Source organism: Camelina sativa, chromosome 11, assembly GCF_030686135.1.
Source record: "Camelina sativa cultivar CO46 ecotype springtype chromosome 11, ASM3068613v1".
Classification (NCBI taxonomy): domain Eukaryota; kingdom Viridiplantae; phylum Streptophyta; class Magnoliopsida; order Brassicales; family Brassicaceae; genus Camelina; species Camelina sativa.
In genome coordinates, this window is record NC_141890.1 from 46,068,043 (window position 1) to 46,336,741 (window position 268,699).

Consider the following 268,699-nt stretch of genomic DNA (forward strand, 5'->3'; position numbering starts at 1 on the left):
TATAAGATTATACAACTTGAAGTGATTTTATTCAACTATCATTATCCGAGTTCTCATTTTGTAATTTCATTATAAAATTATACAATGTTACCTGTCGGAAACAAAACTATTAGCAACAATATATTTATTATTATAAAAAAAACTATATATTTATTATTCGAAACAGAGAAACTTATAAAAATGGGTACCTAGCACACCAAGAAATCACGACAATTTACATTTGATTTCCTAGTTCAAACTGTCTGATAAGAAGTAAGTATATAATACTCCTTTATTAGAGTACTATTGTAGAAAATTAAAGTTGCGCCTTTTATTAGTGGAAACTGTATAAAATGGAACGTAAAAGCTATGTGCTTTCATTTTCACTCCCATGCATTTTCACCCTTTTCAATTTTTATGTCATTTTTCTCGCCAATCCAACCAAAAACAATCAATAACCCATATTTTTATTTGGCATTATTGGTTTGATCATTACGCTACTAAACGTAAACGTGTTTTTAGTGTCCAAATTTATTTATTTTACTAATAAATAACTTAAATCCTTTTTCAAATATACATATACTTTCAAACTGGATAACCTATATCTACATCGTTCCTATAAGCGTGTTCGCTGTAGTTTCAAATTTAATCTCAAAGTTGGGTTTTCCTTAAAACACATGTTAGAAAGAAATAGTAATTTTTCCTAATGAAATGTTGGTTTCTTATATATTTTTTCCCAAAACTGCCAAGTTTAATATTTATAACTTAACTTGTCAAAATATCAAATAGTACAGTATAAACAATAATGGTCAAAACTAACAAAAAAAAAACACAAGGCAATAATAATGGTCAAAAGCACTATAATAATAAATACACCGAATCGATTATGACAACTCATGGGGGTTTTAGTCTAACGATTGTATCGTATACAGTGATTGATCTCAAACTTTGTATAGATTTCCGTTTTCGATGAAGCTGTTGATCATATATCTTAAATTATAAACTGAAGATGCATTTGCAATGATGGGATCATCTTTATATTCCAACTATTGTTGGAAATATGTAAGGCAAAATGCAAACCAAATCATTAGAACTCCAAAACTTTGCCACTTTATTAGCTCCTTATCAGTATTAAAGAAAACTTCATTTGTATTCTTCTTCATCGATCTTTCTCTAAAAGTATATACTTTCCTTGCAAATAGAGTAGTCTCAATTAAATTATGTTTACATTTGGTCCTTTTCTCATTTCATGGGTCCTATGGGAATATTATTCCCCAATGATTTGGACTCTCGCCACCACTATAAGACCCTTCTTGGCTTCTTTGATTACACAAAAGTTAGAAGTTATGATCATTACACCAAACTAAGAGCAAAGTAGTGCTCCAATATTGATTAGCCATATCATGTAAAACCAAAATCTTTAGCTTTCTTTTTGCCTTTTGTTCTTTCTTAATGTAAACCATTTTTTGTGTGTTGCTATTAATCATCATGATCGGGTATATATATATATATATATAATCTATAAATTAAACAAATTAGCAGAAAGCAACCCATTATAGCGTATTAGTTTTTGCATGAATTAATTTCAACTTTAGACGACATTTTTGACTTCGAACGTTAGAAAACGAGAGCGAGTATGATATCAGAAAGATGCCTTCATTATCTGCATTTGTAATGAATTATGATAGATTAACTTTCTTCTGCAGTGGTACGCATATATTTTTGTTTGCTACATATGTTTTTGATGATCATGAAATCCCAAAATAAAACCACACTTATCCACAAACCTTTTAAAAGTGCACTATAGTTATATAAAACGTTATTTTATGTCCTAGTGATCGAAATCTCGACAATTTTCTTTCATAGCACCTCTGTTTAAAACAAATTCCAATCTTAAGTACAATATTCTTGACTGATGCCTCGACCTCGACTACAAAAAGTTTCACGAACGCTCAGCCACAAACGAACAATGCCGACACTACATTGATCATGAGTATTATAGTATCACACTATTTTATGGTCGTATAGATTCTTTTTTTTTTTTTAGCATTAGACACTGATGACTAAACGGGCACGGAATTTTATGGCCAACGGTGGCTACATAGCTAAATATTACTATAAGTAAGCAATTATGGCCTATGTGACCACGATTTAATGTTGTAAGCTCGTGGTAATAGTAGCCTTGGAAAATTTGTGGCTAAATCCGTCGCAAGTAGTCATTAATGGAACTTATGGCCAAAGATAACACTATGTCACTGAATGTCGCAAATCCTATGTGATGGCAGTGGATTTGTGTATGTGCCATGTGGCCATCCGTGGCTATATACAAAATAGCTACAAATTTTAGCCTAAAACAACTTAAAATCTAGAATGTGTATTTTTTTTAAAAAAAAATTTGTATTGTTGTAATTAATTAGAAATATCTAATGTAAAACTAGCTCTTGTATATATTTTACACCGTTTAAGTTATTTAATGAATAAATGTCGTAACATAGAATCCTAAGAGTAATTAAAGCCCAAGCATAACAAAATAGATCCATTTGAGCAGTTTTAAACTACTTGGTGATTCGAAGACCCATCGAAGATGGAAAATGCAGCAAACCGAGTATGTATGAAGAACTGCGTCTTTGAGACGCAATCGAAACCAAACCGTTTCATTCTTTTTTGGGGTGTGTTCTGTTATCGGTCAAACAACATATGCATGGTGGTGGGGTTAACCACAAAGTCCTTTTACCACGTGGTTTTAAACTAAACTATACTTAATCATACACATGGATATAAAAGACATATATGTTGAGCTAGAGAGAATATAATAAAGCCCTTTTACCATGAAGTTTCTTTTTCAAATTTTGACCGAAAAGAGATTCAATAAGATCCGTTATGTAGATGAGTATTATTATCGTGAAATAAAGCAAGAGTGGGTAGTGGACGATAGTGTGCTTGCACAATAGTCGAGAGAAAAACACATTCTTTTTGGTTTTAAGGAGTCTATTAACATTATAATCACACCAATTACTGTTCATTTATATATATAATCATTTAAATTCAAGATTGATAACCAATTGGCTAGCTTGTGTAGTAGTTACATTTGTATTTGATGTTCTTCAATTAAATCAAGTTCTTTTTTAGGGATAAAATAATCTTTCAAATTAAAGTTTAGACTACTAACACAGAATTAGTATCTAAACAATGTAGTAGTAGAATGATTACTTGGAAAACAATTATTACCATGCACCGGACTATAACTATTTATCTATTAATAGTAAAACTTCATTAATGGAGTTCTCTTGTAATGAGAACAAGAGTTTTTTGTCCATTATATCTTGTAATACGGTTCGTTTAAGAATGTTTGGTGGGCGAATTTCACATGCAAACATATCTAATGTGGGCAAGCAAGAGATTGCTTGAAATAGACCAATCCTCGAGGGATATGCGGGCAACCATTCTAATCTTGGTCCCCTTAGCCACTTTTTCAATCGAAATCTTTTAAAGTTTCTTCATATTAAAAAATCAATCAAATTAAATATGAAGAATTTTTTGGAAACATACAAAATATTATTAGTCACAGATCACAGTAGTTAGTTCGTCATTACCAATATGCAGAGTTCGAAACATCTATAGTTAACCAAAATATTATTCTAAAGCTATTTTTGGGCGGCATTCTTAATTTTGCTTCTTTTTATAGTTCTTTTAGTTAGTGGGGATAAAGAAGAGTTAAAGTGGGTTGTTGGGATTTTTAAGGTAATAACTTGTTGGCAATTTTTGTATCAGACAACTCAAAAATATGCATTCCCCTGGTTTGTTTGTTTTGTTTAGTTAGAAAAAAAAAGTTGTATGTTTTATGGATTTTGCAGTAATAAGTAACTTAAAGAAAGAATTAACTGATAATTTTAATCAAGATTTTCACTCTGCTGAATTTAATTGGTATGGGTAAATAAATTTGAATTCACAAAAAAAAGTAAGGCATCTAAAGTTAAAGAAACGTATGAAGTATCTAAAACTGAATCTTAAGGTTGATTTATTGGCCTGAAGATATAGGATTGGAGAGCTCATTTTTTAATGTAAGTTTCACATTACCCAACTAACTTGAAGTATAGTGCACATATATAATATAATTAAAAAAGGTTGAACCAAATGACCCCAAAGTGAGCATATACTAAAGTAATTAAACAAAATATGGCAGTTGAAGTTCAAGGTGCAATATATTTTCCGGTCGATGCATTTAGTCTGATTCAAGTGTAATTGCTAAAATGATGAGCGTTTTAGTAATCTAGAAAAAGTGATAAAAATCATAATCATTTCAACTAATTTTTACTATAGTCAGAGAAATCATATTTGAAATCAAATTAGTTGACCTAATCATATTTCAATAGTATGTTCAAAAAAAAATTATGAATACTTGTATAGGGAAAAACTTTGATCGTTCTTTGTTTTTTTTTGGTCAACTGAAATTTTTTGATCGTGTAACAACTAAACTATTGATTCCAATAGGGCCTAATGTATAACAATCTCTGTTTCTTTTTTTATTTGGGTAAAACAATCTCTATTTCATGCTTTGATTTGATAAACATTTACCAAACTTTTTTTTTTTTTCGATCCTTTTGGAACACTTAAGTCATCCAAACGTCTCTTTCTGCTATAAATAGTAATAAACCCTTTTACGTTTCAGAACTAACATTGAGAGTCAGCATATACACAAATTCATCTGTACTAAACAAAACCTTCATTTACCAATGCGGTTAATGTATCCAAAACACATTTAAAAATTATCAAACACCTTTAGCAAACTTGATTGAAGTTCATACAAAGAAATAATTTTCTTTATTTTATGGTACCCGGCCCATAAACCAAAAGGGAGAGAGATGAGACAGAAGGTTGCTTTTGCAGTGTTCCGGGAATGAAATGCTGTCTCTCTCCTAGGATTTGCGTGAGTGAGTGAGTGAGAGAAAGAGAGAGAGAGATACTCCATTCCTCTCTTTTGTCCTTCTTGTAATTAATTGATTTTCACTATTTAACATAAAAATGAAATATATATTTTGAATAAATTATTTATCATTATAAAATGCCTTTATTTGAGAAGATTAAACAAAGATGAGAGACTCTAAATAACCTTTTTAGGACCAACCTAAAATATACATAAAAAGATCAAGAAGATCTTTGTTTGGTCACTCCTGCGCACATCAATGCAAAAAGAGACTTACACCTGTTAACCAAATAAATAAAAATCACTACTTTACACAATTTTAAATTCAAACCCATATATCTAGTATTAATTTGATAGTTGCCGACTTAATTATTAGCAAGTTTAAGATAAAACAAGTGTTTCAAGTTTTCTCATAGCCTTCTTAAGTTTTTCTCCACAAGTTGCTAATGTGTAAAATGGTAAGTATTTTTTTATAAAGAAGGCAGCTTTTGTTGCTCTTATTCCCTAATAATTACCAAAATTAAAAGAGGTATGATGAGTACGCTGAAGCTGCACTGTTACTGTAAACCAAATGAGAGGAGAGGAAAAAAGAAAAAGAGAGAAGACAAAAAAGTTGAGTGAAATGCAAAAAATCAAAAGCATACAAAAGCTGCTCATTTGTCCAAAAAGAAACCCATCATAAAGTAAAAGCATTATGAGATCAAAACCCCTAAAAAATTATTTACAAAAAAAAAAAAAAAAAATCAAATTTAACTTTTTTTTTTGTAATAATAAATAATTCAAGAATAGGAACAGAAAACACAGCATGAAATAAGTATAAAGGAACCAGCTTGGTCTTATTTCCTTATCTGTCTAAAACTCTCTTAAACCTCTCTCTCTCTCCATTTTTTCTCTCACTTATCTTCTTCTTCAGAGATCTGTTTCCTCTATTCTTTCATTTTCTTGAGTTATCTCTCTCTCTCTCTCAAGAGTCTTCTTCTTCAGTCGTCAAACATAAGAAAGGAAGTTCCTTTTTTTTTTTTCCTTTTTCTTCACTTGTGGGTTTATCTTATTCAGGGTAGGGGTTAAAGGAGGAAACTTTGGGTTTGGATTTGAAGCTTTTAGTGAAATCAGAAAGCTTTCGAGTGAGGTTTTTTCAATTTCAAAAACGTGGGGGTGGGGGGTTAGGGTTAGGGTTTACAAGTTATGCGAACAGGTGGTTATACGATTCAACAGACACTCACTACAGAGGCTGCTTCTGTTTTGAAGCACTCTCTCACTTTAGCTAGGAGAAGAGGCCATGCTCAGGTTTTTAACTCAATCAATCTTGTTGAAATGTTTAAAAAAGTTTTGATCTTTTTGATGTTTTATCAATGAAAAAGTTTTTTGTTTTTTTTGTGTGTTCAGGTCACGCCTCTCCATGTTGCAGCTACATTATTGTCATCAAGGACAAGTCTATTGAGAAGGGCCTGCATCAAATCTCACCCTGGTTTTTCAACTAATTACCAGTTTGCCCCTTCTCGTCTTCATCATCACCATAACCAAAACCATCCGCTTCAGTGCAGAGCTCTCGAGCTTTGTTTCAACGTCGCACTCAACCGGCTCCCTACTGTTCCTGGTCCTATGTTGCATGGTCAGCCTTCTCTCGCAAACGCTCTTGTCGCTGCACTCAAAAGAGCTCAAGCTCACCAGAGACGAGGCTGTATCGAGCAACAACAACAACAGCAAACGCAACAAACACAGCCTCAAACGCAACAGACGCAGCTTCTTGCTGTTAAAGTGGAGCTTGAACAGTTGGTTATCTCCATCCTTGATGACCCGAGTGTGAGCCGGGTCATGAGAGAAGCTGGGTTTAACAGCACCGCCGTGAAAAACTGTGTCGAAGACTGCTCCGTTTCCTCTGTCTTCTACGGTGGCTCCGTCGCCGGAGTTTTCTCTTCTCCGAACTCTCCCGATCAACAACACCACCACAACAACATCAACCGATTTCACCACTACCAAAACCCTAAAGATTTCAACTTTATAAACCCTAACTTCCCTTTATGGCAAACCCATTTCTTAAACCAACCTCCCGACCAAAACCCACTTCTCATCTCCTCTTCCTCCTCTCACCATCATCATCATCATCAGCAACAGCGCCTGAGAGAAATCGATTTGAAACTCGTCGTCGATGTTCTTCTGAGGAAGAAGACGAAGAAGAAGAACCCAGTGATCGTCGGAGACTCAGTTTCGTTCACGGAAGGGTTCGTCTCAGAGCTAATGGCAAAGCTAGAGAGCGGAGAAATCGATCAAACCGGTGATTTAAAGCAAACCCATTTCGTAAAGTTTCAGTTTTCACCAATGGCGTCCAAGTTTATGAGGAGAGAAGACGTAGAGACGAACATAAAGGAGTTAAGGAAGAAAGTTATGTCTCTCACGGCGAGTGGCAAAAATGTTATTATCTTCACCGGTGACTTAAAGTGGACAGTCAAAGAGATTACCAACAACAGCAGTGGTGGACTAATCGATGAGATCTCTTCGTCTTACAGTCCATTAGATCATATAGTTGAAGAAATGGGGAAACTAATCGCTGAGTTTAACGATGATGATGATGATGATGATTGTAAAACCAAGAGGGTTTGGGTAATGGGAACAGCTTCGTTTCAGACGTACATGAGATGTCAAATGAGACAACCTTCGCTAGAAACACTGTGGGCACTTCATCCTGTCTCTGTCCCTTCGTCTGCTAATCTTGGCTTAATCCTTCATGCGACAAGGTAAACTCTTTTTCTTTACTTTTTACCATTAATTACTCTTTAAAGTAAAAATAAAGACAAAAATATCAGTGTATTTTTTCACAAAAGTGAACTCTTTTTTTCGTGATGTTGGTCAAAAAGGGATTGCGTAGATAGTGACACTAGCTAGTATATCTATGTTTAAACTTACAAAAAAATCGAATCTTTGTGTCTAGTTTCAAAAATAATAATGTGATAATTTTCTTTTTTTTGAAAAATATGTTTGCTTACTTGAAAATGGTCCTTTTAGAGTCTTTCTTTGTTCTCTGACTTACTCAAATCAGTGTCTCATTGAAGCCAAACCCCCTCTGTGTCCATGCCTGTCCATTCACACATATACAGTTTCATTGATTATAATTTTTTTTTTTATAAAATTGGACCTACATAGGAGGAGTCCACCTAAGTGTAGCTGGTAGGTTAATTATAGAGATATGACACTTTTTATTCGCTCTGAGTTTTTGGATGTTAGAATTTCAAGATATGGAGATAGGTAGAGTAAGTAACGGATTAGAGAATATGCGATTATTTGGTGTAATATTCAATGGATCATTTTGCTTGTAGACAAAATTAAAACATCGTAGAGAATAAAGCTTGTAACTTTTTGAACTTATAATGTTTTTCTTTGTTTTGTTTTGTAGCATTGCGTGGACACTTTTACCCTCCTTTTACCTCTTTGGTTAAAATTAGTCTCAAGTTTTTTTTTCTTTTATGTCTGAAAGCTAAGAGACCGTTCTATAATAGGGAAACATCTTGTCCTGTTGTCTACAGAGTTCTTTTAACAAGAATCCAAAACCTCTTTTTTACTTTTTTGTTTTGTTTTTCAGATGTTTATTCACGATAATGCCACTGACCTCTGGTTTTTGACCGTTTGTTTTTATTTGCAGTGGGCATGAGGCACGGACGATGAGTAGTGTTAATGCAACAAAGTCCTTTTCTGGTTACAATAAAGCTGAGGAGGTAGAAGAGACAATAAGCTCTGTTCTGAGTTGTTGTCCTGAGTGTGTTACTAGCTTTGAGAGAGAAGCAAAAGCCCTTAAAGCTAACCAAGAAAAACTCTTGCCTTCTTGGCTCCAATCTCATGATGCAGACAATAATTCTTCACAGAAGGTAGACTATTTTGAACTTAAATCCATTGGATAAAAATGGTTGATTCAGTGGTAAATCGAAGTTCTTATTTTCTTGTGTTTTGATTGTGTTGTAGGAAGAGTTAATTGGACTAAGGAGAAAATGGAACAAGTTTTGTGAACATCTACATAGTCAGACAGGACAATTAAGTATGATGGGCAAAAACAATCCCTATGGCTTGCCTTATGGATCATCAAATGAGTCTTCGAAATCAATCTCGTTGATTGATTCGTTGGGTTTGAAGACGAACCAGCGAGCTACAAACTCGATTGCCAAGTTCAGACGTCAGAATTCTTGTACTATTGAGTTTGATTTGGGTGGAAATGAATGCGAGAAGGGTGAGTCGATCAATGATGCTGAAGATGACAAGGGAAATGAGACGATCACTCTCGATTTGGGGCGTTCTCTGTTTACATCAGATTACTTAACAGAGACAAGAAAGAAGATGAGTGCTTTGGTGAAAGCCTTGGAAGAGAGTATTCCAGGGCAAACTGTGACAATGCGTCTTATAGCTGAGAGTTTAATTGATTGCGTGTCAAAGAAGAAAGACGGATGGATCATGATCGAGGGCAGAGACACAGCAGCAAAGAGGAGATTAGCTCGTACTGTATCCGAATCTGTTTTCGGATCTTTCGAGTCTCTGGTTCATATTGACCTTAAGAAGAAAGGCAACGAGTCAAAGGTCAGCTCGGAGACGCTACTTGCTTGCGGATTAGAGAATCATGAGAAGGTTGTCTTCTTGATTGAAGACATTGATCTGGCGGATTCCCGTTTCTTGAAGCTCCTAGCTGATCGGTTTGAGGAGAAACGGAGGATGAAAGGTGGCATTGATCATCGCCAAGCGATCTTTATTTTGACAAAGGAGGATTCGAGCAATGCGAGAAACAGAGACTCTGTTTTGCAAATTGGCTTGGAGGTCACGGCACAGAGTCCGGGGAAAAAGAGAAAACCGGAGTGGGATTTAACGGTTAGGGAAGGGAAGAACTCTAAAGCGGGAGAGATCGAGAACAGGTTTTGGATCAAGAAGGAAGTGTGCTCGAGGCAATCGAGTTTCAACAGCTCTTATCTTGACCTGAACATAAAAGCTGAAGAAGAGAGAGAAGGTGAGATCAGTCCTATTACAAGCGATTTAACAGGAGAGGAAGAGGATACAGAGTTCTCGTCCAGCAACTTTCTGAACCGGATTCAAAACCGGTTTGTCTTAAACCGGTCATGTGAACCGGGAATCGAAAAGGCGATGATAACGGCAGCTTTCAGGGAGGTTTTTCCGGAAGGGGAAGAAATAGGCGGAGTTAGCTTTAGCGTTGAGGAGAAGTTAGTGGAGGAGCTGTGCCGTGGGGGAGGATACATTCAAAACGGTGCGTTTGAAAGTTGGTTAAAGGAGGTTTTTCAAACGGGGTTACTAACGGTTAAAAAGGGAGGGAAAAAGGATACGGGTGTAATTAGGATGGTGTTTGGGGGTATAGTTGACAACAAAGGATATGGTGGGGGTGTTGGTGGGTACATGGGTACATTTCTTCCGAACAAAGTCCAAGTTTCCAAGTTCGAGTAGATCAATCTTTCTTTCGGTTTAGTCTTTCTTTTGTTTTTTTGTTCTTTCCTTTTTCATCAATATGTAAAATTTCCATTACTAATGTGGGGGTTTGACTGGTGTAACTCGTTTTTTACCTTTCTTTTTTCCGAATGTAATATAAATGCGTTTCAAATTTGGGGAAAATGTGTGTTTTCGATTGAGATTGTTTTTCTAAGAAATAACCATCTTGAATGTTGTTAACGGTAGATGTTATTAGGCAATGGAACCAAAAGAAGATTCAAAGCAAAAGAAGATTCAAAGATATATAGTTTGATCTGGAAGATACTACCATATTGATTTTTTTTTTTTTTTTTTTTTGTCAAAACAACCCCATATATTAAGTTACCGGAAGAGACGCTCTTCGTGAAAGAGCCAAGAAGGTACCAATGTGATTACATGGGAAAAACAGAAACCTCGTGCTATTGCACATTTCGCAAGTTTATCAGGACGAATTTTGTCCTCTCTAGAAATATATTTAATGCTAAAATTGACAAATCGCTCTCTGAAATGAATAAAATTCTTCAATTCTGATGAAAAATTCGGCCATTCTTCTATATTGGATGTCATTGTTAGTAGGTCCGAGCAATCCGTCGCAAAGAATGCTCTATCCAGATTCAAGGTCAACAAACACTCCATAGCCCAAATGAGGGTATCTAACTCTGAATGTAAAGGGGAGAGGCTTCTCCGCGATCCTTTTAACCCCAAATTCAGTATCCTATCTCCAGTGGACGCAATCCAGCCATGTCTGCTCCAATCCATGTTTGAGTGCCAAGATCCATCAATAAAGCAAATAAGTGCGTCCTGTGGAAGTGGAGGCGGAGATATCCTTGCTTCTTCTAGCCCAGGCGCAAGGTCTTTAGTGTTGGCTTTTCTCCATGCACTTTCTTCTTTGATAGCTTTTTCTAGTGTGTCTTGCGGAGGCTCAGAGATATTTTCAAACACTTTCTTGTTTCGTGCCTTCCATATGTACCACATCATCCAAGGAAATGGCCTCAGGTGTTTTTCAAGATTACCAAAATCTTTATCTCTCCCATATAGAAAGTCAAGGTTACTATATAGGTAAGGTGAAGGGAACACCAAAGGATGGGAGGGGATGGACGATAAAAAATGAAGTAAAAAATATATAGATAAAATAAAAAGAAGGCAATAATATATTGGGCTGAGTGTAAAGCGAAAAAGCCCAACGGGCCTACAATTTCGATTAATTCAAATTGTAGTCTATCAAAACGTGAAAATCAAATTTTACATCATCGTCTTCTCCGTTTTAAGAGCAAAAGAGATGATGAGCTCTGCAACAGCAATTGGAAACTGGAAGCACACTGTTCTCTACTTAACCTTAATCCTATCTCTTCTCTACTTCATCGAATCCCTAATCTTGCACAAATTACACATCAACCGTAACAACGTCCGTCTGAAAAGGTCTCCAAATCTTCCTCTAAGGTTCCGCGACGATGGCACCTTCAAGATCCTCCAGGTAAGTTTTGTCTGTATTGTTCTCTGTCTCTCGATTCCTGCACTTCTCTGATTATTGAATCGGAATTTTTGATCGGTATCGTTTGGATTGCTATATAGGTTGCAGATATGCATTTCGGAATGGGGAGTATTACTCGGTGTAGAGATGTGTTGGATTCTGAATTCGAGTACTGTTCTGATCTTAATACTACTCGGTTCCTTCGGAGGATGATTGAAGCTGAGAGACCTGATTTGATCGCTTTTACTGGTAAATTTTTTCATATGAATTTGTGTGTTAGGAGTTAGGTTATGTTTATGCATACTTAGTATGGAGTAGATAAGCTCTGAGACGTTGTGTTTCTTAAAGATCTCCAAAATATAGTTGAACGAGGTGTACAATACAATTGTGAGAATGATTGAACAAAAACTTAGGTAAGTGTGTGCCTTTGGTTACTGAGTTTTGTTAATGTTGTTGATGATTAGGGGATAATATATTCGGATCAAGTACTACTGATGCAGCTGAATCTCTACTTCAAGCCATTGGTCCAGCTATTGAATATGGAATCCCATGGGCTGCCATTTTAGGAAATCATGACCAAGAATCCACTTTGAACCGCGGAGAACTGATGACTTTCCTTTCTCTTATGGATTTTTCCGTCTCTCAAATCAATCCACCGGTCGAAGATGGAACCAAAGGAGGCACAGTGAGATCAATTGATGGCTTTGGGAATTACCAACTCAGAGTACACGGTGCACCTGGTTCCGTGCTGTCAAATAGCACTGTCTTTGACCTCTTCTTTCTTGACAGTGGAGATAGAGAAATAGTCCAAGGTAGACGAACATACGGATGGATCAAGGAATCTCAACTTCGTTGGCTTCAAGATACTTCTAAACACGTAATGATTTATGCATTTCTTACATCTTTCATCATGCTTACATATCAGTCAAGATTCTTACCTCTAAAGAGACTCTCACTGCCTAAAACAGGATCATAACCAGAGGATTTCCGGTAATCCTCCGGCGTTAGCCTTCTTCCACATCCCAATCCCGTGATTTGTGGTACACGCCCTTTATTGGGCAGTTTCAGGAGGGTGTGGCATGCTCCGTTGTTCAGTCAGGAGTCTTACAGACCTTTGTGTCCATGGGAAATGTAAAAGCTGCGTTCATTGGACACGACCATGTCAATGATTTTTGTGGAAATCTAAAAGGAGTATGGTTTTGTTACGGTGGAGGATTCGGGTACCATGCTTACGGAAGACCAAATTGGCATAGAAGAGCAAGAGTGATAGAGGCTAAGCTCGAAAAAGGAAGAGACACGTGGACAGGGATCGAACTTATCAAGACTTGGAAACGTCTCGATGACCAAGACTTAAGCAAGATAGACGAACAAGTACTATGGGAAACTTCCGATACAATTCTGAAAGGATAAACGGGCAAAGACATATAAAGGTACTTATCTCGTCCTGTTATGAAATAATACCCATCTTTTGAATGTTTCGTGTGAGAATTTTCTGAGTCCCTCTGCGTCTAGACTCATTCATGACTTGCACATGATAGATATGAGTCTGTTTGTCTTGAAAAACGTTTTTTCAGACGGCCACAAATTCGTATACGTTAAACGTCAGCTTTCTCATTAGGGAAAAATAGTACTGTCGAAACACATGTGAAATGAAACACAGAATTTTCGTCTGGGATGCTTTGAAATGGTCAGTTCGTTGCTGTTTCGGTGTGAATGTGTGATCTCTTTGACTATCTGACATATTTCGTCTTTTTTTTCTTCTTAAAAATATGTGTTAGGATTACAATACGATACAATGATCCTCATATGCTGAGTTATAATGTCGTCACAAATAGTTCCAGCGTCAAATCATTTCTCATTTTCTTGTTATGCTTTTTGTTTGTTTCACTAATTTGTCATATTTATTTCCGCCTTTTTCTTTAAGTACAATTATGTTTCTGAACTTTTCTTCTGGTCACGGTTCTAAACTTTGATTAATATTTTTTCAGGACAAATTTTTTTCTTTAGTGGCCATACTGTTTCCTTTTTATATTGACTAGTGTGAAATATTTTAAAGTTTTCCATTAAAGGTATCAGAATCGTTATATAAGTAGAATATCAATAAGCCTCGTGCCGAATACCATTTAAATTAAATATAATAATACTCTTCTATACATTTTTTTTTTTTTTAATTTGGAAATATCTAGATTTTTTTTGGGACCAAATTACTGTTACTATAGATCTCATTTTCATGTTTAATAATGGACATAATTTTTTCTTTTTAGTAAGATACAACGGTGGTGGTGTATAACTCTCTACGTTGTTGTCTCCCAAGACTTTGGTCTGTCTCATTCTCATTCTCTCTTTTTTGCCATTGTCTATATAAAGCTCACACAATTCGAGAGAGAGGAGACCAACGAAACTAACCAGACAGTTGGATTCTAAAATCTGTCGGGAAATGGAGAATACTATCGACCAAGAATTCAGCAATTACTGGGAACCCAGCTCTTTCCTCCAGAACGAAGAGTTTGAATACGACAGGTTCTTTCACTCTTCTCTTTTTGTCTCTTTTACTTTCCTGCATTTTAGATTTTGATATTTATTCCATTTCTTGAAAAAAATATAGCTGGCCGTTGGAGGAAGCGATTTCTGGGTCGTATGATTCGAGTTCGCCGGACGGGGCGGCTTCGTCGCCGGCTTCTAAGAATATTGTGTCGGAGAGAAACAGAAGACAGAAACTTAACCAGAGACTCTTTGCTCTTCGATCAGTTGTTCCCAATATAACCAAGGTTACTTTCTAACCCTTCTTCGTCTAAACTCTTAATTTGTCTTCTAATTCCAAGATCCAAGCTTTACTATGGTTTGCTTTTTTCTTTTTCTTTTTAATTAGATGGATAAAGCATCAATAATCAAAGATGCTATCAGTTACATACAAGGGTTACAATATGAAGAAGGGAAGCTCGAAGCTGAGATCAGAGAACTTGAATCTACACCAAAGAGTAGCTTGAGTTTCAGCAAAGATTTTGATCGTGATTTACTTGTTCCTGTCACATCCAAGAAGATGAAGCAGCTTGATTCTAGTTCTTCCACTTCTCTCATCGAGGTTCTCGAAGTAAGTCATGCTTCATTCTTTCATCTTGAAAAATCATAGATTTAGGACATTAAATTTTTTTCAATTTTTTTAACATTGGTGGGTTTGTTTTGTGTATGTGGGTGATTTGAAGTTGAAGGTAACATTCATGGGAGAGAGGACAATGGTGGTGAGTATAACATGTAATAAGAGGACAGACACAATGGTGAAACTGTGTGAAGTCTTTGAGTCATTAAATCTCAAAATCCTCACTTCCAATCTCACCTCTTTCTCTGGCATGATCTTCCACACTGTCTTTATTGAGGTCAGCATCTTTCTCTCTTTCTCTCTCTTTAGTTAGTACTAGTAATTAGTTAGTTTTAGTTAGTACTAGTAATTAGTTAATTACTAATTTGAAGTAATGATTGCAATTTAGTCAAGAGTGGATAGTAAACTTTTTAAGATAAAGTAAAAAGAAGCATTCAAATATAGTATATGACTACTTTAGTTAACTTTTCTAAAAGTCTCTATCATCCAGTATGTATGTAAATTGCATGATATTAATTTCTGTTGTTTCTCAACTATTCTAAAAATTTACCTAAGTGGAAATAATTTGTTTTCCTATATTTTGTTAGTTTTTGGGTACACCGTGGATCGAAATTCTGGAATTTGGAATATGATCTGATTTTAATTGGGTATTTATAGCATTTTTTTTTAACGTGGTGTTTAAAGTCATATGCTCGTATCGTACCAAATTATTTTAACAATAAATGTCTCATTCGTGACGCTGGCAATGGAGCGTTGTGTTATTACTTTATTTGTTTACCTGAAAAAATTAATATAAATACCTTTTCCAAAATGCAAGATTTTGATACTTATTTTTTTAGACGACATGGACCTTTCTGATTGATTTAAAGCAAGATTTTATTTGAGTAAACTAATGATGATATCATTGTACACAATATTCGGCTTATTCTTTATCTGGTAACAATTATTTTTGTTGGCCACTTAAAACTTATAGTGCATCGAGAAAAAGTGTCAATTGTTAAAAGCAATTTCAGGTTGTTTTTAAAAAATAAAAATGTTTACTTCTCTATTGGTAATACAGTTATGGTAACGTAAATGTTTTGTTCATATCGGAAGCGTTTCTGGTGGTGAGCAAACAATTATTGGGATTTCGTTTTAGTATTTTTCATTTTTGGTCCCACATTTATAGTGATTTGGTCCGTTTGATTATTACAAAAAAAAATATATATATTATCTATGTGTGTGTGGTAAGCAGGAATCTGATTGCTTTGATATTGATAAATACTGTTCAACTGCTCGAATTAAATAACAATGTCCTCTAAATGATAAAATATTAGCTAAGTCTGCCAAAGTATACATATCATAAAAGATTGTGTGGAGATTATAGAAAGATAGATTGGATTTCTTAAATACCTCATATAGAATAATATTAAGAGTCAAGAATGATTGGATCTTAGAGATAAGATTATGATCGCAATTACTTAATCACTTTATCTTTTAATGGGATCTGTTTTCTTCTTTGGCTTATGTCTTCACTTGTAGTTTTTTTTTTTCATTTGTAATTTCTTGTCAAAGCATTGATTACAATAATCCTAATTATTGTTATTAAATGTGTGTGTGTGTGTGTTTTGAACAGGCGGATGAAGAAGAACAAGAGGTACTACGGTTAAAAATAGAAACAGGAATAGGAGCTTACAATGAAACTCAAAGCCCCACTTTGAGTATCGACTCTCTTTACTAATACTTTTGTTTGTTTGTTTGTTTGTTCTTTTAGTTTCTCTCTTTACCATCAATAATATATGTCTCTTCTCATTTTCTTCTCCTTAGTTTTCTTTTGCCATCACGAAGACTTCTTTTGTCTTTTATATAATGTCTATAATAAACCGTACCCATTGTCAATATATTGCTCAAAGAAAAAGATTGGTTTTCCTCTTTAATTGAGATTGAGAACCCAATGTTAAAAAGCTAAGCCAAGCTCCATAATTAACGAACAGTTAGAAAAGATCATGGATTCTTTTTATGGAGTAAGTAAGTAGTGCTATATTTAGTGTTCAGAAGTACCATGAGTAGATCCTTTGTGGTGTGGTGCCAATGGAAACAGGTCATCTCTTGTTAGAATTCTTGGCAATTTGATCGTGAGACTACATACAGGTAATGAGTGGTAGCAATTAATGTACTATTTTTTTTTTCAATGGACAACAAAACGTAAATTCACTTGACCACGGTGGACATGATGAACTCCAAATCTAAATAAATAAAGATGTCCACTTAAGTAAGCACACCTTTTCTTTCATTAAATAGGGTTGGTAAGGTTTTAAATTTTAGATAATGAAGCACAACCTGGTTACTAATAATCTTCACAATAAAAACTTGTTACCAAATCTAGAATATTCAGAGTTACCAGGTGAAGTGACCAATCTCCTGAACCCATTTATGGTGGCTCTAGCGCATTCTTATTTAACTTCCCATAAATTTTAATGTACACGTTATTGTGTCTATCAATTTTTTTCTTTTGCTCTCTTCCCATATATAGTCCCATACTATACTTATTTTTAACTATTCTCCACAAATTTTAATTGAAACAATCGTTAGATTTTTTATTTCCACGTATTTTTAGTCAAAATAGACAGCCCATTGTCATAAATAATGATGATATACGTGTAATAGATATATACATTTTGTACATACGACATTAGTTTATGATTCGTTTACGTTTTCCATTGAGAGAAAAACTACATTTTTTAGACCACAAAAAATTGATCACCAAGTACAACAGAAATGTAACTATGGTTTTATAAAAATGCTGCATGTAATGTAAAAATAAGAGAACATCAAAAGCAATTGCAAAATAGTTAAAGATTTCCTTTGTTTGAACTCTTATGTTTACTATACATGCCTGCAATGCCTGCGAGAACAATTGTTAAGTTCTTTTGGGTAAGAGCTCATTTTTGTGTGAACACATTCAAAACGTCTCTCTCAGGCTATTATTATTAAAGCTCACATGCTTATATGTATATTAATACGGTCGTCTAGACTTCTAGTGGATTTTATTTATTTATTTATTTCGCTCAGTCCATACCAATCAATTTCAAAGATATCATATATTATCTCTCAATACTATTATCTAGTTCCCTGTTCTTGAGTAAATAAACCCGATTGTCGAATTATTGAAATTTTTGTTTTACACAGTTTGAATGTAGCAAAACAGGAAATAACTAATATTTAAATATGCTATTAGAAAGTTGGAAACATAATTGCTTGACGTGCTATATTTACTTACGAAGGGCTCACATGCTTGCTGGGATACATTTACTTTACACTTAATGTTTTTATTTATTTATTTAAATTAATGTCTGTATTCGGAAATTATGGCTTTTGCACATTTTAAATTTAGCAAAATTTGAAAAACATGCTTTTTTAGAGATTGGTAAGATAAAAGAAACAAAAAAAAGAGAATCACAGCTGAAAATAAAAAAAATGGTTGAAATTGCATGAGTAAAAAAACCAAAGTATAACCTCTTCTACATGACCAGCAACTAAATTGCATGAGTTAGACAACATATATACATAACACAAGAGCTTCCTTACATGGTCCAAAACAGCAGCGTTTTACCAGTCTTTGAGCAGTTCTCCGGCAACATCCCGGTAGCTAACTTTCTTTTTCTTCACAGGAGGAGGAACTGTGTCTGCCTCTGCGTCTGCGTTCACAGAAGTATCATCAGTCTCGGCGCCGAGTTTCCTTTTTTCCGAAGACTCACAATCATAAGATACATTAGCGTTTCTATTTTCCCCAGTGATTCGGTTTGATGTCTCTGTGTTTTTCTGACTGAGGCTCGGGATCATGTTCATTAACATAGCTTGTAGTGGATCCTCATGGATTTGTAACTTCTCTTTCATACCCATCTCGGTCTTTGCATTTCTAGAATCTTCTGAGGCCTCTTTAACTGCTACTGTGTTCGCTTTATGCAGTGATTCTGTGTGCATTGCTATGTTAGGCTCTCGAGGTTCTTCGTTTTCCACTGATCTACCAGCTGCAAAACTCTCTTCTGCATCTGCTGACACATTGTCTATGTCATCAAAACCATCATTTTCCTCAGACTCATCTCCTCCAATCTTCGAAGCCTTCTTGCCTCTTCGTGATCTCTGTACTCTTTGAGTTTGTGCCACACGAGACTTTCCTCTCTTTGCAGATTCTCCTCTGCTAGAGTTTCTCTGAGCCCCACCGAACGAATCAGTCTCTTCTGCTATATCACTGAGTCGTGGTGAAACTTTTTCTTCAGAAGCATCACTCTCCTCTTTTTCGTCCCCGCCTATCTTAGAAGGCTGCTTGCCTCTGCGTCTCTGTACTCGATGCGTTGAGTTTGTAGAAGACCTTCCCATTTTAACAGCTCGAGTCCATGACCGTCCTCTTGAACTTCTAATTTCCATCTTAGAGGAAGCTGGCTCTTCGATTTGAGCACTACCACAGGAAGCTACTTCCGTTATATCATGTTCAGATTTACTGAAGCAAACAGAAATGAAATCATTATATAGATGAGAGACTAAGTTTTATATCATTTGTAGATAAGAACTCATAAAATATGTTGACTCACTCTGATTCTTCAGTATCAGACTCTTCCATATACTTAGGCCTCAGAGTGTAGACGTCCTCGCAAAGTTTTTGCTCTCTTTGCAAGCTGTCTTCTAACCAGTGAGAGTTAACAACGTGTAGCCTTCTCTTCAACAGAAGGCGCTTCTCCACTTCGCTGAAACTATTACAGAGAGAGCAGATAACAAAGTCTTAATCCTAATTATATAATGTGGTACGAAGCTCATAATCAGAAACAAAGAATTTGAATTACCTTTTTGAAACTGAAGTAAAATCCAAAGAGTCTTCTGTTATAGCAAGGACTACAAGGTGCGACGCATTAGCAAGATTATTGCTAACTTTACCACCACCCATTAAGACTTCAAGCGCTAATTTCTTAGCCATAATTGCCAACAGAGCTTCCTCTTCAGTGCTCCTTCAAGTAAAAAATGATATATTGAGGATGATGAGTATTGCTTTAGGTAACTGTCATGTTTAACATAAGAAGAAAACAAGAGGGGGTTTACAATGTTTCACTATACGGTAAAAGTAAACACAGCAGCCAAAGAGGCAGGACCATCTTTTCTCTGGACATAACTTTTTCTTGTAGTATTCAATGGATTTTAAGTCATCGGATTGCTTGGCATTGCTTAAGACCTGAAAGCGAAAAAAGGGATTGAAACCCGACTGTATGATTTCAGTTAAACGGTATCAAGTAGTATAATACTTTCCAAGGGACTTACTGAACATACATACCTGTTTGAGACCTTCAAGGTCTAAATCCCAGTAATAAGAATCCGAGAATTCATCAATGTCATCCTGTAATTTTGTCCTTGAAGCCTCAGTGAGGTGGAGGAAGTACCTTTAAAAAGGCCGCAAGCGGTTTTTGTTAGACACAACATTAAAGCACGAAACCCTAAAGGATCGATACCATAAGAAAATGTTTCTAGGACTCACTTTGGCTGCAAAGGAAGCATCTTATTTCGTGAACAACAATCTAAGATCCATGAAAAGTGGATGACATCTCGCTGACGCTTTGCTGCCTGATACTTTATTCCTGAAATAGTTCTTAAATTGTTTTGAGAAGCACCTCATGCGTACAAAGGGTTAGGTAAAAAATGTAAAGAGTAAAAAAGTGGCATACCACTGCTTTCCGCTGCAATGCAATGAGTCACTGAGTTGTTTAAGTTCATTGAGAACTTTCCTCCATTCTCAACTACCATTTTGTGAAATGTATCAACAGAATAGGACCGAGGCACATTAACAAAATCTGTAAGATTTGTCAAGGAGATACAAAAAAAGAGTAGTATGGAAATTTTCTCAAAGTTTGCAAGTTCAGGTAGTTTCAGAACTTATCCATGTAAAAAGGTGTCTAATACTAATAGAGGAAGCCAGCTGAAAATGCAATCAGTAAGAAAACGGTACCCAGGTGAGAATGAAGCAGAGAGAAGAAACTTCATTTTGAAACATGTCAAAAGGATACAAAATATCATATTTGAGAAGATTGAGGTCTTGCCCTTGATATCCGATACATCAGTTTGAATAAACTGAGAAGGGACAAGCGACACATTCTTTTTCTCTCTCTTGGAGGATTTATTGACTTTTGGATTGTCATGTGTGCTTTCAGATTCCTTCTGTTTCTGTGTGGTGCCGTTACTCGAATTCACCAATTCCACAAAAGCTGCAAAGTCAACATCAGTCAGACATATAAAGAGCAAGCAAATCAGTTATTTTAACTTTCATGATAATGAGAACACTGGATAATGTCTTTGGGTCTTTTACTCACCCTGCACATCGAGACATTCATGCCAAGGCTTGTCATATCTTACTTTATCAATACGAGGAAACCTCAGACTGTAAGGTGCAACAAACACCTACATAAAATAGAGCATGTGCATTATAAGCAACAAATCTGCATTGCAAGATACCAAATTAAATTAAAAACAAATATTAGAGGTCACTAGCTAGTCTTCACATTCTCACATCTTATGGACATACCTCAGACCTTATTGTCCTGATATCACTAGTGATTGAAAGTACTATTGATCTGCAACAAGGGAAGAGAAAAAAGATATGAGCACAGAAAATAGTATTCAACGATCCAAATTCTTCTTCTTCAGTTGAGGAAAAAGAGATGATTGACAGAAAACTGACTTCTCTGGGCTCTCAATCCAAACATCTGGTCTCTCTTTTGAGTGGTTTGTGACCTGGTAGAAGCTTGGTGGAGCCTTCTTTGGGTGTTCATTTTTTCTGAAACACAAATAAAATATGTGAGAACAATTAAAGTAAGATGCAGTGTGTTTATATTGTCAATATATTATTATACCCAAAACCCTTCTAGTTTTGATGTATGCATTAGCTGTTTCTCGTGAGTCATATCATAGTGGAGCATCTGTATTATATCCTTTTCTCCTTAACCTTGACTGATCTCATATAGTTTAATATTTTTTTGTTTAAATGAGATAAGAAAGCCAGTGAACTGATCCTTCTCTCACCTGAAATAAGGCTTCAGTTTGCTTACAACAGTGTTAAGTTCTTCATCAGAAAGTCCAGTGCCAACTCTACAAAAGGACATAAATCTGGAAAACGAGAATAGCTTATCATTCATAGTTAGACCTGAAATGTCTGGGCAAACAACTAAAAGTTCTGATGTCACGTAGCTTTAAAGTCTGCTGGCCCCATGTTCTGTCAAGACTGTTTCAGTAGTTTCTATAGATAATCTGAATTCATATTCTATGAGAAAATGTGAAACCATAGAAATACTTACCGCCTAGGATACACATTTGCCTCCGCCCGGTCAGCCAAGCCGACGAGAAACTGTGCTACCTCCCCTCCACGGCGTCCGGAGCCATAGTATCCTCCTGGTAAAGACGTAACAAATCCTCAATAAGATCCAATGAAAAGGACACCAATTTTGAACAACGGAAAAGTAACAGCCTATCGAGTACAGACCTATTATAAGAACATCAAGGTCAGAACCAGCTCGGATATATTCAGGCTTCAACTTCAACCACTTGCCACTACGATCTCCAGGTTCCCATTTTGATTCCAGGTCTTTAAGCACAATTCCTTCATCTCTGAGGACAAAGAAGAAACTGGATCAGAAACTAAAACACACATCTGCGAAGAAAATCATATTAAAGACTCTGTACTAGAGGGTCGATTAAGCAAGTATCAGTGTTCCTATACGGCCAAGAAGGTACCATTCAAACGTTTTGCACCATTCATGAATAGGGGAGAGAGAAATTTTGGCTGGATTTAGAATAAGAATAATAAACCTGTTTTCAACTGTTTCTTTGAAAAATCGCTCAACATCAGCAGCAGCATGGACAACAATAGACCAACTAGGTTCCCCTGCAAAAAAAAAATTGTTCACATATCCATTTAAAGGTCCTAATGGTATCAGGAGAAATTAAATAGTTGTATGAAAGATTTAACAGACTCATAATGATGCACAAGTCTAAAAACATAGCACTCTTCAAGAAAATGAGAAAAAATCATCATTGATTTAACTCTGTCGCACTTGTCAACATTCCTGAGTCTACTAGAATTTTAGTAGTCCTTACCTGAAGGGCGGTGAACATTGAGGCCACCTTCAGGTACTAAAACTTCTAGACGACCTTTTAAAGGCCTGACCACTTTTTTCAGCAGTTCATGCCGTTCCTTCAAACTCTGGTGGATGACGCTAGTATCGCCAACATAAAGAACATCAAAGGCAACATCTAGTACAAGGTCAAGGAAAAGAATATCTCTAAAGTCGTTTTGTCGTGACATTCTGAAGTCGGGGCATTAACTTCTCCTGGTAAGGATACAACACAACTGCATTGATAGATAAATAGAACATCAGAGTTTGTAGTCAGATCCTCAAACAGTTCACTCGCAACATAAAGCAAACAACAAAAGTAAACAAGTGGGATTTCGCATATGAACCTGTCTATGGCTGTCAAGACCTTCCCTTGCTGCCTTGGCTGTGAAAAAGAGTAATAGAAGGATCAAATCTACTGCAAGCAAGACTAAGCTTTTTAACATAAGGATATTGATTAGACTCCAAACCTATTTCCTGATTCGAACCAAACTCAGCAAACCGATTCAGAGATGTATCCCAGACCAACATTTCCCCATCAAGGATGCACCTAAATGGCAATAAAAAGAAAATAAAAGATCGTATATCTCATAATTTCAAGCTTGTAAAAACCTTCCAGAGCCTAAATAAACAGCAACTGTGTTCTTACTTGTCCACCAATATATTTTGTACAATAAGATCCGACATGGCATGCACGTATTCAGAATGGTCAAGGAAGTTCCTGCACCATCACTAAATAAAGTAAAGTGCAAATTCCCTATCTGTCAAAACACTAAGAAACCGGTAGAGAACTTGAAACACTAAGTCACAAAATAGTCATGAACTATGCCATATGCAAATAAGATCTTTTATCAAAACATTTATAACAGGGTAGACGAAAGAGATGTGGAATCACCTAGAGTAATAGTGTATCTCAGTCCCATTTTTGTGTATTTGTATGCGATCCCCATCAAATTTGCATTCAGCAACTACATCTTTCCCATGTAGCTATGTCAAGGAAATAAGAAAACTCTATGCATTGGTTAAAGAAATAAAACACCAATACAACCACATTAACAAACAAACAATATACTGTACAGTGATAGAATTTACCTTCTTCCAAGCAGCATTTACATCACTGATACGCATAGCTAACTGAGGTCGTACGGCTTTTCCTACCTCTATATCCTACAATGTAACAAACAACCAAGCGACCACGTTAGAGAAAGTCATCACATTGAGCGCCATGAGTGAGAAATCTAAACATAATCAAAGAATGAGCAGAAGATACATGAGGAAAGACATACTTTGGCAAGAGTTGAAATAAAACAGTATACAAGTAAGTAAGTAATCACAACAATCATAAAACTGACAGACTATTATAAAACCTGGCGCTTGTGCCGTTGGTGTCGATCCCTCAACTTTTCACAAACTAGTTTCAAGTCACACGTAACATTAAACAAGTCCTCAGCATCTGGATGGAACTCCTGAAATATGCTCCTCTCGCTCATTCCCAGTTTCAAATCTGTAAAAGCATTCCCCAACAAAATCAAAATTTTCTAATTGATTCTCAATAAATAAATAAAAAGATGGAAACTTTATGTAAAGAAAGCTCAAAAGTTCATACCTTTTAAAATTATCCTAATGACCCACTTCATCTCCTGAGCATTTGTCTTCTGAATCAGAGTAGAAAGAACAGAAGTTTTCTCACCTCTGTGTTGCATAGAATCCCAAACCAAAACAAGATAAGAGATTGTGAATAGAAACAACTGATTCTTCTAGGATCAGAGAAAGCACCTGTTCTCACTTGTAGCCAAACGATCAAGCAAATCATTCAATTCCTTAATAGTCAAACCACCCGAAGTCATTCCTTGTCTACGTTGCAATACCTATCATCACATCAAAATGTTTCAAAAACCCTAAAAATCCCCAAAAACCCATAAAACTAGAAGAACTCATTCCTAACCTCAGCGGCAATTAAGGAAAAGTTTCCAGCATTGACACCAGCTTTAGCGGTTCCTCCTTTACGCCAATTGAGGAGACGAACAGCGTCAGGAGCGTCGCGAGAGATGCCAAGCGCGTCGATCAGACACGTGGCGAGCACTGACTCCTTGAGACCGTAGCTACCTCGTTCCCTATCAAGCGACGGGATGATGAGCCTTACGGCGACGAAGTAGTCTGAGGGTTTGCAGTAAGTGTCGAGAAACTTGCGGAACTTGGAGCGTTTCTGAGATGAGGTTTTGCTTTTTTGGATCCAGTTGAAGAGAGATACTAGAACGCTGAATTTGATCTCCTCCGTCATCTTACCTCGCCGGGAATTTTTGGATACCTGATGAGACAACGGTTGATTAGGGTCAAAAGATGGTCGGGGAATCAGTGAGCAGCGTCGCGTATTGCTTGTCGGAGAAGAAAGTCGCGTTTTTGGAAAAAGTCACACGGCCGGTTGGGTTGGCCTCTCGTCTTCTCTGTTCTCGTCTTCTCGTTATTCTGAATTTACACATTTGCCCTAAAACTTACTTAATTGATCAATTCAGTCCAGTGTATACTATCACTTGGCAAAAACTGTATAAATTCTAAATACAAACGAACCAGGTTTTATAAGTTGTTAACAGTGGTTGGTTGACAAAAACAATATTTTTTTACAAGATTGCGAAAACAATCCTCATACAATTTGCTGTGTTAATTAGTATGACAACTTTGATATCATATCACAAGTTACAAAGTTACAACAAGTCCCAAAAGCAATTTGAACATGAGATGAGGTTTATATTGGGATATCAAATGAAAGCTTAAGAACTAGAGCTTTTGAAATTGATGATAAGCAAACAGTTCTTCTAACCCAAGCTTCATTACCAAGGTTGAATTCGCCTCTTTACCATCATCTGTCTCAATCCATGTTTCAGAATGTTGATCCGTTGAAACCAAAGAAGGGTCGCTGCAAAAAAACAAAATCCAAGAATATAACTAAGTTTCTAATCATTCATCTAGTTATATAAGACATCTTTTGACATTGAGAAGTTCAGAACACTGTGCTTTCTCATCAAAGTGACATGATTTATAAACTTGATGCAAAAATGAGACTTACCGGGGAATCATAGAATTTGATATAAAAGCGGGAGCTATCTATAGAGAGCTTAATTTGGAGAATCTCAGATATCGTCTCGCTAAGCTTCCCGTTAACGCCTGGTCCTAATCCCCCAATAGATATCAATTCTCCATACGCAGCGGGTTCCTCGGTACCAGCAAAGGCAATGGGCACTCCACTATTAAGCAGTATCATCACATACTGAAAACAAAAAAACACAGACGTTGTATAAGTACTGAACAGCCAAAAATAACAGATGATTAAAACGCGTATCTCACAAGTTAATAACTCCACAACACAATCAAGCTTAAGAAGAATCATTTAGAGGACTTTCATCAAACACCTTGTGTGCATATATATACCAACAACATCATGAATCCAATCAAAAACTGAAAATTTGCATTCTACTCTGATTTCAGATAATCAAAACTCTAATAAGTAATTAAAAAAGGTAACAAATGTTTAAACCCAGTCATGAATATCGCGTAGAAATGGCGGAAACAGAGGAGGAGGAGTAGAGTTTATGTACGGACGGATTCAGGTTTGCCGATGATCTTAGCGACGGCCTTAGTAGCGTCCTTGAGAACGTCGGAGCAAGTGACGGCGTCGACTGGTATGTTTGTGAAGAGATTCAAAGTGGGCATCTTCTTGTTTCTTTGTCGTCTCCTTTTTCCGACAAATCAAAACCAAGTGGCTTTCAGATATGGAAGTTGAGATAACGGTAAGAGAGCATATAATGGTAAACGAGTTTTCAATTTTTCATCAAACCAAAAACTATACCAACCGATGTCTAAAGTAATCAAACCGGAATCTCATGGGCTTGTAATTCGGCCCACCAATAAGTTATTTGGTGTATATATATATATATGTCGAAAAGTAACCATCGAAGATTGACAAAAAGTACAGTCAAGTTTTTTTTTCTCTCTCTTAGAATTTGGACGGGGACCAATAGAGTTGTGTCTTTTTTTTTTTTTTTTTTTTTTTTTGGAATCAGCATGGAGAATTATGCAATGGCATAGCATAACTCTTTCAACTTTTGCCTTTCCATGCTTATGATAAGCTTTTAACCTTTTTTTTTTATATATATTTTGGATCGGAGTAATGGACAAAAGAATAAGTAACTATATGTCTACATTGATATTTTCAGTAAATTTCTTAAAACTTGAGTAGCCATTTGCTTTATTATATTATATGATGATTTGTTTGATTTGTGTCTTTGTTTCATATTTCATGTGTTTTGCAACCTAAGACATTAATTACTCCTTATTATACATTCACTATTATAATTTGTATTGTGATTTTTCTGCATATATATTAAAATATGTCTCTTGTTACTTTTACATTTTGAGTACTAAATTTCAATCCAACTGTGATCTTTCGGACTGTCTATATTCTCTCTAGTTAGGTAGATGTCAGTTTGTCTGTTTTCCTTCTTTGGATCCCAAAAGGTTTCAAAAGTTTATCATAAGCATGGAAGGCAAGATATATGAAAAGAAAGAGTAATGCTATTGCATTATTACCCATGCTGGTTAATATATATATATATATATATATATATATATAGAATTCCAAATTTAGGGCAAGACATAGTTTTAATGGTCCCCTCCAATGTGCAAGAGAAGAAAGAGTTCACTTGTTGTTTGTAACTATTTGGGTTACTCTTGATGAGCCATAAGCCAATTTGATAGAAATTTATATGTTCACATTTCCAGATCTGCCTAGTCTCATGCATATTTTTGGATTTTTCTTAGCATTATAAGTGTTTTCATTTTAGTTTGATGTTATAGTTTATTGATTTAGTTACTTTTCAATTCTTATTACTACATGCATATATACATAACAAACTTGTATCTTTTTTTTTTGAATATAATGTTAAATTAGATTCAATACAACTAGTGCATCGTATATTTGATTACAGAAGCTAATAATTTAGATAGAAAAAGAAAATGAGCCACTAATCACCGCCTAGTGCTCAACCATAGTAGTAATGCCTCGTCATACCGTCGATCACCCATCTGTTGAAGAGCTAAGAGTTGATTTCGAATTTGTTGTTCTATGCGCTTAACTAGATGGCCTGCAGTTGTAGAGGGGTCTTCATGTCGTCTTCTATTGCGTTCCCACCACAGAGAATGAACAACAATCTGAAAAGTATATTGGATGAGGTAGCCTTGAAGTCTATTTTGCCGATTTTCTGAGGTGAGGTGAAGGATTGTTTGCCAGTCTGTTGAATATTGATCCTGGAATACGCGTTGAGCAATAACTGCCCACACTCTAGAAGAATAGCTGCAAGAGAAAAACAGGTGATCCCTAGTCTCCAGACAGCTCGTACACAGAACACAAGTGCCTGAGTTTTCCCTGTTCCACCTTATCATTTTGTCACCCGTGGATAAACGGTCTTGAATCGCCAACCATAAGCAGAATGCATATTTAGGGACCGCATGCGTGAACCACACACTTTTGTGCCACGGTACTGGGCTAGAAGAAGGACGGATGTGATTCCAAGTGTCGGTAGTAGAGAACTTCGGTCTATAGATATCAATCTTCCCTCGCCACAAGACAAGATCCGACTGTTCTCTGCGAGACTGATGTATCATGTCTAATGTACGCCACAAGACAAGATCCGACTGTTCTCTGCGAGACTGATGTATCATGTCTAATGTACATATATATATGATCCAACTCGCAATGTTAAATGTTTGTTTTTCATGTTGTTATAAGCGATTAAATGTACATACATGCATATTCATCATTAGATTCATATATGTCTCGAGATTAGCGGCATTAGCGCCTCTATGTGCTCTTACATGAACAGTAAACTTGATTGCAAAAATCAGAATATAATAATGGTATATATGTTTGAAGGATGAGAATAATGAATATACGCTTAAAGATTATAACGATATCTAGTACTATGTCCATCAGATATCATGATATCCAAATGACTGAATGAGTGGTTAAATATGGGTTTCATAAGATGATCGTATATGTTTTCTCTCCCCTTCAACCGAGTCGGTTTTGTTTTTTTTTTTTTGTCTACAAAATCAATTTAATTTTCGTGTATCTTATATGATATCTCGTGTGGTTAATGTTAACTTATAGTGTAAGAACAAAAGATTATAAGACCCACTAGATGTGGCCGAAATAACTACATGGTAAGATAATTGTAAACAAGTTGTCTACAGTGTCCATATGAAATAGCTTTGAAATTTAAAGGACAATCAGAATTATGACATTCGAGGGTTTTAAATAAGCCGCATCCTTTCTAATTACGTGTAAAATCATTGAACTGTGAATTATATAATAAGCATTGAAAACGACAGTCAAAGATATATACTTGAATATCAATTTCTCTTTTATTTCAACAATTTCTTAATAAAATGTCACTTCTTTACATTTATATTTTTTTACAATCTTTTAAAATCCACATAAAGCACAAACTCAAATACGTACGTCTCACAAATCAAAAGATTTAAAACTTTTTTATAAAATTACCAAAGCAAAATAGATTGAACAGTCTACTCTCTACCTAGTGTCCTTGAAGTTAGTATCCGGGTATAAAGTACTTCAATCAGACATATGCTGCAACGATCGAAATTATTAATGTACTTCTATCCACCAAACTTTTATGGGAAAAAGGGTAAGGATTAGTAAGAAAATGGAAGCGAGGTCACATGTTGTCACAAGAATAACATAAGAACAAAACTTACTTTGGAGCAGTGCCATAACAAGATTTATCCTGTTTTTTTTTTTTTTTTTTCTTGAGGTTCAAATTCTCTCCAGCACACCTTCCTTTAGATAAGAAAAATTCTCTACACTTCAGTTTTCTATAAAGATTTTTTTTTTTGTTTGTCAACCGACTTTTCTTATTAAAAAAATAACTTGGTTTTAAGCTCTCTTTTTAAATCATATTCTCCCATTTGATAATGATGCACTTGATGTAACAAAAGATTTTTTTTTAATGAATAAATTTTACATTTAATATATCATGGTTGTTAGGTATTTTTAGCTATGATATAAGTCTTAGTTATAGAGTCTTTTTGGTATTTTTAGAATCTTTTAAGTCTTTATAAGATTTAGCATGAATGGGAGCATAATAAAGCTAAATAGGAGGATTTGGAGCACATTCAAGCATTAAAGCTAAGCTGTGAAGTTGGGAGACAAGTTCAGAGACTTGCATTGGTTGATGCAAGTGATGGTGTCGATCGATGCATCATACAGCAAAAAGAATCAGAAGTTTTCTCACAAGTTTTGAAGATTACAAAGTTGCCCCAAAATCTTCCATATTTGCGTTATTAGTCCCTGGACGTTTTTAGGAATATAAATAGGATTTTTGGGTCATCGTTTTAGACCTAAGTTATTTTCAAGTTTTATTTTCTGCCACCTTTTGAAAGAGAGACCTTGAGAGCTTTTTGGGAAAGACAAGAACTCAGCCCTGTTGAGAGAAGCTTTTCTAAACTCTTTTGTTTTTCTTTTTTGAATTTAATGATATCTATTTTATCCATGTTTTTTGTTTCATTAATCATGTCTGAGTAGATCTATTGTTAGGTTCAGGGTTTTTCATAGGGTTTTTTATGATTATTTAGATCTGTTATTTTTAGGATTCTTTATCTTACTAGATCTTCATCTTAGGTTGTTCTTCATATTAATTCTTGATTGATCACCTAGAATTAATACCTAGGAAAATAATTTGATATGAGAATATAATTGATTTTCCTGATAAAACCTTTTGATGAACAAAATTACTTTCTACAAAGAGATTTGATTTAGTGATTTTGTGAACAATCTAAACTTGTTTTTAAAGCTGATTTATTACCTAGAATTTTGCAAAGAGATTTGGATTTTCTAGTTTTAAATTTAGATAATATTTGCAATGAGAACTGATTTATTTTACAAAAGATTTTAGAGTTCTAGATTTGATCTTAATTGCTTGAATCCTAATTTATTGATTGATTTAAATATTTCATAAATTCCTGAGAATTTCCCTAGGCCTAGCGTTTATAATTCCTGAATTTACAACACTTTTTAATTTTGTTTCTGCATTGTTTTTAAATTAATATTTTGATTTAGCATAATTAAAAGATTAATAAGTCTATTGTGTGATTTAGAGTCTCTGTGAATTCGACCCCTAGAGTATTACAACTGCAAGACTGTTAGTACCATTAGGGTATTACAATTTGAGCATATCAACATTCATGAAAAAAGTTAAATTATTTATATATATATATATATATATATATATATTCAATTTTCTTTCTACTAATAAGTATGCATATGAACCATATTGAACTGAAATGATTCCAATTGCAGAATTACGTCTCTGGTTCGTAGAATTCAAAAATTGGTTTTCGTTGTCTACTAGCATTATCAATTGAAAATATATACTGGATCAGTGTATGATAAATGTTAAGCATATATATATGTATAGATAGATAATGAATATTTTCAGTTAAAGAAAAAAAAAGATAGTGGATATTATTTAATTATAGAAATTAGTACAGTAATTTGTAGATAAAAAGTCTAATAAAATCCAAAAATAAATATGCCTTATTAAATAAATTAGTATATTGATATTGTTCTTTGGTTTAAATCTTATAGTAAATTATAAGCTAATGAATGAAAAAATTGGGTTAATATATTTTATATTATTTTTTGTCATGTTTTGGCAGTAGATATTTTCATGGGCATATATATTTAACCATAATATGTCGATTTTTTTTTTCATCTGGATATTTATAGCCCCACTACTACAAGAAGTAAGGAGGAAACCAAGCAAGTATGAGAATACCAATTATATAATAATGAAATTTGTAACTTTTTTTTTTTGTCATTTTACCTTTGTTTCAAGACTCACTGCCAATAGACGAATTCTTTAAGGACAAACTGTATAAGTAAAACAGTGACATCAGATTTATATGAATTAGTATTAAATAAACTCGAACAAAAACTTGTCAATGGATAAAAAGTAGCAACTTCTAATGTTTTGTTTATAAGTAGTAGATATGAAAGTTACTTTTCTATATTGGATTTGTTTTGTCAAATACATGTAGTCACAATGTTTGAATTGCTCAAGCTCCAATTGCTACATTCTTAGACTTATTTTCTATGAGGTTTCTTGATGCAATTAAAAGACCATTTTTCAACAAAAAAAAAAAAAAAAAAAAAAAAAAACAAGATATATGTAGCTAAATAGAAAGAAAAGCTACTAATATCTAACCAAGAGTCATTGAACGTAATGAGGTAAACGTAGGTTTAGCTTTAGCCACAAATTACTTCAAATGATACCAAAAAGGTTCCAATCATTTTTTCTCTCGCACATACACAATCCACTAGACTAGCCCACCATTTTCTCTCACTACACTTTTGTTTTAAATTAAATAATTACAAAATTATTATTTAAATACTGGTAGTATATTGTAAGTACGACAATATTGTAAGCCATGCATGCTCCTAGTAATAATAATAAAGCCAATTAGCAATCTCTATTTAAATAACATTTGTATTATATATTACGGCCGTTACTTTGCTATTGTTTGTTTTGCAGAAAACGTATTAAAAAAAAAAGGTGTCAACCAGAACAAAAAAAAATAATGATTGTCATGTCTGTATATGTAAGTATATCCAAAAAAATTTCTGGCACAAATTATAGATAAGAAAGTATTAATTTATGCTAATACTTTTCCCCAAATATGCTTAATTAGTAAATTAGAAACAACAGTCTTTAATTAGTAAAAAGCAAATTACTAAAGTCGGGTTTGGAAGAACACGTGAAAACGTCTCTCCGACCAGAAGACCACAATCAGTTAACAGAGAAACAGCCACGTCATCTATGAAATCTAGTAGAGCCAATGATTAATTGCCACGTCGACGGATAAGGTGACATTTCCTCGTTTTCTCTTTAAGATCCCAAAAAGATTTTGCCAGGTTTGAATTGATAATGATGATGATGATGATGTGGTTTTTACATTTTCTTTAGGAAATAATAATCCAAAAGCAGAATCATATCTCTCTGCCATTGTTAACTTATTAGTCCCTAAACAGCCTGTACTAAACACTTCACAGTTTTACTTGGTTAATAAAAATTTACCATCATTACAAACCAGTAATAATAAAAACTTCAAAATTTCATTAAAAAATATAGAGATATTATAAATATCAACGAAATTTTCTGTCTAAAATCCCAATCAAACCTAAAGTCAAACCATATGTAACTTTATATATATCCTATTTAACTTTACTTATCCATAAGTTAAAAGAGCTCAAAATAAATATTTGCAAATGGTGAAATTCAGCTGTTGGTATCAAACTATCAACTAAGAGGATAAATCCTGAACCTCAACCTACATAACACTACCACATGATCGTTAAGCCACTTAATGTATTTAAATTTTGAGTAAATGACTAACTGTTTTATAATGTGGCAAGAAATATTTTTTTTTATGAATTGATAAACAAAAGATTTATCTCTATTTAGATTATGATTGATCACAGACATGTTATTTACTTATTTACCACTAGGTTAATGATCTGATATTTCAGAAACTTTTTATGTAATGTAACGAAAATGATAATTTGATTAATTGACTTCTATTAATGTTCGATCAACCAATTAATTTTAATTTTTTTTGGAGTAAATGTTATTTATTATGATAAAAAGGATAATTTGATAATCTGATGAGTTAATTCGCACAATGTTTGTCTCCATTCGAATTATGATTGATCGCCACTATATTACTTACCATTAAATCGATGATCCGATTAATAGATTTAAATTTTGAGTAAATTTTATTTAATATGACAAGAAAGTTTAATTTTGTTAAATTTATTCTGTAATATATTGTCTTCATTTGAATTATGACTGATCGCCACCATATTATCTACATTTACATTTAGATTAGTGAGCTTACTAATGTTTATTAATTTTAAATTCATATTATTTAATTTTATTCTGTAATATATTGTCTTCATTTGAATTACGACTGATCACCTCCATATTATCTACATTACATTTAGATTGGTGAGCTTACTAATGTTTATTAATTTCAAATTCATACTATTTAATACGACAAAAATATTATTAAATCAATACACGACAAATTATCTTCATACAAACTATGATTGATCGCCGCCATATTACCTATGTTTATATTTAGATCGATGAGCTGATTCATGTTTGTTAATTTTGAATAAATATTATTTAATATGACAAAACATTAATAAATTCATATACGACAAATTATCTTTATTCAAATTACGACTGATCGCCGCCATATTACCTATGTTTATATTTAGATCGATGAGTTGATTCATGTTTGTTGATTAGGAATAAATATTATCTAATACGACAAAAACATTAATAAATCAATAGACGACGAATTATCTTTATTCAAATGATGACTGATCGCTGCCAAATTAATTTTGTTTATTTTTAGATCGATGAGCTGACTAAATGTTTGTTGATTTTGAATAAATACTATTTAATACAACAAAAATATTAATAAATCAATACACGACAAATTATCTTCATTCAAATTATGATCGATCGCCGTTATGATCTTGTCTTTAATTTTTGGTTCAATAGTTGATTCTAATGATTATATTTTTCATATATTTGCCTTTTAATTTTTCAAATTATTTTTTTTCAATAGCCCTCAAACATTATTTATCAAGCGATTTTTTGCCTTCAAAATTTATAAATGATTTTGAAGTAGCTCTCAAAACATTATTTTGTCAAGTGTTTATTTTTTCTTGTGGTTAAATAAGTTCAACAGTATAACAAAAAGAAAAAAAAAGAGAGTGAAAGAATGTTTTTACCGTTTTACATTGATTTAAACACCAGTCATATAAGATAATATACAGCTTATCCAAGCGTTTCCAACACTAATTTTCCATATAAACCTTTCCTATAAAGGGCAAAAAACCCAAAAAAAAAAAAAAAAAAATCTTAATTCGTGGGAGTGACCATATCCATAAGAAGTAAGAAAATATCGTTTCAGTGTTTTCACAAAGTAATTTTATAATTAAGACAAAAGTGAAAAAAATCCACAAGTGGACCCCACACTTTCCAGAACTGGCGAGATTACGAGCTATCTTCTTGTCCGCTCGCTCCCTTCACTCATTCGTCTTCTTCTTCTTCCCACCACACTCTCTCTCTCTCTCTCTGTTTCTCCAAACCTTCTCGGTTGAACCGGAACCGAAACCACAAACGCTCCTCCTCTTCTTTGATTTCTCCAAAAAAAAAGTTAACCTTTCACTTAAAACCCTACTCCTTCTCCTCCCTCTCTTATATATCTCGTGACTCTTTCTTTCTCCTCCAATCTCTCTCTCTCTCTTCCTATTCCATAAACCAATTAGCTTCTCTCTGTAAAACTTCACTCGTTGGCCAATTCTCCTTTTGGTTTTCATTCAAAACAAAAAAAACTCAGATTCCAAATGGGTTTTGATTTTTTCTAGTATCTTTCTTTCTTAGCGATGATGAGATGAACATATTTGTAAGAAAGAATCTTCCTCTTTCTCTAAAGATTAAACCTTTTTTTTTCCCTTCAGTTTTGTATCTTCTCAGTGGGTTTTAAGGGTTTTATTAGTATAATCTTAAAACTAAACACAATTTTCCTAACCAAAAGCTTAATCTCATCACTCTCTCTCCCCACACTCACAAACAGTAAAAGTTCTTACAATCCACCAAAGTTTTGGTCTTTTTTATAAAAAAAAAAAAAAAAAAAAATCATATACTCCGATTTGTTTTCTGATTTTCTCCGGGGGAAAAAAAAAAATGACGGCTTGTATAAGCAGTGGCGGAGGAGGAGCAGCAGCGGCATACAGTTTCGAGTTAGAAAAAGTAAAGTCACCACCATCAAGCTCAACAACAACGACGAGAGCTACTTCACCATCATCAACAATCTCGGAATCATCAAACTCACCACTAGCAATCTCAACGAGGAAGCCAAGAACACAGAGGAAAAGACCAAACCAGACATACAACGAAGCAGCTGCTCTTCTCTCCTCTGCTTACCCAAACATCTTCTCCTCAAACTTGTCGACCTCTTCTAAGCAAAAAAAGACTTCCTCAAACTCTCATCACTTGTACGGTACAACAAATGTCAAATCACCACTCCTCAGTGACACCGACGACTCCTCTGATTTGCTTCTCCCTTACGAATCAATCGAAGAGCCTGATTTCCTGTTTCATCACCACCACCACCCGACGATTCAATCCAAGTCGGAGTTTTTCTCCTCCTCCGAGCTTAAAGAAGTCAACTCCGGCGGTGGTGGTAGTTACGTTTATCAGATCGAAAAACTCGATTTTTCCGACGAGTTCGATGCTGAATCGATCCTCGACGGAGAGATCGAAGAAGGGATCGATAGCATAATGGGGACTGTGGTGGAATCGAATTCGAATTTGGGGATTTACGAATCTAGGGTTCCGGCGAACAACCGTGGCGGTGGAAGAAGCTCTAATCGAATCGGAAAATTAGAACAACAGCTCATGATGATCAACTCATGGAACCGAAGCTCCTCCAACAACGGATTCAAACTACCGTTAGGTCTTGGCTTAAAAGGAGCTCTCAGAGAGAACCATGACCCAAACTTGTATAAATTTCATACCGTCGATTTCGAACAGATCTCGCCGCGGATCCAAACTGAAACCGCGATCGCAGTCGCAACCGTTGATGATGATGAGAAAAAGTCGATTGGAGGAGGAGAGAAGAGCAAGAAGACGACGACGAAGAAGAAGAAGAAGATGGCGGCGTTGGTAACGGAGTCGAAGAGCTCGTCGGCGGAGGAGACTATTACTACTACTACTACAACTACTGCGGAGGAGGAGACGACGAGGAGTTGTGAGAAGAGAACAACGACAGGTCCGTTGTTGAAGCTTGATTACGACGGCGTTTTGGAAGCTTGGTCTGATAAAACGTCGCCGTTTCCTGATGACATCCTTGGGACGGAAGCTGCTACTGGTATCGACGTCAATGTATGTACACTCTATTCTATAACTCTTCTTTTGTTAATCACGCCGTTAAAATTTCGATATTTTCTATGTTTTATTTTTATTTTTTAATTAATGGGTTAGTTTTGTCTGATACTATTAATTTAAATTATTACGTAACTTATATTTTGAGATTCTGTTCTTACTAGTTATATTCTGCCACGTGGCTCTTTGGGCGTGTGTTCAGTGCAATTAAGCTACTATATCATAGTTTTGAAGTAGTAGTAGTATCTGACAAGAATTTATTAAATTTTTTTTTTTTGTGGAAAGTTCTTAATGACTTTTTTCTTGTAACGTTTGTTTTATAAAAAGTAAAAACCCTTTGACTTTTGGTACATGGTCTTTTACTCTTTTTTTTTTTTTTTTCCTGATTTCATTCAATTAACTAAATTTTAAAAAGATGCTTTTTATTAGTCCAAGGAGAACTTTATAGACCTGTGCACGTGAATTTTCACGTAAAGGATAAATGAAAGAGGTTCGAAAATTTTCTTTTGTATATATCCACTTCGTAGAATTTTACTCTTTTTAGCATAAAGCAAACAACAATGCTAACTTGGGATTCATTTCCACTTTAGCCGTATCTATTTTAATAGAACTGTGCCTACAAGGTTAATTTACATATCAGACTATATGATTGATGATAATGACATTGATTGGGATTTTTTTTGTTACTGTTGATGTTAGAAGTGAACTGATGTGGTGTCTTTTGGAGCAGGCTAGATTAGCTCAGATTGATTTGTTTGGAGACAGTGGAATGCGAGAAGCAAGTGTTTTGAGGTACAAAGAGAAGCGTCGAACTCGTCTGTTTTCGAAGAAAATCCGATATCAAGTTCGCAAACTCAATGCTGATCAACGTCCTCGAATGAAGGTATCTCAACCATCTTAATTTGTGGTTAAAAAGACATGTAGGTTTTTTTTTACCATCCATTCGTATTTTTGTTTTAATTGTTCCTAAACTGGTTTTTGAAGATTACTTTAAAGTTCTAGTGTAGATGGAGTTTTTCTTTTTGAATAAAGATCAAATAAAGTTTTCTATTGGGTGTCTTTCATGAACCAAATCGAACAAGTAAAGGGAAACTACTAATTTGATTAAAACTGTTTAATATGAAAACTGTCATCTAAATGGAAGAAAAGGTTAATTGTGTACACTTCTAATGACAACAAACCAAGTAATAACGTTACATTGGGGTCAAGGGATATATATACACATTGGATTTTGATTAAGACAAGAACCTAATATTAATGTTTCACTTCTTTTTGTGGTTGGTGATGGGATGGGAACAGGGACGATTCGTGAGAAGGCCCAATGAGAGCACTCCAAGTGGACAAAGATAACAAGGATAAAAGAGCCTAAAGATTCAGAGTCCTTCTATCTATCTTTTCTCTTTTTCTAATGTTTATTCATTTTTAGTTTTTGTATTAAAAAATTTTGCACCCTCCTTTTTTTTGGTCTTAATTTTATGGTCCCCTTGGTTTATAATTTAGGTTTTAGTCCTTAAATAAGGATGTATATGAGGGAGATTTGCTGTAGAGAGTGGGGGATCAAAACAAATAAAAAAGCTTTTTGATATTAATAAAAACATAAATATCAAGGTTTTAATGACTGACTCATGAAGCAATGAATGTGGGAGAGGCTCAACAACAAAAAAAAGTTTCAGAGACAAGACATGGACTTTTTCACCAATCCCAATGGCTCAAACTATGTTAGCAGGGCCTTGTCCACCTGTTTGTTTCACTGCCCATTGCTTGTTTGAGTCATCAAAACCGGTGACAAATCATTGATACGTCCCAAAGATCTGTCGTTTCTCTTCTTTAACAATGAAAACATTATAATGAGAAAAACACATACTTCCCCTTTTCAAAGAGAAAAGCAGGAGATTGCAGAGAGTTGCGAAAATAGAACGCTCATCGCAAGAAATGTGTAAAGCTCATTGATCGTATATATAATACCAAGAAGATATCGTTTGTTATATACAGAGTTATTATATATATATATATATGCATGAAACAAGTGGAAACTTAAAATCAAACCAAATGATCCAATCAATTCAAGGGTAAATATTTTCAGGCCAATGTCCTTGTGGAGACACCTAGTTGCATTCCAACACGAACTAGTGTCTCTAAGGACCTACCACTGTTAACCAATAGATCCTCATCGATCCGGATCGAGTCATGCAACATGTGTTAAGTGAAAAAAATAAGTTTGATGAAGACTAAACCAAAAAAAAAATCCATCTGAACAAAACGTTGAAAATATGATGTGTTGATAAGGGAAGTCGATAAATTCTTTTTTAGAGAAGTCTGGTTAGTGAGGGTTTAAATAAAGAGACTTCTCACCCATATGAAGCTTGTCTATCAGTCAAGAACCCTCCGGTCATCACTTGATTACCCGTTCCTTCGTCAAAACAAAGAGTCATATGAATCATTGCGTTGAGCTTGTCAGAGAGTTGAGCCTCACCACACACCGGGCAATTATTTATTATTGGCTCCCTGTATCAGAGAATTCAAGTTACTAAGGATTTTAGGAGGTATACATTGAATTGTTATGAAAATATTATCTGAAAAAGTAGAAGTGAAAATCAAAGGGTCATTAATTACTTTTCTTGTTGAAGAGCAAGAAGTGCAGCCAACTCGTCAATGGTCACAACACCGTCACCATTCAGATCAGCAGCTCTGAATAACTCCTCTTTCTGGTAAATAAGTCAGTGAAATGTGAAAACATCAAGTCCACCTTCAGCAGAAATGCAGCAATCTATCATCTCGATCTGCTGAGCGGCATAGTTTAATATACTTGAAACTTTTCAAACACTAATGAGACAAAAACAAAAAAACTCATGCATCTACTAATGACATAGGTGTGACAAAGATGCTTTAAAGTCTAACCTTTTTAGCAGCTACTAAATTTCCAAAAGCCTTTATTAGACCAGAGAACTCCGAAAACGAGAGTTGTCCATCTTCATTGTAGTCCTGCACATTGTCAAAGAACTCCAACTATAAAAACTGTTTATTTCTGATACTCTACAAAATTTTGTTTAAGAGAAGCAAGAAACATTGAAGTGTGCCATAGAAAGAACATACCACTATGGACAAGATACGTTTTGCAAAGCGCTTCTCGCTTTCAACAGGATCCTGGAAAGATTCAGTAACCAAAACATCAGACACCATAGCTCTTTCATTTTCTCAAAGTTTTTTTTTCACTAGTAGTATATACCTCAATAGCGCATGAAAGGGAAATGGTGACTTTGGATGATGTTGGATCTAACAAGTCAAATGACTTAGAAGCCGACTCAGGTTCCTGTATCATGCCAAACAATGCGAAATTTCTCATCTATACTATATCATTCATGGCCTTGTAATATTTTACTACAAGCTCAATACATCAAGCAACAAAAAATTTTAATTACTGACCTGCACTACAAAATCGAATATATCAAGCTCACAATAACCGACGATTTTGTTCCTCGAGAGCTTATTGGTCTGCACCAAGAAAGGATGATCCTTTCAAATCAAAGAAGCAAATATCATGTAGCAAACTCAAAAAATCTGGATAATAGAGAAACCTCAAATACTGAAATCCTAACGAGACTTGGTCCATTTTTCTCCAAGAGAAGCTTCTTTTCCTATTTACAAAGAAACACAAACCGTATTTTTAGATTAGACAGAAGTGAAGAAACAGAACCAAAAGTAATCAAAAGACTTACAGAGTTCCAACTTGGCTTCTCTGTACTGCAAATTTAACAGAAACAGAACAATTATCAATACTCCTTGGAACTTTACGAGGGAAGAATTAGAAGAAGAAAAAATGAAAGCTAAGAATATATATATATATGTATATATGGCAGAGACTTACGTATCTGAGATCTCAGTTCTAAAAGTCTGTTCACCAAACGAAACACAAGCGAGCCACTTGTCCTTAAACTTTATATCCGCCTGCCAGAGAAACAAAAACTACACTTTTCACATCACTAAAACGTAAAACGTAAAAAAAATAAAAAACCTAAGATGAACGAAGGAAATCGTATTTCATACGCCAATGAGAGTGAGAAGGGCAATGCCGGAGAAATTTTCGGCGGATACAGCTTTTTGATTAACCACTCCGGCAGAGTTTCGAGAACAACGACTACGTAGATGACGACGGTGAGTGCGAAACTTTTGAAGCTTCTGTATTAGCCTTGACCTTCGCGATCCTTTAGCCTCCCTTGAGTTTCCGTTTCCCATACCTCTCTGTTTTTCTTTTCCTAACGCACCTGCTTTGATTAACGGATCGAAGATTGAGAGAGAGAGAGAGAGAGAGAGAGAGAGAGATTTATATGGCCAAAAATGTTACAAAATGTGACCGTCTCTTATATTTAATTTATATGCCATACTCTGTTTTTTTTTTTAATTCGGCTCTGTTTTTTTTTTGGGTTGGTTCAAAGATTCGGCTGTGGTTATATAAAAAAATAAAAAATTATAAAGATAGGAATACAAATCGGAATGTTTTTCAGTGGTCATATCTTCCACCTACGCTACAGAACGTTTTTGCAATTTTCTATACTAAATGAGCATATAAAGAAAATCTTTGATGATTTTGTTTTCTATGTAAAGTTGTTATAAGCATATAAAGAGTAAACTTAGGATGAACCTTTGGATCACTACGCATTGTCTACGTAGTGTTAACTTAGTGTTCAACACAATGAACTCTGCGACCGTATTTCAAATAACTCGATTTCAATTAATCAACACAGGCAATATTTATATACTTGTTGAGTTGTTGATATAAAAGCTCAAATTGAAGAATATTTTGAAAATGTTTATATTGATTGACCTCTTCTAAAATAGTCAGTCTTGGTGCTTCCTTTGTTGTAAAGCGTGTGATTAGGTAGAGTCTTGAATCTGATTCTATTCGTGGTTAAGGCTGTCCATTGTTGAGTGATTGATTCTCTATCAAACAAATTTTTTAAAAGAGATAGAGAGAAACGTTTTAAAATCATTGAATACATAAAATACTCAATTCAAGAAACGAGTAGTTTACTTACTTTACTAGCTAGCTTTGTTTTAGTCCTAGCTAGCTATTTGTATGCTTAAGCTCCTTTCAAGCTATAATACCTTAGAACAAAAAAAGGGAATAAGATCACGACTACTTCGAAACAAAGCATGTAATTAGAACAAGCACGGATCCATATGAGGTTCCCCTTGATTAATGATTAAATGTACTAACCATAAACAGAAAAGTCGTCCAATTATGAAGCATAGATATAGATTGTAAAGAGGTACGTGCGATATTAGAGAGTTAGAATCAGATTGAAGTACTTGTGATCTAATTAACTCTTAAAGAGTAGTCATTTGGATTTTTAGAAACTTGATCCAAATTATGTTTCTAGAAGAGTATCTGAGCTACAATGTTAACATATAAAACTTCAAAACGCATAAATAAATAAAAGTTTTTTCATCCGAGAAAAGTAATTAAAAACATATATAAGGATGATATCACAAAATAACGTTGTTGTGAGGTAGGTCGACCCAAGCAATGCGTTTAGACAAATATGTATTTGTAGGAAGACCAGAGCTTTTCTCATCAATGAGGGAATAGTATACGCTGTGTGGCTCCTTAGCCGATAGATACATTTTGTTCCTCTCCTTGGCCGAGAGACTAGCTCTTATAAAAGAGCCAGGGTAACTTGCAAATATTGTCAAGCCACCAACATCTCTCTTCTCTTCCCATACCATGTATTTGAAGTTTAGTTTAAACACTGATGGGTTGTTGTCGGTTGAGGTTGAGCATCTCCAAGATGTGCCAAGTCCTTACATACAGATCAAAGGGGCAAACAAAGAAGCTGTGACAGCTGCTGGTTCAGCTCTCAAACTGGATGGTTCATACATAACAAAGGTTCCATTTCGAAAAACCTTTCGTTCTTGATCTTCACTTGCGTATGATACACAATCAATCTTAGTCGGTTTTGTGTTTTCGTGAATGAAGAGTTACCTTCAAATAGTGTTGGAAAGACTGCCACCAGTGCAGAGAAGTTCAAGTGGAATCCATACACAGCAAGCAGCACGGTTGCAAGAACTTGTGGAATTCATACAATCACATGTAATCAAAAGTCTCCTCAATCCTCTTCTCTCATTCCAAGTTTCGATGTCTCTCAAATGGTTCTCATTGCCTTTTAATGGTTTTACATAAAAAAAAGGGAAGTAGCAACAGTGTCTCGGAATCATCACCAAGAAGAGATGGTTCTTCCATAGACAACGTTTTGGAAGATATGCCGTCAAGAATATAAACGACTCGAACGTTGGCACACCATTAATACGGTATCGTTTAAGATGATCGTGTTAAAAACACCAGTCACATCTTTACTTTCTTCCTGTTTACATTATATGATGATAAAAAGTAACAAATAAAAATTCTTTCTCTGGTAATTTTCCTTTCTTCTTTTACTTATTTGCTTTGACCAAAAATAATCTAATCACAGAAAAAACAAAAGGGTCGAATACTAAACCTGTGGGAATATCCAATATACTGTAAATATACCCAAAAGCGTCTTCTTTTTGTTTCTCTTTTTGTTTACCGAGTCCCCCAGACATTGTAACTATCATTGTTTAGTATTAAAAAAAAAACTCACAAGTAAGCCAAAAGGGGTTTTATAACTTTATTAGTCCACAATATTGTACTTTCACTATCTTTACTGTATCAGTATTAGTTTTACATTTTTATAATATAAAAGCATGCGGTAAAAATTAAAGAATCCCTGAGACGTTGTCAAAACACAAACGAAAAAAGCCTAACTCAAAGAGATAGATATGTTGGTTACAATCCCCTCCGATGTATCGAATTCCGGGGTCGTTCACTCGAAAGGCCTCTTTAAAACATCCTAAATAGTTAATTCGAATTAAATTGAATGATTTTTTTTTGTTTTTCTTTTTGCCATGAATGTTAAAATAAATATATAACAACTCAAGAATATATTGAATTTCGTTGTTAAAATTATTATAAACTAAACTTTGTTGAATGTTTTTCTTTCTAAAACTTTATGTGAGAGGCCTATATATATTTAAGAGAGTAAAGTGTATTTGAAAGCACCAAATAGCTGCAAAACAAATGAACTATTCGGTTAGAGAGGAGATATAAAATATCTTAGGCTAATGGGAGAAGATTATGTTTGTAGTAATCGATATTAGAGAGATTTTTAGAAACTTGATCCAAATTAGGTCATGTGCATTGGGGGTTTCTCACCTAGATTCTGAGTAATATTAAAAACAAAAATAATGAAAAAGTTGAGAGATGAGAAAGAAGAGATTCTCATACGAGAAACCATGAGAAACTTGGTGAGAGACTTATGTCATTCATGATATTATTTTATTAGTTTTAATTTATCTTTTATATTTTTTGATTTAAAACAAAAATTATTTTATATGAAATAGATTAAAATAATATATCTGAAAAACTTTTACTTGTTCTACCAACGCACATGCCCTTATGTTTCTAGAAGAGTATATGAGCTACAATGTTAACATATAAAACTTCAAAACGCATAAATAAATAAAAGTTTTTTCATCCGAGAAAAGTAAAAACATATATAAGGATGATATCACAAAATAACGTTGTTGTGAGGTGGGTCGACCCAAGCGATGCGTTTAGACAAATATGTATTTGTAGGACGACCAAAGCTTTCCTCATCACCGAGGGAGTAGTATACGCTGTGTGGCTCCTTAGCCGATATATACATTTTTTTCCTCTCCTCGGCCGAGAGACTAGCTCTTGTAAAAGAGCCAGGGTAACTTGCAAATATTGTCAAGCCACCAACATCTCTCTTCTCTTCCCATACCATGTAATTGAAGTTTAGTTTAAACACTGATGGGTTGTTGTCGGGGTGGTGCAAAACCATAACAAAAATGTCTCCTTCATTCTCCATCATAAACACTCGCCTACCGAATTCTTTGAGGACCAACGGTGGGACATGACCAGGGTTTCACTGGAAGAATATTCCAAGTTTCTTTAGACGGGTCGAAAACGCTGAGATAGCCGGAGGTACTGAGACAATAGAGCACACCATTCGAGAAGACACATTTGGTCCACATGCCTCTGGGTGGTCGGGTTCTAAATCGATGGACTTTCCATACGGTTTCACCAGGCTGCCAAGAAGTAATCACAGAATTTTCGTGACTATAGCTGGTTAACGAGATCACCAAACAACTATTTGATGTAGGAGCGGTTGAAAAAGATAACTGATTAACTGAGAAACTGCCAGACGACCTTTTGGGTAAGTTGATACGCTCCCGGGTAAACGGGTTAAAAAAAAACCGGTTTTGAGTAACTAGCTGAAGACACAAGCAACCAACCATCCTTATCCTTAGAACAAGATATTTCACTGCCCTATAACCCCTTTAACTCCGGAGAACTTTGGTAGTATGTTTGAGACCGTGATGGGTCGAAAAGAATGTACTTTCCTCTTTTTAGATAAAAAAGCCAAGGAAGAGGAGGCTGTAACTTCCTCTTCCTCACAGAAACAGCTGCTTCATACCATGTCTTGCAGACAACCGAGGCTTGTATGTTAGCTTTTAATCCTAGGCAGGACAATATCGCTTGCAAGAGATTTGACGGAATATTTTGTTGGAAGTTGATTCATTGCTTAATCCTACAAAAGAGAAACAGAGAAGAGCTTAGAAGAGTAAGCAACAGAAGAAGACGTCGGAGAGAAGAAGAAGCGTTGGTCGTAGGAAGAAGAAGAAGAAGATTAGAGAAAAAGGCCTTTGGGCCATAAAAGTGTTGAAGCCCAATGTTAATGGGTTTGGTTGCTTTAACTTATGTGTTTAGGTTAGAAGTAGTATTAGTATAAATATGTTGTATTGTTGTAAGAGACAAGTATGTGTGTGAGATTAAGGAGAAAGAGGTTGTAGTGGCTAAACCTAATCTCTAAGAGATCCATCATCAAGAACAAGTAACAATGTAGACATAAAAGAGATATCTCTCTAATTGTTCTAGAGGGTTTGTGAGTGAGAAACAAATCAAGAAAAATAGAGAGATGAGATGAATCTAACCTCTAAAGAGAAGTGAGGTCAAGATTCCAACATGGTATTAGAGCTTAAGATCCCTGGAACCTGCAAGAAGAAGAAGGGGTTGAGGCCGAGAGGGAGAAAGAGTCAGTCAAGGAAAGACTGAAGTGGAGAAGAGAAAGAAGGGAGTACGAACCTGAGCTTGGTTAGAGAAGACCATCAGATCCGAGAGACAAAAGATGAGAGGCAGCCACAGAAGCTGCTCGATGGAGCAAGCCTGCAGTCAAGTAAGGAGGTTGTGAGGGAGAAGAAGAGAAAGTCGTGATGAAGAAACGGTAAAGAGAGAAAGACAACCAACCTGCTGTTCAAAGCAAAGCTTGTTGGGTGAGAAAAGAAAAGCCTGCACAAGGAAAAATGTTAGGCCGAAAAAAAAAAAAAAAAAAAAAGAAAAGAAAAGAAGAAAGAAGAACAAAGCTAAAACTATGTCGGAGAAGGAGAGAAGGAAAAGGATGTGGTGACAAGAGCACCATCAGCCACCACAAACACTTTCACACCATACCTTCAAGAGCATCCAAGAAGGCGAGGAGCTCTCTGGAAGAAGCTGTGGAGATAGTGCGGATGTGAAGACAGAGTTGTGGGGTGATTTCTATTCCTGTTTTGACATGGTGAAGTGAAGCTTGAAGATGTTTGGTGAAATTGAGGATCCATGTGGTTCTCCAACTTAAACAAGAAGAGAAAAGAAGCCAAGGTTAGAGAAAGACCAAAGCTAATGGTGGTGTAAGGAATCAAACAAACCAAATCGGGCAGAGCCGAGGTTGATGATTCAATAAACCAAAAAAGGCTAGGGTTAGAGAAAAACCAACGCAAAGAGAAGAAGACTGCAAAAGAAGCTGAGGCAAAGCAGGAAGGGAGGCACCACATCAATGGTGTCAAGAAGAGTGGGGCTGAAGCAGAGAAAAAGCTCAGTCACCAATGAGAGGAAGCTGCAGTCATGAAAAGAAGTTCTCATGAGGTTAGTGTGCATAAAAATCAAAGTTCAAAGATCAACAAGACTCAAATTCAAAAGAGATGGATTGAGAAAGAAGGTTGAGGCTGAGAAAAAAACTATGAAGCATCAAACCAAGAGGGAGAATTTCTGGTTGAGGTTGACGATGAGAGAGGTATGCTTACGTTTGAAAAAGTTTTTGATTACTCAAGTTGTGTTGGAGATTCTGGAAAAACCAAATAGACCGAGGTTAGAGAAAAACTTTAGGTGATGGTGAAAAGAACCAAATAGACTAAAGTCAACCAAAGTGATGGTTTAGAGAATGGAAATGCACAACTTGGAGAAGCAAAGACTCAAAGTAAAGAAAGTGAGAATGCATACCTGAAGTTGAGAGAAAGGCACAAACTATTATTGGAGAAGCAGAGATCAATGTAAAACCAGAAGGAGGATGTTCACCTAAGAGTGAAAGGGAGCTACGAACTAGCTAGAAAGAGAAAGATCAAAGCTTAAACCAAACAGAAGAACAAAGGAGGCTTACCTAAGAGAGGGAGCTGACGACGTGAACAAGAGTCTGAACAAGAGTCAAGCACAAGATGGTGATCGAAGAGGACACCAAACAGAACAAAAGAAAGCTCACCTTAACGGGAGCTGGATCTGGTTGTAGAAGCACAGAGGAGAAGCTCACGAAAACATTTGAAAGAGACTTGCAGGGATAGAGATTAAGCACAAGGCTGAAGTCTTACCTGCAAGGAAAAGAAATTGGTCAAAGAATTGATCAAAGAGATTCAGAGGAGGTGCCAAGAAAATATGTCAAAGAGAGGACAAATATATTTGCAAAAGGAGGAAACTGGATCCACAGAGATTCAGACTAAGAGGGAGATTCAAGAGCTAGCTTGCAAATGAGCTAAGTCAACATCGTGAAAGAAGAATGATTGAAGATATCGGAGAAGAAGCAAAAGCAAGGCAAATTAAAAAGAGAGAATCCACTCGAAACACAAGAGAACGAAGAAAGCTCACCTGGAAGGGAGCTGAAGAAGGCTACAAGGAATGGCTGATGAAGACGTAAGGAATCTTGCGGAGGAGTCGTGATGAACGGTCATGGATCATACTTGCAGGAGACGGAGATAAAGCCACAAGGCTGAATTACCTGCAAGAAAGAAGAGAAACATGGAGAGAAAGAAGAAAAAGCTCAATTCATGGAGAATAAGAGCAAGAGGGAGATCTAAGGCAGAGGTATGCACAAAATAAAAATAATCTGTAGGGAAAGAGTCTCACATTGAAGAGCTCATGAAGAATGAGACGATGAGGGAGCAAGTGAACTTACCATGAGCCTAGTTGATGTCGTCAGAGAGAGAAGGGATTCAAATCCCTAATTTATAATTTTGAGGATTAAGCAAATGAATCAAGAGGGAGTGTTGGAAGTTGATTCATTGCTTAATCCTATAAAAGAGAAATAGAGAAGAGCTTAGAAGAGTAAGCAACAGAAGAAGACGTCGAAGAGAAGAAGAAGCGTTGGTCGTAGGAAGAAGAAGAAGAAGATTAGAGAAAAAGGCCTTTGGACCATAAAAGTGTTGAAGCCCAATGTTAATGGGTTTGGTTGTTTTAACTTATGTGTTTAGGTTAGAAGTAGTATTAGTATAAATATGTTATATTGTTGTAAGAGACAAGTATGTGTGTTAGATTCATCTCATCTCTCCATTGTTCTTGATTTGTTTCTCACTCACAAACCTTCTAGAACAATTAGAGAGATATCTCTTTTATGTTTACATTGTTACTTGTTCTTGATGATGGATCTCTTAGAGATTAGGTTTAGCCACTACAACCTATTTAGATCCCATAATCTTGTAATACACTTCTTCTTTTGATCCATGGTTTTCTCTACTGCATCCGAAAATTAGAAGAATTTAAGGTTAGATCAAACGTATGAAAGCAAAACCTAAACCCTACTTCAGATTTCGGTTGAGAAAAGTAAGAAAAGTAAATAAGCAGTGGTATATATTCTCGTAAAAAATACATTCATTTTTTTTTTTTTTTTTTTTTTGCAAATATACCAAAAAAGAATAAATAATCTGTTATTAACTTGCTATTATATACAAAAAAAAAGGGAAAAAGGAAAAAAAGGAAATGATCCAGATCATTAATATTCTGTTACGCACGTTTTGAGGGTGACGAAGAAGCTTATTGTAAAAAAAAAAAAAAAAAAAAAGAATTTTTGTTATCGTTGTGTTTCCGTTTATTGTATACAGCCAATTTAATCAAAACATCTTCTCTCTTTCTCTATCTTCTTTGCTCTCAGATCACATCATTACCACATCCACAAATCAGCATTTTCCCACCCAGATCACGTACGATACATTATTATTTATCAGAAAGGTGTCCGATCGATCGAATGGGAACGTTCACGAGCTTACGAAAAGCCTACGGAGCGCTTAAGGATACCACCACCGTTGGTCTCGCTAAGGTCAACAGCGAATTCAAGGTCAGCATTCTTGATTTCACCATTTTTTTGTAAATCTTGAAAATTCAAAATATGAAAAAAGATTCAGATTCTATATAAAAATGATCATTGATGCATGTTTTTAATTTTGATCGTTAACGTATAGGATTTAGATATTGCGATCGTCAAGGCAACGAATCATGTTGAATCTCCACCAAAAGAACGTCATGTTCGTAGTAAGTTAATTCCTCTGTTTTTTTTTTCTAGTTAAATCTCCTAATTAGCATTACCATAATTGATATGATTTGTAGAAATGTAACAATGTTTTTTTTTCTTTAATTTCTATAGAAATATTCTCTGCGACATCTGTGATACAACCACGAGCAGATGTAGCTTATTGCATTCATGCATTATCAAAAAGGTTATCCAAAACTCGCAATTGGGTTGTAAGTTCTCTTCTTATAAACATGATTCTGAATTTTTTTAAAATATTAATGCATTTTTCTTTGTAAAGTTTTTTTGAATTAATTTGACAAATCACACAGGTTGCAATGAAGGTGTTAATAGTAATTCATAGAACATTAAGAGAAGGTGATCCAACATTTAGAGAAGAGCTTCTTAATTACTCACACAGAAGACATATCCTCAGAATTTCTAACTTCAAAGACGACACAAGTCCTCTTGGTGAATATAACTAACTCTCTCTGCTTTTGTATACTTCTTGTTGATACATATATTCTCAGAAGCTTGAATGTTTATTGATGCAGCATGGGACTGTTCTGCTTGGGTTAGAACATACGCGCTCTTTCTAGAAGAGCGGCTTGAGTGTTATCGAGTTTTAAAGTATGACATCGAGGCAGAGCGTTTGCCTAAAGCTTCAGGTGCAGCTTCCAAGGTTTGTCTCTTCCTAGCTAACTACTACTCATCATGAAGAAATATTTATTAGAAATGTTTTAATAGAAACATTTGTTCAAATGGTTATGTAGACGCATAGAACAAGGATGTTGTCTGGTGAAGATCTGTTAGAACAGTTACCTGCGTTGCAACAGCTTCTTTACCGGCTTATTGGATGTCAAGTAAAGTCATATATGCAGATTCAGTTTTGTTTTTTCTACGCTGGAGAAGATTTCTTTCTTATTTGTTTTCAGCTTTGCAGCCTGAAGGAGCAGCTTATAGCAACTATCTAATCCAATATGCACTTGCATTGGTGCTTAAAGAAAGCTTCAAAATCTATTGTGCTATCAATGATGGAATCATTAATCTTGTTGACATGGTCTGTTCCATAACAATCAGTTTCATTCCCTGCTTTAGCTCTTTAATTCGCTCTGCGCTTTCTATTCATAGATTGTAGTTTTCTCTGTGTCATTGTAGTTCTTTGAGATGTCAAGACATGATGCAGTTAAAGCTCTAAACATATATAAACGTGCTGGTCAACAGGTGAAGCAACTTCAAATCTTACTTGTGATTCTTATATATTTGCTTATTGATATTTTTCTTTGCATAGGCTGAAAATTTGGCTGAGTTTTATGATTACTGCAAAGGGCTAGAGCTTGCAAGGAACTTTCAGTTCCCAACCTTAAGACAGGTTGGTTCTTAAGCTTTTCTGGATCAGGTTTCTATTTTTGAAACAGTACTTGTGTGTAGTCTCACTTATCTACAAACCTGTTTCAGCCTCCTCCTTCGTTTCTTGCGACAATGGAAGAGTACATTAAAGAAGCGCCTCAGAGTGGTTCTGTACAGAAAAAACTGGTAAAAGAAACTTCAACTCTCATCATATTCTCAATTCTTGGTTGAACTTAATGCTGATGATCATGGTGGTCTTCTGGGGTTTTGACATTTTGTTCTGTTTTTATAACAGGAGTACCAAGAAAAAGAGGAAGAAGAACAAGAACAAGAAGAAGAACAGCCTGAAGAACCTGCAGAAGAAGAAAACCAAAACGAAAACACCGAGAATGATCAGCCACTTATCGAAGAAGAGGAAGAAGAGCCTAAAGAGGAGAAAGAAGAGGAAGAATCTAAACCTTCACCACTGATAGACACTGATGACTTACTAGTGAGTCTTCATCACCTCTATACATTGTTAGTAAATACCGAACCTCAATACTTTAGTGACCCTTTTCCTTGGATTGGTGCAGGGTCTGCATGAAATAAACCCAAAAGCTGCAGAGATAGAGCAAAACAATGCATTCGCTCTCGCAATATATCCACCAGGTAGAAAAAATAACCATGTTAGTAACATCTAGGCCCTTTGTCAAACATTGTCACAACTGATGATAACATTTCTCTACAGGACATGAAACTTCAGGTCCATCAAATAGTCTAAGCTTAATAGAAGCAGGAGGAAGTGGTTGGGAACTTGCACTAGTCACACCACAGAACAACAATAATAACAACAACCCTCGTCCTACAATAGCTACAAAACTCGTAAGTCTCACATTCGGATTTGAACTCATTAATTTTCTATTAATACTCATATGGTATCTCTGTTCACAGGGTGGAGGATTTGACAATCTTCTACTAGACAGTCTCTACGAAGACGATACAGCAAGAAGACAGATCCAACTAACCAACGCTGGTTACGGATTTGGAGCCACAGCTACAGCCGTAGAACCAGCCTTATCGACTGCTAACCCTTTTGGGATGCAACAAGATCCTTTTGCAATGTCTAATAACATGGCTCCACCAACCAACGTTCAAATGGCAATGCAACAACAGCAAATGATGATGATGAATAATCAAAGTCCATATAACAACAACTACTCACCGTATCATCATCATCAGTTCTCACCAAATCCTGCTTCTTCTTCATCTCCTAACCCATTTGGTGACTTCCTCGCTCTCCCAGCTCCTCCTTCATCTGGTACACAACAACAACACAATCAGCATCATATGCTCCTTTAGAGAAAGGTCATCTCAGTGTGACTCGTCACTTCTTTTATCTTCTTGATTTCGATTTGATTCAGGTTATTATTTATTATTCTTTCATTCTTTGCTAGTATTAAACTCGTCTACATTGTCAGGATTTTTCTTCTTTCCCTTAATTTGAATACTTATTTCAGCTTAATATATACCTTATTCATTTGTATTGTTCCCTCTATTCATGTTTTGTCCACAATAGATTGGAGTAAGGCGCAAAAAAAAGGAGGGAAAGTTACATAATTTAATGCACTCTTCTTCTCTTGTCGCAAAGAACCGTTAAAAAAACCCGTTAGGGTGAACAAAGTCCAAAGAAACTCAGGTCCCTTGTGGTAGAAGGAACCTAGATTTCTTTTTTTTTTTTTTTTTTCAACCTAGATTTCTTATTGTGAAGCAACTGCTAAAAGTAAAACAAAACCCCTCATCAAAATTTCTGATATATACATTACAATTACACTCTCTCACACACACACATACACATACACACGTATAGACAAATGAATTTTTACAATACACTGATGTAATGTAAGCCGATTCTGAAAATATACTTTACATTTCCGACAACAACATATTTCCAAGTCGTCGAAGTTCTCTAAGAGCTTCTTCAACTGTTAGTCTTCCGTTATCAGTCATATTCTCCGGTGAACTTAGCTCCAACACTGACTCTATTACCTGATTACCGAAACATTCACAAATTAGAGTCAAGTGTCATGTTTATTTTTGGTTCATAATAATCAAATCCATCATTTGATTCACAAAATTTTACCTTAATATGTTCAAGCATGGACCGTCCTGTATTCTTTAACGCATCTCCATTACCTGCAGTTGAATCTGAATCTGTCTTTCCATCTTCAGAATCTATCGGTTTAGCTTCTTTCGTCTCAGAGGTCTCCTCACCGGACAAGTTTCGACCTAATCTCCATAGCATCTGTAATTTACCTGAAAAAATATTTCTCTCTCTTAAGATACTCATCCCTGATGTAGTCTCTGGCTCGTTCTCAGGAACCGAAAGAGGCAAATCCGTGTGGTTCTCGCTTTTGCCTCTATCAGAATTGTTCTCCTCATAGTCCAAGCTGAGTGAATCTGATACTGTAGATGACCGTTCGATATCAGTATCCAGGTTTGGTAATTCAGGAGGGTCAATCTCTTTTTCACCGAGTTGTCGAGATAAATCGTCGAGCAAACTTCGTCTAATAGGCGGCTTGTTACCGCTCTTGTTTGCTTCAGCAGGTGAAGGATCAGACTCCGTTCTTGAAAGCCTTTGCTTTACTCTTTCCGACCAACTCTTCTTCCCAGCTTTTGGTCTCTGCAACAACGCTTTTTTCTTCCTTTCTTCTTCTTCTGGACTGTTCAAAACTCTCCACTTCTCTTCCCAGTAGCTCTCAGGTACTATTCCCACAGGAGAAGAACCAAGTGAGATCGAATCAACCGATAAGCTGTGACCTCTCATCTGTTTTCTCGACCCTTTCGGAATTAAATCACGACGAGCATTGATCTCCAAAGCAAGACTCTGCAAAGTCTTAGCCTTTTCGATCACTTTACTCAGATCAATCTCCTCTGGAAAATTCAGTAACCTCTTGAGAGAAGAAGTTGCGTTTTCGGTTGCCAGCAGCGATGATCTAAGATAAAGTATCATCGAAACCGCCATTCCTGCAACTAGAGCTCCTCGGGGAGAGCTAAGGATCCTGAATTCAAACCCTAAACCAGCCTCAACAACGCCTCTCTCTACCTCAGAGTTGTCAGCAGAGAATATCTCATCCCACACAATCAATAAATTATACAGTGGGAACTCTCTCCCAAACAACACCCGTAGCCAACGGAGAGCAAAGTACTGCGGTTCAACGCCAAGCTCAACGAGATGGCTGTGAAGAGAAGCATCAACTAGGGACAGTAAATGATACAACGCCCCAGAAGCTTCAATCACAGGAGGCAGTCCTGTGACAGAGTCATTTGGAGCAGAATACACGAAGAAATTAGCTACAGAAACTGAACCGAGGGATGATCCACCGTACATAAGAGCATCAAACATTGTGTAAGCGTCGTGTTCCATGAACTTATCAGAGAGAACGATACCCAATTCGCCTTCGGCTCCATATGCATCACTTAGCAACACTGCAGTTTGCGTCTCATTGTCAAGCTCATCAAAACTCTTTGGCTTTTTCTTCTTATTGATGCCTCCAGATGATGCACCATCCTCTTCTTCCTCTTCCATGGAATCATCCAAAACCTTTTTTATATCGAAATCATATGTTCCAGAATCACGTTCTTGAAACGCCAATTCGTCAAACAAATCAATGAACTGATCTTCATAGTTTGATCTCACATCCGTAAGATACTGTACATCCACTTGAAGAACATAAAGCAAAGGAGCCAATAGTTCATGCATCCCTATTACCAAAAAAAATCGGTTAAAACCACAAAACGTATTCTAAATTCACCCTAGAAAAAAACAAGGTATCTCAACAAACCTTGTCTATAACCAATCTCAGGATGCTTCAAACACCACAAGAGAAGTATCCTTCTAAGCATCCCTTGACAACCAGAGGACTGAAAGTAACTTCCATGCTCTGGATACAACCGAGAAAGATCTTGATCTAGCGTCTTCTCGAGCTCTGCGTTACGAAAGAACCTTCCCCAAGTACTATCTACACAACAATCCAGAAGGCTTTCATAATCATCACTACTAACACTGGAGAGAAAATGCAATTGAATGTGTCTGAGAGAACTGAGACAGTAAAGTTTTGAAAAATTTTACCAGGATTTTGTGATAAAGGATTATCAATAGTTAGATCTGAAGAAGTGGTTCCTTTCTTGGGCAAATGTGGATCAATTAAAAGTCGTCTTCTCAAAGCAGCATATCTATAAGAAACAAACACACACACATAAAAATCAAAACTTTACAAATAAAAATCAAAACTTTAACAAAACTTGTGTTTCCATGAATTGATCTGAGTCTGAATCTGGAAACAGAGTCCTGAATTGCTGTAACTAAGAATGGTGAAAAAAAATTGAAGGGGAAAGTCCAAAAAACCTTCTTCTGGAATCAGCGGTTACTCTGCGAAGCTCATCAATGGTGGAGGAAGGAGAAGACGGGAGAATTCCGAGGTTGATTCGCCATCGGACGCCGCGAAGCTTCTCGAAACGGTGATCTTGAGACGGCGGAGATGCGTTAGAAGTGCAAGGAGGGTCTTGTTGTGTTCTTGATATCTCGATTTCTTCATGTATCGCCATTTATTTTTTTTACACAACGCTATTTGCTTTCATCCAATCCAATCTTCTTCGATAGATTCATTCTTGTGTGTTTTTTGTACTCGTTGGACAAAAAAGTTTATGCTTTGGACAAAAATGGAATCAAATTTGTATTCTTTTTTGAAATGTTATGTTTTTTTTTTTTTTTTTTTTTTCATTTCATGAGGCTGAGAGAATCTGGGATTGGTTTGAGACTTTGGAGCAGAGAATGGTTTAGGCTCATTGAGAACGACGTCGTTTCATAGTGTAGGTTCGTTTTTTACCTGAATAAAATTATAAAACTGTAAAAAAAGAGACAGAACAACAGTAAAAAAGAGAGATTTTTTAATGCCACAACGTGAGAGAGCATCTGAAGCAACTAAAAAAACAGAGTTTGCGAGGAAGCTGAGGTTTTATAAAAGACGAGACCACCTTTGGCTTCCTTCTTACGGGTTTAACTCGAAGCTAAGACGAACCCAAATATTAATACTTGGCCTTCCTCTTCAATTTGGATTTTTATAACCGACGATTTTGGTTTGAGGCATTACGAGCAAAATCGAAAGAAGCAGAAGCAGCGAAACAGCCCTTCAGGTTTCCAAATCTCCTCGACTGCTTTATGTATCTGTTTGATTCGAATTCGTTTCATTAGACAAAGGAAGCGAATTGCAATTTACCCCACTCCGTGGTAATGTGAGACAAAAAGATTTACAATCGATGCTCTGTTTTTTTTTTTTTGTTTCCTGGGTTGTTGTTTGATTGGCGAAATTTAGATTCTTTATGCGTTTAATTCCAAGTTTGAATACGTTTTTGGAAACCCCACATGAGTGTTTTTTTTTGCATTGGGGTGATTTATTAGACCAGAGGAGGTTTATTTTAGTGCGCCCATGTTGTTCGATGAAATGCCTGAAAGAAAATATTTACCTTTCTCTCGTAAATTTAAAGGTATTGTTAGGTTCACTTACTTATATTGATGAACTTGATCTGTCTTTGCATTGGCTTTAGTAACTGGAGCAAATCTCACTCAAAACTCAAAAATCTCTTATTAGGAATTAAGAAAATACATAATAAGAGCTATCAGGATATTTTCTTGAGTCTGATATATATATTTGGTTTGCTCAGATGGGAGATTCAACATTTCTTGATAGAACGCTTCTCCAGCTTCGCTCCACTTGCAAGTAATGAGTTTTTTTTTTTGAGTTTGTTTTGTTAAATTCTATAACTGCGACATCGGTAGAGACCAGTCATGAAAAAGAGTTGATCTTTCTGTTGAAAATGAAGGTATTACAGTGGTTACCCTAAGGATCTCGGGCCATCTCGAGTTCTCCATTTTACATCAGAAAGAGAGTTTGTCCAACTCCTTCACCAGGGCTATCCCGTTGTTGTCGCATTCACTATAAGGTAACTTTTAACCTTCTCCAAAACCTTTCAAGTTACCCTCCTTCTTTGCTATGTTTTCAATTTTTATGTGCGTCTTCTTCTGTAAAACAGAAGTAACTACACACAACATCTTGACCGGATGCTTGAGGAGGCTGCTGCTGAGTTCTATCCCAACATAAAATTTATGCGGGTGAGTTCCTAAACAATATAAAAAGCATACAAAATGGAAACTTTATAGACCATTATAGTGACTGTTGTGTTTGGATTGTTTCAGGTTGAGTGCCCCAAGTATCCTGGATTCTGTATAACTCGTCAGAAAAGCGAATATCCTTTCATTGAAATATTCCATAGCCCACAACAAGTATAGTTCTAAGTTCTTGTATTCTTAGTATCTAACCTTTTTAATCCACGTACGCGTTCATGTGTATCTCGTAGAATGAATATATTTCTGATGCAGGCGGGTAGTGAAGGAAAGGTACAGGATCCAAATATCACTCGGTATTCAGTGAAAGTTGTACCTGTAAGTTTGAAGCATCACAAATTGTCTTTAACACATTATTCATCTATTGCAGAGTCTAAAGAGTGGTATAACTTTTCTTGTTTGTTTCGTTTGGCAGTACAATTATGATATGAGTCCTTATGGATTCAGAGAATTTTTCAAGCGCCAGGGAGTTCGTACTTCGGATCCCAAATGAAGCAAAAGGCCGGTATGATTCGAAAGGAATTTTTGAGTGTATCAATGGCTTCTATGAGCTACCAATGACTGTTTCTAGAACTAGTGTATTACTATATTTCCCTTTTGCCTTAGAAAGAACGAAATCAAATAAACTCCTATGATGTCGGAGAATGTTCCAAGTTCTTCAATTTGCATGAATCAATAATCAGTTAATCACTAATCAGAGCTCTGTAACAGTAGAATGTTAAAGAGAAAAGGGCATTTGATATGATTTTATATACATGGCAAATCGAACCATCTTGCTGCTTCAGAAGGTTTAATCATCGTTCACATGACCAGTCAAGTTCCTATCCTTACCTACGCATGATTCATCTACATGTTAACAATTGAATGTTTAGATAATATAGTCCTCGGCCAATCTATTTTTCTTTTTGTATTGAATATGGGCGACTTAAGAAAATTTATAGTATTACACTATTACCTCACTTATGAAGGGGCAATGTTAGAGCTGTTTAAAAGTTTTCAACAAAATAATAAAAGGAACATGATAGCATGTTTGCAAGTCATTGGTTGCCCATGAATATTTGACCCGCTTGAAACTGTTGTTTGCAGTCATGCAGTGGTTCGGCTAGCTCACTGAACTCATTCATTTATTTTTGCATCCCAAATTATAACTTGTCGGTTCATTTTTGATCTAAGGATTAAACAGCATAGATTGACACCGTTAAAACTTTGTACAACCAACGGTTATATATAGTTAATGATTTTAGTTGGAAACGGGTCATATTAGCTTTTTTTTACTTATTACGATCAGTGATTATATGTAGTTAATGAATTTAGTTGGGAATATGTGATGTTAGCATTACCGTAGTAAGTCAATGATATAATTCGTTGAGTCATCGTCTCTATCTTTAAAGTATTTGTTCAAATTTTATTTCTTTCTCTTTAGATGCCATAAATGACATACGTAGGAGAAACATATTCCTCATGTAGTATCAATTATTTTGTTCTTACTGTTAAATAATAATAAACCCCCATAATTCGTCACTCTTTTTCATAGATGATCTAATATTAAAATATAAAATGTCAATAAAACAAACAATTTAATTTTACATACAAAAAAGTATTAAAAATATATATTAAAGAAAAATGCATGAATCTTTGCATGCCATTTTCAAAAAAACAAAAAAAAAAATGCATGAATATCTTTGCAGGCAGTTTCCCTGAACAGTCTAAATTAATTCAGCGATGATCTGGCGACTGGTCGATTGATCACATTAATGATACATAGAAAATGCCAATGTTGTATCTGTTTAGGAATACTTTGATCTAACCACGTACCCCTCCTGCTTTTTTCCCATACCACTATTGACTTCTCGGATAATTGAATGTTTTGTTCCCTTACCTAAATGTTCTGTACGTACTGTATAGTATAATTTTCAGTAGTTAGGATTTAGTGGACAATAAATTGAGAATAAATAAAAAAAATCTGAATATATATAGACGAAATAATATCAAATCAGGGGTATTTTTATTGTTTTTGTTTATGAATGATGTTTTATTTCAACACATGTATATTTGGCTTAAAAATACTCCTATTAGTTTTGTTAATTAGTTTTCTAAAATCTTGTAAATGCTCCAACCAATCTCTATATATTTGTAATACTTTATATGACTTTGTTTAGCGAAGAAAGTGTATAAAATCATGAACCAATAATATAATAATTGAATTCATTAACAATTCTAAATTATTTTGTTTCAATTAAATAACACAAAACTTTTAATGACTTTATAAAAGTCTGAATTCAATAATCCAAATTTGTTAAGATTTTAAATAAATTTTTACAAATCACAAACTAATAACACTAAACTTTAGCATAGTTTAATAAAATCTTGATCTAATAACAACATATTTTATATAACATTTAAAGTTTTTACAACTCTATTCAAATCTTAAACCAATAACCTCTATTTAGGTTAGGGATGAACCTCTTTATTCACATTCTTATAAAACAAGGAAACAAAATCTATATACTAACATGTAAAATCTGTATTCAAATCTCAATTTTGAGATGTCAATTGGCAGATGATGCTACATCTTACAATAAAAATGAGATGAAAAGTAACGTTTCACAGAAAAAAATAGTGATAAAGTTAAAGTTGTTTAGTAGTATTATATATACACACACATTGAGCAAAACTCCATACGTTTTCTCATTTCCTTGTAACCCTTCCTTCTTAAAGATTTTGGCTTGTTTGGTGAATCTCTTTTGATATGTTGTTCTATTAATAGCATCATCATCCACTGGCTAATTTTTAATAGTACCGTTTTAGTTTCTTTTAAGTTTTTATTCATCATCATTAGGGTTCGATTCTGATCTCTACTTATTTTGCTTCATTCTTACATATCTTTTGTAAACAACGTCATTAGAAAAGCCTTAACTATCGCGGTTATCGTCACTCTTCTAGGGTACGTATGTGTTTTCTCTTCACATTGATCCTTTATATATAGAGTTCGTTTTCTTGGGTTGCTTTAAACTTGTTTTGTGTGCACATGCAGAGGGAGAGATGAGAAAGCAGGTTGTTTTGGCGAAGCCTTTCTCGTTGGAAGATGAGAAAGACTCTGAAAACACACCTCCCAATCTCATCCAACGGATCATAAGCCTCTTCAAAAACGTACGGCCAGGATCCGATCTCTCTAATTTTCAGGTATGTAACGCTTGTTTCTGTGTTTGTCATTTCAAGCTGGTGATAAAAAGTAAAGTATGTATATTCAAGAATATTTTTAAGATGTACTATGTTTAGTATATACTTTCTTGGAGTCTAAATTTATACCACAAAATTTTATCACCCAAAAAAAGAATTCTATTTTTTTTCTCTGTTTCCACATACTGAATATTCGAAATTTGCTCTCATAGTTTCTATATGTTTTTGTCCAAAGAAAAAAAAAAGTTTCTTATATGTGGACTACTAGGATCTTCCTTCATCTTCATAGAATAATTAGAATTCCAAATTTTCTTTCCCTTTTTTTTTTGTTGTTCTGACTTACAAAAAACATATGTAAACAGAAGAAAATGAAATTAACAAATAAAAAAAACATAAGAAAATAAATTTAGCATATTTCGAAGTTAACCAAAATAAAAATAAAAAAAAATTCACGATGTAATTTTACTTTGGTTACCACTTAGTACTAAATATTTCATCTTCTGCTTCCCTGTATAAAACACATTGGTGTATTCATAAGTTTTTATTTATTTTGATTTCTAAACATGAACTAAGTTTCATTTACTGTGAAAAGCTCCCACCTCAAATGAACCTACCGAGATCGCAGCTGCAATGCTATGGCGAGATAGTGTACAGTTTCGATGGTCACGATCTACTCGGAGAATGTGGTCGTCGTGATCAACCAATCGAACGGCTCAAATCAGTCGTGACGTGGTACATCTCAACTCTCCGGCCATTGATATTTGGCATGGCTCCCTACAATCCTGTCATCGGCGAAACTCATCACGTGTCCAATGCTCACATCAACGTTCTCGTAGAGCAGGCATGTGTTTTTTTTGTTTCTAAGAATACTATATTGATTTATTAAAAAAATAGCTATTTCAGTGTTGTATGCTTAAATTATTAGTGATCGATGAACTTATTATATTAATCTTTTGATATTTTCAGATATCGCATCATCCACCAGTGTCAGCTCTTCATGCAACTCACGAGAAAGAAAACATAGACGTAATGTTATGTCAATACTTCACACCTAAATTTCGTGGTACGTATAATAATCAAATGAGAAATCTCATTTAAAAAATATAATTGACCATTTTAATTACATGCATTAAAGGTGCTTACGTGGAGGTTGAGGTGAAGGGTAAAAGAGTTGTGAAACTTGTCAATCACAAAGAGACTTACGTAATGAATCAACCAAAACTACTGATGACATTTCTACCGGCGATGGGAGCTCATTGGGCTGGAAAAATCTTAATTAAGTGTCCGGAGACGAGACTCGAAGCCGAATTCCAATTAGTCTCCGATTCCTTTGTCAGTAGATTCACAGGAAACAACAAAATAGCCATTAAAGGAAAGATCTTTGAATCTTCCTCTAGGAAACAACTCTATGAAATCTTTGGACATTGGGACAGGTAACAAAAACAAGAAGAAGAATCCCTGTTTCAAAGCATATTGCATTTAAACATAGGATTTACTGTAAGATAATTAATGTTTTCAGAATTGTTACCGCGAAAAATACCAAGACCGGAGAGCTTGAGGTTATATACAAAGCAAGTGAAAACATTGCAAAGCTCAAAACTCCCATTGTCGAGAACATGCAGGTTACTTTTTTTTAGAAACTTTCCCGGGAGATCATAATGTTTGCTTGATTTTTCGTAATTCGGTTATTTCTGGTTTGTAGGAGGTGAGTGAGAGGGAGTCGGGGATGGTGTGGGGTGAGGTGAGTGAAGGAATCATGAAGAAAGATTGGGAGAAAGCAAGAGAAGCTAAGAGAGATGTGGAGGAGAAGCAGAGGGAGTCTTTGAGGAAAAGAGAGGCCATTGGAGAATCATGGATTCCCAAACATTTCTCAGTTGCTCGAACTGGTAAGGAACGGGAATGTGTTCCTCTACAGCCTACAGTTCCTCGGGCTCCTATCGTTGTTCCTCTCTGATTCAGCTGATTCTCTCTAGAGGTTCCTACAAGATGTAAATGCTTATGAGATGTGTGGAGCACAGAGAAAACAAATCGATATGGTATATCATTTATTGTGTTTTTTCTTTCTGCTGTGGTCATCTATCGTTATTGGTTAGAACTTTAGACGTCTGATATTCACATAACTATAATTAGTGTAATTTACGCAATAATAATTATCGATATCGGAACCTTATTTTGTTGTTGGTGATTTACAACAACAACAAATAAAAATAGTTACAGCTTACAAAGTTAAAAGATATATTTTTAACCTTATTTTTTTTCTTTGTTGTAACATTTTAACTAGTTATTATCAAAAAATCATCTGTCCATTTTTATACGGTAAATTGTGATTATATTTTTTCTATATTTTAAAATGTATATTGCTATGTATTTTTTTTGAATTAGTATATTATACACTGTCTATTTTTAGTTGAAGATTTGTCCACTAATAAGTTGATGACCAGTTAAAATATCATTACTAAATATTTGCTTGTGTGTAAAAAAAAGATCGTCGATGCTCACCACAAAATTTAGGATCTGGAAGGGTTATACATATAAAAATGGCAGTATTTACGTAATCAGGCTATTACCCAACATATACAGTAAAACCTCTATAAATTAATAATGTCGGGACCATGAAATTTTATTAATTTATAGAGATTTTAATTTATCGATAAATTAATATTTATTAATTTCTGAAGAAACTTTCTTATTTTCATATTGAAAATTTTCTATTACAAATGTTATCATTCACATTTTTTAAGAATTTTCTTAATTTATAATCTTGGTTATCGTAATAGGATGAATGTCAATTGTTTAATAGATTATCTAGGTTTTAATGAGAAATGTTAGAAGTTTAGAGTTTAGAAAAAAATGTTACTACTATTGATGAAGTCGCAGAAGATATTGCGGTACCTTTAAAACCAATTACTAAAAAAGCAATTATCGCATCTATGACTCTTCATAGTTTATGGATGTGATTTGAAAATACAACAACAAAAAAATTAGAGATGAACTCCAACAAGAATGCAAATTTCAAGAATAGGCAAACAACAATAGAATCATATTTCACTAAATTTACTTATATATATCAGTTTATATGATTATTAATTTATGATATTGATGGGACCATATTTTTACATAGGATTTCCAAAAAAAATTATTATCTTATTATTTTATCGAAATGTGTTATTTTTTACACTGGCCCAACTCGGGACCGGAAGAATTTATTAATTTATAGCGAGTATTAATTTATGGAGGTTTTACTGTATCCTTATGCTATGGATTTTTTAGTCCAATGGGGTTATTCTTACTAATGATTTCAATTTTTAATAATACAACTTGATGTGTGTTCTGTATTGTCCTTATGTGGACCAAATAAAAATTATTTTTAGTTGGTCCTTTAATTATGTAAAATTTCATTTTTTAAAATTTCATTTTTTAAAATTTCATTTATTTTAATGATACAACTTTATACGAAAATTTATATGATTACTACTACTACATAACCCAACAACCTACCGTATTTTGTTTAATCCAGCATGGGATAATAATAGTGTACTAATAAAATGATTTGATTCCAAATGTACTATTCTTGTACTCTCTCCGATGGCTGAGGAAGAAATTGGTAATGCGGTGCCGTGGAGAAGTATGTCACCTTCAAGGCGTTAAAGCCTGTGTTGATCGTGGAGGCTCTAAAGATCGATGATGCTGTTAATATTTTGAGGCGCTTGACCTGAATGTTTCCCGATTTATCAGTCGAGAATCAACAGGTGTCAAGATGCCTACAATAGTGGCCATATGGAATACTGTGAATTCTTCAACTGTCAAATCGCAATAGCTAAGAAGATGCTAACTCGAATACAGAACTGTGGAGCACCTTTGCATGTTATTTGTTCATCTTTGGACACTCTTGAAGAGTTCAACGACTTAAGGAACTGCTTGAAATCTACTTTGTGGACATTCTAAGTATCGACAGTAATCAACAAAGGTTTGATATAGAAGATATGATTGCTTGGAGTTTGGTAATGAACCAAAAAAGTAACACTAATCACACGTTTGATGATGACATAAATCAAAATGGATAGTTCTTTCTAAACTGAATTTTACATGAGAAATCTAAATATCTCATTGGAGTTTCCCTTTTACAAATAACAAGAAAACAAAAATAAGATGGATTATTGTACAAAGACTGTTTCAGAACAAAATAGTGTAAGAGCGATTCCTCCAGTCTAAATTGAAAATAAAAAGGGCAGATATGTATTTGCAAATGCAAAACAAAAGTCATCAACAACAAGACATGAATATGGAACACATTTAGATTCCCTTTGACAAGCATGGCTCTAAAGCTCATAGGAAGATCAAGGGTACCATATAACCGAACGAATCCAACTGCATCCACTTTGCTTGTAAATCTCACTCCCTTCAAACGATGATATGTCCTGTCTATACATACTAAACGGACTCTGCCGCCGCGCCGTCACCGTCACACTCCTTTTGTACAGCTTTAATCTAACCGACCCAGTTGTCTTCTCCGTTAGCTTCTCCATGAAAACGTCCATTGATTCCCTCAATGTACACAGGCTCATCAGGAGCATCTTCAGAGTCTACACTCATCATGTGCATATCTTTCTTTGGCTCACTCAAAGGATCTTCCAATATATCTCCCTTTCAATCAAGAAGATATCCAATTTCAGAAAGCAGGAATTTGTTAAGAATTAAAAATGTAAAACCTGATTACTGTTGTTACCTAATGACTGAGGAGGTGTCACAGGTTCCTGTCTTGGCTGTAAAATAGATTTCTTAGTCACGGGAACAGGAACATTATGCCTCTTCTATTATTAGATAGCATCTTCTTTGCAATGGCTTTCCCCATACTCTCCATGGTGCCACATCTTTAAGTTCCAGCTTTAGTGAGAAGAAGGTGAATCTGACTCGGCTGGTAAAGGACTGGATAATCATGGATTCCCAAAAATTTCTCTGTTGCTCGAGCTGGTAAGGACTGGAACTGTGTTCCCCTACCGCTGTTCCTCTCTGATTCCGCTGATTCTCAGTTCCTACCGCTGTTCCTCTCTGATTCAGCTAAATTCTCTGTAGAGGTTCCTACAAGATGTAAGAGGTCATGAGAAGTGTAAATCACAGAGTTGTCAGACACAAAGTTGTCTGAATTTCGCAAACTGCAAAAACATAAGCAATGAGAATTCTAACTTACCAGTTTATCTTACAGAGAAGCTGTTAATCAACCACCAGTTGTTCCATTTTGATGAATAAATCCATTAAATGTCTAACCAGATCGGTAATTCAACATAATTGCAAATTCAATTGCAGCTAGTCGGTTAGAATCACTCAGAGTAAGTTGGCTTGGCTTTTCGTAGCTTGAGCAGTCAAGTAAAAATACTGACTTATTTAGGCATACAAGAGAGCACAGACATAACGAACTCATTAGCTTGCTTCAGCTTCCCACTGGAGCAGAGAGAACTAATGGTTGAGTGAAGGCTATGAAAATCATGAGCATAGTCTTCCTTCTTTATCTCTTTTTCATTCACACCATTTAGGAACTGTGGCCTTTGAGAAAAATCCAGGTTTTTACCAGACAGATAGATATTTGAACTTATCTCTTCTAGGATTTTGATAGCCTGAGGGACCCTTCCTTGCTCGCACAGCTCAACTAGGAAGCCTCTGATCGATTCAGATTCAACTAGTTCTGCATCAACTCTATTAATCAGCTTAACAACAGATTCTGAAACAAGCATTTCTCTCAAGAGTCCCCTAGCTTCTTCCATTCGCCCTTTTGTGCAAAAACCTTTGATCAGAAACAGGAAACCCAATAAATCGGCTGAGATATTTTCATCTTTGAACTCAGCAAACACTCTGAGAGCTTCTTCCATATCACCTTTTTTACAGTAACCTTTGATGACAGAACTGACTGTGAATGCATCAGGTGATACCCGTCCCATCATTTTCCGAGTTAAAACTCTCATGGCGTCCTCTGTATGCCCGAGCTTGCAGTAACCGTCAATCATCGAATTGTAAATGAGAATGTTCGGTACAAGTCCCTTAGATACCATAGTGTCCAATAGTTTCTCAGCATCAAGAAACAATCCTTCTTTGCATAATTTGTCAATCAAAATGCTGTATGTGACCTCAGACGGGTCTAGACCAATATTTTCTAGCGAGTCAAATAGACGGAGAGCTTCTACAAGACAACCTTGCTGGCAAAGTCTATATATGAGTGAATTATATGTAATGATATTAAGAATGACGCCCCTGCTTTTGGCAAAACTGCACAAGTCTAAGGCCTTTACTAAAAATCCTTCCTTGCAGAGACCATCAACAATGATTGTGTAATCTACCACATCAACTGAAGGCAGAGTACTTTCTTCAGCATTGACAACGAGTAAATAAGCATCCAATGCTCTGAGATTGTCCACTAGTATTTTCAGAATTGTAGAAGGAAATGTAACAGTTAAACCCTTTCTCCTCATAATCATATAAACTTCAATTGCAGCCTCGAAATAACCTCTCTTGCTTAAAAGCAAGATAGTATCATTGAACATCCCAAGAAAAAGATCTGTATTCAACTGGTCGAGTCTGTAAACCAAATTGAGTATTCCTTTTTCACCTCCGCTAGCATGGATTGAATTTAACAAGTTCCGAGATGTACGGATGTCTAAATACAAACCCTTCTCCCGCAGCTCAATAAGAACTTCCGTGGCTGTCTCCAGCATACCTTTCTTGCAGAGTGCATCAATGATCCGATTATAACACACAGCTAAGGAAACCGAGCTTTTCCGCAACTCATTAAACATCTCAAGTGCCTCTTCGATCTGACCAGTTTTGCAGAAACCCTCAATCATAGTAGAATATGTGACCGTATCTGGAGTCAGATCCATGTCTGGCATTGCCCTATAAACTGCATCGGCTTCTCCATACGCACCAACCAAAAGAAATGCTTTCAGGAGAATGTTGCACATAACCAAGTCCATAGGGATCTTAGCTTCTTCAAACCTACGCCTAATTTCTAATACAGCATCCATATTCTCTTCCTTTTTATAATTACCTAATAAAGTACTATAAGTAACGACATCTCCCACAACTCCTTTTGAAATCTCATCAGCCTCCGACACTCTCCCTGCCCTGCACAGTCCATTAATCACAGTGTTATAAGTAAGAATGCTTGGTTGTATCCCTCTCAGCTCCATATCTCCCAACATAGAGAAAGCTCGATTCAAATTTCCTTTCTTACAACTTCCATCGATCAAAGTCACATACACAAACTCATCCACTTCGATTCCCATATCTACAATCCTATCGAACAATGCAAATGCTTCTTCCAGTTTACCCTTCTTGCATAGCCCCCTAATAATAGCTGTAAAAGTGATCAAATTTGGCTCTATACCTTCCTTTATCATCTTCCCTAATAACCCAAATGATGTTTCCATGTTTCCTTCTTTCGATAACCCATCTATTAGTATAGAATAGCTCACAACATCTCGACTTATTATTCCCTTCTTCACCATCTCCCTGTACTGCATAAGTGCATTCATCAAACCACCTCCCTCAAGACACCCATGAATCCAGTTACTGTAAAAAACGCAGTCAAATTCAAATCCTTCATCTTCCAATCTCCTAACCAAATCCCTCACTTCATCAACCTTACCCAATTGACAAAGAGCACTCACAACAGTAGTATAAGTTACAAGATTCGGAACTAAAACTCCTGAACCCACAGCACTCTCGTAAAACCCCAAAGCAAGTTCCGGTTTACCAATCCTAACAAACCCAGAAACCACAGCACTACAAACGAAATTATCAAAAGGGTAGTTAACTTTCTTGTTCGTCATCATCTCTACAACCTCTAAAGCGTTATCCATCTCTCCTTTAACAACGAACCGATGAATCAGTGAACAGAACGTCAAGGAAGAAGGAAACGCACCGTGACTCCGCAAACAATCTCTGAGAATCGAAAGACCCTTATTAGGATCATCACGCGTGACGCTGAACCCATGAATTAGAGAATCTAACATATGGGTCCTGGGAAAAATCGAAGCTTTCGAAATCTGGGTGTTGATAAACTTCTCTGCGTCTTCGTACCGATTCAAATTGAGGAATGCCCATGAAACGATTGAGTAAACCCGGTGATTGATTTCGATTTGATTCGAATCTAGCTGAGAGTAGAAGTGAACGATGCAATTAAACTTCTGGCGACGGTAGAGATATCGAAGAAACTTGTCGATGGAGTTTAAGGTTGGAGTGAAGCCGCTTTTGAGGAGTGATTGAAGAGAAAAGAGTCCCGAAGAAGTACGATGATGGAGCTTCATCGAGTTACGCAAAAGGACTCTCCTTTCTCCTTAGCTAGTTCTGCATTTAAGGTTCGCCATGGCAATGAAAAGATCACAGAAGTGGCCGACACAGCAACGAAGGAACTAAACGAATACGGTCCGGTTCTCATTAAACCGGGTTTATTTTTTGTTTGATCCAGGTTAGCCAATCTAATCTAAACCGAACGAACCAAAGAAAACTTATTGAACCATACAAACATACTTTGGCTACAGTTTCTTGCGTAATACTAAAGTTATAAACATAGTTTAACAGGAACAAGTAGAAGATCATGTTTCTTATGGGAAGTGAGTCCAGAACCTTCATCCATGTCAATGTATTTAGCCGTCACACCATCTGGTAACTTCCAATCAAAGTGATACAAGAGATTCGCAAGACCAAACTCAACCGTTGTTATCCCCATGTACATTGCTGGACAAATTCTCCGACCACCACCAAATGGTAACAACTCAAAGTCTTGTCCTTTAACATCAATGTCACAATCCATAAACCTCTCTGGGAAAAACTCTTCTGGATTTTTCCATATCCTCGGATCACGGCCTATAGCCCATACGTTGACGTGAAGCCTTGTATTAGGTTGAATCGTGTAGCCGTTGATGTGAAACTCACATGTTACTTCTCTTGGGACTAGAAGTGGTGCTACTGGATGTAACCTCCATGTTTCTTTGATCACCATTTTTAGGTAGTTGAGTTGATTCGTCTCATCTAAATTTATGATTCTTGTTTTCTTGTTTTTCCCCCTTATTTGGTCTCTGATTTCAGATTGAACCTTCTTCATCACCCTCGGGTTTCTTGCGAGTTCCGCCATTGCCCATGTCATGGTTATTGCAGAAGTATTGATTCCCCCCAAAAGGATGTTCTATTGACAAAACATCAAGAACAGCTTTGAGATGAAGTCTCATGAATCTTCAACACTAATCTTAAAGGTTTTATAATGAGATATGAATTACTATATACTTACCATCAAGATTGCTTTGATATGGTTTCTTGTGAGTTTGCCATAACCAAGAACAGCTTCTTCTTTTTCCAACTTCAAAAGCAAGTCCACAAAATCATCTTCACTTCCTTCTCTGTTTTTCTCTAGATGCAAACCAATCATTTGTTCATAGAAAGCATCAAGATCACGCACACTTCTCTCTCTACGTGCGTGTAAACCCGTGTACCAATCGAAGATCCCCAAGATCTCGAGAGCTTCATGGACTAACTCTTTGAACCTTTCATTGTTGAGCACAGTTCCTTGGAAGTTCACACCAAATGCTGCCTTCCAAACCACACTAACGTAACTTCTCGCTCAGGTTAACAAGAGTTTTCTGAGAAGCAGATTCAGTGATTGAATCAATCAGTTTCCTCATCTCCTCCTCCTTGATTGGTTCAATCAACCTAACTCGTTTAGAACTAAAGAGTTCTTGAACACAAAGCCTTCTTGATTCTTTCCAATAATCATCGAATCTAGAGAAAGCAATGTCTAGATAGTTGTAAGAAAGCTTTCTTGTGCCTGATAAAAAAAGGCCTAATTAACATGCAGAGAAAGAATTATTTTATATAAAATTATGAAATTATTTGTACCTTCCAAGCTTGGACGGCTACAACAATGGAGGTCATAGTCTCTAAGAACTTGTTTAGCTGTTTCAGGGGAAGAAACTATAACAGTTGGAACTCTTCGAAGTTTCAGTAACATTACAGGACCATACTTCTTTGAGAGTGTCCATAGAGATTGATGTGGTAATTCTCCGAGCTGGTGCAAGTTTCCAATGATCGGTAAGCCTGGAGGACACGGTGGTTTCCGTCCTGCCCGCTTAGTGTGTTTGACGGCGACAACAAGGATAGAGATGAGGAAGAGAAGTGATAGATACCAAAGCAGAGTCATATTTTTTTACACGTTTCACGTTTGAGAGTGATGATGATAAAAGCAAAGCTTTTGTTCTTTTATATACAAAACATTTGTGTCACCGCGTGTAAAGAGATGAAATTTCTTTATTGTTTATATATTGATGTGTCCCAAGACTCCCAACGCAGCAAGCAAATCTAAACTCTTTGTGCTAAATTACTAATAGTCTAATAGCTTCACCTTACAACAACACATACCGGTTAACACTAACCGAACAATGGCTTAAATCACAATAACCAAACCTCTCCTTAACCAAAAATCTCTGCTTCTAATTTTGTTCTTGTACTAAACCTTTAATAAAAGCAGAGTAACATGTCTCATCAACGAGACACTAAATCCCAGGAATAGGAAGCATTTTAAAGAGAATTTACAGTAAACTTTGATCCAATCTAATCCAATCCAATCCAATCTCGAGATATGTGGACGTGTTTTGTTGCGGTTTCAAGAATAGTATGGTTCGGTTTCAAGAATTTGTTGTATCTCTCTCAGACAACTGGGCTGGTGTAGTTTGGGAAGAGTCTGACCAGTTTGTAAAGAGCATCTGAGTGAAACTTCCTTGCGAATAGATAACATGGACGTCTAATTCCGTTCCATGTACAAGGCCAATGCAGCTCTTCTCCGCGCTAAGAAAAGAAAAACGCAGGAGATAAATCAAGAAAAAGCATTTTCACATTTTTCAGTGTTTTCAAATGCAGTAAACGTGTAATGTTACCTTGCCAACGCTTGTTACATGTACACTCATGTCGTCGGACTGCAAGAAACAGAGGAAGGAAAAGTATGTATCAGAATTTTAAAAACACAAAGACATGAAAAAAGAGGAGATAGAGAATTGGGAATTTTCTCATGGAATCTCTACTCTGTGATATCAATATATCATGTGATGTTTCCACCAAAAAAAAAATATATATCATGTGATGTTTGATTGATGTGTTGAAAGAATTGTTGTAACATTACCGTGAGATTTTTCAAGAGCTTGAGTGAGACATCACGCGCTCTGTATGTCTTTGGATGCCATCTACGCTCAGACCAATCAACATATGTGACTGACCAGTTCGAGATTCCTCCAGGATCAAGCATCTTTAAAGAACAAAGATTTCGTTAAGGGACAAGAATCACAGTGACATATTTTATAAGAGAGAAAGTTGTTGTAATCTCCTCACGTGGAAGAATGTTGGCAGGTAATGTTCATCTGCGATGCAGTTCTTGTTTGCTTCTACCCCAGGCTGAGGATTTCAAATCAGAATCAGAGTAAGTAAGCATCAAAACTAAAACTTTTCTCAAGTTTAAAAGAGTTATGGTTGAGATGATCCAAGCTTGGAATCTTTATGAACAATTTCTTATTACAGAACTCAATCATCCATGAAAATGAAAAGTTTGGTATAAAGGAATACCGAACTTACTCTGCAATATTCCCGGAATTTTGAATAGTAGAGACCATCAGCCATCACTATTACAGCGTGTTGACGCTTCATTGTGAACCACTGTACCAAAAGTAAAAAGTGGGAATCAACCTTACCATTACCAAACAGACTTAGAGAAGCAACTTAAGAACAATCCATAACACAGGGATTAAGTTTAACAATATTTTACCTGTGCACCCTTTCTGAAATCTTGCCTAGGGATCTCAGGTAACATGTGATCCATGTGTCTGCCCGTCCCGTGAGGACCAAGATCCTCAAAACTTGAGAGAGATAGAAACAAGCATTGGTGAATATCAATGGAGAAATCAAATTTAGCAATAGAAAGCTGAGAGTCATTTATTTACCTATCAATGAAGCTGACATTAGCGTGCATCAAATACCGATAGGTGTAGTCAAATGTATGCAACGGTATACAACTGCAATAAGAGATACAGCGAGTAAAGAGAATGTAGCTGGAAAAAAGTTATGATTTTGGTGCAACGACAATAACTTTATGAAAATCACCTTTCTGAAAGAAGAACAAAGTGTTGGTTGTCAGGATCTTCAAGAGCATTTGCTAGAAGCCGTCTCTCAGCATCAACCATAGAAATCCTTCCCCAAGTGACATGATCACTGTGAATTTCACGGTCTGAAAAGTGACGGCTAATGTGAACTGGTCTTAACCTTGATGGGTGGATGTAAATAGAGAATCTTCCTTCTTGACCCTTCACAACAATATACAGAGCAACAAACCGTCAAATACCACACACACACACAGCAATCAAAAACAAATCAAGAATGCCTCAGATCATCTTTAAAACCTGAAAAAACTTATCCCAGAGCTTCTCAAACGGCAAAGTACCAGGAGTCAAGAACATAAAAGCGATCTTTGATTTAGGGGTGAGAGCAGGAGGTGTTCTAAGTATGTCTTTGATCACAACTCGAGCTGCAACTTCCTCGTCAGTAAATTTCCTCACATGAACAGGAAGCCATCCAGAGAGCGCAGCTTCACAGCCTCTACTAGATAAACCCACACAGGCAGCAGAGCTCTTAGTGCTCTGTTGTGGATACATGTAAGTGATGACCAAGACCACACTTGCGATGCATACTAATAATACAATCAACAATGGCTTCTTTAGAGAAGAGCGGTGTCGTGGAGACAAATGCAGGTTCTGTGTTTCTCCCATTGCAGAACAAAAAGCTTGAATCTTTTAACTTCTTTACATTGAACAGAACCTGAAAATTTTCACAAACAATAAAAAATATTGAATCTTTTTGGCACTTGCTAATCTTTAAAGCAACACTCTTTAGAGGAACATGAGATTTTTTAAATTCCAAGTCCTACACGTTTGGTTGAACAAAAATTATAGGAAAATTGAGAAAAAAGAAACCCTAATATAAAGGAGAGAAGGATTCACGTTGTTATTGTGATTGAGAAAGATCCTCACCCGCACGTAGGTACGATACGATGCCAATTAAGAAAGTGTAGTGAGTTTTACTCCACTTCAGAAATTCCAAAAAAGCTACAAAAAAATAGAATTAAATATATCAGATTCGATTTTTAATTACAGAGGAGTGGACCAAAGGCATTTAAATCAGTGAAGAAGAAGAAGAAGACTGAAGAGAATGAGAAGTTATTAGAACAGTAGTACCTGAGACTTTCGAGCTGAATGGTATTAAAATGGGGAGAGAAATTAAAAGAGAGAATCTTTGAGTGAGCCCAGATCTTAAAAGGGAAAGCTTTGATGATCTTGATGAAAACCTTAAAAGATCTTTAGGGTTATTACAAGAAAAATCAAAGAGATGAAGAGAAAAGATAACGAGAGAGTGTTTTTGTGTTTGGTAATAAATGTTTATTAATATATTATAAGCTGTCTCCAATGAAGAACATACACAAGTGTGTGTATTTGTTTTCAGATCCTCGATTTGTTTTCTCTCTCTTCGCTTTGAAATAAAGAAATCGATTCAGACTCAGACACAAGTGTTTAGACTTTTCCTTTTTCTTTTTTTTTCCTGTTGTTGTTAATTTGGAAAAAACTAAAATTGTTTAATTATCTTCTTCTAGTATATATAAACAAACAAACAAACACCTCCACTCCACACCAGTCGATTTTTCCAATGATGGTGGAATCAAAAAGACACACTAGAGATAGAGAGATAGAAAAGTCTTACGCAATACGCATTCTTTTACACACACAAAAAAAAAAAAAGATTACATATTTTTTTCTTTTACTATTGTACATACTTTGAGATTTTTTTTTGTATGGTTTTGGATTTTAGTTGCCTGTTTAAAAAAAGAATGAGCGACAAAAAGTTTAGGCCCAATAACTCTTGTTTTTTTTTTTTTTGCTTAGGCCCGTATATTATAATCGGATCTTCCCAACCCGGTAAGAAAAATTAGAGCAACTAACCAAACCGGAAATTCTGAAGAACATCACTGATCTCTAATTCTTTAACCGGTCCGAACACAAACCAACAAGCGGATTTTGCAATTAAGTTTTTTTTGTTTTTTTTTGTTTTGGGCTCTAAACCCTAAAGAAAGGTTAAACGCCGTTCGTTTTGTTTGTTGTTCTTTCTTCATCCACCTCCAGAACCAGAGAGCAAAAGCGCTTAAATAATGGCAAATCGACCTGAGTTGCTAGCTCCACCGGAGATATTCTACGATGAAACCGAAGCTCGGAAGTATACTTCTTCTTCCCGTATCGTCGATATTCAGGTTTTTCAATATCTCTTATCTCTCTGTTTCTCCTGAAATTTAGCACTTGTGCATAAAAAAAAAAACATTTTTATGGTTTTATAGGCTAAGTTGTCAGAGAGAGCTTTGGAGCTTCTTGCTTTGCCCGAAGATGGAGTTCCTAGATTCTTACTCGACATAGGTATCAAAAATCGATCCTTTTTTATTTTACTTATGATGTTTAGTTGTGTAACCATAATTTGATTTGCTGGTTTATTGATAATCAACAAATGTGGTCATAATTTTTTAAAAATTAGTCTTTTAGATCATTGATTATGTTAGTGTCTCGTTGTTTAGCTTTGTTTTCAAGAACAGAGAAGAACTAATCTCTCTATTCTGGTTTCAGGTTGTGGATCTGGCCTGAGTGGGGAAACAATTTCTGAAAGCGGGCATCATTGGCTTGGTTTAGACATTTCAGCTTCTATGCTTAGTAAGTTTATTCTTTGTTAACTGTTTCTTGTCATTTCCCATCTCTTGTGATCTTAAGCCCTCTGGTGACAATGTAGATGTCGCTGTGGAAAGGGAAGTTGAGGGTGATCTTTTACTTGGTGATATGGGGCAGGTGTATATATAGCTTCACTTTTAGTTTTATCATATTCTCTTAGACTTTTTCTGTGGGCTAGAGTTGATTTTTTCTTTTGTACGATGACATATTAGTGATTGCTTTTATCCACATATTACTTGTCTCAGGGATTAGGTCTTCGTCCAGGAGTTATCGATGGTGCCATCAGTATATCAGCTGTTCAGGTTTCACTTCTCATATTACCTTACGTACATATGCTTTTTTTTTTTTAAGGATTATGGTGATTTTTAATCAATTCTGCCGTATTTTCTGATTTCAGTGGTTATGCAATGCGGATAAGTCATCGCATGAACCTCGTTTGAGGCTAAAGTAGGTGTAAATCAGATAAATTTTTACTGAACTGAGTTAGAAAGTGTGTTGCCAAAACTGATATTTTAACCTCTGAAATTTGAAGGGCTTTCTTTGGGTCACTATACCGCTGCTTGTCAAGAGGAGCACGAGCCGTTTTTCAAGTGTACCCTGAGAATATCAAGCAGCGTGAATTGATTCTTCGCCAGGCCTTACAAGCTGGATTTGGAGGTGGACTTGTTGTTGACTATCCACACAGGTATGTATTGTTGCCAATTCCATTGATAACATTCTTTTACAATCAAGAAAATAAATTTGGTCTTGTAGTCTTATGAGCTGCTTAGAACTATCATGCAATGGCATGATCATTTCATGTTGAACGCTGTTTTTGGTGTTTGGTTTCACACATTTAATCACACGCAATGTTTTCTTTTATTGCAGTACTAAGAAAAGAAAAGAGTTCTTGGTCCTCACATGTGGTTCTGTTCAGACAAGTATTCAAACCGGTAAAAGTGACTGTGATGAGGGTTGCTCTGAAGATGACAGTAGCGAAGACGAAGAGAGTGGAATGGTAAAAACTACGGCTCTCTCTATCTAGGAATCTCATTACTGTCTTGTGATTTGCCAGTACTATATCGAAATCTCATTTACCATTGTTTGTTTTATTTGTTGGGAAAAAGGTGTCTATGTCAGATCGGAATAGGCCAAAGAAAAGGCAGAAGTCGTCAAACAAGAAAGGGAAAAGTAGGGAATGGATTTTAAGGAAGAAAGAGCAAAGTAGAAGAAAAGGAAACGATGTTCCTGCTGACTCCAAGTACACCGGTCGAAAACGCAAGTCGCGTTTCTAGTTTTGTTTTATGAATACTTAAAACGCTCTATAGATGTTTTCGTCACTAAAACAAGTACTGATCATCCTCTGTTTTTGAATTTAAATTGTTTGTATTAAACTTTTTTGTTGCTATGATCGAATGCAGCTTGTAATCAAAATTTTCCCGACTTCTAAAATAGTTGTTGGTCATGGATCAAGTATGAATAGAGGTAGTGATTGGTGAACAAAAACAAATATTACAAGTGGTACCGCTTTGAACAGCTTTCACGTACGTTACCAATCAGTCCAGAGTAAACAGTAATAATGGTGAATAAGATCATACTATAAGCAATCGCCATTTAACAGATTTACCAAAAAATGAAAAGAGATATATGTATGAAACTGATATGATTGCATAATAAGGAGATGAAACCAGAAACAAACATATATTTCTGACATTACATTATAGTCATTGCGCTGGAAAGTTCGATCTAAGATTTGAAAACAGAAAAGAAAACAAAAATCGAGATAGAGAAAACTTCAAAAGCTAAACGAGTTTTGTTGTTGTCTCTTAACCAAAGAGATCAAATCCAAAGTCACCCTCTTCCTCTTCAGACTCTTCCTTCTTCTTCTCTTCCTCCTTTGCAGCTGCGGCAGACTCAACTCCACCGCCACCTCCTGCTGCTGCACCTCCTCCGACAGCAAATCCTCCACCACCACCACCGCCGATGATCACCTACTCAAGATATAAAACATGTTCTTATCAAGACAAAAGGATCCAATACGCATTTCAGAAATAAATACACATGTTCTTATCAATACGCATGTTAATTACATAAATTGTTACGAAGCAATTTCAACAATTGTGTAATTAACTAATGGATCAAAGGCCAGACGACAATCAGAAACTAATGGATCTAAAAGCAATACACATTGAATTAAAATCCAGATTATATCACAAAATCCGATCAAATGGTCAGAAACAAACTATGATTGCATCATCAGATTTAGTGATCTTAAGCTCGAAATGAGATCCTAAACCATAACATCTAGCTATTTACACTCGATCACGTCTTCGATTAAACAACTAACACCGATCCACAGCAAACGAACAAATATATAGGAGGGACATAGGAAATGGTCAAGAAACCTGGAAGACGGCGGAGGTAGGGGAGACAAGAGAGAAAGAAGACTGAACGCCGCCAGATGAATCGGCGGAGAGAGCAGCCTGAACAAGCTTGCGCTGTAGAGAGTAAGTGCAAGAAGCTGAGCCTTCAAGCTCTCCTTCGTGTTGCTTCGCGGTCCATTCTCCGCCTTTGCTTTTGCAAACGAAAGTGAAAACTCCCATCTCTGTCTCTCTTCAAACGGCGGCGAGATTTCTCAACTGTGAAAATGGTTTTAGTCTCACGGCCCCCCAAAAAATAATGCGTAGTTACGTTTATATATGATTTTATTTCACAACGACGACGCAGTGAGAGGAAAAACCTAAGAACCCTAGAATCAAAACTGGGCTTTAAATAATGGGCCCTCTACAAAGCCCATTAAAGAGCTCTTTTTGTCTTTTTAATCTCGTTTTGCTTGTAGGCGTTCATTAAAACTAAGGAGAGATCCAGAGAGCAGTGTCTTACTTCAACTCATGGCTTCTCTCCATAACAACTTGGTAAGCAGATGTAATTTCTTGTATTGTCTAAGAATGATTTGAGTCGAGGAGGATATGCCTTTAGACAAACTTTTTTGTTGTTTGTTTGTTACATACACTTCAGAAATATATCAAGTAGTAGTAGACTCATTTAATTATAGGATGAAAATCAACAAAATTTCCTCAAAAATTAGAGGGGAATAAACAAGTTATGTGGTAAATTCGCTCTTAAACAGAGCCTTATTAGTTATTATTACCTACCAACTTTTACAGTTTGGGTTTTGAAACAGCAGAAGCAAAAGAGAAGAGAAAAAGGTCAGAGCTTTATGCCAGAGTGAATGGCGACAACTCCACCAACAAGGTTCTCGTACTCCACCTTCTCAAATCCTGCGTCTGCGATCATCGAAGCAAATTTCTCCTGCACTCATTTCATACATCTAGTGATTACAAAACATGCCCAAAACCAAAAACGTCTTATAGAACAGACATAACCTGATCACACACGATGCTCATATAATCAATGGCTATCATAACTTAAAACTGATCTTCTTACTGGAATCTAACAGAACCTTTAGCTATATTATTGATCATGGTACGTTGTTACTAATGGTTTTGAAGAAGCCCACATGTTAAAACTTAAAAGTTATCTTCTAAAATGAATCTCACACAACCTTTAACTAAAGATTTGAGCATGGCATTTTATTACTAATGTTCTTGAAGAAACCAACAAGTTGAAACATCATATGACGACTACACTATTTTATACAAATCTTCCAAGCAGTGCAGCAAAATAACGAAAACACAGGAAAACTAAGCTCAAAACTGTGTGTAATTACTAATTATGCGATATTTTAAGAAAGGTAACAAAAGGGTGAATATTTGAACCTGAGGGGGAAACCGACGAACGCTCTCAACCAAGTACTGATAAGATTCCTTGTCCCCGGCGATTAGTTCCCCTAAGTGTGGGATGACCTGGAAAGAATACAGATCGTATCTGCAACACAAGAAACAAAGTGAGATTATCAAAGAAACAAAAAAGACTTCGGTACTTACTTCCACAACATCGAAACTTACAGATTTTTGAAAATCGGAATGTCTACATGGCTGAGCTCAAGGCACAAGAATCTTCCACCCCGTTTTAGTACCCTAACAGTGTGAAGAGTTTTACAAGGTTATACACAAACGCTGTAACAGGAAAACACACCTGAATCGAAGAGGGTGTAATTATTTGTAGTAGGTACCTATAAGCCTCAGCTAGAGCCTTTTCAATGTGTGTGACGTTCCTTATTCCAAATGCAATAGTGTATCCATCCATTGAATTATTATCGAAACTCAAGGCTTCTGCATTTCCTTCAACCCATACGAGCGACTTGTTATCTCTTAGACCTGTTCAAGATAGCAAAGGAAGCCTGAGCCCACACATACATAGAAAAACTATAGAGGAAAAAAAGAGGATACAAAATTGATGCACAAAGAATGCTAATGTCTCACCTCTCTCAGCAGCTCGTTGTTTTCCAACGTTTAACATATTAGGATTAATGTCACATACGTATATCTGAGTCTCTTCAAGAGAAGCCTCATCAACTTTCTGTAATGCTCTTCGTTTGACACTGTAAATAGCATCATAGATCCTAAACGCAACATCACCTGCGTAATACAACCAATATCTATGAAATTTTCAATTATAAGATGTATGGATTCGTGATCAGAGACAGCAAAATTCTATGTTTAATTGTTTCGACCTGTTCCACCGGCCACATCAAGATGCTTCATCCCTGCAAACGGACTCAGCTTACCAACAAGTCTGAAATCACAAGCCACTCAAAAGTTTCAATTTTTACACAAAAAGCAATTCTTAACGCTGGTGATATAAAAGTATCACAGAGTCTAACCTTTCCTTCCATAGCCTATGCAAGCCACCGCTCATCACATCATTCATAATATCATAACTCGAAGCTACATTGGTGAAAACGTTACCAACCAATTTGCTTTTATCTTCTTCCTTAACTTCTTGAAACCCTGAAAAATCAAAAACACTAAAATTTAAACTCCCACTGTAAAACTCAAAGAGAGATCACAATCTAGAATACCAAAGAACCAAATCAAGAGAAGAAAGGATAGATCTTTAAAAGAGTAGTGATACCGAAACTTGTGGCATGAGAATGAAGCGAAGCAACAAAGGAACGGTGATTCAAAATCCTGCTCCCGAGCCTCCTGCTTACTGATCGAAGTGCCATAGCTCCTTATATTGAATCAGAAATTACGGTCTTGGACGGAGAATTGTTTTGGTTCCGCGAACGAGGAAGACGAAATCGTAGGAGCAGAGATGAAAGAGAGAAAGAGATAGAGCTATAATAAACTCACCTGCGACTGCGACTTCGGTGAGGAGACGAACTCGTTAGTGCATTTTGTTAATTGAGCTCACGATTTTTTTTTTAATACTATATATATATATATATATATATTTTTTTTTAATTCAAAGAGAAATAAACATTTCAATCTACAAATTCTTTGTTAATTTTTTTTAAAGAGATTAATAAATATTGGATTAAAAATTAAATTATTTATCTCTCTGAATTTGCAAATTTTTCGAAGTGAGAAACCTGAAAAAGCGGGAAGAAGTCTTCACCACAAAGTTCGTTTTTTTTTATTTTTCTCGGATCATCACATTTTTCATTTTCCTTTTTACCATTTTTTTCTTCTTTCTCACAAACTAAACTATGAACGCATCATTATACGTTTTTCTTCTTTGATCTGTTAAAAAAAGGTATAAGCTTCATGCATGTGTGTTCTTCTTATGTACTTCTTATAATCGTCCAGCTTTGTTTTCATTTTTGTGATTTTTATGTGCCTCTGATTCAAATCTTGATGAATTCCATCTCTGGTATTTGAGTTTACTACATGTTCGTATTGAATTATTTGAACGCGTTTGTGGTGAGACTTTTTCTTCTTGTTATTGGTTTTTTTTGCTTGCGATATCTCCTCTGTTCCTGTGGCTTTCGCTTGAACATTCGCAGCTTTTTTTGAGGATCAGGGGGTATCTTTTTTATGTTTTGGTTTGTTGAGTTGACGGTAAATAATGTTTGCGGTTTACAATGGTTGTTTCCAACGATTCTAGTACCTACAACATTGTACCATGCATTTCAATAGCTTTCTACTTTTCTTTTCAAGTACATTGTGTAGTATATCAGAGTTTCTCGGTTTGTTTGCTTGTTAGATATTGAGAAGAACCTCTTTGTTTCTCTTTTTTTGGAAATCTGCATTTTCAACCTCCTCCGAGTTTGAATTAAAAGTGTTGATTCATAGTCATTAACTATCTTCCAGGTTTGGTTTGTTTATTGGAAATTTAGAAGCTGGGGAGAGTTTAAGATTTGCACAAAACCAGAATGACGTTTTCCATGAGAGATTTGGATCAGACTCTCCAAGGAGCTGGCCAGAAATCGTAACCTTCTCATTTTTTTGTGTTTCCATTTCAAGTCCTTGCTGTATTGCTTTTGATTCATCTCTTCTTTATTTTTGTTAATTGTATTTACAGCGGGATTGAGATATGGCGTATCGAGAACTTCAAACCTGTCACTGTTCCAAATGAGTCTCATGGTAAATTTTTCACCGGGGATTCCTATATAGTCTTAAAGGTTGGTAGTCTTTCTTGTTTCTCCCTTGGTTTAATCCTATATAGTTTCTTAATAGTTTCTAAAACCTTGTTATCTATCTCATACCAGACCACAGCGTTAAGAAGTGGTTCCTTGCATCACGATATCCACTACTGGCTCGGTAAAGATTCCAGTCAGGTAACAGTCTCTTCATATTCTTGTTTCTCTGTGCATATTCTTCAATGAATTAGATTCATGGTGGTGTTTTGATGAAAACAGGATGAAGCAGGTGCTGTCGCCATCATGACAGTTGAATTAGATTCAGCTTTAGGTGGGCGTGCTGTTCAGTACCGAGAAGTACAGGGTCACGAAACGGAGAAGTTTCTTTCCTACTTCAAACCTTGCATAATACCTCAAGAAGGTGGAGTTGCGTCCGGGTTCAACCACGTAAAACCTGAGGAGCATCAGACACGTCTGTACATCTGCAAAGGCAAACATGTCGTTCGCGTAAAAGAGGCAAGTCAATTAATAATGTCTTGTAGTTTTTTCCTCTTCTACTGGTCCTTTATGGTTTTCATCTTGGTATGCATTCTTTTTCTCATTCACAGGTTCCGTTTGTTCGATCGACTCTCAACCACGAAGACGTTTTCATTCTTGATACAGAGTCTAAAATTTTTCAATTCAATGGTTCTAAGTCGAGTATTCAAGAAAGAGCAAAAGCTCTTGAGGTTGTTCAGTACATTAAAGACACTTACCATGATGGAAAGTGTGATATCGCAGCTGTTGGTAAGTGAACTAAACCGTCAAAAACAATAGAGCCTAAGATTTTATACCAACTATATTGAGTGTAATGTGTTTTTTCCTTTGTTGTAGAGGATGGGAGGATGATGGCTGATGCTGAAGCTGGAGAGTTTTGGGGTTTGTTTGGTGGGTTTGCTCCGCTTCCTAAGAAAGCAGCAGTCAATGATGACGCAACCGCTGAATCTGATGGGATCAAACTCTTCAGGTGGAACATCTTTGATCTTAAGAGAACTTTTCTCGTAATTGACCAAATACTGCAACAGATAATTATGTTCTGACTTGAGACATTGTTTTGGTCTTTCAAGTGTTGAAAAGGGAAAGACAGAACCCGTAGAGGCTGAATCTTTGGAGAAAGAGCTTCTGGACACTAACAAATGTTATATTCTCGATTGCGGTCTTGAAATGTTCGTTTGGAAGGGAAGAAATACTTCAATTGACCAAAGAAAGAACGCAAGTGAAACTGCAGATGTAACTTTCTTCTCATGCACCCAAGCAGTAGTTTTGTTTATGGGTTTTCTTCACTGTTACATTGTCATTTTTTATTTTGTCAGGAGTTTTTCCGTTCTTCTGAACGGCCAAAATCAAACCTAGTCAGTGTGATGGAAGGGTATGAAACAGTGATGTTCCGATCGAAGTTTGATTCATGGCCAGCTTCAAGTACCATGACTGAGCCCCAGCAAGGCAGGGGCAAAGTCGCAGGTTTAGTATACTAGTACTATCCACATCGATCAAATTGCTCAGAGTTTTAAACTTTCAATTATGAGATACTTTACTCTGTTTGTCTTTTCGCCAGCTCTTTTGCAACGGCAAGGAGTTAACGTTGAAGGCCTGGTTAAGACTTCTTCTACTTCTAAAGATGAACCAAAGCCATACATTGACTGCACAGGAAATCTCCAGGTAGTGAATATGTCTTAGTGTATACCGGCATTTATGTATTCGAATAAGTGAACATAATCAATACATAGTCTTTTTGATACACGTTTGGTGATCGCATGTCTATATCCCTTCTGATTGCTAACTATGAAAATTTTCAGGTCTGGCGAATCAATCATGAAGAAAAGATCCTTCTCGAAGCAGCGGAGCAGACAAAGTTCTACAGCGGAGATTGTTATATATTCCGGTACTCATATCCCGGAGAAGACAGAGAGGAACATTTAGTGGGTACTTGGTTTGGAAAGCAAAGCATCGAGGTAAACTTATCTACATACTGTATAACTTTTTACTCTCTATGTGTGCTAATTGATGATGATATATATAGGACGACAGAGCATCTGCCATTTCCATGGCAAGCAAGATGGTTGAATCCATGAAGTTTATGCCGGCTCAGGTGCTTCTTCCTGTTTTTTCTTGTTATAGATTTAAGGTGAATATTTTCGTTTTGGATACAACTTTATCAGTCTTATTTGGTGCAGGCTCGTATTTACGAGGGAAAGGAACCAATTCAGTTTTTTGTGATCATGCAAAGCTTCATCACATTCAAGGTCTAATATCTAAGTTTTTTCTTCAGGTTTTATTTTGGTAGGTTTGAAGTAATATTTATCACAATCTCTAGAAAAATGTTTTTTTTCGTCTCAGGGTGGTCTAAGTGATGCTTTCAAAAAGTACATAGCAGAGAACGAAATCCCTGATACTACTTATGATGCAGAAGGTGTTGCGTTGTTTCGGGTTCAAGGTTCTGGACCCGAGAACATGCAAGCCATACAGATAGAGGCGGTATGTGTATTATAAACCATTATTAAACAGCTTTTATATTGGTAATTCAAATAATTATCTGGTTCCAACAGGTTTCCACAGGATTAAATTCTTCACACTGTTATATATTACATGGCGATTCTACTGTTTTCACTTGGTGTGGCAATCTAACTTCCTCGGATGATCAAGAACTTATGGAGAGAATGTTGGATTTGATTAAGGTAATCAGTTAATGAGCTTTGTTTCTGCATTTCAGAACGTACCTCTCAGATCTCACTTATGCTGGAACCTCTGATTCTTGGTTTTTTCTGTTTTGTACAGCCAAATGAACCCACTAAGGCACATAAAGAAGGTTCAGAGTCCGAACAGTTTTGGGAAATATTAGGAGGAAAATCAGAATATCCGAGCCAGAAGATCAAAATGGATGAAGAAAGTGATCCTCATCTATTCTCTTGCACATTCTCAAACGGTAAAACCATTTTGCAACATCTGTTCCCGTTCCGGGGTTTTGGGTTTTCACTTCAACTTTTAACAATTCAATAAGTAACTGTTCTGAACTTGTACTTGATGGTTTTTCCCGGTTTGATTTTCCGGTGATACTCTGCGGATGTTGCTATCTTTACCAGACGATCTGAAGGTAGGATATGGTTTTCATTTTTATGAGGCACGTTTATGATATGATCTCACATTTCTGAATTGAGGTTCTTCTTTCTATGCCCGTATAGGTTACAGAGATCTTCAACTTCACTCAAGATGATTTGATGACTGAAGATATCTTCATACTTGATTGTCACACTGAGATCTTTGCCTGGGTAGGACAACAGGTTGACTCCAAGAAAAAACCACAAGTTTTAGCCATTGGAGAGGTACTTTAAAGATCCATTCAACTAGATTAACGTACAAAACTGCATACTAGTTCTTATAGATCCTTGGCTTCATTGTCTTCCCCAACAGAAATTCATCAAGCATGATTTCCTCCTAGAGAAACTAGCAAGTGAAACACCGATATATATTGTAACGGAAGGAAACGAACCTCCATTTTTCACTCGGTTCTTCACCTGGGACTCTTCTAAATCCAGAGTAAGTGAAACTTCTCTCTCTCTGTCTCTCTCTCCATACTTGCTTCAAATTCTCTCCTCGGAATCTAACTCGTACTAAGTGATAAAACTGGTTCTTGCAGATGCATGGAGACTCTTTCCAGAGAAAGCTTGCGATCCTGACAAACAAAGGAAAACCGCTTCTAGATGTAAAAGCTTTAACTCATTTTATTTAAATCAATCTTGATTCTATTTTGATCTTGTGTCCTTTCTTTGCTCAGAAACCTAAAAGGAGAGTCCCTGTATATAGCAGCAGGTCCGCTGTTCCAGACAAATCACAGCCTCGGTCCAGAAGTATGACCTTTAGTCCAGACAGGGCCCGCGTGAGGGGACGGTCTCCAGCTTTCAATGCACTTGCAGCAAACTTTGAGAGCGTAAACATAAGAAACCAATCAACTCCACCACCTATGGTTAGCCCAATGATCCGGAAGCTATACCCGAAATCTCTTGCCCCAGACCTCTCAAAGATGGCTCCTAAATCTGCGGCTATAGCTGCTCGTACAGCGCTTTTCGAAAAATCTCCACCTACTTCTCAAGAAGCACCTACTAGCCCCAGTTCTGAAGGTATACAGCAAAAACAAAACTTCTTCATATTTGAACCCCAAACTATCAATTAGGTGAATATAAGTTGAGATCTTGAGCTCACCCTTTTTTGATCGTTTCTGATGTGTGAAGCTGCAGACCAAGCAGAGGCACCAAAACCGACATCAGAGACGAACGAGGAAGAAGCAATGAGCAGCATTCACGAAGATTCAAAAGAAGACGAAGCAGAAGAAGAGAGCAACCTCCCTACTTTCCCATACGAACGCCTCAAAATCGACTCAGAGGATCCTGTTTCAGATATCGACCTCACTAGAAGAGAGGTCAGGTTCCTTAAAACACATATTATATAACATTCGTGTATTGGGTTTGTATTTAAAAGAGGTGAGTTTGGTGTTTTTGTTGCAGGCGTACTTGACTTTATCAGAGTTCAAGGAGAAATTTGAGATGACAAAGAATGAGTTTTATAAACTGCCTAAATGGAAACAAAACAAGCTGAAAATGTCTGTTAGTCTCTTCTGAACACACTCGTCTTTCATGAACTCAGTCTTCTTCTCCCTCATCTTTAACCCAGAAACCCCGTAAGTGTTTCGCCTTTATCTCATTTTGGTGTAATCTTACACCTATTTGATGGATAAGACCGGTTTAGATTTTGTAAAATCTTTCTTCCTATTGTCTGTTTTTGCAGTTCAAGAAAAAAACACAAAGAGGGCAATCATTTTTGAGCTGCTTACGAATAATCAGATACAAAATTCGTATATTCTCTATATTTACTTGTAATATACAGTATTCAAATTTTCTTAAATTGATACTTAGGATTTTTTATTTGTTTTGGTCTCACCGAGCTATGTCTGGCTGTGAGATTCTTTTTATTTTTTCCCTGGCCTTGATTTTTCCTCTGTTCTTTTTTGGGCAAACCTCTGTTCCTTATTACACAGTATATTATTGAATAACCAATGTAAATTAAATCTTATCTTTAATCATGTTATATATATTATATGGTCGTCATTCGTCAGTTTTCTTCATTAATCCATAATATATTAAAAAATAATGAAAAGTCTACAAAATAAAAAAATAAAAAAAATAGAATACTAAACATAACGCAGTCGTGAAAGAGAGAACGGTTCTAACAAAAACGGCAAAAAAAAAAAAAAAAAAAAAAAAGATAAAGAGAAAGAAGAGTAGCAACGACGATATATACGGGGAATCTCAGGATCTCGATCCTGTTTTTGGTTTTTCTACTTTCAGTACTCTCCATGGCGACGGAGCGTCATCCTTTTGAGCTCGCTAAAGGCACCAATGGCCTTGATAAGATCATCCTCCGCGAGTCTCGCGGCCGCTCTGCCGAGGTAATATATTTTCCCCTTCCCTCCCCTCGTGACGCCGCTGCTCTTTCTCTGTTTTCACTGTTGAATTGTTGTGATCTGTGATTTTAGATCAAAATCGATTTTGTACGTATGAATTATTGATTTGTAAAATATCTCTTTCTTAGATCCTTGTGTGGGTTTTAGTTGTAGTGTAATTGAGTTCTGTATTTGTTTATGTAAACGGATGAACCGGATCTGCGTGTTTATTATCGATGAAGGATGTGTAGATGCTTAGTGTAGTAATCTATGAATCTGTTGCTGTTTTCACAGAGGTGAATTGTATTTTTTTTGAGTGTGAGCTTGATCTCTATCTTGTTTTTTCTGGAACGGTTGCAGATATACTTGTATGGTAGTCATGTGACTTCTTGGAAGAATGAGAACGGAGAGGAGTTACTTCACCTCAGTAGCAAGGTACTCCTGATCTTTACCAATCTTCCACTTCATTCAATAATTGAGTTTCTTGTTGACGAAATGGGACATTTGGTTCATTGATAATTGTTTTCAACTTAGTTAGAGATGATATTTGGTACCTTAAGAAGTTCAGTTCGATTGCTAAACATTTATGTATCTTATGTTGTTTCTCTGGTTATTTGTGTCTCTATAATGCAAAAGCGAGGTTTTTCTTTCTTTTTGTCTAGCATGATTGGCTCAAGGAGTTTATGTAAGATTTGGGAAAATCTTTGCCTAAATTTGGTTATTTACACTGATCAATATGTAAAAAAGAAAACATCTTAACTTCATTTTTAGCTTAAATTCTTAAAGAAGCATGTAATTTGTGAAAGAATAGACAACATTTTACTTGGAAGTCTAGTAATTTACTCATACTAGAACAGTCTTTCTTACCCGGCTATCTGTGTACGTAAGCTACAAAGTTACAAACAATAGATATCTGAAACCGTGAGTTATGAACTGTGCAGGCCATATTCAAGCCCCCGAAACCAATTCGTGGAGGGATTCCACTATGTTTTCCTCAAGTAAGTGCCTATTTGTTTGTTTCGTCGTTTCAGAGTTCATTATGCTGATGAAATACTGATTTTTGTGTGTGCAGTTCAGTAACTTTGGTACACTTGAATCACATGGGTTTGCTAGAAATAGGATCTGGGAAATTGATGCTAGCCCGCCTCCTTTGCCATCGAATTCTTGTTCTAATGCTTTTGTTGACCTGATCCTAAGGCCAACTGAAGACGATCTGAAGATCTGGCCTCACAAGTAAGATTTTTCAAAAACTCATTCTCTATATTTTCTCAACAATTTGCTTGTATTTAACTAAAAATATTTGGTGTGTCCATTTCAGTTTTGAGTTGAGGCTGAGGGTAGCCTTGGGGACTGAAGGAGAATTAACTCTGACATCTCGCATTAGAAACACGAACTCTGATGGAAAGCCGTTTACATTCACATTTGCTTATCACACCTATTTCTCTGTCTCAGACATCAGGTAAATCTCATTGCATAAATTTCTTTACTTCTGTTTCAAGAAGATTTGGAGTATTAATAAAGATTTTGTAATATGCTTATATGCATTGGTTTTTCTTGTGTTCAGTGAAGTACGGGTTGAAGGATTGGAAACCTTGGATTATCTTGACAACTTAAAGAACAGAGAACGATTTACCGAACAAGGCGATGCAATAACTTTTGAATCTGAAGTAAGTTTTCTATTCCTATCTCTCCTTTCTGAAATATCTTTTGTGTCTAGTATCATCACCACTCATAACTAAACACTTGTTACTTGGTGAAAAACAATAGATTGACAAGATTTATCTAAGCACGCCTACAAAGATTGCCATTTTGGACCATGAGAAAAAGAGGACTTTTGTTATTCGCAAGGACGGGCTTGCTGACGCTGGTAAGATTCGCATTGAGATCAGAATCTGAGTTTTTTTTTTAATATGACTGAATCATTTGATAATCATCTTTCAGTGGTGTGGAATCCTTGGGATAAGAAATCAAAGACGATCTCTGACTTGGGAGATGAAGACTATAAGCATTTTCTTTGTGTGGAAGCTGCAGCTATCGAGAGACCGATCACATTGAAACCCGGTGAAGAATGGAAGGGAAGACTCGAACTCTCAGCAGTTCCTTCTAGTTACTCCAGTGGACAGCTTGACCCCAAGAAAGTCCTCGAGTGACTCTCTCAGACTCCAAAAACATCATACTTCTCTTCTCTTTAATTGCAGGTAACTTCAGCTTACTCTTGGCCATTTAGATTCTTCGTGAGCACATACAAATCTTTCGTTTTGGTTTTCATATTCTGTCATTTTAATAGTGTAGAACTTTTTCTTATGATTTTGTCGCTACTTTATAGTGTAAATAAAGTTTACATTTGTTTGTACAGTACTATAAAAACCAAGTGAAGGGAGGAGGAGTTGAAGATCATCGGATATACTATATAATGAAACTGAGATTGAATAAAATTGTTGCTCAATGCTTCTTAGTTCTCTTTTGTAACCACAAACATTAACGATTTGAGGATCAAGACAAGAGACTTTGCACCGGAAATTTTCCAATCGTTAAAATGTCGGTTACTTATATACTTCACGATCAATTCGTTTACTAATACTAGTAATATAGGTTGACTAATCAGCTGGATTGTGACGTTGGGATATGTCTTGAATTTAGATGTTAAGCGAACTAAAAAAACCCGGCCTGGTCTTATTCAACTTCTAACATTTGTGGGTTAAACGTAATGCGCTAATAAAGTTTGCTCGTTACAAAAGGTTTTGGATAGGTTGTTCGTATTTATTTGGTTGGTGTAAGAGTTAAAAACTAGTGAAATAAAATGATAAAATAAATAATATCAACAAAGGAAGTGAATTCTGACCCCAAGTCCTTAAAAGTTAAAGATCTCAAGATCTGATCAGGATCTAAGAAACCATGATTTTTTTGGATCTTTAACCTTGAGTACATAGGATCTAAGTGAAAATTGATGTCTCTGTCCTGAGTTGATACACCAACTTTGTCTAAATCACAACAAATGAGCATTAACTTCAACATTAGCATTAAGAAAATATTTTATAGACTTATAGTTGCAAAAGTTAATGGGTTGATATGGACATCAAGATAGAAGTAAACGAGTAGTACTAACTCGAGAGATCAAGTACAAAATCAAAAGGACGATAGGACGATATTTTACAATTACATCTATAACAAAGATACTGTTATGTGAAAACGAAAATTCATTACAATAAATAAAATAAGTAATAACCATAACGAAAAAAAAAAAAAGAATGAGCATTTTTTTGGATCCACACAAGATTACATCTGGCTCGAACAGCAAGAGATTCCCTGACTTTTACATTAAAAATTAATTTTATATAAAAATAATTAACTAATGGTGGGTTTTTGTCGTTAATGCTTTTCATTGGTTACAAAGCCATCATATTCTGAATCCGATTCATTGTATGTGGGAGCTGAAGTGAAGTTGTCCTTATTAGTTTCGTCATTGTAATTTTACTAAAATAAATATATAAAAAACAATACTATTAAACTATACTATACTCTCCATAGTAAACATTGTACTCATTTAAGTACTGCATATGTAATATCCAAATATGCTTAATTTGTCCTAAGATCAAATTGGGATGAAAAGTTGAAAACTAAGGTTTTCGATTAGTAAAATTATAGAATAACATAATGATTACAATCAAAAAATCATATAAATAAACAAAGATAGTTTAATTTTTAGTATTATGTTTAGAAAAACTGTAGGATCAAAAAAAAAACTGTAGGATCATTTTCAACATATTAAGGATATCATTTTTTCCCAAAATTGTAATTTCAAATTTCGTTTTCGGCTGTACTATATATAAGATGTAAAGTACAAAATAATAATCTAATTAGAAAAAAAAAAGCAGAAAGTATCTAGTAGTAGTAGCTAGTGAAGATAAGCTAAAGCTAAATCTAATAGTCGAGTGACAAGTGGAAAAACTTGCACTTGAAAAAAAAAAATTAAAATAAAACCCACATGAGACATGACGAAGGCCCATTTTTATCTGTTCAGGTATCCGACACGTGGCTTATAATAAGACCCACAATCGCTTGAGAAAAAAAAACCTTAATGATGTCGTAATTATCTAAATTTGTTATTTACTCTTTTTGTCTCACATGTCTTAGAGAAGATTTATTGTCTCTGTTTTAAATATTTTAAATACAAAAATAAGTGAAAAAATAAAAAAATAGAAAAAATGTCAGAAAAATAAATTATCTCATGACCAAAAATAATAATAAAAAATTATAAAGAAAAAAGTAAATAATAAATTAATTACACATACATTGTCTTAGTATGTGTGCAAAATCCTAAACATCAAATTATTAGAGAGAGAAGGAGTATTTATCTTAAAATGTTTGTTTTTGTAAATATGACAATTTTCAGTCCGATCTACACTAATCTTCGGCCGGATCTTATAAATATAAAATATTAATCTTAAGCTCTAAAACTAATTACTAATACGCAAAAATAAGTATGTCGGTATGTAAGTGATAACACTGAACTGTGTTCGATTTCAATTTGGAAACAAAACTCGTTACTTGAATTCTCAACTTCTGTTCTGACATGTGATAAGTTTGTGAAAGAAAAATAAAACTGTTGTCAATAATCCTATCCATTCCTAGGATTAGTCACTGCTGGCTTTTGGATTTTCATTTGTTAGAAATATATGGCTCCAATGCTAATAATAACAAACAAATCAAAATGTAATTATTCTGTATATATTTAAATAATTAGTCTGATCATAATCTACACACAAAAAAATAACAAAAAAATAAAAACAAATAAATAAGGATGTGTGTATAGTCACTATAGTGGGGTAGAACAAAGGACCCATAGTGTACGTTAGAAAGGCTACAACGCGTGCTTACTCTTTTTATTATTTAAATTTTATAAAATCCCAAATCTGTTTTTTATAACTCTTTGCTTCCACATGCCGTCACTTCACTTTTAACTCCCTTATTATTATTTCTCTTTTTTTTTTTTTTTTTTTTTCTCTTTTTACATTATATATTCACGTATTAATAATTTAATATCATACTAGTAAATACTAAATACTATACTACTATGACCAAATCACCATTTGTTTATTTTTTTACCGTTTTTACTTTTGTGATTAGTTTCATGACATACATATATCATAAAGTCATTGTATGACCAATATATCTACTACTTTTGATTTTAGAAAGCAAAATATTGTTAAGTCTCGGTCAATCCAAATGCATTTTTCGTGTGCTACTTTATTTATTGTTAACGAATGATTTCAAAGTTATTTAATTTCGTTCTTTCTTTTCTCTTTTTGGTTGTTGATGGCTATGAATTTCTTGTAAAAAAAAGTTAATTATTTTTAAGTATTACAGCAATAAATCATATTACGACCTACCAAACAAATTGTTATTCATATATATATATATATATATATAGCACCCATATCTTTTGTTATTGGTTTGTTTTTATAATATTGTCTAACATACGGCGGACAAAAAATGATATGATTTTCTCTGATCCATTATTTTTCATTAAACCACGTATAATACAATCAGAATTGTTAGGTAAAGCTAATAATATGAGTTATTTAACAAACCAAAAAGCTGAAAAGGAGGTTAAGAAAAGTAATGAATATAGTATAAAACATTTATCTGCAACGAATATAAATTATTTACATACAAAACATTGCAAGTATTGATCGGTATATATATAAACTATAAAGAATAAACAGACAAATAATTCATGTGATTAGTACCATTCGAAATTTAGATGTTGACCTCCAGATCCAAACTTTGGAACTCTAAAAAAATCTGATTTTATTAACATAAGCCAATAAAAACAATTATCGTGTCGGTAATTAGTGCTAAATATTGTACTTGAGATCATATCATGTTTGGTTTGAGTTAATTATTCTAAATTACTCCTTTGAGCTTTCCTCCTTGCTTCTCGTCTCACATGGCCCCCGCCTAATCCAGCCAACTCTTCTTGTTCTCTACAATAATTAGATTATATATTAGTGTCTTACTAATTATCAAATTTAATAACATACCCATGCATCCGCGAAAGGAATCATTTGATTTTTCTATTACAATATATAGTTTTCTTAATCGTTTGAATTGTTTAATATTGATATACACTAATCTTTTTGGGATCTGGGTTTAAGGACGGTAATAGCAAACCACGATCGATGAGAGTTGTTTCTTAATGCACCGGCAATTAGTTGAAAGATTGGTTAGATCTATGAACTCTCTAAAATAAAAATATTATTATAATACAGTATATTTTTCACTTATCCGATTGCTATTAATTAGGTTTCGCTTAAAACATATTTTAGCATCGTTACTCGTTTAGCCGTATACTATAATGTATTGGTGAGCATGAGACAAAAACATATATTAGTAATATTGTATACTATTTCAAGCATAATTACGATACGTCGGTGCGTAGTCGAAGCCCCATGTTAGCACCAGATTTCTTTGAGAGGAGAAAACGAAACAAGTAGAAGACAAGCAACATTACAAATACATATATATAAATATTTCTTCCAGTTATTATAAAACTTTAAAATGCCACTTAAATCATGTGCTGACAATTTCTTTTAAGAAGGTTGTTATATAATTTGGAATTTTATTCCTCTTTTATCATTGGCCATATATAACATTTAAAACAAAATTAAAACGAATCATTTTTAAATATCAACTTTAAGTTGTTAACGGTTAATAATTTAGATCACTATTTGGTAATCTAAGGACGACTCATATCGGTTACCGATCAGTCTTAAATTGTATGCAACATGACGTGCATATCTTTGTGGACGCAAATTTATCACCAACCTATAAACGTATTTGCTGTTGTTTCACCCAATTCAGTTTTGAAAACGACAAAGTCTAAATTAAATTGTTATTCAGTCAATCAGTATATAAAATTGCTATAACAAGTGATATAGTACTATAAGAGGATCTAACTATGAAACTTGGTGTCAGATAAAATCGATAATCATGGGATTTTTGGGTATGGTTGGATAACACCCAGTACGGATGATGATGATGATGATGATGATGATGATGAATATATACGTTTTAATATACATATTGATATAAAGAATTATGTGTAGAAAGGGGGAATCATTTGAATTTCTAAAAATTATACAGAAAACAAAAACGCCATTATTTTGTAACATAAAAAGATAGAAGCTTTGTCTTCAATTGGTTGTTAATATAATACTTTTTTAATATGGTTACATGCATATCTTGATCATGTCCAGTGAGGACTTGTCTGGAATAAATCGGCTAAAAAATCACATTTTTTTTGTTCATCATTTGTCCAAATCCTCTTGATCTTCTCAATTTTATATTATATCAACACATCCAATTATCTCACACTCCCACTTACTTATATTAAAAAATAATATATACATACATAATATACAGAATCTACTTTCATAAGACTTAGGATTTAACATGTTATCAATAATACCTTAATATATGTACACTCTTAACATGATAACTTATCTATCTTTGAGTTAAAACTACAACATGGTAAAGATTTCGCTTATTTCACATAGTGGCATATGTATAAAATACACAATATTTATATAAAAAATACATATTATTAGTAAATCCACAATATATTTATATAAAAATGCAGTTATTGTTTTGTCTGTCTGTTAGAGAGAGAACAATTAGATGGACATAAAAAAGCTAAGCATATGAAAACTCTCAGCTTTTTCCTTGCCTCCTTCCTTCACAAATATCACCAGCCTGTCAAAATTTAGCCTTTTAAAACTATTTAACTTCCATCTTTATATATTATTTGTTTATTAATCCTTATTTAGTTTAAGCATTTCCTTAGCTGTGAATTCCCATTATCCCTCTCTCATTCTCTCCCCCCCCCCCCCCCCTCTCTCTCTATGTATCTCTCTGTCTCTTCTTCCACAGAGTTTTTATTCCAATACTGATTGTTGAAAAAATTCTGTAGTAATCTCTCAGCTTTTGGATTATTTTTTTCTGTTATGCTTTGGAGCAAGTTGGTAGATAAAGCATATATAGTAGTTAAGGAAAGTGTGAGTCTTATGTGAGTTTTGTGGCATGAGCATAGAACATGTGATCAATGAGCTTCTTTGGAGAGAATCACAGCTTGGCCACTCTTCTTTTCAGGTAATTTCTATATAAATTTTATTTCTATGGGTGTTTTTCTGATTCACTGGATAAAGGTGATGAACTATATATAGAAAGGGTTGCTATATATGTATGTGTGTGTTTTTTGTATGTCCATGAATCAATATACCAACTGTAATGAATCAGATTCTGTATTTATGTCCGTGTACGAAAAAAAGGTCATACATTGGGCTCTCAAGTTGGCTTAACTTTTCAATACCTCCGTGAAGAAGAATATAGTTAACAATCAAATTGTGATAGCGATATAGATATTTTGTTTACATATACTTGCGTGCGCATGTATACACATACATATATAGTATTATTATTTATAACATGAATCGTCGTTATCTTTTAGCCAAATTATTGTTCTTGTCTTATCCTATTGGGTATCTGATTTGGTTCTCTACAAATATAGATACATAGACATGATCTTCTCATGTCTTCATGTCCTTGGAAGCGTGTGTATACATGTAATGTAAGTAGCTACTAGCTATAAGTACATGTGTCATATAAAAATATTATTTGTTTATATGATTTATGTGTAGACAAATTTTTTAAAAACATCCCAGCAAACAAGGTTAAGTGGAAATTTAGGTGATACAGTCCTCTTCACATGAATACTAGAACATAATGAACGATGTGACTGTGACCAATCTATATATATTACATTCTGGCTATAAATTCCTATTATTTTATTTAAATAGACAAAAACTTAGGTGATAATACAGTCTTCTGGTATGATCATCAATCTAGACTACATAGTAAAAATTCCTATTTGTTGATATTAAATTGAAAGCTCGACTAGTGTTTTTTGTTCCCTTTTTTTTCCCATGTCTCTATCTATTTTATATTTAATCATTTTTTTTCATATTCTAAAAACTCATGCTTATCCAAAAAAAAGAAAAGGAAAACAAAAATATCAACAACTTGCTTTTTTTTTCGTCCTTTGAAATCTTCACCACTTTTTTTTTTTTTTTTTTTTTTTTTTTTTTTTTTTTTTGCAATTTCACAACGCTAATCATTCTATTTTAAACTTTAGTAGTGAAAATGATATTATTGTACTATATCACACCAATTGTTTTACCAATTTTAAAATCTAAAATATTATATATGAATAACTTATTCCGTAAAGTTATATTTTCACATCACGTTTTTTTTATAGATAATAATGAGTACTATACAACAAATAATAATTAGAAATTTTTGCATTGGTCATGCAAGTAAATAAATGGAAAATCAGTTTTCATTAAAGAAACAAGTATTGTACGATTAACTTATTGGTAGGACAAGCCGTGTCTAATGTTATTCATGATGGCACTACTTAGATACTGACATGTGAAGTATGCAGCTTGGTTTAAATGTATTATTTGTTCAAACTTCAAAGTTTATAATATTACATTTGAAATAACGTATGAATTATATCACTTATTTTTGTTTGGAATGAGTAAATAAGGTAACAAACAAACAAAATTCAATTGACATAAATAAACAAAAAAATTGTTTAGTCATTTTCAATTCAAAAATGGGTAGATCTTCTACTTCTATGATCACTAACAACAAATTTCAAAAATGAATACCAATAATTTGTGGTGTATAACATGTTCTATCCATTGGTTTGGTAATCAGAAAGACATTTTGATTCGTTTTTTTTTAATACTTTGGCTTTGAGACAAAACACCATGAGAGAGAATCTAGTCAAATATAAAAGTGTGTCCCACTAGTCAACCTTCTTTTGTCTACAAACCCTTCACTTCAAAAACTAGTGGCTTCTGACGATTACTCCATCAGGATCATATCACATGTATACACACACAATCACATATATACAATCTAAGTGTATTAGGGTTCCTTTTTATGTGTTTATCAACTATCAAATGGTTATGAAGTTGTGTGAATCTACGTTTCAGGCATGGGAACAAAGACGGGTGAGCGAATTAGGACGAACCCCCTTGGCTTAAAGAGTGTTGATCGCAGTGGTTTCATCAGTTTTGGCGTTAATGGTCGAGGAAAATCGTCAAAGGATACGTTGACTGACGACAAAGAAGAGGAGCAAGGAGGCGTTTCTATTATTAGGTCAATGGATAGGTTTCTTGAAAAGCAAAATGCTGAATCGATCAGACATACAATGCAAGCTCAAGAAGATACTTTTAAGCAACAGGTACGTTATACTTGCATATATATGCATCATTTATATGGATTTGGTGGTTTTGGTGTTTTATAATTGTTTCAAAGTAACCAAACTAAAAAAGTAAATCTAGTAATGGATCATCTTGGAATTGGAATTTTCATTCATTTTGTTAATTTCAGCCTGGTTTGGACCAATATAGACTATCACATGAAACATACCAATTTTTAACTTGTTGATGATGGTAACTAGCTATGCATATAACAAAGTGATAATCGCAGGTACGAGAGCTACATAGAGTATATAATACACAGAAAATGATGATGAATCAACTCAAACATAGAAGCCAATATTGGACTGTCGACAACAACAAAGACCAAACCGGTTCAAGAGAGAGAACCGGAAGTTGTTCAGGCATAGACCTCGAAAATGTGGTTAGAGCAACACAAACGACGACGGATCATATCGAAGAGAGCGAACTAGAATTGACACTGAGCATCGGATTGTCTTCTTCATCAACTACTATGACGACGACGACGAACAAGGACATGGACTACTCGTCGACGACGTCGTTGAGATCATCATCGGATAATTGTAATAATCAGAGCAATAAAAATAATAATAACAGTAATAATAACCAAGAAAGTAGCGGACCAAACACGCCTATGAGCAGCTCAAGTACGACGTCGTTGGATCGAGAGAAGAAGAGACCTCATTGGCTTTTTCAAGGACTTAGTATTAACCGAACCTCTTCTTGATTTTTGTTAATTCACTGACCTTTTCTTTTCTTCTTCTTCTTCACCTTCTTCTCATTTTTTGTTTACTTGTATCTGATTTCTTAGTATTGTTCTTACTACCAGATTTACTGATTTCACATTTAGCTCAAATTATCTTTCTTCGTTAGCACTGATAAACCATTGAAAAAATAAAATTATGTGTTGCTTAAGAATCTATATTCATTTGCTTCTGGACCTCAATGAGGTCATACATTGAGATGGAAAGAACTCAATGGGCGCTATGAGGTGTTTTTAATTTGACTCTTGTGATTTTTAAGATTGGTCTAATTAATTACGTACTAATCTCAAAGTTTATAAACCGTCTTCGTCCATTATAAGTTTTATACACAAAATCGTATATTTCACTATGTTATTTCAGCATATTACATAACCCTCTCTCTTTAATTTATTTTTTTCGCTCCTCTAATAGTCATCTCCGTCATCTTCATCATTTCTTGATCGGAAAAAGTTTCTAGCCACGGCTGAAGCGGCTCCAAAAAACATGAAGAGAAGTAGGAGGTCGAAGCCACCACCAGCACCAACTGCCACCGCAGGACCAGGGGCAAAAAAGGAAAACGGTGACCATCCGTAACCGCCGTAACCATATCCGTAGCCACCGATCAAAGGTGGTGCAACCTGAGGATTCACGTAGATGTTTGTCCTGTGAAAAGGAAACTGTTTTAGGGATATATAAAAGGTTTTGATTTATATCATCTTTTTCGTTTGCGTTTATAACTGACTAATAAATTTGAAATGTAAAAGTATAAAATATAAGTCTCTACTAATGGGCTAGTGTGGATATGAGGCTGCTAAAAAAGCCCATGCATAAAGCCTCTTGTATTGATAAAAAGATGACATAAACAAATACAGTATTTTTATACGAGAAATTAAACGATTTAAGTTTTGTATGCTTCAAAGTATTTTTACCAACTACAAATCTTGAATCTACATGCAAAATTTTAAAGATTTTGTTTTCAGTAAGAATTTCACAATTAAGGTCTTTCTTACTTAAATCATATATTTGAAAAGTTAAAATCGTGATTAGAGACTTGAGAGCTTCAGTTAAAAAAAAAAAAAAAAAAAGTAAATAATAAATTACCTTGATCGGTTGTTAATTCTAGGAGGAGGGCGAGGAGCTGAAGACCGAAACGCTTGACCGCCGACTCTTCCACCGCTCTTAGCCGCAAACGCATCACCAACGTTTCCCAAAGCCAAAACGCCAACCGCTAGCGTCGCGATTGCCAATTTCGCCAACTGATTCTCATTTTTCCTAATCGATTAAATAACATAATCTAATAAGAGCAAACCCGAATTTTGAAACAAATAATTCTTTAAAAATAATAAATAAATTACCTGGAAGAATCAGTTTCGTCGTCGTGGTCTGGAGACTTACAACAGATTGAGTTGGGACGAGTGAGGTTAATATTGGATCTAGGCTTAAAACTGTGTCGGAAACTGAACGTGTTCGATGAAAAGCTCTGTCGTGAGGAAGCAACAGCGGCGAGATACATTTTTTTGTTGTTGTGTTTTGGTCTCTGAGATTTGGTGTTCCAGTAAGCTCTTCTTCTATGTTCTTAAAGATCTTTCACGTCTTCTTGGTTTTTGTTTTTGTAGCTCATAGTTTGTGATAAAACGATTGCCACGTGGGTAACAACTAGTGGCTTACTAAAGAACACATGTATCCACACGGATTAAGAAATCCGGTTTATGTTATCAAATAGGTCGGAAGAAATAACCGAACCGGTTAGTCATCTAACCAAACCGCAATATACGGTACTCTTGGTTTAATTTGGAATACTCGAGTCAACAACTTCGATTTTTTCTAATGCGATTATGCAACTTAACCTTCGTTGTGCAACATGTGAACCGCTGCTTCAAACGAAACAATCCAAAACTTTAAAAAAGATTTTTTTTTTGTTGAAAATTAACAAACCCAACTGTTGAACTTGAATTACTATTGAACTTTATATAACGAAAACGTATAAAACCTAAAATAGTATTTCTCTTTTGTTTTTTCCAAGAGATGGGAAACGAAAACACATGGTTATAATTAAGTCTAAAATCATGAAGAAGGAAGATTAAAAAAAGACCCCAGGAGTTTAGATGAACTTAAAAACACACATATACTTAACCAAAAAAAACTTATTTCTCTCCTCTTATAAAATCATCATCATTATCATCTGCTAAACAAAAGGATCTTCTTCCTGTTCTTCCTTGATCATCTTCTTGTTAAACTAAGTCGGATCTTTTATTAAACGGTGTAGTGACCAGCTGTCTCGATGTCAAGTCCCTTTAGCTTCACCACTGACTCTACGTGTCCTTTAAGCGTATGGAGTTCCCTAAGCCTGTAAAGCAAACACACAAAAAGCCCTAACGTTAGCTTGACTCATAAGGAACATAAGTTTTTTTCTTTTTTTAAGTCATCCATTACCTTGCGATCTCAGCTCGTCTCTTGGCTTGATTTGCAATCTCGGACAGTTCCCTGTAACCACCTTTCTCTGGGAGAACGTTGGCTGTTTCAGTGTTCTGGAGACCGTGTAATGTCCTCTGCGCATGAGCCCATTGTGCTTCTCTCTCCTCGATTCCATAGTTTTGCTTAGTGGTAAACGCAGTCTGTTTTTTTTTTTTTACAGAGAGATTTTGTTTGATCTTAGAAATCACATTTTAGAAGAAGAAAGGACCAGAGTACAAAAAGAGTAAATTAAGAAAGCAAAACGTACCTTGTTGTCAATGAGATTGTTCCAGGCTGTTCCGGCTAGTATATAACGGATTGCGAACTTCATTATGTCTAATGGAAAGTAAAAGACAATACTGAAAAGCCAGATAACTCCAGCCCACCCCCATCCTATTCCTTTGATTCTTGCAAATTCCCAACTCCCGTAAACCGCAATCAATGTTGCAATCTACAAGGTCAAGTTTATGAATCATTGAAGAGAGTTTATAATGAATTAAAGAGGAAGAAGAAGAAGAAGAAGAAACAGTATCATGTTTAAATGCTTACCGCTTGTGCTACCCAGAAAGCAATTAGCAAGAGATATCCAGGACGTTCTGCAAAAGACCAGCCTCTAGATCGAGTGACGAAGATAAGAGCTTGGCTCACAATACTGACTTGCAAGTATAAAGCTGACATCATTTCATGGTCGCTGCCTCTTATGTCTTTCACGTGGAACGTTCTCTATAAATTCACAAACAAAAAAAAACAAAAAACAGAGTTAATGCTTGTGTGACAAGTAATTGTGAAGAGATATTTGTTTATATGTTATGTACCGGGAAGAAATCGGTTTTGTATGCAGCCCAGAAGAAAATAACAGTCACTATAGCCATGTAGCCTCCAAGAACAACGCCAGTTGCGAAGATTTCTTTAAGTTTCCAGCTATCTGGTGTAGGAGAAGGCTTGACTCTGTCCTTTGAGATTGTCATAATAGTTCCTGTTGAGTAGTACGTAGTATGAATGATGTTAATTATGTTAGCCTTCTATTGAAATAGTTGTTGTAAAGAGAAGAAAACTAACCATCGTTTAATATAGCAATGATCAAAACCATGAATGGTGAAAAGTCGAACTTCCATATCAGAGCAATGAGCATGAAACCAAACTGTAAAAAGGCACAAAGAAAGAGATTATGAACAGATGATATTTAAGAACGCATACAAGATTGGTTACTTACCACAATACGGATGGTAATTGAGACTGCATAAATCTGTTTAAAATAAGATCAGAAAACATAATCAGAACAAGTGATACTGGTGAAAAGGTTCTAAGAAAGTTATAAAGCTTAGATTAAGAGAACATGGCTTACTGTGTAGTTCTTCATTCTCTGGAAGATGGCTCTACTCGTTAGAACCGCGCTGATGATCACACTGAGACCTGGCTCGGTAAGGACGATATCAGAAGCACCTCTAGCAGCGTCAGTTGCATCAGCGACAGCGATACCTATGTCAGCTTTCTTCAACGCAGGAGCGTCATTCACACCATCTCCTGTCATACCACAGATATGCTTCTTTTCTTGCAACTTCTTCACAATTTCGTATTTGTGCTCTGAATGGATTTGGTAAAAGAAACAAAGGACAAATGTTACAGAGAGAAGAGCAAGTTTGTGTTTCGAAACAAGATATGAAAAAGGTCTTCAACCAACCTGGGAAGACCCCAGCAAAGCCATCAGCTTTTTCAATCAACTCCTCAACAGGAAGGTGAGCAATGGCTTCGTCTTTGTGGTTACCGAGTAAAGAAGCGGATGGGTACATGTTTGTTCCCATTCCAAGTCTACGTCCAGTCTCTTTCGCAATAGCAAGTTGATCACCTATTTAAAACCAATGGAAACATAAGTAAGAAATTTAAGAGTGTTTTCACACAAAGCAAATAGTAATGTTTTAGATGTAAACCAGTAATCATCTTGACGTTGACACCAAGTTCTAGAGCTCTTCTTATGGTTTCTGCACTATCATGTCTTGGAGGATCAAACAAAGGCAACACACCAACGAACTCCCATGGACTACCAGAGCTTTCTTTTGTTTTCTCAGGTACAGTCTGATACAAAAGAAACACAACATTTCACATCAACTCTTTTCATATTGTTTCTTCCTTTAAATTTGTTACAAGATGTAAAACAAATTTTCTCACCTGTCTTGCAACAGCTAAGGACCTGAGTCCACGCTCAGCGTACTTATCTATTGCAGAGTGGACTCTCTTCCTCAAATCAGGTCTCGCGTTGCAGAGATCAAGAATCTGAAATCATAATATAGTTAGCTTTTTCGGTTAATCATTAAAGAGAGACACAACAAGTAACTTAAAGTACAAAGAAACCATCAGTTCTAGTTACCTGCTCGGGAGCTCCTTTGCTTACTCGGTGCCAGTTTCCGTTGCCATCGATATACGTCAAAGCGGTTCGCTTATCAACTGGATTGAATGGAAAGAAGTGAATCTCTCTAATTCCAGCTCTTGCCTGAAAGAAACCAACAAATGAGAACAGAACATTCCGTGTTCTTCAAGAATAAAAACAGAGTTTTATATGTATACCTCTTTTGGATCAGCAAGCATTCCAACCATAGCAGCATCAATAGCATCTTGATTCTCAACTCTTGAAGCCCTAGCAGCAAAAAGCAAAACCTCATCTTTCTCAACGCCTCTAGCACAAACCTCAATCAGATTCTTGTCAACACTAAGCTTGTTCAAGGTCAAAGTCCCGGTTTTATCGCTGCACAGAACATCCATACCAGCCATCTCTTCAATAGCGGTCATACGTTTTGTGATAGCTCCTTGCTGAGACAACTTGTGAGATCCAATAGCCATTGTCACAGACAAGACAGTAGGCATTGCAATAGGGATCCCACCAATCAAAAGAACAAGAAGGTTGTCGATTCCGTCTCTGTAGTGTCTGCGTTGGATCGGATACATCACAATGAGCTCAATCACAATACCAACAGCTATGGAACATATACAGAAGTTTCCAATCGCCGTAAGAACTTTCTGGAAATGTCCAACTTGGTTTGTGCTGTCGACAAGATGAGCCGCTTTACCGAAGAAGGTATGGACTCCAGTGGCAATCACAACCGCTTCAATCTCACCTTGCTTGCACGTAGAACCAGAGAAAACTTCTTCTCCTGGACCTTTCGTTGCGGGAAGGGATTCACCGGTTAGAGCAGACTGATCTACTTTTAAAGCATCGCCTTCAAGAAGACGTGCATCAGCAGGAATGATGTCACCTAGCTTGATGCTCACGATATCTCCAGGAACAAGAATTGAAGCTTCTTGCTCTGACCATTTGCCATCTCTTAGAACCTGCGTAACAAAACAAATAATATTAAAACCTTGAGGTTATATATAGCTTCAAGATTGTATCAAACACAAATAGGAGTTTGAAGAGAGAGACCTTAGTTTTGGGAGCAAGACCAGCCATAAGAGCAGCAGCAGCATTTCCAGCATTGTTTTCTTCGATGAAACTGATGGTTGAGTTGATAACCAAAAGACAAACAATACCGACAAAATCTTGCCAGTCCGGTGGCTTTCCACCGCCATTAGCCAAAGCAATAGCCATAATTGCAGCTGCTTCCATGACCCAAGAGAGAGGGTTCCACATAAAACCCAAGAACTTGAGTAATTTGCTTTCCTGTTAAACGAAAACACACACCAACAAAACACAGTTAGTGACTTATGACTTTTTAACTATGTTTAAACCAAAACTACATAACATGCTTTGTTACCTTCTTCTCCTCGAGTTTGTTGGGACCAAAGATCTGGAGTCTGTTTTCTCCTTCTGCCCCAGACAAACCTTCTCTTGAACATTTCAACTGCTGGAACACTTCTTCAATTGGGATTTTCTCCTGCAAGATAAACACAATAACGATTCAATGATCTCAAAAAGTGTAAATTATTTAATCTTCTTCTACACAAACAGTATAATAACCTTTTACCCCCACACACACACACACAAAAAAAAAAAATAATAAAAAAAAAAAAAAAAAAAAAAGTAAAAAGTAAACAGCATGCAGATTTCTAAATTTCTAAGTTAGAAGATGAAAAGACCATTATCTTTTAATTAGCGTATGATAATAAGTCTCAGAGGCCCAATTGAATTAAAGGCCCAATGGCACGGAACGTATAAAAAATAGGGGCAAATCTGTCAATATAAGATGGGATCTTAAATTGAGTCCTGATTTTGAAGATTGGAGTTTACTAGTTTAGTATTTATCTAGGGAAGTGATTAAACGGTTGATAATGCGATTTCCCGTGAGTATGAAAATTCCAAAAAAACGTACTAATTAACACCCAATATTTTGACTAAAACTTATCTAAGAAAATCTCAAAATTAGGTAAACTCATTAAGAAAGAATCATGTGAAAGTAAAAGAGTACTTTTATTAAAAAAATAATAATACTTTTCGCTTTATTTGGTAACTAAATAACATAATTATAACTAAATATTCTGGTGATTCTGCGATTTGTATAGACTAGTGCAATGGCAAAATCTAGTAGGAAAAAAATAAATAAAGAAAAAGCCAAAAAGGTACCCAACAAAATCTGAGATCAATATTAAAATTTTATTTTTTTGTCATGGATTCTTTTCTCATCGCTAAATGAAACCAAAAAAAAAAAAAAAACACTCAAGCTAAACATGAAATCAAAACGTTCAATGATCTAATCGATGTAAAGAGAATTATGTTTGTAGAACCCTAAGTAGATCGAATCGTTAAGTAAAAAACATAACACAGAACTAAACTTTTCTCTCGTTAACAATCTAAAACGAACGTAACGAAACTAAACAAAGAGTAAAGAGAAGAAGTTCATACCAGATCAATATTCTCGTTCACGATATCCTCGAGCCCACTCGCCATCTTTCCTCTCTTCTGCCGCCTAGCGTCGTCAAACCATACACAAAAATACAAAAATCGTTATAAACTATATTCGCAAAAGCTGCGGAAGAACCAAGCAAATAAAGTAACGATAACGAAGCTATATTCCAAACTTTGAAAAAATAAAAAAATAAAAAGAGAGAAAGAGAAATCAAAGTTGAAACGAACCAGATTCTTCGGAGTGAAGGTGGACTACGTTAGGCTTATTTGGTGGCGCGCTCTATTTATATGCATATCTCCCTTACCCGACGTCGTATATCACCTCTATTTTATTCTGACATTTATCGTTTTTTTTTTTGTTAATTGAAGATTATTATCGCTTTGTCAAAGAGATAATTTAGGCATTTTAAATATTTATCACTTTGACTTGTTTTTTTTTTTATGTCATTAATATATTAAATTCTGTCAGATTTTTTTAAGTATGACTATCTGAGAGACCAGGTCCTCGTTCTGTTATTGAATTTCATTGAGGAGGACACTTTTGTCTAATCATGTCCTACGGTTCATATTAATATCTCTCTCGATTTATTATGAAGTTTTCTTCCTTATGTAGTCAAATAAATCTTATTAAATTGACAAAATAATATTTTAAAAAATCTTATTACTTTGATTAAAAAAACATTAATATTCTCTTGATTTTTTTTTTACATAAATTATTTTAATTTCTTTCAAGATAGTCATAATAAACCAACAAATATCCTCATTAATCGTTTTAATTATCTTGAGATAAAATAAAATAAGTATTACTATACATTGAATTGAAAATTTCTTTCGAAAAAAATAAATAATATTTAGATTGTTGCAATTTTTACCTTCCAACATACATGATATAATAATGCAAATCTAAATATTGTAAAACAGGAAAAAATAAATCAAACTGCCTTATTTTGAAAGAGCAACGGCGTTAATTTCTGGTATAGATGACATATTTTACGGTGATGGTTCTGTTACTAACTATGGTAAAAAAAAGGTTGATGGTCTAGTAATCTCGTGACACGTGCCTATTCTTAAGCTGTGGCTGTTACAGAAGACTGATTCTTGAAAAATAAGATTGCTTTTAAAGCTTTCTGTAAAAGGAAAAACAAATAAGCTTTTGTTAAAATTTCTTTGCTCTGACGACAAAAAAAAAAGATTGTTTTGCTCTTCTGACATGTACCAGAGAACCAAAAAAAAAAATTAGTTTAAAAAGGAATTATATTCTATAACCAACAAAAAAAATTATAATTCAACAACTAACTATTCTAATCATAAAAAGCTAATATACACTATTTAAACTATAATATATACTATATTATCTTTGCTATCACTACCATCCCCAACTCCTACCACCTCCCTACCACCGCCAACCCCACCCCTAAAACCATACTTCCCACTTCCTACAACCATCCGGTGGCCACCACCATCACCACTAGGGTTCTCAATGTACTATCTTTTAAAGTTTAGATTTCTCCAATTACTAACGCCAGACCACCGCCAGACACCGCCGGAGAACCGCCAGACCACCGCCAGACCACCGTCAAAGAACTACTGTCGGAGAACCGCCGGAAAACCGCCGGACCATCGCCGGAGAACCGCTGGACCATCGCAGAGAATCGTCGGACCACCGCCGGAAAACCGCCAGACCATCGCCGGACCGCCGCCGGAGTACCGCAGTCTCACTGCCGAACCACCGTCCACTACCACCGCCGTTCATCCCTATCCACCACTATCCTTAAACCAAAAAACCCAAAATAGTAATTTTGCCTTACCCTTATTCTACTTTTCTAATTTTTTTGAATAGATGGATATATTATTTGTTAGTTCTTTTTTTTGCTACTGAACTAATTCACCCTAATTTAAATGACATACGTTTATTTATTTTTTTGTCAACGGTGTCAATAATAAGATCATCTTTTTCTTCGCAATCGATTTATACAAATCTATGTGTAGAGAAAATAGCGTAAACATATATTATAGTGATATTTTGGAACGTTTTACCATAATGTATAGTTTGGTAAGTAGTCTTTTAACCTTTATCCCTTAGCTGTAATCTTTCTTTCAAGTAGGTGTTATCTACATTTCTACTAATCTAGATACAAAACATATAATCTTTATGAAAAAGATTTAGAAATAATAAGTTGGATTGTGGGGAGTGGGGACGAATTACGCAGCGTTGCAACATATGTAACGTAAAATGATGGTTCGTACAACCTCTCACGTACACAATCCACTCAAAGTGACGTAGTTTCTTTGGCCTTTGCCTTTGATGCATCTCATGCTCTCCAGGTCCCACGAACCTACCTCAGTCGCAAACGCATCTTAATTTGCTTCGTAAAGGTTATTAGTTTGCCCCAAAAAAAAAAGGTTATTAGTTTTTTTTGCTAAACACACTCAAAAGTCTTAAAATTAGAATATTACATTATTTTGCTCAAAAAAGTTCCTTGGGCTTTTCTAAATCTACATACACAATTTCAATGTTTTTAAAAAATTATACTTTAACCGTATGATATGTATTAAACACTTTTCAGCTTTCAACGATACAGTATACTGTATATGTGTATGAACAAACATGTTTTCCACATTCCAACCTATGTCATTTTATGGTTAACTAGCAACTCGCTACCACCTGATGTGCAAAAATCACACTTCGAAATTTCTTTAGCCTATATGATCTCTACTCATGTTATCGCCAATGCAACATGAGCAGTATACTAAAACTTGTAATCTTGTTATTGCCAACCGTAACATGAGTAGAAAATCGATGATGCATAATTATAACCATACCATGTGGCCAGAAAGAAAGACTAGCGAATTTATTCGAACCAAACATAGTGAAGAGGTCTTTTTTTCTCTTTCTTTCTTTCAATCCTCTCCTTGGCTTTTAGTATACTTTTTCTTTTGGTAAATTTACGTTTCATCTTTAATATTTTTATTTTATATTTATATTTTCTATTCAGTTTTGTTGATAATAGATTTTCTTGAACGAACAAGGTTCTATAATAATAATAATAATAATAATAATAATAATAATAAATAATAAATAAAAAAGGATAAACAAAACACATGATAATAGAATCTAATAAACAATATATGGAGAAATAAACGCTAGGCGATGAGTAAATGTTGAAATCGAATCATATACAAGAGGTGCTTGTTGGAAGATCGTTGGACCAACGCTGATTGCGATATTCATGTTCGTATTCTCAATAGTAGTATAGTAAATCTTAGAAAACTACTATATATACATGAATTTATCTTAAAAACATTCACGGTATTATGGAATTTTATTTCTTTCACAGTTTGTAAAAAAGAAAAAAAGGAATACAATAGTGGGGGATTTTAGCATCTCGTCGAAGATATGAATGGATAGAGAATTTTGCAAAAGTGTAAAGAAACAACCGACCAAACCCACTTGTTCTCTCACGTCCTTTTTTATATAAGTTGAAATATCTCTAGAAATCAAGTTTTATTTCAAATTGTAATACACAAAAATATGTATTTAAAACTACAAAATTGTATGATTTTTTTAAAGGGCCAATATAAATATATAATAACGTGTTTAGTAATTTTTTTTTTTTTTTGCAAATAGCATCATAGAGAAGAAGTTATAAGTTTAATTTATAAATTGACAATCAATTTTTATCTTGATTTTGTTGTATGAATTCATAACTCATAAGTAACCATGTCAATTCGTTTTCATTAAAGAAGATAGACTTTAAATAAAAAAGTTCAAGGCTCAACGAGAGTATAAGGAATTCATATAGGCATGGCGTAAAAGGATATTGAATGTTACTAAGCTTACCCAACAATACTTTAGTAAGCCCCAAAAATTGATATTTGTCCTATTAGTTGAGGTTATAACTTTTAACTTAGCTTTATTATTGTTGATGTCAAAAGTAAACCTGCTACGGTTTCAAAATCAGTTTGCACCTATGATTTTGTACCATACCGAACCGACATGATATAACCAGTTATTATGAAAAGTTGTTGTTCAAGTTTCAACTAAATCCACTACATATCTATTGATGTAACTAGTTTTGTCTAGCATTTATTAAAAAAAACATTGCAAAGAAAACTAAAGGATAAACAACTGACATTTTAGAGGGTTTCCGAAAGTGTAAAAGCAAATAGAAAGCTCGGACAGTTCAATAAGAAGAAACACATTTGAACGGTGAAATTTAGATTTGGCTTTGTGATTATATCAAACGTAAACAAATTCTGAACCAATTTTATTGCTAACTTGGATCAAAATATGTAAGTATTGGAACGCTTCCAATTGTTTCTAAAAACAACACTTTTGTGTGTTGGCCAACAATATCATTGAATATCGAAGTATCCATTTTCTTTTTGAAAAATTATATTACTAAAAAAATAGGAAATTAAGAAAATGGTAAATGGGGTTTTTCCCATAGTGAGCAAGATGAACACAAGTTAGAGTTTAGGCTGTTTTATGCCAGTAATACAATGAAGTGAATGTTTCTATATAAAGATGTTTTTTTTATGTGGATATTTAATTCTATAAATAAAAATCAATTTTTTGTCATATAAACTATTTTTCGATATTCTTAATTTGTATTTTTGAGGTGTTAACCAAAACTATTGCAATGAATTTGTTTTCAACAAAATCATTGGTCAGTTCAGTTACTAGTACCAAATAAATTATTTTTTCACTACTAATTCAAAATTTAAACCTATAAATATATTTGCAAAAAATTCCATATCTACTTCTTAGGAAATTGTTATGAATTTCAATCACATAATCTCATTTATTACTGGACTATTAATATTATGGGCTTAGACATGAGCCCACAAAATATGAGAAGTAACCTTCATCTAAAAAAACCAACGGGCGTTTTATCTACTTGACCCGACAGAGAATTTTGGATCCGGATAAAACCCGACCCGATAAAAACCCAATTAGCTCATACGGCCGAGATTTTTCCACCAAACTCGACGGTTACCACTCGTTTCTTTGTCCACCATCTTCCCTCTCTCTCTCTCTCTCTCTCTCTCTCTCATCCCTTTTCCCAAAACAAAAAAATTCCGATTATCTCACGCCGGATTGTTTTCAATCGCCGTCTTCATAATCTCCGGCGCGACTGAATTATAGTCTGGTAACTCTTTGAAAATTTTCATGGAGTGGGACAGTGGTTCCGATCTAAGCGCCGATGATGCTTCGTCAGCTGCTGATGATGAAGAAGAGGGAGGTCTTTTCCCCGGCGGAGGACCAATTCCGTATCCAGTTGGTAATTTGCTTCATAGGGCGCCTTGTGGGTTCGTTGTTACCGATGCTGTTGAGCCGGACCACCCTATTATCTATGTCAACACTGTTTTCGAAATGGTTACTGGGTATCGTGCTGAGGAGGTTCTCGGAGGAAATTGGTTAGTCGTTTTAATGTTATTTTATAGTGGTTTAGGGTTCGGAATTGATGCGAGGAGTTTCTTAGTAGCTCACTTTTCTTGTATTTGCTATGCCGAGTTTTTTGGCTACTTGGTGGAGTTTTGATTAAGGAAGGATCGTGTTAGTTTGAGTATAGGTGAGGAACGTAGAGTTGATTGCCAAGCGAATTACGTTGGAATTTATAGATATTGGTAATCTGAAGTTGCTTCTGGGGGATGATCACTTGAATTCGTAGCTTTAGTACGGAGGTTTTGGTGGAATGAAAACGAAGAGATGTCTTGTTAGATAACCATAGGTGACTTTTCGGAATTGTAGAGAACCCTTGGACATATCTGTTTGTGCGCCTCAATATTATGTGCTTAGGAGGCAATTCAGACGGTTACTCTGTGATTGTGATATTAGTCGAGCTGTTTTAGTTGCTCTTCGTGTTAAGCAAACTGGGAGGTGTATATATATATATATGGGTCTGCAGTGATAAATCAAGCTATCCCTGTGTAGTTTTTTAGGGGTCATAGGCTCATAGCTAACTTAGCTAAGACAAGAATATCTTTAGGTTACTTAACGTGTAGTGAACCAATGACTAGTAGGTTCATTTAAAAAGATTAAGCCCAGTTCGTGTGGTTATATGTTAGTTTGCCATGGGACAAGTGGTTGTAGGTTCCCTCTTTTCTTCATATTGATAAGCTTAAAGTTGTCTGGGGGAGCTGATCAATTCAGATTAGTTGTTACTGTTGAACAGAATGAATCTCTGGTCATGTTTTAAGCTATGCTTGTTTGGTGTTTTTTTGGTTTTGTTATCAGTCTCTATATGCACGGCCAATTTTATTGTCTATGGCTTTTTTCGCCTAAGTAAGTCGGAGATAACTTTGTTTCTTGGTCTTGAATTGTTTCTAAAATTTCCCTGAATTCTGCAGCCGCTTCTTGCAATGTAGAGGACCGTTTGCTAAAAGAAGGCATCCGTTAGTTGACTCTATGGTGGTATCCGAGATAAGAAAATGTATTGATGAGGGCATAGAATTCCAAGGCGAGTTGTTGAACTTTAGGAAAGATGGATCTCCGTTGATGAATAGATTGCGGCTGACTCCTATTTATGGAGACGATGATACTATCACCCATATAATTGGAATCCAGTTCTTTATCGAGACAGACATTGACCTTGGACCTGTTCTTGGTTCTTCAACAAAAGAAAAATCAATCAATGGGATATACTCAGCTTTAGCAGCTGGGGAGCGCAATGTTTCCCGAGGGATGTGTGGGTTATTTCAGCTTAATGATGAGGTTGTGTCTATGAAGATATTGTCACGCCTGACACCAAGAGACGTTGCGTCTGTCAGTTCTGTATGTCGCAGGCTGTATGTGCTGACAAAGAATGAGGATCTTTGGCGAAGGGTTTGTCAGAATGCATGGGGAAGCGAGACAACACGCGTATTAGAAACTGTTCCTGGTGCAAAAAGACTCGGTTGGGGCCGCCTTGCTAGAGAACTGACCACCCTTGAAGCTGCAGCTTGGAGAAAACTTACCGTTGGAGGTGCTGTTGAGCCGTCTCGCTGTAACTTCAGTGCTTGCGCAGTCGGGAACAGGGTCGTTCTCTTTGGAGGAGAAGGTGTGAATATGCAGCCTATGAATGACACCTTTGTTTTAGATCTTAATTCGGATTACCCTGAATGGCAACATGTCAAAGTGAGCTCCCCACCTCCGGGACGCTGGGGCCACACACTCTCTTGCGTAAACGGCTCCAATCTGGTTGTATTTGGTGGCTGTGGACAGCAAGGTTTGCTGAACGATGTGTTTGTTTTGAATCTCGATGCAAAACCTCCTACTTGGAGGGAGATTTCGGGTTTGGCTCCTCCTCTACCAAGATCATGGCACAGCTCATGCACCCTTGACGGAACCAAACTGATAGTCTCGGGAGGTTGTGCAGATTCTGGCGTTCTTCTCAGTGACACGTTCCTCCTCGACCTCTCGATAGATAAACCAGTGTGGAGAGAGATTCCGGCTGCCTGGACTCCCCCTTCCCGGTTAGGCCACACACTATCGGTGTATGGAGGAAGAAAGATCTTGATGTTCGGTGGTCTTGCTAAAAGCGGGCCTCTGAGATTCCGTTCGAGCGATGTCTTCACAATGGATCTAAGCGAAGAGGAGCCTTGTTGGAGATGTGTGACCGGTAGCGGAATGCCCGGAGCAGGAAACCCAGGAGGAGTGGCCCCACCACCGAGGCTGGATCACGTGGCGGTTAACCTCCCCGGAGGAAGAATCTTGATCTTTGGCGGTTCGGTGGCAGGGCTTCACTCAGCGTCGCAGCTTTATCTACTTGACCCGACAGAGGACAAACCGACTTGGAGAATACTAAACATTCCAGGGAGACCGCCACGGTTTGCTTGGGGACATGGCACTTGTGTAGTGGGAGGTACACGAGCCATAGTGCTGGGTGGTCAGACGGGAGAAGAGTGGATGCTAAGTGAGCTACACGAGTTATCACTAGCGAGCTATCTCACGTAACGAAAGAGATCCTACAAACGAAAGATGAAAAAAAGGGTTCTCTGTTAGGATACTTGGAGCTTTAGGGAGAGTGACTCAGTGGTGGGACTTTGGTGCTGCTCATATTTTTTTTAGTCCTTCTTCTTCTTCTTCTTCCTCATTAGGACTTGTAGTGTTTATAATATAAATAGTGAAAATGTTATACCTATCTCTCCTTTGTCTATCTCTCTAGGGCTTGTATCTGTTGTTCTCTTTGAAGTTTGAATGCTTTTGAGGAGTGCATTTGTGTTCATATTCTGTAAATTTTTATTTATGATTTTACCAAAATTTTAATAAGATCCTCTCTTGTCTCTTCTTATGCTTGATTTGTTGGAACACAATTTTCAAGTTTTCTTCCAAATTTTATTACTTTGGAGGCTTATTAATAATATATCCAATCATAGAGTTTTTCAAATGTATCTTATTACATAAGAAAGAAAATAATAATAACTAATGAAAAAAAAAACCAATTTAACGAAAGAACAAAAACAATTGGGGGCCTTCGTATCAGAGGAGTGAGAGAATCTCTCGGTGGAAATTGGTTTAAATTTTAAAACCCTTAAACACAGCCACCGTTCTCAGCCGCATCACATCCATGTCAGAGCGCGACCGCCGCGAACGAGAGAGGGACAGGGACCGTGAACGCGACCGTGATAGACGCCGAGATAGAGACAGCCGCGACCGTGACCGTGACCGTGAAAGAGATAGAGACAATCGTGACCGTGAACGTGACCGAGGGCTTAGGAGCAAGAAGTCCCGATCTCGTACTCCAGACCACCACGCACGTCCTCGCCACGTGCGTTCTCCGGAGAGGTATCGCTCTCGTTCCCGCTCGATTGACCGTGACCGTGACCGTCAGCGACACCACAGGCGCAGGACTCCCACCCCAGATGCGCCGTCGCGGAAACGGCCTCGCCAGGGTTCAGTAGACGACGAGAAGGAAAGGATCCGCAAACGAGCTGTGTCTGATTTCGTTGACGAGATTGCGAAAGAGCCTTCTTCTGCTACTAAGAAGAAGGATAAACAAACAAGCGATGCTGCTGATAACGGCGGAGGCGGAGGGGAAGCTGAGGAAGGAATGGATGCGAATGAGATTGAGATGATGAAGATGTTAGGGATCCCTACTGGGTTCGATTCTACTAAAGGGAAACCAGTTGCTGGTGCTGATGTTAGTGGGATTAGAGCTGTAACTAAGCGTCAGCCAAGACAGTACATGAACCGTCGCGGTGGATTTAACCGTCCTTTGCCTGCTGAGCGTAACCGCTAGTCTTCTCTCAAGGTTAGGGGCTTCTTCTCACTTAGCTTCCCAAGTTTATTGTTTCTGTGATTTAGTAACAATCGAATTGGAAGATAGGTTTAGCTATCTTGTGTTGGTTGGTTTAGTAGTTAGTGACTTGGCTTTTAGACTTGTTGGTTGCTTTAGAAGATGAACTCATCAGGTTCAGCATTATGGGGTTGTTCCTTCTCATTTTTGTTAGTCTAGACCCTCACAAGCTGATAGATAGATGGTTCACTTGGTTCTTTTGATGTCATCTTTTCAACTAGTTAAGTTTAAATACATAGTTGAGATGAAACCACTCGTGTGTTTCTCTTAGTTCTTTGTTTTGATGACTCTCTGGTAACATCTTACAAGATTAAGTTGTGTGAATCACTGACTATCATCCCACCTTAGCGCTGGTTTTACTATTTTTGTCTCAAACAGCTGAATTTAGAAATTACTTGTCATTGAATGGACATAAAGGCGCATCATTTACTCTTGAGTAGATTAATCAGTTTCAGTTTTTATAATTATTAACTAGAATCTTTGCCTGTCGTGTCTCTGCATCCTGTTTTTGTTTTCGCATTGATCACTTTCTCCTCACTTCCTCTCCTTTGAACATATCTTGCAGGTCCTTCACACACTGTCTTTAAACACTAGTCGAAAGAATTGAATGAGGGTTCGAGCTGCACTTCCCAGCAGCAATTCTTCCCCAGACTGTTCTAATGTCCCCGGAGAACCAAACATGTACTCTTTTGAAATTAGAAACAACTCATGAGTTATATCGCATTTTCGGGATTTAGAATTGTTAATGATTGTGTGTAATCTCCCAACTCTTAACTTTCAGACTATGATTCAGTTGATGTCATGCCTATTCGTTTGAGTTTTTCACTAAATATTAAAAACATACTGGCGCTTGCATAAAGTAAGTAACTTCATTCCAAAAAATATCGTTACGGTTACAATATCAAGCAAACTGATAAAAAGGCCGATATCAAAAGCTTTAATGCCAGAGCTTGAGGCAGATTCCAGCAGTCACAAGTCCAGGCATTGAGGAATTTTTGCTGAGTATTCTTTCTGAAAATGTATCCACAAGCTGTTGTCCCAAAGATGAAAGATCCTCCATAAAGGTCTCAACAAAGATCTTCACAACTCTAACTTCTCTGTCAGTAGCTCTTAAGCTATACCATGTCAAGAACCTTTCCCTAAAACTCTTGTCTATATGTCCTTCTTCCTCTAAACATCTAACAGTCTTCACAATGTGACCCAAGTCTTTACCTCTTACTCCATTTGCGGCTTTATGGAACTCAGGTTTCTCGTTCACTGATACTGTTCTTGACTTGGATCTTTTATTCACTCCTTGCTTTCCCTTAAAAGTATCTCTCTTGCAGGGTGTCATAAGCGAGTCTCTTCCATCTATCTTGTTAGCTTTCCTTTTTACGGGCCTCTCCGCTTCAAGCTCAGATTCTACTTCTCCTACACTATAATGTTCAACGTTGTCCTTGTTCCCATTTTCTTTGCTGCAGCTTTTACAGACATTATTAGATTCATCTTCGGGCAAAGATGGATTACTACAAAGACCACTACTTGAGTTTGTCAAAGGGCTTTGCCTGGCTCCAGCTTCATTTCCATCATCCTTCAACGTTGAGAACCGAATCTCGGACTCACCTAACTCACCTTCCTCGTTAAAGGACACGACTCTGAGACAGAACTCGGTTTCGGGTTCAAGTCCGTGGATGGTAGACCTCGTCTCAGGTAGATAAACAACAGAATTCACCTGAGATGAGGAGGACTCTTCGTCCTTCGACTTTCGACAGAACATCTTGAAACCCGTTATCCGGTTTTGCAAAGAAGAAGACGGCTCCTCGGAGTCTAATCTCACAGTGACTGACTTCGCTTGAATCTCTTCTACTCTCGTGCTCATCTTGTCACCTAACAAGAACTTAAGTGAACACATATATATATATATATATATATATCTTGGGATTTAAAAACCAAAGTAATTTGTGAGCAGAACACTAACCTTGTCTTGAAATAGATTCTGATGGTGAGACCATTTTGTCCAGAGCTTCCATAGCCAAAGAACACAGTTTCTGAACTTGTGCCCCCGAAGAAAGTCTATTGACGATACCTCGAGCCATCTTCATTGCCCAACCGGACAACGGACCCACGTCACCCTCTAGCTTCTTCACTGCCTCATCCATGAGTTCCAACAGATTGCGATACTTCCTTGTACCTCTCAACAGCTTCTGTCCTAGAGAAAGACGGTAACAAAGTATATCCACACGACGCGTCTCTTTGGCCACCTTCACTTGTTTCCTCCAGCATCTGTAAGCACTCACACACATTACATTACATTACATTCTCTAAACAATACTCATTGAAAATCCATATCGAAAAAACCATACCCAAGCAAGTCATTATCTTTGCCGCAATAAGAGCAATAAAACCTACCATCAAGATCATCACTCCCAATCCCAATCCCATACCTATCTTGCTTCAAACCACATTCAAGATGACAAGACAATCCACAAGCATCACAAGTGAGCCATAGACTAGGATCCTTATTATCATCAAACTTTTGACAAATGCAGCAAGAACACCTTCTACAAAACGTGTCATCGCTTCCTAACGCAGCCCTACAAGCTAAATTCTCACAGCAAATGATGTAACCGATGGTTTTCTTCTGCTTCTTCCTAGAGTTTCTAGGATGAGAGCAAGAAGTCTCCCCTAGAGGACGAGAGACAAGACTCAGAAGATTCTCAATAAGTTTGGGTTTGGCTAAACCAGTGTACTTCCTCTCTTTCCCCATCTCAGCACATATGATCTTCATAATCTCATTCCTGCTCCATGAATGCAAAAGCTCCGAAGCTTCTTCCGGCTGGTCAGACAATGCGTGGATCAATTCTCTTCTTTCACTTACATTCAAACCGTTTGGTTTAGAAGACTCAACGCATTCGTTATCTGCACCAACAACAACAACAACAAAAAGAAAGACCAATCCTTTTAAACCCTAAAATCTCCTGTCAAGATAAAAAGAAGCCAAAACGTACGGTTAAAAAACTAAAAACCAAAAGAAGAATCACAAAAGTTTCCAATTTTTTTTTTTTTTTGGGGTAAAACATTTTAGCAAAGTTTGAAACTTTGAATGAAATCTCTCAACAACCCGTAAACAAAAATGACGAGGAATCCAAAGCGTGTTTGTTCATCATATACATGTATAATAAAACGGCGTCGTAAAGAAAGACCTAAAACGCATGTATAGAAGAAACAGTTCACGTCGAGAAGAATGATAAATCGATCGTGTGTGTGTGTGTTGTTGTTGTTACCTTGATATGAAGAAGAATCAATGTTTTCAGGACTCACATTACCATCGAAACGCCAGATCTTCGAAAGCTGCAGATCCGATTTCACACCAAAAAGTTCCAATTATATATTTATGTTCCAAAAGTTAAAGCTACTACACACACACACATCACAACAATCTCGAGTTAAAATTTTACAAAGATATAAAAATAATAATAAAAAAAAAGGACCAAAAGATGTAATAATAATACTTACGATGATGAAGAACAACAAACAAGATCGAGGAAAAAAAAAAAACTCAAGATTTGTTTTTTTCGATTTTGAAAGTTTCAATCTTTAAACAACCTAAGAACTACCCATGAAATAAAGATACTACTTATCTCTCTCTCTTTGTGTAAGAAGAACATGTATGTATGATTCGAGAAGGACTCGGTCTTAATTAGAACCAAGTATTCACAATTTTCTTGAATTTCTTTTGAAAATAAATTTAATATATATATATATATAAATAAGTGAAACAAAATGAGGATTGGTTCGTTGTTCACCGAATGAGAAGTCTGCAGCAACAATAATAACATAGAACATAAAACTATTATATATAAAAAAAACAATACTTACCGAAGCAGCTTGCATTTTTTTTGTGTTCTTGGGTTTTTTTTTTTTTTTTTTGGGGATTCAGTAAAAAAAAGCTCCGATGATTCGTCTTCTCTCTTTCTCTCTCATTTTGTATTTTTTTCTAGATGTTTCTAAGAGAGGAGGAAACCCTCTGATGGATGAAACTTCTTCTCCTCTGAAAAAAAGCTTTTTTATTTTATTTATTTATTTTGTTGTAAGTTCTTAAGAATTTTTTTGGTTTTGTATATTTTAATAATAAAAAAAAGTTGTAAATATCTTCACGTGCTTTCGAAGATATTATGTACACACATATGCTTTGATTTGACCTGTAACCAATGCTTCACTTGTTTTTTATATTTTACTAGTATATCTTTTCTATGCTCCAAAACCTTACATTTGTAACCATTTAATTTGTTCTCATCAAGTTACTGTATATTTATTTATTTGATATATATATAAATTTTTGTTTACGAAAATGATTTTCACTTTTTGTTTCTTTCTCTTATTTCCCAAATTCTGATGACGTGAGAAGAGAATTATACTTTGCGATTAATTTAAGACAATCGCGCTAAAGCAGGGTTTAAGAATTTTGTGTTTTGTTCTAATGATAAAAAGTTCTGTCAAATATTTTTAAGAAATGCAAATTTAAGAAAACAATCACAAGTTTTTGTTTTGTATCACTATGAATTTGTGATGAACATTACTGTTTCATTTAAAAGGTTAAACATCTAGTTTATATATATATAGTTAAAACTCTTTAAAAAGTATTCAGTATAGTTCTTAACTAGCTTTTCATTCTACAAATACTTTAATAGTTTTACAGTTAAGCTATGATACAAGTACTAAATATAGCCATTAACAATTTAGTTTGCCCATGAAGATGGTCGGTCCAAATACCCAAAAAGCTCTTTGCCACGACTCGTTTTTTCTTAAAAAAATTTAGCATCCCATGTAGAATTTCTTCAACTAGGATCGGACGAGTGACTTGTTTAACAAACAGAATTATGAATCCATATTCGTTTATAATTATGTTAGTATTCGTGAACCAGTGATTATGACCAAGACAAAGAAAAATACATTAGTTGTTAATTAGTTTTGTGATAGAACATGTTCCAAATCTCCTAATGTAAAGAGACGGTACAAGGTGAGAAGGGGTGGGGTAGGAGTAGGACTAACTCGGTCCAACCCAGTCTTCAATCCACGTATTTATTATGGCGTTCAATCTTATTTTTTCAACTAAATAATTAGCAATTGGAGTTAGGGTTTAAATTTTGTAATTTAAGGACATTTTTTTAACCTAGTTTACTTTCAAATGCTAGCGCAGTTTATTTGTCTAAACGATACAATACTAGAAACTCGCATAGGATATGTTATGATTTATGAATTCTACGTGTTTTAGTATTCTTCCTCATTTGATAATTCAATCTATTTTATCTAAATCATAAATTACGAAATCAAAATATGTGACCATATTATAACAAACACTGTTTAATTTTTCTTTTTTAACCAACCATTTGGTAGGCTCATATACCAGACAATGTTTTACTGCAATTTTGTCATCACATAAGAACAAATTTGATAAAGAAACTAAAGGACCAATATCACTTTGGCATATATATATATATATATATACATATAGTGACGCTTATCGTAAAGCACAATGCCAAAGGGCGTAACGCACAAAGTACCCTTTGACAAAGATACTATTAATACTTTGTCGTCAGAAGGAAAAACGATTTTCGTTGGGGCATTGGTTTGACACATCTAGCGCAGTAGCGCTAAACTGTTATGTTTGTACAATATTTTGGACAGATTTATCTGCCGTTTGCTCTTTGACATTGTTCGCAATCAACAGTTGAAAAATAAATAAACTAGACCACAATATTCAGATTTACTTGTGTTGATGTATTCCGATGAAGTAAACCATATACTGTAGATGAATTAACACTTATATTTTTATTAACTGAGTTTATTATTTCTATAATGTTATAACTTTTGAGTCTCCTTAATGTTAAAGCATAGTGGTATTTGTAGAATTTTATTTATAAATTCATTACGGATCCTATTTCTTGCTCTATTATTTTCCATTTCTTCCTTCCAAAAAGAAGAAGAATGTCAAGAAAAAAGTTCGTGGAGGTATAAACACTTTCAGTACGATACAAATCACTTTACTTTTAAAAATCAGTAACACAAGTAGTACCTCATCAGTCATCACCAGGAGTTACACTCAAGTCAGTCTTATGTATTCGAATGAAAAAAGTTCTTAATCTCTGCATTATAGAAAGATATATATGCGTTTATGTTCAGTGGCGGAGCTAGGAAATTAGTTTACCAGGGTCAAAATAAATTTTAAGGTGTCAATTATGTTGTTAAACTTTTTTATAAGGGTCAATTGTGCTATTTTACCATGGTCAATTTGATTTTTTCTTTAAAAATTTAACCAGTTTTAAAATTTCACTAGGGTCATTTGACCCAAATGATTCTATATTGGCTATGCCCATGTTTATGTTCATATCATAGTGAAACTAACAAACGCCATTGGGAGACAAAGCAGAGTAAGGTAGTGCAGATATTGAAAAGATATATTGAAAATAGAGACAATACAATAATCTCACAAAAACCTGAGAAGGTCTAGACAAGCAAATCAAAGGCAAAAGGAGTAATGAATTGCAAAACACTCACCAAAAGCAGTCCCTTCTGAAGCGGACAAAACAGAGTACTTTTACTAAGTGTGAGAAAAACAAATTAGCTCTGATTTCTATCCTAAAATATAGTTCGGCTGCTACTTAGAGAAACCGGTGACTCACCTAAACCCATTTATCAAAGAAATAGTGTAAACGCCAATTGATACAACACCAAAAAAAAAAAAAAAAATCCCCTAATATCATTGCTACGTACGTCACGATTCAATTGTTAATTATCAAAATTTATCCATGTAATCCAGTCAGTTATCTTCTTATCTAATTTGATATCTTCATATGGATAATTTCGACGCATATATGTCAGAGAAAACAGTTGTAAGTAGTCGTAGTCCGATCATTTATACTATTGTATCCATGCGGCAGCTAGTCGCCTAGTCCTAAACTTAATAAAGAGTATGTGTATACAAATCCAAGCCTCTAAAAGAATGAAAAGAAAAAAAACAAAAGAAAGTTAGAAAAAGGGTCTAATTTACACAACTTGATCATCCCATATGTTGTTCAAAAAAAAAAAAAAAAAAAAAAAAAAAAGATCATCCCATATAAGACACCATTCATTTATAACGAATGTGTTATTTCCAAACCCATTTGGTTTTCACTATTTGGATGGTTTTTAACGTTACGCCTTAGCAGTCGATTTCCAAGATGAAATATTGAGCGTAGAGGCAGATGTTGAGACAAAATACACTACTAGATATTTGAAAAAGCTTACATCAAGAAAAAAAAGAAATGACGAAAAAAATACCATGCAAACGATATTTTAAGCTACTGAAGATTAGATTGTTTTGCATTTATTCACATATAGTTCCATCTTCAATAATTCATATTGTCCACACAACAACAAAAAGTTGAAAAAAAATTATATAAAAAAAAAAGTAACAAAAGTTCTGAAAAGTGAAAAAAGAACCCATAAGGCCATTAAACAAAGAGTTAGTACTGTCAGATCCAGCTAAATTCGTGGTCAGTAAACAACCATTAAAAGTGAAAAAACTAACAGATACATTTTTAGAACCTACTTAAACAATAATAATCTAAAAAAGAAAATATCTTTAACTCAAACATAGACTTTCTTTTCCTACATCTTTTTTTCTTTTCTTTTCGCTCTCACAAATTAGGATAAGAGAGAACTCATTCCAACCCAAAAACCGGTGTCTGCAAAACAGAGAGATTTGACTTTGCATTTTGGTAAGAATTTGAAATGTTGTTGTTATTAATCCAGTACCCTTCGTTCGCGTTACCTATTGCTGTTGTTGAGGATAGTGGAATAGCCGAGACAGTGCTCGATGCACTGGAATGATTGTTATAATACCCTTCAGCCCCAACATAAGCACCACCAAAGTTGTTTTCGCCTTCTTGCAATAGCGGCATTATAGCATAACCTGGAGAAGGGTTATGAAGATCCGACACAAAAGTTCCTAATGGTCGCATCTCGGCTTTCGTGTTTGCCTGGAATCCAAAAACGTTGGACCAATAATGATCAGCCGGGTCTGGTTTGATCGGTATCCCGGTGTGGTAAAAAGTTCCTCCATGGTCATGGACCGGTGTTGCCACGTCGAAGGTGAGCGACGGTGTGGTCAGAGAAGGAGGTTCGGGTGGAGTTAGATCAACGGTTTTCTCAGCTGTTGTTGTTGCGGTAGCTTGGGATGGTTTAGGCATTAGTCCACCCACCGGGAGATTACAACTAGCAATCGACTTGACATCGTAGCGACTGATGTCAAAATTGGTGACAGCATTAAGCCCGCGGAATTTGATCGCTGCTATATCATAAGCCTCTGCAGCTTCTTCTTGAGTGCCTGAAGTTTAATATCCAATTACGTTTCTGTTAAAATCATTATCAAAACATATAATTATAAATCAGAACTTAACAATATTTGGAATGTAACTCACTAAATGTGCCGAGATAAAGGTCTTTGTTGCCTGCAACTCTTCCAATTCGTGCCTGCCATCTACCATGCTGATGATGTCTGCGTTGTTGCAGTAAAGTTTGAATCATTTAAAATAGGAACATGACACATTAAGAGTAGTTCATAGAACTAATCAATTAGGAATAAAAAGATCTAATGGTTAGGAGAATGAACAGACCTAGTGACACCTCTGTACATGGACGCACCCCTAGAGAATCCACTGCTTTTCCTTTAATTATAAAAAGAAAACATAATTTGGTTAAGAAACTAGTTTGATTTTCTTGCAACATTTATGAGAACAAAAAGAATGTATCGCAAGTTAAATTATTACCGTCTTAGAGAAGCAACGAACTCTTGTCGAGTCATATGTTTCATCTCTTCAAGTTCAGATTCGTAATTCGATATCTGATTACAAGTATTTACCGGGGAATAAGTATACAAATTATGAAACTTCTCCAGAGAAATTTTAAATTAAGAGAGTAAATTACCGGGAAATTAGTGGTAGTAGTAGGACCCCAATACTTAAGAGCAGCAAGGTCGTAAGCTCTAGCTGCTTTCTCTTCCTTATCATAACCACCTGAACATAACAAATACAAGGGAGAATGATAACATTTCAGAAGGGAATTAAATTTGACAAGAAATAAGAAAGGGAGATGGTATGATAATGATGAAATAAATTGTTTACAGAGAGAATTTAATGGAACTCACCTAAATAAACTGCAGCACAATTAAAATCATCACAAAAATATCAGATTGTCCACGGTTGGGTAATCATTTCACGTCACAGAGACAAAAACACAGCGACGTTAGATTCTGAGAGTGACCTCAGAAGTTAAAAAAGTAAAAGTAAAAAAGACAATAACGCGCATTATAGTAAATATCAACAAACAAACGCATATTTCACAGCGCATTTTAAGTTGAAGGTGTACCTTGTCTTCCTTTTCTGCTTTGGCCTTCTCTTCGGCAACTATTGTCCCATAGATGAGCTTCGTATCTTCCCGTCCATCTATGTCTGTTTAATTAATTAAATTTTCAATTATCACTAATAATAATAAACACATGCATTTTTTCACATACAAAATTAAAGACAGAGATTTATATATTAACGTAATAACGTGACACAAATGTTACACTATCGTTTGGTTATTATATAGGGAATGTATAGTTTGTTAAACGAACCTTGTGACTCCTCTATAAATCGAAGTACGTTGTCCGAAACTCTCTACGCTCTTCTTCGGGGTGGGCGAAGTCTCTGGGACAACTAGAGGGTTCTGTTGTTGCTTGTGTACGCTCGAGACTTCCGATGAGTGACCACCGGAGTAGTTTCCGAGGAAGCTAGCTGCAATTGATTTCAGCTCAGAGTCGTAGATCTCGGCGGCTGAGGGAGGATGAAGAGGTGGCTGTAGGTCGGAAGAAAAGACAACGCCGCCGAGAGATTGCATTTGTTGCATTGGTCTTGTTGTCGTCGTTGTGGCTCCACCGCCGAGAAAATTTTCGAGTTTAGGACCGCCGGGGTAAATGGAAAGGACCGCCGTGGCATCGCCGGTTGAAACTCTCGGTGAATCATCTTGCCGTTCGGCTGAAAATTAAATTCATATGAGAGGGTATTGAGGTAATTAGTGTTTTACTCTAAAGGAGACAATATCTAGTGAAAGATTCTATAGGAACATTAATTAGATCTAGTACATAGTATAACTCATTAGATTAGATTTGACTGATTTCTAAGTACACTTAAAAAAAAAGAAAAGATAAAAGATAAATAGAAGTATTGAATTGAGTATAGGCTACTAAATCTAAATAAGCAAAAGTTTAATTAAACCAAAAAGGGTAAAGAACTGGTCTAGGTGCAACAAAACACACAAAATTGGTTTGTCCTAAGTCATATAAAAATTCAAAAGACAATAACACAAAACAAAGTAACAAACTAATAAGTTGAGAGAGAAAGAGAACCTGGTGAAGTGGAGAAAGCTTGAAAGAGAGAGAGGTGAGAAGGGTGAGGATGTTGATGATCAGATGTCGAGGAAGTGAGATTAGGGTTTGAGGAAGAGTTGAAGTTGTTGTTGTTGTTGTTGGAGAGAGAGAAAGAGAGCCAGTTCTGGTGGGAAGAAGATGAAGAAGAAGGAGACAAAGAAGAATCATAGCTAGAAGAAGAAGATTTGTTGTTATTGTTCTTCATCTTTGGGAATAGGGTTTTTTCTCTTTGGGGACTCGTGAAGTCTTTTGGATGAGAGAGATAGAGTGAGAGATTTATTACGACTTTGGAAATAGTGGAAGGTCTCGTCTTTTAACTCCCTTCCTCTAGGGTTTGAGAGATAGATAGAGAGAGAAAGAGAGAGAAAGAGAGAGGACACGACACAGATATAGAGGTCAATATGAGAGAGACGAGTGAGGAAATGTATGAGAGAGAGGAACAGAGAAATAGAGAGAGAGATAGGAATAGCACGACGGTCGAGACTCTGTAGTTTATATTCGAACTTCAACGCTAAAAAATATATCAATATTTTGATTAGAAAATTACATGCAGAGACCACGTAATCATATAAAACAATTAGAATGTCGGATGTATATATTTTAGCTAATGATAGTTTCGTGTTAACTAGTTTTAGTATTAACTTAAAACTACTAAATAGATAACATTCGCACATCTTTTTCTTTTTTTAGGATTCTTTTTAATTATTAACTTAGTTTTAATATTAACTTAGTTTCATCTTTTTGATGTGATTTAATGTGATTGTGCGAGATTTTTTTTAAAAAAAGAAAATATTTTATTTATATAAGTATGCAATTTAAATAAGTATGCAATTTAAATGTTAATTTATAAGTTTTATAATTGTAATATATTTAAAAATATTATATTAATTTATAAGTATATAATTGCTTTTATATAAGTATATAATTTAAATATTAATTTATAAGTTTTATAATTGTAATATGTTTAAGAATATTATATTAATTTATAAGTATACAATTATTTTTATATAAATATGCAATTTAAATGTTAATTTATAAATTTTTATAATTGTAATATGTTTAAGAATATTAAATTAATTTATAAGTATACAATTGCTTTTATATAAGTATGCAATTTAAATATTAATTTATAAGTTTTTATAATGGTAATATGTTTAAGAATATTATATTAATTTATAAGTATACAATTGTTTTTATATAAATATGTAATTTAAATATTAATTTATACGTTTTTATAATTATAATATGTTTAAAAATATTATATTATTAAATTTTATGATCTTAAACATATTCTTCCAATAACTAATTTCTTAACAAAAAATTTAAACTAATAATTTTACATTATTTTGGTAATATTAACTTAGTGTAGTCACTACCCAAAAAACAAAGTCATCTAGTACTTCATTTACCAAATAATGTAATGATGAAACTAAATTATTTCTAGGAAAAAAACAGTAAAAAGCAATATGAAAATAGTTGAGGAGAGAGAGAGAGAGGAAGACAGCAAAACGGCAAGTGGAAGCTTTTGATGGGATGAACTGGGCGGCGACTGATCTCACGTCACTTTCATTTTCATTTTTCATTTTTAATTTTTCTGTTTCGTGTTTCTTCTTCAGACGTGTAAGAACGAACGGTCTACGTAGTAATACACATACGGTGAATGGTTTGAAATTTTGTTTTTGTCCAAAGTAAATATATTAATTAATGCATGCAAGTTGAGAATCCAAAACACAAAATCATATCTTAAGATTAGGCAATCTTAGCATACACTACTATTAACCAAAACAATGTCATATTAAACCAGTAATTTTTTAATTAAAAATCTTATTAATGTAGTTAAGCCTTAAACTATCTCTAATAATTTTCCTTATTTTTTCCTCTATAGGATATCTATAATAGAGGAAAGGATTGCTCCAATGATTTTCTCTATTTTTTCTCTAAAAAGGAATATTCCAAAAAGTTTTTTTATTTTATTTTAAAATTATGTAAACTAATCCATTTTACTTTAAATTTGTAACACTTTCATAAAATTATTATTTTTATCTAAATTAAATATTTTAGCGATATTGGTGGATCCCAAAGTAATTTACCGGATTATTAAGTTATTAGTTTTTGTTGTATTAAAATAATTATTATAAATTGAATGAAAAATAAATTTTATAATTCATATAAATTATCTTTTCCAAATGGTAGTCTCAATATTTTAGACTAAATATTTATACTTAAATTTATATTATTAGTTTTTAAAAATACATATTTTATTAAATTTGTATTATTAGTTCTTAAAAATATTTATTTTATTTATTTTGGTTATAAATAAAAGAAGTTAAAGATTAAGATGACTAGTTGCAAATAAAATAGTTCACCTCTATTTATAGAAGAAAAAATAGAGTTCTTCTAAAAATAGAAAAAAAAATAGCAATCTCTATCATAGATGTGAAAATAGACATCCATTAAAACAAAACTACTCTATAATAGAATTTAAAGATGAAAATAGAAGATTATTGGAGATGCTCTTAGCCTCCTCAATCCTAGGTTAATTTTTTTAAATTCATTTTACACCTATTATTATCCTCTATATAATAAAACGGAAGTACACAACCTTTTTTGTAGACTATATAATATGGGTTATAAGATTAATTATTTGATTATTTGATATGTTATATGGATTGTAACTATTAGTTAAATCTCGATTTCAGATCTTCTTAATTAAAAAGGATATTCCAAAAAAAAAAAAGCTCCACAGAATATTTAATTAACTATATATAAGCAACAAAATCTCAAAATTTAATCACTCTTCGATGGATTAAAAGTAGTTTTCGATTATACTAGCAACTAATCAAAATAACATAAATAATGTTTATTATAATTGATTTAATAAATTTCAAAAAAATTAGGCTAATCTACGGAATAATCATAAGAAATCTTTAAAATATTTCAAATCATCATATTTAATATATGATTTTATTGTATAATGTTTTATTCACAACAAATTTTAAAAACAATTACATAAATTATATTTTATATAAAAATTATAATATAAATAAAAAAAAATTCAACCCGTTGTCTAGATCCTAATTTAGTTATTAAACTAAAACTTTAGACAAAATAGCGTAAGGAAAGTAGAATAATTGGAGATGGTCCAAAAAGGTGACGCGTGTCCCCTCTGTTCTGTATCCAATTATTACAAACTTTGGCCCTTCCTCTAATCTCTTTCGTCATTCTTTGACCACTCCAATATCAATTTGATATTTTCGTCTACTCTTTTTTCCTTTAAAAAAAAAAAAAATCATTTACGTTCTGCGATTCATGAACAAAAAAATATATTAAAACACTTTATTAAAAGCTCACTATTCATATCGGCTTGGCGCCAATTTCTCATTCTTTTGATTTACCATATGCTCTTTCTCTTTAAAAAAAAAATTGTAATGATTTTAATTCGGAATCACATATCAAAATTTTAGTCACGTAGATTGAAATGCTAAGGAATTCGGTAAATTCTACATTTTTAATTATAATTTACAACAACATTCGCTAATCTAATCCAACTTTTTGTCGTGGCAAAACAAAAAAAGGGTGGTCCGTAGAAAACAATTATGTTTCTAGCAATTGATGTGTTTCGTACGGAGGCAAACGTGGAGTCAATTGTTGAATGACAATTTTTCCTCCTTGTTTATTTATCTAATGAAACTATACAATATAGCGTTTGATGTTTATTTAGCGAGTTTGATTTGGCGAGTGCGACTACTTAAAAAAAAAAAAAAAGTTTTTGAGTAAAAACTGTGGACTGTATTTGGTGAGATCTGCTAAAACCAATCTAGTTAAAGCTAATTTAATTACATGGTTGGGACCTAAAAGAAGATGGTGAGGTTTAATTAAGTGGTAATGGCGAAGCACATGGTTTGCATGTAAACCGCCCACACGTGTCAGCCACTATGCACACGTGTCTCCTGCATGCTGCGTTATCCCATTGTCTATCTCTTCACCCTGCACCATTATCGTGTGTCGACAATTATATATTTATATCTGTTTTCTTTCAATAATTGTTTTCTACGTTTCAACCTTATTTATTCTGTTCCACAAAAATTGATATTTACAATTTTTTATACATTTTTAAAAAGTATTAATTATTAAATTTAAATATATTTTTTTGATTAAAGAAATATTATTTAATTTTAAATTAATAATAATTTAAAATTTTAAATATTTTCAATTATTAATTCTTAAAATTTATAAAACATTAATATTTGTAAGACAAAAAAATATCTCAAAATATTAATCTTTATTAGATGGAAGGAATATTTTATACTATTATACCAACTCAAAAAGATCATTGACAAAAGAAAAAACTATGCGATATGAATCTCTTATATATAATATTCATTCATGGATACGAGAGTGGTGCGAATACACTAGATGCGGATACGTTAAATAACACTTTAAAATGCGAAATATATGCCAGCTTTTAAAGCACGTCTTTGGTTTTGCGTCACCAATTCGGTGTATCACGTGTTATATAATCCTTTTTTTTTTCCTGATTAGCTAAATAATCTCTAAGCCATATAACATTATCATTTTGTTCTATTAGCATATATAAGTAGTATATTCTAATATATGCTGCCTTTTCCATTGAAAGCGGTGGAGCGATGGAGTTATTTAATGGGGATTGTGCGGTCAAAGAATGTGAAGCCACAAGTTTATTATATGAAATGTCGAACAAAGCAAAATTTTATATAAGTTGAACAAGATTCCAAAAAGAGAGGCACGGTGGATCGATCGAAAGTAAAGGAATGAAAACCGGAGTGGGTGTATCTTACTTTTGGACTAAGCAAACTCTCACCTCACGATTAACTTATCTCTTCTAATTCAAATGCTAAAAAAAAAGGAAACATAAGTTTATGTTTAGTATGATGGGTTCAACAATCACTAGTCAAGTCATGGAGCTTAAAATTTGATTTTTCATTTTATGCATTTATAACTTCGCTGAAAAACTCATAATAGTCAGTCAAGGGATGCACAAAATTAAACTATAAATACGGTATATACAATGTTTGGTAGTAAAAATAAAATCTCAAAATGACGACGCTACAATATTGTTTGATTATCCATTCATACAAAAACTCAAAATGACGACTATGAATATGTGCATTTTTGGCATATGATTATATCGATTTTCTTGTATTTTTTTTAAATATTTAGTATAAAAACGTGTTAAAGTTTTTGCGTTTCAGCTTTTTTTTTATAGTTTTAGGTTAAAAGTAAAAATACGAGGTGGTGATAAAAACAAATTTCCCCAACGAAAATAAAGACAGGAAATGTCGCCAAGGAGTTCGGCGCCGAAATATACGAGTTGTTGTTTTAAGATTTCATTCACATTTAAAAAAAAAAAAAAAAAAAAAACTTGCATTTTTCTAAAAATGATAAACATGATGAAGGTAACTGATTTAACCAAAGGAAAAACACATTTGTACCAACCGATCCAGAATCAAGCGTGGGCCTTTGTATCATACAAGTATACAAATAATGAAATAAGAATACATTACAAAAAACTACATATATATAAACAAAGTTGTACGAAAAACAAAAAAAGGAATAGAAATGGGTCTAAATTTGAAAAGCTACATCATCAAATCATTCCCCACGTTCGCTTTGTCATCCTACTATTTTGTTATTATTGCACATTGTGAATTATCGCATGACACTTTTCCATTTCTTTTCCTTTTAATATAAAAATAATAATATAGTTAATTTTTGTCTTTGTTGACTTGAAAAAAAAAGTATCCATATATTTATATAGGTATTATATAATAAACACTTTGCTGCTTATTGGACAATGAAATAGGCATTTTGTTTTTGTTTGTTGATTGTTCATGTCGCTGGAGAGCTTTATCTCAGTCGTTCAATAATAACAATATTATTATTTTAGCTGGCTCAAGAATATCTAACGGCTACAATCGTTTTGTCCAGCGTATCATAGTGTGCATGAGCTCATGCAATTAAATGGTGCATCTACAGTAAAACCTCTATAAATTAATAATGTTGGGACTAAGACATTTTATTAATTTATAGTGATATTAATTTATCTATAAATTAATAATTATTATTTTATAGTGTAAATTAATAATTATTAATTTATAGATATATTTTTAATTGTTTATTTTTTAAAAAATTATGAATTGGAACAACTATAGCAAAATAAGATTAAACTTTCGGATGTTATAAATTTTATGGTTTAGGAATTGAACTTGTAATATTTAGAAAGCACTATTTACAATAAATTACAAATATTATAGACAAATTGACTTATACACATGAGACACATAAATTCAAATTTATGAATAATAAAATCAATTCTCCTATTTTAATAATCTGTCAAATTATCAAATTGTAAATGATGCATATCTAAAAATTAAAACTTTAAATTTTAATTATTTGTATGACATGTTATAAAATATTTTAGAGATATTATTATAGGTTGAAAATACAACATTACAATTGTTCTATAGAATTGAACTTTAGGAGAAATATACACTATTATATCAGTATATATATATATATATAAATTTACATAATTATTAATTTATGATATTATTGGGACCATATTTTATAAGGAGATTTCGAAAAAATTATTATCTTATTATCTTATCGAATATTGTTAATTTTTATACTGGCCCGACTTGGGACCAGCAAAATTTATTAATTTATAATGTTTATTAATTTATAGAGTATTAAATTATAGAAGTTTTACTGTATATTATTTGGGGAGGGGTGGGGCATTTATGAAATTTGAAGCAAGTATTACAGCTGTTGGTGATTTTTTTTTTGTTTGGGTCCAGCTGCCACATCTATGATAGATGATCTATCTCATACATACTTGGATCTGCCCAAATCGAAGATATATATGGGCTTAAGATATTAGATAATTGGCCCATCAATACAATAAATATAATTTTTTTTTTAGTTAAGATTTTTGCAATCAAGTCATTTTCAAAGTATTACACCAAAATTGTTGATTATATATTTCTAAAAGATTTGATAGATAAAAAAAAAGAAACAAGACGCCAAATGAAAATATGAATGTTTTTACTATATTCGGATAATTTTTCGAAGTCTGATACTATTTTTTTTGTAATTCATTTCCACGGTGTCGTTGTCTTAAGTATTAATCTGGTACAATACAATGATTAAAGAGAAGCGCTTTTAACGATAAGCAGTATGATTGTTTCTTGGGATCCGAGGTGGACAACCGCTAAGCCATTGACGTGGGGAAGCCTTTATCAATCTCCGATCTTTCGAGGAAGACGACGACGATGAAGAAGAAGAAGATGATGATGATGAGCTCGACCTGTAATCCTCATCAAACTTGTCGAATCTCTCCAATTCATCACAAGAATTTGAGCTACCACTACGACCATTATTATAATCTGAGGGATCATACGGGCAAATGTATATTAGATGTTACATATATAAACATTGTTTTAAAAGAAGAATAACAAAAATTATGATTTGCAGAATGACGAATTAATGATTAGTTATATTTTTTTTACCAATTCGCCAATTAATGTGTTATAAAAACGAGTCCGCATTATACTTTTCACATTCGTTCATTTCATAGTGTAATTAATCAAAACCTAAATTAAAAGTGTAGATACTTTAGGTTGCACTTGATTAAACGATCAATATTGTATATATACATCCAGGGGCGGATCTACAGCCAAAGGGGGTGGGGCACGTGCCCCACACTCCTTTTTAATAATTGTTCAGCTAGACCTTTCAATATTGTATATGTTAGTTCATTTGGAAAAGAGTGTCTCATTCTAAGTTTGAGGAGAAGGGTTCAAACCCTCTCATATGCAATCATTTTCTATTTTATTGTTTTTCCTTTGTGTTTTCTTATTTTCTTCCCATGTTTTTCTATTGTTGTAGAAATTTTTTTTATTAGTGCCTCACATAGTTTTTGGCCCTAGATCCGCCATTGTCTACATCTCGTGAAATTTCCAAATACATGATAAAAGTTATCATATATATATAATAAACGCAGACCTGGCCCACAGGGGAAGCCACTAAAGCCAAAAAATCGGGTCTCTAATTTTGAAGGCTTTTTTACATATAAATCTTTTAAACAATAATAAGGTCTTTTTTTTGTGGATGAGATATGTATAAGAACTAAATACTTATATGTAAAAGGCCTTTGGTTTTTGTTAGATATGTGAAAAGATTTTAAAATTATGGCCTTTTATAGAAAACTTAAAATTTTAAAGCAATTAAAGCACAAAAAAGAGCATTTTTTTTTTTGCGTAGAGCACTTGTTAATGTCGGCCCGGCACTGAATAAACGTAATTACCTTTACTAAGCATGCTTTGGCTTGACCATCTAGAGAAACATCTCTTACGAAGATTCTTCCACTTCCAAATCTTAAGATTCGCCGGAAAAAGAGAATGTTTACTAGAGTCTCCGACGACTGTGATTGAGGGTTTTGGGAAACCAAGGCTGAGAAACGCCGGAGGAGGAGTAATCGGAGGAACGGTGTCTTCCGGTGGAGGATTGATCGGCGTTCCCGGCTGCATCTCCCACTTAAAAGGAACCCCTTTGTCGAGGCTCCGATGATGATAGTAATAGAACAATCTAGAAGAGCCTCCCACCGATGAGTTTCTTGAGATCATTGATTCTCTCTTGCATAGATCATCCTCGATTAACAATAATGAAGCTTTTGGTGTTGGAAATGTGTTATTGTGTTCTTCATTCATGATGATGCTCGTTTGTGTATAAAGGGAGAAGGATGGATACGTGAGATTTATGGCGATGATATAGAGTGCAACTATATATGTGTGTGTGTGTGTGTGTGTGTATATTTATACATGGAAAGAGAGATTCTTGCCCGATAAAATGGGCGTAATAATGGATATAAATTGATTTCATGGTTAGGAGAGTTGACTATGTGAATCTTAGACGCATGATGTATTTGTGTGTATTACTACATGTACCGAGTTTGATTATAATGTCTTGTTGATATAAATATACTATTGTCAGGGTTTGACTTTGATTATAACATACAAACAAAACTCAATTACTTGAATTCTTTGGTGATTAGGTTGCTTTGGCACGGGCCAACGTGTGTATCATTAACATTGATTCAAAGAAGTTGTACGCTTTAATGGTTTCAGTGGTGGATAAGACCGAATTATATTTGATGCACAATTGGTTGATTCACCATCGGAAATTTATTTTAAACTACGATTAAAGAAACTGTATATTCCAAAAGAAGAAGTAAACCATTTCTCATTGTAATCCCCACCAAGTTTATACTCCTCTAATCTGCTATACAAAGATAATTTAGATATATATATTATCTTTGGAATTACCCAATTAATATTTTGTTCCGTGATTAGATTGCTTATTAATTATTATTTTGTTTGGAAACCGGTTCATAGTGGCCAACCACAATTGCCAATTGGTCACTTTTATTTCTCATCATTGTAACAGGATTATTTAGTAAAGGCAAATCCGATAATTATGAATTATCATATACCAATTAAAGAAACTCGATTATCCAACAGAGAAATAAATCAAAACGATTTAAAACATTTATATTGTACTATATCTTTCTTTCCCCACCAAGGAATTTCTGTTGTAAATTGTTTGTTTTATAAGGAACTTTTTTTAAAAATGATTTTCCTATTTGGAGTTATAAAATATTTGATTTCCTTTATATACTTACATATTAAAAATCTATGTTTACTTTAAGATGAAGCGCACGTTAATACAGTTTGAAGGACGGCTGATTTCATATGCGCATGTGAAAGCAAATGACCAACCCCCTTAAGAGACGCCAAACTTTGCGTACTCCTCAATTTCATATCGTTGAGATTTTTTTTTAACCCATTTTTGCATGAATCACCATCGCACTAATCACGCAATTACCACAATTAAACCCACTTTTACGAAAACATACGATTTTAATTCTTCTTCTTTTATTTAAAGCAAGTTCCAATCAAGAAATTGTGGCCACGCAACCGAGTATGTTCTGTTATTACAGCAAAACAACTTATTAGTGATGCTAAAACTGACGCTACGTGAATATTTGCATCCCAATTTATTCAAAATATTCGAATCTTTGATTATAAAGAAAAAACAAGGCGTGACAACAATACTGTATTCGAGTTTTTGACTCATGAAGTGAAAACCAAAATTTAAAATCGAGTTTAAGGATGGTAACTAATAATAATGTTACTACTTTTTCTCTTGTAGCTCTCTGTCAAAAAAAATGATTTCTGTTGTAAAAAGTAAATACGATCTAACCAAATTCAATTCACCCCTAGTATTTACTACTCATATCTAAGAGTTACAGAACTGAAAATGTCTACAAGTCTCCTAAATTATATTGGACAGACCAAAACAATCTAATCATGAAAATAGTTTCAAAGTGATTTGATTAGTTTGGTTTGGAACTTGGAACAAAGATGTCAAAGAACATGGTGTTTGTCTTCTATGACTTACTGTGTGATTGCTAATTTAGTAGATATGAGATACTGTAACAGAGAGTACGAATCTTGATTTTTTTTACACTAAACAACCCATCATTAAGCCTTGATCATTTATAATAAGAATTTTTATCTCCAAAAAGGAGTCAGGATCTCTGATTTGACACAACTAAAAACTTGAATATACATAGCTTCGATAGAAGGAGAGGTTTGTGATTGGAACACAGTACTAAGACTACATTTTGCGACAAATCTTTTAGCAACATACCTTAACATGGATCCATTGCTTTTAAGTTTTAAGGCATCTTCATACTCCCTGCGGATATATTATATAAATAGAGACCAGTCAAGAGTCAATATTAAGCTCCTTTTTTGTGAAACAAAAACGATAAAGAACATCTCAATCATTTTACAAAGTAAGGATGTAACGAAGAAATAAAGGCGAGAGGAATCTATAAGTATACCTCAGCTGCCAATGGAACTGCGGATTTCCTGTTACAAGTTTGACTACTATTAGTTGTTTCACATAACCATCTTTGTTTAAAGCCAAAAATAAAGATTCATAAATTAATACCTTCGCTGCTCTGATTTAGGGAGATGTTTCGACATTATGGACTCCTGCAATAGAATAAACAGATGCCAAAGACATTTTCAATAAATTTAGTGTTGCTTCGAAAGCATCAATAATTGTAGAGGCTGAGGAAAATAGTCTCTGAGCCGTTAGTAAAAGAAAAATGAGGAAGAGAACCTGTTCTTGGATTATACTTCTTGCCTCAACAAGCTGAGCTTCGAGTTCAAGCTCTCTCTCTGTTGCTTCAGATGTAACAGATGCTCCTTTAGGTTCATCTTGTAACTGGACCATGCGTTCCTTTATTTTTATGTCCCAAGGAAATAAGAAGAAACAGCAAAAAGGTTAACTACAGATAAAAGATGGAATTTGCTGAGTAAATGCATAATGTCGTTAAGGAAAAACCTTTATAGAAGCCATCTTAGTGCGCAAACTTTCTTCTATATGACCTCTACCCATCCGGAAAGGTAGATCAAAGACGTCCTGTGTAATGACTAGTTAGTTAGATACTGGGCCATCAATTATGCGGATTATTATAAACACATTCAATAACCTAAGATTATACAAACCGTCTTCCCGCCCAGTGGAGATTGTGAAGTGTCAACCTCACGTTTGTCACTGCCAGCCAATGAAGGATTAGCTAACCCGTTTGGAGCATTTAGGAAATCACGCATATCCGTCTGCAACAAAACGAGAGATAAAAACTTTCGCTTATGAATAAACATCTTAGTTTACTCAAGTCGCAAGTTCAGCTTAGCATGAAAAAGAGCAAACCTGCATGGATCGTAGTAATGCTCTTAGATTAGTGTTCTCAGCCATTAATTCTTGATTTTTTGCTTCATACGCATCCACCTGTAGGGGCAACGTTATTAAAGAAATGCCCTTTGGAACTCTGCATAGTGTTATTGATTTGATGTAGTTAGACTCATACTATCTTTTTGTAGAAATCAGTATCAGTCTTCTTGCCATTCCAGGTACCACGCTGCCTCCCTTCTTTCTATTATGTATATCAGACAATCAGTCAGGTGAAAAATTCCACATTCATCATTTTAATTATTGGAAAAAGCAAGAAGCTGGTAAAAAGGACCTGTAGCAGATTCATAATCTCCATTCCAGATCTTGATTCTTTCTTTTTCTCCATTAGTACTTGATTCAGCCGTTCCTACAAGAGAAACAAAAAAAATATATATATAGTCATCACAATGCAGAATTAGAAAGGATACAGAAAAGTAAGTTCCACGAGATAAGATGCACAACCTGCAACTTAATGTAATCCTTTTCCTTTTTCTTCATCTCGTGAATCTGTTGAGCTTTGACTTGCTATTCACAGATTAGAGTATAAATGCAGAAAGTTCCATCAGTACAGTTCCCCCAAAAGAGAAAGTATATAATCCAAATACTATAAACTATCAGACCTGGTTACCAATCACCATCCTTTGGAATTCATCCCTCTCCTGCTGTAGCTTTTCAATCTGGGATTTTAACGCTGCTGTGTTTTTGGCTTCCTGTCAAAAGAGTGAAGTCACAATCAAACTCTCTTCAATCAAGAACCTAAGCAAAAATCATCTCAGCAAAAACTTGAAAGGACTCACGGTTCTGGTAATTGTAGCGATTTCCCTGTCCTTCTGGTGAAGTTGCGCTTCAAGCCTCTCAACTTTAGCTTCAAGTCTAGCTATATCCGATTGTTGTCTATACACAGTAAGGGAATGCACACAAAAAAAATTATGAATCCCTTCCGCAAATCAGAGTAGACAAACTCAAATATCAAACTAAGTTAAAGCATGATAGATCAATAAAACATCTAGAAATATATATATATTTTTAGCCAATGAAACACTTAACAATAGTCAAATCCTCCAAGAACAACAATTCAAAAGCCGCATTGAAAATTCAAACAAGGAAGAAAACCAAAACTCACCTCTGTCTCAGCTCATTAGCAGAGTCTCTAAACTCTATATCACGCTGTCGCTGCTGCAGCAACGAGTACATACAATTGCAAGTCCTTGATATGGAAACCTAAACCAAACAAAAACCCTAAATTAAAACCCCCAAAACCTCCCCCCACAACAATTTCACAATAACAAACGAATCAATAATTAAAAAAAAAAAAAAAAAAATACACACCGGATCATTGGAAAAGAGATCGAGCGAGGCGGGAAATCCAAATGTAACCATCGTCTGATTCAAATACTTCGTACAATGCTCCAAATTATCCACATTCGCGAATGTATAATCCCTTCTCAATCATTCCAAACAAAAAAATCCCTATCAGTACTAATCGGAGATTCTAAAAAGTAAAACCCTAGGTCGATTAAGAAAACTAACCCCGTCGCAGACTGAGATAAAACCTGTGAATCCACAAACCAGAGAATGAAATCAATTTCACTTTAAAAATCCGATGAGAAATATTAGAGAAACACACACACACAAATCGGAAAATAGTAATCTTACTTTGGCATCGTACTCAGAATCAGTCGCCGGCATTTTCGAAACGGCGACGGTTTAACTTTTCTCCTCCGTCGTATACACACAGAATCAGATCTAATCGAAAGCTGATAGAGAGAGAGAGAGAGAGAGAGAGCGAAACACAAATTCAAAAATCAAAAATATCTGAAAACGGAATGTTTCTGGGAGAAGAGCGAAATTAAAAATAATAAAACTTTTTAAAATCTCTCTCTTTGCTTTTTTTTCCACTTTGCTTTTTATTTCAGTAATAATCAAAAGGATTTGAGTTTTTTTTGATAATGAGCTTTAAAGGTTATGATCCACTACGGAGACACCCTCTTGTTTCAGTGCTCCTCCACGTGATTTTGACGCGCCAACGGTTGACATTGGGCTAGCACCGTTTATACTGGGCCTTACTTATAAGTATAATTGGGCTCTCGTGTAAAGCCTCTCTTAACACTTGTGCTAACCTTGGTAAGATGAACATGATAAAATGATTATCATTGTTTGGTTAGAAACAGACCAAAACAGCGGGTAAATCTTTTTGGTTGTTATTTATTTATTTTGATTAGTATCGGGGAGTGAAATAAGCAAACATTAACGTATGTCTGTAGAATCGAAAAAAAAAACAAAAATCGAGACAAATTAATTACTAGATGATTTAAAAATACAAAATGAAATGTGTTAAATTAAAACTATACTCTTTAAATTTGAAATTATATGAAACCGAGGTAAGTTTTAAACATTTCAATGCCTTCCATGTCGGATCTTCGAGTCTTCTAATTCGAATCCCGAGGTTTAAATTAAACTGTATTTTTTATCTACGCTCATCACCATTATTTTTATAGTATTAATAAAATTATTGTTTGCTTCAAACTTAAGAAAATATGCTTCTTGTGCTTCGTTTTATGTCTTCTTGGGTTTGCTTTTATTAGCTCATTCACCTATCTTGCTTGTTGGATCCACCGTTACTTTTTGAATTCAACAGACAAAAAATGTTCACCGTTAAAAAACATTTCAGCATAATATAATAACCTCTCTTACTCGTTATTTTTTTTCATGTAGGCGTATTATTTGCGTTTTATAAAAATAGTGTGTAGTGTTTTATTTGGAATCAGTAGTGTCCCTAGCTAACATAATTTAAAATTAGTTTAAATTTGTTAGTGTCCAACTAATAGGCTGACAGGTTTATTTGTTTAATATCATTCAGTGAGCCAACATCTATAACTTAAGAGAGTTTGGATTAGATAAGATTGTATTCGGGTTGTTGCCATAAACTGAGAGTTCAGTATGCAAATATATGAGATAGATATGGTAAAAGTATTCGTGTATGGTGCAATAAATGTATGAAAGTTGTGTAATATATATGCGTGTGTCATGTTTTGTTTTTAGTTAAGCTAGATGTGTGTATAAGTGTAAGTATGAAAAGAAGATGACGTGGAGCTCCCGACCAGGCGCGAGTCAAGGAAGCGAGGCGTTCGGCGACGGCAGCGCGGTCGTCTCCGCAGCCCATGCGTTACAATTTACAAGATCTCTTTTTCTATTACCTTATGTTTCATTATTTAATTACTCGATCAATTTATAATGTCTTTTCATTTGGAGTTCCTAGTTCATACTACTACATTTCTTTGTACTTATTATCGTGACTTGTAAAATGTTTTTAATGTTTACTTATGTTTTCCAGTCAGCTTGCGTCTTGTCCACGTTAACATTTCTAAACATTTTTAGTCTTAAATATCTTCGTTTTTATATGCATCCATATCTTGCGTTTAAAAGAACAATTTGGGTTGAAAAATTAGTGTGAAAACCTTTTTGACATTTCCTGTAACAGCTCTTGCTCCCACAGTGACACAGTGATAGATTATAGCATCATAATAATATCATTTAATACAAATGCATGTGAGAACATCTCTACGTGAATCCAATCGTTCATTGAATGATTAAATATGTAATTTGATTATTAATTAAAGGCAAAGGATTCATTGTTTAACGAGAAGGCCAAAGAGCAGATGTACTTTCAAATTAAATGAAATTTTTAAGACAACATTAAAACAAAAAAAATCGTAAAATAAAAAGACACCTTTTGTTTGCCACACAGTTTACGCCTTCTTTCTATCTATTTATAAGTACATACATTCACTTTCACCAGAATCTCATCAAACATACACAGTCTCTCTCTCTTTCTCTTTCTCTTTCTCTTTCTCTTTCTCTCCGTAGTCCCTAGCATAGAAAAAACACACGAAAGAGACTGAGTTGTCTTCGATAAGTTACAAAAACCCTAAAACCCTACACTCAATATGAACAGTTTCGAGCCACAAAGCCAAGACTCTTTGCAGAGAAGGTTTCATCAAGGTAACACCAACACACAACAACCTCGTGACACGACGACACCTTTCATGCCCAAATCTATTTCGAAAAACCATAATAATAGCAAATCCACCACCGGAGCGGCCGTGAGATCATTCCAAGGATTTGGTCTTAACGTCGAGGACGATCTAGTTTCATCCGTGGTTCCTCCGGTTACGGTTGTGCTAGAGGGACGTTCGATTTGCCAACGCGTAAGCCTAGACAAGCATGGGAGTTATCAGAGCTTAGCTTTGGCTCTGAGGCAAATGTTTGTCGATGGGGCTGATTCGACGGACGATCTTGATCTGTCTAACGCCATTCCTGGCCATCTTATTGCTTATGAAGACATGGAGAATGATCTACTCCTCGCAGGCGATCTTACTTGGAAGTAATACTCCTCTCTTTTACTCTTTTCAACATTAATCTCTTCTTTAATTAAATTTAGTTCTTTCATACGTTTGTGAGCGTTTCACGTATATATATACTGATCTTTCACAAAAGTCTCTAAATAATTTTCTCGTATATTTGAAGTTTATATAAATAGCAATATACTTGGAACTTTGAAGTTAATGAGAAAATTGGTTTGTGAGTATACAGGGACTTTGTTCGTGTAGCCAAGAGAATTCGAATCTTGCCGGTGAAAGGAAACACAAGCAAAGTGAAAAGAAACGAGTGAGGAGAAAAAACCGTTTTCACAACGATGTCAGAAGATGTTTTGTAGCAGCTAATGTCGTATGATTTGATCAGTGGCATTATTGTAAAAGTATCATCGGATGTGTTTGCTTTTTTTGTTCACTTGTCTACCCACTAAATGAAAAAAAAAAACATGAACCATAGAATGGCAAAGTGAAGAGACAATACAATAGATGTAATTTAACTTAAGCTATCTACGATTACGCTCCTAAATTTGGTTAACAACGAAATCGTACCGAGAAACCCATATGAAAACTGAATCAAATAAATGTTTTGTATGTGTTAAGATATCACAGGTTTAAAACTAGTAGTATTACTAAATTCAATCTAGTTTTCTTGATTAAATTGTCATTGTTTAGACATAAAATAAAACATTAGACGTTGAAGAAAGGACGAGGGTTATTAATTTTCATGCAGGAACAACACATGTTAGTGATGCGTAAAGAAGAGAGATTCCAAACCATAAAAGAAGGAATCAATTCAGCTATACCGACAAAAACAAAATCAGAGATAAGCCAATGTTGAAACTTGTGGGTAAGAGTAGTTGTACAAGAATAATTTGTTTAAACATTGAGGCAATATTTTTGTTTGGTCTCACGTCATGTCACCACTTACTTTCTATTTGTGTCATCAATATAACCAAAAAAAACATATAAACCAACCCGTTGACGACATAAAAACCCCATGGCCTTGTCATGTAAATGCCAAAACAATATAATAGGACAAACAATCACCTTCTCACGGATTCATGATTCTGAATTTTTTATCATTACCTTAAAGAAGCTTGTTGTATCATCTAGTTTGAATCTTCAAACGGAGGCAAACCCCATTCTTCCGGTTTAAAATCGAGTAGAGAGGTTAGGATTTGGTCTGCAACATCTTGGTGAGAGATATCTAGTCTAGGATCCGGCACCATGACCACGTTCCTGTAGAGAAGATTTGAAATAACATAAACTTCTTTCCTTGTTGTAAATAAATGTGTATTTGTAATTGCCTTAAATGCTCATCTGTTTGCTTTACATGAGAGAACTTAGAAACTACTAGGAGAAATCGGCTTACATTTTGGCATTTTTAGCAGCAAGAACTCCAGATGGAGCGTCTTCGAATACCAGAACCTTTTGTGGATCTACAGGACCGACCTAAGTAATCCAAGATAAAGAGAATACATTAGTTTACAACTCATTGTTGAGTTTGAAATGGAGGGTACAAGTAAAACATATATGTACTAGTAGTGGCCTGTTAATTACCTTAAATCTCCTAGCTGCAGCGAGAAAGCCATCTGGGGCAGGCTTTCCTTGCTTCACCTCTGGATCATCACCGCGAACTACGTGATGCATCAATGAGAAAAGCTCTCTGTGTCTTTGGGTTTTTAGTTCATAATGCCGTGTATGAGTACTGCAACAACATTTCAAGGTGACAAGTCAGTTTCCAGATTGTAAAGAACAGAAGCTGAGAATGTTGCAAGATATGGATGCGCTGATGAAGAAAAGAGATACCCTGTAGCAATACAAATTGGAATATTCTTTGCATGAAGATGCTTGATTAGTCGGCTAGCCCCTGAAAACGTGGACGAGAATTGGTTCACCACGGGAAAGTTAATATGAATACAACAGCTTCATGTATATTTCAGCAGTTATCTACTGTCAGTTCAAGCAATATCCGATAAGATCAATCGAGATGAACCAAATACAGAACGAGTTTTTTCCACGAATGATTACGATTCAACTCAAAATCAGTGCCTTTTTTGCATTTAACCACATCAAGCATATATATCAAGACAAGTGATCTTCATGTGAACCATATGTGATATGTCATGTGTTTGCAACCACATGTGTAACAGAAAGAAGATTGTTACCTGGCATTAGCTTACTAGTAGGGAAAAGGTCTTGCAACATTGCCTCCCTCTCGACAAGGAAGTCCTCAGCTGAAAGAGAATCACTGATCCCGCTTTCTTCAACAAAAATCCTGGCAGCTTCTATAGCTTTTCTACCCATCATCTTAGCCTTGAGAGACCAATCAAATGTTTTGTTGAATCTAGCAAGTGTGATTTCTTGGACCTCAGTATAGAACTTCTCAGTATCTGCAAAAGAAACCAAATCCACCATAAGTTATTTCCATTAATGTGAACAATAGATCAATAGATACAAAGTTAACATCTACATAAGAGTTAATTCCTATGATAGCTAAACTTGGTGCACCACATACTGAGCTTCATAAGCCAATGAAACGGGGGAATTTCAAAAACAGAACAAACATTCTTGCATCTATTAACCTCAATTGTTCAATTCCGGATCAGATCCAACCTAGCTCTACCATTTAAACTATCCAAACAATCAAAATACTCATCATCATGAACGTTACTTAGAGCATATCCGATGTCAACTAAAACTCATTCCTAACAACGTCAAGCTAAAATACGATAGTGTCAGCAGTACGATCCAATAAAGCAAAAGATTGAAGATCAGTTGCACTCAAATTACCGAGAAGAAGACCGTCCATGTCGAATATGACATGAGTGATTGATCCTCTGCCCGCGACGTCAGCTGGAGTCGACATTGACGGTGCGATTCCGATAGATCTCTTCTCTGAGGCTGCGATTAGGGATACCGCTTTAATGGTTTCTTCTCTTTCGCAGATTGCAGAATCAAATCCAGTGAGGTAGTAGTTTTACGCTGTAAAGTGTATAGATAGAGTGTGATGTAACAACAACGATCCTTGAATATGGGCCTTTGGTCTTGTAAACGGGCCGGGTCTTAATAAAAATTTGGCTGATGTAATTGCATAATCTGAAGTTAAGAGATGGTTAAACTTAAGCTCAAACATTGATCAAGAGTTGGTTTATAGATTTATATACAACTTAAAGATTTGTGTTTAGTAAGATGAAAATTTGTTGGTGAACAAACAGTTTTTGATTAATCCAAAGGCCAACAGCCGAAAAGCCTTCTTCTTGAAATGATTCAACAGCTGTTCTAACCTGAGCCTTAGTCTGATACTCTAAATTTTGTCTTAAATCAAGCTGTGATTTGATGCTCTTGAACTGCTGCTATACCTCTTTCCCGTAACATCGCCACCATTGGTTCTTCACTCATATCTGCCATTCAATGACCACAAGAAACAGAAATTGATAAGAGGGTTAAAGACAGGAAAAGATCTATGTTTCAAGTAAGAAAAAAGGTGTTTTTGTTTGAACTCCATTTGAGTTAACAATATTAGCTCAAAGAAGACAACGAAGTATGGTATTGTTTATGAATACATATGGCACTAATCTAAGGTATGGATTTACCTTTTACCTATAAACAACTACAGGATAAACAAAAAATATATTACCAGAATGATTAACCCAACAGACTCCATAACGATACTACCGTTTCAATATAACAATCACTTCAGCAATGTACTCGAGAAAAGAAACATTTGATGATGCCAACACAAATGGGAAATTCGATGATGTTGAGGAAAAGTAAAATCAGAAAACAATGAGATCTTTCAGAAGGCAATGGCACAAGGAATTGTTCATAGAATGTTTATTTTAGGAGAAACAAATTTCTCTATAACACCTAAATTAGAGGAGAAATCTGAAAGAACCTGGCTTTGCTCTGCTGCATTCATCTCCCAGATCCCTCGGCAATCTTACATAAATAATGCACAAAAACTCCAAAAAAAAAAAAGACTCGTGATGCTTCGAACAAAAATAATCCTACATAGCACCAAAGAGTTCACCTACGCTTGAACCCCACAAATCCCTTCTCGTGTGATCATGAACTCGCAAGAAGAAGCAGGCAAATAAGGTGAAAAAACAATGTCAAAACGTCTCTGAGCTCTTCTAGACACATAAATCGAACCGCTCTCATCATTTTCACTTCTCTCCTTGCAGATAGTCTCATCACTTCGAGAGATGAAAAATCTAGAATTCACACAATTAGCCCAAGCCAAGCCTAAAGCAGGAACAACTCGTCTACCAGACGAACACAAATACCTCAAATTCCCAATCCTCAACCCACTTAACCCATCAGATGTTTCAACCAAATCAGTAACCTGATTCGTAATCACAACAGCCAAACCAAACTTATTAGCCAACTGCTTCAACTTCCCTGATATCTTGAAAAACAAAGAAGATCTCTTCCTTAGATCAGACGGAGTATTATCAAATTCCGATCTAAACAAGGCCGCTACAGAATCAAGCACAATCAGCTTCAAAGGTAACCTATTTCCCGAATTCTTAATAAACCCATCAATCCTAGGCATTATGTCGAACAGGTGGTCTACAGAATGAACATTTTGAACAAAGACATGATCACAAGGGTTATCACTGTGATTCGCGTAAATACTAGGGTTTGATTGATGAAACGATCGAGATAGCTGATGAAGACGGCGAAAAGGGAAAGGAAACTCGGAGTGGAGATAAAGAGAAGAACCGTTGAGTCCGCCGAGTGAAATCGGAAGCTGGGCAGAGAGCGAGAGCTGAAGGCAGAGTTGTGTCTTTCCGCAGCCGCTCTCCGCCACGATTTCCGTCAGAGAATCGCAGGGAATCCCGCCGCGAAGACATCCGTCGAGAATTTTACAGCCGGTGGTTAGTTTCCGATTCGTCTGCGGTCGTCGGAGGAGAGTCTCCGGCTTCATTTGACCGCCAAAATCGATATGGATTTCTCGGGAATTATAAAAGCGCCACAGAATTCAAATAGAGTACTAACTGCACGAAACGACACCGTTTAGTCTCTTATTGGGCTGTTAACTTTACTGCAGGCCCAAATTGAGTATTTATAAATACAACATTTCTCTTTTGCGTCGAAGATGGGCTTCAGCCGTGTAATTGACTGGTTTGAATTTGCCGGGGATTATGGAGAAGAAGAAAGATCAAGAGGTTTTCCCCTTGTTGAATTTGCCGGGACACTTGAAGATAGAGAATTTTCCGGGGCCGGGGAAGATTATGGAGAAGAAGAATCAACAAGCTCTCTTCCAGAATCAACGGTCTCAGGGAGGGGGTGTTTGAGATCCAGAGTTTGCCTGGTGGAGAAAATTAAGATCGAGTATTTGCCGGACAAGATTATGGAGAAGGAGAATCAACGGGCTCAGGGAGTCATTGATATCCAGAATTTGCCGGTAGACATTTAGATCGAGTATATGCCGGGGAAAGATCAAGAGGCTGACCCTTTTGTGCCTTTGCCGCCTTGGACAGATCAAGAGGCTGACCCTTTTGTGCCTTTGCCGCCTTGGACAGATCAAGAGGCTGACCCTTTTGTGCCTCTGCCGCCTTGGACAGATCAAGAGGCTGACCCTTTTGTGCTTTTGCCGCCTTGGACAGATCAAGAGGCTGGCCCTTTTGTGCCTCTGCCGCCTTGGACAGATCAAGAGGCTGACCCTTTTGTGCTTTTGCCGCCTTGGACAGATCAAGAGGCTGACCCTTTTGTGCTTTTGCCGCCTTGGACAGATCAAGAGGCTTTGTTGAATTTTCCGGGACACTTAAAATCCAGAATTTGCCTGGGATTATAGAGAAGAAGAAAGATCAAGAGGCTTTTTAAATGAGTTTTAGGTTTTTTAGTTTTTGGCTTTGGTAATTGTTGCGATTTTCCTCTCAGCTTTAGCTTCAAGTGTAGCAATATCCGATTGTTGTTTACACACATTAAGGGAATGCACATAAAATACATTATGAATCCCTTCCGCTGATCACAACAAAAACCAAAAACCAAACTAATTGTGCAAGAATAAAATGAGACACAGACCTCTTGAGGCACAAGGACTTTCACACCCTTTTAACCTTGTCGCAAATCCTGGCGTGTTCTCGATATGGTCTTTGAGCCTCTTCCAGGTGTAGCCACTAAATATATGAAAGTTTCAAATTTACAGTTACTGATATTAACCAACTTTAAGGATTTGCTCCAAAGATGAGCCTCAACTATATAAACCAAAGGAAACAATATTCACCTGGCGATGATTTGTTTGCATACATTTTTGCTCTAAACCAAGTCTTGTTTGTGCCTCCAATCACAACTTGAACACCAATAGTTGGATGATACTTTTAGCAAGGTGTTTGCTTCTGTTCTGTGGCAGTGTTTGACTGGCAAGTTCTCTAGTTGGGCATATCACAAGCGCAAGAATTGGGGGTCGCTTATTATCCGGACAACTACTTCAACTGATGGAAGCTTTAAAAAATAAAAAATCAGCAGTAAGCACATATCCCAAATACAGGTTCAATCCATTACCAAATGGCCAACTTATGTCTCACCAAAAACGCTACAGTTTTCCCAGTTCCTGTTTTGGACATCTTTACCTGGAAAAAAATAGAGTTGCCAAAGAAGCCAAGGAGTGAAAAAGAAACGTATTAAAGTTCTCAAAAGAAATACAAGTCCTTGTATAATTGAGGTTCACAATCACAAAGTTTGTAAGCTTTTCTTTCTACTACTTGATTGCTAGGGTGAAACAGGTTGAGATCATATAAAAGCACCATGGTAGAATTCACAATTTCCTAAATTATGGTGTTGTTTTCTTTCTGATCCAATAAATACCATTAAAAACAAAATAAGATAACACATACCTTTGAGAATCACAGGAAGAGTAACTTCCTGCACAAAAAAAAGTCATTTGTTTCGTATCCAGCATCCTTGATTGCTTTTTAGCGACAAGGGAGACAAAATGCATACTGATCAAATCTGTTAAGAAAAACAAAACATTTTTACCATATACAGTAACTCTCAATAAAACGGAACCAAGTGATCAGAATAAAATTAAGTAATGATCACGTCTGCAGCAACCTAATTCTGTATTCTCGATAATTCAACAGCAACACAGACAGAAGAAACTAGATTTGCAAGAACGTTACCTTTGTCTTAGTCAAACTAGATCCGCTTCTGTAACATTATCCTTATCAAAACCAAAAGCAGAAACCGCTTTCTTCTTAAGAATCTACTCTCCTCTTCCTCATCTTCTTCACTACACTAAGCAAATCCCCAATACCTCCCCCATTGCTAAACTCTTTCACATCATCATCACTGCTTTCGTCCTCAAGAAGACGATCACCCCGCTTGCCTAAACCCTTGTAGTCTTCTCTACTTCTATCTTCTTCCATGTTTCAGTAGTAGCATATTGTTCCATGGAGCTAAGTGGAAGAAACAGGTGTTTCTTCTCTCCTAAAAATTATCTCTTCCCTCCCACGAAAAGACACTTCACTACTCTCTTACCCTGAATCCGACCATTCAATCCACTTCCACATCATACCACTTATTATCCCTAAAGGAATTAACTTGGTCGCGAATTCCCCTTCTGTCTTCGGTTTCTTGCTCTGCTACGTTTTGACCCGAGTCGTCATCGTCACTAGCGACAAGTCCACGCGACGATCCGGTTCTAAAACCACTTACCCAATCACTGAGCTCTTCTTCGTCTTCGATCAAGCTCTCTGACAAACGAAATTTCTCCTCCATCTCGAATTCGGGTTGGTCTCTCTGTTCGGACGGGTTGAGAAGTTGATGCAGAGACCCGAATTCAACGTAATTTAATCTAAGATGAAAAATATCAAAGTGGCGGAGCTAAAGATAGAGTTCAAATTCCGTCTCCGTTGAACCCTTCTTCTACGCGGATTATCTGCCATGTATGTAATAAGCAGTTTCTCGCAGTACACTTTGTCCTCGATGCAACTTCCGCTACTGTTCCCTCGCTTGTTACAAACATCTCACAGCGTCCAGTGTACTGAATCATTCATGTAAACGATGAGTTGAAGCAAGTTGTCATGAGATTTTGAAAAGGTTTCACGAAGAAGAAGAAGATGGGGGAATTGATAGCATCACGGATGACGACGATGAAGGTTCAGTCTTACCGGAGGAGATTATGAACGGAGATGAAGTGTCAGTCTTGATGATTTGAGCTTAGAAGAGAGAAAAAGGGTTCCAAAGAGCTTTAGCGTCTGGAGAATTAAGCAAAATGATCCAACCATGGGATCCTTGGTAGCTCGAACGATCTCTCTTAGACGCGGAGGTACACAACTCGTTCAGTGTGTTGAAGAAGAGGCCAGAGTTGTGAGTGAAATCCCACGAGGGCGCCTGATCTCACTCACTAAGCAAGCTTTGCTCAAAGAATCCAAATCTCCTCTCTTACCAATCAATCCATTTGATTTACATTGTATACAGTTATTGCTTTACTCTCCGAGTATCTACAATGGAGAGTGGCAATCCGATTCGTTAGGTTCATCTACAATGGTCTTGAGTGACTCATCTGTTTTGGGTCACAATGCACAACCTGAGACCATCAAGCAAGTGTTGTGCTTTTGCTTGGAACAGACTTGCTCTTCGGCTTATAAAAACCTTGGTGGCGGTCTCAAGTTCGGATTGCAGAGAGGAAAGTGTTCTTCTGTTTAATAGTTATCCTACATACCAGTTGCTATCCTACATACCAGTGGCCAGAGATGTGTTGGGTCAATGAGCAGAGAGTTCTGAAGTATGGCAAGCTCTGGAATCAATTCCGAAAAGGCGGTGGCGTGGTGATTGAGGAGATAGGATGAGAGTTCTGCTGTTTAATAGTTATAGCTTGGTAATGTAAGGTTTGTTAACAAATGAATGAATATCTTGTGGTGTTGCTCCTAATTGATTATGTAAGGTGTGTGTTAACAAACAACATATCTCTTCCTTTAGTTTCGCTTGGTAGCATATGAACCCCAAATATTCATCATCCTACCTGGAACATGATACCTTAGCCGAAAAAACCATGATCAAATTTGACAACTCTAATAAGGGCTTCCTTCTAGTTTACCACATCCAGTTAGGCATGAATTTGCCTCTGTAGACGCATTCGTTTAACCATGCCATGCCTTCCCCTCATACTGACGGCATCAAGCCCAACCGGCTCACTCCCATACTGATCATTTCCTAAGATATTTTAGGTCAGTAGTCAACTCACCATGGTTTTAAGTACAGTTTGCGTTATTGGTTCTCATACAAGTTACTATTACGCATTGCAAACAGATAGCTAGCACTTGGCGAAGTTTAATATAGATATAGATCCCACTCGTTTTAGTCCCTAGAGTTGTAGACATATAACATGATAAAAGTTACAAGGAAATAGCGATTAATAATTGATTGCAACAGACCAGATGCATACAGGAAGTGTCTGTCTACTTGGCTTGTCGTTCAGAAGCAATTTCAAGACACATGTGCTCTGGTTCCCCATCCATGGTTTTCCTTATGATAGCTCTGTGATCACCAGTGAAACCAATTGAAGGATCACCTCTATACTTATAACTTATGTAGAATATTGCGTTCTTTGCGTGGAGCTTCTCACGCGCCTCCGTTATGTAATCTTCTTTAGTTTCTACAACTAACTTGTTGATCTCCAAGGGAGGGGAAGCCTCCAATTCCTGGAGTCGTCACATTGGCAAGTGTAAGAGGAAACAGATGACAAATGAAGTAAAAAAAAAAAAAAAGGTTTATTTTTACGGACAGAGAATGAATGATTGCAAGCAAATTCAAAGGACTTACAGCCCTTGCGATGGAGAAGAATGCGATTTCAGTGAATAGATGCAGCCAGTCATTCTCATGGAGGTCTGCTTCTTGCACCTGTGATCGGTGATGCACAAACAAACAAAAACGCATTTACCTATAAAAGAAGATTAAACTCCAATCTGGACACATATATATCTTAATTACCACGTAATACTTTTTGCTGTCAGTGGCCAAGGCCTCATCAGACAACCATGTGGGCATTGGACGCTTGTAGAATGTATCCATTGCCTGATCCCGGTCCCAATATTCAGAAACACGCTTGTTACCTTTAAAAAGTGATCCTCTAGAAACTGTTAGTCCTCTAAAGAAAAGAAAGAAAGACAGTGATATAATTAAGAAGATGCGGTAAAGAAAATGTTACTTACATGCGGGTCTGCAGGCCAAGATCTGCCACGTATCTATAACATAATCTTTGGCAAATCTTCTATGTGCATTACTGAGCAAAGTATGAAAAGGGAAGACAGAATTGCAGGCCGGATCCATCGCGTGCAAAGTTAAGTAGACGTCGTAGTAAGAAGTGCACATAGAATTGTACTTTTCCCAGCGCACAAACTTTAAGTTTGTTCCCTGACAACCAAAAAATATGAACAAATTAGAGGAATCAAGGGCACAGTGTTCATGAGCAAGGAAGGATGTTCAGTCAGGAGATTGATTACAAGACATAAAATTAAAAGAGAGAGAATATTATACTGAGTTACCTTCTCAAAATTGTAGCAGTAGAGTCCAAGCCTAGCGTAAAGAGTGCAATCATAATCATAGAGCTGAGGGGCCGTAACGAGTCCATCCAAATCAAATCGAAAATCAAAACCCTAGGAAAATCAAAACCAATACCAAAACCCATCCAGGTAAAGAAAACAATCAAGAGATCAAACAAACAAACATGAGGGAAGACCTAAGAGATCAAACAAACAAACATGAGGGAAGACCTAAGAGATCAAACAAACAAACAAACAAACATGAGGGAAGAGGATTTACATACATATGCCAGTTGGCCGTTTCTCTTAAGCCCAGTCTTTGACTTTTTCCTTCTTCTCCTTGCCGTTGATGTTCTTGCGATTTCAAGCTTCCCGAATTCACATGCCGCTCCGACCTCCACCACCGCCTCCATATCTCTTTAGCCAAGCCCTCAGATGTCAGATCTATCTATCTCTCTTGCGTTTCTTCGTTTTATTCAAAACGAAAACAAAAGAATAGAAAAAACAGTTCAAGCCCACAAACCGTAACAAATATCAGCCAGCTGTCTGCGGCCCATATATATATAATCTTTTGAGAATTTGAGAGTTTACCACTTATCCGACCCAATTCTCTCGGTCAATAATCCAAATTAATGATAACAACTTATGAAATTGTATTAGCCCCGAGATTAATATCCGATATCCGCGGATATCCAATCCGAATCCGCTCTGAAAAAAACAGATATCTGGGCGAACGGATACGGATACGGATAGTAAAATAGCAAATAAAACGGATACGGATACGAATACGAATAGTGCTAAATTTTAAAAACGAATAACAAATATCCGCTTTTTTCAAACATCCTTTATTATATACAGATACAAATACAAATAATGCTAAATTTTTAAACAGATATTTGTTTTTCACGGATATCCGGTATTTAGATACGAATATACGGTATTTTTTTCCAAAATACGCTGTATTTTAGTTTAAAATACATAATTTTTTTATTTTAATTTTTTGCGGATAGTCGAAATTTTAACGGATATCCGAAATCTTCGGATACGAATACGGATAATACGGATACGGATACGGATACGGATACGGATACGGATACGGATACGGATACGGATATCCAAAAAAAGCGGATATCCGCTCCGTTAACAGGGCTAAATTGTATACTGTATTAGAGAAAAAAAAGCCTTAAAATAGTTCATTTATCTTTTTATTTGAACGTTTTATAATTCATCTTTTTATTGAAATAAAAATACCTCGTTTAATTATTTTTGGTAATTATGGGGGAAAGCAAGGTTTAAATGATAAAAAGAGCATAAGAGTTCAATCTTATGATAGCTAAAGCTAGGAGCACCACAGACTGAGCTTCATAAGGCAATAAAGCGGGGGAATTTCAAAAACAGAACAAAAATATTTGCATCCATTAAACTCGATTGTTCAATTCCTAATCAGACTCAACCTAGCTCTACCATCTTAATCAAATAAGAATTATCTGCATTATTTCCTTGATCCGCTTCTATAAAAATTTATCTCTTTCCTCCCACGAAAAGACACTTCACTACTCTCTTTCCCTGAATCCGACCATTCAATCCACTTCCACACCATACCGCTTATTATCCCTAAAGGAATCAACTTGGTCGCGAATTCTCCTCCTGTCTTCGGTTTCTTGCTCTGCTACGTTTTGACCCGAGTCGTCATTGTCACTAGCGACAAGTCCACGCGACGATCCGGTTCTAAAACCACTTACCCAATCATTGAGCTCTTCTTCGTCTTCGATCAAGCTCTTTGACGAACGAAATTTCTCCTCCATCTCGAATCCTCCATCTCGAATTCGGGTTGGTCTCTCTGTTCGGACGGGTTGAGAAGTTGATGCAGAGACCCGAATTCAACGTAATTTAATCTAAGATGAAAAATATCAAAGTGGCGGAGCTAAAGAGGACCCGGAAGAGAGTGAGTGAAGAAGAGTGGTATTCAGAGTCCAGAGAGGGAACTTTAAACAAAGTGTTTGGGAGTTTCAGTTAATAAAAACGGCAGGTAGTTCTTTTGCTTTGAATTGTTGGAGGATAAAAAACTACACGTATTTATGTTTTGGAATGTGGAACGGCAGAATGTTTACTTCATAAATGCTTTGAGTTCTTGGACCATATTAGTGCATGATTTCTTTATTTATTTTTATATATAGGTGTATAAATATAGTTAGCAATTGTATTAGTTATTTTACTAGATGATTTATTATGACCTAACTGATTTATCATGTTTATATATCCACCTCACGTTCACTGAAATGCAACTCTTGTAAATTCACAACTTCAAATTTCAATATTGTAATAGCATTTGTTACTCAAACTAATTTTTTTTGGTTTTTCAAGATATTCAACCGCTTAAACACAACATAAGTATACTATGATAAAACATCATTAATATAAGACCAACAAACTCCACAACTAACATTATGTTCAACATATATTTATTAGAAACGGAATTAGTCTAAATCTAATGGAATTTTTGTTCTTAATATGGCAAGATCATATTTTTGTTCTTAATTAACTCTATCATCTTAGAAAACTGAACTCAAAAGTGCTAATGACAACATGGCTGAAAGAGATTTAATTTGTATTGCCCTGGCAATCAAAGAGATTACAAACAAGTACATGTAAAAGAAATGTAATACACATGTTGTTCTTGCCTTATGAAAACATGGTTCTATTAGCCATCTTTGGTATAAATTATTTATCGGTAGTTTAAAGTTTATTAAGATTTGTTATGTTGTTATGTTGATTATAATTACTGATTATAAAATATCTTGTTGTAAAGTTTTTAGAATCTATGCGTCAAAGGCGATGATGAAAAACATGTATGTAGATATTTCGTATCCGATTTACGTTTTATTCATTTTTAATATTTGTTTAATTCTTATTGTTGATCATAGGCTTCCTTAGGTTTTGAGGATAAGTTAAAGCAAAATGGCAGCAAAACTTATTTGGACTATTTAGCTGATTTGGATGATAACGCAATATGTCCATCAGTTCAAAAGTAATGATAGTTTGTAAAGTTTAATGTTTTATGGCAATAATATGTTCAATATATATTTCTATGGAGTTTAAAGCTTTGAATATTCTTTTTTATTTGAGATTAGACTTTGAGAAAAGTTGTTAGTTGCACAATTGGTGTACTCACCTATAAGAAAAATGGGCAAATGCTCAAAGCCACTAACCACAACACCGATTTTTAGGCCACAATCCCAAATATAAATTGTTCAAATTAGATTTATTTTAGTGACATTAATGAATTCATAATTCTAAGTATTTGTCAAATCTTTTTGAATTTAATATTAAATTATATATAAAAGAAAAATATTTTTTTTACATCAAAGTGCAGGTAAATGTTATTTTGACTGAAAAAAAAAAGGTTTGAAGTTCGATAATTTAACAATATTAAGGAAATGACAGTGGTTAATCCTCTTACCCTTTTTTTTTCAACCTTGACCGCAGAGCCAATCAGCCAAATTAGCTAAGAACCGACACCGTTTTGCTCTAAAAGTAAGCTTATTTCCAAACATTAGCGTTAATAGGCCCAATAAGATAACACACGAATAATAAAACAAACGGCGTCGTTTCATGAAACTCACTGCTTCTCAATCACAACGAAGATCTCATTTCACTTTCCCTTCTTCTTCTCCGGCGATTCTTCTCAGATCTGATCGATTTCTTCATCAGATGAATCCCTTAATCGAATCGAGTAATTGAATAAGCCGCGAATCACGATAAACCTTTCACAGATCGAATTCTGAATCGCGATCATGTCGTGCTTAGCGCTAGCTCTGCAACCAGCAAATGGATCCGACATTTTGCTCCAAACTCGAGAATGGTTTCCACCGGCACGAGCCCTAATCGCACTCTCTTATTTCCGCCAAATGCGTCAAGCATTAGCTTCCTCTAAGCAGCAGCATCAGCATCAGCAGCAGCCGAATCAGAAACATAGTCACGCTTCTTCTTCTTCTTCTTCTTCTTCCTCCGTTGCGGATCCCGACGATGCCGCGGCGGCGGAATTCGTAGGTGACGATCCGCTCGCCGCTTCTAACGGACAGGTGATTGTTGGTGTTGAGAGCAAGTATCGTGTGGTTTATAGATTAGTGAACTCGATCTATATCCTAGGTGTGACTGTCGCGGATCATGATAACTCTATCAATGTGTTTGAGTGTATTCATATTGTGAATCAAGCTGTTAGTGTTATTGTTACTGCTTGTCGTGGTGTTGAAGTGACTCCGGAGAAGCTTGGACGGAAGTATGCGGAGGTTTACATGGCGCTTGATATTGTTTTGCGTGGTGTTAGTAATATCCGTCTTGCGGCGATGCTTGGTGCTATGCACGGTGATGGTATTGCTAAGATGGTTCATTCGGCTCTTGATACTGAGAATAAGATCCGAGGAGCTGATAGTTGGATGGCTGTGGAATCTCACGCGGCTGAGCATCAAGCTTCTGTGCACGCGTTCTCCAATGCGAGATTTGAGTTACCTGCGGAGACTTTGGCTGCTGGAGACGAATCAGCGGCGAGCTTGGCACCTGTTGTGCAAGAATCAGAGCAGTTGAAGGAAGAACCGGAACCGGAGAATAAAGATCCTTTTGCGGCAAGTGAAACGATCAACAAGGAGAAAGAACTTGTGGGTGGCTTCAAGAAGACTAAGGATCCGTCCTCAACGGATTTGAGTTTGGCATTGGCTGGACTAGAAGTGACTACATTGCCTCCAGCTGAAGCAACACAGTCTACGCACATCAATGTGGAAGGATTTGAAGGGCAGTACGGTGGGATTGAGTTCAGTAACGAACAGGCTACGATTGAAGAAACTTTTGAATACATTAGTGATGCTTGGGGAGGTGGATTGGATCCTTCAGAGTTCATGGGAACAAGGAAGATTCAAAAGAAGGAAGGTCTCGGTGGGCTTGAGCTGTTGCACACTAGTGATCCTAAGGCTGTGGAAGGCAAAGATGGAGGTAATCTCGATAACTTAGTTAAAAAGCCTGAGATGAAGGGTCCTGAAATGTATGTCTCTGAGGAAATTAGAACCGAGTTTAGAGAATCCTTGCTTGCTAGAGTAGGACTAATGGGTGTTATCTATCTGAAAACAATGCCACCCAAAGGATCTGGTGAAGAGAAAGAAACCGAGTTCTCATTTCGTGTTGAAGGTACTACTGCAGTTAAGAGATTCGCTATGCAGAGTTCTCGAATCAGTAGCTTAGGGAACGGTTTGTTTCATGTGAGAACCGCTCCATCAGAAGAACCAATCCCTATCCTCAAGTATAGCTTGCAACCTAAACTAACCCCGTTGCCTCTTAGAGTCCGAATGGTGAAACGAGTCAGCGGGACTTTACTCTCACTAATGATACAATACGTCTCAAATCCGGATCTACCTGAGCCTCTGAAAAACGTGGACTTTATTCTGAAGCTCCCGGTTGATCCCACATTGCTTAAGGTCTCACCTAAAGCAATACTAAACAGAACCGATCGAGAACTGAAATGGCAAATCCCGGAGATTCCGCTAAAAGGAACTCCTGGGAGACTAAGAGCACGGATGCCTCTCGATTCAGAGAACGGCGAAGAAGAACCAGAGATCATCTGCTACGTGAAATTCTCGGTTCAGGGAAGTACGTCTTTGTCAGGTATCAGTCTACGTGCAGCGGCTGAGGGAAATACAGATTTCTACGAGGTAGATCACAGGTACGAAACCGGAGTCTATATGTGCAATTGATAAGTTTCTCTCTAAAAAGATTTACATTGTTTATAAATTTCTCTAATGTTTTTTTTGAGTTTGGCCTTTTGTTGGAAGTTAATCCCATTTTTTTTGTTTTTGTGTCATGTAAGGTTTTGTGTACTTTTGTGTATCTTGACATCTCTTCGTTGTTATGTTATCTGTTTTACCCGATTTGCTTTCACATTTCATTATTGAATTAAGGAAGACAATGTTTAAGTTCATCAATTATACTTCCCCAAATGTTGAAATCGAAAGATTCTTCCTTGATGTTCAATAGAAGTGTCAAAAATATTTGTGGTTTTTGTTGAAATACAAAAAACTAATTTATTATATAAAGATAAACACAAACAGATTTGAAATAGTTGAATATTACATTGTAAAGATATGATATGAATTACATGCAAAATACTTACATACTATTTTACTGATCAGAACATATACTATAGGTCGATAGTGTTCTGTGCATTTCTTTCTTTCTGAATTTGTAACGCACATTTTGTGTAAGCTTTTACAATACAGCATATACATTTTTATGTTAGTATATGAACAATTAAAAATAATGATCTAACACCATAACAGCCGAATTCAATCCACAGAACATGTCACTCTTATGTCAATTATCCACTATGACATTTCTTTATAAACTTATAATAATGTCATGTGGGTATTACAATCCGTCCTAACCACGGTTTACAATAATATAATGCTACTCATCATTTACATATTTGTGTCGTATTGTACGGTGACATGTCTAGTGGCCAAGTTTATTATAATAAAATTAGTTGATTAATAACACAAGCCGTGGGATCCTAAACACAAACCTCTAAAAAGATGATGAAAAGAAAGAGACTCTGATCAACTTCTTGGCCTACCAGATCCGTTAACTTTAAGTCTTTAACACTACACATTTGATTAATGAAAACATATAATTTGAGTGTTCATTGACATATAAGAATGTATGCTTAATATTATAATGCAAGGATGATTCTAAACCTCATACCTAATATATGACAGCTCTATTTATCACTACACTGAAAAGAACCAATTATTTTGTTTGGCTTTGCGAAAAAGTATCTATATTGTTATATTGTAGCATTCCCAATATTATTAATAAAATGGCGAGTACATGCTATACACGAAGGTCAGTTGGATCAAGATGTCTGAAAATGTTTTTTGTAGTATTCAATATCATCTTGATCCGAGACTCATGTGTCTTCAATAAGAATACAGAAAAACAATAGTAACCAGTGTACATTATTAGTAATTGAAAATTTTGGATATTTTTATTCTCAAGACTGGATAACTTATGTATTTAAATGTTAAGAAATTTTAATATTTTGTGAACCGGCCACATTCAGATATTAGAGTCTTTCAAACCTTAGACTAGACTTCCAAAATAATGGGTTAAATTAATAGACGACAAAAAAAAAAATTGATATTGACTGACGAATGGTTATAGTTTGACAAAATATTTGGTACAACTATTTTTATATAAACTACATACAATACATAGTGCTAATGGTACCCAATGAGATACAACACTTTTTGCATTTCCCATTCCCCACATACAAAATCCACATCAACCACTTGCCTTTTGAACCACATTTCTAACCTCTCCTTTTATAGTTTAAAACGTTTAAAAATTCTAACATATAGCGTTTGTGTTCTTTCACTTTCATGACTCTCATAGTTTCCTACTTTCATTTCATGTTTCATCTACCTAACATCAACAACCAAAAAAGAACGAACGAACGAGTGAACTCAGCAAACAAAGAGAGAAGAAAGAACACACAACTTTTGACCATTATGCTTCTACATTATATAAACTTTAAAAGAAACAATAACAACAAAAACACATATCAATCTTCTCTAGTCTTACATATGTTATCCTCAAGCTCAATCTCTTCTTCATCATGATCCTTCTCATCTCTACCATTCTGACTATCTATAGCCCTCTTCTCTTGCTCCTCAACAACTTCCAACTCCGTCAAATTCCCATTCCCACCCCTCAACTTCCCATCTTTCACATTTCTCTCCCCTCTACTCTTCAAATCCTCCAACAAATCCCTAATCGCCTTCTCCTTATCCCTCCTATTCTTAATCAAAGCCTCACTCACATCAGCAGGAGTCATCTCAGCCTTGTCCACAACTCTTTCCATCTCCTTCAACAAGTCCTCGCCTACATCCTCCTCCTCGTACCCCAAATAGTTCTTGAGCAAAATCTTCAACGACGGGAAGTTACAAAAACTCATGTAGATACGCATATCCATCCTCCCACTTCTAAGCAATGCAGGATCAAGCTTCTCTATATGATTCGTCGTAAACACAAAGATCCTCTCACTTCCACAACAAGACCAAAGCCCATCTGTAAAATTCAACAAACCTGACAAAGTTATAGTATTATTATTCCCATTACCACCTTCCTCCCCTGAACCACCCGACCCCGACCCGTTTCTTGTTTCCGCCTCGTAATAGCTCCTACTCAACGACGACACATTACTACTATTCTTCTTCCGGTTAGTCAAATTGATCGAACAATCAATATCTTCAATCACAATGATCGACTTAGAGCTCGTTTTCATCAGCAACTTCCTCAACTCCGAGTTACTATGAACCTCAGTGAGCTCAAGATCATAAATGTCGTAACCGAGATAATTAGCCATAGCTGCGATCATACTTGACTTACCGGTACCTGGTGGCCCATAAAGCAAGTAACCTCTCTTCCAAGCCCGACCAGTCTTCTGATAAAAGACTTGACCATTAGCAAAATCCTTAAGATCATCCATGATCTGTTGCTTCTTTAACGGATCCATAGCCAAAGTTTCGAAAGTACTCGGATGCTTAAAAGGAACAGACTCCCATGGATGACCTCTTGAATCAAGAGACCCACCTCTCGAGTTAGTGTAAAGCAACCGATCTTGATTCTTCCGACGAATCTCGTTAGCTCTCTCCATGATGTAATCAAGATAAGAGTTGAGTATCAAAGTTTTGTCCTTTTTCTTGATCCGTAGAGTGAAACCACGTTTCTCTTCAGGTAACGGTCTCCAAGCAAAAGTCTGAGTCTGACGCTGCGTGACGACGTGTTCCCATAGAACAGTAACGCCGTTGAAAGTGTCGACGATTGAGTCGTTGTTGGAGAGACCGAACGTGATGGAGGAAGAGTTAACGGCGCGGGTGAGGCTTAAACGGTTTCCGGCTATTGAAACGGAAGAGCTTAAGTAAAGCTGAACGGCGTTGTAAAGCTCGTTGGTGTTGACGCCGTCGATCTCTGTTATGTCGAAGTAGCAGTAAGAAGAGAAGAGGTGGAAGACTCTGTTGAAGAATTTGAGGAAAGCGAAACGTAGCTCCGGTGGGAATATTGAATGCATTAAGCTTTGACAAAAGGCGAAAACTCCGAGCAGTGAAGCTAATGATGTCCAATACTCTTTCATTTTTTTTTTTTTGGGTTTGTGAGATTTTGGGTTCAGAGCAAAACAGAGTTGAATGATAAAAACAGAGGAAAGGTGTGAACTTTACGGTTGAATTAAGGTGAGAGACAAAAGAGGATTATGGGTTTTCAGATATGAGGAGAGAAGAAGGAAAAAGGTGAAAGCTTTGAGAGATTCAAGAAGGAGAGGATGAAGAGATGGGTTTGGTTTCAATATATAAACTTTATCTAAGAGAAGAGAGAAGAAAAAAAGCCTGATGATGGTGAAAGAGGCAAGTAAGGAAGAGGTGGTGGGGGAGACATTAAAAGGGAAACAAGTGTAAAAAAGAGATGTGTTTGGAGTTTTTCTTTTAATATGAAATGATGAATTTAAGGTAATTAATTAGTAATGGATTTGAGTGATTTATCACGGTCAATATTTGTTTGGGAGTTTCCTTTTTGTTTTCTTTATTTTTTTCGTAAATAATTGGATTTAATGTCTAGAGTTTTCGTTAAAGACGTAACGTATTGGAGACTTTTTTTTTTTAGTTTAATAACAAAATTTGCAACGGAATTTTTAGTGTTTGTAAAAAAATGTCATTATTTCATTAATTTTATGAGAGATGAAAGTGATTCACGTGATTAGAGTGTACGTATGAGATTGATTTAGGCACGAAACCTTTTTTTTTATAAAGACTTATGTTTACATTAGTGTTAATTGAATATAATAAACAAATAATTATGATATCCATTAAACTTCCAGGAGGTGTGAATATAAAGAAAGGTAAAGAACTGATGTTATGATGTGATAGAGAAGTTTAATCACAAAATTTTTAACGGATTTTTCTAGTGTTTGTTAAAAAAATGTCATTATTTCATTAATTTTTATGAGAGATGAAAGTGATTCACGTGATTAATAGAGTGTACGTATGAGATTGATTTAGGCACGAAACCTTTTTTTAAAAAGACTTTTTATGTTTAGTAATTACAATGTAGATTGAATCTAATAAACAAATTATGATATCCATGTAAACCAAAAGGAAAATATTATTATATTGAGCAGCCTAGCAGGTGTGAATATGAAAAGGTGAAGAATTGATGTGGTGATGATGTGATAGTTCACAAAAGTATATAAGGTTAAAAAGATTTTTGGGTTGTTGCAAAGTAAAAAGTTTCAGACAGGTACACAGCTAAAAAGTAAAATGCCTTGTGAAAAAAATCTACGTTCACGTTGACTTCATTCGAACTTTATGATTGATTTGTGAATATAAAAAAGATGATGAATGTAGTTGAACATATTAACAAAAACAATGCAGTTTTAAGTTTTAACTCAGAATAAAACAAGATTTTGAATCAATAAAAGAGGCAAACATTCCATGTGCTGCAAATAATTTTTTGGAATGGAAAACACATGACAGTTTGACAAATTCTTTGAGAACATTGTATGGGTTGGACTAATTATATATGCATTTGTCATTTGCAAATAATTCATTGGCACAAACAACTATTTTTTACAAGTTTACTACTAATTTTGGTATTTGGGACCCAAAAATGCCAAGTTAAATACGCCAAAGTATCTTCACATAATCAAAATAAACGTGACACTGAGGAAAACATGACCAAAAGAGTATATTACAAGACGAAAAAGTAAAATCATATGCATAGCACCAAGAATCACCTAAACTATTTGATTTACTACTATTTAAATCTATATGTACAACTAATGTTGTTTTGTCGTTTCTTATTGTTTTTATTTAACTACCTCTTAAATTTGTAACTAACTAAGCCAGAAAGGGCGAATCCGCAAATGTAATGAGCAAGCGTATTTATTAGCAATTCTTTTACTTCGATGCAGCTTTAACTTGTTACATTTTTAGAGTTTAAGATAAAGATATATGAAAAGTATGCATCAGTCTTTTGGTCAGAAAAAAACTGGAATTTATTTTTCGTCAACAAAAATATTGGTAGTTTAAGTTATGCAAACTTTAAAGTTATGAAGAGTAAACGAAAAATTATAAGGGTGTTGAATACTTGAGAACATTAAAGATTGGTCAAGATTTCTGACTTTAAAAATCTGTGGTTGTAAATTTTGACTTTCTTCTTCTTTTAAAAAGAAAAAAAACAATTTAATAGCAAATAATTCTATCAATACATTAACATTCCCCACATACAAAATCTTCATCTTTTTCTAACCTTTTTTTTCTTTAATCTCTTTCTCTCATTTTGACTTTTAGGTCTGTAAAAAGTACAACCTTGTGTTGTGTCAATTCTAGGGTTTAATTTATTGCGTAGGCTCCAAGATGAACTTAATCGGTTACGTATCTCGATCGTCTCGATCGTCTCTTGAGGTCTGTATCTCTCTCTCGTACGTTTGACTGATTAGGCTTATGTTTTTTGCAACCGGCGAGTAAAGAAATTTCGATGATTGTCCTTTTTTTAGATGTTTTGGGTGGATTCACTGCAAGCAAACCTTAAGTGGTCCTTGCGTCAGTTGCGTGTTCTTGTGATCAGATCGATAATCTTTGCACAACGTAGTTACAAGACCGAAACCAATTTAATTGCAGATAACTTTATCAGTACTAATCTAAAATACCCAACAATGATAATAATGTAAATCAGAGCAATGCATGTATACTCATAATACGAAGACGAGATATTACAAAAGTCTGGTGCATCAGTTACTTGCCAGTTGCCAGGACAAGAGTTTCACCCTTCTCTCATATGTGCTAAAGATAACATCTCTTATAAAAGCATTAATGACCTTGAGGATATATCAGATACTTCTACTTCGTAGTAAAAAAACGTAATTATAAACTGACTGATCCATAACTGTGAAAATTTCTTCTGTTTTGGATTTACACACAAAATTAACGGCTACTCACAGTGCAAACCCCTATTGCAAGCAATGATGATGACAAAATTACACCTAATGCATTAAATCTTGCTAGCTTAAGACGTTGTCGTACGTTTATACAGGTCGATCAAATCAAGAGAAACCATTGCCTCTAGAAACAAAAACAAGTTCCATCTCAAAAAAATCGGGTTTTGCTCACTCCCTTTTCTTTCACATCACAATTAAAAACAAATATTAATGCAAAAAGTGATTTCATAACCCTACAAACCCTTCCATTTGAGGGAGATATTTTAGCACTTTGGGAAAAAAAAATTGAATTGTTTAATTTGTGTTCGAAACTGATATATAAGAGAGAGCTCTCTCTTATTTTATGGTTTGAGGGCGAGGGCGAGACCAAGCCTCGGTGAAGAGGTCACAGCCTTTGAGTCATACTCAGCTGAGAAAGTTATGTGCGACTTCGGTCTCCATTCTCTCTGGACCACCATCCCTGCTTTCCCGCTGTCAGAAAACCTCGTCTTAACCACTGTGAATGGATCCAAAGAGTGAGAGCTTCCGACGGTGAAGCTGTTGTTATAATTGGTGAAGCGACGGATCAGTTCTGCGCCAAAGGATGTGGTTTGGTTCACCGTGTGGACGTAAGTAGCTCTCAGACTCTCCCCTTTATCCTCCCTACAATATTAACAGTCCCCATTAACCACAGCCAAAAGCAGATTGAAAAAATGAAGCATCGTGTTGTTTCTTACAGTATGAGTGCAGCAGAGACGTCTTGGTTGTTGAAACCGATCCCTGCATTGTACTTGGTTAGTGATGATGAAGCTGTGTCGAAACTGACTTCACCACCAAGATAAACATTCTTGCTTCCGATAGTTGCTGATAGATCTAGCAGAGGAGTTGGGTTGAGGCCAATGCTGGAATTAAGTGTAGCATGAGGGTGAACATATTGCACATCCAGCTGAAATAATAGCAAATAAACAGGTCAAGACTTGACACTACCATTAGACTGAGCCAATATAATAATAGTCGTGTCTCTTATAATAGGATATGCACTGACCTTGCCTGACTTGTGATCAGGTATTTTGAAGCTAATAACAGCTTTAGCAGATGGGATGAGATTTTTGACAGTTACTTTCGTAGACACCTGCATAAGATATATGTTCAGTAAATATATGGTTTAGGAGAGTTAAGGTGCAAAAACATGCATCACTAGAGAAATTTGCTTACACTAGAGTGGCTGTCGATTTTGAGATTAACAATGGTGTTTTGACCTTTATATAGTGTGCTTATATCCCCAAAAAAGAAATCATCCTTCTTCAAACCAGTAGCCACAAATTCCTGTTGGAAAGAAAAATATCAATATGCTACACAGGTTTAAAGCAATTTAAAAACACTAGTTTAAGGGGGAGGTAAACCAAACAGCCCTACTTAGATGACAACTAGAATCACAGCCACTATACACCAACTTACGATACATCAAACCAATGTTATGTACATTAACTGGATATATAGATATCAAAGAGCATGCTTCTACGTAATACTGCAACCATTTTGGATTAATAAAACCATGTAATGCAAGTATTCATAAGCAAATTCCCTGGTATCTTAAGCACAGTCTATATCGTGGCACAATAAACGTCAACGGTTCATATAAACAAATTATGTTTTCCATAAGATGGATTTACTCCATTCAAGTGAAAGTATATCCTACTTACCGTTCCTGAAGCACTCAGCATTGTCAAAGTAAACTTGTGGTCAAAAATGTAATCCTTGTTCAGGAGATCTGCAGGTTATTCAATAACTAACAGTCAATAAACAGGAACCACAAACACAGAAAAGCAAACAAGAAAGCAATGTCCAAGACTTGTTTAAGTTATACCTTTGGCTTTCTTGCCAATCTCTGCAAACGGAGCTGGACTGCTACTTCCCATCTTCGGATGTATAGAAAACAAAAAATGCCTACAAAGTAGTAAAGCAGACACATAAGATCCTCCGCACAGAGTTACCAAAGGCAAATCACCAAGTATTCAAAGATTCAGCAACCAATTAGGTATTAAAGTTCTTCTGTTGGAGAACCAATCCAAATCTTCAAATTCCTACAATTTACACAGGTCTCTTCTAATACCATTCCCCCCCCCCCCCCCTCCCCCCACACAAATCTAGAGCCTCTAATTCAAACTATCTATGAAACAGATCGAGAGCAGAATCTATCTAGCATTCCCGTAACGCAATCACTCTCCGCATAAGAATAAAAAAAAAACCCGAGAAGAAAGAATCAAAAAAACTAACGAGAAGAAAGAATCAAAAAAACTAACGAGAAAGAGAGAGGAAAGATTCCTTACGATACGAAAATGGAAGATCGACGAATACAAACGGAATCGATTACAATCAAAAGTAGCTTCGTTCGATAAACCCTAGGAAAAAAAAAAAAAAACTACTTCCGTCGCCCGCCTTCGATGATAGAATCAGGCGACGGCGGCTGAGGAAGAAGAAGAAGAAGACAGTAAAAAACACTATTTAGCAGTAAAATTAAATTAAAAAGGAAAAAAAAAAGGCCTCGAGAAACTCAAAGGTGAAGAAGAAGAGAGGAGAAGGCCAACGCTCTCTCGATGAGAGCAATGATAATATATCACTTGACGTTCAGGTTCGTTAGGTCACGCTTCTGATAAAGGATTTTTGCTTATTCGTCTGTGATATAACCTATGTCACAGGCAAAGCTTGCATCTGATTCGTGAGGCCCATTCACTCCCCAGGCCGCCTTCGCTTCAGCTAATTGAAATAACGATTATACCCCTGATGTTGGTGCACATCACATGAGGACCGAATTTTGATTTTTTTTCCCTTAATTTTGCTAAAAGCAATAATAAAAATTAAGTTTAGAGTTTAAAAACAGAAAATATAATATGGACAATCCTTAATTAATTTACTACACACATCCGATCCGACCAAAAAAAATATTGATTATTAGAGAGAGAGTAATATAACGATCACAAAAATCAATTTTAGAGAAAACAACAGTGTTAAGTATAAAAATATGATAATCTGACAAAAACAAGAGTCTATCTACGGTATGTGGTATAATTTGGAAGGCTTGAGATTGCTAGTAACATTGAAATAGTTCAATGTACGTATCCACTTTTCTTGGTTCTTCAACAAATGAACGGCAATAGTATCAGGCCAAAGCTCATGCGTGCATCTAGTTGGTGGCTCGGGGAAATTATACATTGACCACTTAGCGTTAAACCGATTTTTTCCTCGTCTTCCTTCTCGAATCCAATCGCCAAAGACTTTGTCTTCAGGACCTTCTAAATGTTTCTTGGGAATTTCCGAGTCTTTGAGCCAAACCGCAATGTCCCATGACACTAAGTAACCCATTCCTGACATGTAGTGGACGAATGGGTCCATGCTTGGACATGGAATGACGTAGCCGTAGTAGAGATCTTCTCGAGGTAGTGGTCTTAGAGATGCAACGAGACTTTCTAGTCTTATGTATGTGTCGTCGTCGGCTTTCATTACGTAATGGTACGGTGGGTTTAGTGCATCGGTTTCGTTGAATAAGTCTGGTAAGCTTGAGAAGTATGTGTACGTTTTGCCTGTAGATATTTGGAAGAACTAAGTTAGTTAAAACTGAACTAAAGACTAAATCTAGAGGAAAGAAGAAAAATTCAATTCGACTTTTCTGTTTTTCTAAGAATTTTCTACATATAAAAAATAGATAGACGGGAACATAAAGTGACATAATCAAACCAAACATTTAGCAAGTTTAATTCTGTATGATTATACCAAATCAAACCAAGCATGTAAATACCGAACCAAAATAAGAGTGGGTTTTGAGATAAACCAAATTACCTTTATTCATATTCTCATTGCAATTGAGTATGATGATATCATCAAAACGCATAATCTCCAAAGCAACAAGCACTTTCTGGTCTTCTTTAGTCAGGTTACAGAACACGAACTTCACATCAACCTTAACACCGTCCGGAACAACTTGTGTCCCGTAGATCATCCGGAGAAAATGCCTACGTGGGTACTGATCAGGAAGCGTAAGGATTCCAATAAGAATCCTAATCTCATCATCACCAGAAGAAGAAGACAACAACGATGAACCATTATTGTTATTCATCGGGACGTTCGACAAAGCACATCTTCCAAAACTCAATAAGCTGTCGAATCTGACCTCGTTGATGAAAGCTAATACACAAAGAGCTATGATGAAGAAGAAAGAAGGGATTATGAACTTTCTTCCTTCCGATCTTGGAGTATAATTTTTCATCTTTTTTCTTTTCTTTTCTTCAAATAGAGCTTTAGGAGATGTTAAAGAAACAGAGGAGGAAGATAAGAAACTAAATAAAAAAACGAAACTATTATACCTTAAATGAAACGCATTAGGATATTTTGTTTTTTGGGGTTATGGGGAATCAAAAAAGAGCTTTAGAGAAGCTTAAGGAACGTGAGGTTCAAAGTTGAGTTTGTAAACGAAGCAAGTGCAGTGCTTCAATATTTCACGCCATTCATCATGCTATTGTCTCTACTTATATTTATATATTTACTTTATTAGTTTACACTGTAGATAATGATTTTTTCTTTTCTTGAATTCTGAATCATCTTATTTATTTCCTACATTCGTTTAACAGATATAAGTCAAATGAGTTCAACTTGAATAAAGGTATATGGATATTTAGTTGGAAGCAAAAAAGTGGTGGATCTAAGCCTAATGTCTGGCCAGAAATGTTGAATATAAAAAAATAAATGCTTCTTTTGAGTTTTTTTTTTAAAATATATATACATATAGCTTGCAAAATTGAAAGTAGGGTGGTTTGGAGTCAAAATTAAATTTGGTAAAATAAAAATAAGGAACGTGGGTGGGTTTCGAATTTCGTGACCCGCAACAGTCTCATCTTGCCACTTCTTAATTCAGCCGTTGACTTCTACTAGATCTTAGTACACGCTTTACCTTTTTCTTTTCTTTTTTCTTCACTACTTTTGCTTAGATAGTTAGATTTGTATGACTCATACTCCATCAAAAAATTTGTGTCTATTTTGTTATACGATTTGCAAAATGTTATTCATAAGAAACATTTGATCTAAATGCAAAAGTGTTTTTAGATTTACATTATTGACTTATTTGCAAAGTCAAAACAAGTACAATGGCCAATGATGCTTAATGCTTAGTTTTGGAGTTTTTTTGGGCCTAAAGTGTAGGTAAACATATCCAATTAGTAATAACGTCACAATATCCAAATTCAGCCCAATTAGGTCATATCCATTATAAGAAGAATGGAGGACCACGACTCAATTAGGAAAATTAAACCAAGAATATAATGATGATCGCAAGAAACTTTATTATGCTCATAATGATTGAAAACAAGACCATATAGTTCGATGGAACGAATCAAACAAAAGCTTTGAATACTCACTCAAACCGATGAAATGAAATTACATATTATCACATTTTCCTCTCATGAGCTCATTATACATTAATGAATTATAAAATGTAAATGAACAAATGTGACTCAGTAACAATGGGATAAGCCTACCACTACAAAAAGATATAGCAGGCCTCCCCCTGACCCAATGAAATTTATAGGATCTTATTTATTACAACAAACATGAACAAACGAATAAAAGTGAAAAGAAAATTTAAGGCGACCTGTAGTTGAAACTCTGATTATTACCCACACAATATTTAAGCTCCAAAGAGATTTGTCTCTCAATCTTAAGCTGCTTGTAGAAATTAGCTATGAACATCTCAGCTTTGCTGTCTATGTCTTCGTCCGAGGATGGATCGTAACTCCCGGTTCTATACAACGCTCCTCTTGAAGAGCCCGGTTCACTCTCTGTATATGCCGCTGGTAAACCGGGTCTCTCGTTGAAACTTAACCGAAGAGACGAGGAAGAAGAGGAAGAGCCAAGCATCGGTACGAGACTCCATAGGCTGTTTATCTTGAAACTTAACACGAACTTTACTTTATTCACGGCTTGCCTCAACCGGTCTAGTAGCGAACTGTCATTGCTCTTTGCCATGTCAGCTATACAATACGTCAATACCTTCTCTCTCTCTCTCTCTCTCTCTCTCTCTCTCTCTCTCTCTCTCTCTCTCTCTCTCTCTCTCTCTCTCTCTCTCTCTCTCTCTCTCTCTCTCTCTCTCTCTTTCTTCTCTGAGTTAGAAATGGATCTTTTGTGTGTGTGTGCGGTTTTTGAACTATGTTGTAATTGAAAAAAGTAAGGGTCTTATATAGACACGGGTAATGACGGCTGCAGCCTCTTGTTCTACGCAATTTTTTCAAAGAAAACTGTATAACACATAGTTTTTTAATTATTATAATGTATAGATATACATAGGAATATGAAACTGATTGGAAGTTTACGTACCAATATTGAGGCGTATCAATATGGTATAGCGAGTGAGATTTTAAAATTCGTCTTATCTTTTTCTCTGAATTTTCTAAAAGAGAAGTGGTGTGCAAGTAGATGCACAAGATCGTATATTCGAGTATATTATATGTTCTAGTGGTTACCAGTTACAATTTACAAATCATATATGTTTTAAGGGTCCCTGCACGGGAATTCGAACTCGAGTTAAATTGAGAATGACATTTAAAGATTTTAGCAACGTACCAATTAACTTATGTGTTACTTTCTTTACAGATTCAACCAGACGCCTCTAGTTAAAATGTGAGTTTTTTTAATATTGAACACATGTTATTTGATTAACCGGAAATAACTTATACAGAAAGGCTGAAAGGGGAAATAAGAACTAAAGAAAAGAATGGGTCAGTCAACGTTGCGGGCGAAGACTTGCTTATATGTTTTCTTAATCGCGTTGTTAGTTTTATCGGATATCTTGAAAGACACGAATGATAACAACGACTGTTTCTTTTAATTTGTTTAGTCAACCTGTTGATCTCTTATGTTTTATTTATTAATCGGCTTATATATTAAGAAATTAACTTGGATTTATCAAATATAATCAATATTGATAAATCGTTTTTAACTTCTTAAGAACGAAAGTTATATATGGAAAAAGCAATAAAATTTGTAAGCTTCATTATATCTTCAAAAATGTTTCTTGTTCACAAATTTATTGTGTAATTTCATTAGTTTTAGTTTAAATTTATTGTAACTAATCGTATATACTACTAATCTTAGTTTGATAAGAATGAAATTTGATCAAACAAAGAATAAAACAGAAACTCAAATTTTAAGTGAACACAAAAAGATGGTGAGCCGATACTTCAAAGCCCATCCCCGTTAAGAAAGCCTGTTCTTAAAAGTCGCCACAAGAGATCCCAAGTCTTACAAAATCGAAATGTCTTCTATTCTTAATTTATCTTCTCAGCCAACATGTAAAGTTTATGGATCATCTAAATCTTTACACCTTCAACAAAATTTAGAAGAAAACAACAGTCGACTGGAGATAACTGTTTCTGGTTTGTCGGATACGTACTTATATACTTACTCCATATAGTATATATTATTATTTACAAATTACGGAATCATCATCACATACAGTATATTATTATTGTTAATGACTGATCCAAAATTAAAAATATTAAGATTATAACATACCGTAACAATTAAAAAAAAACACAGTTAAGCGTGGAATAAATGATAAGACATCAGTTTCATGTTCACGCTTGCAACTTCCAATTGTCAACTTTGCTTCACTCTTTTGTCTGCCACCTTTTTCTTTAAATCCGAAACTTCTTTTTCTTTTGGTACAGCAAATTTTATTAAAATGCTTAATAACAATTCATATCCATTTTGATTTTGTTCTCTTTTTTTTTTTTTTTTTTGTCAAGTCATCTTCTTTTATAGCCTCCTTAATTACATTAATAATTCCAGCTAATAATTGTTTTGTTCAGTTAAACTTGTTGCACCAAAAAACAAAAATTAGTTAGTCAAACTAATTAATAATTTTATCATCTACAGGAAAAGTATACAATTTCTATTTGTGTATTTATTTATTTAACGTGAACTATGAATTTCATGGTCACTTGGTTTCTCTGATACTTTACTTTCCAACCAATGTAGATTAAGTAACTTTCTAAATCTGTATTACTATATACATTACATGGAGTGGCTAATGGCTATAGCTAATAGAAATGAATGATTTTCTAAAACCTAATTGCAGTTCAAATTATTGCGGAATGGAGACGTTAGGAAACGTAGCCAAAAGGTCCGAAAGCATTATGATATGATATATATAGCATTGATTCAGAGCCAAACATTTCATATCACTAATCTGTCGCTATTTTCGATTGTTTAAGGATGCGTTTAACTCTTCGTGGATAGAAATACAAGCTTTCGATATATAATGGGACAAGACGCTAAAAGAAAGTGACGTGTGGAGCTTCGGATAAGAACACACAGTAAAATGATGAATTGAGATTGCATTATGCATAGTATCCTCCTCTCCTTTGAAGACATTCACATGAATTTTGTTGTTTATAGATTCATGGCCACTAACAAGTAAAGTTTATAACGATTGAAGCTTGTACAGTGACTTGCACCATACGATACAGTTTGTTTTTCTTAAGTGAGTGTTGCTTTAGGTTGGTCCATTGCAAATTTCTTCGACTATCTCGATTAAATTTCTTAGTTGAGACTGGGTCATGATGGACCTACCAATATCGATACAGGAAATTTTAAATTGGCATATATAATCACAGATTATTTTTGTCTACCTTCTTTAACTACTTTCGTTTTAACTACCAAAACTTTTTTTTCGGTTTTTTTTTTTGACAGCATACCAAAAAATTGTAATTGTCTTAAAGTGATGATTACCAATCAAAACCTAAACATGCTTCAACATGCATGTAATAGACCATTTTAAGAGGTATTGGCAAACATTATACTTTTCATTGTCCTATAATTTTATATCATCTTAAGAACGTAGATACTGTAGACTAGTTTTCCCCCTAGATATATGCATGCATCTTATACTTTTATTTGGTAGAATGTTCAATACAATTTTCGCAGCACAACTGTAGTGTAATTCAGATCACTCTATCACCATGTATATATATATTCTATCCACATATTCTGAAAATATTAAAACTATATAGCTAAAATGAACAAAGTGTTAATTTAAAATTTGTTATTCATTTCTACTATATATTTAATTTACTATTTCAAGTCATCCTAACATATTACTATAGGAGATACATTGACAAACACAAACCATGTGTATGAATTGAATATGAGGTAACAAATATTGGATTTGATATTAAACTAAGATTTTCTAATTAGAAGTGGACAAAGAAAAACATGTTCGAAACCATTCCCGTCTAAGTTCTTTCAATGGATATATATACATACTACTAGTAATCATAAATATACAAATCACAGACCAAATATTTTTACAATTTACAAAGTACAAAGACTATATGCTTTGACTGATCATTATACGTATATTATATCGAATTAATGTTTACTCTCTTTTTTTCCCCTAAATCTTAGTTTCGAATCTGTATAGAACTAATCAAGAAAATTAACATGAACATAACAAATCATGTGAAACAAATCTTGTTGTGTTGTGTCTGTAATAAAGAGACAAAATGCTCAGCGCAAACCTAGCCGACTGTTTAGATTATCATCCCACAATCATGGTCTAATCTTGTTCTAATCATTCCCTTTTATTATTTTTAAAATTTTAAAAGTATATTACGAATTTATTAGTTTTATATTTGATCAGATCTCATCTAATCCTCTGATACACCTTTTTTTTCTTCTATATATATGTAAGTGGACATAATGGGAGCGTAATGTCGACGATTTTTCCTATTGGTTGACGTCGTACGCCGAATTTACAGAAGCCAATCAATTTGATGAATTTGTTTTTTTTTTTTTTAATAATCAGCCAAACTTATACTACTTATTAATAATTATTTTCCCATCGCTTTATATATATAATTCAGTCCCATTCAGGCATTCACTTCCCATGTGCCATCCTGAGTTGCTACTTTGTTAGAATTATTTAGTTAAAACACAAATTTATTTAACAAACAGTATACTACATCGTTCCAACCTATTGTATCGCAACCTGCTATAAATGTAAGAGCTTTATAATTTTTTAGATAACGAGGCATTTGTCTATTTTGACAGTGTTTAGTTTACGTGGGAATTTAAGTTAACAACAACATTTGATGGCAACTAAGAAATACAACTATTTTTTTGTTAACCAAGAAATAATTATTTTTCAAGACTATCACGAAAATTTTTTTTTATCAAAGATGTGGCTCGTCTACCTGAATATTCTTAGCAAAACTTAATTTACAAAAAGGTGTCAAAGTTAATGTAGAAAATATGAAGGTACATATGCATGGTATTTATATGGACGTTTTTTGTTTTTTGATAAATATGTATGTGTGGACATTGTTGTCCAAACAAAAGTGTCGTAATGGACGCATCTATCCTATTATTTATACGTCTACAGTCTACTACGTACGTACGTTTGTCCAGTTAGGGCATATTTGAGTAACGGTGACTATTTCTAAAAAAAAAAAAAAAAAGTAATTTTTTTTACAAATTTCCTTTTTTATTTATTTTCTTAATATTTGTATCACAAAACAATTGACATCTGTCTCATTTGTTTTGAGAACCGTTTCTCAAGTTTCTCTTCCAAATATCGATTTTCTTTCTTTTCTCTTCTTTTTTTTTTTATTATTTTTTAATAAGAGTATTTGAAAGAGAATCTTCTAGTAAAATGGTCTTACTTCCTTAGCAATATGATAACATAGAGATATTAGATATATATATTTGTAAAAAATGTATACATAATTAATAAAAGTATAAAATTATGTATTTGCAGACTAATCGTCACATGAAGTGTTAATGTCGTCCCATCGAAGGACAAATAGATTTGAGGTGGACAGCAACATAGTCCAACCTTCTTTTTAAAATTTCTTTTGGTCGCCTCATCTTCCACGTCTCCTCATAATCAAATCATATAATTGCATTCAGGTTTTATAACAGCGAAAATATATAGAATATATATATAAATTACATATGTATAATGTACGGACATGTCGCCCGTCGCCGTGTATTTCAAGACTTTTTTTTTGTTTTATTTTTCGATTCACTTCATCGAAAAAGGTATCATTTGCATTTACAATAAGATGAATGAGAGCAAAGAGCTAATTTTAAAACAGATAGGATCTACTAGATAATCGAAACTTGTGTGAACCAAGTTATTTTATAAAAAAAAAAAAAAAAGAGTGGGAACAATGTGTGACTAGAACTAATTGAACATGATCAAGTACTGTGAAAGCTGAGATGCGATAGCACCTCTTCGAATAAGAATCCCTAGCTAGTCTTTTGTGTCCCACAAGTTTTTATCTTGATTCTGACTTAAACTAATTCTTAACTGAGCCGGGTTTAAGGTATATATGAAGCTTGGATTTCTTTCATTTCACAAACAATTAACAGGCCACATATATATATATATATATATGTATATATTTATTTCATATTTCAAGTTTTAATTCATAATATGATTTTTCATTAGTTGATTGGTACAAACAAACTAAGTACATGGACTATTTTGTACCACAATAAATAGGAGTTTGTGAAAAGACACTATAACAGCAAACTGTTGCGACATTCGGAAGAATGGTTTTTAAATACCAACGAAACCTACTTTAAAATAGTAAAAACTTCAAACAAAAAAAAGGGGTAAATTCCACCCAATTTTTTTTTTTAAAATATTCGTAAAATGATTAAAAATTTGGATTTCCAATAATATTTTAAACCGTATGAATGTTTTCTGATAAAGTCTTCAGCTGAATTTAATTAGCTTTGAATTTAACAGTAAAATACAAAACCGACCAAAAATAAATTGAGAAAAAAGTGAGTAAAATGAAGCTGAATTTTGTACGTAAAGTATATATAAGACGGTTTCGTTTCAGTTAATCTTCAGATTTATTAGAAATAGATCAATAATTTGAAAAAAAAAACTCTAAATCCTATTTTGATTCGATTTGTTTGTTTTCTCGAAGACATATATAAATTCAGTTTAACCAAACTAAAATTTAATTTAATTACTTTTTATATCTCTTTTTGTTTGGTTTATAACTCATTTTGTCTCTCTTATACGGAATATATTATCAAAACTCTCCGAGTTTATCATTTTGTATGAGTCGCATGCATTTGATACTTAAAACTTATATAACATTAAACGTAATGCGTAGTAGATGTTTAAAAACAAATAATTGATAAATAAATTTTCACTTGGCTGGTTAGCAAAGTACCATAGAGGTTAAAATCGATCGGACACAAAATAAATTATTAATTAAAGAAGGAAAAATAATTACCACATATTTGAAATATACGCCAACACATGACCACACATACAAACAATATAAATGTCTTGTTAACTACGTGAACTATTGTCATCACACAAGGATATCTATAAACAAACATAAGTTATGTGTACAACACCATAAACATTAAATTTTGGCCGGAATTCGGTGTTGACTGGCGTTGACCAGAAAAAAATATTCAATTTTTTTTTCTTTTTTCCTAAAAATAACTTTTTTTTGTTTTTATATATTTTTATAAATAAAGAAAAAAGATTAAATGATTTGTATAATTTACAAAAACAAAATATAACAACAAAAAAATATAAGAAAATTATGTACCAAAAAAAATCAAAATTTTTATGACAAACAAAATTTGTGGTATATCTAGTAACTAATTTTGTTAATACAGAAAATATACCAAAAATAATATAATAAAACTATACCACCAAAATTTTATGTGTAGTAGATTTTTTATAAAACTATAACAAATATATACCTTTCCGTTTTAAAAATCATTTTTTGTTTTGTATTTTTCAAAGATGGGGGTTTTACATATTTTTTTCTTTTTTACTTATTTATAAAATTATGTCATTTGAAATATATCCAAGGCATTGCCAACTATTTCTTTTTTTTAATAGATCAACTTTTGATTTTACAAAATCAACTTTTGTTTTTTAACTATCTTCTTGATATATGTCTTTCATGTAAATAAATAGAATTTTCATTATTTTCTTCCTTTGTTTTTCTTATTAAAAACAAAGAAATAGTTGGTAATGTCTTGGATATATTTCAAATGACATAATCTTATGAATAAGCAAAAAGAAAAAAAAATATTTAAAACCCCCACCTTTAAAAATACAAAATAAAAAAATGATTTTGAAAAGAAAAAGGTATATATTTGTTATAGTTTTATGAAACAATCTACTACACATAAAATTTTGGTGGTATAGTTTTATTATATATTTTTTTCTGTATTAACAATATTAGTTACTAGATATATCACAAATTTTGTTTGTCATATAATTTTTAATTTTTTTGGTATATAATTTTCTTGTATTTTTTTGTTGTATAACTTTTTGTTCTTATTTTGTTTTTGTAACGAAATTATACAAATTATTTAATCTTTTTTTATTTATTTATCAAAACTACATAAAAACAAAAAACTATTCTTAAGAAAAAAGAAAAAAAAGTATTTTTTTTGAATATTTTTTTCTGGTCAACGCTGGTCAATACCGGTCAACGCCGGATTCCAACCAAAATTTGATGTTTATGGTGTTGTACACATAACCTATGCTTGTTTATGGATGTCCTTATGTGATAACAATAATTCACGTATTTAACAAGATATTTATATTATTTGTACGTGTGGTCATGTGTTGGCATATACTTCAAAGTAGGTGGCAATCATTTTTCCATTAAAGAAAGCAAAACAAGCTTGAGAGATTAGTACAAAAACGTAACCTCTCTCAATCTTAAAACGACAAAAGTCTTAATGAAACATATGTACATATGACATCAATGTGTCCTCAGTGATCGAAAGTAATTAAAATTAAATGAATTTATATATGAATCAATTCAAACTGAAATGACTTCTACGATTATAAACTCACGAAAGGCAAAACGTGATATATCCAAAGTGGGTTCACTGTGGCGAGTCCACATCTTATCTGGTACGAACTCCTCGTGAACCCTTGGATGGAGAGGTGGATCTTACGGTGGGCGATGATTTCAATTAATTGGGGGTTAACATCATCTTACATGTTTAAGCTGAGTCAAAAAGCTCTATCTCGTTAAGTGTTCATTGCCATTACTGGAAACTTGATAGGAGAGCTTTGATCTTAAGTCTTTCATTTTTCATAAATTATTAATTTTAACCTAACAGCTGTTTTGATTGAAACTCGTATACAATTTCTGTGTTAAGACAATTATGCCCTCTCTACTCTTGATTGAATTTTGGGATAAATTTTATGATTTTGTTTATCATATATAACTTTGCAAGTACTAATGCTCATAGTTTAGATAAAAATTAAATCCTAATAGTGTATATATTTATGAGCTACAGTACTATTTGAAAACTTCAGACATATAGTGAGAGTTTTTCAACCATGTATATCATTAATATAATGATATTATAAAAAAACATATGATACTTGATGCATTAATCATAATTTTTTCTAATTATTATTATGCATTATGCAAGTTTAAATTCGGATGATAACACAACAATTGACACTAGCCACAAACCACAAAGTTCTATATCCTAGTTTTATTTAAAACTTATAAAGTACAATATAATAATGATGTCGAAAAAGGTACAATATAATTAGTTTGTTTGAATTTTACTTTACTATAATCAACTGACTTTAATTTAGATAAAACTATTTTATTACATGTATAATTGATAAGTCGTAACATGACATAATCTTAAACGATTGCTCACAAAAAGTCATAGATAAACGCCTCTTTTTTTCTTTTTTTTTTATGTGATGGTCTTAATTATCTCATAGTATTTTTTTGGCATGAATTTAAATTCTAAGACATTTATATGTCTTGGTTATGCTTAGAAAATTTTGTAATGAGAAGAAAATTCAAAAAAGAATAGCACATCTCGAAAAGTCTATACAATCAAAGTAACTTAAGCGAAGTCTAAGGTATAACTTGGTTCCAATTAGAAAAAGGCATATATTAACTACAACGCTCAAATTAAAATTGATATATCTTATGTTGCCGGTCTTAACAACTACCACATGGGACATCATTCTTAAGGTGTTGAATACTCTAAAACGATACCATTAGATATAATAAAATAGAGTATCGAGCAATATATAAATCTCGGAGGAAAATAATATTAGATGGACCGACAAAGGGTTCAAACTGTGCCATTAATGGAGGCGACAACACTTGGATTCCCACTGATTCTTTCAGCTTCCATGTCTCATCTCTCTATTCTCTCTCTCTTTCTCCATACTTTACAGTCGAAGTTGCACCCAGCATGAGTTTTGAGCAAACCTACGCACCTTTACACCTTAAATATAATGCCCCTCAAGCCCAAACCCTTACAAACATCTCTCATCTCTCTAACTTCTATTCTCTCTCTTCTCTCTCTAAATCTCTCTCTCGCTCTCTAAACAAAAAGGTATGGACTTTCAGCCAAATACATCTCTACATCTAAGTCTACCAAGTTATAAGAACCACCAACTAAACCTAGAACTTGTTCTCGAGCCTTCTTCTATGTCTTCTTCTTCTTCTTCTTCCACGAACTCATCATCATGTTTGGAGCAGCCTAGGGTATTCTCTTGTAACTATTGTCAGAGAAAGTTTTATAGCTCTCAAGCTCTTGGTGGTCATCAAAACGCTCATAAGCTTGAGAGAACCTTAGCCAAGAAGAGTCGAGAACTCTTTAGATCCTCAACCACTGTTGATTCCGATCAGCCTTACCCATTCTCCGGCCGGTTTGAGCTCTATGGCCGTGGCTACGAAGGATTTGTTGAAAGCGGCAGCTCGAGGGACTTCTCCGCCCGCCGTGTGCCGGAGAATGGTCTTGATCAGGATCAGGAGATGAGTCACCTTGACTTGTCGTTAAGGCTCTAAAGTAAAAATAATATTTTGTTAGTCATATTGTTATATCAATTGTCAAACTTTATGTTAATTGTTTTTCGATAAGTCTAATACATATTAGTAATTTCCTCTTATCTTAAAGTTCACGGTGTAACTATCGTCCTAAATTCAAATCAAAATCTGATTTTGGAGGATCATATCGTACCTACATATTTTTGGAATTGATTAAAATAAGTACAAATAATGAAGGATATGTATTTCTCTATATAACTGGTTATTTTAATTATACATAGTATAAGCACATATATTACTGCATTATAAAATATATGAATGTCGCTTGTATACAATACATTATTGATCAATATATCAATGTGCCCCGACAAGGAGACATGTGCTGCGAGACTCTACTTAGTTAAGTAATACTATAACATTTATCCACATATGACATCAATAAATACATTTACCACTAACATTTGTATATTCCTCTTGAGCTCATTACGTTATTTTGGTCATAAAGATTTTATTTTCTTCAAATACTAGCTACTAGTATATATATCCTAATGGATACCAGATGAGGTTTTCATTATATTTTGATCTTCTCTCTATATAAATTTACTAGATGAGTATTTTTACCATTTTCGGATTTTTTATCATGTTGATAGATCTTTGTTTTTGTTCTTCATGCTGAAAATGGTTAAAAAATTTATTAAAAAAAAAAATACTAAAGGGTTCGTCCAAACAAACGGTTCGTCGATATACATATAGACCAAGTTCATGTATCTTAAAACAAAATGATTCCCTAAATTTCATTAACTTTCGGTATTCCAAGATTTTTTGAACAGCCTTTGTTTATATCTTTGCTTATTCTGTATTCATAACTTTGTTACAATTGTCTTCATTATTTATCTGGGGATCGATTCAGAACACCTCACCATGAATTATTATTATTATTATTTATGTTTTTTTTTTTCTCACCATGAATTATTGTACCCGTTCCAAAAGTAAATTAATTAGGGAGATGACTTATTCACGAAAAAAGGTTGTTGACGTATATCGTTATTTGTTGAATTGTAAAAGTTTTCAGCCTCCTAATGAGGTAATCTAAATTTGTAAAGTCATTACTTGTACTTGGTACTTTATTATTGCTCATGCATTTGCTTCTCATTTTTTAAGCATATGACAGCCGGCAACACCATGCATAGTTTACAGTGCCATATTGAAATTGAAAAAAATTGTTTTTATCCGGAAGAGGTAAGAAACTACTTCAGAAGAACATTGCAAGGTAATAAACTAATAATTATTTGCCTTAGTATCTAACTATATATATATATATATATATGGATACCTAATTTATTTTTTGATTTCGTAAACCAGTATTTAATGTGAGTAAATAACTAAATCAATTTATAGAAAAATGAAATAGCGAAGGTAATTAGTGGCGTGGCGTGTATGAGATGCGATCGAGGATGAACGAAAATTGAAAATATGACTTTTAAGATCCAATAATTCAATGTACGAATTGAGCAAGTCACGATGATCACTTCCTCGAGATAATGTCTCCCTTATTCATAACCCCTAAAAGTAATTTAAATTTGAACACAAGAAAAAGTTCACAAAGAAAACAAAAAAGCTAATGGTATATACTGTTTTCTATGTTTTCAATTAATCCAAGTTTAAACTTTTTTTTAATGCATATTAAAAAATAATAACTGAAATAGATTATATATACTTTATCTTTTATAATTACAATTTTCTATATTTTAAAAACTTAAATCAATAATATTTTTAAGTCCGAAATAGGTTTAGTCGTTTAGACCAGTTTATCGTTAAAATACTAATCATCTCTTCCACGTCGAAATCGGTACATGGAATCTTGATAACTTTTGTGGACATATATGATTGAAGAGATGTGTTAGAGATGAGTGTTATCGTCAAAACACAAATGCAATCTTCTAAACTTTATTTAGTTACCAATCTTGTCCATCATTTATATACAATAGACCAACAAGTTTTCCAACGGAACCTCTTTGTTATTATCTTATTTTAAACGATCTCTGTTTTATTTTTCTTGTTCTATAAATACCGACTAAGAGTTTTAGACGTAATGATCTAACAGGTGGGTCCAAACGGTGTCGTATCAATCAAAGTCTTTTTTTTTTTTTTTTTAATATGTCATCATGTGTTTTCAACTTGTATTGTAAAGGCAATTGAGCTTATAACATTAGTTCGACAAATATTACAACAATGATTCTGTTCTGTTATAAGATCAATCAGACGTCAGAAGCTCTAGATTTTATGTAAGTGAGTTTAAAAATGATTATGAAGTTGAATTATCTTTCTTTGTTTTGTTTGACATCATGAAGTTAAATTATCAGTGACATGAAAAGTTAATTATTTGGAGTTGATTCATCAGTAACATTATCAAGTATCTTTGAATTAACGTTGAATTATCAATTAGTAAGTTTGTTTGTTTCTTTTTTTCTTCCATTATATATTCAAAAATAAAGTGCATGTTTTCTTGATTAATAATGTAGCTTCTTAAAAATTATTACACAAATTGTGGCCTAATGCACTTGCCTTTTTTCTAAAGATAGTCACCGCTCCTGGACTCACCTAGTTTATTTTTAGAAAGCATGCACTTTATTTTTGACTCTATATATACGTATATGAAACAAAGATGATCTAAACCTTAGATGTTCAGATATTTTATTTGTCAAAAACATACATAACAAACGTAAAATATTAGTATTTTCGAACGTGAAGAATTAATTATATATGTAAAAATAGTAATAAATAGTTAAATACATAAACAATCAAATGTTTGGTAGTTACAACTATTGAACAATAGACATGTATCGTTATGGTATATTGCCAATATTGGTATTATACGCTCAAAAGTATTGATTGACATATTTGTTACAGAATTAATCGATACAAAAAATATTTAATTTGAGTTTCGAAAAGAAGAGCATATATGTACATGGACCATGGTAAGTGATTACTATAAAAATGTTGAAATTTTGTTATTTTTTTTTATTTTTATATATCAAAATATTCTTTCTTTTTTTTTTGTTTTCTTTTTTTTTTCCATTTTGGTTCAGAAACGGAAACTATAACCGGCACAATTGTAAGGCATGTCCTTTAATTGGCAATATACCGTAAGTATACTGTATACATGTGCATGTGCGTCAGTTGACGTTAATTGTATATTGTAATTTGGATACAGATATGAGTGTGCTTTTAAAAGCCCATCGTATTACAGAAACAAAAAAGGCTCACGTTATTTCGCTTAGAGAGCTCTGTTATTTGCTCTGTTTTCAGAGCAGAATGCTCTGTGTGTTTTTTTTCCTTCTCTTTGTTAGGTAAAAAAACTCTGTTTCTTTGCACTATTAACAGGTTGGTCTTGCTAGATTCGAATCAAATTTTATTATAAATTTAAGATATACAGTAATAGAAATTAACAAAGAAAGTCAAATTGTGACAATGACAAGACAAATTATTCAATCACCCACAGAGGGAAATAAATCTTAGAAACTCAAAAGAAACAACAGAATCAAACCAACAAATCAAGAGATTTAAAAAATGAATGAAAGAAAGAAATAAACCGAATCAAGTGCTTGAATTTTCTCGGTTACATGATCAGTCAAGGTTGCACTCCGTAGGCAGACCTTGAGGGAACCTCTTGAAATCAGTACAATAGTTATAGATCATATAATCATCTTGCACCCACTTCATCTGTCCGAGCTGGTTTGTATTAAGGGTAGTCCACATCCACGAGTTGCTATTCGCATTACATGTCACCCAGCTCAACAACGAGGTACGGCTACAGCAGTCCACATCGTTGAAGCTTCTGTAGTGAGCGCTGAATGGAGCGTTGGTCCAATCGGTCTTGACTCGTCCGCCTTGTGTGGCCCAGTCATCAGCTTCCCATAGACTCGAGTATATCTTCATCGGCTGGCTCTTAGGGTAGGCTACGCCATTAGCCTCGTTGTTCTTGAACACTCGGATTGGGATTCCGTCCACTAGAAAGCTTTTGAGTCCCAAGAAAACAAAAAATAAATTCAAGAACAGTGATACGAGCAACTCAAAACGGTTATAAACATGGAAATAATCAAGAAAACTAAGATATATTGATTAGTCTTAATATATAATTCTAAAAACATCTGTTAACAACGCATCATCATCGAGACAGTTCTGAACGTCCATATAACGCCTAATAAGATTTAGAACATTGAGTTGAAGTGGTTGATATTGCTTACATGATGTTGAGAGGGTTCCAGAGGACGGTGTAGGTGTGGAAATCTGCAGTGGGATCGAACCAGAGATAGAACTGCATTTCACGGTTACCTTTGCCTCCTGTGAACACATTTGTATGAAGAACGTAAGGTTGTCCAGTAACATTACCCAAGAACTCGAAATCAATCTCATCCCATGTATCGCCTTTTGAAGAAAGCTGTGAAAAAACATTCTAAAATATTAGTTTAAAAATCAAACAAACAATGCCACAAACTTTAAACGAAACGAAGACAGATGAGGTTCCACATACGTAGTAAGCAGTGACGGTTCCGGCTGAGTTTCCTGCGACAAGTTTCATCTTCATGTCGATGTTTCCGAACAAGTACTCCTTCTTTGATTGAAAACCTGAACCTGATACCTTGTCGAGAGTGCAAGTCAAGAGCTGTCCACTCTCGAATATATTGGCACGACCATTTCCCCAAGTGATATCGAAATTGTCGTAGAAACTTCCGGTGGTTACACCGATCAAGACGAGAAGAGACGACAACAACAACAAAGACTGTTTGGTCGCAAAAGCCACCATTTTTAGTGTTTGTTTATTTTTGCTCGGTTGTGGTTGCTTGATTGTTTTCTGATGGTTTTGTCGGCGAAGCGTGTTTTGTTTATATAGAGAGATAAATTTCTAAGGTGAATGCATTAGAGAGGGTTCGTGGAGTCCCATTATAGACGTGGTAGTCTTACACAAGCGATGTTAATTATTATTTATAAATGAATTATGCCAGCTTATTTATATATCTCAATAATTTAAATTATAAATGTAGCTAATGCTTTTCTTTTTTTTTTCTTTAAATCCTTTAAGCAATTTTTTTTTTTTTTTTGGTCATGCATTTGGCTCACATTCATAAGTTCGTTTCATGTGATAAGTTTTTTTTTATAACAAAAATTGGTTTTGAAGTTAAGTTAATTGCATAGTATACTCAAAACAAAACAAAACGATACAAAAAATATAACTGTGATTAATCCATCATAAGACACATGTCATTATACTTGTCTACGTGTATGTAATGTTACACAATCTTTGTAATGTTAACACTTGTCATTATCAAAACTAATGGGTGTATGATTCACGTGTTTTGTAATATACTATAAATAAGGAGTTGTGTAAGAAGAGAATATAATATAAGTTTTCTTTGATCAAAAAGACTCCCAAAATCTCTCTCACTATAGTGGGTGCTTCTCCCTTTCTTTCACTTTATTATTTCTTGTTCACTTTACAAAATATTACAAAACACATATAAGTGTATTCTAGTTATAATTCACAACACGTTATCAGCACAAACGACTCTCGATCTGTTATAAGTTTGAGCATAAGCGATTTGCGATCCGTCATAAGTTTGAGGTAAAATTTAAGTTATGTTAAATTTTATTAGTTTATATGCACATTACTATATGTATTACTTATAGAGTAAAAAACTATATATATACTTCTTGATCATTATGGTAAGGCTCTGCCTCCTTGATCATTTAGATCTACATTCTTGATCATTATTGTAGGCTCTGCCTCCTTGATCATATGTTCAGATCTATATATTTTAAATCATATGGAAGGCTATGCCTCCTAAAATGATTGTTTTAATTTATGAATATATTATATAGCTTATAATTTTTTTATAGTTTATATTTATTGTTAAAACAAGATTTTACAAAAAAGTGTTTCATAAAAATTTATTTTTAACAAATTGTTTTATTATTTTTATAGTAATCATGTCAAACTTGGCAAAGCTTGAATTCGCCGCCCTTGATGTCTCTGGGAAAAATTATATGACATGAGCATTAGATGTAAAATTCTATCTGAAAGAGAATGGGCTTCTCAAAACCTTCGATCCGTCAAAAACGGGGTTACAAGAGGAAAAAGCAAGAGCCATGATGTTCTTGCGTCACCATCTCCACGATGGTTTAAAAAATGAATACATCACAAGAGAAAATCCTGCAGATCTCTGGATCGCGCTCAAGGATAGGTTTGATCACCAAAAGTATGTGATCTTACCAAAAGCCAAACATGAATGGCTAAACCTGCGGTTTCAGGATTACAAAAGTGTAAGTGAGTACAATTCCGCTTTGTTCGGAATCACTTCAAGGATGGCTCTCTGCGGAGAAGAAGTTTCCGATTATGATATGATCGAGAAAACATTCCAAACTTTCCATCCTTCAAATGTACTTCTGCAGCAACAATATCGAGAAAGAGGGTATACTCGATATTCTGAATTGATGCAAGTTCTGCATGTTGCTGAACAAAATAATGAGCTCGTGATGATAAATCATCAAACCCGTCTAACTGGATCAGCTCCACTTTCAGAAGTGAATATTGCTACATCCAGCTATAATAATTGGCAAGGACGAGGAAGTGGACGCGGACGCGGTCGAGGCCGAGGCCATGGTCGTGGAGAAGGTCGTGGACGAGAAAAAGGAAGAGGTTTCTCTCCTAATGACTTCAACGCAAGAAAAACCAACATGCATCTTCAAATCAATAATGTTGGTCGCGTTATAAAGAAACAAGGTGAAAGTACTTGTTACAGATGCGGCATGAAAGGACATTGGTATGAGACATGTCGTATTCCAAAACATTTGACCGATCTGTACCAAGCATCCCAAAAGGCAAAAGAAAGGGATGTTGAGACCAACCTCATCTATGATAAAGCTGGACCTTCTTTCTATGGCCTAAACGATGAACCCCATCTTGATATAGCAGATTTTCTCGTTGATAATGAAAACGGAAAATCATGCGAATAAGGCCGATATGCCATGATATGCCTTGTCATAGTTTGATATGTATTATATGTTTATAAAATGTTTTTTTTTTTGGATAATAGTTTTATTGTAATATATAATAAGTTTTTTTTTGTAAGATTTTTTGTTATTTCATTAATGTTTATTTTATAAATATTTTATCTCAGAAAATGTCAAATTTTGAGATTGAGGATGGAGATATGTGTCTAGCAGACAATGCTACAACGCACTCAATACTTAAAGAGAAAAAATATTTCTCCTCTCTCAAAATAAAAGACTCCGCTTGAAGCGTGAGCACTATATGTGGTAATGCAAAGATTATTATAGGCTCTGGAAAGGCCAACTTTTCAATGCCAAGGGGAACAAAATTTGAAATTGATGCATTATATTGCCTTAAGTCTCATAGAAACTTGATAAGTTTCAGAGATATCCGAAGAAATGGATATCATATAGAGACTCTGAATAAGAATGACATTGAATATCTTTGCATAACATATGAGGAGAAACATATATTGGAAGAATTGCCAATGTTATCCTCTGGATTATATTGCAGAAAAATAAATAATTTTGCATCTTATGTTACAGTAAACTCTAAGTTTACTATTACATTTAAGATATGGCATGAAAGACTTGGACATCCTGGTTCAGTCATGATGCGGAAAATTGTGCAAAATTCCAATGGTCATCCATTGAAGAACCACAAGATTTTTAGATCTGATGAGTTTTCATGTGATGCATGTTCTCAAGGAAAACTCATAATTCGGCCATCGCCAGCCAAAATTGGGAATGAATCACCATTTTTCTTAGAGAGAATATATAGTGACATATGTGGACCTATCCACCCTTCATGCGGGCCGTTTCGTTATTTTATGGTAATGATTGACGCATCTAGTAGATGGTCAAATGTGTGTTTATTGACAACACGAAACACAACTTTTGCAAAATTCATTGCCCAAATAATCAGGTTGAAAGCTCAATTCCTTGATTATGCCATAAAGAAGTCAGACTTGATAACGCTGGTGAATTCACTTCACAAGCTTTCAATGACTATTGTATGTCAATAGGAATCGATGTTGAGCATCCAGTTCCTCATGTTCATACACAAAATGGCATGGCTCAATCTTTAACTAAACGGCTACAACTCATTGCTAGACCGTTAATATTGAGAACAAAGCTCCCAATTTCTATATGGGGTCATGCTATATTGCATGCTGCGGCATTGGTCCAAATACGACCAAGCGCATATAATAACTATTCCCTTTTACAATTAGCATCTGGCCAAGAGCCAAACATATCCTATCTCCGTATATTTGGATGTGTGGTTTATGTTCCTATAGCCCCACCGCAAAGAACAAAAATGGGGCCACAAAGGAGATTGGGCATATATGTCGGTTATGCATCACCGAGTATAATTCGATATCTTGAACCGCAAACTGGTGATATGTTTACGGCACGTTTTGCCGATTGTCATTTTAATGAAGATGAATTTCCAGCGTTAGGGGGAGGAATTAAACAAGTACCAAAAGATATTACATGGTATATACCATCTTTGATATATCTTGATCCCCCTACAAATCAATGTGAACTGGAAGTTCAGAAAATTGTACATTTTACAAAGTTTGACAAATCAGTTACCAGATGCGTTCATATATAAAAAAAGGGTGAAAAAGTCATATATCCCCGCTGCAAATGCACCATCAAGAGTTGAAATTTCTAGAGAGGAACTTGATGGAAGCAAAGCTAATGAACCTAAGGTTCAATTGAAAAGGGGGAGGCCAATGGGCTCTAAAGATAAAAATCCCCGAAAGAAAAAGAAAATGGGAGATGAAAAGGTTCAAAAAGAACCAAATAAAGAGAAAAGTCCTCATGATGATATAGAAAAATATGAGGTTTCTATTAACTATGCCCAAAATGGAATGTTATGGTATAGAGATGAAATCGATGATGATAATGGAATATTCTCTTTTTCTGTATCTAAAGAGATCAATCATCAAAAAGACGATCCAGATCCAAGGTCCGTATCAGAATGACAACATAGGCCTGATTGGGAGAAATGGAAAAATGCTATGCAACTTGAATTGCTCTCCCTCAATAAAAGAAATGTCTTTGGACTTCTTGTCACTGCATCTAAAGATGTAAAACTTGTTGGTTGCAAGTGGGTATTTGTGCGAAAAAGAAATGAGAAAGATGAAATCACACGATATATAACGCGACTTGTTGCACAAGGTTTTTCTCAAAAACCTGGAGTTGATTATGAAGAAACATATTCTCCAGTCATGGATGCAATTACATTCAGGTACTTAATGATTCATGGATGTAGTGACAACATATTTATATGGATCATTGAATAATGATATATACATGAAAATCCCAGAAGGATTTAAGATTCCTGAGGCATTAGACTCTAAGTCTAATGAAATTTGTGCAATCAAATTACATCGATCACTTTACGGATTAAAACAATTCGGGCGCATATGGTATAATCGCTTAAGCGAATACATATTGAAGAAAGGGTATGTTAATAATGAAATATGTCCATGCGTCTTTATAAAAAAATCTCCATCGGGATTTGTGATCATTGATGTATATGTTGATGATTTGAATATAATTGGAACTCAAAAGGAGATTGATGATGCAAGAACTCATATGAAAGAAGAGTTCGAAATGAAAGATCTTGGAAAGACAAAATTTTGTCTTGGGCTCCAAATAGAACATTTCCAAGATGGAATATTTGTGCATCAATCAAATTATACGAAAAAGATTTTAAAGCGCTTTAATATGGACAAAGCGACTCCTTTGAGTACTCCAATGGTCAATAGATCTCTGAATGTCGATAGTGATCCATTCAGACTTTGTGAAAATAACGAGAAAATACTTGGTCCCAAAGTACCTTATATGAGTGCTATCGGTAGACTCATGTATCTTGCAAATTGCACTAGACCAGATATTGCATTCGCTACGAATATACTTGCAAGATACAACTCATCCCCTACCCGCATGCATTGGAATGGGATAAAACATATTCTCTGTTATCTTCAAGGTACGATTGACTTGGGATATTCAATCCTAGAAACTCTTTGGTTGGTTTTGCAGATGCAGGATATTTATCAGATCCACATAAATCCCGATCCCAAACTGGATATGTTTTCACAATTGGAGAAACTGCAATCTCATGGCGTTCACAGAAACAGACTTTGGTCGCCACTTCCTCAAATCATGCAGAAATAATTGCTCTTCATGAAGCATCGAGGGAATGTGTATGGCTCAGATCAATGACTAACCATATACAAGAATCGAGTGGAATAGTCATCAGCAAAGAGCCAACAACATTATTTGAAGACAATGCTGCTTGTGTCGCCCAAATCAAAGGAGGTTACATCAAAAGCGACAGAATAAAGCATATACCTCCAAGATTTTTCTCCTACACTCAAGAACTCAAGCAAAAGAAGGAAGTTGATATTCAACATATCCGCTCAAGTGACAATGCAGCAGATCTATTCACAAAGGCGCTTCCGACTACCACATTCAGAAAGCATATTTACAGTATTGGAATGCGTCTAGGAGATTTATAAAGAAAGATTATACATATCTTTTCGAGGGGGAGATTACGTTACTATACTTTTTTTTCCTTGTCATGGTTTTTATCCCAATGGGTTTTTCGGTGACAAGGTTGTTAATGAGGTAGTACGTAACTTGTCAATGGTGATGGATAATCAAGGGGGAGTATTATTAAATATAATTGTGATTAATCCATAACAAGACAAATGTCATTACACTTGTCCATGTAGTGTTACACAATTTTTGTAATGTTAACACGTGTCATTACCAAAACTAATGGGTATATGACTCATGTGTTTTGTAATATACTATAAATAAAGAGTTGTGTAAAAAGAGAATATGATATAAGTTTTCTTTGATCAAAAAAACTCTCAACATCTCTCTCATTCTCGTGGATGCTTCTCTCTTTCTCTCACTTTATTATTTTTTGTTTACTTTACAAAATATTATAAAATACATATAAGTGTATTCTAGTTATAATTCACGACATAAAAATATTTGTTTTTGGTAAAATGGACCGACATGTTTTTGAAAACTATGAGCAAACATGTCAGCCATACATGTAAGAATTATCACGCGGATAATAATTAAGGCAACTACGTGAAGTAATATTCTTCGAAACTCTTCTATCAAAAAAAAAACAAAACAAAACAGAATATTCATTTCATCAGGTAGACTGGTCACTGGTGGATAAATCTCAGTCAATTATAGTCAAAACACTCAAAAGTCAAAGTTAATTTATGGACTAAAATCAAACATTAATGGCCTATGGTTTTGCTTCCTTTTACGCTATAACCAGAATTAGGTCAGAGTTAGCATTCATATATTTCTTCAGCTTGAAATTAAGGTCTAAACATATCTCAGACTCAGAGATACCTTCCTTGTTCTTCTGATCTTCGCCCATTCCCATGCATCCATTCACATTTATCTCTACTGATTCTGTCTCTGTGTGTTCGTTATTTTGAATTCATCCATACACATCTTAATGGTATCTGTCACCTTCTTCAAGGCTTTCCTTCGGAGAGATTTCGTCAGCTGTTACATTGGTCTCAGTGTTCGGATCCATAGATGACGCAGAGATCGGGTCTGATGAATGAGTTAAGATTTGCAAGTTAGTTTGGGCACGTCTGTCTCATATTATTTGAACTGTTTTACAATTTTTTTTAACAACATTGGGTCTCTAAAACTTAACATGGTACACTAAAATTTATTTTTTAAGACGTTTTCTGATTCGTAGAAAACTAAAAAGTATTAGAAGAAAAAAAAAAAAAAAAAAAAAAGATTTCATATAATGTATCCGGTTTGATTAGACACCCGGTTGAATCCAAACACAACTGGCCAATTACATCTTAACCTTTTTCTGCGCAACCAATAAATAAATCATATACTTGACTCTAGCAACTCTGTTCTTTACTCTGTTTTCGGAACAAAGAGCTCTGTTTTTCTTTGTTTTGTTCCGTGATATGACCAAAAATCTCTGTTTCTTTCCTCTGTTCTAATGTTCGTTTAAATTGGTTCGAGTCAAATTTTATTACAACTATTTAGATATGAAGAAAGCGAAAGCAAATTATAAAGATTAAAAAACAAATAATCATTACCCCAACATGGGATTTAAATCTTACAAAATTAAAAGAATAACTTAATCAAATCAAGAACTACGAGGTAAAACGGTAAATATGAGCTTAAATATTCTTGGTAACATGATCAGTCAAGGTTGCACTCCGTAGGGAGACCTTGAGGGAACCTCTTGTAATCAGTACAATAGTTATAGATCATATAATCATCTTGCACCCACTTCAACTGTCCGTACTGATTTGAGTTAAGAGTAGTCCACATCCACGAGTTGCTATTCGCATTACATGTTACCCAACTCAACAACGAGGTCCGGCTACAACAGTCCACATCGTTGAAGCTTCTGTAGTGAGCGCTGAATGGAGCGTTGGTCCAATCGGTCTTGACTAGTCCTCCTTGTGTGGCCCAATCATCAGCTTCCCAAAGACTCGAGTATATCTTCATCGGCTGGCTCTTAGGGTAGGCTACGCCATTAGCCTCATTGTTCTTGAACACTCGAATTGGGATACCATCCACTAGAAAGCTTTTGAAATTCCAAAGAAAAAACAAAACATAAATTCAAGAACAGTGATATTGATGGAACCAACTAATCAAGAAACTAAGATATGTTAATATAAGAATTAGAGCATTGAGTTGAAGCGGTTTATATTGCTTACATGATGTTGAGAGGGTTCCAAAGGACAGTGTAGGTGTGGAAATCTGCAGTGGGATCGAACCAGAGATAGAACTGCATTTCACGGTTACCTTTGCCTCCGGTGAACACATTTGTATGAAGAACGTAAGGTTGTCCGGTAACATTACCCAAGAACTCGAAATCGATCTCATCCCATGTCTCGCCTTTAGACGAAAGCTGTGAAAACATTCTTACAATGATCAATGCCACAAAATTCTTAAAGTAATGGAGATAGATGAAGTTTTTACATACGTAGTAAGCAGTGACGGTTCCGGCTGAGTTTCCGGTGACGAGTTTCATCTTCATATCGATCTTACCGAACAAATACTCCTTCTTTGATTGAAAACCTGAACCTGAGATCTTGTCGAGGGTGCAAGTCAAGAGCTGTCCGCTCTCAAATATATTGGCACGACCATTTCCCCACGTGACATCGAAATTGTCGTAGAAACTTCCGGCTGATAGGCCGATCAAGAGCAAAATAGACAACAACAACAACAACAACGACTGTTTGGTAGCAAAACCCGCCATTTTTTTTTTTTTTAAATGGGGTTGTATATTTTGCTCTGTTGTTGTTGTTCAAAAGTAATTGGTTTCGGATGGTTTGAATATGATCGGAGATTGATGTGTTTATATATAGAGAGATTTTTGAGAATAAGTGCATTAGAGAGGTTCGTGGAGTCCCATTACCTACGTGGTGGTGGTAGTCTTACACTAACCATATTTATTATTGAGAATTTTGTGTACATGAATTATGCCAGCTAACGTACGTAGTCGCCCAACGTACATATAAATAAACGCGTAGCTTTTTATTTATATATATATATATATATATATATATATATATATATATATATATATATATATCATTTAGACAAAATTTACAAGCTCTCATTTTATATAATGAATTTTTAGGTTCTTGACCAATTGGTTAGCAAACAAGTAAGATGACCCAAAAAAAAGTAATAAGAAGTCGGAATGTGTTTTGATTTTAGTGAAATTGACCGACAGGTTTCTGAATATAGGACGAACATGTCAACCACATACATTATGTAGGAACTGTCACCTATATTCTTTGCATAATAATAAAACAAAAAACAGAATATTCATTTTGAGGTAAGATAAATCTCAGTCAGTAATATGCCAAAAGAAAAGCAAATCTCAGTCAATCATAGTCAAAACACTCATGGTGCCTACAAATGTTACACTATAAAACCGACACATAATCAATGGCTATGCAAATAAATATGCTCTTGGGTCTGTTGAACACAATACGCCCATTTAACCATAATCTAACAAAAACAAACAAAGCCATAATCTAACATTTAACCAACATAACTCACGCCCATTTTATTATGAGTATATCACACAGAAACAGGGGAAATTGCTTAATACATAACCTAAATACACATAACATTACTTGCATATATACTTTGGACGAACCTATATACCACTAGCTTCGGAGCAAACATTATTCCTTGAAGCCTAGTGTCTACACTCCTTTGGAGCTCCTTGAGGAAACCTTTTGGTGTCTGTACAATAGTTATAAACCATGTACTTCCTCTGTACCACTTTCATCTTATCTTCGGCTGTTAGATCAAGCCTTTGAGAGAACCATCTCGTTGAACCGGCAGGACAAGATGATTTTCCGCCTGAAGAAACGCATGCGTCCGCTCTAAAGTTTCTGTATGAAGCGGTGAATGGTGCTTTGGACCAGTCGGTCTTAACAAGACCTCCTCTTGTGGCCCACTGGTCCGCGTTCCATAGACTCGAGTATAACCTCATCGGCTGCAGTTTTGGATATGGAACACCTATATGTTGTAGATTCTTGAATTTTCTTACCGGAATATCATCAACCATGAAACTGCATCAAAACATTTAAATGATAAATTAGGTATTAGTAAAGTTCAAATTTGACGTCCAATGTGAAACTATTTATGTTTTGCAGAGCAGCCACATGTATTATCAAAGGACGTGTTTTGGACCTATAAAAATCATGTCTGCCGAAAGCTTGGAACTTATAGTTTGAAAAAACATTGAAAACAATTTAAATTTCTGTTACATATACTTACACTATATGATGAGGGTTCCACAGAACAGAGTAAGTGTGGAAATCAGCAGTTGGATCGAACCATAGATGGAATTGTTGTTCTCTATCACCTTTTCCTTGAGTATACACATTCGTATGCATGGTGTACGGATCACCAGTTAGATTACCAAGAAACTCGAAATCGATTTCGTCCCACGTATCACCTTTTGACTTCAACTGCATGAAAAAAAGAACACAATCAAAAACTGTTATAATATCCATAACTAAAAAAAAGACTCTGTTATATGAACTTTGACATGGTATGTTGGGAACTAACATACTCAAAAATATTTTCTTAAACTCTGTTGGCAAATTTTCTTCAGGATTTAGAAGGCCTCAATTCATGAAAATATTCAATAATTTATCATTTTAAGAAATAAATTTTAAATTGGAGCTTTCCCACACGTGCTATAAATGGCCTATGTACATATGTTATGATGTTAAGTAACACTAACGTAGTATGCGGTGACAGTTCCGGCGGAGTTTCCTGGGACGAGTTTGAGCTGCATATCGATTTTCCCGAACAAATACTCTTTCTTGGTTTGAAAACCAGAGCCAGAGGCTCTGTCAAGGGAGAGAGTGAGAAGCCCTCCGTTGTTAAGGACCTTGCCACGACCATCACCCCAAGTGATGTCAAACTCTGTGTCGAAAGTTCCGGCGAAAACCGGAGAGAAGAGTGTCGTTGTCGTGACGGTGAGTGTGTTGTTTGGAGTTTAGTTCGCCGTTTGTGACTCTTGTGTAGTTTAAGCTGTGAACAGCTGGTTCTTGTTGTGAAGTATAATACAAGCATGTGCTTAATTTTGCTTCATGCTACGTGTGTGCTTGTTCTTTGTTTTGGTTTAAGTCTGCCTGATCCGGTTCGATTGATGCCCAGTTTGGTTTAGGGATTCTGATTCTGCAAAATTCTCGGTCTTGAAGCTAATTTGGTTTGAGAATTTCCTAATCCAACTGTAATCAAATCAAGTATGGTAGTTCCACCAAATTCTATCTAAACTAAGTTGGTTTGTATTGTACATACAAACTGATAGACCTAAACTTAAATCTTGAGTATACTACAACTGGTTCGGTTACATTAAAACTAAAGCCGGTTAGTTTTGTTTTTATACGGGATTGAAGTAATAACACCAATCAAATTACATGCAAACTCCAGTTTGATTTCGATTAAAAAGTTATTGCTCAATTATAATATTGTCCATTATAAAACCAAATAAAAACGTTATTGCTCAATTATAAAATGTCCATTATAAAACAAAATAAAAACGTTATTGCTCCATTTTGGTTTGGAGTAAATCAGAAGCGGCCATTTTTGGACTGACTCGGAGAATATAACGGAGCGAACTACGAGAGACCTAAAAAATAGAAAAGGCACAGTGTAATAAAGAGAATATTTTATAACTTTAACGAAACTATATGATACACACTAGAAACGAATCAAATATAATTCACGTGATCTACAATAAAATGAATAAATTTTTATAGCAACATCAAAAAGAAAAAGTAAAATTTTGTTCCTCTCTACGCAGCTAAACACTCTTTAGGAAGACCTTGTGGGAACCTCTTAGAATCGGTACAGTAATTATAGATCATGTAGTTTCTCTGCACCCATCTCATCCTTTGTTGAGCCGTTGAGTCAAGCTGCTGTGACAACCACGAGCCACTGGTACCTGTGGTCCCCTGTTTCGAGCCATTAGGACAAGAAGACTTGCCGTTTGACCAAACACAAGCTTCTTGTTTAAAGCCACGGTATGTAGCAGTGAAAGGAGCTTTAGACCAATCGGTTTTGACCAAACCACCTCTCGTGGCCCAATCATCAGCGTTCCAGAGACTAGAGTACATTCTCATTGGTTTGTTCTTGGGGAACAGAGTGCCTAGAGACTCCATGTTCTTGAATTCTCTAATCGGAGTTCCATCGACGGTGAAGATGATTCGTTGCGGGTTCCACAGGATAGAGTAAGTGTGGAAATCAGCTGTTGGATCAAACCAGAGTTTGAACTGTTGTTCTTTGTCTCCTTTGCCTTGTGTGTAGACATTTGTGTGAAGTGTGTAAGGATCTCCACTTGAATTCCCCAAAAACTCGAAGTCAATCTCGTCCCATGTTGTTCCAGGTGATTTCAACTGCACAAAGACAAAAAAACTCATATCAGAAACTAAGAACTCTAGTAATGTAAAACAGAACCAAAACTATAGATTGTGTTTTTTGTTGAACTTACGTAGAGTGTTGTGACTGTTCCTGCGGAGTTTCCAGGGACGAGCTTCATTTGCATGTCGATTTTACCAAACAAGTACTCGTTCTTGGATTGGAATCCAGATCCAGAGGATTTGTCGAGAGTTAAAGTGAGAAGCTCTCCATTGTTCTTGATCTGTCCACGACCATCACCCCAAGTAATCTCAACGTCTCTTTGGAAATTAGCCGAAGCAGAGGAGATGATGATAAGTGAAAGAAACAGAGGAAGTAAGTAACTGATGATCGCCATTTTTTTTTTGTTTTGTAGACTTCTCTTGTATTGTGTGTTTTGGTTTTGTGGTTTTTGAGGGTTTATGGGAGAATGTATATATAGTAGTCGTAAGTAGGGAAGATTTTTGTGAGAGGCGGTTCGTAATAGAGGAAGGTTCGTATTGTGAAAGACAAAAGCCGCGTCTTTGAGGCAACAGCTGGTGATTGGGCCATCTTGTAGTAAAAGCTGTGTTTAATTGGCTTTGCTTTGGAGTTCACGCGGTTTTTGTTTAGTAAATGTTTCTTTTTTTAGTAAATAATTAATTATTACTTTTTATTTTTATGTTTCAAATTTAATTGGATTTGGGAGTTCTTTTCTCAGAAAAAGTTGGATTTGAGAGTTGGATACTTTACCACCGGCTTGGACCGACCTTCAAAGAGTTGGAGTTTTGCTCTAATAGAACCAAGAGATTCTGTTATAAACCAAAAAGAAAAGACCAGAAAAGTGTTAATCTTAAAAGGTTAATCAGAATATGACAAATTTAATGATTTTTAAATAGTTCATATGTTACAATTTATTCAGTTGTTACTCCCTTTTTGTAACGGTTTCGTTATTACTCTCGAGTAGTAACTCAAATGAAATTGAACCTTAATTAAATTTGAATTTTCTTTTTCTTTGTGTGGGGGGGGGGGGGGGGGGGGGGAGGAGAGGCACATTTGAGTATTTATTTTCATTGCCACTTAACATTTTTGGACTGGTAAATGAAATAGGATAAGGATCGACACTGAATTTTCTGTTTTTGTTTTTTTTTTCAGTAGAAAAAGCTTTAATAAAAACAAATATTTAAAACGGGGATAAGAAGAAGTTGCCACGTTAAAGTAAGGGATATGGTATGGTAGTAGTTGGGTAAAATCATGAATTTGACTGACTCAAATGTTAAATTGTCGTAGTGGAGACAGCTAAGACATTCAACTTGGTGAAGGTCGTGGTCAGGAAGCTTCTTTCTCCAAGTGGCTTCATCCTGAGAGCAGTCCGAACCCTTACGTAAAGTCTTAGATATATATATCGAATTTGATAAAAACTTAAATCCTCTTAAATGTTTTCTTGTACATATATTTTTTTCTTAATGAAAAAATTAGTAATGATCTTAATATACTCATTTGTTAATATGAGGGTTATAAATTCTTCATCTTTAAAAATAATTGGCATTTACAGATATGGATTTGAAAATAATATCATGATCGCAGTGAAAAACATTATCAGAAGATAATTTCATGATTTCCTTTACTACAAGTAATCTAAATAAGTACCTAAATAAGTGAAACAATACATATCGTTATGGGCCTTATTATAAGCCCACAAAACTTTCGTCTGCTTAGGTTTAGCTGAGTCTTAGTTGCCTTGCTCTCAAAGTCTTGATTCTCTTATATATAGAGTTATATAGCCTTATAGGTATGTTTGTATTGTGAATGAGAATTATACCATAGTGTTTTGTGGTTTATATTGCTATGGCTACACATGGGGTAATACAAAAGTGTAATTAGTCTAGAAAATAAGGGGATGTTATTAGATTCTAATTTATGGGTTATTGGTTTAGGATTTAAATGGAGTTTTAAAGACTTTAAATGTTATGTAGATTTTTTTGTTATTTGATAAAGATTTTAAAGTTTAGTGTTATTAGTTTCTGTTGTGATTTGTAAAAAGTCATTTAAAATCTTAACAAATTTGGGTTATTGAATTCAAGTTTTTATAAAGTCAATAAAATTTTTGAGTTATTCAATTAAAACAATAAAATTTAAAATTGTTACTGAATTCAATTATTATGTTATTGATTCATGATTTTCTACATTATTTTTACAAAATAAAATTACGAAAAGTATCACAAAAATACAAAGATTATTTTGAGTACTTTAGTGTTGCCATTTGTTAAAAATACAAAAACAAAAGATTTTAGAAAACTAAACAACAAAACTATACAATATTCTCTAACAATCTTTAAAATCTTTAAAGATTATTAACAATTAATTATAGCAGTTAATTATTTACTAAAAAAAGTGTGAATAGTTGCCATTTGTTAAACCAATTCTTATTTTATTAAATAGACTCAACGTTGAATTGACCATTGTCTTTGATATGTAAATCCCATCCCTTTTAAACGTATGGATAGAGCAGAATCTTTTGATCTCTTGTTCATTAAAACCCTTTAATTTTTAATTACATGTGTCCACAAGAGTTTCTTTGCACCAACCATCTGTTGCTAACAAGCCAAAAATTGGCCATCACTTAACAGAAATTTTTCTTCTCCTTCTATTCCTCTGTTTCACCCAAATGTCACTGTCTTATCTTTTCTACAATCTTTCTCCATTGTAAATGTTCTGACTCACCATAAAATTTTACCGAAAAGAGGACATGGGTTGCTCAAAAATCCTGATCCTAGTGTATATTTTCTCAATTTTTTCTTTCATGTGGTGCTTAGTGTTGGCAGGTGATTTCAAAAAAGATGTTAACATTATATGGGGAGGCGACAAAGCGAAGATACTCGAAAACGGCCAAGCCATTGCATTATCTCTCGACAGAACTTCTGGCTCTGGCTTTCAATCCAAAGCAAAGTTTTTGTTCGGTAAAATCTCTATGAACCTTAAGCTTGTCTCTGGAAACTCTGCTGGTACTGTCACATCTTACTATGTAAGAATCTCCAAAACCTATCTTTACATTGAACCATTTATTGGTTGATAATATTGATGTTATAAGACATAGTGTACGTGTTGCGTAGGTAGCGTCTAAAGGAGCGATGTGGGATGAGATAGACTTCGAGTTCTTGGGGAATCTGAGTGGTGATCCATACACAGTCCATACAAATGTGATCACGCAAGGCAAAGGTGATAGAGAACAACAGTTTCGTCTCTGGTTCGATCCCACCATTAATTTCCACACTTACTCTATCCTCTGGAACCCTAGAACCATAATGTAAAAATCTAAATATATAGTCTCCAGTCCATTCATCTCTTAGCATAACGTAGCAATATTTAGGATCGTCGGATATTTGGCAGATTCTATGTGGATGGTACACCGATAAGACAATTCAAGAACATGAAGACAATGAATGTATCTTACCCGGAGAAACAAGCAATGAGAGTCCATTCAAGCTTATGGGATGGAGATGATTGGGCTACAAGAGGAGGGCTCGTGAAAACTGACTGGTCCAAAGCACCTTTCACCGCTTACTACAAGAATTATGAGGTCCAAGACTGTGTTGGCTCTAATGAAACTTGCGGTGGTGATGGCTCAAGCTCGTGGATCAATGAAGGGATTGATGACAGTGGCATGAAAAGTCTTAAGTGGGTCCAAAAGAACTTCATGATCTATGATTATTGCAATGACCCTAAGAAGTTTCGTCTAGTGAATGTGTTGCTAATGCTATATGAGTTAAAAGCATTATAAAAAAAGTTCTAACAAATATATAAGATGTTAAGTTGGTCGTTTAGTATCTATCGAAATATATCCGAAGAAAAATCTACGTCAAGAGAATTGGAATAAATTCACCACCCACAAAGACATAAGGATTAAGATCCCAAACTTTCGGATCCCTCATATTATCATATTTCTGGAATATACATAATTCAAGATACTTTTCCTACTGAAGTTAAACATACATACAAAACAAAAGCAAAAAAAAAAAAAGCTATACACACACTCGCACACGATTAGTCGATTACAAAATGACAGGAAAAAAGTTCTGACAAATATGTAAGCTAGTAATTTCTAAATAGGAAATTAAATTTGCTAAGAGTGACTACTTGATTATTTTTTATTTTTTTTTGGTTGACATTTACGACTACCTGTTACTTATGTATTACGCATCAATGTTATTATTGTTGCAGATCTGACTAAGAGATAGTGGCATCGTTTTTTGGGTTCTCATAAACTTTAACCTTGGGATCGGAAATTGCAAAAGCTATAAACTCTCGTTATATTACTTAGAAAAGTTTCAGAAAACCCAATAAGGATGACGTTAAAGTGATTTTAGGTTCAGTATATAATAGTAATATGAATAAGTTAATCAAGAACACATGACTTTAATGTATCGAAGCACAAGCCTTTAGATAAGGCAAGTACAATCAAAAGGACCAGACATAGATTCTACTTGTTAAATCAACTATCTGAGCTTGTAGAATGAGCTAGTTTTTAAGAATGCTATTGTCTAAATAAGTCATCAATTAAGCATACTAGAAGAACAAATGGCATGGTGACCACACTTAATGAAGAACAACACAAGATACAAAAGCTCATAGCACATCTAACAAAGTGGCATGATGAAGACCGCATGAAGAAGAAGAACATAACACAAAAGTGGCAAGACGACCACTTATTGAACAAAACAAAGCCCAAATCCTATAGCTAAAGCTAAGAGAAGAGATCCAAAGGAAAGGAACCAGAAAGAAACATTGTTAAGCAATGGGGTCCGTGGGATGAAGCCAGAAGGGGGTACGGACGGGCGAGGGTTCACCAAGGCGATCGAAGTTGAAGGGACGGTCCGTACCAGAAGCCAGATCGTAAGAACCAAGTCTAGGACCAAGGTAATAGATGGAGTTAGGTTTGAGCCTAGGGTATATGCTTGCCGAGAGACAGAAGGCTTCACTCTTGCTAAGGAAGATGCACAGATCTCCAATATCTTCCGTGTAACAAAAGTCTTTGCTCATCCCATCTTGCCTAAAGATCATGAACCGCTTAGTACTGCAGTGAATAAATTCCAAATCCCCATCTTCGTCCTCTTTGTGAATGTACTGTGTGTACCTAGACAGAAACAAGCAGCTCAATAACTCTACTTTAACCTGGATTGTATTAAATAAGTGATTCAAAATACTTACCACTTGATGAAGAAAAGTTCACCAGAGGGAGACTCCACTAAGTGGTTGGTCATGAAACATTTATCCAGCATCTCCCAACCTGCCTCTGGGATCTTAGGCCGGTTCTGAAGGCGTAGGTGGTGATACTCTGGCTCGAAGTCGTTGTTGCTATTGAGATCCAACGAACCCATGTAGTCACCCTTGAAACTGGTAAAGTAGAAGACTTTGTCTCTCTTGGAATACAAGAGATTAGAGGGTGGTAAAAGAGAATAAGCTGTCGCGATGTGAGTCCACTTAGAGTCCCAACGAGGCCTACATACACTTAGCCGATAGTCGTTGAACTTTGCAGCCACAGAGAAGTCCTCTTGGACAGGATCAGAAGAAGAGAGAGACACTCTCGTTTCATGTGTTGAAGGTTTGAACCCAACCGAAGGCAATGATATTACTTTCGAAGATGAGAGCCATGGCTTGTACACATCCGTGATATGTACGGTAAGGTCTTTGTCGTCAAAAGAAGCGATCCAACCTTGTGATGCTCCCACAAGAGGTAGACCATTGAGCTTCTTGGGAAACGTCTTCTCACTGCTATACACTGTCTCTTCAGTCGTCGGATCGAATAACCCCTGCTTCCTGATTTTACCCTCCGGAGACTCTCGCAGCTTCTTACCGCCCATAAGCAAATACGGGAACTGCGGCAATGATGAGAAGAAACGAGCATTGTCTTTGCGTGCCTGTCAATTTACATATGAACATACTTAAACTCATTAGTACATAAATCAAAGTAAGAGGAAGAAATAAAATTGTGATATGTAGAGAGATGAGTGTGTATCCTTAACAGAGCGAGTCAAGACGCGGCTGAAAAACAGAGCCATTGTTTTTTTTTTTTTCTATCTTCTTTCCTCTGTCCGAAAACCTAATCGCTCTTCTCTCTTATTTAATTATTCAAAGACCTTTGACGGGGTTTGGCTTTGGAAAATTTCCATTACTAGTATTTCTTCCATATTTCAAAAAAAAAAAAAAAAAAAAAAAAAAGTATTTCTTCCATTTCACTAAATTAACTCGAGAAGCAACATCCCAAAAAAGGCAACCTTTCATATCGATAGCGCTGCAGAGGCAAAATTGACTTGGGCACAACACCCAAACTCATCATCATTCAATTTAGATCGTTTCACTCTTGTGCTTACTGTGTGGTCCGTTTAATTGTAATGGGCTTCATATTAAAATACGAGCCCATAACGGATAAGCCAAATTGAGACCGCCGTATGTGTTTGTATTGTTTGACTTTGGTGTTTATATAATTTGATCTGAATTTGATTTAGCCACAAAATCAAACCTATGAATCAAAACAGAGAATCAAAACAAAGGGACACTATGTTCAATCTCTTCTATGAATCAAAACAATTTGATCTGAATTTGCAAAGATGATCGTGAATCAAGTCAATACAAACTTATTAACACAACCAATCAACCAATTTTTTTCAAAACTCACCTTCGTCGAGGCTCAGAGAAGACGACGGTGACGATAACTTTCAGATTCTTCTGAGGTTTCAACGAAACCATTTCGTAGAAGAAGACGACAGATCCACAAAAGTCTTGTTTTTCACCAAAAAAATAAAAATAATAATAATAAATAAATAAACATAAAAGGGTACCCATTAATTAATGTGTAAACCCATTTATCAAACATGTTTAATTGGGCTACCCAATTTATATCCATTTAACATTTTTAAATAAATGGGACTAAATGGGCAGAATTTTGTATATGGGTTTGATTAGAATAAGTAAAACAAAAAAAAAAGAGGCTAATGCAACGCAAATTAACTTTAATTAAACAGTAGTGCACGGCGGGTCACAAACTCGCACATTAGCAGAAAGAAAACAACATTTAAAACTAATCAGAAAAGCAAAGAAAGGAAGCACATACATATAATAAAGTCATAGTTGATAGAACTACGCGAAAAGATAAACATATATATTTGTAATTGATTAATACTTGCAGGCGTCGCAACCAAAGCAGAAATTGCATCCACCGTTACATCCAGGGCAACCACAACGGCTGCACCCAGGACAACCACTGCAACCGCCGCCATAGTCTGGTTTTTCACCGCCGTTGGTTCCTTGTCCCTGACCGGAGTCTTGACCAGAGGAGGGTTTGTCTTGTTTGTTATTGCCCGTCGATGTCTCAGGCATTTTCTTCTTCTTCTTTCGGACAACAAGACCTCCGGGTATGTGGGGAGGGAAAGGAATCAACTCGTCTTGTTCTTCTCCTTCTTCTTCTTCTTCTTCTTCTTCTTCTTTTGGAGGAGGAGCGGTGGAGTACCATTGGTTTGTTGATGCCACCGGACGAGCTTTAGCTCTTGAAACCGTCGCCTTCGCTGCACCACTCACTGCTTGTGATACCCTTCTCATTTTTTTTTTTAATGGTTTCTCTTCTGTCTTTTCTCCGTGACTGTGTTGGTATTATATACACAAACGGGACTGCGTTATATGGAGCCCTAGTTTTTGCATTAAACCCCATTTCCCCTGCGGGAAAGCATACCTTTGCAAGGCAAACACCAAAGATAGCAATGGTCGTCTCTGTGTTGATAACGATGTGTTATAAAGAGGAGATATATTTATTGTATACCCACTCTCCCGACCTATGGGTTTTTTGTTTACTACAACTTCGAAACTTTGCTTCCTCGATAATATCAGTATTAATTTAAATATACTGTTAAGTTTTGAGATATCTATAGCTTTGATTACACACGCTCACACTTACAAAGAGAAGATAAGAATCATACACTCAGATCAACATAGATCTAAGCAACGATTACAGAGATCAACATTGATCTCTCTACAAGCACATCGCTTGGTTAGAAGCTCATCGCTTCATTCACAATCTTCAACAATAAGCATAACGAAGAAGAAGAGCTTCACGACTCTTTTAAGTTGATTCCTTAACCGCCAAGCCTCTTTCTCGTTCCAAGTATTTGCTCTCTTCTTTATCTCTGTCCACGTCATCCTCTTCTTCACTTACTTCCTTATGAAGAATCGTATCAATACTCCCCCCATTTAGACAAGCTTGTCCTCAAGCTTTAAGAAAAGAAGAAATAGATGCGGCAAGTCTCTCACTAGGTCATGAACTCTCATGAATAGACCAGCCTCGCCACAAGAAGGCACGGCAAAAACACAAAGGAATTGAACCAAGCTCACTTAGACTGATCCCTTCACCATATGTTAAAGCTAAAATAACCAAAGAGATGGAAATAGGTTACTACTCTCCCCCTCCCAAGTGCTATTACCACAAGACTCTCCTAACCAAATACTATAGCATACTCTCCACATGCACGTTAGGCGTTACCAATAAACTTTTGAGATTCTGCAAAATGTAATATCGTGATATTAAACAACAAAGAGATAATACGATAACATATCTCGGGGGTGTTCTTGACTTGTGGATTGTGATGTACAAAATATATTTATTGATACACGTTCGATAAATAGTTTAATATGTAAAAACATAATTTTCTTTTTTTCAATATGTAAAAGAAAAACATTAAGAACCGAATCTAGGACTGCGAACCTGCTCGTCTGCTACCATCATAATGATCTATATATATATACTGTACGATTTAGCAGAAGCCTCATCATCACACTTACACTCTTACATCACATTTAACTCCACTTGGAATTTTAACTCTACTTTCATTTTCCCACTTCCCATTATTTTATTTTCCAAAAGAGAGTTCATGGCATGGATGATGGGTCTAAACTCTAAATAAATTCTAAAATTTGGAACAATGTTTGTTACCAAAAGATGATTGAGTTACATACATCCAGATCCCCAATAAGACCACACGTTGCACACTTACGAATCGGATTTTGAAGTTCTATAGTATATACACACAAACGTTTGAGTTACATACAACAACTTTTTGTTGATTACCAAACGATTGAGTTACATGCAACAAATTTTTGTTGATCTTTCACTGGATACATCTTGTGCATCACAATATCAGACTAATATCATACTTCGATCACAATCGGATTTTGAAGTTCTATGTATATATATTGTGGTCCACTAAATATATCCACTGAAAGATCAACAGAAAGTTTAGATTTTTTTGATTTATACTAATTGTAATAATACTTTAGCATATATATATTGATATTGTTTTAAGTATTTATGTATTTTTTTTTTTGATAAAAGAACAGAATCAAAAACTGCTACTGCTCGTCTGCTTCCAACATCATTTACAACTGACACTTGCAGCTGTGATGTAGAAAGCGAAAGAGTAGTATCCATCACATCCCCACATTAATGCTCCTTATTCGTCATTATCTTTGCATACACAAATGATACAACATTATTAAAATTTGGAATCTTATTTTTCAAAACAGAGATAATAGACCATGCATTAATCCATATATATGATTATTCTTTGCATGTCTATATTATTTGGATGATCAACCCAATCAAAAATTCTCGTTTCATATTTGTTAAAGACTGATCTTTTAAATATCTATCGGACGATTCAATTCAATCAAGTTATTCGTCGTAAAATTTAGAAACGGTGTTTATGTCAATTGGTTAGTGCATATGAAACTCTCTTTATATACACTTATTTAATTCTAGTGTATCCGTTTTTCTAGTCAGTTGATGGTCCAAACTCAAGCCCAAAATCCTGATAGCCCTACTCAAAATTGTCGTTCTAACTACGATTAAGCATTCAACATGCGCTTGGCATTACTGGCCCTGATTTTGAAACTAAGGCCCATATAATGTTCAATCGTGACCACATTGACTGATGTAGTTTGGTGCGAAAAAGGAAACGTTACAAGGAAAACCCTAATTCACTAAATCATTATATCATTAGTGAAGGTAAGTTGGTTTCAAAAGTTTCTGTATATGTGATCTTGACTGACATCTCAAACAGTGGCTAGTTTGTTTAGTAAAAATGGAAACGTTACAAAGACAAAAGCCGTATGTGGTGGTGTCCCTTTTATAAAAGAGAAGATGAAAAAGCAGAGTTTAGGCATTATAAGCAATTAGGGTTCTTTTGTGAGCTCAGAAGACAACAATGGCTCTGTTTTTCAGCCGAATCTCTAAGCTTTCTGTAAGATAACACAACACTCATCTCTCTCCCGTATCACACTTTCTTGATTGATTCTGCTTTTGAATTTTGAGTTTGCTTGTCGATATTGACAGGCTTGCATGGTCAGTAATGCTCGCTTCTTCTCATCACTGCCCGAGTCTCCGTACTTGCTTCTGAGTAGTGTGAAGGTGGGAGAGGCTTCTTAGCTGGATCTTTGTGATTGAGATCTGAGGTGTGACAGTGTAAATGTGAACATTTTCATACCCAGGAGAACAATAAAGAATTTATCATTATTGAATCCATTTTTATGCTTTTCATTATGTTTTGAGTTTCGAAAAGACTTCTTCTTTTTGTGTATATCTGTCTGTAACTAAGGTATGGGTTTGATGAGAAAGATCAAATCTTTGGTTTATACTTAAAATGATTTGTTAGTTTAAGATTTGAAAGGTGCGAGAAGACAAAAGAGTAAATGCCAAAGATAACGAAAGAACAAGAGCGCAGAGTATATTGTTTCAGTGTTTGTGACTATGAATGATGAGGATTAATGTGTGCACATGCAAGTTTCAGATGTTTACTTAGCAAAAATCCACCATAAGATATTTAAAAAATACTATACATTTTCAACCAAAATTGAATCAAAAGTCGGATTGATAATCCTTAACCATAAGATTAAAAAGATTTTAAAATTTAGAAAATATATTATTAATATCATGGAAACTGGATTGCTAATCTTTAACCATATTAATATGCTACAATTATTTCTCACATAACGTGATTTATTATGCTTAAATGTAAGGATCACACTTTTGCCATATATTAAATATTTTTGTAACTAAAACAAAACGAAAATTATAGAAATGTGATTAAGTAGGGATACAAATCTTAAAGTTGTTGCTATATTTGTCCCGATTTATAATACAAAAAAAAATTCAACTTGAATAATTCTCTAAAAAATAGCTTTAATTCTTACCAATTACAATTTCAATTACCAATTTGTGTTGAAATCATATCTAAAATTTTATTTTTAAAATTTACCAGTTATAGTTCCAATTAACAAGTTCTATAATTTCTTTCATTTTATTTTGAGAATCTTGGAAATTTAATTACCAATCTTCCTAATTTCGTTTAGATTTTTTTTGTTAAAGCTAAACTTTCCGAGTACTCTTCGTTCATCTATATAAAGAAATATTATTTCAACCCTTAATAGACGTTGTTTAACTTTTTTGAATTTTTGTACGATTGAGTTTTTATAGTTCTTTTAGTTAACTTTTTTTATTCTATTTATTATTTTATAACATTTTTTCAACAACTGACCTAATTTTTATATTGTAGATTATGATCTGACATAGTTGGAAAACTATGACTATTATCAACGCAGTCTCCAAAATACTTAATTAAATTAATGTATATATCTTATCTTGCTCCTATATTTGATTGAGTTTTTGAGATGTGATTACATGGGACGTAGACCATATTACCATATTTTAGTCAGTCTACTTCGAATAATTTATTATGTGATTTTACTTTAAGAATAAAGATAAAAAAAACTTTATTATTCATTATCATTTTCATTGTTCTAATGCTGTCATTTTTTATGACATAAAAATGATAAGTAGAATGGGAGCTATATTTCTGTAATTTATAAGTTAGTGTTACCTCTTATCATTGTATACTCGATCTTACATAATATTTTTAAAGTTTAAGATTTTTTTATATGTTCCATATTTAAGATTTTTTATATGTTTTATATTTGTTACAAAGTTTGTTACTAAAACGCATCATATATATATTACGCTCGATATATATCTCATGTTTAAAATTTTCTTTTTTCTATATATGCTACTCTTTTCATTCAAAATTACATTTTAAAATAATTTGATATCTATGTTCTTTGATATATATATATATATATATATATTTCTGTTTCTTGCAGGATAAATGATTTTGTGTAAACCTCTGTCAAATAAATTACAAACTAGAGTATATTGAAAATATTTTGAGAGTTTTTGTGAATTATATTTTTTATTAATTAAATGCAAATTAAATATTTAAATGGAGAATTCAAATCACAAATTTTAAATATTAGGGAGATCAGCTGACCCTCCTAATTTCGTACTAGGTCCGCCTTTGGTCATATGGCGAGACGGTTTGGATCGATATTGATAGAATTTTAAAATATTTTTAATTTGGTGCTATAACAAGGGTAATTATCAGTTTATTATTTTGTTAACATCATACACGCTAAAAATATTATATATATTTAAAATGATTATGTAAAAAAAAAATTGCTGTGCCATATTCTAGGGGTTAAATATTATGCCGACTAATCACCATTTCCTATATAAATAACCCAATTATCGATTGTCAAATAAATTACTAAATATTCTACACACAAAAAAAATATTTGTGTAATAGAATAGCTTCCATAGGCGATGAAGGCTACGACAGATGTATGGAGGTCTGGTTTGCTACACACTAAGAAAGGATTTTCTTTGCTTTTCTGATTAAACATTTTAACAAGCGATAAGCTAAAGAAGCACTAGATGTAAAAATGTTTTTTCAAATAAATTTTACATTTTATCAAAAAAGATATTTATATTTGAGAATTTTTGAAACTATTTTGAGAGTTTTTGAACATTATATTTTGTACTAACTAAATGTAAATTAAATATTCAAATGGAGACTTTATATATTTCGTGAAGTAACTAGCTACTTTGGAACGAGTACTTTCAGAATTTCAGTACTTTTTTAAAACAGTTAGATAGTTTTCAAAATTGTAATTCTTTTTGGATAATTTCAACTAAATAAATAAAAATTAAATATTCAAGAAGAATTCGGATATTCCGTCTAATTTTTTTACCTAATCTCTATTAAAAATATTGCCTAACGAGTAATTATTTAAAAGAGAACGAACATAAGACAGAAAAATTCTGATGGATATGGGACGAGAGGAGATGAGATGAGAAGAGACGGGACGAGACTGGAAAAAACCAAATTATATACGTTTAGGTTATATACGTGTAATAATCCAAATTAAAACCAGTCTGAAATCTGGTATTTGGATTTCATAACAATATTGTACAAGTACTTAAATTAAATTATATAGTTAAATGAAAATATTTTGCCCGCGTGCGGGTTACTACCTAATTTCGGATTAATAAATGGAAAAAAGATGGCTAACTACACGAAGTTTAGGAGAATACATGGTCACACATACCAAATATACTATTGTATCCTCAACTACACGAAATATATGTATTACATGGCCACATGCATGAACTATATGACGTTATGTGGTCAACACCATAGACATACAATCCGGTACACCGGTCGATTGACTCCGGCGAATACCGACGTTGACTCCGGCGTTGTATAAATGTTATTAAGAGTATGCAAATTTTATAGTAAAAGTATCTAAAATTTTATACAACATTTACTATGCAAACTATAAAGTAAAGAGTCATATACTCAATCTTTTGCATATTATTTTTATAATGAAAGTAGTGAATTTGATTTTATGATTTTGTAGTATTTAAATAATCTTATTATCAAAGATTTATAATTAATCATTATTTTAGCTTTAAAAATAAAAATTAACTAATTATAAGAATGAATAAGTTAGAGATATATAAAAATATTTAGATATTGAACTGAGTATATTTTTTAATCATGAAAAACAAAAATGTTTACATATAATATTTCTTATTTTTGTTTTTTAATAGAAAAAAAAATTAATACATTTTTTGGTCAATACCGGAGTCAACGTCGGTCTTCGTCGGAGTCAACGTCCGTCTTCGCCGGAGTCAGTCGACCAGTGTACCGGATTGTATGTTTATGGTGTTGACCACGTAACGTCATATAGTTCATGCATGTGGCCATGTAATACATATTTTTCATGTAGTTGAGGATACAATAGTATATTTGGTATGTGTGACTATGTATTCTCTACTTAGTGTAGTTAACCATCTTTTTTCCTTAATAAATTTTGATTTTGTTCGATTTATCATTTTGGGCCACTGGCCCTGTTTGTTTTTAAATCGCTGGATTAGCTACAGCGACAGAAATAATAGACATAAACGGAATCATAACTGTCGCTGCCGTTGTGAAAAGCGTCGCCGAAAGTTGCCGTAGTGTTGAAATAACCTGTCGCAGCGGTCGCTATAAATTCCGACGACTCATCTCTCTCCAGCGACACTTTTTCTTACTTTAAAAGAAACATCTGCATCGTCATCTTGCTTTCTCCGTTGTCGTTTTGGTTTTTAATTGCCGTCGTCAATGTCGTTTTGGTCGGTCGCAGTCGCTCAATGAGCGACTTAAAAAAGAACAGCGCCAGTATCGTTTTTAAGTCCACCCCTAGTTACAACCACTTCCGTATGTTTTGGTCATTGTTGGATAAAATTGTATGAATGACACTAGTCATCAGGAGCCAGAAAAAAAAAAAAAAATGTCACTTAAAATTGGCATGGTGTGGAAGTTTCACATTGATCATGGATAGATTATATAGACAAAACAGTAGATATTATAAATAAATCAAAGTGCGAGCTGCTGAATATAAATATATACAAATAGTCGAACATATGGATATGTTAAGCGATTATGTCCAACTGAAAAGATCTCAAAACATAATTATGTCCTTTTACTAATTTCTGTTTCAACAATCCTCCTTCGCGGATATGATATGAGATCTCACGAAACAAAAACACGATGAGGAACAGCGTTAAACAAAAGTCATTAGATTAGTAGATTAACCCAAGGGACATGGATTAAGAATTTAAGATCCCAATCTGCATTAGGATCCTTTTTCAGATATATCTCTTTCGTCTGAAATGATATACCATTATTCAAGATACTTTATCGAAGTTACGAAGAAACCTAAAATAATGTTAATTGAGTCAAATATAATGGCATTGTTTCTTGGGGTCTCACAAACTTTTAACATTGGGAGATTGCAAAGAACCATAAAGTCTTGGTACGATAATTGAACTCTCAGAACACGACGGAATATATAAGTAATAATCAAGGAAACATTACACTGAAGTTTCGTGGAACACAAGCTTTACATCAGATAGCAACTCGAGTATCAAATCATAGAGCAGACATAAATTCTACTTGTTGAATCATTTTATCTAAGACTGTAGAATCAGTTCTTACGAATGCTATGAGTCATCAATCAAGCGTATTAAAAGTCTCCTGCTTCATAAACACACACATCCCACTGAATCTAACTGTACACTTCCTTTTATACAATACCTGAGGCACTTCACCTCCATTCTCGCTGCCTCGCCTCCTGGCCCTTAAGCTTCAGTTTCCATTTGGTAAACACTGTTTTGAGTCAATTCAGTGTTGTTACCATGATTAGGGGTATGACCATGATGAAGAAGACCACACTTATTCGCCATCTTCATCATCATCATCAAGCTCTACAATCTGTGCTCGCCTCTCAGCAGCTTTCCTCCTGATGAAGAACCCCCATCTCATTGCTGCTTTTATCTTAAGCCATCCAACAACAGCTCTCCCTGATCGACCACGTTCTTCATCATAACCTTGCATAGGCGTGTGTAGAAACGATGGGAATGTATATCCATCTTCTGGCAAGTGTGTTGCAGAACCATTGCCTCCACCTCCCATGCTGAATAGGCGGAGGAACTGTTGCATGTCTTCGCTCTCAAGCATTTCATGGCTTCTGAGTCGGATCTCTTCCTCTGAGAAGAAATCTTCTGGTCCTCCTCTCTCCCGTGGGTTTGACCAGTCTTCTAAATGGTTGAGATTTGCCTGGTGGACAGAAGCAGAGTTGATGTTTTGGTATCCATTTGTGGATGACTGTGGAGGACCAAGAGCAAGGCCATTCATGTTTTGACTGTTTATGGTGCTTTGAGTTTGATGCAAGTTTCCCAGGAGCTGGTCTTGCGTTGTACTGCACGACGCAACATCAAACTGTGCTCGTGGGTTACTGCAAGAAGCAACATCAAATTGTGCTCGTGGGTTGGAGTTCAAAAGCTGGGGCTGCGAATGATATCTTGTTGCCAGAGACTGATCATACCCTGTAGATTGATCAAGGATAAACAGACATATAAGATTTAGTAATTCACTATAATACAAAATTATCAAGAGATTTGATTGCAATATACAAACCTCCAATAGCAAAATCTGAAAGCACTGGAGACTGATTAGCCGGCATTGAAGATGAATGGCCTACCATCTGGATTGGATGGTCAATGGGAGCAGTAGAGTAATTTGTCAAATCAGTTTGAGTAATACTCAACCTGTTAGGCTGCTTCAAGTCTAAAATAGATTTTCCATCATACTCTATGACTTGGGTCCAGTTTTCATATGCTCTCTTCACCAGCCCATCAACATATACCTTTAGAACACAAAAGTGAAATACAAAATCAACTTTGATATATCTCCTCTTAAACTGGTCTAAAAATGGTGAACTCGCTTGCTAATAAACTTTGAAAGAAGATAGTAAATTACTAAATCATAACTCGCAGCAAAGTAAAGAATGGTGTTATAAGTTAAAGCAACATGGAGCAAACCTTTTGGCTGTCAGTAAGTGATTCAGCAGAGAAGTACTGATCCCCAGAAATGAGACCACTTAGCTCATAGATATTATTGAAGACAACACCAACATTCCTTGAATCCTCAGCATAGTAGATATAAAGCTTGCTGCTCTGGACACACGTCTTTGCGTGCTCTACTAGTGCATCCCACATTTTGTTTGACATGCCACTTCCAAGAATCTAGACAAAAACAAACGGATAAAGATAAAAATTAGCCATGGTGTTAATTCTAATGAACATCTCTTTCAAAAGCAACAAAATAAGCACTTACAGTACGTAATTTCCCAGAATCCTTGACCATTACTCTCAGAAAATCTTCTACAGTATCAATCCCTTCTGCATTAAGCTTTTTATGGAATGCACCATCCTTGCCGATCTTCTCCAATCTCCACACCTCATCAGCCAGAGCAGGTGGATAATGCTTCTTGTACACTGCACATAAAAGAAACAAGCATCAAACTAAAAGAAGTCACACCACATGGTACAGTTTGAAAAAAAGAGGATGTTTTAAGACCATACGTTCGCCCCTGTGATCCTTAACAATAAAAGCTTCCGTCTTGGCCTCACGGATACGCATGCCATCACAATACCCAGTGACAACCCGTAAACCAAGTCTGAACTTACGACTTCGAATCCAACTGGAATTATCTGTGAAAACCAGCTCCCCTAAAGTTCCAACTCCTTCCTTGAGAGTGACATACACATCTCCAGTAAGCAACGGTCTCTTTCCAGCACGCTCTTTTACGACATGGCTTTCGAATTCTTCCTGTGTCCAGTCTTCATCATCTTCACTGTTGAAGTCACCTTCAAGCACAACAACCTGAAGTTTAGCTGAAGCCTCTGGACCATATACCACAGCACGTCCAGAGTTTGCATCAATCAAAACGACATGGATTGCAGCACCTTGCTCTCCTTCTACTTTCCCTCCAGTGAATAAAGGGAGAGATAGTCTAGATTTGAAGTGTAACCGTAGTTTCCGGCCATCTGGACCTTCGATTCGCTTTGGAGAAGAAGATCCAGAACTGCAAAGTAATAACAAACCTGTTTAGCTAACGTTAAAGAGCATATTACAATGTCAAGAGCTACTAAATTCTTTTGATTTTACCTTCCAGTAAGCCTAGCAGGGCCTAGTTTCGCCAAAGCACGTTCCACTTCCTCACTAACCTACTCAGTAACAATCCCACATTAAGGCTTACAACAAAAGGATTAGCTAATTTCTAAGCAAAGGTTGAAGGTGAACAAAAGAAAAAGAACTTACAACTCGGCGGAGAATAGGTTCCAAAGAAGAGCAAAGCTTCTGCAAACTGTCAACTTTGAGAGCCTCTACAATCACACTGGGATGAAGAAGAAATAAACCACAAAGTCAGAAACTTTTCCAGTTGTATAAGAATTACGAGGAGGAGGAGGAAGGAAGGATAAGAAATAAAATACCTAGCAAGAGCAGGACGTTTACGCTCAGGCTGATCATCATCGTTGTTCCCATCCAAAATCCTCTTGGCTCTATTCATATTATTACCTCTATCCATAAATCTATTTCTGCATTCTCCCCCAGAAAAAAAACCCTAATTTACTAGATCTGCAAATCACAACTATTAAAGATTTCAACCAACACACAAAAGGCCAGTAAATCAAAACCCATAAAACATCTACGAGAATGAACCAAGGCTGCTACTACTACTTAACAACCAAAACCCTCAATCAAGTAACCAAATCTGAAAACCAAAACGCACGTCGGAGACTACATAAGACTTCCCAGTGACCAATTGAAGAACCAAATCAAAGACTAAAGAGACAAGTACGTACCTGAATATCGGAGACAGCGAAATCACCGGCGAATTAAACAAAAAAAAAAACTCAACAACCGGCGTTGGATTGGAACAATGATTAAGTAGTGAGCACAAGTGGATTTTTTTTTAGTTTTTTGAAGATAGTTTTTCAGACCGAACAGTCTCCTGTTTTGAGTCTTCGCAATTTTGTCTTTTTTTGTTTTGGTTTGGGGTTAATCGGGTCAACTGTGGCGACTCTTTCGAGCTCTTTTACCAGTGCTTCTTTAGTAGTGGGGATTTAATCTAGTGCGGTACGGTTTACGTTTTCTTATAATGTGGTCTGCCACGATTGTCGTTAACGGCTTTGGGAAGGGCCCACTATGAAGTAATAGAGGTCGTTAGTCTTTGTCCGATGAATCTCAGCCGTTGGTTCCATGTAAGCAACTTTTCGTTTTTACATCACCAAAAAGGAATATTTATTTTTAGTAATTTCCACAATAAACCGATAGATCTCGTTACAAGACGACAACAAAATGACTTGGAGGGCAGTTTTGGGTTTTTTCTTTTCATGTTCTGTTGAAGTCTCCGAGCCTTTTGTAGAGCTTAGTGAGTAAACGGCGGCAGATTTCAGGCGAAGTGCAAGGACCACACATGAGATAGATGACGTTTCCGAGAGGGCGAGTGAAGATTCCGTCTTCTCTGAGCATCTCTAGTAGAGACTTTGCATACAAAGAAGCATACCTGATACACAGCAGACAACGTTACCAAGGTTTTTTGTGTATTCAAATACAATGGAGGTAATGAAAAAAAAAAAAAAAAAGCAGACTGTCAATTTGAGTAATTTATTTACCCTGAATTGGAAGCATCTGCTTTTAGTTCTAGAGCAAATAGGGTTCCTAATACAACCACCCTTTGAACCGCTGAGTGATATGATATTTGTTGCACTAGTTCTTCATCCCACAGCTGCAATATTTGTAAGGATTGATTGTTATCAATCGTAATACTTGATTTGATTACAACATATTGATCTACCTATCTCGGCTTGCTCATACTATAAAGACTAAGAGCGTGTTTAGTTGTCCTAATACCTCTTTTAATGTTCTTTGTGAAGTGATGTTATGATTAGTCTCTGGATCTTTGAACCACTCGATGGCTTTGGCAGCTGTTGCGCAACCCATGGCATGAGCCGAGTATGAGTGACCATGAAGCAAGGCTTTGAGCTACAATTAGTAAGGAAAATTAGATGGCTTCAAGCGAAATCAGAAATGCATGAAGACGGTTTTGATAACAAGGAAGAGTCTACTACTTTCGTTTTACCTTAGAATCTCCAGAAAATGATTCAAATACAGCATTTGTGGCAAGAGTGACAGCCAAAGGAACCATTCCAGCAGTCAACAATTTGGCGAAGCATGCTATGTCCGGTGTGCAACCGAGAAGTTCAGTAGTAGTCTTGGTAAAATCATATTTAATTTGTCAGCAGAATGTAAATGGAATGTAGCAACAGAGATATATGAAAAATATGACATAAAAATCAAAGCACAGTTGACTACCTCTACTCCAAGACGCCAGAATCCTGTGAACACTTCATCGAAAATGACTGGAATTTTTCTATTCCGGCACTCACTGACTAGAACTCGTTGGAAAAGCGGATCAACCATGTGCATTCCCCCAGCACCATGAATTACTGCAGATAAAATCGCGACTTTTATAAAAGAATAGTTTGCATCTAGCGAACTCAAAAGAGAGACCAAGGAAGCTAAATCTTTGATTATAAGGAAGTTATATAGGTACACTATTTGAAGTCATACTGACCTGGTTCTATTATCAGTGCTCCAACATGGTTAGATTGCATAACTCCAGAATACTCTTGTAAATGCTTCGACACATGGGCCGAATATATTGTTGCAAGAATTGATGTGTCTCTCCTCTTGTCAAAAATCTCATCGCGGGTGGTGAATCCTGTAAGAGTTTGGGAATACTAAATCATATAACTCAAGAAAATGTATCCAAGTATAGCAGACAAAGAGGAATAAATGCTATTTACTTCCATATTCTTCTGGGGGGATTTCAGAAAAACTTTCAGGAAGGGAGAGATTCCAGGCTCCGTTGGAGAGAAAGATAGTAGGAGGATCCAGAAACAGGCCTCTACCAGTGTACCTACAATGAAAATATATCAACGAACAAATAACATGATATAGAATGCTTGCTCCATACAATTTGGGTGCGTAAGATGTGAAAAAGGTGAATTTTTTCAGGTGCTGATATCTAAAGTAATCATGATCATATCTAAGGGATAACAACTCTACCCAAGCAACATTAAGGGCAGGTTGCTATGCAGTTAGATCCCTCCCACATTGGTGCAGGAGATGCATATGATCCAAGAATGCTTAATTCAGAAGATGAATGATGAGAAAACAAATTCTACAGAAATGGTCAAGTGAGAATCATGACAAACAATAGAAATTTCCCTACCACGGTTGCTGGAGAAAGCCTGTATAAGGTGATGCTGCTTGTGCTTCCATAGCTCCTAAAGTATCCCCATGGTAAGACCCCCGAAGAGCTAGGACCTAAGATAGAACACATATCAAATTTTCACATTAAAACCTGTAAGACATATGAAAAAAACAGCATAAGTGAAGATAATCTTGCATATGAACTGCCAAGAAAAGGGTAACACTTGCGTCTTAGTAAGCAGCAAAGTGGACAACAAATGTTCAGTAACAGGTACAATAAAGTGTATAGCTAAGCTAGTTGAGCATTAACAAGATTATCGTACCTTAACCTCAATATGCTTTTCCTCTTCTATAGCCTCACAAAAATCATGATCAACACAAAACTTACGAAATGCCATCTTCAAGGCAATTTCAATTGCTGTGGATCCATTATCCGAGAAGTATACTCGAGAAGCCCAGCCTGCATACATAAACTAATTAGCCATCCCCCAATGTTTGAAAATAGAAACAATGTGACAGAGCAAGTGTAGAAACCTTTTCCGACTCCCTCTAATAAGAGCTCAGCGCATTTCAAGGCAGGTTCATATACATTCTCAGGGAACATAACATGCCCAAACCTAGCAGCAGTGTAACCCATTTCTCTAGCAAGCTCAGCCTGAAACAGCCTAAACAAAAGTTCAAAATAAACTTCAGAAGATTCATCACAAAAAGAGATAAAGCATCAAAATGTTATGACGTAACAATGCACACGGAAATGATATTTGATTATTTGTCATAAAACTAGGAAATAATGGGCACAAATGACCTGGAAAGCAGGATCTGGCCCCTGTGTCCACCAGCTTGCACAAGCATCAAATTGCTGAGTAAGAGAACTGTTATCGGAAGCCTAACAATGATGACATAAAAAAGTTCTATTAGTTACAGCAAATTCTAGATGAAGATATCTGAAACCATAGAGTTCATGCCTTCCAGGTAACCAGAATGGCGATTGCTTATGACTGTACTAACCACACCAGACAAAGATGCGGACATGTTCTAAAGGATAAGGATTTTTTTAATACAAACCTTGTATATTGAAAAGTTTTCACCACATCTGGAGTCTATGACCGTCACAGCTTCTTCATGAACAAGTTTATGCTGAGTAAACGGCCACCAGAAAACCTCACCTGCTTGCTTGGCCATGCCGTTCAATCTTTCTAATCTCGCCAAATAAGCTGATATCATTCTCTCTTTCAGGTCTTTAAACACAGCATCAGATTCGAGAAACCATTCAATAAGATCATCTGAAGGGTCCTTAGGAATAGGCGGAAGCACAAGCACCGGTACCCTACCAGCCAAGAAAATGTTCAAACAAGAATAAGAAAAGTAAAAACAACAAAGCTTCTAATGAAAGAACACACATGAATCAAAAGCACAGAAAACTTATAAAGCCACACAGAAAATTACTTATTCCTTAGATACGACGTTAATGGAACTTCATTAACAAGGCCATGATCTTCAAAAACAACAGCAGCAATATCATATCCTCGAAGTTTTAAACTCTCGTAAGCTGCAATAGTCCCCGAGATACCACCGAGCCGACCATCTCCAACTAGAATTCCGGGTAACCTAAAAGGCCTAATTCCAGGGATTACAATACAGACAACCATAAGTAAGAGATAAATCAAATTCGATCTCCTAAATTTTTAAAGGCATACCAAGTAGAAGATGATTGTTACCTGTAGAGATCACACTGAAGAGTTCCCGATGGTCCAGGGCTAGCAACTCCACCGGCAGTCTCCACCAAACATAGTAAATCCAATTTCTCGCTTCCAATCTCTTCCGTCAAACACTTTTCAATCATCCGTAGCACGACGGAGTCTTCAACCGTCGCGTTTTCTCTCTCTGCAGCTAAATGCGGAGAGATAGCTGCCTCCCAAGCATACAACGTCTTGCACAAAAGTTCCGGCGCACCGGTGACCATCTTCTCCTCCCGGAAATTCAAATCACACATCCCATTATTACTGGCTTCAACATTCGATCGCATAGACTCTGCGGCGGGGAGTGAAGAACGGAGAACAGAGTTGGAGATAGAAAGAGGGATTCGGCGACGGAGGGAGAGTGAATCGAGCTTGGAGTAGACGAAACGAGAATCGGAATCAGAAGGGTAACCAGTCTGTATAGGTTTCAAATAGAGGATTTTCGCGGCGGAAGAAGAAGGTTGTTGGAGGAGGAAAGAGGCGGCGATGCCTGTAGAGACGAGGGTTTTGCCTAGAGAAGTGTTGGCTGCCCAAATTAAGTAGGTCGGGTGATTGAGAGGTAGATGAAAAGAGTGAGGAGGAGGAGGGGGAGAAACAGCGGTGGAGTAGAATCTGATACGGTGGCACAAGTGCCGGAGACGGTGGCGGAGGAGAGTGGCGGTTACGGGTAACATTGTTGGTGGGTGAGGGGATAGTGAAGTGGCGGAGAGTGCGAGTGTTTTTAACTAGAAAGAGTCGTTGTGGTTTGGAGGGTATATTTGGTATTTACTGTTTTTTATCTTGTGGATCACCTAATTGGCAGAAACTTATATTCGTGGGCTAGAAGGCCCATTTTCAAATGCGATTACATTTGTACGTTTTAATGCAATGTTTACAAATTCGTATTAAAATATTTCTTCATTTTGAAAAAATATAAATATTAGGTGATCCACAACAACAAAAAATTAGTAGTATTTTGTAATGAACAAATGAATTATACAAAAAAAAAAAAAAATTGGTTGATTTTTATTGATAAGGAAGAGAGAGTAGATAATGTTTACAAGTTACAACGTTTAAAGTCGTGAAAGTTAATATTTGAGTTTTTTTAGATGCATATAAAAGTGTAAACCTAGAAAAAAAAAAAAAAAAAAAAAAAGTAGTTGAAGCCTAGCTAGTAAATTCCAGACTCAAGCACTCAGTTTTCGTACCGCTATTATTTAGCTATACCTGATATGGCTCTATTCACATTGCCAACATCAAAAAATGGTTTGTCTTGCTATTTAAGTATTTAGCGTATGAAACGTCAGTTTAGAAAGAAAATAAAGTGTATATAAAATGTTGTTCATGGATCATTGATGAGAAATAATGAATTATGATCAATGCTGTCTGTACTTTATAATTCCGGCATACTCTGTTTGAATAGTCACTTGTAGACTTTGTAGTCCCTACACTTTTATGATCCCCATTCCCATAGTAAAGGAAACCAAATCAGATCCTGCTTTAAATTTTGAGTTTGTAGTTCGTTCACATAAGACACAATTCACCATGAGTGTCAAAACATTTTGTCTCAAGTTATTGTATTGTTATATACTTTTAACATGATTTTATTTGCTTATAATATGATGAGTTTTACATTAGTTTCGTTATGTGTAAGTAAAGATTTAACTAAAAAATCAAAAAATGGATGGTGGTGAATGGTGATGTAATAGTGAAGGAATCGGGCACACACATAAATTCTGCGAATAATTTGATTGGAAGATGCTTTGGGAAATGTGCCAACTGTCACTATATGATTGGAGAACACGTGAGGCAGACCGCTACGTGTCGCGTGAAACTCCAGACCAGAAGCTGAGTGAGAGCGCGTGTATGTTAACTAAAATGTGACCACCTTTATTGACGCCATAAATGTCACCACTTATCATATATATATAAAAAAAAAATTGATGCAAAAACGTTAAAAAATATTGATAAATGATGGGAATACACAGCGTTTCAAAATGCGATTTTATGATGTAATAATTGCTGATTAAGTTTTAGAAAAAAATGAAGGTGAGGAACACGCGCAGTGGCGGTGGGCACGCACAAGGAATCTGCGGACGAGGAAAGAAGCATATGCCTCTCTCAATGCCCCCAACCAATATCAATACGCCATGCCCTGGGACTGGGACTTGTTGGAGATAAAATAAAACTATTCTTATTAGTATTATTTTAAAATAAAATTTAACGAAATAAATAGTGAAAAGGCGCCACGTGGATAGCTACCTGGCGGTACAGAAGCAGCATCGCATCTTCTAGTTCTTCTTCCTTCTCTCTCTCTCTAACCCAGAAAACACACAACAAAGTTTTAAAAAATAAAGAAATAAAGATTGTATTTTTATAATCTTTTTAAATTTTGTCCATCGTCGTCTCGTCATCGTCATCATCAAAATCAAAACCAAGAAAGAAACCTCTGTCGTCGCCGCTCTTTCTCTATTATTCCCTTCCCCCCACCCCATCTAAATCGAAATCTCTCTTTTACTTTCCCACAAAATTACCACTCTTAAAATCTTTTCTGGGTTTTCTCATTATTATTTCCCGATTCAGATTTCGTCCCATTCATACCCAATAAAAATAATCGGGAGGTTCCTAACGTGATTTTGTTATAAATTACGCATTTTTAAATCGTGGGTTTCTGAAAATTCGTCTTTTTTCTCCGAGATTTTAGGTAATTTGATTGAAAAATTAAGGAACTTTTTTTTTGTTTAGTATGTTTTGTTGTTCATCTAATACGTTGAATTGATGATTTGTGTACGCATGTCTGTGTTTCTTTCCAGATAGAAGTGCTGATGCTTTGTGAGGATTCGTCCGCAAACCTTGTAAATGGAGAACTGTTATTTTCAGCGAACCACTTCCAAGTTCTTTTGTCATCGTGGTTTTGAGATTTGGTACTATACGGATTTCAATTCCCTGTTGCAATAAGCGAGCTTCGTGATTCAAGAACAGAACAAGATTAATAATTATAGTGATCAGATTTGGAAGAGGAGGTTCGCTGATATGGATTCAGGTTCTGTGAACTCATCTTCTGTCACTAGTCCAGTCTCTAGCTTGAACGATGAGCCACATCGTGTTAAGTTCCTGTGTAGCTTCTTAGGAAGTATATTGCCTCGTCCTCAGGACGGGAAACTGAGATATGTAGGTGGAGAGACGAGGATCGTCAGTGTGAATAGAGATATTAGGTATGAGGAGTTGATGATCAAGATGAGAGAGCTTTATGATGGTGCAGCTGTGTTGAAATACCAGCAGCCTGATGAAGATCTCGATGCTTTGGTCTCGGTGGTGAACGATGATGATGTTACGAATATGATGGAGGAGTATGATAAGTTAGGTTCGGGAGATGGGTTCACTAGGCTTAGGATCTTTCTGTTTTCTTCTCCTGAGCAGGATGGTTCTTCCCATTATGTGGAACGTGATGATCAGAGGGAATCTGAGAGGAGATATGTTGATGCTCTTAATAATTTGATGGAAGGGACAGACTTTAGGAAGCTGCAGCAACATCCTGATTCGCCTCGTTTCGATCGTATGGATGAGTTTTCGATGATGGAACCGATGTTGAACCAGCTGAGTATTGAGACTGGCGGTGGTAGCCAGAGGGGCAACGAGATACCTATTGCGCAGTATAGTAATCTTCATCAGCTCAGGATTCCTCGTGTGGGTTCAGGGCAGATGCTTGCACCGAGGTATGGTGAAGTAGAAGGTACATGGAGTCCTTACTATTCTCCTCGGCACCATGGACATCATGATCCCAGAACTTTCCAGGAGTTTCCATCTTCGCCTTCTTCTGCTCGTTATCGAATGCCATATGGGGAAATTCCTGATAAAGGGTTTGATAGAATGCCTGAAGAGTATGTGAGGCCTTCACAAGCAAGTTATCATCCTTTATATGAGCACCAGCCTCAAATTCCTGACAGTGTGGTGTGGGTACCAGCTGGAGCAATGCCACCTGAGAGTAAAGGAGGTTTTCCTGGGAATGTTCTTCACGGTGGTCAAGGTGGCTATGAAGGTGGTAATGTATGCGAGAACTGTCGTGTACCGTATCATAGGAACCATCAGCTTTTGGAGCAGCCTAATATAGGCAACAACGGATTTCCACCGGCTCATTGTGCACAGTGTCCACCAAACAGGGAAAGTTTCCTGCTTAACACAGATCAAAAACCTACTCATCACGGAGCTTATCCAAATGAGACTTTCGGACATGAAAGAGGATGGATGGTTCAACAGCAGGTGAATCCTAATACTCCAAGGTTTGAGGAAGGAAGGCCACATATTTCTAATGTTGGAAGACCAAACGATCATTACACTCCTGATGGTCCTGGGATGAATTATCCTCTTGATAAACCACTTGGTGGCATTCACCTGAATACGGCCAACCCTTCTGCTGAGGAACGTGGGTTTCATTATGGGAATAATCTCTATCCTCCAGGACCTGAAAGTATCCACTCAGCAGGTCATAGCCATATGCACCCTCAGCAAAATATTTGGCAGAACGTTTCAAATCCTATAGCTGGCCCTCCAAGCTTGCCCATGCAAGTCAATGGCACAGTCAATCAGACTGTTATCAGGAATTCAATAGAAAATACTCCTAGGTTTTCTATTGGAGTGGAGAGTCAAAATGTTGTAGTTAGTTCTCCGCAAAGGATTTCTGGCTTTGATGGAATGTCCTCCCCTGGCCAGCCTTACCACCCTAATCCCCATTTGCAAGATAGAGTCTTCCCTTTAGACCCAAACTGGGTGCCATCTGAGAACCCGACTGTACGTAACGAATATCTACAAGTGCGTGAGCATTTGTCTGGGACATTATTACAGACAAACCTCAATACTGCACCAGTTGGGCAGACACCAGTTATGCCGACACCTGAGTGTGTTGAAGTTGTGAGGCCGGTGGAAAGCAAGTTTGCTGAGGGAGGTGAACAATTTAACTATGTTAATAGTTGTGTTTCAAACGGTGTTCCCTCTCTAGATAAGCCTCAACTCTTAGCTGAAGGAAAGAAAGATATGGGGAATCTGGAACAAGTTAGTCCTTCTGCTACTACTCCTGAAGGGGCAGAGCTATCAGTTGAGCGTTTGAGTTTCTTGCCTGAGTTAATTGAATCTGTGAAGAAGGCGGCACTTGAAGGAGCTGCTGAGGTTAAAGCTCATCCAGAAGAAGCCAAAGATCAAGTGATGCCGGAGTTGGTGGAAAACGAACCAGAGCATATGGTGAGTATTCTAATAAATTAACCAGAGTTATGAATTCCCTTTCATTTCTCACTTCCCTTTTGCAACAACTTTTTGTTTTTCAGAATGCTCAAGACGAACCTGAGATAGATTCTGATAGCGATAACTCAAACAATTTCAAGATTGAACAAACAAAGGCTGAGGCTGAAGCTCGATCCAGGGGACTACAGGTTTTTATGCTTAAACCCGTCTTATAGAATTCCGAAACCGAACAAACTTCTAGTCATTTTGACTTTGTTATCTTTTCTTCATCTAGAGTATAAGAAACGATGATCTGGAGGAGATTCGAGAGTTAGGCCATGGAACATATGGATCTGTTTACCATGGAAAATGGAAAGGCTCAGATGTTGCAATAAAGAGAATAAAAGCCAGCTGCTTTGCAGGCAAACCTTCTGAAAGAGAACGTTTGGTAAAATTTAATTCCTTTATTATCAATCGAATTTAACATTCTCATCAACGTTTAAGTCTAGTATAAGTCTCTTACTACTTCTCTGCTGTTGCAGATAGAAGATTTTTGGAAAGAAGCCCTGTTATTGAGCTCATTGCATCACCCAAACGTGGTGTCGTTCTACGGGATAGTTCGTGATGGTCCTGATGGTTCTCTAGCAACTGTGGCGGAGTTCATGGTTAACGGATCTTTGAAACAGTTCTTGCAGAAGAAGGATAGGTAAAAAAGATTCGCAGATTCATGCATTATATACTATTTTCCTAGAGGATTCAAATATCTGACATCACATTGGTTGACTCCTTCAGAACTATTGATCGTCGTAAAAGACTCATCATAGCCATGGATACTGCATTTGGGATGGAGTATCTGCACGGAAAGAACATAGTTCATTTCGATTTGAAGTGTGAGAATCTTCTTGTGAACATGAGAGATCCTCAGCGTCCTATATGCAAGGTTACGTTTTTGCTCATCCGATCTCCCATATAACAAAGAATAAGCGTATATGTTTCTCATAAATTTTGTCTTTCCTTTTAATCCAGATTGGTGATTTGGGGTTATCGAAGGTGAAACAGAAGACTCTAGTATCAGGAGGTGTTCGTGGGACTTTGCCATGGATGGCACCTGAGCTATTGAGTGGGAAAAGCAACATGGTCTCTGAAAAGGTAACCAAATTTCTTATAGAAGTTTGCAGCTTTTGTTCAATCTGCTAATTGGATCGAATCTCATTCATAGTCAACTAACCAAGCCTGTGTCTTTTGAATAGATCGATGTTTACTCGTTTGGGATTGTAATGTGGGAATTGCTCACTGGTGAAGAACCTTACGCAGACATGCACTGTGCTTCCATAATTGGTAACTATACCTTTCTTTACGTGATCTTTTAGAAATGTATACTTGTGAATGATAAAGAGTTATGAAACTAAGACATGTAGATTGGTGTATTTGGTTACAGGAGGTATAGTGAATAACGCATTGCGCCCTAAAATCCCACAGTGGTGTGATCCAGAGTGGAAGGGATTGATGGAAAGTTGCTGGGGGTCTGAGCCAACAGAGAGACCATCCTTTGCTGAAATATCACAGAAGCTCAGGAACATGGCTGCTGCTATGAATTTGAAATAAATAAATACTTACATAAAACTAGAAAAAGAAGAATAAAGATGATGATGATGAAGAAGAAGAAGAAGAAGAAGATGGTGATGGTGCCATGGTTCTTGAAGATTTAAAGGCTTCTATTTACTTTGGGTTTTTATAAAAAGTATAGTTAGCCTATTTTTTGGTTACCACTTGTTTTGCGGTTGGAACGCCCAAACTAGCGTTTTGTGGGAGAAAGTAAAATGGTGTTTTATTGGTATATAGATTTTCTGTTTAAATTAGAGGATTTTGGTTTGGATCATTTTTTGATCGAGCAATGTATTGGTTGCACTTGATGATCATTGAGGTCTGTCCCTCGTTCAATTTTTTTTTTCTTTGGGTTTATTAATTTGGTGTTTGTATATAAGATTGGTGGTTAAGAACGGTACACATTAAGATTATTCTTTATTTAATTTTATCAACTTCGTACGAGTAATATTTTTTTCCTTAAAAATTTCTTCTTGCTGCGTGAGTATAGTAAATTTACATAAAAAATGATTAATTAATTCGTGAATTTATGTAAAGAAACGGGGAAATTATTTTTTACAAGAAACAGAAAATAATTTTCCATAAAATATGATTAATCGTTATCAAATATATTTAATAAATACACATATTTTATTATATAAATTATGGTTTCAAAAGTTACAAATTTATGAGATCGTGACATGTGTCAAAATCTTATTATGTTGTAAATTATAAAATAATAAATTTTTTAAAATAATAATAAATTTTTATTATTATGTTGTAAAAGTTACTAATTCATAAAATTGCGACATCTATCAAAATCTTATTATGTTGTAGATTATTAAAATAATAATAAAATCTTATTATTATGTTGTAAATTATACAATTTTTTAATTTTAAAGAAAAAAGAATCGTCCAAAAAAAAAATCCACAATTTAAAAACATAAAAGAAATTATACAAATAATTATACAATAAATATATACGTATTTATCTTAAAGAAAATCCTAAAAATTTTACAATAATTAAACTTCTACAAAAACAATCCTATGTTATATTGAAATTCTTTGGCCTAATTTTAAAAGAAAAATAAATAAATATAAAGATATGTATCTCTCATATCTTTGTCATATATATAAAGAGGAATATGTCATTCCAATGTATCAAACTCAATTAGAATTTTCAAACATAAGCCTTACATATGGAAACCAAAACTATAAAAAATAACAAAAAATCAAGATCATACAAATTGCTTGGGATAGAAAAAATCACACTCGATGCGTGGGTAAAATAAACATAATAAAACATGTTTAGTTATTTTAAAATACATTCAGTAATAGTTAACATTAATATTGTAACTATGCTAATGTGTATCATTTCTTGGACCCCACTAGCATGGAGTCCCATGTATCGGCCTTTCGTGGATTTTGTGGTATTTATGGAAAGCACGTAATGCAACGGTTTTTGAAAACATTACTGAGCGGCCAGAGGAGGTTATTCGGGTAGCCGAAGATGAGGTATTTTCCTGGCAGCAGGCTCAGGAGGAGAGTGAAGATGCGGACTCCACAGTCCAGCAAACGGTAACCGAATCTCAGTTACGAGGGTCAGTCATTTCCCTTCCCATGTTCTTTTCAGGCTATCGTTGCTTCGTTGATGGCTCTTGGAAAGCTGGCGATCCATTCGCAGGAGCCGGATGGTTTTGTACCCAGTTTCATGATCCGACGTCAAGTATGGGAGCTAATTATTTTCGATAGAGTCCCCCTTACACGCTGAAGTCGAAGCTTTCATTTGGGCTATGCGTTGCATGATCGAACATGATTACCGTAATGTGGCATTCTACTCAGACAACTCTGATTTGGTGAAAGATGGTGTCTTCGCCACATGACTGGCCGGCGTTCTCGACATACCTCGATGATATCAAGATGAACACGGAATAATTTTCTTCTTTTTCCTTATCCTTTATTCCTAGAAATGCAAATGTAAAAGCGGATCTTTTGGGACGCCATGCGCACACTTCTCCGCATAATGTTCTGTATGTAAACAATTTCTCTTCCCATGGCTCATCTGAGCTAATCTTTTGTTAACAAAAAAAAACCCTATAAAAGTTACATAAAAAAGGGAAAAAAAGATATTATAGTTAAATAAAAATTGATATTACTAAATTTAAAAATTTATGTGAGAGGTAGAATATGATGTTTGATGAAGAATTTGTCTTGATATTTATAGAGAAATTTGTGGTTGCGCGACTAAAAAGACGTCAATTTCCTGTACGAGTTTGCTATGCAATGACTATCAATAAGAGCCAAGGTCAAAGCTTTAAAAAAAAGGTTGGTTTATATTTGCCATGCCCAGTCTTTTCTCATAGAAAATTATATGTAGCCCTCTCCAGAGTTACTACAACTACAGGACTTCATATTCTTAAAGGAGAACAAAACACTACGACAATAATGCTCTACAAAATATTGTCTACCAAGAAGTTTTCAACAACATATGATTTTCAGAGACAATTTCGACTTTGTTCTATTGCTTTTATTTACCATGATATTGCCTTTCAACTTTGCTCTATTGGTGAAACTTTTTTAATCAGAAGGCAAATTTTCCTTATACTTTTAAACCAAAATATACTCCTACTTTCTCCTTTTTTTAGTTTGGAATGGAGGATTAATATGTTAACCCAAAAAATGGAGGATCATATACCTTTCTTTTTGTGCAAACATAATTGTTACCATTCGTCAATCCCAAAAGAAGATAAAGAGAAAAATGTCATCAACCTAATGGTTAGATAAAATAGGCTAATCAAACACAAGCTTACAACAAACATAGATAGATTGGAAAAACATAAATCGTTGTTGATAGATGCATAGGAGCTCTGAGACAGAGGCTACATCATGGTGTGTCAAAAAAATTTCCACGAATACATTGGCAAATTTAACATTAGTTACTATCAAAAGATTTTGTGACGTTGGAAAATGGTTTTTAGTTTTATTGGTTGCTAGAGCAAGCAACTCTGAGATAGCTAAAAGGCTTGAACATGTTCTAAGCTTTAAGAATATTGTGGCATAACCATCGAGGTGATGCAGGACCTAAAAGATCGAATGGGGAGGAGGGCAGAGCCGAAGTTCTCTCTATGGTGAAGGAGGTTGGACCTAAGTTTATCTCCCCAAGGGAAGAAGGTGGAGGAAGGCGGAGCCAAGGTTCTCTCCATGGTGAAGGAGGTTGGATGCAAGGTCTCCCCATAAGGCAAGAGGACAAAACCGAGGTTCTCTACATGGTTGGTCATGCACCTATTGTGATGTAACTTATTTTTTATTCGAAATATTTTTTAAGCTAAAAATTTTAGTGATTAAAGAAACTATTCAAAAGTGAAAGTAAAAAGACATAATAGTTGGCTTAATTTGTAAATATCTTCTAAGGCTTTTTTTTTAATTTTTTCTTTGTCAACAAAAATATCAACTCATATAAGCCAATCAGGAGGAAAATAATCTACAAACAAAGCATGAGATGGATACGTACGCGCTTGGCGTGCCAGTGAATCTGCACTTACATTTTCATTTCTTGAAATTAGAGACAAAAAAAAAGAGGAAAACTCTTCCTTGTCTGTCTTGATATTGTCGAGGTAGGTCTTGAAGGCCGACCAGTCTTGAGGAGAAGACGCCATCTTCACCAAGTATGAGCAATCTGTATAAGAAGCCACATCCCGATAGTTATGTCCAATCATGCACCGCATCGCCCAGACAAAGGCTTCGACTTCAGCATGTAATGGGTAAAGACTTCGTCGGAAATTGGCGGCTCCCCTCGTCGTCATTGCGTCCAAAGAGGACGAACACGTCCACCCTGCACCTGCAAAGGCATCACCTGCTTTCCACGAACCATCTACAAAACACCGATACCTGGGAAAGACACCATGAAGGTGTCTTATGCCCCCCGACACCGACGCTCCAAAGGCACTTGGAATGGTGAAAGATTCCTCATCCACAACCTTGGTCTGTGCTTGTAACCACGTAGACGCCTCCCCTAACGCTACCCTTACGACATCGTCCGGTTTTTCCATTTGATTCTCAAAAACTCTAGCATTCCTCGCCTTCCATATATACCACATAATCCAAGGGAAAGCTGCTATCTGAGAACCCGGATTTGAAGAACCCAGAAAATGGTCCACATTGACATACATAGAATCTGTTTGGAAGGATACGATCTGATAGGCACCTGAGCTAGAGCCCAGACCTGACGTGCTGGTGGACACCGAAAAATAGCATGATTGATTGTTTCTTTATCATCCCCGCATCTTGCACAGCCAGAATCACAATCAATACCTCTCTGTCGCAAATTTGAGGTGACCAAAATACACCCTGATAAAACTTGCCACATAAAATGCCAAATTTTTGGAGGACAGGACACCCTCCACACTCCCGCTAGAAGAGGAGTAATATCAGGCCCATACCGAATGACCTGAGAAGTCTGTTGTTTCGCTAAGCGTTCCGTATCATACCCTGATTTCACTGTATATTTCCCGGTTTTCGTAAAATGCCAACCTAGTGAGTCTTCCGACTGAGAGCTACCCAGTGGTAAAGCCACTATCAATGTAACATCGTCCGGAAAAAAATGCTCATGGAGCATATCCATACGCCAAGAATTTTTCTGGCGATCCGTTAAATGAGAAATTTTTAAAGAAAGGTCCTTAAAAGGTCCCTTGCACAACGCTGGTCTTGGGGATTGAGCCGGTATCCATGGATCAGTCCATATAGAAATGGAGTCTCCAGAACCAACCCATTTAATAAGCCCTTTGTGTACCAAAGATCTAGCTGAAACTATACTCCGCCACCCATAAGATGGAGAGTATGATCGTATCAGATCCATAGGATTCAAATTCCGGTAATACCTGCCTTTGAAAACCTGAGCGAAAAGAGACTTTGGTGCCTCTATCAGGCGCCACAATTGTTTAGCCAACAAAGCTGAATTAAAATCATCAACATTTCAAAAACCCAATTTACCCAACTGTTTACTACCACATAACTTCTCCCAGGCTAACCAATGTATCCCCCCAGATTGGCCTGAACTCCACCAAAACTTCGCCACTGCACTAGTGAGTTTGGACGTGACCGTTTTTGGCAACAAAAAACATGACATAACAAAAGTCGGTACTGCAGTAGCAACGGACTTTATCATCACTTCTTTTCCTCCTCGGAAAAGCTGTTTTGCTGTCCAACCATTTGTGCGGCTCTGAAGTCTATCCCGAACAAAGGAGACAACTTTCGTCTTTGACCCTCCTAAAGTCTCATGTAACCCTAGATAAGAACCCATCCCTCCTAGGTTTGTTATTCCAAGGACCTGCTGCACCTTACTCTTCACCCCTTCATCGATTGTGTTCCCAAACTGAACCGAAGACTTGTCAAAATTTATTTTCTGTCCCGACACCACCTCATAACTCTTTAAGATGTCCAAGATAACACCACACTTATCCTTATCTGTCTTGCAGAAAATAGGCTATCATCCACAAACAGCAAGTGCGTAATCGGCGGACATTTATTCGCGATCTTGATCCCTGTTATCTGCTTATCCCGCTCAGTCTTACGAATATTCGCAATTAACACCTCCGTGCAGAGAATAAACAAATAGGGAGATAGCGGATCTTCAGTATAGGATTCAAAGGTTAATCATCCTAATATTTATTCTTCCATTAAGAAAAAGAAAAGATCTTTTATTTGACTAGGTTATTAATCCGCGCTATGCACGGATATGCTTGTATGGATTATCTTGAGAATGTTTTAGACTTAAAAATCATTTAAATAGCTATAAAATGACATATAGTATGCAAAAGTATAATAACGTATTGATTTTTTTTTTAACACAAATGTTCATTTATTTATATTAAGCATCATTTATGTTACATAAACGGGTGTTTGGTGATATCTGATAACATACATCTAATAAATAACAAAAAAAAAAAGCAAATTTTTCATACACTAATTTTTGTGATTTTTGATTAATAACTCTTTTTCAATATCTGCTTTCAAACATGCCCTCCCCTAATTTTTTTTTTCAAAAATGCTCTAAAGGTCAGAGACCAAAAAAAATATGTGTGTTATATAAGCATACAAAATTACAATGTAAAACTTTATAATTATTTTATAAAACTTTATAAATCTCACACATAAATTATCTTATCATATCTCTACCATTTGTTTATGTTCTTTGGTTTTCAAGTTACTTTTCAATTACTGAGTTGATTGTATTGTAATTTCTCACTCTTAAATGATATTTTTTTTTTATCTCTAGGATAGTAGGATGCCACAAGTATGTACATATATGCTCGTTATAAGTGTCTGTTATCGAAGAATTTTCTAATGCTAAGGATTCTGCCAGCGCACGTGAAGCATCAAGATCCCTTTGCAATGAAAATTTTTCTTGAGTTAAATCCTCAATATGCTACTAATGAAAAACGAAAACGTGGCTCAGAAATTTTACAGGCAATGCAACAGAAAGAGTGAAAGCAATGAAAGCTAACATCCTCCTAAAGTCCTAATCAAAGTAAGAAAATTATTATAATCAAGGACCAATGCAAGCCAAAGTAAAAAGATTTCTATTCACCAAAAAGGTTTCAGCTCAACCCGAGATTGTTTGCCCAACCCACAATACAACTTGTCATTGTTCATTCCATATATACAAAGCCTCTATAACAACCCTCGAATAAAACACAAACTAACAATTCAATTTGCAATTCCACGTTGATTATGGAGTTTATATTAGCACGAATCTCTCCACAAATTTTCAGCTCGATCGAACATCCTTACAACTTCATAAAGATGTCTTCAATAACCCATTTTGAATCTGTTCATGTTCCATATTTAGCAAAAATTGCACCACTTTCCAGCAGTTTCTTCGCCAGGAAGTAACACGCATAACTCCTTAAGTTTAATGCCTATTGAGGTTCTTGGCTTGTTGGATATCATGCCGGTATATCTACATTTCCCAAAAGACATCATATTTGGCGCCGACTAACCCCTAAATTTGGTTACTCAACACAGCCTTTATCTCTATCATCCTTTCACTTTCTTTCTCTTCTTCCTCTTTCCCTTCTCAGATCTAACCTGTCTTGGCTCCACCACCACCATCAAAACTTGCCACAACCAAGACATGAGTCACATACCCGCTAATGGTTTTCACCACCTCTGTCGCGTCTCTCTGTCTCGTCTCCATCACAATTTACTCTTTTCTTCACATAATCTCAACCAAGGAGCATAATAGTCCTCGCTCTCTGCTCACGTCTCTCTACTAATCTATGTCATTTGTTTCTTTTTTTTCATTCGATGGAGTCTGATGGAGAACAAACTCAAAATAACGGCAACGACGGCAACGACGGTAACAACGCAACATACAACAACGGTTCAAAATCCCATATATCACGATGGATACAATTTCGATGACTCTGCCACAACTATTATCTCAAGTTACAAAGACTTAGGGTTGCACATAACAATAGTTTATACAGAAGCACATAACAACTTTTATTTATTAAATAAACATCACAACTATCAATATGCACCTTTCACATATTGACTACAAATCAAGTAATTAAGGAGAAGATTACACTATTGTTTCATGACCTTTAAAATACACAAAACCTAATTGTAATCTTAGAACCTTGAATCATAATACCAAAATAGTAGCCTGTAGTCGTATTATATAGAGATTACATGTTAATCACATGAACTAACCAACAAAAATTAAAAGGAAAAATCCACCCATTAAATAATAAAAACAAACATGTTACAGTGTAGAAGAGATCACCTGAAGGATGAATCCTAGCTTTTTTTCTCAAGATCACGTGGAACGTAAAAGTAAAACATATATGTAAACCATGCATATATTTGTTTATTTCTCTCTTTTTCGTTTTAGAAGCTAGCTAATTTGATCACATATGAAAACATGTAACAAATCATGAGAACTGAGAAGAGATGAGATCATACCTTGGAAAATTATCCTAAAACATTGGATCCAATTTTCTGGCGAACAACTAAACCATTAGAACACAATATAGCAAACATAACATCAAACGTTAAAGTTAAAAATTCACCTGTTGAAGCGGCATCTAAATTTCCATGTATCAATTCACGACGTTGATTCCATACAACCTACGATTAAATACTATTAATGGAGTAGTATGTATATTTTAAAAAAAAAATTAGCACAAATCAAATAAGAAACAATAGGTAGCCATGATAACGAATATAATGTAAAGTATTTATAAGAAACCAAGATACATTCATAATATAGGGTTTTACTTTTTTACAATTTCTAGAAACACAAAAAGAAAAAAATTTCTATTTTTTTTAAAACCGACTCGCTATTATGTCTATTAATGGATTAATATGTATATATATTTTTTTTAAATTAGCACAAATCAAATAAGAAACAATAGTAATATTCATAATTTAGGGTTTTACTTTTTTACAATTTCTAGAAACACAAAAAGAAGAAAATTTCTATTTTTTTTTTTAAATCGACTCGCTATTATGTCAACTAATATTTGCATAGTTACATTTATTTTGTAATATTTTATTATATAGATTTTATTTCTATTGATTAAACTTTTTCTTTTTAAAAAAGAATCTAAATAATATATAAATTTTTGTATCTTTAAAAAATGTTAATTAGTGATATGTCTAATTATAATATGAAGTTTTAAATCCTAGGTGGACAATCTTATAGAAACTTATATAGCTAGTATAGATTTTAAACGTCGTTACGTTCAGGTGAAAAAATTGGATATTAATGGGTCAATAGTAATGGGCCTTTATAGCCCATTAACTTGTAAACAACCAAATAATTGAAGTCTAAAGAGTCGAGAGCGTCTTGTCTCGTCTCTCTTTCTTCTCTCTCTCTCTCGCCTCGCTTTGTTTATTGATTCTTCAAAATCAGTCTCACTCTCTCTGTTGCTCGATTCTCGTTTGTTTCCTACCTTCGGAATCTAAAGCAAAGGTATGCTTTCTTTATTCTTCCGATTTTCTCAAGACATTTTCAGTTCTATAGGGTCTTGGACAATGTAGGTTGCTAGAGAAAATGTAGAAAAAAAATGGTCTGAGTACTTAGTCGTAAATTGCAAACTCAAAGCTGTTGTGGGTCTTTTCATTTCTTGTAAAGTTGTTAGCTTTCGATGGAATTTTTGTGGATTCTCCCTTGGTTACTTACATGCCTGCACAGTGTTTGTTTAAATGCCTGACTGAAGTTTTTTTTATAGTCAAAGCTCACATTTTTTTTTTAATCATTCTGTTAGTCTTGGTATAAGTATAATGTGAAATCGGTTTATGATTTTATGCTCTGATTACTGTCGAGAGGTGGAATTGGTATGTTGCTAGTGCATTTATTGTAATCCAGATTCTTAAATAAAGACAGAACATTTGATCATAGGTTGCTGATGATGATTCGTAAACATAGATGTTCGTTTCAGAGAAGAACCTAGAAGTCTCTGTCTACTATCTTTCTCTTTCTCTATTCGTTCTGATTTTTTTCAAGAGTCTTTCTCTGTTCTTTCCTTTGAGAAAAATGTTATGTGATGATAGGTATAGGCCAGTTACCGTGGAACGTGATGATTCCTTATGTAACTGTTTGACAATTTTTTTTTGGTTTGGTTTTGAAGGTTGAAAAATGTTTCTCAAAGTCCAGTTACCGTGGAACGTGATGATTCCAGCTGAAATCATGGCGCTAAAGGGCTGATTCTAAAGAGGGCTATACTAGTCCAGTTACTAGACGCATTCGCTTCAAAGAAAGTAACCAAGGAGCTTGGCTACTACGTGGCAGTCACAACTCTGGACAAGATTGGAGAAGGCAAAATCAGGGAGCACACGGGTGAAGTTCTGTTCCCGGTGATGTTCAGCGGAATGACTTTCAAGATCTTTAAAGGAGAGATAATTCACGGTGTGGTGCACAAGGTCTTGAAGCACGGTGTGTTCATGAGATGTGGTCCTATCGAGAATGTTTACCTCTCATACACGAAGATGCCGGATTACAAGTACATCCCAGGAGAGAACCCGATCTTCATGAATGATAAGATGTCTAGGATCCAGGTTGAGGCTACAGTGAGGGTCGTGGTGCTTGGGACGAAGTGGATGGAGGCAGAGAGAGAGTTTCAGGCGTTGGCTAGCTTGGAAGGTGACTATCTTGGACCAATCTTTGAAGAGTGATCTGCTATCATTTCTTCATGTGGTGTGGGGGTTTTTGGGCAATCTCTCATGTCTATATAACTCAATCTTTAGTTAATGTGTGTTGGTTACTCTCTCAAGTCGTACCAAAAAATGAAAACCTTTGTGATCTTTGTGAATGTAATGATCTTCTCCACCTGCATGTGAAATATTGCTAGTGTTTTTTGCTTTTCTCTTTCGTGATCGAGGTCAAACTGGACTATCTAACCAAAGTTAACCGAACCAATCTCAGGGCACAGATTTGTATTATATTAACCGACTTTTGTTATGTCTTTTTTACCGACTTTTCCTCATTGTGTTTCATCTGCACCGTGGATTACTTAAGATTAGAATAAATTACAACCGTAGGATCTTTCCTAAATCATAAACCAACTAGGATTATTATGGGGTTTGCTCTCTCTATATATGTTGTGACAAATAACATCATCGAATTTATCAACTCTCGTTGATCCTCATTGTCAACCCTCGTTGATCTATATCTAATCAACTCTCGTTGTTGATCTTCGTTGTCAACTCTCGTTGATCTCCATGATCAACCCTCGTTGATTAACAACCAGAAGTCGATGTTCTTCTTGTTAGGGTTCGGCCATGTCATCAAGGTATATACGTTATCTTCTATGTCCAGGAGTTTTTATTATATTTTTCCTTACATGCGTAGACTAGGGTTTCTCTGTTTCGTTGTTACTCTGTTTCTACATATCTCGGTCTTCTGCTTATACATATATATATCTTGTAAACTTGACTCAATATCTGTTTCGTATTCTTGTAGGGATCAATATATATGACTGTGCTGGGACAAACGCAACATCTGATATCAACTCTCGTCGATGCTTTAACGATCAACCCTTGATCTCATCATCAATACTCGTTGATGCTTTAACGATCAACCCTTGATCTCATCATCAATACTCGTTGATGCTTTAACGATCAACTGATCTCGTTGATCTCATCATCAATACTCGTTGAGCCTAATCAACTATCGTTGATGCTTTAACGATCAACACTCGTTGATGCTCTCACGATCAAGTACCCTTCTTGATCTCATCATCAACACTCGTTGATGCTCTCACGATCAAGTACTCTTCTTGATCTCATCATCAACACTCGTTGATCCTAGCCAATTCTCGTTGATGCTCTCACGATCAAGTACTCTTCTTGATCTCATCATCAACACCTCGTTGATACTAATCAATTCTCGTTGATGCTCTCACGATCAAGTACTCTTCTTGATCTCACCATCAATACCTTGTTGATACTAATCAATTCTCGTTGATGCTCTAATATCATCAGCTCTCGTTGATCTCACCATCAACCCTTGTTGATAAAAGAAGCAAGGTTCTTGCGTTGGGTGGGGTTGTTTTTGACTTTTGCCATGACAGGTGCGCTTGCTTGGCAAGTCGAAGACCCTAAATAATATGTGAGCCTACGGGAATATAAGTGGAGTATCTGATCAACTCTCGTTGGCCCTCTCACCATCAACTCTCGTTGACCCTATAACCATCAACTCTGTTGATTCTAATCAACGTCCCTCGTTGAGTTTTTAAAAAGAAGGAAATTGAATCTATCTCCATAGATTTACGTTCTTGTTTGGGCTTCCAAACTGAAAAGAAGGGGATGCATACGACCTTTGCCATGACAGGTGCGCTTGCTTGGCAGGTCTAGAAACCCTATAAAAAAAAAGATTCAAAGTTTGGTTTTGTGGATCGCACGGTATTGTTAATATTCATTCTTTTCCTGGATCTCCCTCCCCTTGGATCTCCCTCCCCTTATACTCTGTGTCTCTCTCTTATTTTCCTGCTTTTTTTTCCTTCTCCAGCTACATAATTGCATAGATAGCTCTAGTTCGTGTCAGAATCATGGATCAATTTTATGGAGAGAATGTTTACCTCTCATCTCTCATACATGAAGATGCTGGAATATGATCTTTGTGAATGAGAAGATGTCTAGGATTCAGGTTGTGGTGATTGGAACGAAGTGGATGTAGTAGCGTACCATGTTCAATTTCCACTAATTCAAGGAAAAACATCGTTTGGATTTTAACATTTCAACATGTTGTTTTTGATATGTTTTTGGTCATATCGTCATATGCTTGTGTATATGTATATAATATATAACCAGAAGTCATCAACAAGAACTATCTCTAACTAAGTTAACGAAATCAAACTCTAGATAGTCGTGGTTTATTGTTACATATATATAATTAAGAATATTAGAAATAACAATTCTTTTGCATTCTCGCTAAATAATGATGTTGTATAAAATTAGATAACATCTAATAACACTTGAATTTAATTGAGTTAAAAAGTAATAATTTGAATAACACTAAAATCTAAAAGATTTTAAAAAAATGATTAAATCTACACATTCCAATAACACAAGATTTCAAAAGAACTTATAAAACGTTTGATCGAATAATAGTGGAATTCATCATTCTATTAAATTTTTTCACATTCCCGTGTCCAATACCCCACCTAAGTTTTTGTGTTAAGATTTTGGAGCAGTTGTTTCGTGTTCGATAGATTAAAAAAATATACATGCTTGTTATTTAAATTGTACGTACACGGATATGAAAAATAAAATTTAAAATTCTTACTTTTACCTAGGGTGGATATTGATTTTGGACTACTATTATGTCTCTCTTGTCATGTTCTTTAATTATAATAGTATCATTTTCAAGAAAATGTCAGGTTTTAAGATTGTGTGGCTTGTATCATTTTTTTTGTGTGGCTTGTATCATTTATAACTTCAAATATAGATAAGATGATTTAAATTTATTTGTATGACATAAAAGATCAGGATAGACAACTCAAGCAGCGACATATAATATATATAACAGTTAAATTTCTGAAAATCTGCAATTCGCAATATTGCATTGTCTAAATTCGAATCTTATTACTAATTAATTAATAGTAATACTAACACACTTGGACCTAGAATCTGGCCAATGAACAAAACTTGTGGCCAGAGAAGCTTCGTAAACGACGTCGTCTAGTCACAAAAATCCCAATATTCGAACAAACCCAACTCAGAGAATTAGACCAAGAAAATTAGTGTTAATATGGAGATGAGGTTAGGTAATGGATTAAAGGGTCGTCCAAAGACAAGCTAGAGGGATGGCAACAAAATGTGACAGGACTGCTGCAATCTTCTTTCTCTGTCTATCTCCCTCTAAATAGTTAGTACTTATTAGGTTTGACTTTAAATAAATATATTTTGTTTGATTCTTAAGTAATAATTATTTAAATTTAATTATAATGAAAAATTAGTTTATTCTTATCTATGAACAGAAAAGTCAGCCCCTCGCAAGTCCAAAAGATCTTCTTTAATTTTCTTGTCATTAAAAAAATTAGAAAGTGAAGTAGGAGAAAAACTAAAGCATGACATTATCAACTCCGATGTCGTATCTTCCTTGTACACAGAACATCCTTCTCTAACCAATTACCAAATTAATTTGTTATAAGAAAATTATTACAAAATGTTGTGTTAATCATTGACCCATGAACTTAATAAATAAAAGATTCAACAGTAAAATAAACAAAGGTGAGGTCAGTCCAGTTTTGATCGGAAAACATTATCTAGAAACAAAATGAACTTTATTTGTAGTTTTTGTTAAGAACATGAGACTAATTAAACACGTATTAATAGGTGATGCATGTATACCATTTAATTAACACTGTTGAATTTGGATCTAGTATAGACTGTATAGTATAAGCTTGAGTATATAATAATTAATGGTTTGAATTTAGAAAATAAGTCGTATTAGTAGTAATTTAATTGTAAGGTCAAGAAGATACGTGACACCATCGAATAAACCAATGTCTTGTCCTCTACAAACAAATATATGGTATGGTTTTGTTTAATTATGCCCTCGTCTTAAGTCATCAATGCAACACCTAACACGCGCTAGTGACATTTCCTTCATCTGGTCAAACTCACACGTACATACACCCACACGTGTTGTATACATATTTTATTTTTTCTTAAAATGAAAATTATTAATTTGAACCAATATAGCAGGGGATATATAGTAGTATGAATCAATCTATCATATGAAATCTAATACATAAAAACTGAATCATATGAAACACAATCATTTTAATTTTACCGTCTCATTGCAAAGGAAATTGTGTACGGTAATGGGTTAGTCAACCCAAAAGTGACGTGATGATGAGTGACACTTTTCCTTTGGTTAGTTTTTGGTTGGTAAAAAGAAAATATTAATTATAATATAACTTTGGCATACTCAATCTTGTCTTGAATTTGTTGGGAAAATATAACAAATCTTTGAAAAATCAGGAAAATAAAAGGTCCAATCACAAAAGAAAAAATACGAATTATAAAGTGAACATATTTTAAAATTATTTGTAGTTTTAATTTATTTAACTTTTATTTTGGTTAGGATTTAATATTTATAAACAATTCACCACATTAATGGCGAGTGTACATATGTAAGTATATATAAATCGAATTTTTAGTCACTTTAAATATTAATTAGCAATATTAATATATTTAGTGGTGTTTTCTTATTAATATTTATGATATTTCATGGCTTATAAGGGGATCATTAATGAGAGAACTTTTTTTTGTGTTCTTAGATTAAATATATAGTGAAAATAATGTTACATCAGTTGTTAAAATCATAGGTAAAAAAAATGGGAGAACTAATTATGGTATTCTTAGAATAAAGATATAGTGAAATAATATTCATAAACATTTTACAAATTATAAAAACTTATAAAATAACATTTAAATTGCTTACTTATATAAAAGCAATTGTATACTTATAAATTAATATAATATTCATAAACATTTTACAAATTATAAAAACTTATAAAATAACATTTAAATTGCTTACTTATATAAAAGCAATTGTATACTTATAAATTAATATAATATTCTTAAACATTTTACAAATTATAAAAAATTATAAAATAACATTTAAATTGCTTACTTATATAAAAGCAATTGTGTACTTATAAATTAATATAATATTCTTAAACATATTACAATTATAAAAACTTATAAATTAACATTTAAATTGCATACTTATATAAAAGCAATTATATACTTATAAATTAATATAATATTCTTAAACATATTACAATTATAAAAACTTATAAATTAACATTTAAATTGCTTACTTATATAAAAGCAATTATATACTTATAAATTAATATAATATTCTTAAACATATTACAATTATAAAAACTTATAAATTAACATTTAAATTGCTTACTTATATAAATGAAATATTTTCTTTTTTTCCAAAAAATCTCGTCCAATCACATGAAGCCACGTCAAATAAGAACTGGGCTTAAATCAGTTCTACATAAAGAACTAAAAAAAGTGTTCTAAGCCACTATTTATTATTTTTATAATTTTTTTGGGCTTAGAACACCCTTGGTGTTCTCCTATTAATGATGGCCTAATTAGTTCTAACATGTATCAACCATAATATTAAAGTGTACACATAGATAATCATATACACAGTAAGTAGTGTTTCCATCCCAATAACAAAAAGAGTGTGCAATGATATTAGAAAATCTTTGGGATATATAGAGAATATTAGCTGGGAAATTAATCAAACAACATTGATTAATCAATAGAAGCTAATACGCACCTATCTAAGCTTATCCTCTTATATGACATAAAAAAAAAAAAAGAAAAAAAAAAGAGATCACACACACCTATCTATGTATACAATATACAAATATTTTAACCACTAACCAGCTCGATTATAATGTCTTAAAGATTGGGATTTGTCAAATGCATCGATTCTAGGGTTTTGAAAAAGGACAACAAGAAACATTTTCGTTGCTTTAATTTTAAAGCTCTGAATTTCCTGGTGTCTTCAATCTTTTATTAAATTATTCTAAAGAATATATTTTATTATATTGTAGGGTTATTAATTTATACAGAATATTAGTTGCTCCCTTTTGAAATTTTGATGGTTTCCTCTTGTTATGTTGTTGCCTAGTTGTGGTTCCTTATCTCACTTGATTATTTTAACTAACTAATTTTAAAACTGATTAAAATTATAATTTATTTTGTTATATATGCATTAAGTTTTTGTAACGACATACTTGTGATAAACCAAGGTCTATTAGTGTAAGTTGTCTGGTTGTTCAGATCAATAATTGTATTAAAGCTTCTCCTTTTATATTAAAATACAGTCTTCCATGCACCAATCAATTTAATTTCCACAATTAGCATTAAAAAATTCTCGAAACTGATATTTGCTTAAGAAAAACAAAGGTAAAATAACAAAATGGTATGTACATGTATATATATAAGGTTTTAGAAAACAATTTTAATTTGAAATGCGGCCAATCCTATATATTTATTCAAGATCATAATAGTTGTCGCTTAGATCATATTATTGGTACAAACTTACGTACTTTAAGACGTAACTCTTGCAAGTTTGGAAAGCCAAGGTAATTTTTTTACTAATGACTATTGACCTGATTCATGCAAAGCCATTTGTTATAGATTTACGATCATTACCTAGGGTAGACGACTACAGTTCTAAATATTTGAAGATAGATTATATTTTTTTATCATATTATTCCTATTCAAATTTCTTCGAAGTTGAAAATGCATCCACTGCGCGTAGACTATAAGATCAAATATCTATAATTAAACTATATGTGTATATATATATTATGTAAAAGAGACTATAAGTCAAAGAACCAAGAGTTTCTAGAACACATATATAAATATGTGAGACACATTAAAAAACGGTCTCGACATGGAAATTGATGCTACTTTGAGATGAAGTCAAACTTATTTTACAAAGGACGATCGACTCATATAGAACTGTATATGTATGGAATATGGTCTTCTCGATATCGACGTTTTCTGAACAAATCTGTTCTTTTATGGTTCTCGACTATATGTTTCGGTTGATGATACAAAAGTATGGAAATACTGAAAGTTATATGGAACATAAAATAGTAAAGTCATATATATTGTTAACATACTGTTTCTTAATTTCTTTGGCCATTATACATTTATGCAATTTCCAAAAACTAACTAGTGTTTCTGTCATAGTTGAGAAAATCTAAAAATTAAGAAAGTCAGAATTGTGTCCTTTTTGCCTTTTCATTAGAAATTCACTTATCCAGACAAATCTTCTATAAGTTTCAGCAAATTATCCAAATTCAAGAATTGCATCAGAAATTAAAATAACTGATGACATTTGATTGGCTATAGAGAGAACATTTCAACCCAAGTCACGACAAATCGAGATGATGGTTTGTTTTCTGCCCTTTAATTTGACCTATTGATTAATTAAAATACATAAAGTGATAATGCGATTGGACAAATTTTTCACGCAAGTGTTTCTTTTACGTTAATGATTATTAAAACTAAGACAACTTTTTGCCTTTTCAGAATGAATAATACAATGTAATTAAAATTTAGAAAACTAATCTAAAATGCAGAAAAAGCATAAACCCTAGTTAGAAAAATATATTATTAGGGTTGAAGTTGAATTATTAGAAGAAATACACTAAAACGCGGAGAGGACTTCACATATTTTTTTAATAATTACTTTTTCAGTTATAATAATCATCAACTAATATCCTCTTTTTCTCGTCTTTATAAATCATCTCTTCTGAGCATTAGATCATTTCATCATCACATCAATCATATCAACACTTGGAAAGAGAAAAGAAGAACAACGACAAGATCAAGAAGAACAACAACGACAAGATCAAGAAAAGACAAGATTTGTAAGAAAATGGGAAGAGCTCCATGCTGCGACAAGGCAAACGTGAAGAAAGGGCCATGGTCGCCGGAAGAAGATGTGAAGCTCAAGGATTACATCGACAAATATGGCACTGGTGGCAACTGGATCGCACTGCCTCAGAAAATTGGTAACACACAGTTCTACTTTTGTTTAAATTCTAATCCCATAGCTAAAGTTCTTATAATTTCTATTAGTATCTTATAATTTATGTTTCAGCTTCTTTCTAATTTACACATATGGTTTATCAAAAAATGCATGTAAATTGTAAACCCCTCTCTTGATTTTTGATTTAGATATGGATTAGATCAAGTTTTGTGCTGATTTTGAGATTTGTGTAAATTATATAGGTTTGAAGAGATGTGGTAAGAGCTGCAGACTGAGATGGCTTAATTACTTAAGACCAAACATCAAACATGGTGGTTTTTCTGAGGAAGAAGACAGTATCATCTTGAGTCTCTACATTAGCATTGGGAGCCGGTCAGTGATCTATTTCTCTTGATCTCTCTTATTAATAAGTTAATTAATTAATTAACACCTCTTAATAAAAGTATATAATTAATACTTTTCTCGTTGTGAATTAGAGGTAAATATTCCTATTGAAATTCAACTTGAGACTCTTGTCTTTTTACCTTTTGTCTATGAATCTTATGCTGAAACACATGCAAGCCCATGTTTCTTCAAGCTATGGTATCTCTCATAGAATTTAGGGTTTATATTGTCTCTTTCTTCTTGTTTTAGTGTCTTTGTAAGAACCTTTATACATTTATACTTATGAAACGTGAACTTGGTGAGTGATTTCTAATATATGGTTTTTCTAATAAACGTTCTTTTAATTTTAACCTTAATGTGATATATATGCAGGTGGTCCATAATTGCAGCTCAGCTTCCTGGAAGGACTGACAACGATATCAAGAATTATTGGAACACAAAGCTGAAGAAGAAACTTCTTGGAAGACAGAAACAAATGAATCGTCAAGACTCCATATCCGATTCTACTGAAAACAATGTCAGCAACAACAACAAAAAGAGTACTCCTCAGAATCTGAGCAATTCAGCACTCGAGAGGCTTCAACTTCACATGCAGCTTCAGAATCTACAAAACCCATTCTCTAGTTTCTACAACAACCCTATCTTGTGGCCCAAGCTTCATCCATTGCTGCAGAGTACTACTACAACTACACCTAATCAAATCTCTAAACTTGCATCTCAAGAAAGCTTCCACCCCTTGGGAGTTAACGTTGATCATCAGAACAATAATATCAAGCTAGCTGAGATCAACAATGGAGTCTCTCCTCTCTATTCGGAGAACGTAGAGCAATCCCTAAACCCCGCTCAAGAGTTTCAACCTAGTTTCGGTTTTTCGCAGGACCTTCGATTAGATAATCATAACATGGACCTTATGAACAGAGGTCATTCTAAAGAATTGTTTCAAGTGGGGAACGAGTTTGAGCTAACGACGAATGGTTCGAGTTGGTGGTCAGAGGAAGTGGAGCTAGAGAGGAAAACGACATCGTCGAGTTCTTGGGGATCAGCTTCTGTTCTTGATCAGACGACTGAAGGAATGGTTATGCTTCAAGATTACGCTCAGATGAGCTACCACAGTGTGTAATCATTAATATCATGAATATATATGTGTAACTTATAGGGTTGGATTATTTGTTTAAAATATGTATTATTTCGGTCATAAGCTTATAGCAATGTGGAGGGTGCATGAAAGGGGAGGTTTCATAATTTCTATAAATATGTAACGAGTTGTGGATAATAATAAAGTAAAACGTTAATTCTACTTACAGTACTTTTCTTTTTATTCTGGAGTGATATATATTTTTTTTGCTAAGTGAGTAAATGGAGTGATATATATTTTATACTATGAAACAGTTGCATGTACAGTATTCATAAATAAATTCTGTGAAAATCCCACACCTTTATAATCGTTTGTGTAACACTATACCGCAGCTTATATTAATAACGGTATCATTGGTGTCCCAATTTTAATCCGATTTGAGGATTCCAAAATTTACAGAAGTGAAAGAAAAAAAAATATTACAGAAGTGTTGGTTGTATTAGTTACTGATTGACCCAGGAAATAATGGGCTTGAACTTTATTTCATTTCCAAGGCCCATTAAAAGATGCGACTCGCTGAGAGTGACGTGGCATGACGTTGACAAGCAAGCAAAGAAAACTAAAAAAAATTCCTCAACTAGAAAGTAAAATACTTTAGATTGACCATAAAGATGAGTATCAAAGTATAACTAATGTGGCGTTAATTAAATTTTGTAAAATAAAACCATTACATAAAATGTCCATTGGGGGGGACATTATAGGCCGGCTAATTTTTTTTTATATTCAGTAATCTCGTATCTATTATCCGATAGTTGGTAATTATTATATTTATATCCGATCCATGTAAAACTAATATAATTTGATCTGTTCTATCCGCAGATAAATTAATTATGGACGATCACCTTTTCCTTGTGCCACTTGAAAATCTGAAATTCAGAAACCAATTAGAATATCATTCAACGCATGAAATTGATAGATAAAGAGAATTTTTAGAGATATTAATTTAACTCCATCACAACTTTTTTTCTATGTATTCTTATTTTTTATTTTTAAGACTTTTTATATGCATGAGATGACAAAGATTTTTTGTTACTTCAAAATAAATTTCTCAATTCTATTCTGCAAATAATAAACATAATTCTGAATTTAACGTGAATCGGATATATAGTTTTTTTAACCATTTTGAATAACTAAGATAAGTGATGGTTCGACAAAAAAGAAAAAAGAAGAGATCAAATGTTCATATACTACTCAAGAAATTAATGTAGATGTATAAGACAAAAATTTGTATTAAAATCCTAATTGACATATTATAATTAACCATAAAACCCATTTAACCAAAGGGAAACATTAAAGAGTGGTAACCATAATCGAACATGGAAGCCACATTGTAGTTGACATTCTCTAAAGGTCCAAATTCATTAGTTAATTCATCAATTCGTAACTTATAAATAATCATTCACCAAAGTCATTTCTCTTCACCACCCACAAAACCATTTTTCATAGTCACACCACAAAGATGGCGACCAGTTCATCAATGACCCTAGTCATTATCTTCACAATTTCCCTTCTCTTGGTCGCTTTCCAAGAAGTCCATGCAGACTATTACCGACCGAGGCCACCAGTTACCCCTACCCCTTATGTCCCTAAGCCATGGCTCCCAGTTCCGAGTCCCAAGCCTGTTTACCGGCTTCCTACTTACCCAAGACTACCCGCTGGCTCAATCGCTAGATTGTTTCTTGACCCACATAACGCTCTTCGGTCCAGACTAGGTATTTATTTGTCATAAATATTGTTACAATTAGTTGAGGGATCCGGATTCAAATTTTTAAAAAATATTGTATAATGTTGTTGTTAATGATTTGGTGAAATGAATATCATTCCCTATCAGGTGTGTCTCCATTGATTTGGGACAGCAAGCTAGCTAGCTACGCGACATGGTGGGCTAACCAAAGGCGTTACGACTGCTCAATGACTCACTCAACGGGACCATACGGTGAGAACCTGTTTTGGGGAAGTGGCTCGGACTGGACACCAACTTTTGCGGTGCAGTCATGGGTCGTTGAAGGAAGGTCCTACAACCACAACACCAACTCGTGTGACGGAAGTGGAATGTGTGGTCACTACACTCAGATGGTGTGGCGTGACACCAAAAGGCTTGGGTGCGCGCGTGTGGTGTGTGAGAATGGTGCAGGAGTTTTCATCACTTGTAACTACGACCCACCGGGTAACTACGTTGGAGAGAAGCCTTACTAAAAAAAGACAAGAAACACTTTTTTTAAAGGGGTTTTCTTTGTACTTGATTTCATTTAATTTCTTAATATTTTCATTTTCCAATATCTTCGTAAACTGAAATTTCCGACAGATATCTAATTTGTATGGGTCATCGTTATGTTGTTTAAAAAAATTGTTCTGGTGGTACGTCGCATTTTGGTGAGTGGGAGTACCCAAGTAAGTTGAGTTTTGGTATTTGGTTCACAGTTGTTATGTTTGTGTGTTGCCAAGTTCTTTTGTGTTAAAAAACGTTTATCATACATAATACACTACAAGAAAATACATCCATTTACGACCACGGTATTGCCGTATTGGTAGGAAATTGGTTAGAAGTAGCCTATTCCAACGACTTTCTGACCAAATCAAATCGTCGGAATTCTCTGGTCGAAAACCAACATTTGGGGTGACCATATGTACCTCTTACAAACTGTTCATTACATGTATGAATATGACTTTGTTGTTGGAGTTACTAACAATATGACTTTGTTTTAATCTTTGAAATCGTTGATCATGAAAACTACCATTAGTTATATTCATTCTTTATATGATTGACTAACCCCTAATGAATCGTTTTAATCGTTTCTATTCTTGAGTAACACATTATGTCAAATTATATATAATGCCGTTGGGCTTCAATTATATTCCTCCAGACATACATTGTTTCATGCAATGATTCTTTCTCTTTATTAGTCTCAAAACGTCTCTCTTCTTCTTACTCATCTCTCAGAAACAAAACAAGAACAAACACATTTGATCTTCTTCTCCAGCTGTGTATAGAATCATTGCGTTCTTGAAAACTTCGGGACTATTGGGTTTCGAAGAAGAGGGAAATGCCTAATCTAGGAATCCGCCCCGCATATTACTACTGTTATTAGCAATAAATTCCTGAAAATTAAATAAAAGGTGATTTACTCAAATCTAATCCAAATTAGGTAATATTACCAGAATCTACAAACAAAGATTTTATTATTAGAATATTTCGGATATTTTTAAAATACCCAGCATGCCCTTATTTTATGTTACCGAAAAAAACGTAATTACAAAAATGTCATTGCCACGTTAGACGTCACGTCAGAAACGCTGACGTGGAACAATATCTCAGCCATAACGCGTTACAAAGGTATGTTGCGGCTGAGTTATAGGTATATTACGACTGAGTTATGGAAAAAAACATTTGAGTAAGAGTGGACGGCTGAGATAGAGCATAACTCAGCCAAGTGTTACGGCTGACTTATCAACATCTGGCTGACTTATCAAAATCTGGCTGAGTTAGAGCATAACTCAGCCAAGCGTTACGGCTGACTTATCAAAATCTGGCTGAGTTACGCTCTAACTCAGCCGTCCTTACGGCTGAGTTTTCACCCGATGGTTGAGTTGTTAAAATTTTGGCTGAGTTATCACTATGACACGGCTGAGTTATCACTACGACACGACTGAGTTACCATTTTCCGACTAGCTAAGTTATCGTATAACTCAGCCGTGATAGGTTGACTTATCGTACAACTCAGCCGTGATAGGCTGACTTATCGTACAACTCAGCCATTTGACGGCTGACTTAGTAGCATAAGATTAATTACTAGAATGTTCTTTAGTTACGGCTGACTTATTAAACAATACGGCTGAGTTACATATTTTCAGTTGATGAAGCGGCTGAATTTGGCACCAATTTTTTTGCTTTTTAATTACTGTAATGTTTTTCATGTTGTGACTGAGTTATAATTTGTTTGATGGCTGAGTTTTATTTAGGCGGGGTTATTAATTGTTTGATGGCTGACTTGCCACGTCGGACGCAACATCCATGTCAACATCCATGCCGGCATTCCATGTCATCATTTCAACATCCATGTCATCATGTATTTAACACCGACGATAGAGGGTGTATAATTGTGCAGATAGATGGAGGCACAACACACGATCAGCTACGTCTCTGTGTAGAGTTTTCGACGAAAGAGTCTACAGAAACTAGTGGAGCTAGAGGAAGTATGATTTGGCCAAGCAGTGACTCGAAAGTAGAATCTACATACGAAGTGTACGGTGGGGGATTTGAAGGCACTTGTTTTGATTATGGTAAGATCGTTGACAAAGAAAACCAAGAAGAAGAAGAAGTTGTCGAAGTAGCTTCTGACGAAGAAGAAGACGATGAATTTTCAACCCGATTTAATGTTTTCGACGACTCCGATATATCAGCCATTAAGGATTTATAAATCACTATAAGTCAGCCGTCACATGAATCAACGAGACCTTTCGTTTTCCAGTAAATATTATAACTCAGCCGTAAAATCATATATATCAGTCATTTACTTTCATATTGTTTCTTGTGATAACTCAGCCATAAAACACTATAACTCAGCCGTAACATGAATCGACGAGACCTTTCGTTTTCCTGTAAATATTATAACTCAGCCGTCAAGTCATATATATCATTCATTTACTTTCAAATTGTTTCTTGTGATAACTCAGCCATAACTCACTATAACTCAGCTGTCACATGACCTTTCGTTTTCCCTTAATGATTATAACTCAGCCGTAAAGTCATATATATCATCCATTTACTTTCAGATTGTTTCTTGTGATAACTCAGCCATAACTCACTATAACTCAGCTGTCACATGACCTTTCGTTTTCCCGTAATGATTATAACTCAGCCGTAAAGCGATATTTTGGCTGAAAACCATTAGTTAACCTAATAATACACATATTTCCATTCTAAATTTAAATTTGGAGTTATAATAATTTTAATATTCAATTGTTGGAGAAATACTTTTAGAAAAACAAAATTCTAAATTCGAATAATAATTATTTAATTATTTGCAATAATATCTTGTGATAAAAAGCTCACTTTATGAATTTATTATGCGTGTGGATTTGAGCAGACACAAAATTAGTGATTTTTCGCGCTTCCCTAACAACACTTTTTGTAATATCGAGAGATGTTTTAATACTTGTTAGGAATCTGACAGAACAAAAGACCCATGAAAGAAAGAAGAATACGTTTTCATATTATTGAGAAGACCCTAAACCGACCAAACCGAACCGAACCGGAAATAATAGACATATTTCCATTCTAAATTTAAATTTTGAGTTATAATAATTTTAATATTCAATTGTTGGAGAAATACTTTTAGAATAATAAAATTCTAAATTCGAATAATAATTATTTAATTATTTGCAATAATATCTTGTGATAAAAAGTTCACTTTATGAATTTATTATGCCTGTGGATTTGAGCAGGCACATAATTAGTGATTTCTCGCGCTTCCCTAACATCACTTTTTGTAATATCGAGAGACGTTTTAATACTTATTAGGAATCTAACAGAACAAAAGACCCAGGAAAGAAAGAAAAATATGTTTTCATAAGACCCTAAACGATAACTCAGGCATAACTTTACCATAACTCAGCCAACCCTCAAATTAGAATGACTAAATAACTGACCAAACCGAACCGAACCGGACACTATTTTTCCATTATTTTCGGTTGTATTCGGCTTGCTATCGGTTATATTAAGTTAATCGACCTAATTTAGATAACATTTGGATTATTTATGGTTATATATTCATGTAACCGACCCATAACCGAAAATAACCGAAAAGTAATTTCAAAATTTTTTAAATTTTCAAATGGTTATCATATTAGTATATCCAAATTATCACCTTAAACCAAACACAATATAACCAAAACCAAACTGTTATATTAAAACCCATAATGTTGGAAATATGAACCCTAAACCTCAAACCCTAACCCTAACCCTAACCCCTAAATGTCATGTTTTGAATGTTTTACACATTTTGATCAGACTGTGTAAAAATCAATCTTTGTCTACAATTATTACTTTTTATTGCTTATAATGATTGTAATATTCATTTTTTCATTCTATATTTTTATTTTGAATTATAATAATTCTAATTTACAAATATTTCATAAGTCAGCCGTTTATGTCGATAACTCAGCCATATCAGTCAAATGTTTGAGAAATACTTTTATTAGAAAAAAAATTTAAAACTCAAATTCAAATTTTGAATTCTTTTTAAATAAAAAATCGCTAAAATCTCATTTATTACGCGTGTGGTTCTTAACAATAAACATAATTATTGTTTGTGTCTCCCCAACAACACTTTTTGTATTCTCGAGAAGGTATATAATAAATTAATATATCCGTTGCATAACTCAGCCATAACTTCACCATAACATAGCCAACCCTCAAATTATAATGACTAAATAACCGATCAAACCTAACCGAACCGGAAACTATTTTTTCCATTATTTTTGGTTAATTACTGTTATATTCGGCTTGCTATCGGTTATATTAAGTTAATCGACCTAATTTGAATAACATTTGGATTATTTATGGTTATATATTCATCTAACCGACCCATAACCGGAAATAACCGAAAAGTAATTTGAAAAATTTTGAAATTTTGAAATGGTAATCATATTAGTATATCCATATTACCACCTTAAACCAAACACATTAAAACACATTAGAACCAAAACAAACAAAAAAACAAATAATGTTACTCATCTGAACCCTAAACCCCAACCCTAACCCTAACCCCTAAACGTCATGTGTTGTATGTTCATCAGAATGTGTAAAAATCAATCTTTCTCTATAATTATTACTTTTTATTGGTTATAATAATTGTGATATTCATATTTCAATTGTACATTTAAATTTTGAGTTATAATAATGTAATTTTACAAATATTTCATAAGTCAGCCATGTAAGTCAATAACTCAGCCATCATTTAGTCACTTTGTCGGAATTTTTTTTATTTTTTATTCGAATTTTGAGTTCAATTTTTTAATTATTTTGTATAATATACTGTGAAAAAACTAACTTTATGAATTTATTACGCGTGTGGATATGAGCAGACACATAATTATTGTTTAGGTTTTCCCAACAACACTTTTGTAATATCAAGGCAAAAGACGGAACGAAACCATACCAAGTACATAACTCAGCCATAACTCTCGTACAAAATACATAACTCAGCCATAACATATATGTTTATTTAATATTTACTTATAACTCAACCGTGTAAGTACATAACTCAACCATAACAACATATATGTTTATTTAATATTTTGTATTCTACCAAAATATTTTAGCTCGGAATGGTCATTCTCTCAATTCCATGTACCAGAAGTCACTCAATACTTTGCAGCATTTGGCGCTCAGAACACAATTGAGATTATCGGCATGGACGGAAGGTAACGAAGACTTTCTAAATCTCTTTGAATATATTCACATCATCATCCACAAGTAGTCATATATGTGCTTCCACCACACAAGTTAGAATATCAAAAAAAACATAAAATAACTAAGAACCACACATCTGATTCATCGGCCTTACAGTTTCTACAGGTGCAATTTTGATCCAGTGAATGGAGGAGATGCTTGCTTTCGTCAAGTCCACCCCTGAATTCTCCAATGCTTCTCTCAGTGTTTTCACTAATCTGCTCCACATAAATGTATTTTTAAAGAAAGGTAAATAACTTTTTTGCTGTAACTGTGACAAGATCAAAGGAGAGGTCTTTTAGTTTTTTACCCTTGTGAGTAAACACTTGAAATACTGATGTTACCCTCAAGAATTTCCTCATCTTCTACTTCTTCTTCTTCTTTCAATGGCTGAGTTTGACTCCGAGAACTCGGGATTGGCTCTACGGCTTCTGATGACGCGACTCTTGTGTGGAACTGAGGTACAGGATTACCCGCAATCACAGGAGAGAAAAAATTGTTGCTTTGAATCGACAATGGAAAGGTCGTTGCAGCTGTCGGATGATCGATAGCAACGCCTTGCGCTGTTGCAAGTACTGGAACCGGAATGTTGTTCTTCTCTTCTTCCAGTTTTGGAGCAAAAGCAACGGTTCCTTCAGGTACCAGCTGTTGATTGTTTCTCTGCTGTAATGTAAACAGATTAACATTACATGGATTGTTTGTTTTCAGTTTCCAACCCCGTAGAAAGAGAATGAGGTATGGTTGGAAAATGTGAGATTGTATTTACCCAATTCAATAGCTTTGCAGGTTCGTGATTCCATCCTTGGTAAGAGGTTTCATACTTGTCTGCTTTCTCCTGTAAGAATTGAATATACTCGATAACCTGTATAAAGTTTCAAAAGAATATATTTTAGAGATTAAGAAATGATGAGAGTGAATCTTCTGTTACATAACTTTTGAGAGAAAATTATAGTTATACCTCTAGTAAGAATGAGGCCTTGTCCCGCTTTTGGTCACTGTTAGGTATTAGTTGTCTCAACATTTGAAATCTGCAATGGGGATCCATTAACAATGTTTGATTAGTCTCGCCTCTCTGCTAAACTCTATAACCAACTCCGCTTTTGCTGAGTACAACATATTCAAGACTTACCTATCATTGATCTTACTCCTTCTTTGTTGCTCTGTAACAGAATGTTTAGACCTAGGTGTGCTCAGCTTTTGATCGTTACCAGAGCCTCTCACATCTGCTTTTACCCTCAAATCCACTGTAAAGGACGAATCAATCAGATCTTAATCTGCTACGGTTTAGAAAACATAAAGCTGGCATGTTAGAAATTACAAACCTCTGTGGCTCTGGCTAGTCGAGGAGCTTTCTTTCATCATAAGAAAATCCTCTTCATCATCTAGATCATCTTCCTGTGAACTTCCTTTTGCTGACCTTATCATGTCCATGAAGCTTTGGCTCTTAAGCCCAGATCCTCTGCAACCAAAGTAAAAACCTTAGTCGATCTTCCTTTTAAGACCGAGTAATAGAGAAAAAGAGAAGAGTTGAGACTTACTGAGAGGAAGAGCGAGAAGTGAAACCGCTCATATGGTTATTAGTCAAAGACTGGGACCGTCGTTCCACCACTGGCCATTGTCCCACAGTTGCTGCAACATCAGCTATACATTAAAGAAAACAACTGATATCATCATTTCATGTTGTTTCTAAACACTTGTAAACTAGTCTAATTTAACATCACGATATGAATTTTTCTTGTTACCTCTCATGTTTGCTCTCTCCCCAACATTATTCTCCTTCCTTGTCTGTCCCTTCTTCCCCGAAACAGATTCATCCCAGCGTAAGAGCTGCAATTAGAGTTTGTAAAGTTGTTTTTTTTTTTTTTTGTTATTCATTGGCTAGATACGGTAGCAGTTTTATCGGTTTATCTTTTGTTAATCCAGTTTGGGAGAGAGAGAGTTACCAATGAACCAAGCCCATGCATGTATTTGAGAGAGATTGCAACGAAGATATGAAGAAGAGTGTGGAAACCATAAAACTATATTGGTCCATATTTTCTAAGTCAACGAACGAACACTCACACATGTCTGTCAATCTACCGAGTTTTGTGGGAAAAAAACTTGTTCTGCTTTATATATCTGTTCTGTAATCGACTTTGTTATTTAAACAGTTTGCTTACAAAACAATCCATCATTTTACACCCTGGTTAAAGAACCCTTTGGGATCACCAAGACCAAAACATGCATTATTCTTTGGACTACTTGTCACTATAACAAAGTCGAATCTGAAAAGATATGCTTTCTTTGCCTCCTCTGTTCTTCATTTTTACTTGAGTATCTCTATGCCTCTCTTAGCTTACTTCCGCTGTAAGTAAGCTCGATAAGCTCTGGCAAAACTGTCAATTTACAAAAGCCAATCTCATATCATTAGATGACTCTATAAAGGTAAGTTTTTTCTACTATATATTTTGGATGAGTTTAGTAACTTTTTTTTCAGTTTACCTCCATGTATAGTCTTAACTCGCCTGCAGATTTTGATATTTCTATAACACAATTGGTTGGAGTCACTTCAATCACCTCTGCTGATAATAAGTCATAAGAAGATCTTGATCTTATCTCTTTTGGCTGAATCTTAACCTGGTAATTGAACAACAACAACAACAACAAAACACACAGATGCATTTGTAAGATCTGTAACTTGACTTGAATCTGCAGTAACTAACTTATAGTTTATATACCTTGAAGTGCTTTATTCTTTCAACTGATAAGCTAACATCAGTTGCGGCAGCTTCGATCTTCTTGATTGTTTCTTGTGCTGTGTTCTTGGACCCAATTCTTGTTTTATATCTCTTATCATCCTAAAGACATAACAATTAAGAAAAACTTCAATCTCTAACTCTCTTTGTTTTGATGAGCTTTATAAGCAAAAAATATAGTTTTAAAGTCTCTTACATTTTCTTCAAAGAGACCTGACAAATCTAGATCACTAGACATTGCTATTATCTGAAAAGCATTTATGAAATTTGAAGACGTGGTTGCTGCATTAATCTCCGCCACATTTTCCTGCAAGATTCCAATTAAGATAAGTCGTTACAATTTTGACTCAAAAGCTATTAACATTTTCAGACATCTAGCTAGTGAATCAAACTTGCCTTGATTGAGTCTAAGACTTGATGATAAGCTGGTGCATAACCTATCTTGAACCAAGAATCTTGAATGATTATCTCAGCTAATGTTATACGCTGCATCCAAATGTTTTCATCACTCAGTTTGGGATTCAAACAATGACAATGATGAAAAGTGTAACATGCAGATTCTTTCTTATGATTATACCCTTAGAGGATTTGGGTCAAGAATGTTAAAGATTAGCCTCTTCTGCTCTCCGGTGAATCCAGGTGGGAACGTGTAATCTGCTCTGAGTATCTTTTTATACAAAACCGGAAGCGTATGATCATCGAACGGTGGATAACCAGCAAGCAGTTCAAACAGAATCACTCCACAAGACCATACATCTACTGCTGCCCCTGAGTAGCCTTTGTTCATAATCAACTGTTTAATTCATTAAACAAAATCAGCTTCTGCAGATACATACAGAGATTTTTAAACATAACGAGAAGTAATTATATTGTTAATGTTACCTCTGGTGCTATATAACATGGAGAGCCACAAGCTGTAGAGAGCATATCCCCTGACTGTGAATTACACAAATACAAAAATGTTATTTAGCATTTGATTGTTTCAAAACGCAAATATTTGTGTTTTTTTATATGATTAGAATTAGAAAGTGTTACTTTAGGAACTGCACTTAATCCAAAGTCAGAAACTTTGAGATTACCCTTTGAATCTAATAACAAGTTTTGTGGCTGCAAAAAATAAAGCAAAACCAAAATCAGATTACTAGCCACAATATCAATTAGAGAAAAACAGAGAAAACAGAGTGTTTATAAGAAAAGTTAAAAAAAGGTTTGTTACCTTAAGATCTCTGTGATAAACTCCTCTGTTATGACAATAATCAACAGCATCAATCAACTGTTGGAAAAGCTTTCTAGCATCTGATTCTTTCATCTTTCGTCTATCAAGTCTGTCTGAAAGCTGACCACCTGCAACGTGTTCCATTACAATACAGATCTTTGTCTTGGTTCCAATCACCTGAAATGTTTTTAAATTTTTACTCTGATTCAAAGAACAAGAATTAATTGAGGAGACAGAGAAGAAGATACACAAACCTCGTGTATCTGTACGATGTTGGGATGGTTAAGAAGCTTCATGGTTCGTATCTCTCGCTTGACTTGAGACTCTAGACCCTTTTGAATAACCAGAGCCTTGTCTATGATTTTGACAGCTACGTAAGTACCATTGGTCGTGTCGTAACCAAGTTTCACTTTTGCGAAATTCCCTTCCCCGATTGTTCTTCCTATCTCATACTTTCCGATCTTCTTCGTCCCAAACAACCCCATCCTTAGACACCACAACAGAGTCAGAGAGAAAAGAGAGAAAATGGTTTACGGAATTTTGAAGGGTCGAGTTATCAACTAATTAAAGAATTTGATTCTCTTGTCTTGTTGGGGATCAAGAATTTGACTTTTAGATGATATTGACCGGTTGGAGTGATCAATCAAAAAGAAGAAGATATTATTAGTAAGATTGGGTGTGTGCTGTATTTGACCGATTGGCTTCGTGTTTGAGTGACTCGTATGCTCGTGAGTCCCGTGGGATTAAGAATGTGTCATTTTCTTTAACGTAATCTTCTCAACAACTAAATAATAAGTTTATATAAACAACGATTTTTGTGTGGATACATTTCAAATTTCTCTAGTTGGTTAGTTACGTGGATTGGGTTGGCATTATTGCTTTTAGTCATTCCACCTTAAATTTAGAAATTGAAAGAAAAACAAAAAATTTAGGATAATTGTTTCTTTCATTGGCTGAAAAATATCTTTTTCTTTTTTTTGACAGTATCCTATCAATTTATTTTTGCATCGATTTTTGACATATTTCCCATAAAATATCTTTTTTTTTAGTGTTTTATTTTTGTTTGACACCAAAAGTGTTTTAATCCCTTGACGTTCAAAAAACAAAACACGCCATTTTTTTTAGAAAAGTTTGGTCGGTTTTAAACTTTTTTTCCATTTTTTTGTGAGGATATTTTGTATAAAGTGCCAAGTGGGGATTTCACTTTGGCTTTATTCATTTCGAAAAATAAACATTGTAAGTCAAAAAAAGTATAAATCCTCAAGATATTTTTTTTCCAATGATTTGTAAGATCTGAGCTTCAAGATATTTATTTTTTCGATTTTTTTTACATATTTTTAAAAATAAATAAATATTACTTCTTCTTTTTTAGAACAAAAAATAATATTCTTTCGTTTCATAATATACGATGTTCTAGAGATTTTTCTTTGTTTCATAATATAAGACGTTTTCAATTTTTTAATTAATCTAGACTATTTTTCTATTTTTATATTATTTATTTTATGTAGTCTTATTTATGATTGGTTAAACTTTTTTAAAGTAGTTATTTCTTAATCTGCGCCAAAACATTTTATATTTTGAAAGGGAGAGAGTATATTATATCGGCCTTTTCATAAAAATACAACGGCCCACTATATCGGCCTTATTATAAGCGTTGGGCTGAAAGACACACAAAAAAGATTGATCTATATATTTAAGTTGTCGTTCTTTACCAAAAGTGGAGTCAAAATTGCCTCATCATCAAGAAACAAATAACCCTAAAATGGAAAAAAATCCTTCACCAATACAATGAATATGGGAAAAGAGAAGATTAGTGTCACATTGGGATTTTTTTTTATCTGTGAGATATATTCTAAGAGGAGATACTAAAGAGTAAAGGCATCACCGGAGCAAGAAAATTCAGTAGCAAAAGTCTTAAACCTTTCATCTATGGGAAGGGTGAATTCTGTGGCTGAAGCTAAGACAAAGAATGATCCGCCGTCGACATATCATAGAGATGGGGAGGAAGGTTCAAGAACCGTAACTGAAGATCAGATTCAGATAGATGGGGAGCAAACTAAAACCCTAGTTGAAGAGGACCAAAGAGGTGTGGAGGAAGAATCTAAAACCCTAATTGAAGAAGACCAAAGAGGTGGGGAGGAAGAATCAAAAACCCTAAGTGAAGATCAGAAGGATGTGGGTGAATCAAAAACCCTAATTGAAGATTTGAATGTAACAGAGGAAGGGGAAGAGGAAGAGCAAGAATGTGTGTTGTGCAGGTACATAAAGGGAGGTGTGTGCAAGGATGCGTTTATAAAATTGGAGAGATGTTGGGATGAAGCAATGAAGAATAATAAAGACGAAACAAGTAAATGTAAGGAGGCAAGACTCATGTTCAATGCTTGTATGAATGATAACCCTGTTTACTATGAGCCCATTCTTGTTCTTGAAGCTAGAGAGATGGCTAAGATGTTGAGCGAGTTGTTGAACGCGGAAAAGGAGGCCATTCTCGTTGGTGATGCTGCAGTCATTGCTAGGACGTTAAACGGGCTGCAAAAAGACGATGCTGAGCCTATAACCGTTCTTCCTGCTGAAGCTGCAGCCATTGGGAAGGCGTTTAGTGAGTTGGAAGCTGGAAAGAAGAAGGAGAAGGAAGCAGAGGGATCCAAGGGAAACGAGAGTGATCAACAAAATCAGAATTAGGATATTCCGATTTTTTTTGTTTGTCTAAACCCTTACTTTTGTTAAGGTTGTCTTCTTAGTTCTTTACTACAACATTGAGTTATGCTAATGTGATGCATCTGTTAAATTCTGTTATAGTCACCTTCTGCAAGTAAAAAACGAGGCAAAGAAATAAAAAAACTACTCTTGTTATTGAAACGATGAAAACAGAGAGGCAACATCTGAATGAATGAGATGTTTTCTTTAATGATGTTTGTTTGTTTGTTTGTTTATGACTCTTGAATATGTGAACAGGATTGGTTTAGATTCAGTGTTTCGTTTTGGCATACTTTCCGTGGGACTGGAGGTGATCCATTTGGTGCGGCGACTAAGTATTGGCCTTGGGAAGATGGTACCAACTCTGTGTTTTATGGCTAAGAGAAGAAGTAAGCCAAGAATTGTGAATGTTGTTTCTCTTTAATTGGGAGTTTGATGATTTTTGTTTCTTTTCCTTGTGATCTCCGAGGAAATCTCATGTTTTTATTCGATTCAATCCTTCTCAAAGTTTCGTCCTTTTTATTTACATTGTCGAGGTTCTCTCTGTGAATCTTCCAGTTACATACCTTTCTGTGTTGGATCATTGACCCTTGATGAGATTCTTCTTTGTTTGTGTTCCACTTCTGCTAATCGAGCTTAACCAAATCATCAGATGCCTAATGCAGTCTTTTTTAGATTCTCATAAAAGCAATAGAGTTTCAGATAATTTTTGTTTCAGGTTGAAATTTTCAGTTTTGATGAGGCAATACACCTGGTTTTTAGGCCTCAAATCTATATTTTTTTTGGCAATCATTATTGACTCAATTAACTGATTTATATTGCTTGTGGCTCTTTTTCTAGCAGAAGCAATCAGTCTCACACTATCTTCTTCATGGATGCCATCACAAGCACCCAAAAGATGGCCTTCGTCTTGTTATCCCTCCTACTGCCACAGCTGTTCTCTTGGTTCCAGTAAGTATGCTTGATCTAAATCTAGAATCTTGTTTATTCATTCTTTGTTTCAAAACAGCCACTATTATCGATGTTCTTCTTTTCCCATTGTTAATTGTAAAGCTTCTCCATCTCGTAGCTACTCCTGCTATGCTTGGAAGCATATTGTTTGGCTATGTGATGTTTGATATTACTCATTACTATCTACACCATAGTTAACCTAAATAACCAACCTTTAAACTCTAGAAATCAAGAACAAAGCTAAACACAATCTCAAAAAAATCACCTTTATAACTTTAGGAAAAATAACTAAAAAACCTAAAGTTCTCACAATCTCTCAAATCATCATAATAGAAAGTCACACCTTGACAACTCTATTTATAAGGAACTCTCAAAACAATATTCCTAATTTATCTAGGAATACTTCCTTATTTGTGATAACTTCCTAAACTACTAATCCTAATCTCTTTAGGCTTGCTTGTGTGTCAAGCTTATCCCAACATTCTCCTCCTTAAGCTTGACACACAATTTCTCTACATCTTAAACTCCCATGAACTCCCTCATCTCCTTGAACTTCATTTTTCCCAAAGCCTTTGTGAGAATATCTGCTTTCATCTCGATTCCTGGAACATGTTCAACCTCAACTTCTTCATTCTCCACACACTCTCTAATGAAATGAAAACGTCTATGAATTTGCTTCTGCCATGAAAGACATGATTCTTCGTGAGAGCTATTGCGGATTTATTGTCAATTCGGATAACAGCTTTCTTGACTTCAACTCCCATAATTTCACTTAGCAAGTCTCGCAACCAAATCGCATGTTTAGTTGCTTTGGTTCCAGCCATAAATTCTGCCTCACATGAAGATAAAGCCACTACATCTTGTTTTTGTGAACACCAAGTAATAGGACCTTCTCCTAGGTAGAAAATGTGACATGTTGTACTTCTCCCATCATCCGGATCGATGCTATGGCTGTTATCACTATATACAACTAGCCTTGTTATTCTCGAGCTTCTTCCAAACACTAAGCTAAGGGTTGTTGCTCCTTTAAAATACCTTAAGCACTGTCTTATTGCCGCTCCATGTGAAACCCTGGGACTGTGCATATACCTGCTCAAGACACCTACACAATAAGATAAATCTGGTCTTGTGTGGATTAAATACCGAAGACAACCAATTTTTTCCGGAAATTTGTGGCGTTGATCTCTTTCTCATCCTTCCTTTGACAACGTGAGTCCAAACTCCATTGGTATATACTCAGGATTGCAATCCACCATTCTTGTTTCTTCTAATATTTTCTGAGCATATCTCCGTTGGCTTAGAACAATTCCATACTCATGTTGAATAACCTCTATCCCAAGATAATAAGTCAACAAGCCAAGGTCACTCATTTCAAATTTTGCAGCCATCTCCTCCTTAAATTTGTAAATGATTTGCTTGTCTGTTCCTGTGACAAATAAATCATCTACATAAACAGCAATATCCAAGATTTGTCCTCTCTCTGTTTTAAGATAAACAGTTGGTTCCTTGGAGCATTTTTTGAACTGCAGCTCCTCAAGAATCTGGTTCAATTTGTTGTTCCATGCGCTCGGAGCTTGTCGCAAACCGTACAACGCTTTGTTCAACCTATAAACCTTGTCTTCACACCATTTCTTCTCAAAGCCCTCCAGTTGAGTGACAAAAACTGTCTCTTTTAGTTCTCCGTGTAGAAATGCTGTTTTTACATCTAAATGATGAATCTCCCACCCGTTTGTTGCTGCGATGTTTATGAGAAGCCTTATAGTTTCAATGCGTGCAACAGGAGCAAAAACTTCCTCGAAATCGATTCCATATTGTTGCACGTATCCCTTAGCAACAAGTCGGGCTTTGTACTTGTTAATGTTGCCATCAAAATTTCTTTTCAGTTTAAAAACCCATTTAAGTCCAATTGGTTTCACACCAAGAGGTAAGTCGACTAAATCCCAAGTATTGAGTTTTTCGATTGAACTAATCTCTTCATTGCAAGCACTAATCCACTTATCCGATCTTCTTGCTTCCATTAAACTTCTTGGCTCATTGTTAAGACACAACAGAAGCGTTTCTCCTTCTTCTTCAACAAGTAAAACATAGTCTATGAGGTACTTAGGAGTATTATTATGTCTTTGACTTCTTCGAAGAACCGGCTGACTGTTCTCCAAATCATCAGCTTCTACCTGTTTTCTGCAGTCTCTCTATTTTCTGCAGTCTCGTGCTCTATGATTTCAGGTGTGTGTCCATTACTCTCTGATTCATGTCTCTCACCACCACCAGTATTGTTATCCAATTCTGGTTCATTACCCATATTTTCCTGCTCAAACGTTATGCCATGGTTACCAAACTCACCAAGAGTAATATTAAAGCTTCCATCACCGTCTTGCATTGTGAGGTTTTGCTTCCAATTCCAGCCTTTACTCTCATCAAAAATCACATCACGGCTGACAACAACTCTTCTTGTCTGTGGATCATACAATCTATATGCCTTAGAACATGGTTCTATCCCCAAGTGAACTAATAACCTGGATCGATCGTCTAGCTTCTTTAGCAAATGTTGATCAACTTTTGCATAACCTATACACCCAAATATTCGTAGATGATCGATACAGGGTTTCTGCTTCTTGTAGACTTCATATGGTGTCTTATCCGTCAATGCCCTTGTATGTTTCTCCCCACAAATAATTTGGAATCTTCATATGTTTAAGAATACTTCTTATCATCTCCATCATTGTTCTGTTCATTCGTTCAACAACACCATTATGTTGTGGTGTATATGGAGCAGTAAGATGTCTCTGAATCCCAGCATTCTCACAGTACTCATTAAACTCTTGTGAGACAAACTCACCTCCTCTGTCTGTTCTAAAGGTCTTGATCCGAGCTCCTGATTCTTTCTCAACACAGTTCTTAAAGATTTTAAACTTCTCAAATGCATAACTCTTTTCTTTTAACAAGGTGGTCCACATATAACGCGAATGATCATCAATGAGAACAAAGATAAATCTATTTCCAGCAGCTGTACTCGGTGTTATAGATCCACAAAGATCTCCGTGGATCAGTTCTAGAGGTGAAGATGCTCTATATGTGGTGGCTTGTGGGAACATCTGTCTTGTCTGTTTTCCAAGTAGACAGGACCTGCAAATTTTCTTTTCGAACGCTACGTGAGGAAGACCTTGGACAAGTTCTCTCTGCTCCATAGACTTGATAGTTTCGACATTTATATGTCCAAAACGAGCGTGCCAGCGACTAGACTCACTTATAGATGACAAGTTCAAATAGGCATTGTCGTGAAAATCCATACGAATTTTGTAAAGTCTGTTCTTCGATCTTGGAGCTTTAGCGAGTAGTTTTCCTTGAGCATCTCTCATTGTTAAATATCCTCCTCTTAACCTTATGTCACAACCTGCTTCTGTCACTTATCCCAAACTAACAATGTTACTCTTTAAGTCAGGTATGTAGTAAACATCTGTCATGACTCGTAATTCTCCATTCATATCAACAAGTGAGATTGAACCTTTTCCTTTAATATCAACATGTGAATCATCTCCAAACCTTACCTTCCCGGTAACCATATATTATCCTCTCCCGTGTTGGTTTCAAACTTACTTGGAATGCACCGTTTTTCATTAAGAAATACAACTTCATGCATCATAAGTTCATCAGCCTCTTGCGTATTAGCAGTATCCAGGACTTGAGCTTCTTGGAGCTTTAATAAACGGTCAGGACAATCAAAAGCAAAATGTTCTTGTTTCTCGCATCTGAAACAAGTGATGCGAGAAGCGTCTCTTTGTCCATAACCGCGTCCTCTTCCTCGTCCTCTAGGGAATCGATCTCCTCGTCCTCTGTTGCGATAGTCGTTTGTAAATTCTCGACTATTTTGTGTCTCCGTATTAGCATACTTTGGTGTCTCCATGTTCGCATACATTAATTTAGATTGATCTTCTTGTACTTCGACTGTACTAACAGAGATTCTCTCCTCATATGTTTTAAGTCGCCCTATAATGTCTTCAAAAGAGGTGGTGTTTAGGTCTAACACATGTTCTAAAGAAGCCACTATATGGATGAACTTCTTATGAGGAAGACAGTTAAGAAACTTCTTAACCAGCTTGGTTTCCTCAATAGATACTCCAAGAGAGGCGGATTTTGAAGCAATCTCCGACAACTTTCCTGCAAACTCATCGATTCTCTCTGAATCTTTCATCTGGAGTCGTTCAAACTCAGCCATAAGTGTCTGTAGACATGCTTCCTTCACACGTTCAGCTCCCACATGCCTTGACTTGATGGCATCCCAAATTTTTTTAGCCGTATCTAGATCACCGATTTGCAGAACGAGTCCCTCGGGGATGGACTGGAACAAAAGAGCCATGGCCATATTATTTTTGTTTTCGTCAGCTGCTTCTGCTTCTGTTCCAGGTTCGATAGCTTCCCAAACCTTGTGAACCTTCATTGCAATCTTCATCTTTAACGCCCATACCGTGTAGTTTGCTGAATTGAGCATAGGACATTGGATGGACGTAGATCCGGTTCCTTCTTTTGGCTTAGAAGCAACGATAGCACCTTCGGACATCGCTCCCTAGGATATCGTAACGCTCTGATACCAAATCTAGAAATCAAGAACAAAGCTAAACAAAATCTCAAAGAAATCACCTTTATTACTTTAGGAAAAATAACTCAAAAACCTAAAGTTCTCACAATCTCTCAAATCATCATAATAGGAAGTCACACCTTGACAACTCTATTTATAAGGAACTCTCAAAACAATATTCCTAATTTCTCTGGGAATACTTACTTATTTGTGATAACTTCCTAAACTACTAATCCTAATCTCTTTAGGCTTGCTTGTGTGTCAAGATTATCCCAACAGAAACATCTTTAAGGTAAGAAAATCCATCTCGAAACATCTCCGGCCTTTGTAGCATTCAAACTTATTCCTCTGAATTTCTTTTGGATGAGGTTTGGTATACGTTTTTACAGAAATACCACCTGAATCATCACTTTAGGATTCATGACAAAGGATATGGAATCACATTATGCAGATTCCCTCTCCTGTGTGGATATGGACTTTGTTTAAGGTTGTTGTCTTCTTAGTTCTTACTACAACATTGGGTTATGTATGCTAATTTGATGCATCTGTTCAATTTTGTTATAGTCACCTTCTTCTGCAAAAAAAAACTAGCTAATCCCTTAACAGTAACATTGTTTGTTCTTGCATATCTTATAATTTTTCTAAGTAACCGAAACTTTTAAGAGATCAGGGTGTTGGGATTTTTTAATAAGTGAGAACGTTCCACTGATGACTTGCTTAATTATCAAATCTTGGTGACTTAACTGATGACTTGAGATCCCCTTTTTCTGAAAAATGTGAACAAGTTTGAGAAATTTTATTGCAGACTATGGAAACAAGGCCTGTTGTTTTGGATCGAAAACTACTTGCGAGGCTTGTTTTGATGAGAGATGAAGCGGGGAACATGATGAGAGGAGGTATAGTCAATGAAAGAAATGAACCAGTTGTCTATACTTTGTCAGAATCAGAGGTTTTGTGTGACGATTTATGATGTCCATTCTCACAAACCAAATTACTTGTAACGTTTTCATAAATCTAAAAAAACACAAAAGTTGTCATGAGCTCCTTGGTGAATTTGCCAAGTCCCATGGTGAATCTAAATATCTCATTCGAGTTTACATTTTACTAACAAAGGATAACAAAATAAGATAAAAAGGGATTCTTGTATAAAGACCATTTCAGAACAAAATATTGTCAAGACGACAAGACTTAAGAGCGATCCCCAAGTTTTCAGTGTGTGTTTCTGCTCGGTCCCCCTCAATCTCTTACTTGCTAAAAAGCAACTACAAAAATGTCAAAAATGTCAAAAAACAGAGCAAACTCTTTCCTTTTTTTTCGTCTGAGAGCAAACTCTTTTTATAAAAAGGCTTCAATGAGCCTAAATTTGAACGGTCCAATATAAAGAACTAGAAATCCTTTTGTTAATTTCCACCCACTAATGCAATTAAATCGTAACTGTTTTTTTTTTTTTTTGTCAGCTTTCAATATTGAATATTCGATATCTCATTTAATGTGCTCGGTTGTTGCTTCACGGAGACATTGACTCATTTTCACGGGTGAGATCCTTTTTCCCCGATGACTAAATGGCTATTCACTTACTTGTACTGTATTACATTAGATAACGATATTCGTAAAAAAATTCATTTGTGGAACTAATAACTTCGGAACAAAACAATTAGAATTAGGCTTGGTCAACTGGAATGTGTCTTATCAACTCAACAAATTATGATTAAATTTGGACACAAAATCATACTGTCTTCGTATGCTCTCACAGGAGTATTAACACTTTTATCTAAAGTTTTGGTCCTAAATATAGAAAATTTGGATAACTTGCTGAGTCAGACAGAAACGTGATATACGCTCTATAACGTTGTTTCCGGATAAAGACTGAACGTACGATTTGCTTTTTAACTCACCGATAATATCACAAGTCACAACAACCTTCGATATTTTATTTTATGGTAAGGGGCAAAATCGTAATAACAGAACAAACAAAACAAACCAAACTAGTGCTTACGTCACATCATTATCTGTCTGACTAGTTCCTTTAATCTTAATCATCCTCGTCACTCACTATATATCTTTGCGATTTTATCCAAGTTCTAATCTAAAGCTGGGTTTTTTAGTTTTTTAGTTTCTCACCTGCGATCGTGTGATTTGGATTTGTATCGTAGGAAACTGGGTTTTTGGGTTTCATCATCATCGTTTAAGGTTTGATAGAAACTATGAAGAAAGTTGAGTTTTTTATGCTCCTTCTCTGCTTAATCGGAGCGTCGTTTCTAGTGGTAAGACTTGATTAAATAATCAAAAAGCTTGATTCTTTTTTTATTTTCTTACGATCGTTGGAACATAATCTGATATTAAAGTTTTGATCTTGATTGTTGTGTGAAGTGTGCTGATCCACCAACATGTCCTGCGGATTTGGATGGGAAGTGTAGTGATTCTGATGATTGGCAAGGAGACTTCTTCCCTGAAATCCCCAATATTAAGTATGAGGTAACTAACGCAATCAGTCATACTTACAAAAGTTGTGAGATTTATCTGACAATACTATTGATTCGATTTGGGAAATTTTTAGTGAGGGTGTGTTTGCATGTGTAGATGAATAATGAATTGATTGTTTTATGATTTTTATTTTATTTTTCAGGGACCTTCGACTAAGAACCCACTTGCTTACAGGTGGTATAACGCTGAAGAAGAGATTCTTGGGAAGAAGATGAAGGTAAATTTGTTTTGTGTTTTTATGGATTTGAAAGGATGGATGAGATGTAATGATGTTTGTTTGTTTTGTTTATGTCTCTTGAATATGTGAACAGGATTGGTTTAGATTCAGTGTTGCGTTTTGGCATACATTCCGTGGGACTGGAGGTGATCCATTTGGTGCTGCTACAAAGTATTGGCCTTGGGAAGATGGTACTAACTCTGTCTCTATGGCTAAGAGAAGAAGTAAGTCAAGAATTGTGTTTTTGTTAATGTTGTTTCTCTTTAACTGGGAGTTGCTGTGAGTGACTTTGTGGGTTTTTGTGTAATGCAGTGCGAGCTAACTTTGAGTTCTTGAAGAAACTTGGAGTTGATTGGTGGTGTTTCCATGACAGAGACATAGCACCTGATGGCAGTACACTTGAGGTAATAACCCCAGCTTCTGGTTCACTTATACTATATAGATTGCATCACATTGTGCGATTGAAACGACGGTTGGATTTATTGCTTTGT

General features: G+C 35.1%; 54 protein-coding genes, 2 long non-coding RNA genes and 6 pseudogenes across 83 annotated transcripts in view; 26 read left to right on the forward strand and 36 right to left on the reverse strand.

The window, feature by feature from the left end:
* The first annotated feature begins 5,703 nt into the window (after positions 1-5,703).
* LOC104726264 (protein SMAX1-LIKE 5) lies at positions 5,704-10,498 on the forward strand. The gene is made up of 4 exons (XM_010445085.3): positions 5,704-6,190; positions 6,290-7,638; positions 8,541-8,763; positions 8,858-10,498. Exons 1-4 carry the CDS (start codon positions 6,089-6,091, stop codon positions 10,331-10,333), a joined length of 3,150 nt encoding a protein of 1,049 aa, XP_010443387.2. The 5' UTR covers positions 5,704-6,088; the 3' UTR covers positions 10,334-10,498.
* A 1,111-nt stretch (positions 10,499-11,609) lies between these two features.
* On the forward strand, positions 11,610-13,248 carry LOC104726266 (putative inactive purple acid phosphatase 28). The gene is given in 5 exon segments (XM_010445088.3): positions 11,610-11,828; positions 11,927-12,074; positions 12,290-12,702; positions 12,794-12,855; positions 12,857-13,248. Coding segments are annotated over 5 exon segments (1,197 nt in total). The 5' UTR covers positions 11,610-11,633; the 3' UTR covers positions 13,236-13,248.
* On the forward strand, positions 12,794-16,838 carry LOC104726265 (transcription factor bHLH35). Its single transcript, XM_010445086.2, has 6 exons — positions 12,794-13,255; positions 14,193-14,345; positions 14,431-14,593; positions 14,695-14,916; positions 15,029-15,199; positions 16,538-16,838. Exons 2-6 carry the CDS (start codon positions 14,263-14,265, stop codon positions 16,640-16,642), a joined length of 744 nt encoding a protein of 247 aa, XP_010443388.2. The 5' UTR covers positions 12,794-13,255; positions 14,193-14,262; the 3' UTR covers positions 16,643-16,838.
* Positions 16,839-18,364: 1,526 nt separating this feature from the next.
* On the reverse strand, positions 18,365-25,545 carry LOC104726268 (DNA ligase 4). The gene is given in 27 exon segments (XM_087474245.1): positions 18,365-19,402; positions 19,494-19,652; positions 19,743-19,904; positions 19,996-20,014; positions 20,017-20,125; positions 20,225-20,330; positions 20,426-20,525; positions 20,613-20,738; positions 20,952-21,149; positions 21,255-21,342; positions 21,467-21,515; positions 21,623-21,718; positions 21,964-22,047; positions 22,236-22,329; positions 22,421-22,545; positions 22,747-22,822; positions 23,035-23,190; positions 23,281-23,287; positions 23,399-23,436; positions 23,522-23,601; positions 23,701-23,772; positions 23,947-24,038; positions 24,144-24,218; positions 24,419-24,555; positions 24,658-24,743; positions 24,828-24,919; positions 24,997-25,545. Coding segments are annotated over 27 exon segments (3,654 nt in total). The 5' UTR covers positions 25,333-25,545; the 3' UTR covers positions 18,365-18,510.
* Positions 25,546-25,649: 104 nt separating this feature from the next.
* Positions 25,650-26,944, reverse strand: LOC104726269 (uncharacterized). Its single transcript, XM_010445091.3, has 3 exons — positions 26,649-26,944; positions 26,116-26,316; positions 25,650-25,965 (listed from the first exon to the last, which is right to left on the reverse strand). Exons 1-3 carry the CDS (start codon positions 26,757-26,759, stop codon positions 25,930-25,932), a joined length of 348 nt encoding a protein of 115 aa, XP_010443393.1. The 5' UTR covers positions 26,760-26,944; the 3' UTR covers positions 25,650-25,929.
* Positions 26,945-28,073: 1,129 nt separating this feature from the next.
* Positions 28,074-28,766, reverse strand: LOC147935495 (uncharacterized). Its single transcript, XM_087473032.1, has one exon. The coding sequence runs from the start codon at positions 28,764-28,766 to the stop codon at positions 28,074-28,076; it is 693 nt and encodes a 230-aa protein (XP_087329158.1).
* A 6,454-nt stretch (positions 28,767-35,220) lies between these two features.
* Positions 35,221-38,699, forward strand: LOC104726272 (protein CHLOROPLAST IMPORT APPARATUS 2). Of its 2 annotated transcripts, none has more exons than XM_019232912.2 (3): positions 35,221-37,084; positions 37,815-37,967; positions 38,384-38,699. In XM_019232912.2, exons 1-3 carry the CDS (start codon positions 35,885-35,887, stop codon positions 38,432-38,434), a joined length of 1,404 nt encoding a protein of 467 aa, XP_019088457.2. In that variant the 5' UTR covers positions 35,221-35,884; the 3' UTR covers positions 38,435-38,699. The 2 variants fall into 2 exon arrangements, 1 of the variants encoding a protein (XP_019088457.2); XR_015571929.1 differs by having other exon boundaries at positions 35,232-37,084; positions 37,787-37,967.
* Positions 38,700-39,017: 318 nt separating this feature from the next.
* On the reverse strand, positions 39,018-41,467 carry LOC104726271 (phosphatidylserine decarboxylase proenzyme 2-like). Of its 2 annotated transcripts, none has more exons than XR_015571930.1 (10): positions 41,129-41,467; positions 40,950-41,029; positions 40,801-40,825; positions 40,660-40,719; positions 40,508-40,576; positions 40,311-40,394; positions 40,178-40,228; positions 39,983-40,066; positions 39,698-39,864; positions 39,018-39,589 (listed from the first exon to the last, which is right to left on the reverse strand). XR_015571930.1 is itself a non-coding variant. In XM_087474246.1 (10 exons), exons 1-10 carry the CDS (start codon positions 41,315-41,317, stop codon positions 39,433-39,435), a joined length of 891 nt encoding a protein of 296 aa, XP_087330372.1. In that variant the 5' UTR covers positions 41,318-41,467; the 3' UTR covers positions 39,018-39,432. The 2 variants fall into 2 exon arrangements, 1 of the variants encoding a protein (XP_087330372.1); XM_087474246.1 differs by having other exon boundaries at positions 39,698-39,789.
* A 3,183-nt stretch (positions 41,468-44,650) lies between these two features.
* On the reverse strand, positions 44,651-45,683 carry LOC147935496 (F-box/kelch-repeat protein At3g18720 pseudogene; annotated as a pseudogene).
* Positions 45,684-49,226: 3,543 nt separating this feature from the next.
* On the forward strand, positions 49,227-52,579 carry LOC104726273 (putative clathrin assembly protein At5g57200). The gene is made up of 14 exons (XM_010445096.2): positions 49,227-49,536; positions 49,661-49,730; positions 49,843-49,940; positions 50,040-50,178; positions 50,262-50,389; positions 50,481-50,570; positions 50,651-50,767; positions 50,866-50,931; positions 50,999-51,079; positions 51,166-51,243; positions 51,353-51,547; positions 51,630-51,705; positions 51,785-51,918; positions 51,988-52,579. Exons 1-14 carry the CDS (start codon positions 49,447-49,449, stop codon positions 52,393-52,395), a joined length of 1,770 nt encoding a protein of 589 aa, XP_010443398.1. The 5' UTR covers positions 49,227-49,446; the 3' UTR covers positions 52,396-52,579.
* Positions 52,580-52,831: 252 nt separating this feature from the next.
* Positions 52,832-55,844, reverse strand: LOC104726274 (uncharacterized). Its single transcript, XM_010445098.3, has 5 exons — positions 55,442-55,844; positions 55,166-55,269; positions 54,879-55,055; positions 53,177-54,798; positions 52,832-53,082 (listed from the first exon to the last, which is right to left on the reverse strand). Exons 1-5 carry the CDS (start codon positions 55,639-55,641, stop codon positions 52,960-52,962), a joined length of 2,226 nt encoding a protein of 741 aa, XP_010443400.2. The 5' UTR covers positions 55,642-55,844; the 3' UTR covers positions 52,832-52,959.
* Positions 55,845-55,846: 2 nt separating this feature from the next.
* Positions 55,847-57,911, forward strand: LOC104726275 (uncharacterized). 3 transcript variants are annotated; one of them, XM_010445099.3, is made up of 7 exons: positions 55,847-56,229; positions 56,758-56,813; positions 56,917-57,036; positions 57,127-57,205; positions 57,290-57,376; positions 57,473-57,535; positions 57,633-57,911. In XM_010445099.3, exons 2-7 carry the CDS (start codon positions 56,758-56,760, stop codon positions 57,708-57,710), a joined length of 483 nt encoding a protein of 160 aa, XP_010443401.1. In that variant the 5' UTR covers positions 55,847-56,229; the 3' UTR covers positions 57,711-57,911. The 3 variants fall into 3 exon arrangements, with proteins under 3 accessions (XP_010443401.1, XP_010443402.1, XP_019088470.1); XM_010445100.3 differs by having other exon boundaries at positions 56,009-56,323; XM_019232925.2 differs by having other exon boundaries at positions 56,011-56,328.
* A 1,779-nt stretch (positions 57,912-59,690) lies between these two features.
* LOC104726276 (oxysterol-binding protein-related protein 4C-like) lies at positions 59,691-62,605 on the forward strand. Its single transcript, XM_010445101.3, has 7 exons — positions 59,691-60,161; positions 60,252-60,400; positions 60,990-61,238; positions 61,364-61,460; positions 61,533-61,830; positions 61,917-62,019; positions 62,100-62,605. Exons 2-7 carry the CDS (start codon positions 60,260-60,262, stop codon positions 62,349-62,351), a joined length of 1,140 nt encoding a protein of 379 aa, XP_010443403.1. The 5' UTR covers positions 59,691-60,161; positions 60,252-60,259; the 3' UTR covers positions 62,352-62,605.
* A 1,872-nt stretch (positions 62,606-64,477) lies between these two features.
* On the reverse strand, positions 64,478-68,760 carry LOC104726277 (pentatricopeptide repeat-containing protein At5g57250, mitochondrial). Of its 2 annotated transcripts, none has more exons than XM_010445103.3 (3): positions 65,586-68,760; positions 65,124-65,464; positions 64,478-65,041 (listed from the first exon to the last, which is right to left on the reverse strand). In XM_010445103.3, the coding sequence occupies exon 1, from the start codon at positions 68,692-68,694 to the stop codon at positions 65,776-65,778; it is 2,919 nt and encodes a 972-aa protein (XP_010443405.2). In that variant the 5' UTR covers positions 68,695-68,760; the 3' UTR covers positions 64,478-65,041; positions 65,124-65,464; positions 65,586-65,775. The 2 variants fall into 2 exon arrangements, with proteins under 2 accessions (XP_010443405.2, XP_010443404.2); XM_010445102.3 differs by having other exon boundaries at positions 65,124-65,476.
* LOC104726279 (cytochrome P450 71B10-like) lies at positions 64,478-70,624 on the reverse strand (annotated as a pseudogene). The gene is made up of 5 exons (XR_015571931.1): positions 70,280-70,624; positions 69,675-70,208; positions 65,586-69,572; positions 65,124-65,476; positions 64,478-65,041 (listed from the first exon to the last, which is right to left on the reverse strand). The product of XR_015571931.1 is annotated as a cytochrome P450 71B10-like (transcript).
* A 110-nt stretch (positions 70,625-70,734) lies between these two features.
* On the reverse strand, positions 70,735-74,196 carry LOC104726280 (glycosyltransferase BC10). Of its 2 annotated transcripts, none has more exons than XM_010445104.3 (11): positions 73,654-74,196; positions 73,450-73,524; positions 72,823-73,237; positions 72,527-72,726; positions 72,367-72,438; positions 72,192-72,282; positions 72,002-72,082; positions 71,762-71,824; positions 71,556-71,678; positions 71,314-71,352; positions 70,735-71,224 (listed from the first exon to the last, which is right to left on the reverse strand). In XM_010445104.3, exons 3-11 carry the CDS (start codon positions 73,186-73,188, stop codon positions 71,087-71,089), a joined length of 1,173 nt encoding a protein of 390 aa, XP_010443406.1. In that variant the 5' UTR covers positions 73,189-73,237; positions 73,450-73,524; positions 73,654-74,196; the 3' UTR covers positions 70,735-71,086. The 2 variants fall into 2 exon arrangements, with proteins under 2 accessions (XP_010443406.1, XP_010443407.1); XM_010445105.3 differs by having other exon boundaries at positions 73,420-73,524; positions 73,654-74,090.
* Positions 74,197-74,390: 194 nt separating this feature from the next.
* LOC104726281 (18S rRNA (guanine-N(7))-methyltransferase RID2) lies at positions 74,391-76,611 on the forward strand. The gene is made up of 9 exons (XM_010445106.3): positions 74,391-74,717; positions 74,802-74,877; positions 75,082-75,165; positions 75,242-75,297; positions 75,426-75,482; positions 75,578-75,627; positions 75,713-75,865; positions 76,048-76,177; positions 76,287-76,611. Exons 1-9 carry the CDS (start codon positions 74,619-74,621, stop codon positions 76,452-76,454), a joined length of 873 nt encoding a protein of 290 aa, XP_010443408.1. The 5' UTR covers positions 74,391-74,618; the 3' UTR covers positions 76,455-76,611.
* Positions 76,612-76,841: 230 nt separating this feature from the next.
* Positions 76,842-77,827, reverse strand: LOC104726282 (large ribosomal subunit protein P3y-like). Its single transcript, XM_010445108.3, has 2 exons — positions 77,565-77,827; positions 76,842-77,150 (listed from the first exon to the last, which is right to left on the reverse strand). The coding sequence occupies exons 1-2, from the start codon at positions 77,760-77,762 to the stop codon at positions 76,986-76,988; spliced, it is 363 nt and encodes a 120-aa protein (XP_010443410.1). The 5' UTR covers positions 77,763-77,827; the 3' UTR covers positions 76,842-76,985.
* A 353-nt stretch (positions 77,828-78,180) lies between these two features.
* On the reverse strand, positions 78,181-80,557 carry LOC104726283 (2-methoxy-6-polyprenyl-1,4-benzoquinol methylase, mitochondrial-like). 2 transcript variants are annotated; one of them, XM_010445109.3, is made up of 9 exons: positions 80,418-80,545; positions 80,197-80,295; positions 79,946-80,072; positions 79,796-79,857; positions 79,545-79,700; positions 79,295-79,439; positions 79,128-79,199; positions 78,939-79,047; positions 78,181-78,471 (listed from the first exon to the last, which is right to left on the reverse strand). In XM_010445109.3, the coding sequence occupies exons 2-9, from the start codon at positions 80,288-80,290 to the stop codon at positions 78,370-78,372; spliced, it is 867 nt and encodes a 288-aa protein (XP_010443411.1). In that variant the 5' UTR covers positions 80,291-80,295; positions 80,418-80,545; the 3' UTR covers positions 78,181-78,369. The 2 variants fall into 2 exon arrangements, with proteins under 2 accessions (XP_010443411.1, XP_087330377.1); XM_087474251.1 differs by having other exon boundaries at positions 80,197-80,557.
* Positions 80,315-86,768, forward strand: LOC104726284 (villin-5). 5 transcript variants are annotated; one of them, XM_019232933.2, is made up of 24 exons: positions 80,681-80,820; positions 81,378-81,495; positions 81,589-81,688; positions 81,776-81,844; positions 81,926-82,162; positions 82,255-82,432; positions 82,520-82,652; positions 82,753-82,915; positions 82,999-83,146; positions 83,241-83,344; positions 83,482-83,637; positions 83,706-83,774; positions 83,860-83,928; positions 84,023-84,160; positions 84,232-84,360; positions 84,461-84,608; positions 84,766-84,776; positions 84,865-85,005; positions 85,094-85,219; positions 85,320-85,385; positions 85,458-85,800; positions 85,912-86,099; positions 86,185-86,357; positions 86,465-86,749. In XM_019232933.2, the coding sequence occupies exons 2-23, from the start codon at positions 81,440-81,442 to the stop codon at positions 86,296-86,298; spliced, it is 2,886 nt and encodes a 961-aa protein (XP_019088478.1). In that variant the 5' UTR covers positions 80,681-80,820; positions 81,378-81,439; the 3' UTR covers positions 86,299-86,357; positions 86,465-86,749. The 5 variants fall into 5 exon arrangements, with proteins under 5 accessions (XP_087330375.1, XP_087330376.1, XP_019088478.1 ...); XM_087474249.1 differs by lacking the exons at positions 80,681-80,820; positions 84,766-84,776 and adding an exon at positions 80,315-80,434 and having other exon boundaries at positions 86,465-86,768; XM_087474250.1 differs by lacking the exons at positions 80,681-80,820; positions 84,766-84,776 and adding an exon at positions 80,315-80,434 and having other exon boundaries at positions 85,918-86,099; positions 86,465-86,768.
* On the reverse strand, positions 84,180-86,418 carry LOC147935497 (uncharacterized). Its single transcript, XR_015571932.1, has 2 exons — positions 85,883-86,418; positions 84,180-85,794 (listed from the first exon to the last, which is right to left on the reverse strand). It is a non-coding gene; the product is annotated as an uncharacterized LOC147935497 (long non-coding RNA).
* A 16-nt stretch (positions 86,769-86,784) lies between the features above and the next one.
* On the forward strand, positions 86,785-89,639 carry LOC104761810 (putative glucose-6-phosphate 1-epimerase). Its single transcript, XM_010484940.3, has 9 exons — positions 86,785-87,125; positions 87,480-87,554; positions 88,061-88,117; positions 88,192-88,352; positions 88,438-88,578; positions 88,684-88,786; positions 88,887-88,986; positions 89,061-89,317; positions 89,476-89,639. Exons 1-8 carry the CDS (start codon positions 87,033-87,035, stop codon positions 89,267-89,269), a joined length of 939 nt encoding a protein of 312 aa, XP_010483242.2. The 5' UTR covers positions 86,785-87,032; the 3' UTR covers positions 89,270-89,317; positions 89,476-89,639.
* A 5,097-nt stretch (positions 89,640-94,736) lies between these two features.
* Positions 94,737-98,285, forward strand: LOC104726287 (uncharacterized). 2 transcript variants are annotated; one of them, XM_010445116.3, is made up of 3 exons: positions 94,737-95,270; positions 97,181-97,431; positions 97,680-98,285. In XM_010445116.3, the coding sequence occupies exons 2-3, from the start codon at positions 97,183-97,185 to the stop codon at positions 98,154-98,156; spliced, it is 726 nt and encodes a 241-aa protein (XP_010443418.2). In that variant the 5' UTR covers positions 94,737-95,270; positions 97,181-97,182; the 3' UTR covers positions 98,157-98,285. The 2 variants fall into 2 exon arrangements, with proteins under 2 accessions (XP_010443418.2, XP_087330378.1); XM_087474252.1 differs by lacking the exon at positions 94,737-95,270 and adding an exon at positions 95,694-95,748.
* Positions 98,286-98,485: 200 nt separating this feature from the next.
* Positions 98,486-100,007, reverse strand: LOC104726288 (uncharacterized). The gene is made up of 3 exons (XM_010445117.3): positions 99,528-100,007; positions 99,274-99,444; positions 98,486-98,835 (listed from the first exon to the last, which is right to left on the reverse strand). Exons 1-3 carry the CDS (start codon positions 99,683-99,685, stop codon positions 98,598-98,600), a joined length of 567 nt encoding a protein of 188 aa, XP_010443419.1. The 5' UTR covers positions 99,686-100,007; the 3' UTR covers positions 98,486-98,597.
* Positions 100,008-100,112: 105 nt separating this feature from the next.
* On the reverse strand, positions 100,113-106,075 carry LOC104726289 (ATPase 3, plasma membrane-type). Its single transcript, XM_010445118.3, has 17 exons — positions 105,689-106,075; positions 105,458-105,521; positions 104,373-104,492; positions 104,042-104,278; positions 103,189-103,950; positions 102,992-103,114; positions 102,793-102,897; positions 102,555-102,699; positions 102,308-102,472; positions 101,972-102,210; positions 101,840-101,872; positions 101,686-101,767; positions 101,442-101,602; positions 101,176-101,349; positions 100,895-101,077; positions 100,606-100,787; positions 100,113-100,519 (listed from the first exon to the last, which is right to left on the reverse strand). Exons 2-17 carry the CDS (start codon positions 105,500-105,502, stop codon positions 100,426-100,428), a joined length of 2,850 nt encoding a protein of 949 aa, XP_010443420.1. The 5' UTR covers positions 105,503-105,521; positions 105,689-106,075; the 3' UTR covers positions 100,113-100,425.
* A 4,345-nt stretch (positions 106,076-110,420) lies between these two features.
* Positions 110,421-113,732, forward strand: LOC104726290 (adagio protein 1). Its single transcript, XM_019232908.2, has 2 exons — positions 110,421-110,881; positions 111,815-113,732. Exons 1-2 carry the CDS (start codon positions 110,634-110,636, stop codon positions 113,397-113,399), a joined length of 1,833 nt encoding a protein of 610 aa, XP_019088453.1. The 5' UTR covers positions 110,421-110,633; the 3' UTR covers positions 113,400-113,732.
* Positions 113,733-113,835: 103 nt separating this feature from the next.
* Positions 113,836-115,549, forward strand: LOC104726291 (uncharacterized). Its single transcript, XM_010445121.3, has 2 exons — positions 113,836-114,696; positions 115,307-115,549. The coding sequence occupies exon 1, from the start codon at positions 114,013-114,015 to the stop codon at positions 114,682-114,684; it is 672 nt and encodes a 223-aa protein (XP_010443423.1). The 5' UTR covers positions 113,836-114,012; the 3' UTR covers positions 114,685-114,696; positions 115,307-115,549.
* Positions 115,550-115,591: 42 nt separating this feature from the next.
* LOC104726292 (protein VERNALIZATION INSENSITIVE 3) lies at positions 115,592-118,756 on the reverse strand. Of its 2 annotated transcripts, none has more exons than XM_010445122.3 (5): positions 118,600-118,756; positions 118,005-118,071; positions 117,084-117,639; positions 116,699-117,003; positions 115,592-116,607 (listed from the first exon to the last, which is right to left on the reverse strand). In XM_010445122.3, exons 1-5 carry the CDS (start codon positions 118,612-118,614, stop codon positions 115,679-115,681), a joined length of 1,872 nt encoding a protein of 623 aa, XP_010443424.2. In that variant the 5' UTR covers positions 118,615-118,756; the 3' UTR covers positions 115,592-115,678. The 2 variants fall into 2 exon arrangements, with proteins under 2 accessions (XP_010443424.2, XP_087330379.1); XM_087474253.1 differs by lacking the exon at positions 118,600-118,756 and adding an exon at positions 118,237-118,328.
* Positions 118,757-122,188: 3,432 nt separating this feature from the next.
* On the reverse strand, positions 122,189-125,631 carry LOC104726293 (AP2-like ethylene-responsive transcription factor AIL5). The gene is made up of 9 exons (XM_010445123.3): positions 125,150-125,631; positions 124,379-124,778; positions 124,129-124,211; positions 123,908-123,916; positions 123,688-123,776; positions 123,531-123,604; positions 123,378-123,428; positions 123,183-123,259; positions 122,189-123,088 (listed from the first exon to the last, which is right to left on the reverse strand). The coding sequence occupies exons 1-9, from the start codon at positions 125,373-125,375 to the stop codon at positions 122,424-122,426; spliced, it is 1,674 nt and encodes a 557-aa protein (XP_010443425.1). The 5' UTR covers positions 125,376-125,631; the 3' UTR covers positions 122,189-122,423.
* A 6,605-nt stretch (positions 125,632-132,236) lies between these two features.
* On the reverse strand, positions 132,237-134,226 carry LOC104726294 (uncharacterized). The gene is made up of 2 exons (XM_019232918.2): positions 133,515-134,226; positions 132,237-132,594 (listed from the first exon to the last, which is right to left on the reverse strand). Exons 1-2 carry the CDS (start codon positions 133,915-133,917, stop codon positions 132,371-132,373), a joined length of 627 nt encoding a protein of 208 aa, XP_019088463.2. The 5' UTR covers positions 133,918-134,226; the 3' UTR covers positions 132,237-132,370.
* A 1,584-nt stretch (positions 134,227-135,810) lies between these two features.
* Positions 135,811-138,938, reverse strand: LOC104728955 (uncharacterized). The gene is made up of 16 exons (XM_087474254.1): positions 138,671-138,938; positions 138,545-138,567; positions 138,344-138,455; positions 138,138-138,235; positions 137,812-137,908; positions 137,635-137,724; positions 137,477-137,539; positions 137,307-137,381; positions 137,151-137,216; positions 136,994-137,071; positions 136,789-136,899; positions 136,625-136,702; positions 136,400-136,519; positions 136,226-136,269; positions 136,116-136,143; positions 135,811-135,967 (listed from the first exon to the last, which is right to left on the reverse strand). The coding sequence occupies exons 1-16, from the start codon at positions 138,701-138,703 to the stop codon at positions 135,959-135,961; spliced, it is 1,125 nt and encodes a 374-aa protein (XP_087330380.1). The 5' UTR covers positions 138,704-138,938; the 3' UTR covers positions 135,811-135,958.
* A 1,876-nt stretch (positions 138,939-140,814) lies between these two features.
* LOC104726295 (auxin-responsive protein IAA33-like) lies at positions 140,815-141,856 on the forward strand. The gene is made up of 2 exons (XM_010445125.3): positions 140,815-141,398; positions 141,608-141,856. Exons 1-2 carry the CDS (start codon positions 140,962-140,964, stop codon positions 141,684-141,686), a joined length of 516 nt encoding a protein of 171 aa, XP_010443427.1. The 5' UTR covers positions 140,815-140,961; the 3' UTR covers positions 141,687-141,856.
* Positions 141,857-142,207: 351 nt separating this feature from the next.
* On the reverse strand, positions 142,208-145,305 carry LOC104726298 ((DL)-glycerol-3-phosphatase 2-like). Its single transcript, XM_010445128.3, has 8 exons — positions 145,289-145,305; positions 144,678-144,794; positions 144,184-144,489; positions 143,559-143,783; positions 143,200-143,260; positions 142,951-143,098; positions 142,763-142,842; positions 142,208-142,629 (listed from the first exon to the last, which is right to left on the reverse strand). The coding sequence occupies exons 3-8, from the start codon at positions 144,257-144,259 to the stop codon at positions 142,500-142,502; spliced, it is 720 nt and encodes a 239-aa protein (XP_010443430.2). The 5' UTR covers positions 144,260-144,489; positions 144,678-144,794; positions 145,289-145,305; the 3' UTR covers positions 142,208-142,499.
* On the reverse strand, positions 144,504-146,323 carry LOC104726297 (DNA repair protein XRCC3 homolog pseudogene; annotated as a pseudogene). 2 transcript variants are annotated; one of them, XR_015571933.1, is made up of 2 exons: positions 145,289-146,323; positions 144,504-144,794 (listed from the first exon to the last, which is right to left on the reverse strand). The product of XR_015571933.1 is annotated as a DNA repair protein XRCC3 homolog pseudogene, transcript variant X1 (transcript). The 2 variants fall into 2 exon arrangements; XR_015571934.1 differs by having other exon boundaries at positions 144,504-146,323.
* Positions 146,324-148,790: 2,467 nt separating this feature from the next.
* Positions 148,791-150,301, forward strand: LOC104728958 (uncharacterized; annotated as a pseudogene).
* Positions 150,302-150,656: 355 nt separating this feature from the next.
* On the reverse strand, positions 150,657-152,422 carry LOC104726299 (UPF0725 protein At5g63820). 2 transcript variants are annotated; one of them, XM_087474255.1, is made up of 6 exons: positions 152,168-152,422; positions 151,887-151,997; positions 151,554-151,755; positions 151,343-151,454; positions 151,165-151,242; positions 150,657-151,043 (listed from the first exon to the last, which is right to left on the reverse strand). In XM_087474255.1, the coding sequence occupies exons 1-6, from the start codon at positions 152,294-152,296 to the stop codon at positions 151,004-151,006; spliced, it is 672 nt and encodes a 223-aa protein (XP_087330381.1). In that variant the 5' UTR covers positions 152,297-152,422; the 3' UTR covers positions 150,657-151,003. The 2 variants fall into 2 exon arrangements, with proteins under 2 accessions (XP_087330381.1, XP_010443431.1); XM_010445129.3 differs by having other exon boundaries at positions 151,333-151,454.
* A 3,036-nt stretch (positions 152,423-155,458) lies between these two features.
* Positions 155,459-157,798, forward strand: LOC104726301 (uncharacterized). Its single transcript, XM_087475577.1, has one exon. The coding sequence runs from the start codon at positions 155,678-155,680 to the stop codon at positions 157,622-157,624; it is 1,947 nt and encodes a 648-aa protein (XP_087331703.1). The 5' UTR covers positions 155,459-155,677; the 3' UTR covers positions 157,625-157,798.
* Positions 157,799-159,406: 1,608 nt separating this feature from the next.
* LOC104726302 (AAA-ATPase At5g57480) lies at positions 159,407-161,370 on the reverse strand. Its single transcript, XM_010445132.3, has one exon. The coding sequence runs from the start codon at positions 161,056-161,058 to the stop codon at positions 159,487-159,489; it is 1,572 nt and encodes a 523-aa protein (XP_010443434.2). The 5' UTR covers positions 161,059-161,370; the 3' UTR covers positions 159,407-159,486.
* Positions 161,371-164,062: 2,692 nt separating this feature from the next.
* On the reverse strand, positions 164,063-166,625 carry LOC104726303 (mitochondrial outer membrane protein porin 4). Its single transcript, XM_010445133.3, has 7 exons — positions 166,224-166,625; positions 165,761-165,840; positions 165,597-165,664; positions 165,109-165,219; positions 164,939-165,025; positions 164,631-164,839; positions 164,063-164,556 (listed from the first exon to the last, which is right to left on the reverse strand). Exons 2-7 carry the CDS (start codon positions 165,810-165,812, stop codon positions 164,256-164,258), a joined length of 828 nt encoding a protein of 275 aa, XP_010443435.1. The 5' UTR covers positions 165,813-165,840; positions 166,224-166,625; the 3' UTR covers positions 164,063-164,255.
* A 196-nt stretch (positions 166,626-166,821) lies between these two features.
* LOC104726304 (beta-1,3-galactosyltransferase pvg3-like) lies at positions 166,822-168,397 on the reverse strand. The gene is made up of 2 exons (XM_010445134.2): positions 167,731-168,397; positions 166,822-167,474 (listed from the first exon to the last, which is right to left on the reverse strand). Exons 1-2 carry the CDS (start codon positions 168,155-168,157, stop codon positions 166,945-166,947), a joined length of 957 nt encoding a protein of 318 aa, XP_010443436.2. The 5' UTR covers positions 168,158-168,397; the 3' UTR covers positions 166,822-166,944.
* Positions 168,398-169,262: 865 nt separating this feature from the next.
* Positions 169,263-170,087, reverse strand: LOC104726305 (uncharacterized). Its single transcript, XM_010445135.2, has one exon. The coding sequence runs from the start codon at positions 169,906-169,908 to the stop codon at positions 169,525-169,527; it is 384 nt and encodes a 127-aa protein (XP_010443437.2). The 5' UTR covers positions 169,909-170,087; the 3' UTR covers positions 169,263-169,524.
* An 8,934-nt stretch (positions 170,088-179,021) lies between these two features.
* Positions 179,022-179,878, forward strand: LOC104726307 (zinc finger protein 2). Its single transcript, XM_010445136.2, has one exon. It carries the CDS (start codon positions 179,325-179,327, stop codon positions 179,775-179,777), a length of 453 nt encoding a protein of 150 aa, XP_010443438.1. The 5' UTR covers positions 179,022-179,324; the 3' UTR covers positions 179,778-179,878.
* A 3,275-nt stretch (positions 179,879-183,153) lies between these two features.
* LOC104726308 (putative xyloglucan endotransglucosylase/hydrolase protein 13) lies at positions 183,154-184,713 on the reverse strand. Its single transcript, XM_010445137.2, has 3 exons — positions 184,291-184,713; positions 184,004-184,197; positions 183,154-183,774 (listed from the first exon to the last, which is right to left on the reverse strand). The coding sequence occupies exons 1-3, from the start codon at positions 184,561-184,563 to the stop codon at positions 183,384-183,386; spliced, it is 858 nt and encodes a 285-aa protein (XP_010443439.1). The 5' UTR covers positions 184,564-184,713; the 3' UTR covers positions 183,154-183,383.
* Positions 184,714-185,903: 1,190 nt separating this feature from the next.
* LOC147935498 (uncharacterized) lies at positions 185,904-186,770 on the forward strand. Its single transcript, XM_087473033.1, has one exon. It carries the CDS (start codon positions 185,904-185,906, stop codon positions 186,768-186,770), a length of 867 nt encoding a protein of 288 aa, XP_087329159.1.
* A 5,066-nt stretch (positions 186,771-191,836) lies between these two features.
* On the reverse strand, positions 191,837-193,263 carry LOC104726309 (putative xyloglucan endotransglucosylase/hydrolase protein 13). The gene is made up of 3 exons (XM_010445138.3): positions 192,823-193,263; positions 192,554-192,747; positions 191,837-192,420 (listed from the first exon to the last, which is right to left on the reverse strand). The coding sequence occupies exons 1-3, from the start codon at positions 193,096-193,098 to the stop codon at positions 192,030-192,032; spliced, it is 861 nt and encodes a 286-aa protein (XP_010443440.1). The 5' UTR covers positions 193,099-193,263; the 3' UTR covers positions 191,837-192,029.
* Positions 193,264-193,820: 557 nt separating this feature from the next.
* LOC104728959 (putative xyloglucan endotransglucosylase/hydrolase protein 25 pseudogene) lies at positions 193,821-195,369 on the reverse strand (annotated as a pseudogene). The gene is made up of 3 exons (XR_015571416.1): positions 195,112-195,369; positions 194,640-194,833; positions 193,821-194,431 (listed from the first exon to the last, which is right to left on the reverse strand). The product of XR_015571416.1 is annotated as a putative xyloglucan endotransglucosylase/hydrolase protein 25 pseudogene (transcript).
* Positions 195,370-196,027: 658 nt separating this feature from the next.
* LOC104726310 (xyloglucan endotransglucosylase/hydrolase protein 22) lies at positions 196,028-197,293 on the reverse strand. Its single transcript, XM_010445140.2, has 2 exons — positions 196,867-197,293; positions 196,028-196,771 (listed from the first exon to the last, which is right to left on the reverse strand). The coding sequence occupies exons 1-2, from the start codon at positions 197,128-197,130 to the stop codon at positions 196,172-196,174; spliced, it is 864 nt and encodes a 287-aa protein (XP_010443442.1). The 5' UTR covers positions 197,131-197,293; the 3' UTR covers positions 196,028-196,171.
* Positions 197,294-199,222: 1,929 nt separating this feature from the next.
* Positions 199,223-200,580, forward strand: LOC104726311 (xyloglucan endotransglucosylase/hydrolase protein 24-like). Its single transcript, XM_010445141.3, has 3 exons — positions 199,223-199,776; positions 199,865-200,058; positions 200,142-200,580. The coding sequence occupies exons 1-3, from the start codon at positions 199,501-199,503 to the stop codon at positions 200,530-200,532; spliced, it is 861 nt and encodes a 286-aa protein (XP_010443443.2). The 5' UTR covers positions 199,223-199,500; the 3' UTR covers positions 200,533-200,580.
* Positions 200,581-201,273: 693 nt separating this feature from the next.
* LOC104726313 (uncharacterized) lies at positions 201,274-202,967 on the reverse strand. The gene is made up of 3 exons (XM_010445143.2): positions 202,775-202,967; positions 201,960-202,669; positions 201,274-201,885 (listed from the first exon to the last, which is right to left on the reverse strand). Exons 1-3 carry the CDS (start codon positions 202,808-202,810, stop codon positions 201,540-201,542), a joined length of 1,092 nt encoding a protein of 363 aa, XP_010443445.1. The 5' UTR covers positions 202,811-202,967; the 3' UTR covers positions 201,274-201,539.
* Positions 202,968-211,994: 9,027 nt separating this feature from the next.
* On the reverse strand, positions 211,995-215,642 carry LOC104726314 (calmodulin-binding protein 60 B). Of its 4 annotated transcripts, none has more exons than XM_010445145.3 (9): positions 215,380-215,642; positions 215,008-215,152; positions 214,835-214,910; positions 214,682-214,740; positions 214,096-214,598; positions 213,848-214,008; positions 213,553-213,756; positions 213,149-213,377; positions 211,995-213,057 (listed from the first exon to the last, which is right to left on the reverse strand). In XM_010445145.3, the coding sequence occupies exons 2-9, from the start codon at positions 215,100-215,102 to the stop codon at positions 212,405-212,407; spliced, it is 1,980 nt and encodes a 659-aa protein (XP_010443447.2). In that variant the 5' UTR covers positions 215,103-215,152; positions 215,380-215,642; the 3' UTR covers positions 211,995-212,404. The 4 variants fall into 4 exon arrangements, with proteins under 4 accessions (XP_010443447.2, XP_010443449.2, XP_087328066.1 ...); XM_010445147.3 differs by having other exon boundaries at positions 215,008-215,112; positions 215,380-215,610; XM_087471940.1 differs by having other exon boundaries at positions 215,008-215,288; positions 215,380-215,598.
* Positions 215,643-215,746: 104 nt separating this feature from the next.
* Positions 215,747-220,281, reverse strand: LOC104726316 (bifunctional dethiobiotin synthetase/7,8-diamino-pelargonic acid aminotransferase, mitochondrial). 3 transcript variants are annotated; one of them, XR_015571935.1, is made up of 14 exons: positions 219,514-220,246; positions 219,242-219,412; positions 218,861-219,122; positions 218,601-218,681; positions 218,330-218,450; positions 218,184-218,255; positions 217,815-217,909; positions 217,387-217,499; positions 217,155-217,301; positions 216,893-217,026; positions 216,660-216,791; positions 216,431-216,562; positions 216,193-216,305; positions 215,747-216,083 (listed from the first exon to the last, which is right to left on the reverse strand). XR_015571935.1 is itself a non-coding variant. In XM_087474257.1 (14 exons), exons 4-14 carry the CDS (start codon positions 218,645-218,647, stop codon positions 215,909-215,911), a joined length of 1,356 nt encoding a protein of 451 aa, XP_087330383.1. In that variant the 5' UTR covers positions 218,648-218,681; positions 218,861-219,122; positions 219,242-219,412; positions 219,514-220,281; the 3' UTR covers positions 215,747-215,908. The 3 variants fall into 3 exon arrangements, 2 of the variants coding, with proteins under 2 accessions (XP_087330383.1, XP_087330382.1); XM_087474257.1 differs by having other exon boundaries at positions 218,119-218,255; positions 218,330-218,460; positions 219,514-220,281; XM_087474256.1 differs by having other exon boundaries at positions 218,119-218,255; positions 219,514-220,271.
* A 1,402-nt stretch (positions 220,282-221,683) lies between these two features.
* Positions 221,684-226,780, forward strand: LOC104726317 (RAF-like serine/threonine-protein kinase 24). Its single transcript, XM_010445150.3, has 9 exons — positions 221,684-222,217; positions 222,327-224,748; positions 224,832-224,936; positions 225,023-225,175; positions 225,270-225,433; positions 225,520-225,667; positions 225,754-225,876; positions 225,978-226,065; positions 226,166-226,780. Exons 2-9 carry the CDS (start codon positions 222,547-222,549, stop codon positions 226,330-226,332), a joined length of 3,150 nt encoding a protein of 1,049 aa, XP_010443452.2. The 5' UTR covers positions 221,684-222,217; positions 222,327-222,546; the 3' UTR covers positions 226,333-226,780.
* A 2,983-nt stretch (positions 226,781-229,763) lies between these two features.
* LOC104728960 (uncharacterized) lies at positions 229,764-233,506 on the reverse strand. Its single transcript, XM_087473034.1, has 3 exons — positions 233,398-233,506; positions 230,516-231,261; positions 229,764-230,429 (listed from the first exon to the last, which is right to left on the reverse strand). The coding sequence occupies exons 1-3, from the start codon at positions 233,504-233,506 to the stop codon at positions 229,764-229,766; spliced, it is 1,521 nt and encodes a 506-aa protein (XP_087329160.1).
* Positions 233,507-235,949: 2,443 nt separating this feature from the next.
* LOC104726318 (DNA-directed RNA polymerase V subunit 7 pseudogene) lies at positions 235,950-236,644 on the forward strand (annotated as a pseudogene). The gene has a single exon (XR_015570532.1). The product of XR_015570532.1 is annotated as a DNA-directed RNA polymerase V subunit 7 pseudogene (transcript).
* Positions 236,645-244,109: 7,465 nt separating this feature from the next.
* LOC104726319 (transcription factor MYB36) lies at positions 244,110-246,044 on the forward strand. Its single transcript, XM_010445152.3, has 3 exons — positions 244,110-244,385; positions 244,606-244,735; positions 245,120-246,044. The coding sequence occupies exons 1-3, from the start codon at positions 244,250-244,252 to the stop codon at positions 245,865-245,867; spliced, it is 1,014 nt and encodes a 337-aa protein (XP_010443454.1). The 5' UTR covers positions 244,110-244,249; the 3' UTR covers positions 245,868-246,044.
* Positions 246,045-247,307: 1,263 nt separating this feature from the next.
* On the forward strand, positions 247,308-248,300 carry LOC104726320 (pathogenesis-related protein PRB1-2-like). The gene is made up of 2 exons (XM_010445153.2): positions 247,308-247,594; positions 247,714-248,300. Exons 1-2 carry the CDS (start codon positions 247,342-247,344, stop codon positions 248,076-248,078), a joined length of 618 nt encoding a protein of 205 aa, XP_010443455.2. The 5' UTR covers positions 247,308-247,341; the 3' UTR covers positions 248,079-248,300.
* Positions 248,301-253,417: 5,117 nt separating this feature from the next.
* On the reverse strand, positions 253,418-255,189 carry LOC104726322 (transcription factor BIM1-like). Its single transcript, XM_019232914.2, has 8 exons — positions 255,078-255,189; positions 254,874-254,976; positions 254,658-254,794; positions 254,465-254,579; positions 254,294-254,363; positions 254,102-254,197; positions 253,646-253,998; positions 253,418-253,553 (listed from the first exon to the last, which is right to left on the reverse strand). Exons 1-8 carry the CDS (start codon positions 255,082-255,084, stop codon positions 253,418-253,420), a joined length of 1,017 nt encoding a protein of 338 aa, XP_019088459.2. The 5' UTR covers positions 255,085-255,189.
* LOC147935499 (uncharacterized) lies at positions 253,440-255,074 on the forward strand. Its single transcript, XR_015570533.1, has 2 exons — positions 253,440-253,973; positions 254,044-255,074. It is a non-coding gene; the product is annotated as an uncharacterized LOC147935499 (long non-coding RNA).
* A 229-nt stretch (positions 255,190-255,418) lies between the features above and the next one.
* On the reverse strand, positions 255,419-258,093 carry LOC104726321 (CBL-interacting serine/threonine-protein kinase 21). 2 transcript variants are annotated; one of them, XM_010445154.3, is made up of 10 exons: positions 257,541-258,093; positions 257,287-257,463; positions 257,106-257,177; positions 256,953-257,006; positions 256,648-256,863; positions 256,467-256,556; positions 256,267-256,377; positions 256,053-256,172; positions 255,817-255,951; positions 255,419-255,710 (listed from the first exon to the last, which is right to left on the reverse strand). In XM_010445154.3, the coding sequence occupies exons 1-10, from the start codon at positions 257,769-257,771 to the stop codon at positions 255,666-255,668; spliced, it is 1,251 nt and encodes a 416-aa protein (XP_010443456.1). In that variant the 5' UTR covers positions 257,772-258,093; the 3' UTR covers positions 255,419-255,665. The 2 variants fall into 2 exon arrangements, with proteins under 2 accessions (XP_010443456.1, XP_087327170.1); XM_087471044.1 differs by having other exon boundaries at positions 257,150-257,177; positions 257,541-258,056.
* Positions 258,094-259,010: 917 nt separating this feature from the next.
* On the forward strand, positions 259,011-260,145 carry LOC104726323 (uncharacterized). Of its 2 annotated transcripts, XM_087471045.1 has the most exons (2): positions 259,011-259,639; positions 259,718-260,145. In XM_087471045.1, the coding sequence occupies exons 1-2, from the start codon at positions 259,216-259,218 to the stop codon at positions 259,966-259,968; spliced, it is 675 nt and encodes a 224-aa protein (XP_087327171.1). In that variant the 5' UTR covers positions 259,011-259,215; the 3' UTR covers positions 259,969-260,145. The 2 variants fall into 2 exon arrangements, with proteins under 2 accessions (XP_087327171.1, XP_019088462.1); XM_019232917.2 differs by having other exon boundaries at positions 259,011-260,145.
* Positions 260,146-264,475: 4,330 nt separating this feature from the next.
* Positions 264,476-265,294, reverse strand: LOC147935500 (uncharacterized). Its single transcript, XM_087473035.1, has one exon. The coding sequence runs from the start codon at positions 265,292-265,294 to the stop codon at positions 264,476-264,478; it is 819 nt and encodes a 272-aa protein (XP_087329161.1).
* Positions 265,295-267,424: 2,130 nt separating this feature from the next.
* Positions 267,425-268,699, forward strand: part of LOC104726325 (xylose isomerase) — a 3,401-nt gene continuing 2,126 nt past the window's right edge. The window contains exons 1-5 of one of the 2 annotated variants that reach the window (XM_010445163.3): positions 267,425-267,771; positions 267,878-267,982; positions 268,134-268,208; positions 268,303-268,432; positions 268,521-268,612. In XM_010445163.3, coding sequence (XP_010443465.1) covers positions 267,712-267,771; positions 267,878-267,982; positions 268,134-268,208; positions 268,303-268,432; positions 268,521-268,612 — 462 coding nt within the window. In that variant the 5' untranslated portion in view covers positions 267,425-267,711. The remainder of the gene's footprint in view (positions 267,772-267,877; positions 267,983-268,133; positions 268,209-268,302; positions 268,433-268,520; positions 268,613-268,699) is intronic. The other variant, XR_015570534.1, reaches the window with a different exon arrangement.

Bases quoted from the DNA above. Each gene is read 5' to 3' on its own strand.
- LOC104726264 (XM_010445085.3), top strand. From the start codon at position 6,089: ATGCGAACAGGTGGTTATACGATTCAACAGACACTCACTACAGAGGCT. The intron at 6,191-6,289 runs GTTTTTAACTCA...TTGTGTGTTCAG, and splicing joins GGAGAAGAGGCCATGCTCAG to GTCACGCCTCTCCATGTTGC. The intron at 8,764-8,857 runs GTAGACTATTTT...ATTGTGTTGTAG, and splicing joins ACAATAATTCTTCACAGAAG to GAAGAGTTAATTGGACTAAG.
- LOC104726265 (XM_010445086.2), top strand. From the start codon at position 14,263: ATGGAGAATACTATCGACCAAGAATTCAGCAATTACTGGGAACCCAGC. The intron at 14,594-14,694 runs GTTACTTTCTAA...CTTTTTAATTAG, and splicing joins TTGTTCCCAATATAACCAAG to ATGGATAAAGCATCAATAAT. The intron at 14,917-15,028 runs GTAAGTCATGCT...GGTGATTTGAAG, and splicing joins CTCTCATCGAGGTTCTCGAA to TTGAAGGTAACATTCATGGG.
- LOC104726269 (XM_010445091.3), bottom strand. From the start codon at position 26,759: ATGCCCACTTTGAATCTCTTCACAAACATACCAGTCGACGCCGTCACT. The intron at 26,317-26,648 runs GTCCGTACATAA...TTTTGTTTTCAG, and splicing joins TCATCGGCAAACCTGAATCC to TATGTGATGATACTGCTTAA. The intron at 25,966-26,115 runs GTAAGTCTCATT...GTTTTTTTGCAG, and splicing joins TCAAATTCTATGATTCCCCG to CGACCCTTCTTTGGTTTCAA.
- LOC147935495 (XM_087473032.1), bottom strand. From the start codon at position 28,766: ATGATACATCAGTCTCGCAGAGAACAGTCGGATCTTGTCTTGTGGCGT.
- LOC104726272 (XM_019232912.2), top strand. From the start codon at position 35,885: ATGACGGCTTGTATAAGCAGTGGCGGAGGAGGAGCAGCAGCGGCATAC. The intron at 37,085-37,814 runs GTATGTACACTC...CTTTTGGAGCAG, and splicing joins CTACTGGTATCGACGTCAAT to GCTAGATTAGCTCAGATTGA. The intron at 37,968-38,383 runs GTATCTCAACCA...GGATGGGAACAG, and splicing joins ATCAACGTCCTCGAATGAAG to GGACGATTCGTGAGAAGGCC.
- LOC104726271 (XM_087474246.1), bottom strand. From the start codon at position 41,317: ATGGGAAACGGAAACTCAAGGGAGGCTAAAGGATCGCGAAGGTCAAGG. The intron at 40,395-40,507 runs GTCAGTAATTAA...GGCATGATACAG, and splicing joins TATTCGATTTTGTAGTGCAG to GAACCTGAGTCGGCTTCTAA. The intron at 40,067-40,177 runs GTATGTTCTTTC...GACAATGTGCAG, and splicing joins AACGTATCTTGTCCATAGTG to GACTACAATGAAGATGGACA.
- LOC104726273 (XM_010445096.2), top strand. From the start codon at position 49,447: ATGGGAACGTTCACGAGCTTACGAAAAGCCTACGGAGCGCTTAAGGAT. The intron at 50,179-50,261 runs GTGAATATAACT...TTATTGATGCAG, and splicing joins AGACGACACAAGTCCTCTTG to CATGGGACTGTTCTGCTTGG. The intron at 51,706-51,784 runs GTAGAAAAAATA...ATTTCTCTACAG, and splicing joins TCTCGCAATATATCCACCAG to GACATGAAACTTCAGGTCCA.
- LOC104726274 (XM_010445098.3), bottom strand. From the start codon at position 55,641: ATGGCGATACATGAAGAAATCGAGATATCAAGAACACAACAAGACCCT. The intron at 55,270-55,441 runs GTTTTTTGGACT...TGTTTCTTATAG, and splicing joins ACCGCTGATTCCAGAAGAAG to ATATGCTGCTTTGAGAAGAC. The intron at 54,799-54,878 runs GTTTGTTGAGAT...TTTTGGTAATAG, and splicing joins TGAGATTGGTTATAGACAAG to GGATGCATGAACTATTGGCT.
- LOC104726275 (XM_010445099.3), top strand. From the start codon at position 56,758: ATGGGAGATTCAACATTTCTTGATAGAACGCTTCTCCAGCTTCGCTCC. The intron at 57,037-57,126 runs GTAACTTTTAAC...TCTGTAAAACAG, and splicing joins GTTGTCGCATTCACTATAAG to AAGTAACTACACACAACATC. The intron at 57,206-57,289 runs GTGAGTTCCTAA...GGATTGTTTCAG, and splicing joins CCAACATAAAATTTATGCGG to GTTGAGTGCCCCAAGTATCC.
- LOC104726276 (XM_010445101.3), top strand. From the start codon at position 60,260: ATGAGAAAGCAGGTTGTTTTGGCGAAGCCTTTCTCGTTGGAAGATGAG. The intron at 61,239-61,363 runs GCATGTGTTTTT...TGATATTTTCAG, and splicing joins TCAACGTTCTCGTAGAGCAG to ATATCGCATCATCCACCAGT. The intron at 61,461-61,532 runs GTACGTATAATA...CATGCATTAAAG, and splicing joins CTTCACACCTAAATTTCGTG to GTGCTTACGTGGAGGTTGAG.
- LOC104726277 (XM_010445103.3), bottom strand. From the start codon at position 68,694: ATGAAGCTCCATCATCGTACTTCTTCGGGACTCTTTTCTCTTCAATCA.
- LOC104726280 (XM_010445104.3), bottom strand. From the start codon at position 73,188: ATGGGAGAAACACAGAACCTGCATTTGTCTCCACGACACCGCTCTTCT. The intron at 71,679-71,761 runs GTGAGGAGATTA...TGTTCTTTAAAG, and splicing joins ACCTGCCAACATTCTTCCAC to ATGCTTGATCCTGGAGGAAT. The intron at 71,225-71,313 runs GTAACATTACAC...TTCTTTTCTTAG, and splicing joins ATGTAACAAGCGTTGGCAAG to CGCGGAGAAGAGCTGCATTG.
- LOC104726281 (XM_010445106.3), top strand. From the start codon at position 74,619: ATGGCAAATCGACCTGAGTTGCTAGCTCCACCGGAGATATTCTACGAT. The intron at 75,298-75,425 runs GTGTATATATAG...TACTTGTCTCAG, and splicing joins TACTTGGTGATATGGGGCAG to GGATTAGGTCTTCGTCCAGG. The intron at 75,866-76,047 runs GTATGTATTGTT...CTTTTATTGCAG, and splicing joins GTTGTTGACTATCCACACAG to TACTAAGAAAAGAAAAGAGT.
- LOC104726282 (XM_010445108.3), bottom strand. From the start codon at position 77,762: ATGGGAGTTTTCACTTTCGTTTGCAAAAGCAAAGGCGGAGAATGGACC. The intron at 77,151-77,564 runs GTTTCTTGACCA...TATCTTGAGTAG, and splicing joins CTACCTCCGCCGTCTTCCAG to GTGATCATCGGCGGTGGTGG.
- LOC104726283 (XM_087474251.1), bottom strand. From the start codon at position 80,290: ATGGCACTTCGATCAGTAAGCAGGAGGCTCGGGAGCAGGATTTTGAAT. The intron at 80,073-80,196 runs GTATCACTACTC...TTGATTTTTCAG, and splicing joins TTCTCATGCCACAAGTTTCG to GGTTTCAAGAAGTTAAGGAA. The intron at 79,701-79,795 runs GTCGAAACAATT...TGTATTACGCAG, and splicing joins TGATGTGGCCGGTGGAACAG to GTGATGTTGCGTTTAGGATC.
- LOC104726284 (XM_019232933.2), top strand. From the start codon at position 81,440: ATGACGTTTTCCATGAGAGATTTGGATCAGACTCTCCAAGGAGCTGGC. The intron at 83,147-83,240 runs GTTTAGTATACT...TCTTTTCGCCAG, and splicing joins AGGCAGGGGCAAAGTCGCAG to CTCTTTTGCAACGGCAAGGA. The intron at 83,638-83,705 runs GTAAACTTATCT...TGATATATATAG, and splicing joins TTGGAAAGCAAAGCATCGAG to GACGACAGAGCATCTGCCAT.
- LOC104761810 (XM_010484940.3), top strand. From the start codon at position 87,033: ATGGCGACGGAGCGTCATCCTTTTGAGCTCGCTAAAGGCACCAATGGC. The intron at 87,126-87,479 runs GTAATATATTTT...GAACGGTTGCAG, and splicing joins CTCGCGGCCGCTCTGCCGAG to ATATACTTGTATGGTAGTCA. The intron at 88,987-89,060 runs GTAAGATTCGCA...ATCATCTTTCAG, and splicing joins GGACGGGCTTGCTGACGCTG to TGGTGTGGAATCCTTGGGAT.
- LOC104726287 (XM_010445116.3), top strand. From the start codon at position 97,183: ATGGGAACAAAGACGGGTGAGCGAATTAGGACGAACCCCCTTGGCTTA. The intron at 97,432-97,679 runs GTACGTTATACT...TGATAATCGCAG, and splicing joins AAGATACTTTTAAGCAACAG to GTACGAGAGCTACATAGAGT.
- LOC104726288 (XM_010445117.3), bottom strand. From the start codon at position 99,685: ATGTATCTCGCCGCTGTTGCTTCCTCACGACAGAGCTTTTCATCGAAC. The intron at 99,445-99,527 runs GTAATTTATTTA...TTAATCGATTAG, and splicing joins GACGAAACTGATTCTTCCAG to GAAAAATGAGAATCAGTTGG. The intron at 98,836-99,273 runs GTAATTTATTAT...TCCTTTTCACAG, and splicing joins AGAATTAACAACCGATCAAG to GACAAACATCTACGTGAATC.
- LOC104726289 (XM_010445118.3), bottom strand. From the start codon at position 105,502: ATGGCGAGTGGGCTCGAGGATATCGTGAACGAGAATATTGATCTG. The intron at 102,473-102,554 runs GTTTACATCTAA...GGTTTTAAATAG, and splicing joins CAACGTCAAGATGATTACTG to GTGATCAACTTGCTATTGCG. The intron at 100,520-100,605 runs GTAATGGATGAC...TTTGCTTTACAG, and splicing joins AGACGAGCTGAGATCGCAAG to GCTTAGGGAACTCCATACGC.
- LOC104726290 (XM_019232908.2), top strand. From the start codon at position 110,634: ATGGAGTGGGACAGTGGTTCCGATCTAAGCGCCGATGATGCTTCGTCA. The intron at 110,882-111,814 runs GTTAGTCGTTTT...TGAATTCTGCAG, and splicing joins GAGGTTCTCGGAGGAAATTG to CCGCTTCTTGCAATGTAGAG.
- LOC104726291 (XM_010445121.3), top strand. From the start codon at position 114,013: ATGTCAGAGCGCGACCGCCGCGAACGAGAGAGGGACAGGGACCGTGAA.
- LOC104726292 (XM_010445122.3), bottom strand. The intron at 117,640-118,004 runs GTAACAACAACA...TTGTTGGTGCAG, and splicing joins TGATTCTTCTTCATATCAAG to ATAACGAATGCGTTGAGTCT. The intron at 117,004-117,083 runs GTATGGTTTTTT...GAGTGCTTACAG, and splicing joins AAAGATAATGACTTGCTTGG to ATGCTGGAGGAAACAAGTGA.
- LOC104726293 (XM_010445123.3), bottom strand. From the start codon at position 125,375: ATGAAGAACAATAACAACAAATCTTCTTCTTCTAGCTATGATTCTTCT. The intron at 123,605-123,687 runs GTAATTTACTCT...ACTTGTAATCAG, and splicing joins CTACTACCACTAATTTCCCG to ATATCGAATTACGAATCTGA. The intron at 123,260-123,377 runs GTCTGTTCATTC...GCAACAACGCAG, and splicing joins ATGTACAGAGGTGTCACTAG to ACATCATCAGCATGGTAGAT.
- LOC104726294 (XM_019232918.2), bottom strand. From the start codon at position 133,917: ATGAATGAAGAACACAATAACACATTTCCAACACCAAAAGCTTCATTA. The intron at 132,595-133,514 runs GTAATTACGTTT...ATGATCCCTCAG, and splicing joins CCAAAGCATGCTTAGTAAAG to ATTATAATAATGGTCGTAGT.
- LOC104728955 (XM_087474254.1), bottom strand. From the start codon at position 138,703: ATGCCGGCGACTGATTCTGAGTACGATGCCAAA. The intron at 137,909-138,137 runs GTGAGTTTTGGT...TACTGTGTATAG, and splicing joins GCTAATGAGCTGAGACAGAG to ACAACAATCGGATATAGCTA. The intron at 136,900-136,993 runs GTTTGCTCTTTT...GTTTTGTTGCAG, and splicing joins CATTACTACGATCCATGCAG to ACGGATATGCGTGATTTCCT.
- LOC104726295 (XM_010445125.3), top strand. From the start codon at position 140,962: ATGAACAGTTTCGAGCCACAAAGCCAAGACTCTTTGCAGAGAAGGTTT. The intron at 141,399-141,607 runs GTAATACTCCTC...GTGAGTATACAG, and splicing joins GCAGGCGATCTTACTTGGAA to GGACTTTGTTCGTGTAGCCA.
- LOC104726298 (XM_010445128.3), bottom strand. From the start codon at position 144,259: ATGTCGACTCCAGCTGACGTCGCGGGCAGAGGATCAATCACTCATGTC. The intron at 142,843-142,950 runs GTAATTAACAGG...TGGATTACTTAG, and splicing joins CTGCAGCTAGGAGATTTAAG to GTCGGTCCTGTAGATCCACA. The intron at 142,630-142,762 runs GTAAGCCGATTT...TCTTCTCTACAG, and splicing joins GCTGCTAAAAATGCCAAAAT to GAACGTGGTCATGGTGCCGG.
- LOC104726299 (XM_010445129.3), bottom strand. From the start codon at position 152,296: ATGGAGGCGGTGGTGGAGGTCGGAGCGGCATGTGAATTCGGGAAGCTT. The intron at 151,243-151,332 runs GTAATTAAGATA...CACCGATCACAG, and splicing joins ACAGCAAAAAGTATTACGTG to GTGCAAGAAGCAGACCTCCA. The intron at 151,044-151,164 runs GTAAGTCCTTTG...TGACGACTCCAG, and splicing joins TCTTCTCCATCGCAAGGGCT to GAATTGGAGGCTTCCCCTCC.
- LOC104726301 (XM_087475577.1), top strand. From the start codon at position 155,678: ATGTCGTGCTTAGCGCTAGCTCTGCAACCAGCAAATGGATCCGACATT.
- LOC104726302 (XM_010445132.3), bottom strand. From the start codon at position 161,058: ATGAAAGAGTATTGGACATCATTAGCTTCACTGCTCGGAGTTTTCGCC.
- LOC104726303 (XM_010445133.3), bottom strand. From the start codon at position 165,812: ATGGGAAGTAGCAGTCCAGCTCCGTTTGCAGAGATTGGCAAGAAAGCC. The intron at 165,665-165,760 runs GTATAACTTAAA...AATAACCTGCAG, and splicing joins GATTGGCAAGAAAGCCAAAG to ATCTCCTGAACAAGGATTAC. The intron at 164,557-164,630 runs GTAAGAAACAAC...TTAATATTGTAG, and splicing joins GTCTCTGCTGCACTCATACT to GGAGGATAAAGGGGAGAGTC.
- LOC104726304 (XM_010445134.2), bottom strand. From the start codon at position 168,157: ATGAAAAATTATACTCCAAGATCGGAAGGAAGAAAGTTCATAATCCCT. The intron at 167,475-167,730 runs GTAATTTGGTTT...AAATATCTACAG, and splicing joins CAATGAGAATATGAATAAAG to GCAAAACGTACACATACTTC.
- LOC104726305 (XM_010445135.2), bottom strand. From the start codon at position 169,908: ATGGCAAAGAGCAATGACAGTTCGCTACTAGACCGGTTGAGGCAAGCC.
- LOC104726307 (XM_010445136.2), top strand. From the start codon at position 179,325: ATGGACTTTCAGCCAAATACATCTCTACATCTAAGTCTACCAAGTTAT.
- LOC104726308 (XM_010445137.2), bottom strand. From the start codon at position 184,563: ATGGTGGCTTTTGCGACCAAACAGTCTTTGTTGTTGTTGTCGTCTCTT. The intron at 184,198-184,290 runs GTATGTGGAACC...GTTTTTTCACAG, and splicing joins GAACCGTCACTGCTTACTAC to CTTTCTTCAAAAGGCGATAC. The intron at 183,775-184,003 runs GTAAGCAATATC...GGGACTCAAAAG, and splicing joins TGGAACCCTCTCAACATCAT to CTTTCTAGTGGACGGAATCC.
- LOC147935498 (XM_087473033.1), top strand. From the start codon at position 185,904: ATGATGTTCTTGCGTCACCATCTCCACGATGGTTTAAAAAATGAATAC.
- LOC104726309 (XM_010445138.3), bottom strand. From the start codon at position 193,098: ATGGCGGGTTTTGCTACCAAACAGTCGTTGTTGTTGTTGTTGTTGTCT. The intron at 192,748-192,822 runs GTATGTAAAAAC...ATGTTTTCACAG, and splicing joins GAACCGTCACTGCTTACTAC to CTTTCGTCTAAAGGCGAGAC. The intron at 192,421-192,553 runs GTAAGCAATATA...GAATTTCAAAAG, and splicing joins TGGAACCCTCTCAACATCAT to CTTTCTAGTGGATGGTATCC.
- LOC104726310 (XM_010445140.2), bottom strand. From the start codon at position 197,130: ATGGCGATCATCAGTTACTTACTTCCTCTGTTTCTTTCACTTATCATC. The intron at 196,772-196,866 runs GTAAGTTCAACA...GTCTTTGTGCAG, and splicing joins GAACAGTCACAACACTCTAC to TTGAAATCACCTGGAACAAC.
- LOC104726311 (XM_010445141.3), top strand. From the start codon at position 199,501: ATGGGTTGCTCAAAAATCCTGATCCTAGTGTATATTTTCTCAATTTTT. The intron at 199,777-199,864 runs GTAAGAATCTCC...CGTGTTGCGTAG, and splicing joins GTACTGTCACATCTTACTAT to GTAGCGTCTAAAGGAGCGAT. The intron at 200,059-200,141 runs GTAAAAATCTAA...GATATTTGGCAG, and splicing joins TGGAACCCTAGAACCATAAT to ATTCTATGTGGATGGTACAC.
- LOC104726313 (XM_010445143.2), bottom strand. From the start codon at position 202,810: ATGGCTCTGTTTTTCAGCCGCGTCTTGACTCGCTCT. The intron at 202,670-202,774 runs GTTAAGGATACA...GTAAATTGACAG, and splicing joins GCCGCGTCTTGACTCGCTCT to GCACGCAAAGACAATGCTCG. The intron at 201,886-201,959 runs GTAAGTATTTTG...GTTTCTGTCTAG, and splicing joins GAACTTTTCTTCATCAAGTG to GTACACACAGTACATTCACA.
- LOC104726314 (XM_010445145.3), bottom strand. From the start codon at position 215,102: ATGGATAGAGGTAATAATATGAATAGAGCCAAGAGGATTTTGGATGGG. The intron at 214,599-214,681 runs GTAAAATCAAAA...ATTACTTTGCAG, and splicing joins CCTGCTAGGCTTACTGGAAG to TTCTGGATCTTCTTCTCCAA. The intron at 213,058-213,148 runs GTTTGTATATTG...ATCAATCTACAG, and splicing joins TTCAGATTTTGCTATTGGAG to GGTATGATCAGTCTCTGGCA.
- LOC104726316 (XM_087474256.1), bottom strand. From the start codon at position 220,208: ATGTTACCCGTAACCGCCACTCTCCTCCGCCACCGTCTCCGGCACTTG. The intron at 217,027-217,154 runs GTCAGTATGACT...TTTTATCTGCAG, and splicing joins AGCACTGATAATAGAACCAG to TAATTCATGGTGCTGGGGGA. The intron at 216,306-216,430 runs GTATTAGGACAA...CAAATATTGCAG, and splicing joins CACAAAGAACATTAAAAGAG to CTGTGGGATGAAGAACTAGT.
- LOC104726317 (XM_010445150.3), top strand. From the start codon at position 222,547: ATGGATTCAGGTTCTGTGAACTCATCTTCTGTCACTAGTCCAGTCTCT. The intron at 224,749-224,831 runs GTGAGTATTCTA...TTTGTTTTTCAG, and splicing joins AAAACGAACCAGAGCATATG to AATGCTCAAGACGAACCTGA. The intron at 224,937-225,022 runs GTTTTTATGCTT...TTCTTCATCTAG, and splicing joins CTCGATCCAGGGGACTACAG to AGTATAAGAAACGATGATCT.
- LOC104728960 (XM_087473034.1), bottom strand. From the start codon at position 233,506: ATGGAGACGAGACAGAGAGACGCGACAGAGGTGGTGAAAACCATTAGC. The intron at 231,262-233,397 runs GTTAGATCTGAG...ATTTTAATTCAG, and splicing joins TGGTGGTGGAGCCAAGACAG to CTTTGTTGGCTAAACAATTG. The intron at 230,430-230,515 runs GTGCCTATCAGA...CCGGGTTCTCAG, and splicing joins AGGTCTGGGCTCTAGCTCAG to ATAGCAGCTTTCCCTTGGAT.
- LOC104726319 (XM_010445152.3), top strand. From the start codon at position 244,250: ATGGGAAGAGCTCCATGCTGCGACAAGGCAAACGTGAAGAAAGGGCCA. The intron at 244,386-244,605 runs GTAACACACAGT...TAAATTATATAG, and splicing joins CGCACTGCCTCAGAAAATTG to GTTTGAAGAGATGTGGTAAG. The intron at 244,736-245,119 runs GTCAGTGATCTA...ATATATATGCAG, and splicing joins TACATTAGCATTGGGAGCCG to GTGGTCCATAATTGCAGCTC.
- LOC104726320 (XM_010445153.2), top strand. From the start codon at position 247,342: ATGGCGACCAGTTCATCAATGACCCTAGTCATTATCTTCACAATTTCC. The intron at 247,595-247,713 runs GTATTTATTTGT...ATTCCCTATCAG, and splicing joins CGCTCTTCGGTCCAGACTAG to GTGTGTCTCCATTGATTTGG.
- LOC104726322 (XM_019232914.2), bottom strand. The intron at 254,580-254,657 runs GTTTGTAATTTC...CGTCCTTTACAG, and splicing joins GACTAGCCAGAGCCACAGAG to TGGATTTGAGGGTAAAAGCA. The intron at 253,554-253,645 runs GTAAAAAACTAA...TATGTGGAGCAG, and splicing joins TCAAGTGTTTACTCACAAGG to ATTAGTGAAAACACTGAGAG.
- LOC104726321 (XM_010445154.3), bottom strand. From the start codon at position 257,771: ATGGGGTTGTTTGGGACGAAGAAGATCGGAAAGTATGAGATAGGAAGA. The intron at 257,464-257,540 runs GTTTGTGTATCT...AAAACATTTCAG, and splicing joins ACATCGTACAGATACACGAG to GTGATTGGAACCAAGACAAA. The intron at 256,864-256,952 runs GTAACATTAACA...TGAATTAAACAG, and splicing joins CATGTTATATAGCACCAGAG to TTGATTATGAACAAAGGCTA.
- LOC104726323 (XM_019232917.2), top strand. From the start codon at position 259,216: ATGGGAAGGGTGAATTCTGTGGCTGAAGCTAAGACAAAGAATGATCCG.
- LOC147935500 (XM_087473035.1), bottom strand. From the start codon at position 265,294: ATGGCCATGGCTCTTTTGTTCCAGTCCATCCCCGAGGGACTCGTTCTG.